Source organism: Carcharhinus amblyrhynchos, chromosome 10, assembly GCF_965287045.1.
Source record: "Carcharhinus amblyrhynchos chromosome 10, sCarAmb.v2.hapA, whole genome shotgun sequence".
In the NCBI taxonomy this organism is placed as follows: Eukaryota; Metazoa; Chordata; class Chondrichthyes; order Carcharhiniformes; family Carcharhinidae; genus Carcharhinus; species Carcharhinus amblyrhynchos.
Window position 1 is genome coordinate 97871813 of NC_137333.1, and position 288358 is coordinate 98160170.

The 288358-nt window shown below is 45.7% G+C and overlaps 2 protein-coding genes across 4 annotated transcripts; both read left to right on the forward strand.

The window, feature by feature from the left end:
* The first annotated feature begins 36205 nt into the window (after positions 1 to 36205).
* On the forward strand, positions 36206 to 139074 carry gyg2 (glycogenin 2). 2 transcript variants are annotated; one of them, XM_080197661.1, is made up of 11 exons: positions 36206 to 36605; positions 68015 to 68159; positions 70562 to 70736; positions 73901 to 74063; positions 76194 to 76320; positions 81409 to 81628; positions 85778 to 85972; positions 94810 to 94917; positions 128205 to 128249; positions 136188 to 136235; positions 138710 to 139074. In XM_080197661.1, exons 1-11 carry the CDS (start codon positions 36596 to 36598, stop codon positions 138869 to 138871), a joined length of 1398 nt encoding a protein of 465 aa, XP_080053787.1. In that variant the 5' UTR covers positions 36206 to 36595; the 3' UTR covers positions 138872 to 139074. The 2 variants fall into 2 exon arrangements, with proteins under 2 accessions (XP_080053787.1, XP_080053788.1); XM_080197662.1 differs by lacking the exon at positions 85778 to 85972 and having other exon boundaries at positions 36207 to 36605.
* A 5758-nt stretch (positions 139075 to 144832) lies between these two features.
* On the forward strand, positions 144833 to 179896 carry LOC145349441 (arylsulfatase H-like). Of its 2 annotated transcripts, XM_080197978.1 has the most exons (11): positions 144833 to 144953; positions 156054 to 156164; positions 157587 to 157736; positions 160999 to 161120; positions 165567 to 165689; positions 167155 to 167578; positions 170876 to 171012; positions 173882 to 174019; positions 175280 to 175442; positions 177134 to 177255; positions 179303 to 179896. In XM_080197978.1, exons 2-11 carry the CDS (start codon positions 156142 to 156144, stop codon positions 179683 to 179685), a joined length of 1785 nt encoding a protein of 594 aa, XP_080054104.1. In that variant the 5' UTR covers positions 144833 to 144953; positions 156054 to 156141; the 3' UTR covers positions 179686 to 179896. The 2 variants fall into 2 exon arrangements, with proteins under 2 accessions (XP_080054104.1, XP_080054105.1); XM_080197979.1 differs by lacking the exon at positions 173882 to 174019.
* Positions 179897 to 288358: the final 108462 nt, after the last annotated feature.

The window sequence follows — 288358 nt, forward strand, 5'->3', positions numbered from 1 at the left end:
TATTGTTTTAGTATCTGTTCCTTTCTTTCCTACTCTACAACTTCCATTCCCACCTGCAGGATTCAAATCTGAAAATTCAGGAATTATTCACTCAAATTTTTACACCGTGTTTGCACAGTCATTTTTGCACAGAGTTGATGCAGTCGTGTGAAACACTTCCAGGTAAACGTAATAACTTGAGATTAAAATACAGGGGAAAAAATGCTGGATTATTTCAATCTGCAACTAACGATTGGTGGGGAGGTATATATATATTATATATATTTTCAAATTATGGCAGATATCAATTGCCTGATCTTTTAAGCTTGGAATCCACACACACACACACATTTTACTTCCTAACTCATTCATACAATTCAAGATCCCAAACCCAGAATTGTGTGTCCCTGTTAAAGCTTTTGGTACTACAGGTGGTCCTGTACGACATCTAGGGTAACGTTTTTGCGAGATTTGCCCCTGTTGCTCCATTATTGTCAGACCAGCCCAGCTAACCACAGGAAAGCCATGTAGGGGTGGTGATTTGTGCAGAAGGTGTGATTTTTCTTCTCTCTTTGGCATCAAGGTGCCTCGCAATGCCATTGCGCGAGTCACCTAGTCGATCAACCCTCTGGCAGTGACACTCCTCCTCCAGCTTTTCACCCACCGTGTAGAAGCTGGGGTGTTGGTGGAGTCTGGCCACCAGCATGAGCCCTCCTCTCCTGCCCGTCTGCCATCTGATGTTTTAGCATTGCATCCAGGCCGTACAAACTCTGAAGCTTGGGAAAGCTCTGCGCTGGTCGGATGTGGTTTTTCAGGTTATTAAGTTCCGGGGGAAATCCCGATGGACCAAGTATCTTCCCTCTGTTCTGTTCGAGAATCCAGGCTTTTTCCAGGATTTTGCATCTGTAGGGATTCCTTCTCCACAGGAGGGAACGTGGGCCAGCTGGAGCTATCTACGTGGAATTTCACGGTAGCTCAGATTGGAGACTCTTAAAAGCATAATGCTAGCACGTGAAATAACTGGATAGTTGAAAGAAATCTTTTGAGCTCCTACAGATCCTTGAACTTTGAGAAGAAGCCATGCAGGAAAATCACAGAAGCTGCAAAGAGAGTGCAACCCTTTGTTGGCTGAAAAATTTTTCTCCTTACTTTCGCTAGGAAAAGGTATGGGATCTATGTACCAGTCATTACCCTATTTTAAAAAAATTAAATTGAATCTGGTTTTAAAAATAGAAATGTAATAAATTGTGCATTTTTTTTTAAATGGAGCAGTCTCATTTAAAAGACATCTTGTCCCTTCAACTCATTGTGATTGGCTGAGAGAGCCAGTGGGTGGGGTTAGGAGATTTGGAGTGGTCGAAAGAAGGTGTCAGATTAGGAGAGACTATTTTGTGTACTTCAGATATGAAACTGTAATTATAGAACACATGTTACAATTTGCATATGTGTAACTTTGCCATAAATATGTGATTAAACAACATTAAATTTGTGAACCAAATTATTTAGTCTCTGTGTATCTACCTCTATTATTTTCTAAGTTAATAGATGTGAAATTTTTCTCCTAGGAAATCAATGGAGGCTGGGTTATAGAATCCCTACAGTGCAGAAGGAGGCCATTCGGACCATCAAGTCTGCACCAACCACAATCCCATCAAGGCCCTATACCCCATAACGCCATGCATTTAAGCTAGCTAGTACCCCTGACACGAAGGGGCAATTTAGCACAGCCAACCCACCTAACCTGCACACCATTTGGACTGTGGGAGGAAACTGGAGCACATGGAGGAAACCCACGCAGGCATGGGGAGAATGTGCAGACTCCACACAGTCAGTGACCCAAGCTGGGAATTAAACCTGGGTCTATGATGTGGTGAGGCAGCAGTGCTAACCACTATGTCACCATGCCACCTGTTATTGAATTTATTCAAAGCTAAAGAGGATTTCTGACTGACAAATGGGGGCAGACAGGAAAGTGCAGTTCAGACAACAAGCAGATCAGCCATGATCTGACCAAATCAGATGATCAGAGGGTTAGGTAGGGTGGATAGTGAGAGCCTTTTTCATCGGATGGTGATGGCTAACACGAGGGGACATGGCTTTAAATTAAGGGGTGGTAATTATAGGACGGATGTCAGAGGGTAGTAAGGGTGTGGAATGCCCTGCCTGCAGCAGTTGTGGACTCGCCAACTTTAAGGGCATTCAAATGGTCAGTGGATAGGCATATGGATAACATCGGAATAGTTTAGGTTAGAGGGTCATTAGATTCCACTGGTCGGCGCAACATCGAGGGCCGAAGGGCCTGTACTGCGCTGTAATGTTCCATGTTCTAAATGGTGGAGCAGGCTTGAAGGGTTAAAAGGCCTACTCCTGTTCATACATCATATGTTCCTATGTACCTTCTCTTGTATTTATAGGTCAGAGATGATGACCTTTTAACAGAATTCCCACCTTTCACGTATGGAATTTGGAGCTTTGAAATGTTCTGCTGACCTCTGCCTCTCCACAGTTCTCTGCTTCACTTCACATGGAGATAATCCAAAAAGATCATGTCCGTTGCTAGTGTGGACTTTGTTCTGTACTACATTCATTCACTGTGTCGTACTCGATACAAATACGTTGGTCTGATGCCTTAGTGGTCATCGGGAAGCTGATGTTTCCACCCACATGTATTATTACAGCCGTTTGAAATGATGAGGAAGTAAATGCATTTCTCTACAGATCATAATAAGTGGGATTCGTGCAGGTGTCAGTGCAGACTCTAAGCCCGAGGGCCTTTTCTGTACTGTATAACTTTGTGACTATGACTCTGACAATCTTCTGATCTCACACTGCAGTGACTTTGCCGCCTCTGCATTTTAATACGTGTGTCATTCCTTGTCACAAAAGATTTTAGGAACATCTTGTCTTCACCCACTCTCGGCCCCGAATGTTAGACTGCAGAGCACTCTTAATGAGATATGACACAATTGTAAACCAACAAAGCTGATTTATTTTACATCAAGTAAACAAATGACCTGGATAACTCACCACACTGAGATCTGTTTCTATTGCTGTGTCCTCTGAACAATGATAAAAACACAATGTACTAGTGCTTTAAAGGAAAGCACATTCAAACCAGATAATCCAAAAATTACTGATTCTAGTTAACATAGATTAATGAAAATTACAGCACAGGAACAGGCCCTTCGACCCTCCAAGCTTGATCAGGCCATGCTGCCCGACTGAACTAAAACCCCTTACCCTTCCAGGGACCATATCCCTCAATTCCCATCCTATTCATGTATTTGTCAAGACACCCCTTAAAAGCCACTACTGTCTGCTTCCACTACCTCCCCTGGCAACGAGTTCCAGGCACCCACTACTCTGCGTTTAAAAAAAAAATCTGCCTCATAACATCTTTAAACCTATGCCCCCTAGTAATTGATTCTTCCACCTTAGGAAAAAGTTTCTGACTATCCACTCTGTCCATGCCTGTCAATCTTGTAGACTTCTATCAGGTTGCCCCTCAACCTCTGTCGCTCCAGTGAAAACAAACCAAGTCTCTCCAACCTCTCCTCATAGCTAATACCCTCCATACCAGGCAACATCCTGGTAAATCTTCTCTGTATCCTCTCCAAAGCCTCCATATCCTTTTGGTAATGTGGCAACCAGAATTGAACACTACATTCCAAGTATGGCCTAACTAAGGTTCTATAAAGCTGCAACATGACTTGCCAATTTTTAAATTCAATGCCCTGGCCGATGAAGGCAAATATGCCGTATGCCTTCTTAACTACCTTCTACATTGTGCCTTTGTGACCTGTGTACCCAGATCCCTTTGCCTATCAGCACTCTTAATAGTTCTGCCGTTTACTGTATAGTCCTTCATTTACAAGTGTGTGTCTACCCATTCCTGTGTCTCTAGGAGAAAAGACTCCTCTGCATCTTCCCTTAAAACTACGTTGGAGAGCTCAGCCTACTGAGGCCAAGTGGTCTGCTTTATTTATGGTGGAATGCTTTCATTGTCACATCTAATGACAAGTAATGCTTAAAGTTAGACACACAATGGGCAAAATTTAACAACTGCTATGTTCCATGGACGAGGACTAAAGAGGAGATAATCAAGTGGAAAATTCATAAGATATAGGAGCAGAATTAGGCCTTTCAGCCCTTCAAGTCTGCTTCACTATTCGATCATGGCTGATACACACCACCTCCTCATAACTCTTCAACCCATTACCAATTAAGAATCTGTCTAAGGCTTGGGGTGGACAGCTCATTGTCCCGTTCTACCTGATTAAGTCAGAGCAAGAAAGGTCAAGGGTGGTCTTCATACTTGGACAGTTTGAGGACCTCAGCCTGCCATTGATTGCATTGTACCCCAACAGCATAGGAGCCCAGTGCCAAATGGGGCAAGTCACCAGCTACGCTCTGCCGGGCCTGCCAGTGGCTTGGGGATTTTGGCAGTGGGCACCCTGCCGGGACACAGTGTGTTCAATGGAGGAACAATACCCCCTCAACTCCGGCATCATCCTAGTAAACCTCCTCTGCACTCCATCCAAGGCCAAAATGTCCTTGCGTAAGTGCGGCGACCAAAACTGCACACAGTACTCCAGCTGCGGCCTCACCAATGCCCTATACAGCCGCAGCAAGACCTCCCTACTTTTATATTCAATCCCCCTCGCGATGAAGGCCAGCATCCCATTCGCCTTCCTGACCACCTGCTGCACCTGCAAGCTGGGTTTTTGCGACTCATGCACAAGGACCCCGAGGTCCCTCTGCACCGTCGCCTGCTGCAGTTTTTCTCCACGCAAGTAATAATCCTTCCTACCATTATTCCTACCAAAGTGGACCACCTTGCGCTTGCCAACATTAAATTCCATTTGCCATTTCCTGGCCCATTTGCCCAGCCTATCTAGATCCTTCTGTAGACTCTCCACACCCTCCGCACAATTTGCCTTTCCACCAATCTTGGTGTCATCAGCAAATTTCGACACCCTACACTCGGTTCCCTCCTCCAGATCATCTATATAAATGGTAAATAGCTGAGGCCCCAGCACCGACCCCTGGGGCACTCCACTAGTCACCATCCGGGGGTTGAGCTATGAGGAGAGGCTGAATAAACTAGGCTTGTACTCGTTAGAGTTTAGAAGAATGAGGGGAGATCTCATTGAGACGAATAAGATGATGAATGGGATGGATAGGATAGAGGTGGAGAGACTCTTCCCGCTCAGAAAGGATAATAGGACTAGGGGGCACAGCCTCAAGATAAAGGGGGGGCAGTTTAGAACAGAGTTGAGGAGGGACTTCTTCACTCAAAAGGTGTTGAATCATTGGAATTCTCTGCCCGTTGAAGTGGTGGAGGCTGCCTCGCTAAATATTTTTAAGACGCGGGTTGATGGGTTTTTGATAAGAGAGGGGATTAAGGGTTATGGGGAGAGGGCGGGAATGTGGAACTGAGCCACGACAGATCAGCCATGATCTTATTGAATGGCGGGGCAGGCTCGAAGGGCAAGTTGGCCTACTCCTGCTCCTATTTCTTATGTTCTTAGGTTCTTAACACAGGGAGACAACCCTTGCCCTGCAAAACTGACCCCTCTCTCCTTTGCAGGAGCCAGTCAGGCCAGCGAGCCAACCCATTTACCAGTATTGTGGTGCTCACTGGCTGTTGTTCTGACTGCAGTGGCCTCTGCTACTGGTGGTAATACTGGTACTGAGGAGATGCTGGCCTCATGTGCCTTGCGTGACCTGGTAACCCTGACTCCAACCAGGTAAGTGACTGCTTGGCTTTCAAGCACAGTGAGGTGCCCCTGATGGTTGTGATGGGCTTTCACAGGCTTTCTACCTGGGGGAGAGGTCCAACAATGAGACAAAATTAAACCAAACTTAAGGGATAAAGCACAGAGGTCACCTCCTTAAAGGAGGGGAAGGGACCACCTGAAATAAAAAAAACAACGCACAAAGAAACTAAAAGCATTAAAACTAAAAGGTGATCAAAGGGATCGATAAGACACCCCAATCCCTTCAGTGCCCAATGTGCATGGAAGGGCTCAGTGGTAACTGTGTGCACCACATGCCCCTCTCCAGAGGTACCTGGCTGTGAATATAGCTATGGTAGAGGTACAGACAAGTGGGTTGGACAGCACCTCAGTCACCCGCTGCCTGGACCCTGTTGATGGCTAGTTTGGCCAGGCCCAGGATCAGGTTCACAAGGAGCTCCCTCTCCTTAACTATACCCCCCTCCACACCAGCTGCCCTAGATCAGGAGTGTGGGACTAAAGTGCAATAGTACATTAATGAAAGATTTTATTGTTACTTAAGTAACTGAAAAGGGACTGCAGCCTCAAACAATTAATGTAAACATGGTTGATGGATCCCACAAGACCGCAGAATGGAGCAGGTTCCTTGGGAGCCCGTGAACTGGTGACAGACCCAAAACTGCTACAATTAAATCCAGCCCAAAGACTCCCATTCCCTCCTAATTAGCATTGCCCATTACTATAGCAACAGTCTGACGACCATGTTCGCTCGTTGAATAACAACATGGAGGTGGGGAGAGAGTGGCAGTGACCCATTATAATAACAATCACCTGCATTTATATATCGCCTTTGATATAGTAAACCACCCCAATGCACTTTAGAGGAGCATAACCAAACAAAATGTGATACTGAGACATGTAAGAAGATCTCAGAGCAAGCCACCAAGAAGTTGGTCAAATTACATTTCAAGGAATATCACAAGAAGGGATTCTGAAGATATCGGGGCAAATAACAAAACAATGCAATTTTGTGATGTACAAAGGCCAGACTTGGAGATCTCAGAGGCTGTAGGACTGGAAAAGGTTACTAAAATAAGGAGGGGGCGAAGTGACTTGAAAACAAACTGAAGGGTACATTCTATGTGAGTTGCCCACGTGACGGTTAGTAATGTCTCATGACCGCACCACTGAAGTAACCTCATGCACCATCTTCCTTAGACCTCACTGCAGCTAAGTACAATGTCTATCCCTCAGCGAATACCAGGAATGAACGCCGTGTTGTAATTTATTGATTGGATCTCTGTGGGATAAAGATTTATTTGTTATTAGTCACCAGTAGGCGTACATTGACGCTGCAGTGAAGTTACTGTGAAAATCCCTTAGTCACCACACTCCGATGCCTGTTCGGGTACACTGAGGGAGAATTTAGCATGACCGATGCACCTAACCAGCACAGCTTTCTGACTGTAGGAGGAAATCGGAGCACCTGGAGGGAACTCATGTATACATAGGGAAAATGTGCAGACTCCATACATAAAGTGACCCAAACCGGGAATCGAATCCAGACCCCTGGCACTGTGAGGCAGCAGTGCTAACTCCTGTATCACCCCCATCTTGCTGTGTGCAAATTGGCTGCAGCTTTTGCTGCATTGTGACATTATCTCAATGATTGTGAAAAGTCTTGGGGTTGTGAAAAATGTCCTATAAATGCAAGTCTAACCATCCCTTTCAAAATCAGTCGTGTGTGTTCTTATACAAAAAATAGCCACAGCTTGGGACGCAGTGCGGAAACTGGATTGTAGTGGTTGCTGTTTTATCATATTCCTACCAAACCCCTTGCTGCTATTTCAATGGCAGTATTGAAAGTAAATAGGCAATTTCTTCATTAAAGTAACAGAACGGAATGTCATACGAGTGTTTTCAAGGGCTGTATCATAAGAACATAAGAAATTGGAGCAGGAGTAGGCCATCTAGCCCTTCAAGCCTGCCCCGCCATTCAATAAGATCATGGCTGATCTGAAGTGGATCAGTTCCACTTTCCCGCTTTCTCCCCATAACCCTTAATTCTCCTGTCTATCAGAAACCTATCTACCCGTGACTTAAATATATTCAGCGAGGTAGCACCCACCACTTCAATGGGCAGAGAATTCCAGAGATTCACCACCCTTTGAGTGAAGAAGTTCCTCCTCAACTCTGATCTAAACTGCCCCCCACCCCCCTCCTTATTTTGAGGCTGTGCCCTCTAGTCCTGCTGTCCTTTCTGAGCGGGAAGAATCTCTCTACCTCTACCCTATCTATCCCCTTCATTATCTTATACTCTCTGCATCTGTATCATAATCTCGGCAATGGCTTGTGAAATGCAAGCTCTGGGAAAATGTCCAACTTGTGAATTATTTTTATTTGAGAAGCAATTCTGTCACGTTACCTCTGTCGAAGACAATATTTCAAATCCCAGAACATTCATCTCAGTTGTCAGCTCCTTCATCTACTATCTCATAGGAATTAATGACATTGGCAAAGGTTGTCTGGAACAATGTGGCTACAGTTGGATTGTCTGAAGGATGTGGCTAATGAACATAGAGAGAATAAAAATGTCATCATTTTTCTTTGAGCTTGTGTGGGGAGAGAAATTGGCAACAACTTGCGTTGATAAAGCACGTTCAAAGTAGCAAGTAAAAATGTCTTTAGCACTTCACGGGAGATAGCATCAGACAAAGTTTTGACAACGCTGTGTAAGGGAATATTAGGATAGGTAGTCAAAAGCCTGGCAAATCTGATAGAATTATAGAATACCTGCAGCGCAAAAGGAGGCCTTTCAGCTGATCAAGTCTGCACCGACTCTCCGACAGAGCATCCCACCCAGGCCCCTTTCCCCGTAGCTCCATGTATTTGCTCCACTAATTCAGCTAACCAACGCATCCTACATAGAACATAGAACACTACAGCACAAACAGGCCCTTCAGCCCACAAGTTGCGCTGATCATATCCCTACCTACCAGGTCTATCTATAACCCTCAATCCCATTAAATCCCATCGTACATCTTGGGACACTAAGGGACAAGTTAACCTGGCCAATCCACCTAACTTGCACATCTTTGGAGAGTGAGAGGAAACTGGAGCATCCGGAGGAAACCCACACAGGCATGGGAAGATTGTGCAAAGTCTGCAGAGTCACCTGAGGCAGGAATTGAACCCGGGCCCCTGGCGTTGTGAGGGAGCAGTGCTAACCACTGTGCCATCCTAAAAGTTTGAAGGTTACAGAATGAAGAAGGACAGGGAGTTCCAGCATTTAGTTTGTTGGCAGCGACAGGCACATCCACCAGTGGTGGAACAAATAAAATCGATGATGCACTCAAGGCCCAGATCATGGATATCTCGGAGGAGAGTACAGAAAGAGGGAGGGCAAAACCAAGGCAGTGATTGAAAAACAAGGATGGGAATTATAAAGCCAATGGACTGGAGCCACTGCTGGCCAGTAAACACAGCTGACAGGGTGAATGGGACATGGTACTGGGTGGAATATGGGCAGCAGAGTTCTGGATGGCCTTAGGTATGTGGAATGTGGGGGCCAGCCAGGGAGAATCGGAATAGCTGGGCCTAGTGACACCAGCATGATCGCTATGGCTCTCACCAACTTTTACAGATGCATCATAGAAAGCATCCTTTCCGGATATGTCACGGCTTGGGATGACTCCTGCTCTGACTAAGACCACAAGGAACTACAAGGGGATGTGAATGTAGCCCAGTCCATCACACAAATCAACCTCCCACTCATTGACTCTGTCTACACTTCCTGTTCCCTTAGAAAAGCAGCCAGCACAATTAAGGACCCAGCTCACCCCGGACATTCTCTCTTCCACCTTCTTCCGTTGGGAAAACATCTGGAGGGATTCAAGGAGAATGATGCAGAAAGAGTAGGCATGGATTCATGAGGCAGCAACATATTCAAGGACTTTGGAGATGAAAAGGGAGGATGTACAGTTGGAGTAGTAGTTCGGAAAGACAAAAGAATCAAGGGTGAAATCTTGAGGAAGGGAGGGGGAAAAGTACCTGAGGAGGATAACAGAACATTTAGAAAATCTATATTAGTAAAAATTCAACAAAGAACAAAGAAAAATACACCACAGGAACAGGCCCTTTGGCCTACACCTACATGTTGCCTGACCAAACTAAAACTCCCTACTCTTCCAGGGGCCATATCCCTCTATTCCCATCCTATTCATGTATTTGTCAAAACACCCCTTTAAAAATCACTATCATATCTGCTTCCACTACCTCCCCCAGCAGCGAGTTCCAGGCACCCACCATCCTCTGAGTAAAAAAACTTGCCTCGTACATCTCCTTTAAACCTTGTCCCTCGCACCTTAAACCTGTGCCCCATAATAATTGACTCTTCCACCCTGGGAGAAAGCTTCTGACTATCCACTCTGTCCATGCCTCGCATAATCTTGTAGACTTCTGTCAGGTCTCCCCTCAACCAGTGAGAACAAACCAAGTTTCTCCAACCTCTCCTCATAGCTAATGCCCTCCGTACCTGGCAACATCCTGGTAATTCTTTTCTGCACCCTGTCCAAAGCCTCCACATCCTTCTGGGAGTGCGGTCATCAGAATCGAACACTATATTTCAAGTGCGGCCTAACTAAGGTTCCATAAAGCTGCAACGTGACTTGCCAATTTTAAAACTCAATGCCCCGGCCAATGAAGGCATGCATGCTGTGTACCTTCTTGAGTCCCTGTTACATGTTACAATGTTACACGTTTCAATGGCCAGGGCACACAGTGTATGATGCCAGTGAAGTGAGGCAGAGATGATTGCAATAAACAACAAATCACATAGACTGCAAGAAGGTTGAAGAAGGCAGCTCATCATCTTCTCAAGGGTGATTAGGGATGGAAAATGAATGCTGGTCTAGCCAGCGATGTGTGCATCCCATAAATGAATAAAAAAAAACTGCTGGAATATCTCAGCAGGTCTGGCAGCATCTGTGGAGAGAGAACTAGATATAACATTTCAAGTCTATATGATTCTAAGATTGGTGCAATAACTCGAGGTGAGCTTGATGTGACGGTGAACAAACTTGAAAATTTATTGAACAAAAAGATTAATTCACAACTATAGGCTTAACAGCACAGTTATTTAGGCCTCCTCCCTGCAATACCCTGACCGCAACTGCGGACTCACAGCCTCAGGGCGCCTACACCCAACTGGCCAACGTTCAAGCATTCGCGCTCCATTGGTTCTGGCCCAGTCACATGGGCCACAAAGGCTCACTCCTTAAAGGGGCCACACTACCTTGGTTGGCATAAGAACATAAGAAATAGGAGCAGGAGTAGGCCATCTAGCCCTTCGAGCCTGCCCCGCCATTCAATAAGATCATGGCTGATCTGAAGTGGCTCAGTTCCACTTTCCCACCCTCTCCCCATAACCCTTAATCCCCTTGCCTACCAAAAACCTATCTACCCGTGTCTTAAATATATTCAGCGAGGTAGCCTCCACCACTTCAACGGGCAGAGAATTCCAGGGATTCACCACCCTTTGAGTGAAGAAGTTCCTCCTCAACTCTGTTCTAAACTGCCCCTCCCTTATCTTGAGGCTGTGCCCTCTAGTCCTGCTGTCCTTTCTGACCGGGAAGAACCTCTCCACCTCTACCCTATCCATCCCCTTCATCATCTTATATGTCTCAATAAGATCCCCCCTCATCCTTCTAAACTCTAATGAGTACAAGCCCAGTCTATTCAGCCTCTCTTCATATTCAACCCCCTCATCTCCGGTATCAACCCAGTGAACCTCCTCTGCACTCCCTCCAAGGCCAAAATATCCTTGCGCAAGTGCGGCGACCAAAACTGCACACAGTACTCCAGCTGCAGCTTTACCAGTGCCCTGTGCCACATATGATTTTATGGAGTTTTACAGCACAGAAAGTGGCCCTTCAGGCCATCGTGTCTGTGCTGGCCATCAAGCATCCTACTGTTTGAATCCCATTTTCCAGGACTTGGTCCATTGCCTGGCTTGCTATGGCATTTCAAGTGTTCAACTAAATTTTGTGGCTCCATTAACGTACTCAAATTGTCCTCCAGATGGCGGTGGTGAGCCGCTCCTCTTGAAACCTGTGGTCTGTATGGTGTAGCCTTTTTTTAAATTAGTGTTAAAAGTCGGCTTATGTTAATGTTGCAATGAAGTTACTGGGAAAATTCCCTCATCACCACACTCTGGCACCTGTTCGGGTACATTGAGGGAGAATTGAGCATGGCCAATTCGCCTAACCAGCATATCCTTCAGACTGTGGGAGAAAACCCACGCAGACACGGGGAGGAAGTGCAGACTCCACGCAGACAGTGATCCGAGCTGGGAATCGAACACGGGTCCCTGGCGCTCTGAAGCACGTTGAAACATTCCTGAGTAATTTGATAAATCAGTCTGCAAACGCATGTCATCCTCCTACTTTCTCTGCCTTTTAACTTTGACAAAAGGGTCATCTGGACTCGAAACGTCAGCTCTTTTCTCTCCTTACTGATGCTGCCAGACCAGCTGAGATTTTCCAGCGTTTTCTCTTTGGTTTCAGATTCCTGCATCCGCAGTAATTTGCTTTTGTCACGTGTCATTCTTTTCCTTTGTCATCCTTTAACAACTGACCTTGGAATACTGATGAAGCAATTCCCCTGCAGATAAGGCCGTGTGTTAGTTTGAGCTGTTTTTGTTTCGCTAAAATGTTTAGACTCTCATCTCTGACCACGATGGGGTCATAATCAGAATTGCTTCACCTCTGGAATAAATGGCTGAAGATTGTGTTGTCACAGTTGGGTTTTATCTACTTTTAGTGTTGTGAAGATGAGGATGTAGGATTTTATCCCTGTCATTTGGAGCTGATTTAATCATGGTCTAAACCTAATCGTGAATATACCCTGAGAGAAATGTTTTATCATTTCTCTCAGGGCTCAACTGAGGATTATTGTGGAAATGCATTCGGCAAAGACTAACGGAAACTGATGAGATCTGGGCCGTCCCTGCTTCACCAGAGCTTTCTGTCAGGATAGGGGGCCATGCACCAGGGGAATCATCACAAGGAGCTCCGACCGGGATCTTGAGCCTGCGTTCTCCGTCTGTGAGAATGGTGGCATGGGCTCAACGTCTGGCAAAATCCAGGGAGAACGTGACTTCCAATTTTCATCTTCTCTCACTGGTGACACGATCAGATTCCTGCCCGCAATAGGCGCATGTGTGTTCGTGCAACTGTGTGTTTGTACGTCTATGGGTGTATACGTTTTTGTCTGTGTATGTCTGTGTATGTGTCCTTGTGTTTGCGAGTGTGTATGTGATGTGGAGATGCTGGCATTGGGTGGGCACAGTAAGGACTCTCACAACACCAGGTCAAAGTCCAATGGGATTATTTGGAATCACGAGCGTTCGGAGCGCTGCTCCTTCATCAGGTGAGTGGAGAGGTAGGTTTCACAAACATAACATAAATAGGCAAAGACACAATTGCAAGATAATGGTTGGAATGCAAATCTTTACAGGTAATCAAATCTTTACAGGTACAGTGTGTGTGTTTATGTATGTGTTTGTACACGTGTGTATGTGTGCACATGTTTGTGTGCGCGTATATGCGTTTGTATCTGTTTGTGTGTATGTTTGTGTGCATGTATACGTGTTTGTATGTTTGTGCGTGTATGAATTTATACATGTATTTGTGATATGTTTGTGTGTTCTTGTGTTTGTGTATTTATGCATTTGTGTGTGTATGTGAATGTATGTGTGTATGTATTATTATGTGTGCCATTATGTGTGTTGTGTACTTATATGTGTATATGTGCGTTTACGTGTCTATATGTATATTGGTGTGTGTATTTATGTATGTGTATGTGTGTTTATATCTGTATATGTGTATTTGTGTGTGTGTACTTATGTATGTGTGTACATTTATGTTTGCACGTTCACATGTGTATTTGTGTCTATACGTGTGTGCATGTGTGCACGTTTGCAGGTTTGAAATGAAGGGGGAAAATAATTTTAAAATATTTTTCTTCTGGACCTTGGCTCAGTTGGCAGCATTCTAGCCTCAGTTGGAATATTGTGAGTTCAGTTTGTACTCCAGACACGTACGCCGAAAACCTCTGACCTCGCCCATGGCTGGGATCCTCCAGTGCCGCTGCAGTGATTGGAGTTTCGGCTGAACGTCAGGTTCTCCGTTCTTGCCGGCAGTGGGGGTCAGGACAATCGAGATCGGAGAACCCCGCTCGTGATCAGAAAATCTAGCCTGGCAATCCAGTGCAACAGTGAGGGGGGTCTCGAATGTGCCAATGGAGGAACCTTTTTCAGGTGGATTGTTTCACTAAAACACTCCCCATTCCCTTTACTTCCCAGGAGGACATTCCCATGCACGACTTTGAAGAAGAGTGGTGGCCTGGCAAACAGTTATGGCAGGGTCACAGAAATATTATGACACAGAAGGATGCCATTCAGCTCATTGTGTTTGCACCTAGCAACTCACCTGGTTCCAGTCTTCTGCCTTCTTACCATAAACCTACTTGTTCCTTCTTTTCAAATAATAGCCCTGCCTCCACCACACTCTCAGGCAGTTCAATCTAGACCCTAACCACTCGCTTGTGGAAAGGTTTTTCCTCACAAAGTGGGAAATCTCTAATTAGTTAATAAGCTACACAACAGAATACATTTCGACACTGACAAGACTACCAGCAAAGGGTTAAATGATTCTTGAAAGAAAGTTAGAAAGCCAATGAGATTAATAGTTTACACATATTTGGATGCAGCAAAAGAATTGAACATTATAATCTTAAAACATACATATTGATATTTTTACATGTATTTTAAATGTGTGAATCATTGCTCACTTCAGCCAAGAGCAGGTTATCATAAGGGAAGATGGTAAAAGTGAAGGGTTCAGACCCAAGGGCCTGGAAACCTTCTACTGAGTGAAATTCTTATCAGAAAGTTTCTGATGAGGGAACACATTTTGCAAGTTTATGAATAGGGACATTCATTGTCTAGATGTAAAATAGATATGTACCGGGACGCAGGATCAGGTGTCTATCCAGTTTGGCAATGAGCTGGTGGGAATATTCACTGTGACCTTTATGATGAGCGTCTATCGTTAGATAGCAACAGGGAAGTGAGTTCAGCCAAATGGGAGTCAGTGTCTGGATTAAATGGACAAATGAAATATCGTTATACCAGATGGTAGAATGTAATTAGCTGAGGTGAATGTCAGAAATTATTATTGAGGTGTGTATATTGAATGTAATTGAATTTAAGCTAATGTAAGGCAGGAATAATTGATAAGAAAAACTATAATTGATCTGTTTTTGATTGTAAATGTCAGATTTATCGGACAGGATCTGCTGCTTTATTCCAGAGCTGATTAATCCTTTTGGTGATTTCCAAGCAGCTCTGGAATAAAGCCAGCAGAACCTTGTTGTGATTTGTTTTTTTTTAAATAAATGTTACATCTTTGTACAGGGATAACTGCCTCAGGAGTTTTGTATTGTTTGTAGTTAAAGACAATACCAGCCATCTCAAATGACCCCACAACACCTCATAACACATTTGTTCTTTTACTAATTTCTTTAAATCTGTCCCTCTGGTTCTTGATCCTTTAGTGAGTTGAAACAGCTTCTCCTTGTCCACTCTGTCCGAATCCCTCATAATTTTCAATGCCTCCATCAATTCTCCCTCTCAGCCTCCTTTTCTTCCAGGAAAACAGTCCGAGCTTCTCCAATCTACCTTCATATCTCAACTGTCGCATCTCAGAAACCATTCTTGTCAACTTATTCCTCGACCATCATGAGAAAAGTCAGATGCACAGTGGTTAGTACTGATGCCTCACAGCGCCAAGGAACATAAGAACATAAGAACATAAGAAATAGGAGCAGGAGTAGGCCATCTAGCCCTTCGAGCCTGCCCCGCCATCCAATAAGATCATGGCTGATCTGTTGCTGCTAAGTTCCACTTTCCCGCCCTCTCCCCATAACCCTTAATCCCCTCTCTTATCAAAAACCCATCAACCCGCGTCTTAAAAATATTTAGCGAGGCAGCCTCCACCACTTCAACGGGCAGAGAATTCCAGAGATTCACCACCCTTTGAGTGAAGAAGTTCCTCCTCAACTCTGTTCTAAACTGTCCCCCTTTTATCTTGAGGCTGTGCCCCCTAGTCCTACTGTCTTTTTTGAGCGGGAAGAGTCTCTCCACCTCTATCCTATCCATCCCATTCATCATCTTATATATCTCAATGAGATCTCCCCTCATTCTTCTAAACTCTAACGAGTACAAGCCTAGTTTATTCAGCCTCTCCTCATAGCTCAACCCCCTCAACTCCGGTATCAGCCTAGTAAACCTCCTCTGCACTCCCTCCAAGGCCAAAATATCTTTGTGCAGGTGCGGCGCCCAAAACTGCACACAGTACTCCAGCTGCGGCCTCACCAATGCCCTATACAGCTGCAGCAAGACCTCCCTACTTTTATATTCAATCCCCCTCGCTATGAAGGCCAGCATCCCATTCGCCTTCCTGACTACCTGGCTTCAATTCCGGTAAATGTCTGTGTGGAATTTCCACGTTCTCCCCGTGTCTGCGTGGGTTTCTTCCAGGTGCTCCGGTTTCCTTCCACAGGCCAAAGATGTGCAGGTTAAGTGGATTGGTCACGATAACTTGCCCTTTATGGTGGAATTTTCCTGTCCTGCCCGTCAGGGGAATCTTAGCGGACGGTGCTGGAAAATGCAAAGGTCCATTGATCTCGGTTGGGAGTTTCCAGCCTTGGAGCGAGCGTGGTTGGAAATTCCTGCCTATAGTGTCCAAAGATGTGTAGGTCAGGTGGATTGACCATGGTAAATACTCGGGGTTACGGGGATAGCATGAAGGGAAGGGTGGGGGCGGTTTAGTCTTAAAGTTCATTCTATTAATATCGCAAGTAGACTTTGGTGGCACAGTTGTTAGCACTGCTGCCTCAGGGATCTGGGTTCAATTCCTGGCTTAGGTCACTGTCTGTACAGTCTGCATGTTCTCCCCGTGTCTGCGTGGGTTTCCTCTGGGTGCTCTGGTTTCCTCTCACAGTCTGAAAGATGTGCTGGTTAGATGCATTGGCCGTACTACATTCTGCCTCAGTGTACCCGAACAGGCACCAGAGTGTGGCGACAAGGGGATTTTCACAGTAACTTCATTGCAGTGTTAATGTCAGCCGACTTGTGGAGCTAATAAACAAACTTTAAAATCAATTGACTATGAGGCATTGCAATTCTCACGCCTGAACTGACATCAAAGGCCAATCGACTGTGTGTCCATGTGGATTGGTGACATCATAATTCTGCTGTCTGCTAATTGACGTCACAATCATCTCCCTGCACATGGGGGCCCTCTTCCTTTTCACCAGGTTTAATTTTAAACAGCACCCAACCGACCTGAGAGGTAGACCACCATCCCACACTGAAATGTTCAATGAGGTCTATGGGGAAAGTACACAGAACTCTCTTCCCGTCTTGGCGAGAGATGGTCACTAATTTTGTTTCGGAACTCCCTGAGATGCTCGTCTCCCATTTGTCCTTGACCCTCTGTTGGAACGTCTTTGTTCTCGAATTACCATAGTGATGGAATGCCTGATGTCACCCGCTTAGATTCGAACTATAACCATACCTGGTGTTTTCACAACCTCGCCTAATGGAAGGGGACTCGCGTGAACACAAAGGCTTGTCGTCATTCAGAAGTGCCTGTTTTAATACCGTAACCTACTAGTGGTCCTTTCTGTTCACAGGAAAGGGGCGAGGGGGTGTGGTCTGTTAAAAAATAACCCCCCCCCCATACAAGTTGTCTGCACACTCAATGGGATTGAGACAGGTCTCTGTTCTAACAAAGGCTGCAAGTCTTAAGTGTTGACGATGTTGCATGGCCAGACAGGAGCTTTGGAGAAATGCAAGGCATTGAAGAGGGGCACTTCTTTACCAACTGAAAGGATTGCGTGATGCGTAAGTGCCTCCATCTGTTTCGTCTTAGTAGTATGATTTGAACTCTTGTTGATTTAAGATTTGGAGCACCATCTGGGTCAACCTTCATGAGGAGTGGCCAGTGCTTCTGGGGGATGTGCAGCCAGATAGAGCTTTGGGTGGCTTAATGCAACTGGTCTCGGCCTCAAGGGGTATTTACTAGTGTTACAAGTAGGCTTACATAGGGGTGGCACACTGGTTAGCACTGCTGTCTCACAGGGCTAGGGACCTGGGTTCGATTCGTGGCTTGGCTGTGTGGAGTTTCCCTGTGTCTGTGTGGGTTTCCTCCGGGTGCTCCGGTTTCCTCCCACTGTCTGAAAGACATGCTGGTTAGGTACGTTGGCCATGCTAAATTCTCCCTCAGTGTACCCGAACAGGCATCAGAGTGGGGCGTCTAGAGGTTTTTCACAGTAACTTCACTGCAGTGCCTACTTGTGACAGTAATTTAAACTTTAAATTTTACGTTAACATTGCAATGAAGTATCTGATATAGTGTCAGGAGGTAAATACATGGGGTTACAGGAGTAGGGTCTAGGTGGGCTTGTGTTCGGCGCAGACTCAATGGGCCAAATGGCCTCCTTTGCACTGTAGGGATTCTACGATTCTATGACTTCTGGTCCTGAGCCTTGCCAGCAGTTGTACGGACAGCAAGCATGGGCTCAAGATCAGCCCCGTGATCTCTCACTATTTACTGACTGATTAAGTAGTCTCACAACACCAGGTTTAAGTCCAACAACTTTATTTGGTAGCACGAGCTTTCAGAGCTCTGCTCCTTCATCAGGTCATGCCTCCTCATCATATTTACTGACAGCTTAGACATTACATGTAAAGCTCACCTATCCTATCAAATGGATGATTTCCACTTCAATTCTTGGGGCAAGTCAAAGAGCAATGTTCAGTGGGACCAGCGAGTCAGATGATGTTGTCGGGCTGTGAGTTTTATGCGCCACGGTTTTTCTCAGCGAATGGTATCAGGCCGTACTGACAAAAATGGGATGGCTGGAAGGTTAAGGAGTGGGCAAGAGGGAAGCTTCTGGATCCCATAAAACTACCAGCTTGGCACCATTCATCGTTTCTGCTGGGCGTAAGGAAATGGGAAGAAAGTTTGGGAGTGGAAGAAAGAGGAAGAACAGAAGAGAAAAAGGTTCATCAGTAATACGGGCTCTGCGATCAGTGAAGTTATTACGCGAGGGAAACACAGAAAATAGAAGCAGGAGGAGGCCATTTGGCCCTTCAAGCCTGCTTCGCCATTCATTATGATCATGGCTGATCATCAAATTCAGTATCCTGACCCACCCTCCCCCCATATCCCTTGATCCCTTTAGCCACCAAGATCTATATCTAATTTCTACTTGAAATCACACAACGTTTTGGCCTCAACTACTTTCTTTCAGTGGTAGGCTCTGGGTGAAGAAATTTCTCCTCATTGCAGTCCTAAAAGGTTTACATGGCCCCTTACCCTCAAACGATGACCCCCTAGTTCTGGACTCCCCCACCATAGGGAAACACTCTTTCTGAATCTACCCTGTCTAACCCCGATTAGAATTTTACAAGTTTCTATGAGATCCCCTCTCTTTTTAACATCAGTGAATACAATCCTAACCAATTTAGTGTCTCTCACAGGAGAGCACCTTTACTGTGGCTTTTCTTGCTGTCATAACACCACTGTGAAGGCAATTAATTGTTACCCACATTATCGGCAGTGTCATGCACATTTTAATTTATGTTATCTGGGAGAAGATTAATCACTCATGTATAATATCAAACTCTACAGCTGTGATAGCTCAATTTAAGATTAAATCAAGGAAGATTATTAATTCCATCTATGGTGGATGGTGAAGTGATTGTGCTTTCGAAGTATAAAGAACAAAGAAAATTACAGCACAGGAACAGGCCATTTGGCTCTCCAACCTTGCACCGACTATGCTGCTTGACTGACCTAAACCCCCCTATCCTTCCAGGGACCATATCCCTCCATCCCCATCCTATTCATGTATTTGTCCGGACACCCCCTTAAAACTCATCATGTATCAGCTTCCACTATCTGCCCCGGGCAGTGAGTTCCAGGCATCCACCCCACCACCCTCTGTGCAAAAAAACTTGCCTCATACTTCTCCTTTAAACCTTGCCCCTCGCAGCTTGAACCCACGCCCCCTAGTCATTGACTCTTCCACCCTGGGAAAAAACTTCTGACTATCCACTCTGTCCATTCCCCTCATACTCTTGTAGACTTCTATCAGGTCGCCCCTCAACCTCCGTCACTCCAGTGAGAACAAACCAAGTTTCTCCAACCTCTCCTCATAGCTAATGCCCTCCATACCAGGCAACATCCTGGTAAATCTTTTCTGTACCCTCTCCAAAGCTTCCACATCCTTCTGGTACAGCAGCAACCAGAATTGAACACTATATTCCAAATGCGGCCTAACTAAGCTTCTCTAAAGCTGCAACATGACTTGCCAATTTTAAAACTCAGTGCCTTGGTCGATGAAAGCAAGCATGTCATATGCCTTCTTGACTACCTTCTCCACCTGATTGCCACTTTCAGTGACCTGTGTACCTGAACATCAGATCCCTCTGCCTATCAATACTCTTAAGGGTTCTGCCATTTATTGTATTAGACATGGAAAAATGCATTATCTTATATTTGTCCGGATTAAACCCCATCTGCCATCTCTCCACCCAAGCCATCAACCGACCAATATCCTGCTTTATCCTCTGATGGTCTTCATTGCTATCCGCAAATTCACCAACCTTTGTGTTGTACATAAATGTATGAATCAAACTAATCCCCCATGTATTACAAACAGTAAAGTTCCCGATATTGATCCCTGAGGAACAAACTTTGTCGCAGCCCTCCATTCAGAAACGTACCCTTCCACTGCTATCCTCTGTCTTGTATGACCAAGTAAAAAGTCTGACAACACCGGGTTTTAGTCCAACCGATTTATTTGATAGTAAACGCACAAGCTTTTGAGGTTTCCCTCTTCGTCAGGTGAATGGAGAGTTCTGGCCTCGGACAGAGCATATAAAGCACAGACAGTTTACAGATTACTGATTAGAATGCGAATCTTTACACCTAACCTGCTGTTCAAGTCCTAAAGTGGCTGACAATGTGAGTGGAAGGAGCACTGATCACAGGTTAAAGAGATGTGTATTGTCTCCAGACAGCACAGTGAGTGAGGTTTTGCAAACCCAGGCAAGTCACGGGGGTTACAGATAGTGTGACATGAACCCAAGATCATGTCACACTATCTGTAACCCCCGTGACTTGCCTGGGTTTGCAAAACCTCACTCACTGTGCTGTCTGGAGACAATACACATCTCTTTAACCTGTGATCAGTGCTCCTTCCACTCACATTGTCAGCCACTTTAGGACTTGAACAGCAGGTTAGGTGTAAAGATTCGCATTCTAATCAGTAATCTGTAAACTGTCTGTGCTTTATATGCTCTGTCCGAGGCCAGAACTCTCCATTCACCTGACGAAGAGGGAAACCTCGAAAGCTTGCGCGTTTACTATCAAATAAATCGGTTGGACTAAAACCTGGTGTTGTCAGACATTTTACTGTGTTTACCCCAGTCCAACGCCAGCACATCCACATCATGACTTGTATGACCAAGCCAGTTCAGTATCCACATTGTCAGCTCATCTCTGATCCCATGCCACTTTATGTAATAATAATGTTCTGGTTTGTGTGATGGGAACTACCTGCCTCGGTACACTGCCAAAGACAGTGCCGTGTCACCCAGACCAGGAATCTCTTACATAAGTTCATAAGATATAGGAGCAGCACTAGGCCATTCGGCCCATCAATCCGCTATTCGATCATGGCTGATATGCTCATCATCCCCATTTTCCTGTTTTCTCCCCATAACCCTTTAACCCATTACCAATTGAAAATTTGTCTAACTCCTCCTCAAATTTACTCACTATCCCAGCATCCATCACATTTTGGATCAGCGAATTCCACAGATTCACAATCCTTTGGGAGAAATAGTCTCTCCTCAACTCTGTTTTAAATTTACTACTCCTTCTCGTCCTAGGATGCCCCATACTAGGAAGCATCCACTCCACGTCTACTTTATCCATATCTTTTATCATCTTGTCTACCTCAGTTTGATTTCCCCTCGTTCTTCTAAATTCCAGGGAGTATCGGCCTAAACTGTTCAATCTCTCTTCATACGACAGACCCCTGATCTCTGCAATCAAGATGTGGAGATGCTGGCATTGGACTGGGGCGAACACAGTAAGAAGTCTCACAACACCAGGTTAAAGTCCAACCGGTTTATTTAGTAGCAAATTTGGAGGCCCGAAAGCTAGTGGCTTTTGCTACCAAATAAAACTGTTGGGCTTTATCCTGGTGTTGTGAGACTTCTTACTCTGGAATTCAATCTCGGGCATGTAGACCTAACTGATCTCACCATCCAAACGTCCATCAACAAGTTAGGTTTAAGTTTTTTTAAGTTTACTTATTAGTATCACAAGTCGGCTTACATTAACACTGCAATGAAGTTACTGTGAAAATCCCCTAGTCGCCACACTCCATCACCTGTTCGGGTCACTGAGGAAGAATTTAGCCTGGTCAATGCACCTAAGCCACACATCTTTTGGACTGTGGGAGGAAATTGGGGCACCCGGAGGAAACCCACGCAGACATGGGGAGAACGTGCAGACTCCGCACAGACAGTGACCCAAGCTGGGAATATGAACCCAGGTCCTTTGCACTGTGAGGCAGCAGTGCTAACCACTGTGCCACCATGTCGCCCTTATATAAGTCTACTTGTGACCGCTCCATTACCATTGACCAGAAACAATGCTGGGCAAACCACATTGATTACCATAGCTTCAAGAGTAGGTCAGAGGATATTAATTCTGCAGTGAGTAACTCATCTCCTGGTGCCCCACATCCTGTCCACTATCTACAAGGCACAAGTCAGGAGTGTGATGGAATACTCTCCACTTGCCTGGATGGGTGTAGCTCCAACAACATTCATTACATCTAACGTCACCCAGGACAAGGAAGCCCACTCGACTGACACCTGATTCACCACCTTAAACATTCACTGCCTCCATCACCAACTGACAGTGACAGCAGTGTGTACCATCTACAAGATAACTGCAGTATCTCACCAAGGATCCTTTAGGAATTAGGGTGGTAGCTGTATGGAAATACCATCAACTGTAAATTCCCTTCCAAGTCACACATCATCTTGACTTGGAACGGCATCATTGTTCCTTCCCAATCGCTGGTCAAAATCCTAGAACTCCCTCCCTAACAGCAGTCTGAGTGTACGTACAGCTCATGGACTGCAGCGTAACCACACACCTGGCTCATGAATGACTTGTCAGGAAAGAAATCTGTTGTCTGGACTGCATGTGACTCTGGATCCTCAGCAATTTGATTAGCTCTTTAACTTTTGGCAGCCACTCCATCATACCAAACCAGTGTCTTCATCAGATCCAGGATTCAGCGCTGAGGGACAGTCCAAAGCTTGGGGAAAACACAGAAATTAGGGAAAAGCCAGAAGGCGGAATGGCCCAAATGGTTTGAGCCACATTCCCATGATTTTCTCACACAAGAGCCAATGAGCTAATTTGGGACAGATGAGAACTCCAGTGTGAGAGGCTCAATGTGTCCTGCTCAGTCCCAGTCTCAGGGTACTTCTCACCCACACTCACCCATTGTGTGAGGGAACGTGAATATCTGCTGCTGTGAGGGGATGAGGGTGAGTGAGAATTCTCAGTCTGGGAGGGAGCCAGAAACAAACTCACACACTCACACACTCTCTCCCTTTCACACACTCTCTCACACATTCTCTCTCTCTCACTTGCACTCACTCTCACTTTCCCAAACACAGTGGGGGGAGTTTTCCCGTCTTGCCTCCCACAGCAGTCTAGGCGGACAGTGGGGGTGGACCATGCAAAGGTTCGTTGACCTCGAGTGGGGTTTCTGGTTTTGGGGCGATTGTGGCTGGATAATCCCACCTACGCTCCTTCACACAGTTTTTCATGTGCTCACTCTCATAAACACACACACACACACACACACACACACACACACACATTCTCACACACACAAACATACACACACACTCTCACTTACTCACTCTCTCACACACTCTCACACACACACTCTCTCACACGCACTTTCACATGCACATATTCTCACACGTACTCTCACTTACACACACTCAGTCTTTCACAGACATACACTCTCACACACACTCTCTCTCATGCACTCACATCTCTTGCACACTCTCTCTCACACACGCATATTCTCTCTGCTCACTTTCTCTCACAAACGCACTCTCTCACTCTCATACTTTCGCTCTCACACACTCTCTCACACACACTCTCTCTCACACACTCTCTCACACACACTCTCTCTCACACACTCTCTCACACACTCATTCTCTCACACATTCATTCTCTATCTCACATACACATTCTCTATCTCACACACACACTCATTCCCTCACTCACAGTCACTTTCTCACTCACAGTCTCTCTCTCACTCACAGTCACTTTCTCACTCACATTTTCTCTCTCTCACTCTGGGTGGAATTTTATGAAAAAAATCCTAAATGCCGGATAAGCAAGAAAACAGGAGAGTTTCAGATTGATTTTTTCGGATGAACTTGAAAACGCAATCGAATGGCACATGGTACAGAAAAGGAGCCAGGCTGTGATACTCGCCAGAAGGGGGCGAGATAGAGCATCAGCTTGTTTAAGGTTTAATGTACTTATTAGCGTCACAAGTAGGCATACATTAACACTGCAATGAAGTTACTGTGAAAAATCCCTTAGTCGACACATTCCGGCACCTGTTTCAGTACAAAGAACAAAGAGCAAAGATAATTACAGCACAGGAACAGGCCCTTCAGCCCTCCAAGCCTTCACCGACCATGCTGCCCAACAGAACTAAAATATCTTATCCTTCCGGGATGATATCCCTCTATTCCCATCCCATTCATGTATTTATCCAGTTACCCCTTAAAAGTCATTATCTTATCCGCTTTCACTACCTCCCCCGGCAGGTGTGAAAATTTGCCTCGTACATCTCCTTTAAACCTTGCCCCTCGCACCTTAAACCTATGCCCCCTGGTAATTGACTTTTCCACCCTGGGAGAAAGCTTCTGACTATCCACTCTGTCCATGCCCCTCATAATCTTGTAGACTTCTATCAGGTTGCCCCTCAACCTCCGTTGTTCCAGTGAGAACAAACCAAGTTTCTCCAGCCTTTCCTCATAGCTAATGCCCTCCATACCAGGCAACATCCTGGTAAATCTTTTCTGTACCCTCTCCAAAGCCTCCATATCCTTCTGGTACAGCAGCAACCAGAATTGAACACTATATTCCAAGTGCGGCCTAACTAAGCTTCTCTAAAGCTGCAATATGACTTACCAATTTTAAAACTCAATTCTCTGGCCAATGAAGTCAAGCATGCCTTCTCTACTTGCGTTGCCACTTTCAGTGACCTGTGTACCTGTACACCCAGATCCCTCTGCCTTTCAATGCTCTTAAGGGGTCTGCCATTTACTGTATATTTTCCACCTGTATCAAACCTTCCAAAAGGCATAACTTCACGTTTGTGAGGGTACATTGAGGAAGAATTTAACAGGGCCAATGCACCTAAACAGCACGTCTTTCGGACTATAGGAGGAAACTGGAGTACGCGGAGGAAACCCATGCAGACAAGGGGAAAATATGCAGATTCTGCATAGACAGTGTTCCAAGCCAGGAATTGAACCTGGGTCTCTCTTGCTGTGAGGCAGCAGTGCTAATCTTTGTGCCACTGTGCCGCTGGGGAAGCCAGCTGCTGAGCTCCAGGGGTGCCACTGTGCAGGTCCCCCCAATCTCCCAATGTACTGGTAGATCGCTTGCCGCCCACCCATGAAAACCTCCCACAGACATTGCCAGCCCTCTCCGATTGCATCTCCTGTAGAGTTCCCTCCCTCTCTTATTGATTGCTGATCGCCTCCCCCTCCAGAGTTTTCCTCTCCCTTCCCCACACCCGTCTCACCGATCATACCTCCCCCTACCCACCCCCCCTCCCCCCCCACCACCCTCCACCAGCATGGGCCCCCACAGCTTTCCTTCACCCCATAACCCTGTCATCTTTGTCTGCCATGATGTGGAGATGCTGGCGTTGGACTGGGGTAAACACAGTAAGAAGTCTCACAACACCAGGTTCAAGTCCAACCAGTTTAGTTGATAGTAAACCCACAAGCTTTCGGAAACGCTGTTCCTTTGTCTGGTGTGCACTATCAAATAAACTGGTTGGACTTGAACCTGGTGTTGTGAGACTACTACCTTTGTCTGCTCCAACCCCGAGAAAACCTGTTTTCCCCCAGTATACTCATCACCACTAGTGTTCGCTGCTCCCGCAATCACAGCGTGTTTGTCTCCCGCACTTGGTTCACCGATGAGCAACAAATGTGGGGGAGGAATGGCCTGTGCTTGGAGGAGTAGGCTCGTGCAGAATCTTCAACTTCACTCAGTCGTCTGACGGGCAGTTTGAACAATAGCTCCTGGGGGTGGGGGTGGGGGCTGTGGCCAGAGGGGCGGGCACATAGAATGGCTTCAGTATCCACAACCTGGCCTGCAGGCTGTGTGTTTGGTAGGCCTGCTCTAAGGCCCTTCTGTCAAAATACCCTTAGGTGCTGGAAACTGGGAAAGGTCCCTCAGGCTGTAATGAACCTTGTGAATATTAACTGTAATGGCAAATGTAGTGACTAACACACACACTATGAGAAGAAATAGGTTTGGTTTGCACTTCATGTAACGTCAACTTTGAATAGCCACGTAAAATACTTTTATAAATTTAATGAGATAAAGTATATTGTTGGAGAAAAAAAATGTATCCACAACACATGGACTGCAGCGGTTCAAGAAAGTGCCTCACCCTAACCTTCTCACGGGCAATTAGGAATGAGTAATAAATGCTGGCCCACCCAGCAAGTCATAAGATTATTTATTAGTGTCACAACATTAACACTGCAATGAAGTTACTGTGAAAATCCCCTAGTCGCCACACTCCAGCGCCTGTTTGGGTACACTGAGGGAGAACTTAACATGGCCAATGCACCTAATCAACAGGTCTTTTGGACTGTGGGAGGTAACCAGAGCACCTGGAGGAAACCCACGCAGACACAGGGAGAATGTGCAGACACCACACAGACAGTAATCCAAGCCAGGAATCAAACCCTGGTCCCTGGAGCTGTAAGGCAGCAGCGCTAAACACTGTGCCCCATGCAATGCACACATCCCGTTTTTAAAAATGCTCACTGTTTTAGGATCAGATGTAAACAATTATTCTCTTACTCAAGAGTTTTTGAGTAAATTGGAAATAATATTTACCATGAAATGATGCAGCGTCCCCGTGATGATATGTTACCCCCCCCAAAGGCAATGAACCCATTCAAGAATTGAATCTAAAATCGAAGGCACAGAATTAGAAGCAGTAAAACTCTTGCAGTTTTAAAACCAACCATTTATCAGTTCTTTCCCTGAAGATAGCACACTGCAGATATACTGGTTAATTTGATTTCGCACAGCCTCAGAGCAATACCAAGCATCTGTTGGCTGTCAGTTAATTCGATGTCCAAATTGGAAAATGAATGAGGCAGAAAGGCAGGGCAACTCACAAAGAAAATGATGGTGTTGGTGGGATCGATCAAGTGGAGTCTTCCAGACTGAGTTTCAACAAGAGGTTTATTCAAGTGTGTACTGTATATACAGGAGTTGATCTTAGTCTGCATCGTAGCTATTTTGATTTTAATTTTTTGATTTGATTTATTATTGTCACATGTATTAGTGTACAGTGAAAAGTATTGGTTCTTGCACGCTATACAGACAAAGCATACCGTACATAGAGAAGGAAACGAGAGAGTGCAGAATGTGGTGTTACAGTCATACCTAGGGTGTAGCGAAAGATCAACTTAATGCGAGGTAGGTACACTCAAAAGTCTGATGGCAGCAGGGAAAAAGCTGTTCTTGAGTGTCCTCAGACTTTCATCTCTTTTTCCAACGGAAGAGGGTGAACGAGAATATATCCAGCGTGATATACTCTCTTTCACCCTCTTCCGTCAAGGGTCCTTAATTATGTTGGCCATTTTTCCGAGGCAGCGGGAAGTGTAGACAGAGTCAATGGGTGGCAGGCTGGTTGGAGTGATGGACTGGGCTTCATTCGTGACCCTTTGTAGTTTCTTGCTATGACCGTAACTCTACAGTCTGTACTTTCTTCCTTCCTTCTCTATGTACGGTATGCTTTTTCTGTATATGTGCAAGGAGCAATACTTTCCACTGTATACTAACACATGTGACAATAATAAATCAAATCAAACCCAATCAGAGATGGGAGGTGATGGTCTAGTGGTATTATTGCTAAGCTATTGATCCAGGAACTCAGCTAATGTTTTGGGGACCCAGGTTCGAATCCCACCACAGCAGATGGTAGAACTTGAATTTCATAAAAAAAATAAAATTTTTTCATCAAATATATGGAATTAAGAATCTACTGATGACTGTGAAGCCATTGTCGATTGTTGGAAAAACTCATCTGGTTCACTAATGTCCTTGAGGGAAGGAAATCTGCCATCCTTACCTGGCATGGCCTACATGTGACTCCAGAGTCACAGCAATGTGGTTGACTCTCAACTGCCCTCCAAGGGCAGTTAGGGATGGGCAATAAATGCTGGCCAGCCAGCCCATGTCCCACGAATGAATAAAGAAAACAACTCAGGGCTAATCTTGAGTGACTCTGTTCAGGTGGATTTGAGCAGCATTCTTATACTATCTCACATTCCAATGTATACACTCAATGTTCCGATTGGGCCTTTATCTGTTAATTGAGCTTTTGTCATTGCAGGTTGATGATGATGGGATCTGTGGTCTTGTTTTCCTGATTAAGCAGTCTCACACAATGCTGTTTCAATTCCCTGGATGATGTTATTTTGAACTGTCTCCCCCTTTATCTCCTGTGTTGATTGTTTCTATTCTTCTATGAGATATGAACATTATAAGCAGCTTCTGGCGTGTAAATTTAATAATTACAACATCAATCATCTCTTTCAGCATATCCTTGGGTGTTTGGTTAGATTTACTAGGGGATGTCACAAAGACTTAATGCAATCTCCCCAGACATGGGGGAATCATTGCATGTGGAGCTGCCGGCGTTGGACTGGGGTAAACACAGTAAGAAGTCTCACAAGACTTTTAACCTGGTGTTATGAGACTTCTTATGGGGTCATTGCAAACAGTGCCTTGGATTTCCATTGTTGTTACCATCTCTGGTACCCACCACCTGGAGTGTAGCTGTCTGGTCAGCCCTGGGGGGAGGCAGGGATGGTTACTCACAATTTCTCTTCCTGCAGTAAGTTTCAGTATTTCAGCCTGGCTTAACTCTTCCTGTTGTTTTGCTGCAGCCTCATAAATCCCATAAATCTAATCCTTCCACAACAGCGAGGAACAATTGAATCAAAGAAATAGCCTTCTGTCGCAAAAAATATTTCTGTTGAGGGTACTCTGATGATTTGGAACCTGCCTGTGTAGATTCCCAGGAGAAGCGATGGCTTGGCGGTATTATCTCTAGGCTATTAATCCAGAAACTTGGCTAATGTTTTGGGGACAGGGGTTCGAATCCTGCTACAGCAGATGGTGGAAATTTAATTCAATTAAAAAAAATCTGGAATTAAGAATTTATTGATGACCATAAAAGCATTGTTGATTGTGGGAAAAGCCCATTTTGTTCACTAATGTCCTCTGGGGAAGGAAATCTGCCGTCCTTACCTGATCTGGCCTACATGTGACTCCAGAGCCACAACAATGAGGTTGAATCTTCAACTGCCCTCTGAAAGGCTGAGCAAGCCACTCAGTCCAAGGGCAATTAGGGATGGGCAATAAATGCTAAGCAGTCAGTGATGCCCATGTCTCACAAATGAATTTTAAAAAAAAACTTTTCAATGATATTAATAGAAAATCTGAGATGACAGCAATACAGAATACTGTAGCAAAATCTTTTTGTGATTAAGCATAATGACGTTGGGTACATGTATTTGTTTGTGACTGACCAGTATCTGGAGAAACACTTTGTATTTAATCGCTGCCAATTGGTGACAACAGGAGGCTTGTCTTTGCAATATTCCTCCCACTTTTGGCTCGAATGAGGATTCAGCAAACATTCCCTCTGCACCATGTTACTAGTTTCAACTATTAGTTTTCCATTCACAGATAAATCTGGTAAATATTTACTCGGCGTCCTGGAACAAGAAGAGAATTGGATCTAGGCTGTCTTCTTCCAAGGCCACTATCCCTACGAAGATGGCATTATGCTTTCGAAGAATTCAAAATAACTATTCTCTTGAACACTTTATTGTATTTTTTCCTCCATTTTTCTACTGATGAGGAAAGTTTACTGATGTGAAGTATGTACCTTGTCTCATTATATAATGGTAACAAGTTATGCTTTACTACTTGTCCAGGAACAGGAGTTAACCTTTCAGCCCTCACATCAGTTCAGTTTGGTTATGGGTGTTGTGCATCTTGATTCCATTTACTATCTTGGTTCTATGTCTTTTAATTGCCTTGTCCAACAAAAACCTATTGATCTCAGCTTCAATTGACCTGGCCACAACAATATTCTGCTGCTTAGATTTTCACTAGTTCCAGACAATGCCTAGTCATAGTCATAGGGATGATCTTATCCAATCAAATTCTAAGTGCAGAATGAGCATGAAATTGGGAGAGAATTGTGCTCATTTTGTGGGCAAGCTCCCAGATGCAATTGTAAGACACTTAGAAAACAAAGAGGCAAAATGTGATTCTTGCCAGTAGGGGGAGTGGGCAGAACATATTCATGCTGGGAAGCTGGCTGCTGAGCTGTAGAGACTCCATTGCGCAGGTGCCCTGATTTCCCAGTGCACTGTGTACAATGTGCGCAGTACACTGGGAGATCTGTCACTCCCAGCAACCCCTCCATCCTGGACATCACTCCCCACTGATGGCCCCTTGATATCAAGCACCCCCCCCCCCTGCCCTTCACTGGTCCTGATCCTTCCCGCCCCCATCTTTCTCCCGCTGATTTCTGGCCCTGATCTCCTCCCGACAGATCGCCACCTTGAGGGAATCCCTGATGCAGAATATTCACCCCCCTCTGTCTAATCTTTGCCCCAGCCGGTTCCCAATGCAGGGTATCCCCGGCTCACCTTGGAGAGGACCTTGACAGACAAGATCATTCGGGGAAATGAGCCTCAACAACCGCATGTGGGACTCATTAGTCGTATTAAAAATTACCTCATAAATATTTAAATCAGCCTTGAGTGCTTCCCAGACATGAGGCTGATTACGATGGCAGGACGGGGCCAGTAACATTGCGAGAGGCGAGAAACGGGATGCGAACCTTATTTTTCGACTCTTGCCTAGTTGACTGGCATGAGGATTGCCCCCATAGAGTCAAACAGCACAGAAAAGGCTCTTTGGCCCATTGAGTCTGTACCGATAATATTTACTAAAGGCTGAGCTAATCCTATTTTAACAAAGGACAAAGAACAAAGAACAACACAGCACGGGAAACAGGCCCTTTGGTCCAACGAGCCCGCGCTGCCATTTTAACAATGTGCTTTTCCTCCTCCATCCTTGACCCATGTCTATGTGTGTGGTACCCCCATTGGAAACCAGATTAAGGGGAGAATAATTTAGGGACAATTTGTTACACCAGTCAGCCTAACAGCACATCTTTCGGGTGTGAGAGGAAACCGGAGCACCCGGAGGGAACCCACGCAACCACGGGGAGAATGTGCAAACTCCCACAGACACTGGCCCAAATCCATGTATCTGCACAGCAAACAGTGATAGTCACTGAGCTGTCACGGTGCCCATCGGCTGGTCCAGTTTTAAGCATACACAAACAACACGAAGTACTAGGCTACTCTCGAAACATACAAGAGCAGCCCACCACCGTGTGAGCTGACCTGACGAAGAAGCAGCAAGCGCTCTGAAAGCTAATGGCGTTTGTTACCAAATAAACCTGTTGGACTTTAACCTGGTGTTGTAAGACTTCTTACTGTGGGAGGAATCCAGAGTACACCCACGCAGATACGGGGAGAACATGCAAACTCCACACAGACCCAAGCCGGGAATCAAACCCAGGTCCCTAGCATTGTGAGGCAGCAGTGCTAACCACTGTACCACCATGCATCCCACTCTGCTCCAAGGGGAAATGACCCCAGCCTAACCAGCCTCTCTTCATAGTTGAAACGCTGCAGCCCAGGCAACATGTTGGTGAATCTCTCTGCACCCTGCCTAGCGCAATCACTTCCCTCCTCTAAGTGTCAGCTTTTGCCCTTGGGCTTAAATGCAGGGTCTTCTCACTCAGATACAAGAGTCATGAGTACTGATCTACATTCTTTACGATGCAGAATGTATGGTTAAAAGCTCAACTCAAGATTGAGTAAGATTAAAGTCTGACTTAACTTGAACTGTTTGAGGCTAGTTGTAATTTAACCCCAGGAATGGGAGGGTTTGTTTATGTATTTAACATGAGGCATGGTTCTACATTCAGATGATATTAATGCAGATTAATATTGGGCATGGTATAAAATGTGATGGTCACCCAAACTTACCAATTCCCTGCTCAGGTGGCTACGTTGAAATGAGCCCTTTCGCAGCAGGAGTGCAGTTGGCTGTGTGTGCGTTCGAGTGTCTCCATTCTCTACTATTCCGTTGATTGTCTCTTCACACATCATGCACTGTCCTGTTGCAGTATATCCAACATGCAATCCCTGGCTTAAACATTAACCACAACAATTTTCTGGCACTTTGCTAACTTTATCAGCCATTTTGCTACAATCCTGAATCCTTCTCACCCCAGCAGGTGATCAAGAAGTTGAATGGAATGTTGGTCTTTATAGAAAGGGGGATAGAATATAAAAGTAGGGACGTCTTGCTGCAACTGTACAGGGCACTGGTGAGGCCGCAGCTGGAGTACTGTGTGCAGTTTTGGTTGCCACACTTGCGGAAGGATATATTGGCCTTGGAGGGAGTGCAGAGGAGGTTCACTAGGCTGATACCGGAGATGAGAGGGTTGGCCTATGAAGAGAGGCTTAATAGACTAGGTCTGTACTCGTTGGAGTTTAGAAGGATGAGGGGGGATCTTATAGAGATGTATAAGATAATGAAGGGGATGGATAGGGTAGAGGTAGAGAGATTCTTCCCGCATAGAAAGGATAGCAGGACTAGAGGGCACAGCCTCAAGATAAGGAGAGGGGGCAGTTTAGATCAGAGTTGAGGAGGAACTTCTTCACTCAAAGGGTGGTGAATTTCTGGAATTTTCTGCCCGTTGAAGTGGTGGAGGCTACCTCGCTAAATATATTTAAGTCATGGGTAGATAGGTTTCTGGTAGACAAGGGGATTAAGGGTTATGGGGAGAAAGTGGGAAAGTGGAACTGATCCACTTCAGATCAGCCATGATCTTATTGAATGGCGGGGCAGGCTTGAAGGGCTAGATGGCCTACTCCTGCTCCTATTTCTTATGTTCTTATGTCATAAAGGCGCAGGGGAGGGGACAGTGAGAGGAAAGGTTCAAATAACACAAGCAATCCAAGTCACATTTCCCCCTCATTCATTAAAGACCAGAATCCTGCAGTACTGAATAAGGATAATAACGTTTGATTTGTTTAGCACAAGAAACCTGAGATGGGTTAACATAGAGGCAAAGAGTGTAGTCTGTGCTGGCCATTGATCACCTATCTATTCTAATCCCATTTTTCAGCATATGGTCCATATCCTTATGTGCCATGGTGTTTCAAGTGCACATCTAAATTCTTCTTAAACATTGTGAGGATTTGATTTGATTTATTATTGTCGCATGTATTAGTATACAGTGAAAAGTATTGTTTCTTGAGTGCCAAACAGACAAAGCATACCATTCATAGAGAAGGAAATGAGAGAGTGCAGAATGTAGTGTTACAGTCATAGCTAGAAAAATCAACTTAATGCAAGGTAGGTCCATTCAAAAATCTGATGGCAGCAGGGAAGAAATTGTTATTGAGTCAGTTGATACATGACTTCAGACTTTTGTAATTTTTTCCTGATGGAAGAAGTTGGAAGAGAGAACGGCTGGGGCGCATGGAGTCCTTAATTATGCTGAGTGCTTTTCCGAGGTAGCAGGAAGTGTAGGCAGAGTCAATGGATTGGAGAATGGTTTGGGTGATGGATTGGGCTGCATTCATGACCTTTGTAGTTTCTGGTGGTCTTGGGCAGTGCAGGGGCCACACCAAGCTGTGATACAACCAGAAAGAATGCTTTCTATGGTGCATCTGTAAAAATTGATGAGAATTGTAGTGGACACCCAAATTTCCTTCGTCTCCTGAGAAAGTAGAGGTATTGGTGGATTTTCTTAACCTCTATCACTCTTTCAGGCAGTGAGTTCCAGAATCCCACCACACTCTGGGTGAAAAAGTTTCCTCTCAAATCCCTTCTAAATCCCACCCCCCCCACTTTTTACCTTAAATCTATTCCCCCTGATTATTGGTGCCTTGACTAAGGGGGAAAAACTCTGTCCTATCTAACCTATCTATGCCCCTTATAATTTTGTACACCTCGATCAGGTTGCCCTTCAGCTTCTCCGCTCTAAGGAAAACTACCCCAGCCTATCCAGCCTCTCTTCATAGCTGAAATACTCCAGCCCATGTAATACTCTGGTGAATCTGGAGCTCTGACGGACAGTCATCCAGACTCGAAATGTTGGCTCTCTCCTCTCTCCACAGAGGCTGTCAAATCTACTGGAGACTTTCTAGTCTCTTCTGCTTTTGTTACAGATTCCAGCATCTGCAGTAATTATCTTCTACCCTGATGAATCTCCACTGCATGGTGGTGTATGGTTAGCGCTGCTGCCTCACAGCACAAGGGACCTGGGTTCGATTCCTGGCTTGGGTCACTGTCTGTGCAGAGTCTGCACATTCTCCCCATGTGGGTTTCCTTTGAGTGCTCCAGTTTCCACAGCCAAAAGATGTGCAGGTTAGGTGCAATTCTCCTGCAGTGTACCTGAACAGGTGCTGGAGTATGGCGACTAAGGGATTTTCACAGTAACTTCATTGCAGTGTTAATGTAAGCCTTTGTGAAACTGAATATATAAACTTTAAATATCCTTCCCATGCCCTACAACTTTGTGTATGCACTGTGATGAACATACAAAGTCTGAGGTCATGTACCAATTGACTCAAGAGGAACTTCATTAGACTTTTGAATGGACTTACCTTGCACTACATAAGAACATAAGAAATAGGAGCAGGAGTAGACCATCTAGCCCTTCAAGCCTGCCCCGCCATTCAGCAAGATCATGGCTGATCTGAAGTGGATTAGTTCCACTTTCCCGCTTTCTCCCCATAACCCTTAATTCCCCTGTCTATCAGAAACCTATCTTCCCATGACTTAAATATATTCAGCAAGGTAGCCTCCACCACTTCAACGGGCAGAGAATTCCAGAGATTCACCACCCTTTGAGTGAAGAAGTTCCTCCGCAACTCCGATCTAAACTGCCCCCCCCCATCTTGAGGCTGTGCCCTCTAGTCCCGCTGTCCTTTCTAAGTGGGAAGAATCTCTCTACCTCTACCCTATCCATCCCCTTCATTATCTTATACGTCTCTATAAGATCCCCCCTCATCCTTCTAAACTCCAACGAGTACAGACCCAGTCTATTCAGTCTCTCTTCATAGTCCAACCCCCTCGTCTCCGGTATCAGCCTAGTGAACCTCCTCTGCACTCCCTCCAAGGCCAAAATATCCTTGCGCAAGTGCGGCGACCAAAACTGCACACAGTACTCCAGCTGTGGCATCACCAGTGCCCTGTACAGTTGTACTAAGTTGACCTTTCTCTACACCCTTGCTATGACTGTAACATTACATTCTGCACTTTCTCGTTTCCTTCTCTATGAACGGTATGCTTCGTCCGCATAGCCAACAAGAAACAATACTTTTCACTGTATACTAATACATGCGACAACAATAAATCAAATCAAATCAAAATGTTAACTGGGTATTTTGATTAATATTGTGCCTGTGGTTTTGTTTTCTTGTGTGCTGTGACTTTGGTCTGGCAACGTGGGCAGAGAGAGAGAAGGAGGCTCGCTTAAAAATAAATGAACTTTCTCTTCCAGCCAGAAAATGGCACAGAACGATATATTTGGGCAAATGACATTTCAGAAAGACAAATGTCCTTTTAACACCTCGACAAGGGAAATCTGCGGTGACTCCTTCACTGCTCCTGTCTGACAAATAGCAGCGAAAACAACTGTTGCTGCAGTCACAAGACACTGGTGTTGGAAGCGAAGGCAGGTGGGGCTGGTCAGAGTTACAGCTCTCCGAGTGACATTGTCCAATGTCAGACTGCCGGAGTGGGGAGGAGAGGGGGACATGGGAAGACAGCAGTGTAGAGTGTATCAGTGTGGACTTTAGCTCCCCCCACCCCGCACCACAGACACAAAACAGAGTGATTTAGTTAGATCAGGCTGGAAGGAGAGAGGCTGGGTTTGTGTGTGTGCTTTTTAAATATTTAAATATTTTACAGAGTTGCGCTGGAGTTCAGACTGCCCCGGGAGCCTGATTGGATGTGAAGAGGTGTGTGTGTGTGTGTGAGAGAGAGAGAGGCTGGGAGCAGAGGGTTGGGGATGGTGAGCTGGAATTGGCTGTTTCTCTCTCTCTCTCCCCCTGCCAGCCCCAGTCAGACTGTGGGGTAAAAGAGCAGAAGAATATCACCACTGACCGTTTCCAGCCCCCACCCACTCTCCGCTTCTGTTCCGGATCAAGCAAAGCCCAGGATATTTCCATCTGTATGTTGTGAATATATCCTGTTCTCATTCCAAAAGAAGTTTCAGCGCCTTCCCAGCACGAATTATTGATGATGTCGGGTGAGTTTCTATTTTTTGACCTATTGCATTAAAGTTAGTTCCAATATCTGTGGTGTAGTGGCCAGGGGCTGTGCTGACCTCCCCACTGTCCGCTCACCCTGTCACACCCGGGGATCTCCACAAAACAGCCTCTACACCCCCCCCCCCCCCCCAGTGTGTCCCCTTGTCCCCAGAGATGCAACAGGTCAGCCCAGGGAGGATGGCAGGAAGGAGTGAGGGCAGAGGGAGAGGGTGTGGAGGGGGTACAGGTACCAGGAGGGAGGGTGAGGGCAGAGGGAGAGGGTGTGGAGGGGGTACAGGTACCAGGAGGGAGGGTGAGGGCAGAGGGAGAGGGTGTGGAGGGGGTACAAGTACCAGGAGGGGGGTGAGGGCAGAGGGAGAGGGTGTGGAGGGGGTACAGGTACCAGGAGGGGGGTGAGGGCAGAGGGAGAGGGTGTGGAGGGGGTACAGGTACCAGGAGGGGGGTGAGGGCAGAGGGAGAGGGTGTGGAGGGGGTACAGGTACCAGGAGGGGGGTGAGGGCAGAGGGAGAGGGTGTGGAGGGGGTACAGGTACCAGGAGGGGGGTGAGGGCAGAGGGAGAGGGTGTGGAGGGGGTACAGGTACCAGGAGGGGGGTGAGGGCAGAGGGAGAGGGTGTGGAGGGGGTACAGGTACCAGGAGGGGGGTGAGGGCAGAGGGAGAGGGTGTGGAGGGGGTACAGGTACCAGGAGGGGGGTGAGGGCAGAGGGAGAGGGTGTGGAGGGGGTACAGGTACCAGGAGGGGGGTGAGGGCAGAGGGAGAGGGTGTGGAGGGGGTACAGGTACCAGGAGGGGGGTGAGGGCAGAGGGAGAGGGTGTGGAGAGGGTACAGGTACCAGGATGGGGTGAGGACAGAGGGAGCTGGTGTGGAGGGGCTGTAGGTACCAGGAGGGAGGGTGAGGACAGAGGGAGCAGGTGTGGAGGGGCTATAGGTACCAGGAGGGAGAGTAACCCCACCCTGGATAGTCCTTTGAATAAACCTCGTAATTGACCTGAGGGATATTCACGTGTGTGTGTGTGTGTGTGTGTGTGTGTGTGTGTGTGTGTGTTTTAAAACTCTTTATGTTCTATTGGGCTAAGTGTTTGTTATAGTGTTGTGAGTGGTTGAATGTCACTCGCTAATAAATCTAGACAAGGATTTAAAACATTGCTTATCTTTTGGAGACAGGATTTTTTAAAATTGGTCTGGAGTCTCCAGGAATCAATAATCAATCTCCAGGAACTGCTGTGTGAAACTCTGGAGAAAAATTATTGGCACCTTTTTAAAAAAAACACAATCCTCTATCTAAAGGATTGTGGGTTATATTTTGTCCTTTTCATTTGAACACATTGAAAATGGAAAAGGGAAGCTATTGCGCTGATAGTCCAGCATCATCCCATTGGGTACGGAGTCTTTTTGCTCTCCAAATGGAATAGGAATGGAGTTTGTCATGATAGACTCCACGGGGACTGGGGGCACAGTTGAGGACTCCTTGGATTTTTCCTTGCTGATTTTTCAACCAGGAGGTGGCATGTCCCTTTGTCTGGCGCCTAAAAGTTGATGCAAGGTGACCAATCTAGTTTTATTCTTGTTTATACTTGGAGCAATTGCAGTATGGTGACACAGCATTGCTGTCTCATAGTACCAAGGACCTGGGTTCAATTCCTGGCTTAGGTCACTGTCTGTGTGGAGTCTGCATGTACTCCTCACGTCTGCATGGGTCACCTCTAGGTGCTCTGGTTTCCTTCCATAGTCCAAATGATATGCTGGTTAGGTGGGATGGCCATGCTCGATTCTCCCTCAGTAGAGGCCAGAGTGTGGTGACTAGGGGATTTTCATAGTAACTTCATTGCAGTATTAATGTAAGCTTACTTGTGGCATTAATAAACTTAAACTGAGCCTATGTGGCTTGGTATGCCATTTCAGAGAATAGCTAAGAATCGACTACATTGCTAAGCAGATAGAATCATTGAATCCCCACAGTGCACTAGGAGGCCATTTGGCCCATCGAGTTTGCACCAACCACAATCCCACGTATGCTTGATTCCCGTAACGCCTCATATTTACCCTGCAAATCCCCCTGACAGTAGGGTCAATTTAGCATGGTCAATCAACCTAACCCACTCATCCTTGGACTGTGGGAGGCACCTGGAGGAAACCCACACAGACGTGGGGAGAGCGTGCAGACTCCGCGCAGGCAGTGACCTGATGCTGGAATCAAACCCTGGTCTCTGGTGCTGTGAGGCAGCAGTGCTAACCACTGTGCTGCCCCATCTGGAATCTCGTACATAACCTTACCCTGCCTCATTTATATGTCCTTCCTCAAAGGACAAAAGTGAAGCAAATATGTTTTATATAACTAGTCAGTAGTTTCTGGTTCACTGTGATTAAGGCACTTCTTTTATTCCTGGCTTTAAATTGATTGAATTTAAATTTCCCAGCTGTCACAGTGCAATTTGAACTAGTCTCTCTGTATTGGTTCTGTAACATAACCACTGAGTTACTGTACCCTTTTTAATACAGGAAAATGTCCTGAGCTTTTTGATGGTTATGAGCAGTTTGAGACCATGTCCCATAACCATATGAGGATAGGCAACACAAAAGCTGAGTCAAAGACTGGGGTTGTATGGATGGAATGCCTCTAAGGCAATAGAGAGCTCTAGCGAGGGAATTTAAGAGCTCAGGACCTGAGCAGCATCGCTGTCTTCAGCTAACAGTGGAGTAATGAAAATAGAATGAGGGCTGTAGGAATAGCACAGTCAACAAAGATGGAGAAGAGACTCAAACCAGTCTCCCATCCATTGACTCTGTCTACACTTAAAAAAGGGACAGCATGGACAAGTTGGGCCGAAGGGCCTGTTTCGATTCTGTAAACCTCTGTGACTTCCTGTTGCCTCAGAAAAGCAGCCAGCATAATTATGGACCCTGGGCATACTCTCTTCCACCACCTTCCGTCGGGAAAAAGATACAAAAGTCTGAGATTACGTACCAGTTGCCTTGAGGGCAGCCTTTTCCCTGCTGCTATCAGACTTTTGAATGGACATACCTTGCATTAAGTTCTTTCTTGAAATCCTAGCTGTAACTGTAGCACAACATCCTGCACTCTCTCCTTTGCTTTTCTATGAATGGTGTGCTTTGTTTGTATAGTGCACAAGAAACAATACTTTTCATTGTATTCTAATACATGTGACAATAATTCAAATCAAAAGATTACAGGGGCATTTTAAAACTGGCATGGGAACCTTTCACTCATTTCTGGAAGTCCATTCACCTTCCCCTCTCCTGACTTTCATCTCTGCTCCTCTTCCTTTACCATTCCTGGTGGTTTTACACTTAAGCTTACAGAAGAGACAACAACATTGTTTGTTTATGGATTAAAAAATCCTCTTCCATCTGTTACCCATCTCAATGTAATAGAACAGTGAAGGCTATTCATAGAACCATGCGGCGCAGAAGAGGCCTTCAGCCCATCGAGTCTGCACTGACACATTAGAAATGCCTGAACTCCCAACTAACCCTATCTGCCAGCACTTGGCCCATAGCCCTGAACGTCACTTCCAGAAGGATGAGGAGGCTTTGGAGAGAGTACAGAAAAGGTTTACCAGGATGTTGCCTAATATGGAGAGTATTAGCTATGAGGAGAGATTGAATAAACTGGGATTGCTCTCCCTGGAAAGACGGAGGTTGAGGGGTGACCTGATAGAAGTTTATAAAATTTATGAGGAGCACAGATAAGGTGAACAGTTTTCCCAGGGCAGAAATGACAATTACAAGGGGGAACAAGTTCAAGGTAAGGGGGGAAAGGTTCAGTGGAGATGTGCGGGGGAAGTTTTTTTACACAGAGGGTGGTGGGGGCCTGGAATGTACTGCCAAGGGAGGTGTCTGAGGAAGATACATCAACGACATTTAAGACTTGCCTGGATAGACAAATGAACAGGTGGGGAATAGAGGGATAAAGGTGGTTGGTCTAGACAGGACAACATGATTGGTACAGGATCTGCATCATCCAGATACTTCTTAAAGGATGTGGGAAATTTGGAAGATAAGGAGGACGAGATGATATAAATGAGGGGGAAAAATAGAACCAAATTCACCTAATTGTTAAATTGTGTCATTACACTGGGCGATGACCTGCATTTGTATGAAGTATCGAAGGAATTAAAGAGATAGAAATTTGTTTTGGATTTGGGTACAGAATGGATGTTTTTTGGACTGGCTGCTTATTTATATGCAGCACCTGGTGTTCAGCTCCATTGTAGTCAGTGAATTTAAGTATTGGTGCTGTGTACAATGGGGGTCATTCTGATGTTGCACATTTTGCACCACCGCCTGCAATGATCTTCTATTTGAAAAGATCTGACAGAGCACAGGAGAAGTAATAAGTCATTTCTGGCCCTTTACATCTGCTCTGCCATCCAATAAGTTCATGGCTGACTAGTCTTGGCCTCAATTCCATTAGTCTGCTTGACTTCAAGAATCTTTTTGTCTTTGTCTGGAATGTATTCAATGACTCCGCTTTGTCACCTCTCTGGGATAGGGAATTCTGGAGATTTGTGACCCTTTTTGGAAGAAGAAATTCCTTCATATTCCATGGATACTAAACGATCTCTTCATCTGAAACTTTGTCCCTTGGGTCTAGATTCTTGCACAAGGGGAAACGTCCTCTCAGCATCTTCTGTGTCGTGTGCCCTTTGAATGTCAATAAATTGCACTTTGTTTAGGACTCACAGAGTCCATCTGGATTTATTTGCTGCAATATCTTTATAAATCATACAGCGCAGAAGAGGCCTTTTGGCTAAGCGGGCCCATACCAACACATTAGAAACACCTGAACTCCTGCCTAATCCCATCTGCCAGCACTTAACCTGTAGTCCTGCATGTTATGATGTGCCAAATGCTCATCCAGATGCTAAATGATCAGGATATAGGAGCCATGTGCATATTAAGTTTATTTATTAGTGTCACAAGTAGGCTTACATTAACGCTGCAATGAAGTTACTGTGAAAATCCCCTAATCGCCACACTCTGGCATCTGTTTGGACACAATGAGGGAGAATTTAACATGGCCAGTGCACCTAACCAGCACGTCTTTCGGACTGTGGGGGGAAACTGGAGCACCCAGGAGGAATCCACGTAGACATGAGAACGTGCAGACTCCGCACAGAGTCGCTCATGCCTGGAATCAAACCCGGATCCCTGGTGCTGTGAGGCAGCAGTGCTGACTACTATGCCACCACCCAGCTGATTAGTTAAATTTACAAATGATACGAAGCTATTGAAGGTGCTAGACCCCGAATTGAACAATATGAGCTCCAGGTTGGTTTGGAAATAGTTGGGGATTGGGCAGACAGTTGGTAGCCGAAAGACATCTTTGGCAAACATAAGGATCTCCACCTGGAGCTAGAATCACCAAGGTAACAATCCTGAAGTGGAAAGAAAATAATATTCATGGGAAATGAATGTAGTTGACAGATTGAAGCTGCCTTGACAGTGTGTGCTTTTGGCAGTGAAAGTAAAATAAATTGGATGTTAAGATATATTACAAGATCAATATTGAGCTGAAATAGTGAGTTTATAGCGCCACTTTATAAAGCATTAGCGCCATTGCACTTAGAATACTGTGTACAGTTTGAGTCCCCATTATACAAAATGAATATTGCATCGGCTAAAAGGATATAGGAGAGCGATATGATTTGAGTTAGATGGAGGTGTTTGCATTTATGCGGAACAATTATGTAAACAAGAATATTCTCACGGAGAAAAACATGGACGAGAGGTGACTGAAGTTTTCTTTTTGCTTTAGCTGTATAAAACTTTAGTCAGGCCGCATTTGGAGTATTGCATGTGGCTCTGGTCACCACACTACCAGAAGGACGTGGAAGCTTTGGAGAGACTGCAAAGAAGGTTAGCTAGGATATTGCCTGTTCTGGAGGGTTTGAGGTATGAGAGATTGGGTAAACTTGGATTGTTTTCCCTGGAAAGACAAAGGCTGAAGGGTGACCTGATTATTCTTTGCATCCTAGCTGTGATTGTAACTATCAGCTTAATATCAAGTAAGACTAGAAGACATTGGCCGAGTGGCCTAATTCTGCACCTATTGAGTTTGTTTCATCATTCAATCATGGCTGATATTTTTCTCATCCCCATTCTCCTGCCTTTTCCCCATAACCCCTGACCCCCTTATTAATCAATAACCTATCTATCTCTGGCTTGAAGACCTCAATGACCTGGCTTCTGCAGCAAAGATTTCCACAGATTCACCACTCTCTGGCTGAAGAAATTCCTCCTCATCTCAGTTTTAAAGGATCGTCCTTTAGCCTGAGGCTGTGCCCTGTAGTTCTAGTTTTTTCTACTAGTGGAAATATCCTGTCCACATCCACTCTATCCAGGCCTCATAGTATCCTGTAAGTTTCAATAAGATCCCCCCTCATTCTTATAAATTCCAGTGAGTACAGACCCAGAGTCCTCAACCGTTACTCGTACGACAAGTTCATCGTCCAAGAATAATTATTGTGAACCTCCTCTGGACCCTTTCCAAGACTACACCCTTCCTTAGATATGGGGCCCATAACTGCTCTCAACACTCCAAATGGGGTTTAACCAGAGCATTATACAGCTTCAGGAGTACATCCCTGCTCTTGTATTCTAGCCCTCTTGACACGAATGCTAATCTTGCATTTGCCTTCGTAACAGCCAACTTAACCTTAAGAGAACCTTGAACAAGGACTCCCAAGTTCCTTTGTGTTTCTGATTTTCTAAGCATTTTCTGATTTAGAAAATAGTTTATGCCTCCATTCCTCCTTCCAAAGAGCACAATCTCACACTTTTCCACATTGTGTTCCATCTTCCATTTCTTTGCGCGTTCTCTTAACTTGTCCAAGTCCTTTTGCAGCTCCCCCTACTCCCTCAACACTATCTGTAGGTTCATTCAAAAGTCTGGCACTAGGGAAGAGGCCATTCTTGAGTCGGTTGGTACATGATCCCAGACTTTTGTATCTTTTTCCTGATGAAAAAGGATGTGTCCGTGATGCGTGAGATCCTTGATTATATTGGTTGCTTTTCCGAGGCAGCGGAAAGTATAGATGGAGTCAGTGGATGGGAGGCTGGTTTGTGTGATGGACTGAGCTACGTTCACAACCCTTTGTAGTTTCTTGCGGTCTTGGTCAGAGCAGGAACCATACCAAGCTATGATACGTCGGGAACGGATGCTTTCTATGGAGGGACCAGGACAGATTGTTAGTGATGTGGACACTGTTGGTATTTTCTAGTTGAGTAATTCCTATATTGCTTTAATGGCAATAGTCTTGGTAAAAGACTGGTACAAAGCAACTGTCTGTAACAAGGGATGACTCTTCACCACCCCCTCCCCCCACCTTAGTCGCTATTGCTCCCACATATAGTCTGCAAAGTGCCTGCCTGCACTGGATTGCCTGGTGTTGCCTGGGCTGTATAAATCAAAGTGCCAGACTGGGTTGAAAGCATGACTGGGTTAGCACTGGAGGAAGGCTGAGAGCATTGCCCAAAATGGGGAGGGGGGAGGTGTGGTCATGGAGCGAGAAGGAGACTGAGAATCAGGGCCTGACTGCTGCTTCTGCCCACGTTCACTCTCCCCACCCAGACAAAATGGGGAAATCCAGGGTGATTGGAGGAGGGGGAATGAATCGGTGAGTGAGTGGGATGGGAGGGAATGAGTGAGGGACTGGGATGGGAGCATTTACAAGTGTGCGAATGTTAAACTAACCAAGTATGTGTAACGGTTGTCTGTGTTTGCAAGTCTTGCCAGTCTGTTAATTATTGTGTGCAGCTCCAAAGTTCAGAAAGTTTGGCCAGCCCTAGCCTATAAATACCACAACGTAGCTACATTAGAAAGAGTTGGCTTTTATTTGAGTGTTTTGCTATAATTTGTAAACAGTATTACAACCGAGTGAGGAGGAGTGAACCGGCTTCCTTATTCAACCCTCTTGGTTGGTCACAACAAAGTTTTTTAAAATTTATTTTACCCATTAATGCCTTTTCCAGTCCAACTTATTTACTTTTTAATAAAGGGCCAATCAAACCAGGTTTTCTTGAGACACAGGGTAGGTTTGTTAGTTATAAACCCAAGAAAAAATAATAAAAAATGTGACCTTGCACGCACGCACACATCAAGTAAGGAAGTTAGAGCCCAATAAAAAGTAAATTAAGATTATAGAATCCCTACAATGTAGAAGAAGACCATTCGGCTCTTTGGGTCTGCATCAACACCTAGGCCCTATCCCATCACCCTACATATTCACCCCACTAATCCCCCTGACACTAGGGTCAATTTACCATGGTTAATCAATCTAACCACACTTCTTTAGACCGTGGGAGGAAACCCACACAGACACGGGGAGAATGTGCAAACTTCACACAGGCAGTGACCCAAGGCTGGAACTGAACCCAGGCCCCTGTTGCTTGAGGCAGCAGTGCTAACCACTGTGCCACCCTGATACAATTAACTTGATACAATTAAGCCTTTGTTCACCTTTGATGTTTGGATCTTTGAATGTTATAGCCGTTTGAAGTTACTTTATTTCTTGTGGAATTCAGCGGCGTTCACTTGAGTCAGGTCTATACTTTGTTAAGGACTCGTTTCGCTTCAGAAAGAGAGAGATGTTTACTGCTCTGTTCCAGCAGTGTTTGCAGGTGACTGTGGTGTTTCTTCCTCCTCCTCCTTTTGATTCTGCTTGGCAGAACCAGTTTTTAAAACTTCTGTCTGTATATTCCCAGAAAGGAATTCGATTAGTATGTTTTGTATCATTGCTACAGGCCAATTCATCTCATTTTTAAAATCTTTATATCTCCAAAACCTTTGACACATTTCTAGAGAGAAATCTATAGGAGGTTTTGAATGTTTAATGAATATCTGGGCTAATTAGCCATTCCTGTTGTCTTGATATAGTTCAGTTCATAAAAGTACATCACTTACTTGTTTTAATGACTTCCTCTCAAGTCATTCCATTCCTGAGGTGGGCCTTGACACCTCCCAGGTATGAAATTCAATGCAATAGGTGTGCAGGACAATTCATAGAAATCATAGAAACCCTACAGCGCAGAAGGAGGCCATTTGGCCCATTGAGTCTGACAACAATCCCACCCAGGCCCTATCCCCGTAAACCCACATATTTATCGCACTAATCCCTCTAACTTACACTTTCTAGGGGCGATTTAGCATGGCCAATCAACCTAACCTGCACATCTTTGGACTGAGGGGGAAACCCACGCAGGCGTAGGGAGAATTCCTCCACGCAGACACTCACCCAAGCCAGGAATCGAAGCCAGATCTCTGGAGCTGTGAGGCAGCAATGCTTCACAGATTTTGTATAGAAATCTTCCAGAGAAGTGGTCAACTTATAATATCAAATATCAGGTGACGCATGACAGCCATTATTTTCATCAGTGGTTTTTCTTTTTTTAATGTGTCGTTTGCAAACAGTTCAATCTATCTGTGGTTAGCTGGTGGAGCACCAGCACTATTTAAAATCTTCCAAACAGAGGCATTTTTTTTTAGCTACACCCTGTAATTTTATTTTTAATGTCTGCACTTTTCTGTTTTCCGAATGCCATGGGTCTCTGTATCAATTATCAACCTTTTCTGCCATACAGCACAAATCCAACGTACAACGCAGGTGAAACTGGAAGTTTCCTTACTTTAGTTTGGAGTGATGAGATCAGCCTTGTAACCAGTTTATTGCGTTTTTGTCCCTGGTGCCTTTTCAATATCAGCCAGCACACAAGTAGACGCCGAAGAGGATTAACATTGCAAATATCCAATACTGTTGCAGTAGTCGAACTGATAGGAAAACGTGGATCCTGCGATCACACACGCAATGGGCAGTACGGTGGCGTAATGGTTAACACAGCTGCCTCACAGAATCAGGGACCTGGGATCAGTTCTGGCTTTGGGTGACTGTGTGGAGTTTGCACATTCTCCCAATGTGTGGGTTTCCTTCGGGTGCTCTGGTTTCCTCCCACAGTTCAAAAGCGTTAGATTGATTGGCCGTGCTAAATTGCCCCCTAGTGTCCCAGGATGTGTAGGTTAGGGAGATTAGCAGGGTAAATATTTGGGGTTACAGGGATGGGTTGGATGGGCTGCTCTATCAGAGAGTCGGTGTAGATGCGATGGGCCGATGGCTGCCTCCCGCACTGTAGCGATTTTTATGAATGCGTAGCGTACAATACTTGGTAGCAGTGTTCCCATACATCCAACGAAGGGTTATCCAGACTCAACATTGGCTCCATTCTCTCTCCACAGGTGCAGTGAGACCTGCTAAGAATTTCCAGCATTATTTTTTCTTGTTTCAGCATGGCACAGTGGTTAGCACTGCTGTCTCACAGCAGCGCCAGGGACCCAGGTTCAATTCTGGCCACGGGTGTATGGAGTTTGCACGTTCTCCCCATGTCTGCGTGGGTTTCCTCCGGGTGCTCCTCCCACAGTCTGAAAATATGTAGGTTAGGTTAATTGCCCATGTTAAATTGACTCTAATGTCAGAGGGGTTAGCAGTGTAAGTATGTGGGGTTATGGAAATGGGGCCCTGGGTGGGATTGTGGTCAGTGCAGATTCGATGGGCTGAATGGTCTACTTCTGCACTGTAGTGATTCGATGAGATTCCAGCATCCACAGTATTTTGCTTTTATCTGATACACCTTGTTACTTTTGTCCTTTTAGACAGAGGAAGTTAGGGTGCTTGGTAGATGCTGCTAACAAAGTCTTAGTGAGTTGTTGCAGTGCATCCACAATTGCATAAATATTGCAGCCACAATGCGCCAAAGGTTGAGGGGGTGGGGTGTTGAGGTTTGGTGGAGTATTCACTGCTTCAGTCTGGATTGTGTTGGAGCTGTGAATGAAATTCAGTCGAGGCCTACTGACCAGCATCTGAAATGATACCGTGACTGTTTTAGCACGGCATAGTTAAATAGGAAATGTTGACACAAAACTACAACCAAAGCTTGAGAGGAGCAAGTGTGTGCATTGTGTGAGACTTTTCATAATGTGTGTTTTTGAGTATAGCACATCTGTCACACTTTGTATGTAACATCAACAGATCACTTCAGAACACAAAATGTGTACACAAAGGGGAGAGCTTTTCTGACCTTGAGATAACTCATTGAGGATGTAGCCATTCTTTGTTGCAACTAATGAATAGCAATGAATAATGTAAAGGCTAATAAATAGACCTTTAGATGCTGGCTTGGTTACCATGGAGAGGATACAGTATATCTATCTAATGTACGTGTGTGTATGTATTCCATTTTATACGTGTGTATATTTGTATATACAATGTGTGAATGTTATACATGTAATGCATGTCCATCTCCATGTATTTGTGGATGTCACAGTGGTTAGCACTGCTGCCTCACAATAGCAGGGACCTGGGTTCAATTCCCATCTTGGGTCACTGTCTGTGCGGAGTTCTCCCACTATCTACATGGGTTTCCTCCCACAGTCGGAAAGACGTGCTGGTTAGGTGCATTGGCCATGCTAAATTCTCCCTCAGTGTACCCAAACAGGTGCTGGAGTGTGGCAATGAGGGGATTTTCACAGTAACTTCATTGAAGTGTTAATGTAAGCTTATTTGTGACACTAATAAATAAACCTAACTGCCAAGCTTTTGTTTAACTTTAAACCAGACAAGTTGACGTTGACCAAAGCATTTTACAATAGATTTGCAATTGTTTCACAAGGACTGGATTCTAAACATAAAGCAGTGTTGTTACAATTGTATAATGCGTTGGATGAAACTACACCTGGAGCATAGTGTCCAGTTTTGGTCTCCTTGCTAGAGGAAGGATGTGATGGCACTGAAGGTTGTTCAAAGGAGGTCCACCAGATTGATGGAGGGATCAAAAGGTTGACGTACAAGGAGCGGTCAAATAGTTTGGCCTTGGACTTACTGGAGTTTAGAGAATGAGGGAACATCCGATCGAGGTATATAAAATACTAAAAGGGATTGATAAGGCGGACGTTGAACAGATGTTCCCCTTTGTGGGACAGTCTAGAGCAAGAGGTGAGAGATATAGGGGCGGGATTTACAACCCTGCTTATCCTGAAAGTGTAAAATCCCGCCCGAGGTCAACGGACCTTCCCATGTTCCACCTCTCACCCATTCCGATTCCTGTGGCGGACAGATTGGTAAAATTCCAGCCATAGGCTGAGTGGAGGTAGCTTCAAAAATAAGATGAGGCAAAATTACTTCCCTGAGGGTTTTGAGTCTGTGGAACTCACTGCCCCAGAGTGCAATGGAGACAGAATCAATCAACAGATTCAAGAAACAGGTAGATATGTTTCCAATGGAAAGCAGGATACAGGGCTATGGGGAGCAGGCAGGAAAGTGGAGTTGAGACTACGATAAAATCAACCGTGACCATGTTAAATGGTGGAGTGGGTTCGAAGGGCAGAATTGCCGACTTCTGCTCTTAATTCCTATGTTCCATGCGGAATGATTCAGCAAATAGCTGTCTCCGAGTGAGGACAAGGTATGTGAATATATCTGGCTTCTAGCACACACTTTGGGCCTGATAATCATAAATTGATTTTATTATGACTGTCATTCTGACTGCGTATCTGACACAATACCCAGGGGAGATCAGTGTAAATCTGAATTCCATTGTATGACTTTATATAGAATGTACAACACAGAAACAGGTTTGTGTTGATGGTTATGTTCTAAATCTGCCTCCTCCTCCACTTTTCATTTGACCCCATCAGCATTAGCTGTTAAAAACCATAGAAACCCTCCAGTGCAGAAGGAGACCATTCGGCCCATTGAGTCTGCACTGACAACGATCCCACTTTGGCCCTATCCCCGTAACCCGACAAATTTACCCTGCTAATCTCCTTAACATGTCCCGGTACACTAAGTGGCAATTTAGCATGGTCAGTGCACCAAACGCGCGCACCTTTGGACTGTGGGGGGAATCTGGAGCACTTGGCAGTAATCTACACAGAGAACGTGCAAACTCCACACAAAAAGTGGCACATGCTGGGAATCAAACCCAGGTCTCTGGCGCTGAGAGGCAGCCACTGTGCCATACTTGTATCTAGTTCATGTGTTCATCCAGTTCAATTTAAATCGATGCTATTTGACTCCACTACTCCCTCACTGCTTGTTAAATGAGTTTTTGCTGAATTTCCAATGGGGGTAATGCTAAGTCTCAGTTCCAGTGCAATGGTATTGAAGGTGTATGATTTTTAAAGGGACTATTGCTTCCCTTAGCCAAAAATGTCACCAGATTAGTGAGCCTCAAGAACCACTTGTCCTGTTGAACATTCATCCTAATTCATTTAATAGGATGTGGGAGGCGATCGCCGACTTATATTATGATTAGACTATTCATCCAGAAACTCAGCTAATGTCCTAGGGACCAGGGTTCAAATCCCGCCACGGTCAGAACTTCACCAGTGGAAAGGGATGAAACAAATGGGTGGGACTTTACAACTATGCTTGTCCCAAAACTGTAACACCCCACATGAGGTCAACAGACCAGTTCTTGTTCAGGATCTGTTGTAGAAATGGCAATAATTTGCTTCTAATTAAGCAACTTTGGAGAACGGTGCAGAGAGAGCTTACTAGGTTGGTTATAGGGATGAGAGAGGAGTTGGGGATGCTAAAGGGAAGCGCGGGGAATGTTAAAAGTAGATGTTACAGAGGTGCTGAAGATGATAGGGGATTTTTGATACAGTTAATGGCAAGAAACTATTTCCAATGGCTGAAGAATCAATAAGCAGAGGATTTAAGATGATTCATTAAGGAACCAGCAGCAGAGGAGAATTTTACTTCATGCAGTACATTGTGGTGAGCTGTGCAACTATACTGTGCCAATAAGAAATGTATTTGAGCCATGTTCTTGTGCAGGATCTGTTGTAACGATTCTATACACTTGGAGCCGTTCTGAGTACTGTCATCCTGTACTGTTACTGCAGCAGCATAATTGCTTCTAATGTCCGGAAAGCTGGTTTTAATCTGAGCTAATGCTGATCTGCTGTTTTCCCCTGGGATTTTGCAGAGTGGGACTTGATTGGGTTGATTTGCAGATATGGCCATGTGATGGGGAAAGCTAGGCTTATGCTGAATACTCAAGCTTAAATGCTGCTTTTGGAGTTGAGAGAAAGTAGTGTCTCTTTATTTTCCCCTTTCTGAAGTTGGAGACATGAATCTGCCAGTTTCTTTCTTGGAGATTCTGCCGTATGGATCTTTCTCTGAGATTTGCTACTTTGGAAGCTGCCGAGAGAGAGGAATTATTTTCTGTCTCTGGTGTCTGGAGACTGGGAGCTGCCAGAGGCTGTGTTTGCTTCTGAGGATATGTCCTTCTCTGAAGATTGCTGTTGGAATCTCTGCCCAAAAGTGTTGAGGAGTTGAGGGTCTAGTGTCATATGGGCACCTTTTGGTTTCTGTGCTGACTGCTTTTACAGAAGGGATTCACGTCTATGGGGATATTGCTTAAATTGGGACAACAGAGATAGCTAGCTGTTAAGATTTATATTTTGCCATGTTCAAGTATTTTAATTAATAGAAGTTATGCTAATTCTTTTTGTTATATTCTAACTGTGTTCTTGAAGGAGTAACAGGATTAGAGTATTGGGCTAATGGAAGGACTCTTGGTAGTGTGGATGAGCAGAGAGATCTCGGTGTACGTATGCATAGATCCCTGAAAGTTGGCACCCAGGTTGATAGGGTTGTTAAGAAGGCGTACGGTGTGTTAACTTTTATTAGTAGAGGGATTGAATTTCGGAGCTGTGAGATCATGTTTGCAGCTGTACAAAACTCTGGTGTGGCCACACTTGGAGTTATTGCATACAGTTCTGATCGCTGCATTATAAGAAAGGTGTGGAAGCATTGGAAAGGGTGCAGAGGAGATTTACCAGGATGTTGCCTGGTATGGTGGGAAGGTCTTATGAGGAAAAGCTGAGGGACTTGAGGTTGTTTTCGTTAGAGAGAAGAAGGTTAAGAGCCTTTTTCCTCGGATGGTGATGGCTAACACAAGGGGACATAGCTTTAAATTGAGGGGTGATAATTATAGGACGGATGTCAGAGGTAGGTTCTTTACTTAGAGGGTAGTAAGGACGTGAAATGCCCTGCCTGCAGCAGTTGTGGACTTGCCAACTTTAAGGGCATTCAAATGGTCACTGTTTAGGCATATGGATAACATTGGAATAGTTTAGGTTAGAGGGTCATTAGATTGGTTCCACCGGTCAGTACAACATCGAGGGTTGAAGTGCCTGTACTGCGCTGTTATGTTCTAAATGAAGTTTGTTTGGATAAAAGCTTCCTAGTGTGTCACTGGAATCGTACCTGGAGTGAAACACTTTATGCTCACCAATGCCAAAATCAAATGTAGAGGTTGAGGTCTAGAATAGCTGCACAATATACCTTGAAGTTTCTAAATGGGCCTTATCGTTTGAAATTCATTGTCTAAAGGGGCAGTTGAAGCAATTTCAATGGTAACTTTCAGAAACACAATTGGATATATACATGAAAAAAGATTGCCAGGCTACCAGGGAAGAACTGGTGTGTAGCACTAATATGGATAGATCTTTTGAAAGGCCAGCAAGATGGGCCGAGTGGTCTCCTCGCTGAGTGAATATGGAAGCTGTTGACATTTGACGTTGTCACTTGACACTGTGATGCAAGCTTGGAGGACTGAAGGGCCTGATCCTGTGTTGTTTTGTTCTTTGTGCAGGGTCATGCATCTCAAGAGCGGTGTGAATGACCTTGAAGGACTCCTGTGATTTAAATGTGATCTGTAAAACAGTTTCACATAACTTGGGAGTGATGTGAGAGTTGGGCCCACCTCCCAAGGGTAATGGTAGCGAGCTATCCCTGGCCCTGACATAAACTGCACCTCCGAATTGTGCTGCAGTATGTGTAGCAGATTAGACACCGCTATTTTTGTGTCCTCTGCAGCCTGAAAAGGGCCTTAACCTTTAGTGTGCCGTGACCAGCTAGCAAGACTCTGACAACTCATTTTGTCGTGAGCAGAAATGATTTAAGACGGAGTGTTCATTTCCCGTGCTATCATCCAGAAAAGCAAATTCTCTATATTTTTGCACGTCTGAAATCTTGGATTGGGGTGAGAATAAAATGCTGTGTTTATTATCATGTTGTGGAAGTCAGACCATAAGACATAGGAGCAGAATTAGGCCACTCGGCCCATCGAGTCTGCTCTGCCATTCAATCATGGCTGATATATTTTTCATCCGCATTCTCCTGCCTTTTTCCCCATAACCCCTGATCCCCTTATTAATCAAGAACCTATCTATCTCTGTCTTAAAGACACTCAACAATCTGGCCTCCACAGCCTTCTGCAGCAAAGAGTTCCACAGATTCACCACTCTCTGACTGAAGAAATTCATCCTCATCATTGTTTTAAAGAATTGTCCCTTTAGCCTGAGGTTGTGCCCTCTGGTTCTAGATTTTCCTTTGAGTGGAAACATCCCCTCCACATCCACTCTATCTGGGCCTCACAATAACTTATGAGTTTCAATAAGATTCCCCCCTCATTCTTCTAAACTCCTATGAGTACAGAGCCAGAGTCCTCATACGACAAGCTCTTCATTCCAGGGATCATTCTTGTGAACCTTCTCTGGAATCCCTCCAAGGCCGGCACATCCATCCTTAGACACGGGGCCAAAAATTGCTCTCAATACTCCTAATGGTGTCTGACCAGGGCCTTATACAGCCTCAAGTGTACATCCCTGTGCTTGTATTCTGGCCCTCTCATCATGAGTACGAACACTGCATTTACCTTCCGAATTATCGACTGAACCGTGGACTGCATGGTGGCACAGTGGTTAGCACTGCTGCTTCACAGCTCGAGCGACCTGGGTTTGATTCCCGTCTCGGGTCACTGTCTGTGTGGAGTTTGCACATTCTCCTTGTATCTGCGTGGGTTACCTCTGGGTGTTCTGGTTTCCTCCCGCAGTCCAAGGATGTGCAGGTTAGGTTGATTGGCCATGCTAAAATTGCCCCTTTAGTGTCCTGAGATGTGTAGGTTAGAGGGATTAGTGGGTAAATATATAGGGATATGGGGGTAGGGCCTGGATGGGATTGTGGTCAGTGCAGATTCGATGGGTCGAATGGCCTCTTTCTGCACTGAAGGGGTTTCTATGATTCTAACCTGCATGTTAGATCAGAATTAGTTACTGCAGTCCCTCTTTGGGCCGGTAGTAAGAATTTTGCTTGCTGCACCATGGCAACGCTTGACAGCATAGAGCAGATTAAGCAACAAGATTAATTTTCTTCTGTCAGTGTAATGAGAAATGTCGACACTTCCACCTTTTAGATTGTTATCGTAGGGCTTTTTTTTTAATTGAGTACATAAAAAAAAGGAAAAATTCATCCTGAGTCTTTCATTGATAGGAAAGGGGAGGTGATGGCATTGTGATATTGTCAGCAGACGATTAATCCAGAAACTCAGCTGATGTTCTGGAGACCTGGGTTCGAATCCTGTCACGGATGTGGTTGACTCTGCCATTGCTCAGAGGGCAATTGAATCAGGGATGGGCAATAAATGCAGGCCAGCCAGCGATACCCGTGTCCCATGAATGAATTTTTAAAAAGCACTTTACGAAGTCCTGAGATCGTAAAAGATGCTACGTAACCCCTCTAGCCTCTTCCATCATTCAGAATGCTGGCTTGATTTGATTTGTTGTTGCCACATGTATTAACATGCAGTGAAAAGTATTGTTTCTCGCGCGATACACAGACAAAGCATACCATTCATAGAGAAGGAAAGGAGAGGGTGCAGAATGTAGTGTTACAGTTCTAGCTAGGGTGTAGAGAAAGATCAACTTAATGCGAGGTAGGCCCATTCAGAAGTCTGATGGCAGCAGGGAAGAAGCTGTTCTTGAGTCGATTGGCGCATGACCTCAGACTTTTGTATCTTTTTCCTGACGGAAGAAGGTGGAAGAGAGAATGTCTGGGATGTGTGGGGCCCTTAATTATGCTGGCTGCTTTGCCGAGGCAGTGGGAAGTGTAGACAGAGTCAATGGATGGGAGGCTGGTTCGCGTGATGGACTGGGCTACATTCATGACTCTTTTCCTTGAGGTCTTGGGCAGAGCAGGAGCCATACCAAGCTGTGATACAGCCAGGAAGAGTGCTTTCTATGCTGCATCCGTAAAAGTTGGTGAAAGCTGTTGCTTAGAAAAGCAATATTGGCAAGTGTTCCTGCACCCTCAGGACCACCCCCCACCCCGGCTCTGTTCTTGGGACACGTCTGCCCTTGATACTGCATTCTCTGAGATAAGCAGCGGTGACAGCAGGAGGAGTGATGTCCTGCAGTGCCGCAGATATACTCAACTCTCTCTAAATGCAGCTCAACAGCACTAATGCATAATGAGGCACCCCACAAGCTGTGCAACATTCTGTTTGGTACAAATAGCTAGCAATATGTTTGCATCCACAAGAGGCCCTGTGTGAACCTCTTTTAATAGATTACCCACTTCCACATCTGACATGGGAGTTTTTACCTGCTATTTAAAATTCCTGCCTCTTGTGCCTAGATTTTACGTTGGTAAGTTAGTTGCGCTGCATCCCGCACTAAGGGAAAAATTCAGCGTGATGACTTTGGTTCGTATATTGATAATTTAATTTTGTTTTTGCTGAGGTGTTAATCTTAATTTATTCAGTTAGCCATCAGAGCTTGTGTTCTGTGCATCATGATGCCATTCCAATTTGGTTGAAACGAAAAGATGGTGTTGCTGGATCGAATTTGTCAATCCAAAGACATTTCTCAAAGTGTAACTTTATTTGTCCATGGGATGTGGGTATCACTGGCTCGGCCAGCATTTATTACCCATCCCTAACTGCATTTGGGAAGCTGGTGACTGGTTGCCTTCTTGAACTGCTGCACCCCATGTGGTGTAGGTACACCCACAGTGGTCTTCAGGAGAGAGTTCTAGGATTTTGACACAGCGTCAATGAAGAAGTGACAATATATTTCCAAGTCCAGGATGGTGAGGACCTTCCAGGTGGTGGTGTTCACAGGTATCTGCTGCCCTTGTATTTCAGAGGGGAAGAGAGTTATGGGTTTGGAATGTGTGCCTAAGGAGCCTTGGTGAGTTCTGCAGTGCATCTTGTAGATGGCACACATGGCTGCCACTGTGCATTGGTGGCTAGTCCAGTTCTGTTTCCGGTTAATGGTTAATCTTCTTCCAGAATGCTAACTAACGGATCAGCTTTGCAGTGGCATGTTAGTACAGCATGAATATTGCTTGGAAAAAAGTAGAGATATTGCTGTCAAACCTTTCCAGCGTGCACTCATCAGGTCACATGCAAGAATGCTGGCGGGAGTTCTCCCAAAAATTTCTAAGTGCTGAATTTGCGTAAAAACTGGAGTAACTCCTGGGTTTTTAGTGGGACTTTCAAAATGGATCTTCCATGCACACTCTGCATGGAGAATGCCCTAGCAAGAATCTTGTTGAAAACCCGGGGCTGGGGGGGTGAATCTATTCCTGCTGGCAGGATAGCTCTGAGCGGGCTACTGCGCATGTGCCAATCTGTCAGAGGGAGATTGTTGTATGCATAGTATCCCCACACTGCTGACCTTCCGATTGCTGGCTAGCACAGATACCCCTCCAATCCCCACACCTTCCAGACATCCCAGGTATCACAGCCTGAGGATTCGGGGTAGACCATTTAGGACGGAGGTGAGGAGACATTTCTTCACCCAAAGAGTGGTGAGCCTGTGGAATTCATTACCACACAAAGTAGTTTTTGCCAAAACACTGAATGTATTCAAGAGGGGGCTGGATGTAGCACTTGTGGTGAATGGGATCAAAGATTATGGGGGGGGAAAGCAGGATTAGGCTATTGAGTTGGATGATCAGCCATGATCATAAGAAATGGTGGAGCAGCTTGAAGGGCCGAATGGTCTCCTCCTATCTTCTATCTCTGGGCCAGTCCTGATCAGCCTCTTCCCTGATTGACACGGTCTACACTTCCCACTGCCTTGGAAAAGCAGCCAGCAAAATCAAGGACCCCAGGCATACTGTGTTCCACCTTCTTCTTTCGGACAAAAGATACAACTGTTTGAGATCACATACCAACTTCTTCCCTGCTGCCATCAGACTTTTGAACAGACCTACCATATATTAAGTTCTTTATCTACCTTTGACTGTAACACTACGTTTTGCACTCTCTCATTTCCTTCTCTATGAACGGTATGCACACAAGAAAATACTTTTCACTGTATGTTCATATGTGTAACAAATTTTTAAAAAATCACTTGCTCTCCCTGGAAGCTGTATATGTTTATGTGGAACACCTGCCATCTACGTGCAGACAAAAGGAACATGTCCAGGCATTTTTGAATTATGAACTTTGTTCATTTGTATTTATGGTTATCTTTGTGAATTGGTATCTGGCGTTTTTATAGCCTCATATATCCATTTGGTCAATAAAAGCATGGATTTCTCCAGGGGTCGTTGAGGCCAAATGCAACTTGAAGTAATGGCTAAATGTTATATGAGAAGATGGGTTTGGAAAGAGGAGGTCGAATGGGGTTAATGGCGCTTCTGAAGTTGGATAAATATTTTAGTTTCTTTAGCCTGTTAAAACTGGTACATAATTAATATGCAGCCATTTCTGAGCAGCATATGCAGTGTTGTATGATGCATCGAATCAGTAAGCTATTCACTAGAAGTAGGTTGGTGGTTCGAAGCATTATACTGCAAGGGAAGATGACTTTAAAAGGAGAGTTTTGAATCCCGAGAGAAGGCCAACTTATTGGATCTGCTGAGAAATGGTTCCATTGCTGGCCAAAGCTGCAGGATGATTGTTTGACTTTCTCTGTGAAAAGATTACGTTGTGTTTTGGGAATTATAATATTTATTGCTACTGGTATGGATACTGTGCTATTTTGATATATTTAAGCTGCTTTAAGAGGAAGTGTTTTGTTACAGGAATTGATTTTCTTGGTAAACATACAGCAGATACTAAAAATGCAGGCTAATAATTTTTGCTAGGGATATGTTACTTTGCTGAGTTAATGGACCTTTTGGTTCTCCTGGGATTTTAGACTAGGTATGCAGAGTCATATGAGTTTTGAGTAGGTTGATTGGCAGGAATAGAGTCACTTAATGGGAGGAGCTTAGCTTGAAGGAAAGCCCAGTTTCATTTTCATTTTAAAAATACAAGTAGTTACTGCCTGGGCTGTTAGAAAAAAATAGTATCTGTGTCCTCCTCTCTCTTTCTCCTCAAAGGCTTTCTAAATGCTTCAAGCCTGGTTACTTAAATCAAAGCAACTATACCTGTGTTTTGCTAACTAATTATAAACAGAGGTTCGAGTCTACCTCTCTTTAAAGGACATATTGCTTGACCGGAACTAGTTGTGATAGGTGAGTATTAAGTATTGTTCAGTTGTTAGAGGTTCAGCCAATTTGTGTTGTTAAATAAAGTTTGTTTTGGTGAAAGTTTTCCAGTTTGTCAGTAGAATTGAGCCTGGAGTGAAACAACATATTCTCACATTGATGTAGAAATAGAAAATTGTTAGGGGTCTAATCTAGCTTCATAGCGAGGGGGATTGAATATTAAAGTAGGGAGGTCTTGCTGCGGCTGTATAGGGCATTGGTGAGGCCGCAGCTGGAGTACTGTGTGCAGTTTTGGGCGCCGTACTTACGCAAGGACATTTTGGCCTTGGAGGGAGTGCAGAGGAGGTTTACTAGGCTGATGCCGGAGTTGAGGGGGTTGAGCTATGAGGAGAGGCTGAATAAACTAGGCTTGTACTCGTTAGAGTTTAGAAGAATGAGGGGAGATCTCATTGAGACGTATAAGATGATGAATGGGATGGATAGGATAGAGGTGGAGAGACTCTTCCCGCTCAGAAAGGACAGTAGGACTAGGGGGCACAGCCTCAAGGTAAAGGGGGGAGCGGTTTAGAACAGAGTTCAGGAAGAATTTCTTCACTCAAAGGGTGGTGAATCTCTGGAATTCTCTGCCCGTTGAAGTGGTGGAGGCTGCCTCGCTAAATATTTTTAAGAAGCGGGTTGATGGGTTTTTGATAAGAGAGGGGATTAAGGGTTATGGGGAGAGGGCGGGAAAGTGGAACTGAGCCACGACAGATCAGCCATGATCTTATTGAATGGCGGGGCAGGCTCGAAGGGCTAGATGGCCTACTCCTGCTCCTATTTCTTATGTTCTTATAACATTCCTCATGGTTTCTGATCCTATACCCTCATGATACTAATATTGATAAATGACACTATTACTGTCACATGTTGCTTCAGAAAGCAATCACTATTTGGTACATTGAATGGTGATGAAAATAACAGAATATCTAGAGTGTATGTACACCAAGAGTCCTGCCCTGACTACCAGCCTTTACTGATATGCTTGTGAGAATAAGCGTTGGTCACCATTGCACCCTCTGTGCCAGTTTTGTAATTGAACAAGAGCAGATGGAGGTTTTGATATGGTGGTTAACCTGTGGAAATGGCTCTCTGCAATATCCTCTTGCCCATGATTTTTGTACACCCAATTGCTAACTTCCAATAACTTGATACAATCTATGTCAGCGCAGTCTGATATTTTATAGGTGAGATTTGTGATTTACCTTTGGCGCCTTTTCAAATTCTGCAATAAGATCATAAGACATTGGAGGAAAGTTAGGCCACTCAGCCCATCGAGTCTGCTCCACCATTTAATTGTGGCTGATATTTTTCTCATCCTCATTCTCCTGTCTTTTCCTCATAACCCTTGATTAATCAAGAACCTATCTATTCACTCTCTCAAAGACACTCAATAACCTGGCCACCAGAGCCTGCTGCGGCAAAGAGTTCCACAGGTTCACCACTCTCTGGCTGAAGAAATTCCTTCTCATCTCTGTTTTAAAGGATCGTCCCTTTAGTCTGAGGTTGGGCCCTGTGACTCTAGTTCAATATTCAAGTGTAACTGCAGGTACAGAATCTAGGCAGGCACTCTAGTGCAGTACTGAGAATGCTGCGCTGTCTTTCGAGTAATATGCTGACCTAAGGCTGCTCTGTCTCCTGGGCTGGATGTAAAATATTGTGGTATTGTACAGAAGAGGAGGGGGGTATTCTGTGTGTCTTGGCTAAGATGTATCCCTCAACCTACATCAGATGATCTGGTCATCTTGGTGTTGCTGTGTGTGTGTGTATTGGCAGATACACTCCCTACAAGTTCCAAAGTGCTTCATTGGTTATAAAGTGCTTTGGACTTCCTGGTGGGCATGAATGCACAAGTCTTCTTTCGATGCTTCCTTTCCTTCCATCATGGCCCTTGGTTTCTTGGCAATTTGTTCACACGTTCTTCTCTTTGAAATAGAGGGTGTTTTACAGCTTAGAGAAATGGCTGGAATTCTCTGACACTGTTTGCCCCGCTGCCAACGAGAATGGGGGATTTGGCGCTCAGCGAGACTGGAGAATCCCAGCCTCCAGGGAGTTTGGAGAATCTCAGCCAATGTTTTGTACAGAACTGAGGCAGTTAATCAGAATTCCCTTTCTGATGGTGAGCCATTCTGTACCTAATTGTCTATTCCACAGGTAGATTAATTACCTTTCTCATATTTTAAACCTGTTCATTTGCTAATCCGTGCGTGGCTCAATAAACTTTCAAAAGATTACTATGCAGGTGCATGATGACACCTTCTGGCATTCCATTGGGAATGACAAACACTCATTTCAGAAGGATTAATTGTGATTAAATTCTGACAAAACTTAATTCCTCAACTTTTTTTTTTAAACAAAAACACAAACTTTGGTACAAATGATCATCTTCAATCTGAATAATTTCCTCAATAATTTTTTTAGTACTAAAAATTGCCTCTTTTTATGTATAGCAAGGATTTGTTTCTGACAGTCGTTTAAGAAGGGGTGGCGCAGTGGTCAGCACTGCAGCCTCACTGCGCCAGAGACCCGGGTTCGATTCCCAGCTTGGGTCAGTGTCTGTGTGGAGGTTGCACGTTTACCCCGTGTCTGCATGGGTTTCCTCCCACAGTCTGAAAGACGTGCTGGTTAGGTGCATTGACCCCAACAGGCACCGGAATGTGGCGACTAGGGGAAATTTCACAGTTACTTCATTGCAGTGTTAATGTAAAATGACGAATAAATAAACTTCAACTTTTAACTTTAAGAAGATTCCGGATTCTGCGACCATAGAAAAGTTACAATGCAGAAAGAGGCCATTCAGCCCATTGTACCTGCGCCGGCCAAAAGATTGAAAATGAGAAACTCAAACACTCATTTTAATTGCATTTTCCAGCACCTGATCTGTAACCTTGGTGATCATAGGACTTCAGAGGCAGATACAGGTGCCTTTTAAATGAGTTCAGCATTTCACCGTCAACCACTAATTCGGGCAGTGAATTCCACATGTCCACCACCCTTGAGGAGAAAATGTTTTTCCTCATGTCCCCTTCTAACCTTTCTACTAGTCAGGTTAAATCGATGCCTATTGACCTGTCAGCTAGGGGAACGCCAGTCTTTCGTGTCTGTCCTCCCGCAGATTAATGACGACAAAGCAGCAACTGGACCTGTGCCAGACCAGGCTGCTGTGTGCACTGGGTGTTGCTATAGTTCCTTGCACTGTTTAACAACAATCGGTCTCCTGTAAGCTGTATCCACTCAGAACATGATGTGGGTATGCCGGCGTTGGACTGGCGTAAACACAGTAAAAAGTCTGACAACACCAGGTTTTAGTCCAACCTATTTATTTGATAATATTCTCACTAGCTCTCTTCGTCACCTGACGAAGAGACTGTCCCCTCGAAAGCTAGTGAGAATATTATCAAATAAATAGGTTGGACTAAAACCTGGTGTTGTCAGACTTTTTACTGTGTCCACTCAGAACAGCCAGAGGCACTCTGGGCTCTACCCTTGGATGTAGGCCCTCAGCTGATTATTCCCCCTCATCCACCCACACACGTACATACAGGCGGGAGAAGTTCCACACATGGCAACTACATCTGAACCTCTCCCATGCTTCTCTAGCACATTCAAGAAATACTAGCTGCAATGGATTTGACTGGATTCTATGGCACTTATTCGGACTGATTTTTTTTTTAAAATCTGTAACTCTCTCATTTGTACAACTTGCACAGTGGGGATTTATTACTGCTGCCAGGGGTGACTGAACTCAGTTACACAGAGAAGTGAGTGAAATTCGGATTCTTCCTGTCAGAACAGCAAAGGAGGCAGGTTAAGGTGACCAACACTGTGAGGAGAGAGTAAATAATGAGAAACAGTTTCCAAGAGCAGGAGGTGACACATTAGGTTAACACTGCTACCTAACGGCGCCAGGGACCTGGGCCCGATTCTGGTCTTGATCGCTGTCTGTGAAGGGTTTGCACATAGTCCCCACGTCTGTGTGGGTTTCGTCCAGGTGCTCTGGTTTCCTCCCACGTGCCAAAGATGTGCGGGTTAGGTTGATTGGTTGTGCTAAAATTGATCCTAGTGTCAGGGGGATTAGCGGGGTACATTTGTGGGGTTATGGGGATAGGGTCTGGCTAGGATTGTGGTCAGTACAGATTTGATGGGCTGAATGGCCTCCTTCTGCAATGTAGGGATTCTATTTTAAAGTCCCTGTGAATTTGAATATTGCTGAAACCTTTTGTCTTGCACTGAGGACTTTAAAGCACCCGGGCAATCCAAAAAAAAGCGCAATTCTTGATCATATTATTTTATTTGCGGAGAACAAGTCTCAGCTGTACGTCACTACCAGCAAACACAAAGAAGTAATGATGGCTAACATGAATTGGCTGAATGGCCTCATTCCTGCAAATGTCAAATATTCTCAGTAGAACACTTCCTGATGCAGCATTTAATAAAAAAAAATTCTCCTGGACCATGGGTATCGCTGACTTGGCCAGCATTTATTGTCCATCTCTAATTGTTCTTCAAGGGGCATTTAAGGGTCAACTACATTGCTGTGGCTCTGGAGTCACGTGTAGGCCACACCAGGTCAAGACAGCACATTTTCTTCCCCTGCAAACATGAGCGAACCAGATGAGTTTTTACAAAAATTGACAATGCTTTCATTGTCGTCATTAGACTTTTAATTCCAGATTTCTATTCAATTCAGATTTTACTATCTGCCATGGGATTTGAACCTGGGCCTCCAGAACATTACTCTACGTCTCTGGATTACTAGTCCAGTGACAGCACCATTACCCCACTGCCTTATGTTTAAGTTTATGTATTAGTCACAAGTAGGCTCACACTAATACTGTAATGAGGTTACTGTGAAAATCAACCCCCCTCCCCCCCACCTGCTCCGTTCTCGCTGTCTGAGAATTTAGCATGGCCACTGCAACTAACCAGTATGTCTTTCAGGCTGTGGGAGGAAACCAGAGCACCCGGAGGAAACCCACGCAGACATGGGGAGGACGTGCAAATTTCTCACAGGCGGTGACCCAAGCCAGGAATCAAACTTGGGCCCCTGGCGCTGTAAGGCAGCAGTGCCAGCCACTGAGAGTGTGGAGGGTAGTTTTGTGAAGTGGACCCATGCCCAATCTGAACTGGAGTAAGCTTGCACAATCTTGCTTCACGAGGACACTTACAGTCAATAATACCACTTGACCATGTGACTATTCCATGCCAACCTCCATTGATACCATCTCCCACTACACAAAAGCTTGAAAAAATCCTTGTTAAATCTCTTTTTTTTTTCCCACCCTTTCAAAAGAAACTCTTTCAGTTACACACTCTTCTGTTAATCCTATGATTCTAATCTCTTGAACTTCTCCGTCATTGGCATGGCCATCAGCTGCTCTCTCTCAAACATGGGTATCCATCCATACCAGGACGTGTGTATGTGATCGAGGCTAACACTTTATCGCAGTGTTGTGGGAGTGCTGCACTGTCTGAAGTGTCATTGTTTGAATGAGACATTATTTAGCTTCTATCTGCCCTTTTGGGTGCATTAAGAGCAAGAAAGCTATCCTCATGACTTGGTCAACACCACTAATCTGTTTACCTAGTCATTTATCTCATTGCTTTTTGTCAATCATATCGTGTAAGCAAGTTGACTTTGCTCAGAAGTGTTGTGGGAATCTGGAATGCACAGTCTTGGAAGGTTAGTGGAGGTTATGATCTTTAAAAAATATTTGGATGAGCACTTGAAATATCATATTCAATTTGATTTATTATTGTCCCATGTATTGGTATACAGTGAAAAATATTGATTCTTGCATGCTGTTCAGACATAGCATACCGTTCACAGAGAGGTAAAGGAGAGAGTGCAGAATGTAGTGTTAGCAAGGGTGTAGAGAAAGATCAACTTATTGTGAGATAGGTCCATTTAAAAGTCTGCTGGCAGCAGAGAAGAAGCTGCTTTTGAGTTGATTGGTATGTGTCCTCAGATTTTTGTATCTTTCTCCCGAAGGAAGAAGATGGAAGAGAGAATGTCCGGGATGTATGGGGTCCTTAATTATTCAGGCTGCTTTGCCGAGGCATTGGGAAGTGTAGACTGTGCCAATGGATGGGAAGCTGGTTTGAATGATGGATTGGGCTACATTCACGATCCTTTGTAGCTTCTTTTTAATTTTTCAATTCAAGGATATGTGAAAAGTGCAGGAAGATAGGGTTAGTGTGCCTTTAGTGGTAGCACTGTTGGTACACTTGATGGGCCGAAGGGCCTTTTCTGCACAGTATGACTCTGTCTCCACTTGGAGATGAGTTAATTTATTGGGTTGTGAAGTATTGTGGAATACGGTGAGGTGATGAAAGATGGTGTAATAACGTTCTTTATCACATTTCATTTCACTTACAGTTTTACTGCAATAAAGCATTCCAGAGTACTTAAAATGTAGCTCGTGGCATTTATATTTGAGAATTTAATCTTTCAAATTTGACTGCCTTCCATTCGAACATAATCTTCACTCGAGTGTTTAGTTACTGAGGACATCAATCCCTCAGTTTGAAGGCATCAGTCTCTCTGATAATTCTAAACAGCAGCGGAATGCTGCAGAATTTAAAAGAAGTCTCTGGACTTTAATGGAATAAAACCTTCAGTCAGCCAGGAACAATTTTGACTGAGATTGAATTGCTAAGTGTTTGTGATCTTCTATCACCTGAACCGATTTGTATTTTGAGTTCTCTTTTATGGCAGTGTGTAGCAGCTTCTACCTCCTGATGCAGCTCTCCGCGTTAATCAACATTAACGCAGGGTTTAAAATGAGTTGAGGGCTTCTTTGCCAAGCCCAACATTTGTTCCCCATCTCTAGTTGTCTGGAGAAGATGGTGGGAGGTTGCTTCCTTGAAATGCAGGTGGCACATTGATGGCCATTTCCGAGACATTCGTTCATGGGATTTGGGTGTTGTTGGCTGGGCCTGCATTTATTGCCCATCCATGAGGGCATTAAAGAGTCAACCACATTGCTGTGGATCTGGAGTCACATATAGACCAGACCAGGTCAGGGCAACAGTGAAGTTATGCTGCACTTACTATGTTTCCAAACGTAGAAATCCTGCAGTCTACACCAACAGCAATCCTACCCAGGCTCTATCCCCAAAACCCCACATACTTATCCTGCTGATCTCTTTAATATATACACCCTGGGACACTAAGGGGCAATTTAGCATGGCCAAACAATCTAAACATTAAGTAACCCAATAAATTTACAAGGAAGCTAGATACATACATGGAGGAATCAAAGGATAAAGGATGATTTCATAGATTGGTGCACCATAGAAGAAGGCCATTTGGCCCATTGAGTCTGCTGATCTGGCTGTTTCAAAGTGAAAACCAGCCTTTGGTGTGGTTCATTCACTGGCTATGTATGTTGCTGGCATTTATTGCTCTTGAGGAGGTCATGATGAGACGACACCTTGACCCACTGGAGTCCAGGTGGTGTAACGATGTGGAGATGCCGGCATTGGACTAGGGTATACATAGTAAGAAGTCTCACAACACCAAGTTAAAGTTGAACAGGTTTATTTGGTAGCACAAGCTTTCAGAGTGCTGCTCCTTCATCAGGTGAGTGTTAAGGTACATATGATGTAAGGTACACCCAGAGTCATAGAGTCTTACAGCACAGAAAGAAGCCCTTTGGCCCATCATGTAGTTGATTCCAGTTTCTTCCCACAGTTCAAAGATGTGCGGGTTAGGTTGATTGGCCATGCTAAATTGACCATTAGGGTTGGGGGGGATTGGGAGGATAAATATGTGGGGTTATTGGGGATAGGACCTGTGTGGGATTGTTGATGGTGCAGGCTTGATGGGCCAAATGGCCTCCTTCTGAACTGTAAATTCTATGACTCTTAAATGCTCTCTGAAATGGGAGGGCAGTTAGGAATAAGCAATAAAAACTGGCCCAGCTAGTGATGTTCATGAAAAAAAAATCGTAAAATGAATTAATAAAAAGAACATTGGTGTGGAAATGTCTGATGAAGTTGAGGTAAGAAGCCACAAAAATTTGTATTAGAACTTGGTCATAATCTGCGGAGTTGTTTTATGAGCAATTATAAGGATGTTACACTCCAGTTGTTCAGGGCTTTGGTGAGACTGGTCTCCTTATTTAAGGAAGAATGTAAATAAATTGGCGATGGTTCAGAGGATGTTTACTACAATGATACCTGTAATGAGCAGGTTGTCTGATCGAGGCCTGTTGGACAGCTCGGGTTATTTCCGCTGGAATTTTGAAGAGTGAGGGATGACTTGATTGTCAATTCAAGATCTTGTATTCTTCAATGTGGGCATGGAAATGCATCTTCCCTCCAGTGGGTGAATCCAGAACTAAGGGAACTGTTTTCAAATTAGGGGATCACTTTGTAGGGCAGAGATGAGGAGAATTCCTCTCTCTCTGAGGTTTGTGCAACTTTAGAATGCTCTGCCTCAGGAGGTAGTGGAGATGGGGGCGGATGGTGGGGGTGGTCACTGAATATTTTTATTGCAGAGGTGAATAAATTCTTATTGTGCAAGGGAATCCAAGATTATAGGCTAACGATAGGAATGTCAAACTCAAACAGACGGATCAGCCATGATCTTGTTGAATGGCAGAGCAGTATTGAGAGGCCAAGTGTAATTTGGCCTGTCCTGTTCTCCTGTTCCATATGTTCTTGTGCAGAAGTTTTGCATGGTTTCTATCGTAGATGTTAGTAAGTGGTGGCACAGTGGTTAGCACTGCTGTGTCACAGCACCAAGGACCTGGGTTCAACTCCAGTCTTGGGTGACTGTCTCTGTAGGTTTTCTCCCTAAGTCCAAAAGACTAAATGGATTGGCCATGCTAAATTGTCCCTTGGTGTCAAGGGGATTAGCAGGGTAATTATGTGGGGTCACAGGATTGGGCCTGGTCAGATTGTTGTCCTGCAGGCTCGATGGGCCAAATGGCCTCCTTCTGCACTGTAGGGATTCTATGACTCTAAGTGGTGGAACTGTATTAAAAATGAAAAGAAATGTGGGAAATCCTGGAAGTGCTCACCAGCTTTGCCGATGTTTGGGAGAAAAAAAAAGGACAAGCCAGTTTTTGCATTTAAACTGCTCCGGTTTCCTCCTCAGTCCAAAGATGTGCAGGTTAGGTTGATTGGCCATGCTAAAAATTGTCCCTTAGAGTCGTGAGATGCGTAGGTTAGAGGGATTAGCGGGTAAAATATGTAGGGATATGGCGATAGGGCCTGGGTGGGTTTATGGTTGGTGCAGACTCTATGGGCTGAATGGCCTTTCTCTGCACTATAGGGTTTCAATGAAAATTAATCTCCTGCTCTATTTGCTAACAAAGCACTTTGTCAGAACTTGAAGTTGGAGTTTCTGTTCCCTTGCCACTCATTTCCAAACCTATTCCTGTTATTAAGAACATAAGAACTAGGAGCAGGAGTAGGCCATCTGGCCTCTCGAGCGTGTTCCGCCATTCAGTAAGATCATACCTGATCTTTTTGTGGACTTAGCTCCACTTACCTGCCCGCTCACCATAACCCTTAATTCCTTTACTGTTCAAAAATTTATCAATCCTTGTCTTAAAAACATTTGATGAGGTAGCCTCAACTGCTTCAGTAGGCAGAGAATTCCACACATTCACAACCCTTAGTGTGAAGAAGTTCCTCCTCAACTCAGTCCTAAATCTGCTTCCCCTTATTTTGAGGATATGCCCCCTAGTTCTAATTTCACTTGCCAATTAAAAACAACTTCCCTGCTTCTGTCTTATCTATTCCCTTCATAATCTTATGTGTTTCTATAAGATCGCCTCTCATTCTTCTGAATTTCAATGAGTATAACCCCAGTTTGCTCAGTCTCTCCTCACAAGCCAACCCTCTCAACTCTGGAATCAACCTAGTGAATCTCCTCTGCACCCTCTCCAGTGCCAGTATATCCTTTCCCAGGTAAGGAGACCAAAACTGTACATGGTACTCCAGGTGTGGCCTCACCAGCACCTTGTATTAGATGCATCTTGTGAAGGAGAGGTTATTTAACGTTTGTCTTCAAATTGTCTCTATTATAGTTGTAACAGACCAGGCATTTGTGACTCTGGCTACCAATGATGTTTACTGCCGGGGTGCCCTGGTGCTCTGCCAGTCTCTGAGACGTCACAAGACCACCAGACAGATAGTTGCTCTATTTACGCCGCAGGTCTCCATCAATATGAGGTAAGGTTCTACTTTCATTGGAGTTTAAGTATTTGAAAATGCAAACCATTTTTACGCCTCAATCATTTCACCTATATTGGGCTCAGTGCCCTTGTTGGAGGGTTTGTTTCCTTCAGGGTCAAACTTGTCTTTGTTTTTTGACAGCAGAGTGCCCCCTTGAACTGTTCCTTGTTTCTTTTGCTTGTGTGTGTGCGTGCAATTGTTTTTTTTTAACGTTAAATCTGGTTAACCAAGAAGGAATTGGTTGGGGACTCCCTCTCTTTAGAACATGGACTATGATTAAAAACAACTGGAGAACAGTGACCTCTTTTGAAAAATAATTTGCATGCTGCGCTACCACAGAAGTGCTCTTGATTTAATTAATTCTTGGTTCATCACCTTGTTCCGATGATGTCACCAACTCCTATTCTGAAGTTTCTCGCATGAAGCTCAAAAATGAGCAGAAGTTGAAGATTTTGTAACAGTCTAATATCGAGGGCAGATTTTCAGAGGGCGCAAGAGACTATTTGGCTTATCTTCAGTTGGAAGAAAGGGCAACCCCAGAGCAAATTGTTCAGTCTTCACATTGGCTGAATGTTTTAAACTTAATATTTCCTGAAATATTTTGTTAGTGAATCAACATGCTTTCTGACTCATCAAGTGGAGGCAGTGGTGTTGTCACTGGATGAATAATCCAGAGGCGTACATGGGATTTAATGGGATTGGGAGTTACAGATAGCTTTATGGCCTGGTAGGTATGGATATGATGGGCGCAACTTGTGGGCCGAAGGGTCTGTTTGTGCTGTAGTGTTCTACGTTCTATGTTCTATGACTCAGGGTAATGCTCTGGGGAACCCAGGTTTGAATCCCACTGTGGTGAAAACTGAGTTCAATAACAATTAAAAGTCTAAAGATAACCATGAAATCTTTGTTGATTGCCTTAAAAACCCATCTTGTTCACTAATGTCCTTTGAGGATGGAAATCTTACCCGTCTGGCCTACACGTGACTCCAGAGCCACAGCAATGTCGTTGACTCTTAAATGCCCTCAGGGATGGGCAGTAAATGATGGTCCAACCAGTGTTACCCACATCCCATGAACAAATAGTTTAAAAAAAAAGTTTTGATGAGGAGGTAATTCTGGTATCCAATCCCTTCTATGAAACTGGAGACTGGTCATGAAAACTTGAAGGGAAAGAACACCCTGGGCGTTTTTAAGCATAGTTAGAAGTCTCAAAGCACCAGGTTAAAGTCCAGTCCTTCATCATTTGATGAACGAGCAGTGCTCCAAAAGCTCATGATTCCAAATAAACCTGTTAGACTTTAACCTGGCATTGTGTTTCTTCTTGCTGTGCCCACCCTAGTCCAATGCTGGCATCTCCACATCATTTTTAAACATGCCAGGGAAAAGAAAATTAAAGTGGACCTGGTGACAGATGCCCCAGGTTGGTCCTGATGCTGGTCCAGAGGCCCCAAGAGTCAGCAGCAGACTCACAACACTTCACATTACACACCTCCGATTGGAAGCATTTTAATCCAGTGGACCCATTTGAAGTGCTTCCTTCCAATGGCACTGAGGTCACTAGAGCAATTTTATTGGTACAAGGAATCCTGTATCGCTAGGCCTCTGCAATAGTCATGATGTAGAGTTGGACTGGGGTAAACACAGTAAGAAGTCTCACAACACCAGATTTAAGTCCAACCAGTTTATTTGACAGTAATCCCACAAGCTTTTGGAAACGCTGTTCCTTTGTCACGTGTGTGGAAGGTTCTGATCAGAGAAAGGCATATAAAGACACACACAGTTCACAGAATACTGATTAGAATGCAAGTCTTTGCAGCTAACCTGCTATTCAAGTCTTAAAGATGCAGACAGTGTGAGTGGAGAGAGATGTGTATTGTCTCCAGACAGGGCGGTGAGTGAGATTTTGCAAGTCATAGGGGTTACAGGATTATTCCTCTGCAATAGGGCAGAAGTTCTCTACCACCATTCGGAGGGCTCACATTCCCATGGAGGTGAAAGAGGACATTCTCAACACTCTGTCGAAGCAATGACCAAACCCTGAATATTAACGAACTGCTTTTGAAGTTATTATCTTTGAGGCCTATCCGCCCCCCTCGTTTGCCCATCCCAATTCTGAGTCAATATTTGCTTTGCAATAGGGCAGAAGTTCTCTACCACCATTCGGAGGGCTCACATTCCCATGGAGGTGAAAGAGGACATTCTCAACACTCTGTCGAAGCAATGACCAAACCCTGAATGTTAACAAACTGCTTTTGAAGTTATTATCTTTGAGGCCTATCCGCCCCCCTCGTTTGCCCATCCCAATTCTGAGTCAATATTTGCTTCTGTTGATCCATTGAAATGCCAATGTCCACTGACTCCCTTTACTCATATTTTTTCAATTTTGTTACAAAATCCAGGCATGTCCTTAAACAACTCTTTGACGAGGCCATCGAAGTTGATGTCCTGGACAGTGGTGACTCTGCCCACCTGGCCCTGTTGTCCAGACCAGAACTCGGCATAACGTTTACCAAAATTCACTGCTGGTGCCTTGTTCAGTATTCAAAGTGTGTGTTCATGGATGCTGACACTTTGGTGAGTTCCGACTTTCTCTATATGCGGGGTGCAGCAGCGTGGGGTGAGATGAACTAATGGGGGAGAGGTCACTGAGTGAAAGAAATTAAAATTTACATGATGTGTACTGTGTTGGGGTTGGTGTTAAAAAGCTGGGGGTCAAAGGTAAAGGCCTACGTGCAGGATGTTGGCAATGTTAGGAGGAGGTGATGGCTGAGTGGTATTATCACTAGACTATTAATCCAGAAACTCAGCTAATATTCTGGGGACCTGGGTTCGAATCCCACCAAGGCGGATGGTGGAATTTGAATTCCATTAAAAATAAAATCTGGAATTAAGAATCTCCTGATGACCATGAGGCCATTGTCAATTGTTGGAAAAACCCATCTGGTTCACTAATGTCCTTTAGGGAAGGAAATCTGCCGTCCTTACCTGGTCTGGCTTACATGCGAGTCCGGAGCCACAGCAATGTGGTTGACTCTCAACTGCCCTCGGGCAACGAGGGATGGGCAATAAATGCGGGCCAGTCAGCCATGCCCATGTCCCACGAATGAATACAAAAAACTGTTCATGAGAAGCAGCATCCCAGGTGATAGCAGGCTGAGATTTAGAGCAATGTGGATTATTGAGATAAGCATTAATCCTCTTGTGTTCCTTCCTCTTCCCCATTCCCTCAGGTGCTGTGCACTTGAGGTTAGACTCTTACTGCAGCTCTGGGTGAAATCTGTTTATTAGCCGGGTCTATGGGGAATTGAGACTTCAACACAGCTGCAGCTCTCTGAGATCAATGCCCTTTGGCAGCTGCTTGAGATTTTTTGCAAACATTCTGGAAAGTAAAGTTTATTCATTATTGTCACAAGTAAGGCTTGCATTAACACTGCAATGAAGTTACTGTGAAGTTCCCCTAGTCACCACACTCTGGTGCCTGTTCCGGTCAAAGCACTTAACAAGTACGTCTTTCAGATTGTGGGAGGAAACTGGAGCACCTGGAGGAAATGCACGCAGACACATGGAGAATGTCTGTGCGGAGTTTGCACAATGACCCAAGCCGGGAATTGAACCCAGGCCCCTAGCGCTGTGAGACAGTAGTGCTAACCACTATACCATCGTGCTATCCAGGTTGCAGAATTTGAGTCTAGGATCTCACTTGGGTATAATTGTAGAATCCTGGCAGTGCACAGACCAGTTGGCCCATCGAGTCTGCACCAATAACAATCTGACCCACAACCTCATGTATTTACTCCTAATCTCCTAACCTACACATCTGGGAAACCAAGGGGCAATTTACCTTGGACAATCCACCTGACCTGTGTACCTTTGGACTGTGGGAGGGGAACAAGAACACCCAGAGAAAATCCACTCAAACCCATGTGCAAACTCCAAAACCCAAATGAACCTGGGTCCCTGGTGCTGTGAGGCAGTCATGATGCGGAGATGCTGGCGTTGGACTGAGGTAAACACAGCAAGAAGTCTGACAACACCAGGTTTAAGTCCAATCAATTTATTTGATAGTAAACTCACAAGCTTTTGGGGTTTGTCCCTTCGTCAGGTGAATGGAGAGTTCTGGCCTCAGACAGAGCACATAACAGCTGTGCCCCTCGTAATTTTATTAACTTCTATCAGATTGCCTGTCAATCTCTGTCTTTCTAGGGAGAACAATCCCAGTTTATTCAATCTTTCCTCATAGCTAATACCCTCCATACCAGGCAACATCCTGGTAAACCTTTTCTGTACTCTTTCCAAAGCCTCCACGTCCTTCTGGTGGTGTGGCGACCAGAATTGGATACAGCATTCCAAATGTGGCCGAACCAATGTCTTATACAACTGTAAAATAATTTGCCAACATTTATACTCGATGCTCCATCCGATGAAGGCAAGCATGCCACATGCTTTCTTCACCACCTTTTCCACCTGTGCTGCCACTTTTAAGGGTCTGTGGACCTGTACTCCCAGATCTCTGTGTGTCTATACTCCTGATGGTTCTGCCATTTAGTTTATAGCTCCCACCAGAATTAGATCTACCAAAATGCATCACCTTGCATTTGTCCAGATTAAATTCCATCTGCCATTTCTCTGCCCAATTTTCCAGCCTATCTATATCCTGCTGTATTCTCTGACAATCTTCATCACTGTCTGCAACTCTACCAATCTTAGTGTCATCTGCAAACTTGCTAATCAGACCAGCTACATTTTCTTCCAAGTCATTTATATATATTACAAATAGAAGAGGTCCCAGCACTGATTCCTGTGGAACACCACTAGTTACAGACCTCTCCAGAAAAACACCCTTCCACTGCTTCAATGACCAAGCCAGTTCTGAATCCACTAGCTAATTCACCCCTGATCCTGTGAGATTTAATCTTTTGTGCCAGCGCCTGCCATGGGGGACTTTGCCAAATGCCTTAATGAAAGTCCATGTAAACAACATCCACCACCCTTCCCTTGCCAATCGTTTATGTCGCCTCCTGAAAAAAACTCAGTTAAGTTAGTAAGATGTGACTTCCCACATTCAAAACCATGCATATTGTCACATGTATTGGGATACAGAGAAAAGTATTGTTTCTTGTGCTCTCTGCAGACAAAACGTACCATTCATAAAGTACATAGGAGAGATGGAGAGAGCGCAGAATGTAGTGTCACAGTCATAGCTAGGGTGTAGAGAAAGATCAACTCAGTGCGAGTTAAGTCCATTCAAAAGTCTGACAGCAGCAGGGAAGAAGCTGTTCTTGAGTCAGTTGGTACATGGCCTCAGGCTTTTGTATCTTTTTCCCAACAAAAGAAGGTGGAAGAGAGACTGCCTGGGCTTAATTATGCTGGCTGCTTTGCCGAGGTAACTGGAAGTGTGGACAGAGACAGTGGGTGGGTTTATGTAATCGACTGAGCTACATTCACAACTCTTTGTAGTTTCTTGCGATCTTGGTCAGAGAAGGAGCCATGCCAAGTTGTGATAGATCTGGAAAGGGTGCTTTCTATGGCGCACCTGTAACATAACAAACATGCCAAATTCCCAAGTATTCTGGACTGGCAAAGTTAGACTGTACTTTACTGGGAAGTTTTTAAACCATCAGAGTAATGGCACTGAGTGGTTACAAGTTGGTTATTTTTTAAGCCTTTAAACTGGAATCTTTCCCTCCAAGCCCCTCACTCTCTCTCTCTCTCTCTGTGTTTTTAATGTCACTTTACAGGTATGTGATAACATTGATGACCTCTTTGACAGAGAAGAGTTGTCTGCTGCCCCAGATCCCGGCTGGCCAGACCTCTTTAATACTGGTGTGTTCGTATACAGGCCTTCCATTGAAACCTACAATCAGTTACTGCAGTTTGCCAGAGAGAATGGTAGCTTTGATGGTAAGTCTAATTCTCATCTCATTCAGTCTCGTTCATCTGGACTTTAGCACTGATACAAGGGCAGGACATGAAGGGATAACTCTAGTCTGGCTGATCCAAAGCACTCTTTGAAGTACAGGATTCAACTTTAGCATCCTATGGGACAATTTAGCATGGCCGATCCAACTGAATCCGCACATCTTTGAACTCTGGGAGGAAACCGGAGCACCAGGAGGAAACCCACGCAGACACAGGGAGAATGTGCAGACTTCACACGATCAGTGACCCAAGCTGAGAATTGAACCCAGGTCCCCGGTGCTATGAGGCAGCAGTACTAACCACTGTGCCACCATGTCGCCCATTCTAGCACTTGACAGTGTCAAGGTTGACACTCCCAGTGCTTCACTGTGGGAGTACTGCACTGCCTGAGGGGTTTATCTTTGGGATGAGATGTTAAACATGGGCCCACGCTGGTGTTGTGGCATTTCATTCTGTTTTACCCCAGTCCAACGCTGGCATCTCCACATCATGGCCTCTTGGGTTGACAGAAAAGTATTCACGCCTTTATATTAAAGAAGGGCAGGGGAGTCGACACTAAAGTTCCGGCCAACATTTATTCTTTAGTCGACGCCACACAAATCCGATTTTCTGCCCTTCATCACATTGCTGTTTACTTTGTGGGAATGAGCTTCTGTTTCTCCTCGTTTTCTGCATCTTTAAAAGCACTTCATTGGTTGCCAAGCACTTTGTGAAATCCACTGGTTCTGAAAGGTGATATTCAAATGCAAGTCTGCCTTTTGAGCGATGGCTCGAGAGGATGATGCAGTGCATTCTGGAGCACTGAAAAAATAAATTTACAAATATGGAGCCTGATCCCTGGGGAAAAAAGATAATGTTGGCGAAAGATATTTTTTTCACATCCTTCTCTCCCTCCCTCTCCCCTTCACCCTCCCACTAACGACCCCTCCTCCCCCTCTCTCCTACTATTCATTTATCTTTCCCAATCTTTATCACTATCTGCATATTATTTAAGTCTGATGCTTTATGTTTCCTGTTCCGACTCGGTGAGGATTTCTGGTTAAAGAACCTTGCTGTTTCTTTCCCTGTTTTTAGAAACTTTGTGTGGAGTGCTGTGCTGAATCCGATACTGATTCGGGCAAAGATTCGCTCCAAAACTCAAAGACACAGTTTAAGTTTTTGACTTAGTATTAGATGCCCTAATAAAACTCCCCTTTGTCTGAAAGTGATCACTGGGGGACTTGGTGGTATTGTCACTGGACTAGTAACCCAGAGACCCAGGATAGAAGTCTGGGACACATCTGTGTTACTTCATTCCTGTAGTTGGTGCATGAATTGTGTATGGGAGTTCCATTATAGTGGCACTTTATAGTACGTCATTGGTTGCTGAGTGCTTTGGAATGCCTTGAGGCTGTGAAAGGTGCTACCTAGATGCAGAACCTCCTTCATTATGTTGTCCTTATGCCATTTGGTTGTTGTTGGTTTATCACTGTGTTGTCTCTTGTAAGTGTTGTCTCTTGTAAGTGTTATCCCACACATCCTGCCTTGCTGCTAAGATGCACGGTTTGGTATCTTGTCTAGATCTTGTCCACATCCAATGCATTTTCCTCCATCCATTCTATTGGTTATTTCTTTACTTGTGATTTGGAACTAGGAATTAAGAGATATCGGCTGTGATCTAATTGAATGGCAGAGCAGTCTTGCTGGGCTGAATGGTGGGACAGGATGTCCAAATGTTTCTGAAATGGTGTTGTCTGTGGGTCTAATTTTCATCTAACTATTTAAAAAATTGCTTCTTTTAATGATTCTAATTCTTTGGTCAGGGAATGGTATAAAAGGGAGGAAAGAAATTATACCACTGGTCCAATATTGCTGTATTGTTAATAGAGATTTGGGAAATTCATTTGTTTCCAATGGAATCCCTACATTGCAAAAGGAGGCCATTTGGCCCATCGAATTTGCACCAACCACAATCCCACCCAGGCCCCATTCCTGTAACCCTACACTTTTACCCTGTTAATCCCCCTGACACTAGGGTCAGTTTAGCACGGCCAATCCACCTAACCCGCATACCTTTGGATGATCATTTGCCTCTCTGTTTTCATGTCTTTTTCCTTGTTCTATACATTTTAGGTGGCGACCAAGGCTTGTTGAATAGTTTCTTCAGTAGCTGGTCTACAAAGGATATCCAGAAACACTTACCGTTCATCTACAACCTCGGTGGCATTGCCATATATAGCTACCTCCCTGCCTTCAAGCAGTGAGTATGGTCTATCATTATGATGAGCAAGGCAAAATTTTTAGCGTGGAACCTTTATCTGTCAGCTTAATATGTAATGAACAATCAGACCTCGGTATTGAACTATATGATCGCTTAAGCAATAATACTAAAGTCACCATAGTCCCAGATGACCATAGGGACAGAGCTGACTGGTGGTGATTTAACCCAAGGATCACCACACCTCAGGCAAGAGGCAAGTGTTGAGAAGGTGTGATCTTCACAAATAACCTCAGCCAGTACAGGAAGTGAACCCACAATGTTGGCGCCACTCTGCATCATAAACAAACCATCCAGCTAACTGATTTTTGATTTATTATTGTCACTTGTGTTAGTATACAGGTGAGAAGTATTGCTTCCTGCGTGCTATACAAACAAAGCATACCATTCATAGAGAAGGAAAGGAGAGGGTACAGAATGTAGTGTTACAGTCATAGCTAAGGTGCAGAGAAAGATCAACTTAATGCGAGGTAGGTCCATTCAAAAGTCTGATAGCAGCAGGGAAGAAACTGTTCTTGGGTCAGTTGGTACGTGACCTCAGACTTTTGTATCTTTCCTGATGGAGGAAGGAATGTCTGGTGTGTGTGGGGTCATTAATTAGGCTGGTTGCTTTTCTGAGGCAGCGGGAAGTGTAGATAGAGTTAATGGATGGGAGGTTGGTTGCTTAATGAACTGGGCTTCATTCATAACTCTTTGTAGTTTCTTGTGGTTTTGCTTAGAGCAGGAGCCATACCAAGCTGTGATACAATCAGAAAGAATGCTTTCTGTCGTGCATCTGTAGAGGTTGGTGAGCAACTCTTTGTTTTGCTGACTGTACAGATGGAATGAATTAGGTGAGTCCAGAAATGGGTCTTAAACTGCTTGAATTTACAGAGAGCAAATAGATATAGAGTAAATTGTTTATATTCTTAATGCAACTCGGTTCAAATCTCTAATGTAGAAACTAGAAACAGCTTCCACCATTCATTATGATCACGGTTGATCATCAAATTCAATATCCTGATTCTATCACGTAGCTCCACCATCCACTCCCTGCACCCCCCCCACCCACGCAAGCACCTGCCCTCCCCCACAATATTCCTTGCCCCCTTTAGCTCCAAGAGCTATATCTAATTTCTTCTTGAAATCACACTGTTTGGCCTCAACTACTTTCTGTGGGAGTGAATTCCACATGTTCACCACTCTCGAGGGAAGAAAGAAACAAAGATAACATTCTCTGCTCCAGTCCCCCTTAAACAGTATCCATCACGTTGCTCCCTGTCAGTAGAGTCACATGGACTCGACATCAACTCTGTTTCTCTCTCCACAGATGTTGCCAGATGTGATGGGTTTATCTAGCATTTTCTGTCTTTGTTTCAGATTTCCATATCTGTAGTACGAGCGTTTTCCAGTCCATTGTCAGTCACCTAATTCAAAACCAACTCCTGTCTGTTGTAGCTTGCTGAGCTGCACTGGTTTCCCAGTCTGGTTATCCTTGTTTACAAGTCCCCTGTCTCTGACGCTGCAACCTCCTTCAAAATCTCGGCGCGTCTCTGGGCGGCATGGTGATACAGTGGTTAGCACAGCTACCCCACAGCTCCAGGGACCCTGGTTTGATTCCGGTCTTGATTGACTGTCTGTGTGGAGTTTGCATGTTCTCCCAGTGTCTGCGTGGGTTTCCTCCCTCAACCCAAAGATGAGTGGGTTAGGTTGATTGGCCACGCTAAAATTACCCTTACTGTCAGGAAGATTAACAGGGTAAATATGTAGGGATACAGGGATGGGTCTGAGTGGGACTATAGTCAGTGCAGGTTTGATGGGCTGAATGTCTCCCTTCTGCACTGTAGGGATTCTATGGTCTCCACTTTTGGAGTCCAGACCTTTAGTTGCCTCTGCCTTAAGCTCTGAAATTCCTTCCTCACATTTTTCTGCTTCTCGCTTTCCTCCTTTAGAATGGCCCTTAAAACCTATCTCCCAACCAAGCTTGTCTCAAACTTTATTTATACTCCTGAGAAGCACCTTGGGACTTTTTATTACCTTTTTGAAGGTACTATATAAATGCAGGCTGTTGCTGCTATAACCAGTAATTTCTAGTTGCTAGGCACATATAAAAGGGGGTGGGGATGGCCTCGTGGTCTTATTGCTAGATTATTAATACAGAAACTCAACTAATGTTCTGGAAACCCGGGTTCGAATCCCGCCACGGCAGATAGTGGAACGTGAATTAAGTATCTACTGATGTTCATGAAAGCATTGTTTGATTGTTGGAAAAACCCATCTGGATTGCTCGTGTCCTTTAGGGAAGGTTTTGAGGGCCACCCCAAAGGAGGAAATCGAGAAGCAGAAAAATGTAAGGAAGGAATATCAGAGCTTAAGGCAGAGGCAACTAAAGGTCTGGACTCCAAAAGTGGAGACCATAGAATCCCTACACTGCAGAAGGGAGACATTCAGCCCATCAAACCTGCATTGACAACAGTCCCACTCAGACCCATTCTGTATCCTTACATATTTACTTTGATAATCTTCCTGACACTAAGGCACAATTTTAGCATGGCCAATCAACCTAACCAACACACCTTTTGGACTGTGGGAGGAAACCGGAGCAAACCCACGCAGACACAGAGAGAACGTGCAGACTCCACACACAGTCAATCAAGACCGGAATCGAACCAGGGTCCCTGGAGCTGTGCTAACCGCTGTACCACGGTCTGACCTACACGTGACTCCAGAGCCACAGCAATGTGGTTAACACTAAACTGCCCTCAGGCAACAACAGATGGGCAATAAATTCTGGCCAGCCAGTGTCCCATGAGTGAGTAAAAAAAAAGCAGGAAAATATTTTGTAGGATTCTTCTCCACTTCTTCCCATCAGCTTGTGGTTTTATATTACATATGAAGACTTGCTTTCTGACCAATGTTTAAATATTGGTAGGGACAATCTTTGACTTTATGACGCTTGAGTTAAGGTGATCAGTATTTCATGGTGAAGAAGGCATATGGTATGCTTGCCTTTATAGAACAGGGTATAGAGTATAAAAGCTGGAGTCTGATGTTGCAGCTGTGTACAACGTTGGTTAGGCCACATTTGGAGTACTGTGTCCAATTCTGGTTGCCGCACTACCAGAAGGACGTGGAGGCTTTGGAGACAGTGCAGAGAAGGTTTACCAGGATGTTTACCTCGATGTTAGCTACGAGGAGAGACTGGGTAAACTGGGGTTGTTTAGCTATGAGGAGAGACTGGGTAAACTGGGGTTGTTCTCCCTGGAAAGACAGAGAATGGGAGGAGGCCTAATAGAGGTGTACAAAATTATGAAGGATATAGATAGGGTGAACAGTGGGAAGCTTTTTCCCAGGTCGGAGGTGACGATCACAAGGGGTCACGGGCTCAAGGTGAGAGGGGCGAGGTATAACTCTGATATCAGAGGGACTTTATTTAAGCAGACAGTGGTGGGGGCCTGGAATGCACTGCCGAGTAGGGTGGTGGAGGCAGACGCTGGCATCGTTTAAGAATTACCTGGATAGTCACATGAGCAGCCTGGGAATGGAGGGATACAAACGAATGGCCTAGTTGGACCAATGCGCAGTACAGGCTTGGAGGGCCGAAGGGCCTCATTGCTGTGCTGTATTGTTCTTTGTTCTTTGATGTTTAAAAGTTGATGTCTTGTTTCGTAGAATCGTAGAATCCCTACAGTGCACGAGGTTAATCTTCAGCCCATTGAGCCAACGCTGACTAAAATCCCACCCAGACCCTATTCCCCCACTAATTCCCCGACACTAAGGGGCAATTTAGCATGGCCAATCCACATAACCCACGCGTTGTTTTTCAAATTTGCAACATTGGTTTCAACTTTACACCACCATCTTTTGATATTTCTATAAGTATGGTCTATAGATTTGATGTTGTGAAACTTCCCATGCAAACGCCGGGCCCTCTGCACCCTTTGGTGACCCAGGTTGCTACGGAGAATGGTCGCTGTGAGCCGCTGGCAGCACACTCTCTGGCCAAGCTGTAGCCTGGAAACCTGAAAATTGGTCTTGGAAACAGAAATGAGGCCACGAACTGCCAGTTGAAAATCCTGCCTTTGCCTCGTTGGCTGGTCTCATTAATTTTGCTGGGATATTTTTGCACCGGTGGTCTAAAACCTTTCCAGGGAGTGATGGCTGTATCCCGTTGGCAGATATCTGAGAAATGTCAGAACGAGTACCCAAAGCCCACAGGAAACGAGCTTGTAGTTTGCTGGTAAATGTATTGCCTCGCCCCCGCTGACAAAACCAGGCCCCATTGTTCCGGTAGGGAAATTGATTCCAACTTGTGGCATTTTGACTTGCATGGCGGTTAGCACTACTGCCTCACAGCACCAGGGACCCGGTTCAACTCCCAGGCTTGGGTCACCGACTGTGTGGGGTTTGCATGTCTCCCCATGTCAGCGTGGATTTCCTCCGGGTGCTCCACTTTCCTCCCACAGTGCGACAGATGTTCTGGTTAGGTGCGTTGGCCGTGCTAGATTCTCCCTTGGTGTACCCGAAATAGGTGCTGGGGGGTGGCGACTAGAGGATTTTTGCAGCAAATTCATTGCGATGCTAATAAAGAACAACAAAAATTACAGCCCAGGGAAAGACTCTTTGGCTCTCCAAGCCTGCACCGACCACGCTGCCCGACTGAAATAAAACCTCCCTACGCTTCCAGGGACCATATCCCTCTATTCCCATCCTATTCATGTATTTGTCCAGACACCCCTTGAAAGTCACTATTGTACCTGCTTCCACTACCTCACCAGGCAGCGAGTTCCAGGAGCCCACCACCCTCTGTGTAAAACAAACTACTTGCGACACTAATAAATCAACTTCAAAAACTTTGTGATTGGTTCCTGGAAACCGTGTTGTGGTCGGAGGTCCCACGATTATCTTGATTTGATTATCCGCCATTGCAAAATCATCCCTTTGGGTTACAGATAGTCGCAGTCCTCTGATGAGCTTGTATTTCATCAATTGGCGATCACCAATTGTTTGTGCTTGATGCAAGATGTTTGCACTTTTCCTAATGGCTGGAATCTTTGCTTACTGTGTCGCCATCTCCTCCTCCCCTGGCAGGTTTGGTTCGGCGGTGAAAGTGGTTCATTTCCTGGGACCAACTAAGCCCTGGCATCACAAGTACGACCCTCAGACAAGGAGTGTTATACAAGAGCACATGTCCCCCTCCGACTCGATGTTCATAGACTTTTTGAACTTGTGGTGGGACACGTACACTACGTCCATCTTGCCTTTGCTGACACAGCATGATGTGGGCGATACGACTGTCGAACAGCAGATGGTAAGCTCGATCCGCAACCATGATCCATCCCAACGTGCTTTACAACCAGTTACAACTACAGAACTTTGCACTGTTAGGTACTTTCTGAAACACAAGTCAGAGATACCAGTTAGCCCAGTAGGCAACTTGAGCTTGTTGTAACAATGGGGCTGCGCGATGGCACAGTGGTTAGCACTGCTATCTTGCAGCGCCAGGGACCCAGGTTCCATTCCCGCTTGGGACACTGTGTGGAGTTTGCACACTAACATAGAACATTACAGCACAGTACAGGCCCTACAGCCCTCAATGTTGTGCTGAGCTATGTCCAATCCCAAGATCAAGTTATCCCGCTCACTATCATTCTGGTGTGCTCCATGTGCCTATCCAGTAAACGCTTGAAAGTTCCTAAAGTGTCCACTATCAGAGCAGGCAGTCTATTCCACACTCCAACCACTCTCTGAGTGAAGAATCTACCTTGGACATCCCTCCTATATCTCCCACCATGAACCTTATAGTTATGCTTCCTAGTAACAGCTACATCCACCTGAGGAAATAGTCCCTGCACGTCCACTCTATCAATCCCTCTCATCATCTTATAAACCTCTATTAAGCTGCCTCTCATCCTCCTTCGCTTCAAAGAGAAAAGCCCCAGCTCCCTCAACCTTTCCTCAAAAGACCTACCCTCCAAACCAGGCGGCATCCTGGTAAATCTCCTCTGCACTCTCTCCAATGCTTCCACATCCTTCTTATAGTGAGGTGACCAGAACTGAACACAATATGCCAAATGTCTCACCAAGGTCCGGTATAGTTGCAGCATAACCCCACGGCTCTTAAACTCAAACCCCCTGTTAATAAATGCTAACACACTATAAGCCTTCTTCACAGCTCTATCCACTTGAGTGGCAACCTTCAGAGATCTCTGATATGAACCCCAAGATCTCTCTGTTCCTCCACATTCCTCAGAACCCTGCTGTTGACCCTGTAAGTTGCATTCATAAGAACGTAGAACATAAGAAATAGGAGCAGGAGTAGGCCATCCAGCCCTTCGAGCCTGCCCTGCCATTCAATAAGATCATGGCTGATCTGTCGCTGCTCAGTTCCACTTTCCCGCTTTCTCCCCATAACCCTTAATCCCCTCTCTTATCAAAAACCCATCAACCCGCGTCTTAAAAATATTTAGCGAGGCAGCCTCCACCACTTCAACGGGCAGAGAATTCCAGAGATTCACCACCCTTTGAGTGAAGAAGTTCCTCCTCAACTCCGTTCTAAACCGCCCCCCTTTTATCTTGAGGCTGTGCCCCCTAGTCCTACTGTCTTTTTTGAGCGGGAAGAGTCTCTCCACCTCTATCCTATCCATCCCATTCATCATCTTATACGTCTCAATGAGATCTCCCCTCATTCTTCTAAACTCTAACGAGTACAAGCCCAGTTTATTCAGCCTCTCCTCATAGCTCAACCCCCTCAACTCCGGTATCAGCCTAGTAAACCTCCTCTGCATTCCCTCCAAGGCCAAAATATCTTTGCAAGTTTGTCCTACCAAAATGAATCATCTCACACTTGTCAGGGTTAAACTCCATCTGCCACTTTTCAGCCCAGCTCTGCATCCTATCAATGCATATCATCCTATCTGTGTCCTATCAATGTCCCCGTGTCACTAGGTTGTGATGAACAATCTTGAAGCTGCTTGGGCGGGACGGTGGCACAGTGGTTGGCACTGCTGCCTCACAGCTCCAGGTACCCAGGTTCGATTCCCGGCTTGGGTCACTGTGAAGTTTGCACATTCTCCCCGTGTTTGTGTGGCTTTCCCTCAGGTGCTCCCGTTTCCTGCCACAGTCCAAAGATGTGCAGGTTAAGTTGATTGGACATGCTATATTAGCCTTTAGTGTCCCGGGACATGATAGGTTAGCGGGATTAGCAGGGATAGGGCCTGGGGTGGGAATTGGTGTCAGTGCAGACCCGATGGGCCGAATGGCCTCCTTCTGCACTGTAAGGATTCTATGCTAGACTTGTTACTCTCGAGCCGTCTATTTAAAACAAAACACAAAGTATACTTTCGGCTTGGAGCCAAAAGAACTAATTTTGTCTCAATCTCTGTCAAACTGAAAATAAAATCCTTAATCTCCTATATATCAATTCTTAATCACCAAAGTTAGGAACAGAAGATGGTGAAATCTCTGCCAGTTAAGAAAACATAAAAATAAAACACATTCCAAGGTGACGATGTGACAATCTCTCCTAGACAAAGAGCGCACAGTTCCCTCCAAGCTTGACATCGTTTCCTATCACAATTTGAACCCAGGATTATTCAAAGTTCAAATTGGTCCTTTCAAACTCCAATTTATATATTTTGCTTTTAAAATTTCAATCTACTTCCCAAAAAAATTATTTTCAAAGTAACTTCCCACATTTTTATATATGTGTTTATATCCTCTACCTCCTAAGCACAACCACGGCCATTGATGACACTCAAGAGATTAAGGAAATCCGAAAGTTTATTTCAGTTTAATCCAATCCAATTTTTATTTAAACTCTGTATCAAAGCCGTTATCACAATTAGGAGAAGAACATTAACACATTAAAGCAAGCAACAACAAAAACATTCACGCAAATACTTAATTGCACACGCGCGCGCACACACACATACACACACACATGCGGAAGCATCCAACATTCATTCCACAGCATTGTTGGATCATGGGCTTCTGATTTGCCTTGTTCCGTTTTAAACCCTAGTGGTTCTCGTACCAGGCACCATATTTAAGCTGCACTTGTGTGCATTCTTTGCAACATCTCTTGTCCATGACCACCTGAAAGGGCAGCATGCTGCCACAAAATTTGGTGTCAACACCTGCAGGGCACTCGAGACCCCACCGCAATGTCCTCTAAACCTTCCTCATTGTGGCTGAAGGAGGCCCCACTGTAATGCCCTCTAAACCTCCCTCATCCTAGTTGGAGGAAGCCCACCAATCTGGCTTGGGAGGTGGTGCCAGCAGTAGTCAGCATTAACGCAGCACAGAAGTGGTCAGCCATCCAGTGCAGAAGGAAGATGATTTTGATTTGATTTATTATTGTCACACGTATTAACATACAGTGAAAAGTATTGATTCTTGCGCACTATAAAACACACCATACATAGCAAAGGAAACGAGAATGCAGAATGTAGTGTTACAGTCGTAGCTAGGGTGTAGAGAAAGATCAACCTAGTGCCAGATAGGTCCATTCATAGTTCTGAATGCAGCAGGGAAGAAGCTGTTCTTGAGTCAGTTGATTCATGATCCCAGAATTTTGTATCTTTTTCCTGGTGGAAGAAGATGCAAGAGACTATGTCCGGGGTGTGTGGAGTTCTTAATTATGCTGGCTGCTTTTCCGAGGCAGTGGAAAGTGTAGACAGAGTCAATGGATGGGAGGCTGGTTTGAGTGATGGATTGGGCTCCATTCACGACTTTTTTTGTAGTTTCTTGTGGTGTTGGGAAGAGCAGGAGCCACACCAAGCTGTGACACAACCAGAAAGAATGCTTTCTATGGTGTATCTGTAAAAGTTGGTGAGAGTTGTAGTGGACGTGCCAAATTTCTTTAGTCTTTGAAGAAAGTCGAGGCGTTGGCATGGGGGGACCAGGACAGGCTGTTGGAGATCTGGATACCAAAACATTTGAAGCTCTCGACCCTTTCTACTTCATCCCCATTGATGTAAACAGGGGCCTGATCACCGTTACAGCTCCTGAAGTCGGTGACAGTCTCCTTTGTTTTGTTGACATTGAGGGAGACATTATTGTTGTCAACCAGATTCTCTATCTCATTCCTGTGCTCTGTCTCGTCATTGTTTGAGATCCGACCCACTACGGTGGTGGTGTCAGCAAACTTAGATGTCAACCATGTCCTTGCTCTCAACTTTTCTCATTCATATATCCGTCAGGCATTTGCGGGATGACACTTCACAGGGATTTCACACCTTGCCAGCTCAAGTGATGTCACTACTAACACACTCTCACTCTCTCTTGCTCTCTCTTTCTATCTCGCACACTCCTTCACGTCTCTATCCAGGCTCCTATCTTCTGTAGCTCATGTCCTCTTCCCATGCATGCTCCACCCTCCACCCTTGCAAGGCAGGAATCCTTATCCTCAGCCTTGGTATGTGTCCTGCTCACACAAACTCCATTTGTCTTCCTGCAGGTTGAGCACAGGAAGGTGAGGTCCCCGACCAGGGATGGGGTGGTCGAAATCCAAACCGTCACTCCCTGTGAAGAGCATGCCGTCGTGCCAGTGGCCAGTGAAGACCAAGGCTGTGGCAGTGGTGATGGTGAGGTCAGCAATGCCACACACCCAATGGAAGACCCTGCCCCAGCTCACCCCTCAGGAGACCGTACCGTGAGTCCCCATTGTGGTGTCTTCGAGTTGCCCGACATGCACTAACCTACCTCCTTTTGTATGCTCCTCTGGAAGGCAGCTGTGAAAGTCAGACCCTCGTCCCGCCCTGTCCCAAGGGCACCTCCGATGAGAAAGCAGAAGGTAGCATCATAGACCCATCACAGCACTCACCCCGTGCCCTCTGCAGCTGCCTGCACTCTGCTGGGACCTGGTCCTAAAGCAGTCTCAGGATCATGTTCGGATGAGCAGAGTGCACGGTCCCACACACAGTAGATGGAGGCAGGGATATCCGAGGAACGTTGTCGGCACTCAGAGGACTGCGGAAGCCAGGATTCTGCTAAGTCCAAGTCTGATTACGAGCCTCTGGACTGAACCCTAACTCAGTTAATGGAGCTTCAGTGAAAGTCTGCGGAATATCAGGAAGGGTTGGCAGCTACTTGCCACAGATTGCAACGGTGGATTCGTCCGCGTTCAGCCTGAAGGTCTTGGTGATGGTATGCCATCGCACTGAAGTCTAGGATAAATATATTGATGCGGGGGCCACATTCCATCACTGTAATTCTTGATGGGCCTTAATCAGAGTCAATGTGAGAGGAAGGCAGGGCAACTCAACCTCACTCCAGCCGCCCCTTTTCCCCAAGAGGAGTCAGCCATGCATTCGCAGGGAGGAAGACCAGCAGCTAGCCGCCCCAGGGCCACCTGACCCGGTGACTCTGGGCATGTCCCGCTGATCCCAATAACCCTCTTCCTGTGACCCCCATCACCCGCAGCATCACAGGCTGAGGAGGGTGCTCCACGGCAGGAGATTTGAGGCAGGGCCAGGGCCCTCCAAATCTCTTCCCTCCAAAGGACACCCTCCAAATTTGTCATAGGCAACAGAGCGTGGCAATCAGAAGCCTACCTCCAGCTCTGTGAATGCTGGACTAGCAACGAGAAATGGCAGGAGTGATAAAAAATATTCTGGAATATTAGAAGCACAATGGAGGCATGGGTGTCGATCACTTGTATATCATTTTCACCAGTGTAAATAGAATCACACCCATTTTGTGTGTCTCGTGAGTGTGTTTCTTTAGCCGTATTGTCAATCAATGTGACACCACCGGCCCTCCTGCCGTACTGGCCCATATTGTCTGCTCCCCAAACCACCACAGTGACACAGCATCTAAAATAGGAAGTGTGCTGGTGGATGGCACCTCACTTAGAGGACTGGGTGATCTCCAAATGGATTAGGATCTGTGGGATACCCCATGTTGCTTTGGACCGGGTGGTGACTTTTCCGGATCACCTTTAAGGTGACGCAGGATGGGTTGTCCCATCGATGGAGATGGATCTCCTGAGGAGCTTGGCCAGGCTGAAAGCAGCCAGTCTGCTGAGGATCGTAGAGCAGCTCCTGCCTCTGTTAGGCTGCTGTAGTAACCAGGACGCTGGCGACGTGCTAGGAGAGGTAGTGCCTTCTGAGCTCTGAGGCCAGGACACCCTTCTCCACCTCACCTGAGCAAAGACACTCGCTCCTGAAGCTTCTTCATCCTTCATAGGATCAGCACATTGCTTCACCAAGTGTGCCAGTATTGAGTCTCAGGCTGAAATGCTAGGTTGCAATGAGTGGGATGGCAGCGCGCATAACCGACAGGATACAAGGTACAGGTTGCATCTTCCTCCTGACATCTGAGCACTAGGAGGGCCTCATGTATACCTGCCCCATCTGGCTCATGCTAAGGCCCATTCCCTTGCACCTTGGCCTCCTGGACTTTGTTGTCCTCAACCCTTTTAATGTCTTCCTCTTTGGAGGAGTTGTGCAGCTCCTTCGTGTCAACATCTGGTGCTGCCCCCTCTCCAGCAGTGCCAGGTTGTGCCGTGCGCAGTGAGCCATGATGCGAGACCCTCGAGGCAGTATGCCAGAGCACACCGCCAGACCTATTGCGGCATTGGAATTGCGACTTCAAAACACCAATGACATATTTGGGTAGCTGGAATGATCACTATACCTTCTCTCAACAGGACCTTATGGACCACTGTACCAGTGTCATCAGCGGGTCTTTTGTTACTGGAGAGGGGAGAGAGGTGGGCCGGAATGGGATTCTCAATTCGGTGAGTCAGTGCAGGCTGGATGGCCTCCTTTTGCACTGCAGGGATTTTTGGAGACCACCCTGGACTTGAAACATCAGCTCTTTTCTCTCCTTACAGACGCTGCCAGACCAGGGGCATAGACAGGTTCTAAAGTTAGGGGGAGCGAGCACATAAAAAAGGCACTACGGCACATACCGAATAATTTTAAATTGATTATACTTTTTATTTTGTATTTAAAGTCAAAACATAATAAAAACACGTGTGTATTTTTACATTTTAAACATAAAATTAAAACAAAACGAAGCAATATGAAAAAGGTATGAATCAACTACACAGCCTCTTTTGTCTAGGCTTCATTCTAGCAGAGTTATCTATTACTTTTTATTATAATCTATCTCAGTAGCCAACTGTATTTCAATGGAGACCAAAGCTAACCCAGACAATCTATCCTTGCCCATTGTAGAACAAAGGTAGGATTTTGTCTGAGCCGGCTAAAGAATCGTTCCCCAACTGTGCTCGTTATTGGTAAGGTCAGAAAAATGTGGCACAGTGTGGACACTGTCGCATCCCGCGATTGCATTACACGGATCGAGGACTTCAGATCTCTGGAAGAGATCTGAGGGGCCTGTGAGGAACACCCCGTTGAAAAAGGTGTCGCTTTGGAAGAATGTGCTCAGGGGGAGCAGTCGCTTCCCCTGTTCCCCCTCTAGCCACACCTCTGTGCCAGACCTGCTGGGATTTTCCAGCATTTTCTCTTTTGGTTCCTGGATTCTGTATGGTTCCTCAAATAAATCCGTGATCTGTAATCTACTCGAGATGTGGGAGTTATGGCAGCTTCCTGGGAATCTCGCGTACGACTTGTTTCTTGTGGTCACAGAGTGGAAGTCTGTCTACCTGATGTGGGAGTGCCTATGGCCAGGAAGCTTTTATACACAGAAGGACCCCAGAACACAACTTTAAAATTTTAATAACAATTTCTGATCACACTGGTAAAATTTAGTGGTGTTATTTTGCGCGTGACTCACTTGAGCTGCTTGTACGGAGGGAGGGCCAGAAAAATCAGGAAGAAACATGCACGCTGTGCTGTTTAGAACCACATAGAAACTATAAGCAGGAGGCTGCCACTCGGCCCGTCGAGCCTGTTCCCCCCCCCACGTCCGGGGTTTCTGTCGTTTTGCTGGTAACTATTATCTCTACTTCAAAATAACAACAGGTTATTTCATCCTTTAAAGAACAGGATATTCTGCTCCACTGACCATCTGTGGACTGCAGCAATTCAAGAAGGCAGTTCACCACCACCTTCTCAAGGGCAACAATGGGTGGGCAATAAATGCTGGCCAGCCCATGTCCCACGAATGAATTTAAAAAAAAAACCATCACTAAAAACTAGTGACACAGGTCAGAAATAGTTTTTTTTTAAAAATGCAGACCAAGCACTGGCATTTGTGTCGGGAGGGAAGGAATTGAAAAGCAGGGAAAGGCCGTATATTAGATTAGTTCTTTTATTAAGTGTCACAAGTAGGCTTACGTTAACACTGCAATGAAGTTAATGTGAAAATCCCCTAGTTGCCACACTCCGGTGCCTGTTGAGGTACACTGAGGGAGAATTTAGCATGGCCAATGTACCTGACCAGCACGTCTTTCAGACTGTGGGAGGAACCCCATGCAGACACTAGGGGAATGTGTAAACTCCACACAGTCAGTGACCCAAGCTGGATATTGAACCCAGGTCCCTGGCGCTGTGAGGCAGCAGTGCTGACCACTGTGCCACTGCATATTAAATTTTGGGAGGTTATGTGATGCCAGGTTATAGTCACATAATCCTTACAGAACAGAAGGATGCCATTCAGCCCATTGCGTCTCTGCTGATGGCCCCATCTCTGCAACCCCACATGTTCACCCTATTAATCTCCTTTATCTATGCGCTGCAGGACGCACTAAGGGGCAGTTTAGCACCTAACCTGCACGTTTTTGGACTGTGGGAAGAAACCAGATCACCCGAGGAAACTCACACTGACACGGGGAGAATGTGCAGACTCCGTACAGTAACTCAAGCCAGGAATCAAGCCCAGGTCCCTGGCACTGTGAGGCAGCAGTGCTAACCACTGTGCCAGCCTAAAAGTCCAACAGGTTTATTTGCAATGGCTAGCTTTCAGAGCGCCACGCCTTTTATCAGGTGAAGTTACCTGTCGGACTACAACCTGGTGTTGTCACCTGTCATCTTGTCCACCCCAATCCAACATCGACATCTCCACATCACGTATATTAAATTTGTATTCAAACTCAATTGGGATACTGAGCAGAGCGCTGGTCTCTATATTATGGAAATAACAGATATATTTTATTTGATTATTCAATACAAATGCTCTCGGGGTGAGTTTTTGGGGGGAGGGAGATGGGGAGCGAGGTGTTGCTTGGCTTGCTTTAAACAAAATCTCCCTTTTTTGTGATCTGTTTGCAAGTTAACTTGCTGCCGAGGTGTCTCAGCGCAGACAGTTTGATGGATACATTGGGAATGGGAGGGGCCAACTCTGGAGGACCAGCCCCTCACCCACTCCTCCGGAGGACCAGCCCCCCACCCACTCCTCCGGAGGACCAGCCCCTCCACCCACTCCTCCGGAGGACCAGCCCCTCCACCCACTCCTCCGGAGGACCAGCCCCCCACCCACTCCTCCGGAGGACCAGCCCCCCACCCACTCCTCCGGAGGACCAGCCCCCCACCCACTCCTCCGGAGGACCAGCCCCTCACCCACTCCTCCGGAGGACCAGCCCCCCCTCACCCACTCCTCCGGAGGACCAGCCCCTCCACCCACTCCTCCGGAGGACCAGCCCCTCCCCCACTCCTCCAGAGGACCAGCCCCTCCTCCCACTCCTCCGGAGGACCAGCCCCTCCTCCCACTCCTCCGGAGGACCAGCCCCTCCCCCACTCCTCCTCCTCCTGTGCCAAAGAGCGGAGGCCGGGAGGAGTTGGTGGAAAACCGCAGCCCGCGATTGTGGAGTTTCGTCTCTCCCTCTTTTCCGCTCCCCGTCCCCCCCCACCCCCGCTACCCAGTGTCAGTTACACCGTCTGCCGCGTACCCCAAGACGTCAACAAGGTAAAGCCGTCTGCCGGCGGGGGCGGGGGGGGGGGGCCCCCCGCTGTAAGGCCGGCTATAAAACCAGGGTGCTGGGGGAGGGGAGGTTTAATTTCGATTTACCCGGCGGTTACGAGACCGCACGGGGTCTCCCTGAGTGGAATGGGGGGGGGGGGACGGGGGATGGAGGTTCGCTGCGGGTACCCGTAACCAACGCCAGGGCGGAATGGTCCCGTTCTGCCCGTTACCAGAATCGCGGCAGGTGGGATAGAAAACTTGGCAAAGGTCCGTCGATCTCGGGTGAGAATTTAGGGCCCGGGGGGCTGTGCTTGGCCGAAAAATCCCGCCCCCTAAAGTTCAGGGCAGCGTGGGCCGCGTTTGTACAGAGGGAACGTAAGAACATAAGAAATAGGAGCAGGAGTAGGCCATCTAGCCCTTCGAGCCTGCCCCGCCATTCAATAAGATCATGGCTGATCTGTCGTGGCTCAGTTCCACATTCCCGCCCTCTCCCCATAACCCTTAATCCCCTCTCTTATCAAAAACCCATCAACCCGCGTCTTAAAAATATTTAGCGAGGCAGCCTCCACCACTTCAACGGGCAGAGAATTCCAGAGATTCACCACCCTTTGAGTGAAGAAGTTCCTCCTCAACTCCGTTCTAAACCGCCCCCCTTTTATCTTGAGGCTGTGCCCCCTAGTCCTATTGTCCTTTTTGAGCGGGAAGAGTCTCTCCACCTCTATCCTATCCATCCCATTCATCATCTTATACGTCTCAATGAGATCTCCCCTCATTCTTCTAAACTCTAACGAGTACAAGCCTAATTTATTCAGCCTCTCCTCATGGCTCAACCCCCTCAACTCCGGCATCAGCCTAGTAAACCTCCTCTGCACTCCCTCCAAGGCCAAAATATCCTTGCGTAAGTACGGCGCCCAAAACTGCACACAGTACTCCAGCTGCGGCCTCACCAATGCCCTATACAGCCGCAGCAAGACCTCCCTGCTTTTAAGATGAGGCCCAAAGATATGTAGGTGAGATGGATTGGCCGTGGTAAATACGCAGGGTTACGGGGATGGGGCTGGGATAGGGCTAAGGTAAGATGCTCTATCGGAAAGTCAGTGCAAACTCGATGGGCTGAATGGCCGCCTTCTCCGCTGTGGGGATTCTCTGAAGAACAGGGTCAAGTTTTCCCAGGACTTTACTTCAAAGGCTGCCACGTCTGTAAGGTTTCCCAGTTCCAGCAAATGGTCACCAGCCAGAATTTGCAATCGTATAATCGCTACAGTGCAAGAGAGGACATTCGGCCCATCATGTTTGTACTGACCCTCTGAGTAAGTATCTTACCAAGGTATGTATCATGCCCAGGCCCTCTTCTCCCACTCCTCCTCCATGTCTATAACCCCTCACATTTACCATGGCTAACCCTAGCACTTTTTTTAAAGTTTATTTCTTAGTGTCACAGGCAGGCTGACATTAACACTGCATTGAAGTCACTGTGAAAATTCCCTAGTCACCACACTCCGGCACCTGTTCGGGTACACTGAGAGAGCACGGCCAATGCATTTCTTTTGGACTGTGGGAGGAAACCCACGCAGACATGGGGAGAATGTGCAAACTCCACACAAACAGTGACCCGAGCCAGGAATTGAACCTGGGTCCCTGGTGCTGTGAGGCAGCAGTGCTAACCCTTGTCCCACTTTACACATCTATGGACACTAAAGGACAGTATAGCACGGCCAATCCACTTAACCCATGCATCTTTGGACTGTGGGAGGAAACTGGAGCACCAGCAGGAAACCCACGCCGACACGGGGGAGAGTTTGCAGACTCCGCTCAGACAGTGACCTGAGGCCGGGACTGAACCTGGGTGGGCCCCTGGCGCTGTGAGTGAGGCAGCAGTGCTGACCACCCTGCCGCACCTTGGCCCAGACTGTCCGGTCAGTAGCAATGCTGAGGATCTCGCCACTGACTGCGGAGGTAACTGCATCCCTGGAGCTGGGCCTGGTGCAGTGAGTGAGTGTGTGTGAGGCGGCAGTGCAGACACCCCTCCCCCCACCCCCCTCCACTTTCTTACAACGTCAACTGCCTGATTCAGGCAAGTGTTGAAAGATCTTGGAGAATTTCTGGTGGGTGAGTCAGTCAGTCGGTTCGTGATTGAGCTTTGGTTTCATGGTTAAGTTTCGTTTGGGATTTGCTTTTTGTTTCGGGCAGTATCCCTTTAAGGGGCTGCCCCTGTTTAATTGGTCCATCCGTTTATTTTGATTCCGTTTAATTGATTATTTGATTTATTCAAAATAGGAGTAAGTGGGTGAGTGAGGGGAGAGTGAATGGGTGGAGCTGGGTAGACCACAGAGGGTGGGGGTGTGGTGGGTAGCAGTGGTCTTGTATTCAGGGCAGAAGGGAGTAAGTGGATCCCGCAATCCCGGTGGTGCAGAAGGAGGCCATTCAGCCCATCACGTCTACACCAGCAATAATCCCACTCGTGTCCTATCCCTGCATCCCCATGTATTTACCCTAGTTAGTCCCGCTAACGCTAGGGGACAATTTAGCATGGCCAATCCACCTAACCTGCTCGTCTTTGGACAGCGGTGAACAATCAGGTTGGGCAGAGTCTGCCTGATGTGGGGACACCAGGCCGACAGGTCCGTGGACGGGGGGGTGAAGGGAATGGGCAGTCAAGGAGAGGTTGGGTAGTCATAAAAGATGGGGGGGGAGCTATGCAGTGTCAGCCAGATAAGAGTGCTGTGAGGGGGCTGGGAAGCTACTTCAGGGTGGGGGGAGAATCCAAAGAGAAGTCAGGTATTTGGTGATGGCTCAGGCTGGCAGAGTGTGTGTGTGTGTGTGTGTGTGTGTGTGTGTGTGTGTGTGTGTGTGTTGGCAGTCGGATTGATGTTGGAGGGGTGCAAAATCGGAGTGTTGGCCCAAATTGGTGTGGAGTGAGGGGGGTGGTCGTGGGAGAAGTGGGCAGTCGGGTCAGGGAGTTTGGATCGTTGAGTCCAGGGCATCAGATGGTCAGCACGAGGCTGTGATTTGGGAGTGGTTGAAATGGTGTGTTGTGTATTGCGGTTAAACACTGAGCCACACCAGTAAACAAACAGTGGGACAATACTGAGGTAAGTATACAGTAAGGATTGTGTATCTAGCGCAAGTTCTCCAGCATGTCTCCGTGGTGAAGACATTTCTGTAGTGTCCTCGGCAGCACAAATCAGCCCAGCTTCAGCTCCGGGATGGCACGGTGGCACATTGGTTTGCACTGCTGTCTCACAGTGCCAGGGACTTGGGTTCAATTCCAGCCTTAGGTCACTGTCTGTGTAGAGAGTGCACGTTCTTCCCCGTATCTGCGTGGGTTTCCTCCGGGTGCTCCGCTTTCCTCCCACAGTCTGAAAGACGTGCTGGCCATGCTAAATTCTCCCTCCATGTACCCGAACAGGTGCCAGAGTGTGGCGACAAGGGGATTTTCACAGTAACTTCATTAATGTAAGCCTACTTGTGACACTAATAAAATTAACTTAAAACTTTCGATAGGCCCTAAAATGCATCAGTGATGGATGTTTCTTATCTTCTTATCAGTGGAGGTTCTTACCTTCCACTCTCAAGGGGAGCAGGCGCTGGGAGCGAACTGCTGTAAATATCTTTGTCCCCTTTTCTTTCTCTTTGCAAACTGAAGCATTGACTGATTTTTCTTCTGTCTCTGTGCAGCAAAAAGCAGGATATTTCCAGGCCAGCATGAGGCACCAGGAAGAAACTGCTATGCATGTGAAGCCCGACAAGAGCTTGGAGCCAGAGGCCGCTCCCCCGAGCGTTGAAGTAAGCACGTTTATTCATTTTGTTTCCCTTCCCATTCAGTGAATGAGCTTTACAGGAAAATCAACCAGGCGTGACTCTGTGCGGAGGGTGTGTGATGATGGAGGAACGGTGGTGAAAGAATGAGAGAGGGAAGTTGATGACGGTTAAGACTTTCTTTATGGTCATCTTTCCCCATGATGTGGAGATGCCGGCGTTGGACTGGGGTGGGGTGTCTCTCAACACCAGGTTAAAGTCCAGCAGGTTTATTATTCGGTCCGCCTTGTTGACCAACAGGGGGCACACACGCGGTGGGTCGTGCGAGGGCTGCTGTTGGATGTTGCTTCGAGAGTGGCCTAGTGCTTCACGTCGTTAGTGTAAGCTTAAACTGGACCATTTGACGGGCAACACGACAGCTCAGTGACTATCACTGTTTGCTGTGCGGATACGTGGATTTGGGCCGGTGTCTGCGGGAGTTTGCACATTCTCCCCGTGATTGCGTGGGTTTTCTCCGGGTGCTCCGGTTTCCTCCCACATCCCAAAAATGTGCTCTTAGGCTGATTGGTGTAACAAATTGTCCCTAAGTTAGTATCCCCTCAATCTTCCCCAATAGGTGTGGACAAAGGTCATGGGTAGAGGAGGGCACTCGTAATTTTAAAATGGCGGCGCGGGCTCGTTGGGCCGAAGGGCCTGGTTCCCATGCTGTGTTGTTCTTTGTTCTATTTGGTAGCGCAAGTCACTAGCTTTCAGGGCTTGACGAAGAAGCAGCGCGCTGAAGGCTTGTGGCTTGTGCTACCAAATAAACCTGTCGGACTTTAACCTGGTGTTGTGAGACTTCTCACTCTTCTTTCCCCATGTAGGCGCTGTGAAAGTAAAACTGGCCCTTTGTGAAAAATAACATGTTTTCTTCATTGCCATTCTGATGGAAAGCACTGACGGCCCCCGATTAATTTATTTAACAAGGTTTGAGAGGCCACAGGTTGAGGTTGAGTGAGTTTATTCAGCCAGTTGGACGAGGGGAGTATGAATCGAGGCCCTGATGGGGAACACTCGGCTTTGGGTTTACCTCATGCCACAGTGAGAAACGGGGTCAATCAGTTGACGTGTCCCCTTTACCATGGGGAGACATGTTGCCATGAGGATAGGATTGGCTCGCTCTGATATTTGTTGCCCCCCTGCCCCTGTATTCAGGCAGCATGTTAACACGCACCACCTCTGCTTAGGGACACACGTTGACCACCTGTTGAGATGCTGGGGTATCCTGGCACTGTGGCCTTGCCCTTTCCTTGAGCCCCGACACACCTCCAATCCTCCATTGACCACTCCGTCCCTGACGACCATGTTTTCAATTGCTTAGGCCCTGAACTCTGGAAATCCCCCCCCAAAAAATCCCTTCCACCTCGCTCTGTTCTCTTTTTAAAATGCTCCTTCAACTGTACCTCCTTGACCAAGCTTTTGGTTGTCTACCGTAACATCGTCACATGGCCCGTTGTAGAGATCTTCGTTTGAAGTACCTTTTTTTGAGATGCTTTGTTATGAGAGAGGTGCTATATAAATGCAGTTTGTTGCTGTTGTTTGCTCTGGTGTTGGGGTGAGGGGCCGGTGGGGGGGGGAGGAGGAGGAGGAATGTTCTTCTTTTATTTCAGAAAGTGAAATAATGAATCAAACGTCCACCTAAAAAGCTTCAAGAGAAACTCGGATGTGTTTTCAGGGGAGTGTAGGGTTAGGGATCTGGTGAGACATTGATCAGGTGGGATTTGTTTGGGTATAGATTTATTCTGATCTTAAGACATTTTGAGGTAAAGTTAACAAGCCTTCTGAGTATCGTTTTAAAGTTGTAATAAAGAAAGCCATTAGCTTATGAATCAATATTTGTCTTCAACTATTGCTGGTTTTTTTGTTTATATCCAATTTAATCCAATCAAAGTCCAATTCTCAGCAAGTGAGAGACATTCCAGATCCAAGCTGACAAGACAGGCTCACCGCTGCCTGTCTTGGGCTTGATCTACAAGATCCAAGGTGATTGGAGCAGGCATTGCACCTTCAACCAAGGCTTGATCTCATTTGCACCTTGGCCAAAAGGCCTAGCTTTTAAAAAAAAATTGCTTCAAATGAAGCCTCGGTGTAACCGCATTGACTTCAACCAAGTGCAGGATGCCAAAACTACACTTGATCTTGGCCAAAAGGCCGAGAAGGAACAGTTTTCAACTCTTGCTGTTCTTTTAAGAAAGGTTACTCGTGAATGTTTGCTATGGAGTAGTTTTGAACGTCCGTGGGAGGAAGCTGAGTTCTGTTCTCTTCCACATTAGTCTCGGCGATGAAACCACTCCAAAGCTTAGACAAGCACCCAACTCTGTTGCTCGGGTCAGCAGTTTGCCTGAGGGGCTTCAGTTGTGCCCCTGCCTTTGGTAGAATGTGGATAAGCATCAGCTGGCATTCAGAGTTCCGAGCAGAGCACTGGGCACCTCTTTGAAACCTAAACAACACAGTGTCTCTCGGTGACAAATTGACAGCAGAACCAAATGTTCCCCCAGTATTCGGTTTTGCACTAAATACACCCAATCCTGATAAATATTTCGGAAAATAGTTAGGATGGGCAATACAATGTTAACTTTCATTGCAGGGAGGATGGGGTATAGAATTAGGATAACTTAAAGCAAAATACTGCGGATGCTGGAATCTGAAACAAAAGCAGAAAGTGCTGGAAAATCTCACCATCTCTGGGTAGGGAATAGAGCAAGTGTTTTGAGTCTGGGTGACCCCTCATTGACACCCAGAAATACACCTGAATCTGGGGTGCTGTCCTCAGAGTGTTGTTCCGCTGGACTGTAACACAAGCAGATCAGCTCTTAAGTAGAAATGATGTGGTGATGCCAGTGCTGGATTGGGTTGGGCACAGTAAGTAGTCTCACCACACCAGGTAAAGTCCAACAGGTTTATTTGGAATCACGAGCTTTCGGAGCGCCGCTCACCTGATGGAGACCGCTCCAAAAGCTCGTGATTCACCAACTTTCACAGATGCACCATAGAAAGCATCCTTTCTGGTTGTATCACAGCTTGGTATGGCTCCTGCTCTGCACAAGACTGCAAGAACTACAAAATGTCATGAGTGTAGCCCAATCCATCACGCACACCAGCCTCCCATCCGCTGACTCTGCCCACACTTCCCGCTGCCTCAGCAAAACAGCCAGCATTATTAAGGACCCCACGCACTTGGACATTCTCTCTTCCACCTCCTTGCATCTGGAAAAAGATACAAAAGCCTGAGGTCACGTACCAACCGACTCAAGAACAGCGTCTTCCCTGCTGCTGTCAGACTTTTGAATGGACTTACCTTGCATTAAGTTGATCTTTCTCTGCACCCTAGCTATGACTGGGGCACGGTAGCACAGTGGTTAGCACTGCTGCTTCACAGCTCCAGGGACCTGGGTTCGATTCCCAGCTCAGGTCACTGTCTGTGTGGAGTTTGCGCATTCTCCTCGTGTCTGCGTGGGTTTCCTCCGGGTGCTCCAGTTTCCTCCCACGGTCCAAAGATGTGCGGATTAGGTTGATTGGCCGTGCTAGATTGCCCTTTAGTGTCCTGAGATGCATAGTAGGTTAGAGGGATTAGTGGGTAAAATAGTGGGGTGAGGTCTGGGTGGGATTGTGATTGGTGCAGACTCGATGGTCCAGATGGCCTGTTTCTATAGACTGTAACACTCTCTCATTTCCTTCTCTACGAACGGTATGCTGTGTCTATATAGGGTGCAAGGAACAATACTTTTCACTGTAAATACATGCGACAATAATAAATCAAATCAACCTGTTGGACTTGTGAGACTTCTTCCTTAAGTAGAAAGACAGATCTTGTCTCTGTATATTGGGTCTAAAATGTGTAGAAGCACACAGCTGCAAAGTTGAACGTTTGCTGTGCTCCAGGCTGCAGTTGCTGGATTCTGAAGTCATTTTTGCTTCTTTTCCTGCAGGAAATTTTTTTGTAGCCAGAACAGAATTTGTATTGCAAGGGTTCCCTCTGCTGGAGTAATTTATCAGGCAGTAGGAATTATTCCCCATGCACTTCCCTCGTAACTGGAACTTTGTGGAAACTTGTCGTAACTTTATTTTCCTATTTGCCGGTCGGGAAGCTGAACATTAAGTTGATTTGCGCTGAAACAAGGTTTATTTCTTGAAGTGCCCATTCAGTTTCTTCTTAAAATCATTGACTCTGCTTCCATTACCCTGGTCTTGTGGGTGGACTCCCAGTAGCTGCTCACTGCTAATATAAAAATCTTCCTCAGGGGGCAATGGATAACTGGGAACACCACCGTTTGGAACACTCTAATTTGGAAATATATCGCCATTCCTTCACTATCACTGGGTCAAAATCCTGGAACTCCCTCCCTAATAGAGTCATAGGAGTTTGCAGCATGAAAACGGACCCTTTGGCCCAACTTGTCCATGCCACCCCACCTTTTTAAACCACTAAGTCCCAATTGCCCGTGTTTGGCCCATGTCCCTTAATACCCATTGTAACTGTCTAAATGCTTTTTAAAAGCAAGATTGTACCTGGATCCACTACTACCTCTGGCAGTTTGTTCCAGACATTCACCACCCTCTATGTTGGAAAAAATTGTCCCTCTGGACACTTTTGTATCTCTTCCCTCTCACCTTTAAACCAAGTCCTCTAGATTTAGTCTCCCAGCAACTGCAGCCTGAAGCACAGCAAATGTTTAGGCACTATTTTAGCACCGTGGGTGTGCCTACACCACATGACAACTCACCACCACCTTCTGAAATGCAATTAGGGATTGGCGGTAAATGCTGGCCTAGCCAGCGATGCCCACGTCCCATAAAATAAATTCTCCTGCATCTCTTGCCTAAAACCTCACATCTGTGTTACTTGGTGCTTATACCATCAGTTAATAGGAACAGGGAATCCTACTCTATCAAATCTTCCCTCAATCTCCTTTGCTCCTACTTTATTAGTGTCACAAGGAGGCTTACATTAACACGACAACAAAGTTATTATGAAAATCTCCCCGTCGCCACACTCTGGTGCCTGTTCGGGTACACTGAGGGAGAATTTAGCATGGCCAATGCACCTAACCAGCATGTCTTTCAGACTGTGGGAGGAAACCGGAGCACCCAGGGGAGAGCCACGCAGACACAGGGACAACATGCAAACTCTATACGGTCAGTGACCGTAGCTGGGAATCGAACACGGGTCTCTGATGCTGTGAGGCAGCAGTGCTAACTACTGTGCCACCCATGTGGTACATCCAAGGAGAACAATCCTAGCTTCTCTAGCCTGTAATCTTGCTACTGACATCCCTCATCCCCAGATCCATTCTGGTAAATCTCCTTTTAACACTGTCTCTCAAGGACTTGCATCTTTTCTAAAGTATGGCGACCAGATCATGGTTTTATAAAGGTTCAATGTTATTTTCCCTGCTTATGTACTCGATGCCTCGACTTACGAACTGAAAAATCCCATTTGTTTTGCTAACTGCGCTTCATAGAAACATAGGAGATAGGAGCAGGAGGAGGCCATTTGGCCCTTCGAGCCTGCTCCACCATTCATCATGATTCATAGCTGATCATCTAACCCAATGGCCTAATTCTGCTTTCTCCCCGTAACCTTTGATCCCATTCACCCCAACTGCTATATCCAGCTGCTTCTTGAATACATTTGATGTTTTGGCATCAACTACTTCCTGTGGTAATGAACTCCACAGGCTCACCGCTTTTTGGGTGAAGAAATGTCTCCTCATCTCCATCCTACATGGTCTAGCCCAAATCCTCAGACTGTGACCCCTGGTTCTGGCCACCCCACCATCAGGAACATCCTCTCAATCCCCTCCTGCTGCCTTCAAGGATCAATGTACGTGCACCCTCTGCCCCTGTACAGCCTCTGGAACAGCATTTAAATCTGTATAGGTTCTCCCTACCCCTTCTGCCAAAAGACATCACCTCACACTTCTCTGTATTAAATTCTATCTGCCCGTTCTGGCTAGCTTATCGATGTCCTGTTACCCTCGATCCTGTACATCCTCTTCGTTTGCCACTCCCAAGTCTGCAATCATTGGAAAATATTGAAACGCAGCCTTGGGGGATGGAACAGGACTGGACCCAGCCTGAAAAGTAGCCATTATCCACAACTTGCTGCCTCCTGACCTTAAGCCAATTATTTTATCCAGATTGACACCGAGTTGGAATTTTAATTGAGGAAGATCAGAGCTCTGAAGAATTTTGGGTGGAATTTAATCCCGGTGCCACAGAGGAAGACCTGTAATTAGTTTTCTCACGTAGCACAAAAGAGTGCTGGCATTGAGGGTTAGGCGAGGTTTTCTATTGCCTGTCTTGCGTCACCCTCCACTGCTACTGGCATTTACCACATTTACCTTTCTGGAACTTTATCTTCTTCCCATTGTAGAGTTTCATAGAATCCGTAAAGTGCAGAAGGAGGCCATTTGGCCCTTCAAGCCTGCACAGCCACACCCAGGCCCTATTCCCATAACCCCATGTATTTACCCTACTAATCCCCTGATACTAAGGGGTAATTTAGCAAGGCCAATCAACGTAACCTGCACATCTTTGGAGTATGGGAGGAAACCGGAGTTCCCGGATGAAACCCATGCAGACATGTGAAGAATGTGCAAACTCCACACAGACAGTGACCCAAGCTGGGGATCGAACCCGGGTCACTGGTGCTGTGAGGCAGCAGCTGCCCCAGCTGTACCACTTTGCCGCCCCCACTGTGCTGCCGTGATCTGCCTTTACTTATCAAGGTTTCAATGTGTCTCATTTTACATAGCCAGATTGTGTAAGGCACAGCACACCTCAGCTCTGCACAAGAGCCCTCCTGGGTCAGAATGAAGAGTCCCCCCTGACTTGTCCACGTGATGGAGACGCATCTTCAGCAGTCCAGCAGTTTGGTCTGTGATGGCCCATATCCTACCCTGACTGACATTATATCTTTCCTCAACGTTAGGGGGATTAGCCGTGGGGTAGCATGGTGACACAGGGTTAGTGCTGCTGCCTCACGGCGCCAGGGACCCTAGTTCAATTCCCAGCTTGGGTCATTGAGTGGAGTTGGAGACACAGCACCAAAGGGAGACACCGCCTCTGTCTCACGAGGCAGTGACCGACCGGAGCACCTGAATGTGGGTCAATCTGTGGCCAAGGGGGTCCAGTGGTAACCCCATGCCTCTCACACTAAAGAGCCACAACAGCACTGCATTTCTCTGTCACATGAGGATCTGGGAGGGATCTCTCAGGCAGCTAGTCACCGCTGTAGAGGAGGTCACTAGTGCCATTACATGGGGATGTCTGCCCATTCTCCCCCATGTCTGTGTGGGTTTCCTCTGGGTGCTCCGGTTTCCTCCCACAGTCCATGTGCAGGTTAAGTGCATTGGCCATGTTAAATTCTCCCTCAGTGTACCCGAACAAGTGCCGGAATGTGGCAGTTGGGGGATTTTCACAGTACCTTCATTGCAATGTGAATGTCAGCCTACTTCTGACTAATAAACTTAAATGTGTGGGGTTACGAAGATCGGATGGGGTAAGAGGGCCTGGGTGTAAGACATTCTGTCAAAAAGTTGGAGCAACTTGAGGCTGAATGGCCTCCTTCTATAGTCTATGAAACAAAAAGCCCTTCCTGTTGGAACACACAACCCATTGGTCAGAGGGTGCCCTGATAGTGATCACACCCGAGAAACCAACCCAGGTTGCACAGCCTGTGCCCTGCTCAGCCTGACTGTTCTCATTTGTTCAATACTTAACAAAGTCATTAGCTCTCTTGAAAAGAGCACTAGTGACCTCCTCTACAGCGGTGACTAGCTGCCTGAGAGATCCCTCCTGGATCCTCATGTGACAGGGAAATGCAGTGCTGTTGTGGCTCTTCAGTGTGAGAGGCATGGGGTTACCACTGCACCCCCTTGGCCACAGATTGACCCACATTCAGGTGCTCCGGTCGGTCACTGCCTCGTGAGACAGAGGCGGAATCTCCCTTTGGTGCTGTGTCACCAAGCCGATGATGTACTTCTAAGCTGCCACTTGAAGAAGTGGACCTCTGCTCCTCCTTTGAGCATTGTTACAAGGACCTGGCCTTCTGATGAATGAGAAACAGCTTCTGTGAGACTGCACGCTCAAGCATACCTTGGGTCAGTCCCTTAGACCAACCAGTTTGTTCTGCCTGCAGTCAACTCTTATGCAGGTCTACGCTATAGTCACAGCAGCTCAGGTTTCACTGGGCAGGTTTGAGCCACCTGATGGTATTATCGCTGGGCTATCAATTCAGAATCTCGACCAATGTTCTGGGGACCTGGGTTCAAATCCCACCACGGCAGATGGTGGAATTAGAATTCAGTAAAAAAAAAAATTAAGAATCTGATGACCATGGAAACTATTGTGGATTGTCGGAAAAACCCATCTGGTTCAGTAATATCCTTTTAGGGAAGGAAATCTGCTGTCCTTACCTGGTCTGGCTTACATGTGGCTCCAGACCCACAGCAATATGGTTGACTCTTAACTGCCTTCCAAGGGTAACTAGGGATGGGTAATAAGTGTTGGGCAATAAACACCCATGTCCCACAAATGAATTAAAGCCACGGTGAGCAGTGGAATATAAAATGCATTTCACAGGCAGCACTAAGCTGTGCTGGAATCAGAGAGGTTTTAATTTGTTGAACAGACTCTTTAATGAATCTGGTTACCTCCCTGCCACAAGCAAGCCATGTGAGCCCATTGCCCTCTTCCCACCCTCAAATTAATTGTGAGAGCGTTCTTTTCGCTGCTGGCAAACTGATGTGCATCTTCTCCTGTTACTCATGCTGCCTGGCTGCCACAGTTAAATTCTTTTGATTTGATTTATTATTGTCACATGTATTAACATACAGTGAAAAGTATTGTTTCTCGTGGGCTGTACAGACAAAGCGTAGAGAAGGAAAGGAGAGAGTGCAGAATGTAGTGTTACAGCCATAGCTAGGGTGTACAGAAAGATCAGCTTAATGCGAGGTAAGTCCATTCTGACAGCAGCAGAGAAAAAAACTGTTCTTGAGTCTGTTGGCACGTGACCTCAGACTTTTGTATCCTTTTCCCGAAGGAAGAGAGAGTGCCCAGGATGCGAGGGGTTCTTAATTATGCTGGCTGCTTTGCCGAGGCAGCGGGAAGTGTAGACAGAATCAATGGACGGGAGGCTGGTTTGTGTGATGGATTGGGCTCCATTCACTTCTTTTGTAGTTTTTTGCAGTCTTATAGCAGAATGGAATGTAATCAAATCCTTGATTACATTCCATTCTTCTGTGGCTGCAATTGGTGCCATATTACAGTCAACTGCCCAGTAAACCCATGAGTTCTATGCTATCTGCTCTTTAATCTGATTTTTAACCTATAACAGGCTTGAGAGAGGAGTGAAGGAATTCCTACCGCTTTACTGGCAGCTTTTCCAGATTATTTCCACCTATCTTGCATGTTGTTTTGGATAAGATTTCAAAATGGCGACTCCAGTAACCTGACCTCTCCCCTCTCCATGATGATTTCACAAAGTATTTGCTTTTGATGTCTGAGTCAGTGCCATAACATTGGGGGTGGTGGCAGGGTTGTGTGTGGGGGAGGGGTCAGGGTTGAGTTGATTCTGTAATGTTCCAGCCATGAACCAACCCCCTGAATGACTCATTCCTCATCTTGATGAGATAGGAAGACATATCTCCATGCCACCGCTGTTCTAGCAGACTTTCTGTCTCCGCTGGAGAGGGGGTCTGATAGAAATGTACATATCATGGTCAGGAGATCCCTTTAAAGTTACTATCAATATCATCAAGTGTGCAAGACCAGACTATGACATGGCTGAGATGTATTATTACACGTTGACCAGTTTTTCGGAAGTTCCAGTGGCATTGCCACAGGTCTGGCCATCCATCATTGGCTGGCTTCCAAAATGGTTATCTTACTTATAAATGAACACCTGGAGAAATCTCGGTGTCAGGACTACGTCAATCTAGTGGTATTCCTACATTTCTGATTTACAGCTGCTTTGACTTAGCAATGACCAGGTCAAACTGGTCATATGGACTCTGGGTCTGCAGACGTTCCTGTGACGTGTGAGATACAAAGCACCTCGACATTACAACATTGAATGTATTCGAGAGGCGGCTGGATATAGCACTTGGGGCAAATGGGATCCAAGGTTAATGGGGAGAAAGCAGGATTAGGCTCTTGAGTTGGGTAATGGTAATGAATGGCAGAGCAGGCTCGAAGGGCCAAATGGTCTCCTCCTGCACCTATTTTCTACATTACAGCTCTCCAACGTATTTGAAGGTGGAGTGCTTGTAAAATGCAGCACATTACTTGCTAACTGCCTACCTGTCTGCCCAGTTTCTGTGGACGATGAAGGCATCAATTGGTCCACTCACCTTTTGGGGCCCTTAAGTAGCTACTTAACGGTTACTGAAATATTTCATCCCATCACTCCCATTATATTACCCACACCGGACGGGTAACCAGCAGTTTTTCCTGCCAGGCTGGTAATTTGGAACTACCTTACGCCCAAGGCACCTCCAGCTCATTCAATGTTATATCTCCCCTTTTAACACCCGCCACTCCTGGCCTCTCAAACTGGCACCCTCATCTCACCAACCCCCTTAGCTAGGGCCTAGTAGCCAGGATAAAAGCAAATTACTGCGGATGCTGGAATCTGAAACCAAAAGAGAAAATGCTGGAAAATCTCAGCAGGTCTGGCAGCACCTGTAAAGAGACAAAAAAGCTGATGTTTCAAGTCCAGATGACCTTTTGTCAAAGCTAAAAGGCATAGAAAGTGGGAGATATTTATACTGCAGGGTAAGGGAATGAAATATGAGTCACAGCTACAGAAACAAGAGGAAAGACTAAGAAGTGCTAACGGCAGCCTGTAGAGTGAATAAAGTTTGTGAATAGCCAAACAGCAGAGAAGCTGAAATCAGAGGTAAGCTGTGACGGGCGGCACGGTAGCACAGTGGTTAGCACTGCTGCTTCACAGCTCCAGGGACCTGGGTTCGATTCCTGGCTTGGGTCACTTCCTGTGTGGAGTTTGCACATTCTCCTTGTGTCTGCATGGGTTTCCTCTGGGTGCTTTGGTTTCCTCCCACAATCCTAAGATGTGCAGGTTAGGGTCAATTTAGCATGGCCAATCAACCTAATGTCAGGGGGATTAGCAGGCTAAATGAGGGTTACGGGAGTAGGGCCTGGGTGGGATTGTGGTCAGTGCAGACTCAATGGGCCGAATGGCCCCCTTCTGCACGGGGGATTCTATGATCTTTGGAGTGTGGAAGGAAACCGGAACACCTGGAGGAAACCCACGCAGACACGGGGAGAACATGCAGACTCCACACAGTCACCTGAGGCCAGAATTGAATCCAGATCCCTGGTGCTGAGAGGCAGCAGTGCTAACCACTGTGCCACCATGCACTGTTATTTGATGCTTTATACTACAAGGCAAAAGAAAATTTTATTTAACTGTAAAACATTAGCCGAGGTTCCAGCACCTCGGGAGACCCCATGTCTTTGTTGAACACAGTAGCGGTGATACGGGATGCCTTTATGTACTGATATATTTAGAATTGGTTGTCAGTGTGAATTGGGCCCATACCTGATGTTGTTTTTCCATTTTTCTAACAGCGAGTAACTGCGCGCCGACATGGATACTTCCATGTGCCTCGACGTGAACAAAGTGCAGATTCAATTCCCAGAATATTTATTCAGCTGCCTGACTCGGATGTACCCATTCAACTGGTATATCAGAGTAGATAAAATCTTAACTATACAACAGTCACTTGGTTTAACTCGATCAGCGTTCCAATTTTGAGGTACAGGTACGGTAGAATAATGGCTGCCTAGCTGGCCTAGTAATTCACAGGCTTGGGCTGGATTGTCCAGCGAAGGTGAGTTCGAATCCCGCCATGGACCCCTTTACGGCTTGTGTTCCGTTAGTTTAAAAGAGGAAAGAAAACATCGGTTATCGATAGAAGCGATGAGGAAGCTGTCAAAATTGTTGGGGGAATCTCCGATGGGAATGAAACATGCCAACCCGTCGGTGTGGTTAATTCTTTTAAAGGTTTTGTTTTAATTTTGTCACAAGTAAGGCTTATGTTAACACTGCAACGAAGTTACTGTGAAATTCCCCTGGTCGCCACGCTCTGGCATCAGTTGGGGGTCAATGCATCTAGTTCAGACTATGGAGGAACTCTTGTTACCTGGTTGTATTACAAGGATAACACGGTGGTTAGCGCTGCTGCCTCACAGCTCCAGAGACCTGGGTTCGATTCCCGGTTTGGGTGACTGTTTGCGTGGAGTTTGCACGTTCTCCCTGCGTCTGTGTGTGTTTCATCTGGTTTTCTCCCACAGTCCAAAGATGTGCGGGTTAGGTGCGTTGGCCATGCTAAATTGCCCCTCGGTGTCCCGGGTTGTGTAGGTTGGGGGGATTGGCGTTCCTCCCCCTCCCCACCCCTGCAAAATATTCAAATGATCTTGTAGATCAGGCTGATGTGCCCCAGTTGATTTTTGGATTTTTTTTTTTAATGTGCTGTTTGGGTGCCTTCAGTAGCAGAAAAGTTAAGCTGATGGCACTGATGTTCTTTGTGTAAAAGACAGTTTTAATCCACGCTTTAACGACTGATTACTCGGTCTAGCTTTATTTGGATCCTGCCAGTTTAGACAGGCAGCGGGAGTACTTACCCCAGAGACGAACATCTCTGTTTTCATTCTATGGGTCGGTGAGACAAAATCCCAGTGCGCCAGGGAAGCTTTCAACGATTGAGGTGTGTACCATTACTGCAGGACACTTGTAAAGAGTGTTAAAGGAGGGGAGAGAAATTCAAGGTGTGTGCCATGAGGCTTCCTAGAAACCTAGACTGTCTGAAGCATTATGGAATGATGTGTGGCACAGCAGGAGACCATTCGGCCTGTAAGGATTGTGCATTTCAGTAGAGCCATCCTGTAAATTCCACCCCCCCCCCCCCCCCCCCCCAAGAAGGAAAAAAGCGCAGTAAAAATGGGGAAATGGGAACACTGTCGGAACTGTTGTGGGGCCTAGCGATAACAAAAGGATGCCAAACGATCCAATCATTTCACTGCCCTGGTTAGAGCGGAAGATTGTTGACTTGAATGCTAAGAAGCAAGATGGAGGAGCAATTTTCAAGATAAACTTTGTATTTTGTTGCACAGTAGTGGCATTGAATGGGATATGTCACAGAGATAAACTGTGAAATGCTCTTGGCCAAAAGGGCCAGTGGGATCCTGCCCCCATTTGGGACACCATAACAAAAAAAATCTAAAGCAACAGGAAAAGGCATCTTTTCTCCTGTCAAGGTTCTTTTAAAGGCTGTTTATGCATTTTTATTTTTAATTAAGCACGTTGAAAGACGAAGTCAGTTAGGATTATATTCACTGGAGTTTAGAAGAGTGAGAGGGGATCTCGTAGAAACTTATAAAATTCTAAGTGTTAGACAGGGTAGATTCTGAAAGAATGTTCCTGATGGTGGGGGAGGCCAGAACTAGGATTCATAGTTTGAGGATAAGGGGGGGTAAACCTTTTAGGACTGAGGTGAGGAGGGTGGCGAATGTGTGGAATTCATTCCCACAGGATGTAGTTGAGGACAAAATGTCTGATTTCAAGAAGAATTAGGTTATAGGGATCAAGGGATATGGGAGGAAGGGGATCAAGATATTGAATTCGATGATCAGCCATGATCAAAATGAATGGCGGAGCAGGTTTGAAGGGCCAAATGGCCTACTCCTCAACAGTCTCTCAACACCAGGTTAAAGTCCAATAGGTTTATTTGGAATCACGCGCTTTCGGAGTGCCGCCCCTTCATCGGGTTAGACAAGAGAGTTTATGAAATTAATCAAGTCTAAGTTTCAATATACAGGGCCAGCAGTGATGGACGTGTGGAATCCTGCTGTGCTTTCTGTTTTGGAACTGGGTATAGTGAACATTGCCAAGCCCAACAGGACAAAGGTTGAGAAAAATGAACAACCCCAGAAAGGAAGGCAAGAGGAAGCACGTGACTTACAAATGATGGAGCTCATGTAGGAGATCCACTGCAAAGATCCAACATCTGGGTGTGACAAGTGGCGTACGGTAAGCCAGACATCAACAGCAGAAGGTCTATTAGCAGAATGAGGCCTGCAGATACAGCCCACCCTCTGCACTGCATTATTAACTGTTACTGATGGACTGCACCGATCTCAACTTTTAACATCCCAAAGCTGCTCTTTTCCAGGAATGTCTTGAGTTCTGACCATTTCGTGTCGCTCTTCGTTAAGGGAAGTTTTTCAGCCTCAGGGAAGCAGCCAGCATTGGTTCTGTGACTGTGTATCATAACCCTATCATCAGTCCTGTGGGGAAAAGATGATTGGATAATGCTAATTCATTTCACAAGCAAATGATGGATGAATTCTGTAATTCTGTTGCCATTTCCTGAGGGGAAGGGTGAAAGGGAGAGAGGGATGCTTTCATTTGACGGCAGGTCAATGCGTCATTTTGAAGAAAGTTGTCTATCTGGGTGTTCGTGCTCGGCAAAGCCATAGCCCTATTTGGGGAATGAAGTTACGCGGGTGAACTGATGTCATAGTCATTACGGCTCAGTGTTCCTAGCTGGGTATGAGGAGAAATCCAATCAGTTCCATTCCCCTGCTCTTGTCCCTGTAACCCGACAGGCTTATTTCCTCCCAAGTGCCCATCCAATTTCCTTTTGAAATCATTCACTGCCTCTGCCACAGCCGTCCTCATAGAAACTAGAAGCAGGAGTAGGCCACTCAGACCTTCGAACCTACTCTGCCATTCATCTTGATCATGGCTGATAATTGGATTCAATATCCTGATTCCCTCCTTCCCCCCCCATTGTCCCTTGATCCCTTTAGCCCCAAGAGCTATATCTAATTTCTTCTTGAAATCATAGGCAGCGAGTCCCACTCACGTTTGTAAATGTGCTCCAGTCTTGCTGCAGCACTTGACAAAAGCCTTCAATCTCTGTCCCTTTTATGGCATCGGCCAATGGGGACAGCCTTGTCCTCCTTATCTAAACCTGTCGTAATCTTTTTCAAATCGTCCCTCAATCTCCTTTGCTCCAATGAGAAGGAGCTCACCTTCTCCCACGTAACCTCATAGCTAAAAATCCTTCACCTCTGGAGCCATTCTGATAAATGTTCTCTGCACCCTCCCATTGCATCCTTCCTAATGTATGGCGATCACAAATGGATGCAATACGCTCGTTGTGTCTAACTGGACCTTTTATGAAGTGGTCCCAGTGCTGACACTTGGGGAACATCATTGTCCATCATTTTCCACATTGTTGATATCCTGGAGGTTACCAATAACCAGACACTGAACTGGGCTAGCCACATAAATAGTGTGGCTACAAGAACAGGTAAGAGGAGAGTAACTCCCTTCCTGACTCCCCAAAGCCTGTCTGCCATCTACATGGCACAAGTCAGTGTGATGAATGCTGTCTAGTTGCCTGGATGAGTGCAGCTCCAATTACACTCATGATGCTTGACACCATCCAGGACAGAGTAGCCCCACTTGATTGGCACCCCATCCAGCAACATTCAATCTTTCCACAATCAATGCATGATGGCAGCAGTGTGGACCATCTATAAGGTGCACTACAGGAACTCATCAATGCCCCTTAGCACTTTCCAAACCCACACAACCTCTACAGAAGTGCGAGGACAGCAGGTGGACGGGAATGCCACCACCGCAAGTCCCCTGGGAGCCACTCACCATTCTGATTTGGAAATAAATCGCCGTTCCTTCACTGTCGCTGGATTAAATTCCTGGAGCTTCCTCCCCAACTGCACTGTGGGTGTGTCAACACCAGAGGGGCTGCAGTGGTTCAGCTCACCTTCACCTTCTTGAGGGCAATTAGGGATAGGCAATGAATGCTGGCCTCGCCTGCTTTTACTGTTTTACTCTCTGTGTAGCTTACCTGCTTCTGATGAGTGGACCAATAACAGTAGCGGATCCACATTGTCCACTAGTAGGTTTTAGGCAGCCTTGTGGAGGAGGGAATCCAACTTCTTGGCATAGTGAGAGCATTGGGCAACTGTGTGGCAAGAGTGGCACAAGGCAGGTGTTGTAATCTTAGTGGTAAGTTCCCCATTTGGAACTGGCCAAAATGCTTGAGTTGTTTCAGAAGAATGAGGGGAGATCTTATAGAAAAATATAAGATTATGAAGGGAATGAATAAGATGGAAGCAGGGAGATTGTTTGCACTGGCAGGTGAAACTAGAACTAGGGGTATGGCTTCAAAATAAGGGGAAGCAGATTTAGGATTGAGTTGAGGAAGAACTTCTTCACACAAAGGGTTGTGAATCTGTGGAATTCCCTGCCCAGTGAAGCAGTTGAGGCTACCTCATTGAATGTTTTTAAGACAAGGATAGATAAATTTTTGAACAGTAAAGGAATTAAGGGTCATGGTGAGTGGGCGGTAAGTGGAACTGAGTCCACGAAAAGATCAGCCAAGATCTTATTGAATGGTGGAGCAGGCTCGAGGGGCCAGATGGCCTACTCCTGCTCCTAGCTCTAATGTTCCGATGTTCTTAAGTTGTTGGCAGTAACCTTTGCCTTTGATTCCATGATTTTTGAAGCTTCAGAGTGTGATCTACAGGACAACACTGGTTTGAAGCTGTGAACTTTATATCGCTCTTCTCGAGTTGAAAAGAGCTGATCTGTGTCATTGTCAGGACTGGCTGTCACTGACTAAATCCCATACGAGTTGGTTGGCTCAGCTAAATGTGTTGCTAAGTGACCTTTTCCTACTAATATCAGAACACTGGCTCTGAGAGGCTCTGCCCAGATCATTAGCAAAGGGGAAATGGCGTGTGGGTGAATTGGTTGGTTATTGTTGTAGATTGAATTGCAAGGGTATTAGAGCACTACTTCGGAGGCAAACTATTCTTGATCCGCTTGCCAGTAAGGTCATTAAAGTTGGCCATCAGTCAGTTGTCAATCAGTTGGCCGTTGGCTATTATTGAACAACTTCTGTGCAAGAATCTGACTAGTAGTGTCTACAAAGGCTTGGCGATGATGGTGCAAGACAGATGGTTGGAAGATATCAGAGCCAGGCACAGAAACTAAAGATTGGTCTAGAGGAGCTGCTAAATGGTTGTCCAAGAGAATTTGAATGGTCTGTTCAATTTGTTAAGCTCAATGCTAAAGTCAGAGATGGCTGTAATATGCCAAGCGGAGGCGTTCTTTGTTTGCCTGTTCGATATGGCTAAATTTGACCATGTGTCCTTTATTGGGAAGGCAGTGACGAAGTGTTGTTGTCACTGGATTAGTAATCCAGAGAGCCAGAGCAAAATCTGGGGTCCTGGGTTCAAACCTCCAACATGGTAGGTGAGATTCAGAATTAAAAGTTCAATAACGAGCAGGAAACCCATTGTCAGGAAAACCCATCTGGTTCACCAATGCCCTCCAGGGAAGGAAATCGGCCATCCTTACCTGGTCTGGCCTATATGTGACTCCAGAGCCTCAGCAACGTGGTTGACCCTCAGTTGCCCTTTGAAATGGAGAGTAGTTACGAAAGAGAATTCCAGAGATTCACCACCCTTTGAGTGAAGAAGTTCCTCCTCAACTCCGTTCTAAACCGCCCCCCCTTTATCCTGAGGCTGTGCCCTCTAGTCCTACTGTCTTTTTTGAGCGGGAAGAGTCTCTCCACCTCTATCCTATCCATCCCATTCATCATCTTATACGTCTCAATGAGATCTCCCCTCATTCTTCTAAACTCTAATGAGTACAAGCCTAGTTTATTCAGCCTCTCCCCATAGTTCAAGTTCTTAATTTGGCTTTGTTAATTATTTAAAAGGAAAATTAGCAATTGTTACGTAACGTAGTCGAGGCAAAGGTTGAGTGTGAAGAATTAAGGCTTACAGACCATTTTTCCTTCTTTTCCGCAGCACGACAGTAATAATGTAAGCTATCGGCATCTGCTTTATTCGACCAAACCCAGTTTGTCATCCCAGAAGATGGTACATGTGAATATCAGACTGCAACTAACCTCGTAAATCAATTCTCTCAAATACCCAACCACTTTTCTTTTAAAAAAGTACTCATTTCCAATTGAATTCTTGGGAATGTTAGCCAGCAATGTCTCACTCAGACAGCAATGAATCCTTTTGGGTATTATCACTTTTTAAAAGGACACAATTGTCTGCAAAAAAGATTGCTTAGTGAACTTTGTATGTATGTTTTAAGATGCCTTTGTATCAGTTAAGTATGAGGCATCGTGACGTAGTGTGATGCATAATTTGCCACCTCCTGTCTCGGCAGTCTTCCCATCCACGTCTTCAAACTTTTGATTCCGATTCTTGCCTTGATAACATCCTCCAGCCCCACAGCCCTCCCTGAGATATCTGCACTCCTCCCAATTCTGACCTCTTTCCATCTTTAATCCTCCCAACATTGATGGCTATGCCTTTAGGGTGCTCTTCCTGCTGCTCCCTCTCTGTCCTCTACCTGTCTTTGCTCATTCTAAGATGTTTTTTAAAACCTTCCCCCTTTGGCCTGGTTTTTGGTCACCTGCCCAAATATCCCTTCGGTGACTGTCCTTGTCGAGTTGGCGAGCTCTGCCCATGTCTGCGTGGGCTTCCTCCGGGTGCCCCGGTTTCCTCCCACGGTCCAAAGGTGTGTAGGTTAGGTGGATTGGCCATGCTAAATTGCCTCTTAGCAATCAAAGGTCATAGAATCAGAGAACCCCTACAGGACAGAAGGAGGCCGTTCGGCCCATCAAGTCTGCACTGACCACGATGCCACCCAGGCTCTAGTCCCGTAACCCCTCATATTTACCCTGCTAACCCCCCTGACGCTAGGGTCAATTTAGCATGGCCAATCAACCTAACCTGCACATCTTTGGACTGGTGTGTACATTAGGTGGATTAGCTATTAAAGATTGTTCCCTTTGTTCCCGACACGACAGTTTGAGAGCTCGGGCATCGGCCACTTGGCTGACTGTACCTCTGCAGGCTTTTTGGCTGAGGAGGAGCTGAGAAGGATGCTTCATTTGAAGCTTATATTAACAGATTGGGAAAGTTGGATTCAGCACTGACTACTGATGGGAATGGGCTTTCTTTGCGTTATCTACGCTGGCAGAATTATGTACATCTCTATCAAATCATCCCTCATTTGCTACCAAAGGACACCGATTTTGAGGTGAATGGCGAAAGAACCAAAGGACGCTCGAGGAAAGACATTTTTACATAGCAGCTGGTTAGGGCGGCACAGTGGTTAGCGCTGCTACCTCACAGCTCCAGAGATGTGGGTTCAACTCTGGACTCGGGTCTCTGTGCAGAATCTGCGCGTTCTCCTCGTGCCTACGTGGGTTTCCTCTGGGTGCTCTGGCTTCCTCCCACACTCCAAAGATGTGCGGGTTAGGTGGATTGGCCATGCTAAATTGCCTCTTAGTACTAGGGGGATCAGCAGGGTAAATGCGTGGGGCTATGGGGATAGGGCCAGGGTGGTATTGTGGTCGGTGCAGAATCGATGGGCCAAATGGCCGCCTCCTGCACTGTAGGAATTCTATGATCTGGAGTGCGCTGTCTGAGCGTGTGAAGGAGGCAGGTTCAGTTGTTGGTTCCCAAAAGGAATTGGATCATTATCTGAAAAGAAAATATTTGTAGCAGGGAGGGGAAAGGTGGGACGAGCTGAACCGCTTTTGCTCAGGGCCAGCAGGGATATGACGGATCGAATAGCCTCATTCTGTAACCATTCTGCAATGAGAATTAGGATTAACTTCATTCCTGAACAGCTTGTGAGTTGACACTGCATTTGAGTAGCAGCCAATAGAAATTCTGTTGTGCTTGTGGATGAGAAGAGGGCAAATTGCAATTTCTGCCCTTTGGTGATTAATTGCTAATTCTGTCTTGTGGATATATTTTTGGGCCAGAATCCGACCATATCCCAGATATATTCCCATTCTCCACCACCAGTCATTTTGGTGAGGAGCGAGAGATTCTTACTGATGGTTGAATGATCATTGTACCACATACAAGGAGGGAGGATTTGGCCTAGTGGTATTATCGCTAGACTATTAATCCAACAACTCAGCTAATATTCTGGGGAGCTGGGTTCAAATCCCACCACGGCACCTGATGGAATTTGAAATCAATAAAAAAATCTGGAACTAAGAATCTACTGATGACCATGAAACCATTCGTTCCAGGGCGATATGGTAGCACAGTGGTTAGCACTGCTGCTTCACAGCTCCGGGGAATTGGGTTCAATTCCCGGCTTGGGTCACTGCCTGTGTGGAGTTTGCACATTTTCCTCGTGTCTGCGTGTGTTTCCTCCGGGTGCTCCGATTTCCTCCCACAGTCCAAAGATGTGCGGGTTAGGCTAATTGGTCATGCTAAAATTGCCCCTTAGTGTCCTGAGATGCATAGGTTAGAGGGATTATTGAGTAAAATATAGGGATAGGGCCCTGGGTGGGATTGTGGTCGGTACAGACTTGATGGGCCGAATGGCCTCTTCCTGTACTGTAGGGTTCCTATGATTTCTATGATTCATTGTTGATTATCAGAAAAAACTAACTGGTTCACTAATGTCCTTAATGGAAGGACATCCACCGTCCTTACCTGGTCTGGCCTACATGTGACTGCAGAGCCACAGCAATGTGGTTGACTCTCAACTGCCCTCGGGCAACTAGGGATGGGCAATAAATATTGGCCAGCCAGCGACGCCCATGTCCCATGAATTAATAAAAAAAATTGACATTTTAATTTGAAACAAGACATGGTGGCCATAGTCTGGGGAAGAGGCATTATGGAAAGCCTGATAACTCCCTGGTGGTTGTATATACAGAACCCCAGCGTTCCGTGGCGGTTATACTCCTGGACTAATGATCCAGTAGACGGGTGCTATTCAGTTGCCATCATGGCAGTTTGACCATGTCCGTTCAGTTCACATTAGAAAAAGAAGCCCGAATACAGGAAACCGATAGCAGGAAAAGGGGAGGGTGAAACCACCGTATTGTCATCAACATTTAACTGGGTGACCTGCAGAAACTGAGTGGCAGTAGGTGAAATGTGTCTGTAATGGACAGCATGGCTATTAACACTGCTGCCTCACAGTGCCAGGGACCTGGGTTCAATTTGGGCCTTGGGTTACTGTCTGTGTGTTGTTTGTACGTTTTCCCAAGTCTGCGTTAATTTTCTCCAGTTTTCTCCCACAGTCCAAAGGTGTGCGGGGTAGGGTTGGTTGGCCATGTTAAATTGCTCCTTAGTGCCAGTAATAATAACACACAACCGTTGAGCTGTACATTCATTGTAAAATGATCCCGTTAATATACATGCTATAGCTCTGCATCTGTAATAAGACAGATGCAGGGCTAACATGCATTTCCCTGTGGACGCATGATTTGGCTCCCTTGTTCTTGGACAGCAAGACAGTGATTAGTTTGATTAATAAACAAATTCCAACAAACTCCATCAAATAACACAATGGAAGCTCATGGTCCAGTAATCCTGGATGGTAGGCTCTTCATTGGTGCACAGTGACATGGGGTTCTGGGGATAGAGTCTGGGTAGGATTGTGGTTGGTGCAGATTTGATGGGCCGAATGGCACTGTAGGGATTCTATGATGACTAACCCTAAGTTTTCGATATTAAGGGGGATGGCGTGGAGGGTGGTGGAAGGGAATCTCTTTTGCGGTGCCTAGTTCAGATCCAAAAACCCTACACATTTCCAAATTGATATTGTCTCATTCAATGAGTGTAAAGTCTTGTGCTGCTTTGAAAGCTGGGCCATTAACTAATTTTTATATTTTTGCACCTGTCTTTTATTTAGAGAAAGCAAAAGCTGTTCACCGATCCAGCTTTGTCATTTAAAAAAGTAAGCATATATCTGGTAGCAAGAAACTGAGCTGCTTTTAGTTTTGAGATGATGGAGATCTGGGCAAACTCTGTTGTCCAGCGTTCCTAGCAGGGGTGGAGAAATGTGGGTTATATCTGGCCCACTCTACCTTCAGGCTTTCCTGTGAATGCAGAGTAGTGGAGCTGTCCCTGCTATGTGGCTAGAATTCTGAAATATTTTCTCATGTATAAATAAGAAAATTCTGAAACATGTAGATAAGTGATTAGTGATGTCCTCTATTGACGACGCAAAAGTGAGATTGCGCCGATGGGGGTCAACGGTAGGAGTGGGGACACTTTTATTTTTATCTGCCTTGTCGCCAAGGACTTGATTTGAAAGGGGGAGGTGGACATGGATCATTCGAGTTCCATGATCTGTAGGGGACGCCCAGGGAATTGGGGATACCTATCTGCTTGCGGTTGCTGGCTGGGCCTTGTTGCATTAATGTTCCCAAGGTCCTGACCAGCACCAGCCAGATCTCCTGCCCAACTCTCGGGCAACAACTCAACAGTGGGAGGCTGCAGTCGGGGCCTTTGGGAGCGGTTACCATCAATTAGTAGGGGTGGAGGAGATTGGGGGAGTGTCCAGCACGTGACAGGTCCGAGGCTTCATTCCAGGATCTTTGGCAGGGTATGGGGGGGGAGTGTCCCTGGAGCTCTTGCTCAAGTCTTTTTTCAACATTTGTTCAAGGCTCTGCAAGCCAATCCTCTTCTTCCTCTCTAACAAGTATGACTGTCCAGCTAAGAAACTCTACTGGTCATGGGTTGTGTGGGTTCTTGCCTGGCTGATGAGCCAGATCCTAGAGATATAACTTTGTCTGCACGCTTGGCACGTGTTTCTGGGAACTGTGTTCAGTTCTTGGACTCTAGCTCATTGGTATTCCTTTCTCCGGCTCCTCTTCCGGGCTGCCGTTGGGTGTCCTTGAAGAATTGTGTCCCTTCAATCAGGAGGTTCCTCCAAGTAGCTCTCTGCTGAGCAGGAGTTTCCTGGGTGTTGAAAGGTGCATCACGTGGTGAATTGATTGCTGTGCAGATCTCCCACTGACATTAGCACCCAAGGTATCACTGGCTCAAGTCCTTTACATTTTACCTTGATCGTCCCCCACCCCCGCCTGCCTATAGTGAAATGCCTTGGCTAGACTTCTAAGGAAACGGAAATGAAAGGTCACCAAGCGGGAATGGAGAGACATGAGACTAGTCTATTGATGGAGCCTAATCTTAACCCCTTCTGCAACTGGTTGTGGGCTGGTGATGGGGGTTGGAGCAGTGGGTGGAGGAAGGTTCAAAGGGCCTTGGGTGTCCTATGCTCGATCCCAGCTCAGATGAAGGTTCTACGATACCAGTGGAATTCCACTCCCCTCAAACTTTTAGATGCCTCTGTGTCTTCCCCAATTAACAGTAAGAAGTCCCACAACACCAGGTTCTGACCAGAACTCTCCACTCACCTGACGAAGGAACAGCATTCCGAAAGCTTGTGGCGTTTACTATCACATAAACCAGTTGGACTTTAACCTGGTGTTGTGAGATTTCTTACTGTGTTTACCCCAGTCCAACGCCGGCGTCTCCACATCATGTCTTCCCCAATTAAAACAGTCTAATAGGTTTAACGCTCTGATAACCCTTCAGGAATGCAAACAGACAAGTTTGAATTTGAAAAAAAAACCCAGAACACGGATTCAATTCTGGCCTTGGGTGACTGTCTGTGTGGAGATTGCAGTTTCTCCCTGTGTCTGCGTGGGTTTTCCTCCAGGGGTTCCATAGTTTCCTCCCACAGTCCAAAGGTGTGCAGGCTTAGCCATGCTAAATTGTCCTTTAGTGTGCCCAAGGATGTGTAGGTTAGATGGGTTAGCCCTGCTAAACGTGTGGGGTTGCAGGGAAGAGGGCCTGGGTAAGATTCACTTACCCAGGTTCACTAGATGAGGGGGTTGGCCTACGAAGAGAGACTGAATAGACTGGGTCTGTACTTGTTGGAGTTTAGAAGGATGAGGGGGGGGATCTTACAGAGACGTATAAGATAATGAAGGGGATGGATAGGGTAGAGGTAGAGAGATTCTTCCCACTTAGAAAGGACAGCAGGACTAGAGGACACAGCCTCAAGATAAGGAGGGGGGCAGTTTAGATCAGAGTTGAGGAGGAACTTCTTCACTCAAAGGGTGGTGAGTCTCTGGAATTCTCTGCCCGTTGAAGTGGTGGGGGCTACCTCGCTAAGTATATTTAAGTCACGGGTAGATAGGTTTCTGATAGACAGGAGAATTAAGGGGAGAGAGCGGGAAAGTGGAACTGATCCACTTCAGATCAGCCATGATCTTCTTGAATGGCGGGGCAGGCTAGATGGCCTACTCCTGCTCCTATTTCTTATGTTCTAAGATACTGTCAGAGAGTCAATGCAGACTTGATGGGCCAAATAGCCTGCTTCCGCACTTGGTGGTTCTTTGAAATTAGTAACTCCCTGAAAAAGCAAAAATGGATAGAGTTTTTGTCAGTTCAGATTTAATTCAACCAAAACATTAGCAGAAAATCAATTCCACTTCCCCCTCAACTTCCCTGCCAATTTGTCAATGTCAACACAGTAGATTCCAATTGCCAAACTTGCATCATGTAAAGCAATAAGTGTGTGAAAAAGTCAGTTCCATTAGTTCACACCTTGCCATGATCTCATTTTGTTAGAGGACAGAGGGTTTGCATGACAAAGTATCAAGAGTTAGCTCCAGAAAAATGGGTGTGATTTATTGTCCTTTTAATTTTTTCTTGACGTAAAATAGCCCTTGCCATTAATGTGTGATTCACCTGGGAGATACTGGAAGGCATTCAGTATTCCTTAAATAAAGTAGGAAATTGTTTGTAAAAAAAAAAAGAATGCAGGAAATTTCCATTCAAATCTTTTAGAGCAGATGCGAGGGGAAAAATGTCTTCACCCAGAGGGTGTTGAATGTGTGGAATTCATTGCCACAAAGTAGTGTCGTGGTTCCCCAGGACGACAACTTATGTAGCCCGATTGAAACAGAGAGTCTGAGTTGTAATCTTCCAAGCAGTAGACTTTATTTTCCAGTACAAGAGAATAAAGCCGGGAGGTCCGGAGCATTCCACAGAGCCCTCGGCTTACAGTCTTTTTATGCACATTTCAGCTCCACATCTCAAGATTCTTATCTTGTCTTTACAATGCGACCTCGTTTAGCCACCATTGTTTCTGTACTGACCCCTTATTTACCTTGCTTGAGATTGGTCACCCATTGTTACGTCTCTTTTCCTCTCGAAACCATGGTAGTTACATCCTTTGCCCTTATCTTTACGACTCTGCTTGTACAACAATAGTGGTTTAGCTGACTTAGGCCGAATGTGAAGAAAAACATGCTCACTTTATTCTTTCCTGCTTGTTACGATCATATATTAAGCTGGACAGCTGTATAGTACCCATTGTCTCCCCAAGTGACTGCTGTTTGCATTTGCTAATAAGTAACTGCTATACTACTACTCTGGGTCTCCTGCTCTGATCACATTTGCTACACTTGATTATATTAGGTTACAAATCAGCTATACTTGATTACCCATCCCAATTCTACTTCAAGGAAGACACTCTAATACTATCCGTGATTCCGTATTTCATACCCAGTTTAGGTACAATTGTTCAGTACAAATTCTCTAAGTACTAACATGCTTACATATTGAGTACAAATTTCCTTACAGTAGTTGAGGCCAAAATGTCTGATTTCAAGAAGAAATTAGATGCAGGTCTAGGGGCTAAAGGGATCACGGGATATTGAGGAGGGGGGGTGGTGGTGATGCAGAATCAGGAATTTGAATTCAATGATGAACCCATGATCGAAATGAATGGTGGAGCAGGATCGAAGGGCCGAATGGCCTACTCCTGCTTCTAGTTTCTATGTTTCTATTCAAGCATTGAGGCATAGAGGGAGGTTTTCACTGAGTGTTTCTCACGAGCTACAATTCTAAGGGGGTCTCTGGGGTTATAGTTGCAGCGAATCCCAGGATTGTGTCAGCATTAGTGGTGGTCGGGGTGGGGGGGGCTGTGAGTGTGTCCTTGTTGGTAGGGGAGAAGGGGGGAAACCCTACAGGTGTGCCCATTTGGTAGGGGAGGGGGAGGGAACCCTGTGAGTGTGTCCATTTGGTTGGGGGCGGGGGGAGTCCTTGCAGATGTGTCCATGTTGGTGGGGGGGGGAGGGGTGCTGGAGATGTGTCCATGTTGGTGTGGGGGAGTGGGGGGGGATCCCTGCGGCTGTGTCCATTTTGTAAATGTGCATTGTTTGTGTTACTTTGGCAACTTGTTTGCTAGAGGCAATCAGACATTGTTGGTTATATATGATTGTTTTTACTTAGTGAACATTGAACTGTAGACAGGGTTACAAGAGCGCTGTGCATACACGTGCTGTCCGTGGATCGCCGCTGCCCCTGTTGCTGTGTCACATGTTCTTCACTTCCTGTGGAGGATGTTTTCTAACTATTTACATGTTCAGTGATATGCTGATCAGAATCGGGTGGAACATAGCTTGAAGCAGTTTCCCAATATGCAGCTGTGTGTACGTCATTTGCACATGGTCCCCTGGGATGGCGCCAGTGTTTTCAGCAGAGTCCTGGGTTGCATTCCTGTGTTTACATGGGATTCCTGGAAGTGTGTCAATGTTGGTTCAAGTTGCTCACAATAGCGTTACACCTGGGAATGTGTAGGTCTTTAATGAGTGATGTGTTTGTGAGTGCCATTCCTCACCACCTCTAACTTCAGAGTATGAGGTTACCCACTTTGGATCTGAGAGAGATGGATGATTTTCAGTTCAAGAATGTTGCCTACAAGGAACGACACAGCTCAGACAGTAGGAAAGGGTATCCCCCCCACTTTGTCTCCAAAAGCTTAGTTCTGCTTTATTGTTTGCCAAATGGGATGTGTACATTCACTTGGTTAATTGAAAATTTAGTAGTTTGAAATATAACATTTATGATCATTTGGTGTTGATTTTGGAACGTTCTGCCAAGACATTTTCAACGATATAAGAAGTGGGACAAGGGAATGAATGCTATGGCCCCACGAGCCATCTTTGCCGCTTAGTATGATGGCAGCTGACCTTCTGCCTCAAGTCACTTTCCCATCCACCCTCCATATCCATTGATTCCCTGAAGCACCATCTATCCATCTCTGCATCCAAATACTGATGTAGAGGTAGAGAGTTCCAAAGATTCCCGATGCCATAAGACTTAGGAGCAGAATTCGGCCACTTGACCCATTGAATCTGCTCCACCATTCAATTATGGCTGATATATTTCTCATCCCCATTCTCCTGCCTTTTCCCCATAACCCCTGATCCCCTTATTCATCAAGAACCTAACCATCTCTTTCTTAAGACACTCAATGACTTGACCTCCGCAGCCTTCTGTGACAAAGAATTCCACAGATTCATTACTCTCTGGCTGAAGAAATTCCTCCTCATCTCTGTTTTAAAGGATCATCCCTTTCGCCTGAGGTTGTGCTCTCTGGTTCTAGTTTTTCCTACTAGTGGAAACATCCTCTCCACATTCGCTCTATTCAGGCCTTGCAGTATCCTGTAAGTTTCAATAAGATTCCCCTCATCCTTCTAAACTCCAACGAGTACAGACCCAGGGTCCTTAGCCATTCCTCATACGACAACATCCTCCAAGCGAAGACATTTCTCTTCAACTGATCGATCTTTGTGTGGACACATGCTGCAGCAATGTGCTAGATGCCCCAACCAGGGGACAATGATCTCTACGTCTATCCTGTTAAGCCCATTCAGAATCTTTGTCTTTACGCCATGAGGCCTCTCATCCACACTGGCAGTTTGCACCAGGGTGGCAAAATGCTAACACTAACCCTAAGTCGACCCCCACTTTTCTTTGTTCTTAGAGGAGAGGCAGTGGTCTAGTAGTATTGTCACTTGATTATTAATTGAGAAACCCAACTAACATTGGGGACCCAGATTCAAATTTCAAATGGTGGAATTTGAATTCAATGAAAAAAAATCTGCAATTAAAAATCTACTGGGTGGCACAGGTTCGATTCCCAGCCTTGGGTCACTGTCTGAGTGGAGTTTGCACATTCTCCTCGTGTCTGCATGGGTTTCCTCCGGACGCTGCAGTTTCCTCATACAATCCAAAGATGTGCAGGTTAGGTTGATTGGCCATGCTAAATTGACCCTAGTGTTAGGGGGATTAGGAGGATAAATACGTGGGTTCTAGGGGAATGGTGCCTGGGTAGGATTGTTGTTGGTGTGGGCCTGGTGGAACTCTTTGCCTCTTTCTACACTATAGGGATTCTGTGATACTGATAACCGTGAAACCATTGTTGGAAAAACCCATTTGGTTCACTGATGGCCTTTAGAGAAGGAAGTCTGCCATCCTTACCTGGTCTGGCCTACATGTGACTATAGAGCCACACCAACTCTCAACTGCCCTTGGCCAACTAGAGAGGGGCAATAAATGCTGGCCAGCCAGCGACACCCTTGTCCCACGAATGAACAAAAAAAACATTGAATTTGGATTACATGGAAAGTTTAGCAGCAATTTTGCTTGAATTAATCTGTTATCTTAATTGGGTTTGATTAGTTTCTTGAATATATGACCTTTTGTTGTTATGTTCGTTAGCAATAATTATATGTCAGAGTAATAATAAGTCCAGTGTGAAGGATTGAGGCTGATGGATCCTCTTCTCTATTTTCAACAGCTATTATTTGCATACAAACCCAGTGCTAGAATAACTGCAGTAAATGTTCAACACCGAGAGTCGGCTAGGAAGACGGTACATGTGACTCTCAGACTACAGCTAGCCTCGTAAATCAATCCTCTGAACTACCCCGTCATGTTTCTCCAAATACAATTAGCTAGCAGCGTCACACTTCATGAAAGCAAAATACTGCAGATGCTGGAAAGAGAAAATGCTGGGAAAACTCAGCGGGTCTGTGGCAAGAGGAACTGAGTTAATGGTTGTCTGTGCGGCTCTTGGGCTGTTCGCACTCAACATAAGAACATAAGAAATAGGAGCAGGAGTAGGCCATCTAACCCCTCGAGCCTGCCCCGCCATTCAATAAGACCATGGCTGATCTGAAGTAGCTCAGTTCCACTTTCCCGCTTTCTCCCCATAACCCTTAATCCCCTTGCCTACCAAAAACCTATCTACCCGTGTCTTAAATATATTTAGCGAGGCAGCCTCCACCACTTCAACGGGCAGAGAATTCCAGAGATTCACCACCCTTTGAGTGAAGAAGTTCCTCCTCAACTCCGTTCTAAACTGCGCCCCCCCCCCCTCCCCCTTATCTTGAGGCTGTGCCCTCTAGCCCTGCTGTCCTTTCTGAGCGGGAAGAACCTCTCCACCTCTACCCTATCCATCCCCTTTATCATCTTATACGTTTCAATAAGATCCCCCCTCATCCTTCTAAACTCCAACGAGTACAAGCCCAGTCTATTCAGCCTCTCTTCATAGTTCAACCCCCTCAACTCCGGTATCAGCCTAGTGAACCTCCTCTGCACTCCCTCCAAGGCCAAAATATCCTTGCGCAAGTGCGGCAACCAAAACTGCACACAGTACTCCAGCTGTGGCCTCACCAGTGCCCTGTACAGTTAAAACATTAACTCTAAAATGTTAACATTAACTCAAAACATTAACTCTTCAGTCCCCACAGATGCTGTCAGACATGCTGTATTTTCTAACATTTTCTGTTTTTGTATCGCACTAATCCATTTGGGCATATTTTTATTTCAAAATGACACTTTGTATATTCCTATGAATAATTGGTTTGTAGAACCTGTATCTCAATCATGTCATGTTACTGTGCCAGGTAAGAGTGGGTTAACGTTAACAGAGCAATCCATGATTTGCCCAGAACTGCCTTTACCATCTATCTCTGTATGTCTCTGACTCTGATGTCCTGCCTGTTTTGAGTGTGTAACCTCAACGCAACCAGACTGATGATCTTAGTTCTACTGATGTCCGCAGGCAAAGGCTAGCATTATTGCTGCTTTAATAGGCTGGTAGTCCAGGGGCTTGACTATAATCCAGACAGCGTGAGTTTAAAATGGCAGGCTGAGAATTTGAACACCATTTACAGCAATATATATATAAGATATTTATTTTTTTCGTACTGATATCAGTATCACTTTTATTCCTTACAAAAACTAGTGTTAGTAAGTTGGCCATCAAGCAGTTTAATTTGCAGGGAGACAGTGGCATAGTGGTGTTGTCACTAGACTTGTAATCCAGAGACCCAGATCAAGAACCAGGGACGTGGGTTCAAATCCCGCCACGGCAGATGGTGAGTTAAATAAAAATCTGGAATTAAGAATTACCGATGTCCATGAAACCATTGTCATAAAAACCCATCTAGTGCATTAATGCCCTTTGGAGAGGGAAATCTGTTGTCCTTACCTGGTCTGGCCTACATGTGTCTCCACAGCCACAGTAATGTGGTTGACTTTGAGGCCCCCGGGAATGGAGGGCAGTTTGGGGATGGGCAGTAAATGCTGGCCCAGCCAGCAACACTCCCATCCGGTGAAACGAATAAAAGAAAAGTTGTAAAAACCTGACCGGCTCACTGAATATCTTGGGAATGAAATCTTGGTCTAGCCTTTATGTGACTCCAGTTATTTACCTCGGTCAGGCTGACTGAGATGGATGTGTCTTTTTTGTTAGCATTTTTCTTTTTCCCCAGTTAGATCAAGTTTGAGCCACTAAATCAAGAAAACATGAGCATCTTTTATTGTGGGGATAAAGCGTTAAGATAAGCACCTGAATATATTTATACTGGAAAGATTGAGAAAATGATATGAAATAAAATGTTAAAAAAAAGCTGGGATTAACTTAACTTCATTTTTTTTCATTGATATATAATTCAATGCAGGTAGTCTAGTCTGTTTAGACTAGTTTGCACTAATATGTGCAAATTATACTTTCTACCAGACAGACGTGGTAATTTGCCTTGTAATTGGTATACAAATGTCTAATTTTTAACCTTGCAGTCCCCAGTAGTTTTGACTGGAGGCAATTTTTTTTCTCAAGGGCTCTTCAGACTAAAATAAAAGGTTGACTTGAAACTCACATCTGAAGTGGCCTACCAAGTCACTCCAGGATGCTGGGGTTGGGTAATAAATGTAGTTTGAAGCTACAATTACTATGCGTGAGGTGTTTGATTGCAAAGGGCTTCAAAATCGTTCCATACCCCAGCCCCCAGAACTTCCTGCTCGATGTCCTCACTGCTTCTGCCCTTCTAGGGTAATGAAGAGGTTTTGGACCAGCAGGCCAGAGGCCTGGACTAACAATGCCGAGAATGTGAACAGAAATCTTACTGTGGCTGTTTGTGAATTTAGTTGACGGGAGGGGAGGTGGTGGCATAGTAGTATTGTCACTGGACTAGTAATCCATAGAGCCAGGGTAATGCTCTGGAGATCCAGGTTCGAATCCCATCATGGCAGATGGTGAAATCTGAATTCATTAGGAATCTAGAGTTAAAAGTCTAATAGCATTGTCAATTGTCGGAAAAACCCATCTGGTTCATCAGCGTTCTTTAGGGAAGGAAATCTTCTGACTTCACCCTGTCTAGCTTATGTGTGGCTGCAGACTCTTAATTGTTCTTGAATTGAGGAGCATTCAGGCAATAAATGCTGGCCTAAAAAAAAATTGGCAAGTCATGTTGCAACTTTATACAGCATTAGTTAGACCGCACTTGGAATATAGTGTTCAATTTTGCTCGCCACACTGCTAGAAGGATGTAAAAGCTTTGGAGAGGGCACAGAAAAGATTTACCAGGATGTTGCCTGGTATGGAGAACATTAATTATGAGGAGAGGTTGGAGAAATTTGATTTGTCCTCACTGGAATGGCAGAGATTGAGGACCGACCTGATAAAAGTCTACAAGATTATAAGGGGCGTGGACAGAGTGGATAGTCAGAAGCTTTTTCCCAGGATGGAAGAGTTAATTCTGAGGAGGGCATAAGTTTAAGGTGCAGTGGCAAGGTTTAAAGGAGATGTATGAGGCAAGTTTTTGACACAGAAGGTGGTGGGTGTCTGGGACTCGCTGCCGAGGGAGGTAGTGGAAGCAGATATGATAGTGACTTTTATGGGACATCTTGACAAATACATGGATAGGATGCAAATAGAGGGAGATGGTCCCCAGAAGGGTAGGGGGTTTTAGTTAAGTCGGGCAGCATGGTCAGTGCAGGTTTGGAGGGCCGAAGGGCCTGTTTCTGTGCTGTAATTTTCTTTGTTCTAATGAATGATGCTTACGTCCCATGAAAGAAAGAGTAAAAAAAGTGGGTAACAGTAAAAAGGGACCTGAAGCTATTGGGTAGTCCTACAAAAATTCCAATTTAAACACTAATATCTGTTAGGCTGTGACAGCTGCTTGCTTAATGGTCTGACCTACCCGTGACCCCAGTCCCAGACTAACTCAGGTGTGGGAGGGTAGGTCAACTCATAAGACCTCACATTAACAAGGAACTCCCAAATCTCTCAATGTTTCTAATGGGAGAGGTCAGATCTGGCGCGATGATTGAAGCTGAATAGGTTGAGGTTTTAGTGAATTAGGTCAGTATTGACAATATTCTCCATTCTGTTCTCCAGTTAGATGTGGCCAACTTGAGGTTTGGTGGGAAGGCGGTAAACGCATTTTGATATATCCCTTGAAGGATATATTCTTCCTTGTGGCTTGATGGTGAATGTATATGGACTGTTCGGTCTTGATGGTGAATGTATATGGACTGTTCGGTCTTGATGGTGAATGTATATGGACTGTTCGGTCTTGATGGTGAATGTATATGGACTGTTCGGTCTTGATGGTGAATGTATATGGACTGTTCGGTCTTGATGGTGAATGTATATGGACTGTTCGGTCTTGATGGTGAATGTATATGGACTGTTCGGTCTTGATGGTGAATGTATATGGACTGTTCGGTCTTGATGGTGAATGTATATGGACTGTTCGGTCTTGATGGTGAATGTATATGGACTGTTCGGTCTTGATGGTGAATGTATATGGACTGTTCGGTCTTGGGAAGTAGCACAAGTAACCTTGTGAAACATTCGCCTGCGGGCTTGCTGGATTAGGATTCAGCAACCTTAGAACCCACAATAAATATATTTGCCCCTCTCTTGGCTCAGGGATGTTCCTTTGCAGCCACTGAACTTGCTGACTGCAACAATCAGACCAAAATGACATGGGTTGTGCAGGCTGGGGCTACACATGCCCAGTGTCTTTACCCATTCGACCTTTGGTTCTGGGTTAGATTTAGGCTGCTCTGCCTGGCGAGCTAGACTGCCGGTAGGTGGAACTTACTTTCACTGAGATTTTCGGGTTTCAAGGGGGAAAATGAAGAGCGGCGGAAAGGTACGAGCCAGTTAAGAATTTGTTTAATTAATTTATTGCACGTCGTAAGTTAGTTTGAAAGCAGGGATATTAATTGAGCTGTTTCTTTCATTTGTAAAATTTTCCATTTAGGGAACGGAAGATCGAGAACATGGCCTGTCTGTGCCGGGAAAACTAGTAAGTATCTGTTTCCCAGTGAGAAACTGTGCTACTTTTAAAATTCTGTTGTGACTCTGAGAGATGGGGCCTTGGGTGAACTCCTGTTCCAGTACTGCAACTGAGGAGACTTTGCCCCAAGGGTTGTTTCTCATCCACTGTGCCTGCAGTGTGGGTGTGGGGGATCTGCTTTGACCAGCTCTGGCTGGGTGTCCTCTTAAAGTTTAATTATTAGTCACAAGTAAGGCTGACATTAACACTGCAATGAAGTGACTGTGAAATTCCCCTAGTCGCCACAATTCAGTGCCTGTTCGGGCCAGGCCACCTAATCAGCACGCTTTTCAGACTGTCGGAGGAAAATGGAGCACCCGGAGGAAACCCACGCAGACACGGGGAGAACGTGCAAACTCCGCACAGACAGTGACCCAAGCTGGGAATCGAACCGGGGTTCCTGGTGCTGTGAGGCAGCAGTGCTAACCAATGTGCCACTGTACTTCCTGGATGTACCACATTACCTGATCTCCTGCCTTGAACTACCCACCCCCACACACTGCCTCAATTGGTCCATTCTCTTCACACAGCCTTCCCCACAGCCAAGGAGAGAGGGTGCCTGGTTGGATTAAGTTTGTGAAACAGACTGTTTTTACCATCTCCCTGCACCCACTGCACCCCCCCACCCCCCACACCTTACCTCCAATAGTTTCATAATAAATAATGAAAGAAAATTTTTAAAACGTCAAAGGCTTTGAAGCTTGTTCTCCTGGGTTGCTTAAAGCTGTATGCTGGAGGTTAATCCTCAAGTCTTCAAGACTCCAGGATGCTGAAGGGTTGGCGATCTGCTTGACTGGGAGGACTGAATTGTGGAGTGAACATAAGAAATAGGAGCAGGAGTAGGCCATCTAGCCCTTCGAGCCTGCCCCGCCATTCAATAAGATCATGGCTGATCTGAAGTGGATCAGTTCCACTTTCCTGCTTTCTCCCCATAACCCTTAATTCCCCTGTCTATCAGAAACCTATCTACCCGTGACTTAAATATATTTAGCGAGGTAGCCTCCACCACTTCAACGGGCAGAGAATTCCAGAGATTCACCACCCTTTGAGTGAAGAAGTTCCTCCTCAACTCCGTTCTAAACTGCGCCCCCCCCCCCCCCCGCCCCCCCTTATCTTGAGGCTGTGTCCTCTAGTCCTGCTGTCCTTTCTAAGCGGCAGAATCTCTCTACCTCTACCCTATCCATCCCCTTCATTATCTTTATATGTCTCTATAAGATCCCCCCTCATCCTTCTAAACTCTGAGTACAGACCCAGTTTATTCAGTCTCTCTTCATAGGCTAACCCCCTCATCTCCGGTATCAGCCTAACGAACCTTCTCTGCACTCCCTCCAAGGCCAATATATCCTTCTGCAAGTGCGGCGACCAAAACTGCACACAGTACTCCAGCTGCGGCCTCACCAGTGCCCTGTACTGTTGCAGCAAGACCTCCCTGCTTTTATATTCTATCCCCCTCGCTATAAAGGCCAGCATCCCATTCGCCTTCTTGATCACCTGCAGACTGGGTTTTTGCAATTCGTGCACAAGGACCCCCAGGTCCCTCTGCACCGTAGCATGCTGCAGCTTTTTGCCTTTTAAATAATAATCCCTCCTGCTATTATTTCTACCAAAGTGGATAACCTCACACTTGCTAACATTGTACTCCATAATGAAACTGTTTTTACCATCTCCCTGCACCCACCGCACCCCCCCCAACACCTTACCTCCAATAGTTTCATAATAAATAATGAAAGAAAATTTTTAAAACGTCAAAGGCTTAGAAGCTTGTTCTTCTGGGTTGCTTAAAGCTGTATCCTGGAGGTTAATCCTCAAGTCTTGAAGACTCCAGGATGCTGAAGGGTTGGCGATCCGCTTGACTGGTAGGACTGAATTGTGGAGTTAACCCTTGCATATGTGTGCCAGTGAGCTGTGACTACCTGTGCGCTGTGCACTAATCCATATTTAAATAGAAATCCTGAAACCATTTCCCGCAAATATCCTCTGTCGACTGTCGGGATCGGTGCTGCTTTTGAGACGAAATGTCACATAATTGGAGAACTTATTGTCCACCTTTTATCACAATTGTTGCTTGAAGTGTTCTTTGGTCCCACAGCCTTAGACTGGCACTCCTGTATGAGACCTACATGACTATGCCTTTTGTATCATTTGCCACTTCAGCTCACATGTCCATCCTTGGCCTGTTGCCATGTTCCAGCGAAGCCCAACACAAACTGGAGGAATAGCACCTGATCTTCCGATTAGGCACTTTACAGCCTTGCGGACTGAACATTGAGTTCAACAACTTCAGGGCATGAACTCTCCCCTCCATCCCCATCCCATTTCCATTTATTTTATTTCATTTCTTCTCTTTATCCCATTGCTCCATTTTTATTGCTTTACATTCTTATTTTTCCACTTCTAAAATCTCACTTTCAATTTTGTTTCCCCCCCCACAACTCACTAGGGCCATCTGCCACATTCCGACACTCCAAACGGCACAGTGGTTAGTGGTACTGCCTTACAGCGCCAGGGGCCCGGGATCGATTCCCGGGATCACTGTCTGTGTGGAGTTTGCACGTTCTCCCTGTATCTGCGTGGGTTTCCTCCAGGTGTCCCAGTTTCCTCCCATAGTCCAAAAATGTGCAGGTTATGTGCATTGTCCATGCTAAATTGTGCCTTGGTGTCAGGGGGACTGGCTAGAGTGAATGCATGGGGTTATGGGAATGCAAAGGGCAGCATGGTGGCATAGTAGTTAGCACCACTGCCTCACAACTCAAGAGAAGTGGGTTCGATTCCCGGTTTGGAGTTTGCATGTTCTTCCCAAGTCTGCGTGGGTTTCCTCTGGGTGCTCGGGTTTCCTCCCACAGTCCAAAGATGTGCAGGTTAGGTTGATTGGCCATGCTAAATTGCCCCTTAGTGACCCCGGATGTGTACGTGAGAGGGATTAGTGGGGCAAATGTGTTGGATTGCGGGGATAGGGCCTGGGTGGGATTGTGGTCGGTGCAGACTGGATAGCCCGAATGGCCTCCTGCTGCAGTGTTTGATTCCATGCACCTTTGCTAATTACACATCCTCATCTCTTAATGGACGCTATTAGCACCAATCCTAGGCTTTATTATCACCGTTTACATTCCCTTTGCATTTTTGTCTATGCTATCCCTATCAATTACATCCCCCCCACCTTCCCTCACCCTCACAGTATAAATCACATCCTATTTTCCTCATCTTTAGCTGATGAAGGGTTATCTGGACTTGAAAGGTTTTCTCTATTCTGTCTCCACAGATCTGCTGTCAGACCTGCTGAGATTTTCCAGCATTTCCTGTTTTTGTTTCAGGTTCCAGAATCCCCAGTATTTTGCCTACATGATTATGTCCCTCCTCCTTTGATCCAACTCATGGATATTCCTGTGGCCCCTCGAGTTCAGTGGGTAGATTAATAGGTTTAATGTTGTTGATGTAGAGCTTTGTAGCAGGGAAATAGAGAGCACTCTGGCAACAACAAAGGGCAGCGTGGTGGCATAGGAGTTAGCACTGCTGTCTCACAGCTCAAGAGAAGTTGGTTCGATTCCTGGCTTGGAGTTTGCATGTTCTTCCCATGTCTGCGTGGGTTTCCTCCCACAGTCCAAAGATGTGCCGGTTAGGTTGATTGGCCATGCTAAATCGCCCTTTAGTGTCCCAGGATGTGTACGTGAGAGGGATTACTAGTGCAAATATGTTGGGTTGCGGGGATAGGACCCGGATGGGATTGTTGTCAGTGCAGACTCGATGGGCCAAATGGCCACTTTCTGCACTGTGGGGATTCTGTGAATGGAAGCCTTGCTGTCCTGTGAGATATTGGTTTGTGCTGCAGTAGTTAAGCATTACCTACTGTGCTCAGGAACCCCACTCTGTCCTGGCAGTGTCTGCTGCATTGGCTGCAGAGGAGGACAGTAGACTGAGAAGGTGCAGGATTCGCTGGCCTGTGTTTTCTTGGGGCCCTCTTCTCCACCAGCTGAATGATCTGTTTCTGCTCACCCATTCTGATGCCCCTCCAAATGGGCAGCCCCCAGGAACCACAGCTTTAGCAACTCCTCCCCTCCCATTGCCAATATCTGCCATCTTCATATCCTACTGGCAGGTTTTCTCAGAACTGGAGGCATGGATGCCCAAGAGGTTGTGACCTAGTGGTCAGTTCACTGTCCAGAAACTCCCCAAAGTCCAACACCACACCTACAAACACCCACTCCCTCCACCACTGACACTCAATAGCAGCAGTGTGTACTATCTACAAGATGCACTGCACCAAAGATGCTTAGACAGCGCCTTCCAAACCCATGACCATTTCCGTCTAGAAGGACAAGGGCAGCAAATACATGGGAACGCCATCAGCTGCAAGTTCCCCTCCAAGCCGTTCATCATCCTGACTTGGAAATATATCACCATTCCTTCACAGTCACAGAGCCAAAATCCTGGAATTCCCTCCCTAACAGCATTGTGGGTCAACCCACACCATCTGAAATGCAGCAATTCAAGATGGCAGCTCACCACCAGCTTCTCAAGGGGCAACTAGGAATGGGCAATAAAGATGGCCAGCCAGCAACATCCATGTCCCGTGAATGTATGAATTTAAAAAAAGTCAGCACCTATGCAGCAAAAGAAAATTGTTTTAATCACACTCATTGTAGAAAGATATCCAAAAGCCAAATATGGGGAAAATATATTTCAAGTTTTTTTTTTCTGCTGGTTTGTGAATTATTCTGCTTAAAGTGCGAATTATGCTGTGGAGTGCTGATGGTGTGTTAATTATATGTTTCAAGATACGTTGGTGAAGGGCATTGTTTAATTACATGCTTGGAGCATTTATAAAGAGAGATGCTGGGGCACTGGGTTGAGTTTTTAAATTTATTTATTGGTGTCACAAGTAGATTTATATTAACAACTGCAATGAAGTTACTGTGAAAATCTCCTAGTCCCCACACTCCTGTTCAAGTACACAGAGAATTTAGCATGGCCAATGCACCAAACCGGCATGTCTTTTGGATTGTGGGAGGAAACTGGAGTACCCGGAGGAAACCCATGCAGACACAGGGAGAATGTGCAGACTCATAGAAAAATGCAATCCCTACGGTGTAGAAGGAGGCCATTCGGCCCATCGAGTCTGCATCAACCACAATCACACCTAGGCCCTATTCCCACAACTTCACCTATATACTCTGCTAATCTCCTTTACACTAGAATCAAGTTACCATAGCTAATGCACCTAACCAGCATGTCTTTTAGAGTGTGGGAGGAAACCCATGCAGAGACAAGGAGAACGTGCAGACTCCGCACAGACAGTGACCCAAGCTGGAATTCGGACCTGGGTCCTTGGTGTTGCGAGGCAGCAGTGCTAACCAGTGTGCCACGGTATCGCCCCTACCTGCTGACGGTACATCACTGCCCCTGTATGTTTAAGGTACATTGGTGAAGGGCATTGTTTAATTACATGCTTGGAGTATTTATAAAGAGAGACTGCTGGGGCACAGATTAGGCTAGGAGGCAGACATGTAATGTTGCACTGTACCAATCAAAAAAAAAGATTTGCACCAAGGTTCATCCAGCTTGGGGTCCATTTATCATGGAGGTGTTTGAAAGTAGCATTTATTATGACCTTGGGGTAAATTTTTAATTGCCTGCCCTGGCAGGGAACTGCCAGCTTTTATGATGGGAAGTTGAGATGCAATGCCAGTTTGCCCCCCACCCCCTCCTCCCCCCTCCAGCTGGCTGATAAACTATCCCTAGATCAAGACTTGGCATTTTTCTTGTTCCCATCATTGAATTTGGATTGCAGAGAAGATTTAGCAGTATCATTGCATAAATCTGTGATAATTGGAGTTCATCCATTGCTTTTTGAGAGGAAAATATGCCTTATTGTATGTGCTGTAGCAATTAATTTTCACAGTAGAGATTAAGCCTAGTGTGATGAATTGACGTTTACAGATGATTCTCCTTATTTCCAACAGCTCTATTTTTCACATAAACGTACAGATAGTATAAGGCGTCAGAGTGAGCCGTTAACTGCCGAACCCAGTACGTCGTCTGTGAAGATGGTACATGTGAATATCAGACTGCAAATAGCCTCGTAAATCAATCCTCTCAACTATCCAGCAATTTTTTCCAAATAAACTAACTTGCAATCTAACACTTGGGCACGCTAACTAGGAGAGGTGATGTCCTCATGGTATTATTGCTAGATTGTTCATCCAGACCGTTCTGGGTACCCTGGCATCACTGTTTGCTGTGCAGATACATGGATTTGGGCCAGTGCCTGTGGGAGTTTGCACATTCTCCCCGTGATTGCGTGGGTTTTCTCCGGTTTCCTCCCACACCCCAAAAACGTGCTCTTAGGCTGATTGGTGTAACAAATTGTCCCTAAATTAGTCTTCCCTCAATCTTCCCCAGAAGGCATAGACAAAGGTTATAGGTAGAGGAGGGCACTCGATGTTAAAATGGTGGCGCGGGCTCGTTGGGCCGAAGGGCCTGTTTCCTGTGCTGTGTTCTTCTTTGTTCTTTGTCAGATGGTGGAATTTGAATTCAATAATAAAAAAAAATCACCCGGAATCAAGAGTCTACTGATGACCATGAAACGTTTGTCGATTGTCAAAAAAACCCATCTAGTTCCTTAACCTTTAGGGAAAGAACCTGCTGTCCTTACCTGGTCTGGCCTACCATGTGACTCCTGAGCCACAGCAATGTGGTTGATTCTTGACTGCCCTCTGAAATGGCCCAGCACGTCACTCAGTTCAAAGACAACTAGGGATTGTCAATAAATGCTGATCCAGCCAGCAACAACCATGGCCTATGAATGAATTTTTTAAAAAAAGTCGTACTAAAGAGTTTACTAAGAAATCTTTTCAGGTATAATTGCTGTTTCGGAAAGGTGCACTCTTAAACAAAAGTTGGCCAAGCCATCTTTTGTTTGTGTGAAGTGTGCCACATCCTGTGGATTGTCTTATGCCATGATGATGATTTGGTCTATCCTGCCTCTGCCCCTTTTGCCACTGCATGTCTGATTTTGATGTAACATGTGTTTGGTGTGTGGTGAGGAGGTCTAACCGGGCAGCAACTGCTCCTGATGGTCCAAGTCCCACATTGCGGAGTCGCAGTCATTGTGTGAATCTGGTGTGGAAGCTGCTGCCTCTTGTCTCTAACTTTAGAATCATAGAAACCCCTACAGTGCAGAAAGTGGCCATCTAGCCCATCGAGTCTGCACTGACCACAACCCCATCCAGCCCCCTACCTCCATATTCCTACACATTTACCCGATAATTCCTTTAACCTACGCATCTCAGGACACTAAGGGGCAATTTTAGCATGGCCAATCAACTTAACCCACACGTCTTTCGGACTGTGGGAGGAAACTGAAGCACCCGGAGGAAACCCACACAGACATGGGGAGAACGTGCAAACTGCACACACAACTGTGACCCAAGCTATGAATCAAACCTGGGTCCCTGGCTCTGTGAGACAGCAGTGCTAACCACTATGCCGCCCTAAGTCTCTTCCCGTGTTCCTTTCCCCGCTCACCAACCCTAGGCTAAGCCCCTAGGGAATTGTTAACTACTTGCTGAGATGTATTTCGAGAAATGGGATAGAATGAGTGATGACACTTGGTCTTATTAAATGACGGAGCTGGCTTGAGGGGCTGAATGGCCTACTCCTGTTCTGTGTTCCTGCTTAGTAGACCTCCTGTCCTGGTAGTGTTTGGATAGTGTGCGCGCTTAGGCCAGATTTTCACTGGGCAGAATGTACTTGCAGCATTTAGTGAGCATTAAAGGGAAAAATGAACAGAATGTGATTTCTGTAACTTGATGGAACCTATTGTAAGAAAAATGACATTTGAGTCACTATGTATCAGAAGTTAGTTTGAAAACCGAGTTATTAATAGGTTTGTTTGTATGCTCTTTCATTTAGGATACGGGAATGACACCTCCTCCTGCCAGAGTTGAACCGGCTACAGAAGTAAGCGTGCGAATTGAGGCCCTTTTTATTCTTGGGTTGTATTTGTACCTTCACTGCTCTCTAAGGAAAGAATGGAAGGAATAAGACCATAAGATGTAGGGGCAGAATCAGGCCATTCAGCCCACTGAGTCTGCTCTGCTATTCAATCATGCCTGATTTAATTCTCATCCCCACCTCCTGCCCTCTCCCCATAACCCTTGATCCCCTTATTGGTCAAGAACCTGTCTTTGTCTTAAAGACACTCAGTGAGCTGGCCTCCACAGCTCTCTGTGGCAATGAATTTCACAGATTCGCCACCCTCTGACTGAACAAATTCCTTCTCATCTCAGTATTAAAGGAGCGTCCCTTCCTTCTGAGGTTGTGCCCTCAAGTTCTGGTCTCTCCCACTAGTGGAAACATCCTCCCCACATCCATTTGCGGTCTGGCATTAATGGGTCAAATGGCCATGGCGCAAAAGCTTTTCCATAGCTGTAACCAACTTGTTTCCCAGTGTTTGAGATCAAAGGTTTCTCGGCTCCTGTGACTGATGTGACGAGGTGGGAGGAAGCATTTTGAGGACCCCATCCGCCAGGCACAAGTTTTGGGCAGAATGCGAGAGGGCTGGGGGGTTTCTTCTGACCCTTAAGGTGGGCAAGGCCCTCCTTTTTGAGGTGTAGGTGATCAGAAGTAATGGTGCTTCAGGTAACTGTGATCGGGGACACCTAACAGTGAGTTGAGACCAGAGGGAATGTGGATTTGAAGGGCAGCCCATCAATGTTGTGAGGCCAGAGGTTCTCAAATGGCAGTTGACAGGCATCTGGGCAGAGAGTATCTAAGGAGGTTGTGGAATGATCTAAATGGCACTCATGGCTGCAATGCCAAGAATTGGGCACACTCTGATCATTATGGTTATTGGCAGATCTTGATGGCAGAGATGCCACACACCAGGGAGCATCTGTCAATAGCAGTCAGGCCAGTAAACAGCAAAGTGGAGGGACAGGGTAAATACATGAATGCTGAGCATCTGTGCAGACATGATGGGCCAAATCATCAATAAGAGATCTAGGGGTACATGTTCATAGCTCCTTGAAAGTGGAATCACAGCGTGGTGAAGGCATCATTCAGCATGCTTGATTTCATTGGTCAGAACATTGAATACAGGAATTGGGACATCTTGTTGAAGTTGTACAAGACATTGGTAAGGCCACACTTGGAATACTGTGTACAGTTCTAGTCACCTTATTGTAGAAAGAGCGCAGAAAAGATTTACTACGACGCTACCGGGACTTGATGGCTTGAGTTATAAGGAGAGGCTGGATAGACTGGGACTTTTTTTTCTCTGGAGTGTAGGAGGCTTAGGGGTGACCTTATGGAGGATTACAAAATAATGAGGGGCACAGATTAGCTAGATAGTCAATATCTTTTCCCAAAAGTAGGATAGTCTAAAACTAGAGGGTATAGGTTTAAGCTGGGAGGGGAGAGGTACAAAAGTGTCCAGAGTGGTGAGTGTCTGGAACAAGCTGCCAGAGGTGGTAGTAGTAGAGGCGGGTCCAATCTTGCATTTTAAAAAGCAGTTGACAGTTACATGGATAAGATGGGTGTAGAGGGATATGGGCCAAATGCAGGCAATTGGGATTAGTTTAGGGGCTTTTTCAAAAAAAAGGGGCAGCATGGGCAAGTTGGGTTGAAGGGCCTGTTTCCATACTGTAAACCTCCATGACTCTAAATGACCTCCTCCTACACTGTAACAGCTCTGAGAGTGGGGAGTGGGGGTGTGGGGAGAGTTACACCTGAGATGGTGTCAACATGAGTGGCTGAGCTTAATGCCAGGTTGGAGAGCCGCCCTTAGGGGTGAGCACCCAGGTATCACACCACTGCAGCTCTGTCCTCCTCCTCACTGTGAATACCATCATATTTATATGGCTTCCAAATTCAATTAGTGTTCATAATGCATTAAAGGATATTCTCAAACTCTAACCCAGCCACCTTTTTGAGGAAGATTAACTCCAAAGTCTCTCAACTCTCAAAATAAATTTTCACCCCTGTCCGCAATGTTTCTTCTTGTTTTCAAATGGTGGCGTTTGGTTCCAGATTCTCCCACCAAAGTAAACATCATTTCTACATCCGTCCTGTCAGAGTCCCTCCCCCCGGGCCAGTCTCTCTCTCTCACTCTGTCTCAGACGGTCTCTCTCTCTACCTGCCCTTCCCCCTTTCCAGGGCTATTTGCGCTGTCTCTTCCCTTCCCCATGCCACTCTCTCTCCCCCGCCCCCCCGCTGCTGTGGGTGCTCTCACTTTCTCTCTCTCTCTCTCTCTCCCCCTGGGGTCCTACTCTCTCCCCCGGATCCTTCTGTCTCTCTCTCTCTCTCCACCAGGCCATCTCTTTCTCTCCCACTCCCCCCAGTCCCTCTGCCTCTCTCTTTCATCTTGCTTTTTTTTAAGCTTGCTAAAATCCTGAATCCTCTTATATTTTGTTCCCCACCCTTTCCCCCTTCAGGAGGATGTAGCTGCCTCTTTTGCAGACCTGTCCTTGGAGAAGGATGTAAAGCAGCAGGTGCAAACAGACGAAAGGCGTCGATGGGAAGAAGGCAACGCAGACTATCTGGGAAGGGATGCATTTGCAAATATTCAGAAGAAGTTGGATCGGTTTCTGAAGTAGTGATCATGCGCCCTTGGGCCAAAACACTTTTTTGCTTATATATAATATGGATGGCAGCTCAATCCTGAGGCAAAGAAAAATATTGACTGTCCATTTAATATTGCATTGTATATAGATTTTGATTTTGGATGAAATGTGTGTATTTTTTTTACATTCATTCGTGCTATTAAAAAGCATTTGCTGATTAGTGTGGTTGCATTTAACTGTATGGACAATGATGTCACTTTTTTATAGCTTGGAGCATTGAATGACATTTTAATTGCAAACTGTCAATGTTCACACAATCACTGTCCGCTGAAACTGATCGCAACTTCAGATTTTAACACGTGCTGATTTGTGGATGGCACAGTGGTTAGCACTGCTGTCTCGCAGCACCAGGGACCCACGTTTGATTCCATCCTTGGGTAGCTGTCTGTGTACAGTCTGCATATTTTCCCCATATCTGCATGGGTTTTCTCCCACAGTCCAAAGTTGTCTGGTTAAGTGGATTGGCCTTGCTAAATTGCCCTTCGTATCCAAAGCTGTCCAGGTTAGATGGATTGGCTATGCTAAATTGCTCCTTAATATTCCAAAGATGCACAGGTTAGGTGGATTGGCCATGCTAAAAATTCATGGGGTTATGGGGATAGGGTGGAGGGGAGAGTCTGGGTGGGATGCTGTTCTAATGAATCAGTGCAGGCTCGATAGGCCCAATGTTCTCTTTATACATTAATCGCAAAGTCATTCAGCACTGCACAAAAGGAAAAGCAGAAACACGTTAAGGATGTCCTCAAAGCATCGCTGTAGCTGGCAAACGTACCCACTGATTTATGGGTTGTGGCTGACCTGAAGGTTCATCGAGGATGGCACCGAATGCAGTGAGACTTTGTCGGGAACATGGTAAGGTGAAATCAAAGTGTCGGAGGGAATGGCCAAACCTTCAAACCACTCAGCTAACCAACTCTTCCAGCAACGCATACCCTACATGTGGTAGAGTGTGCAGACCGTGCTTTGGACTTAGCAAACTGGACGGGAAGCAAGACATCCTCAATCCCACACATCTGCCCAAAGAGGGGGAGTCAAGTTGCACCGTGGGTCTCCCCCACCCCTGGTGTCCACAAGAGTTGACATTCTGTGAATGTGACAAAAACTTTCCATTGTGCGTTGTCTCCTTGCATGGAGTCATAGAGGTTTACAGCATGGAAATAGGCCCTTCGGTCCAAGTCCATATTTGAAACAATAGCAACTTGAGGGTGACTCGTGACTACAAGTTAAGAAGGGTTTATTACCAGCAATATAAATATGTATATGCCATCAATGGTCAGACAGAACTAAAGACATGATGCCAGTCTGTAGTATAAACCCCATGTAAAAAGTTCCCTCATGTTCAACCAATTGGGCTTTTAACAGCAATCTGCATAAATACTTTTGCTGAACAAAAGATCTGACCTGGGAAAATAATTTTATGTTCTTGGATTGTCTCAGCTATAATTATCCACTAGATTATTTAAACTATTTATTTGAAAGAAAGTGACACACAACTTCTATCCTTCCCCAATATGTATGTACCGATTTCTAATTTGCTCCTAAAAAGTGGTTTGGCTGTAGTGCTCTTCATTTGGAAGGATTCCTTCTCCTGCCTCTTACCTGGGCATCACAGTGGACTTAGCAGACCCGGGTTCGATTCCTGGCTTGGGTCACTGTTTGTGTGGAGTCTGCACATCCTCCCTGTGTCTGCGTGGGATTCCTCCGAGTGCTCCAGTTTCCTCCCACAGTCTGAAAGACATGCTGGTTAGATGGATTGGCCACGCTTAACTCTCCCTCAGTGTATCTGAACAGCTGCCAGAATGTGGCGACCACGGGATTTTTCACAATAACTTCATTACAGTGTTAATGTGAGCCTACTTATGACACTAAGCAATTAACCCATCCTTTCTGGGGACTGCTAAAGAAACTACTTGTTAGAAGAGCCATTCTAGCACAATATTGGAATTGGGAGGAGTTGTGTCGCAGGGGGTGGCATCCTGTCTCTGAATCAGAAGCTCTGGGTTCAAGTCCCATCCCAGGACCTGATGGTCACAGATAGGGAGTTTATAACTTGACCAAGTAAGTTGAGTGTTAACTTGTAAATCGTTCCAGCAGACACACTGATTGCAGCTGGCTACAACGTGCATGTAAAAATATGTTGCTACAGTAACTTGGGCAGGACTGCCTTTATGGTTCAGATTGTATCAATTGCATAAGGTTCAATCCTGGTTTGAGTGGAAGCGTCCGGATGGGGATTGTCCTGCCTTTGGGCAGAGAACTGGAGAAGGAGAAATAGGAATTACGTGGATCGCAAGTCTTTATCCAGTCTTACCAGTGTTCTGGAAAGGTTACACTTTCACTGTAGGGATATGGGGGTGTAGGGCCTAGGTGGGATTGTGGTCGATGCAGACTCGATGGGCTGAAGGGCCTCTTTCTGCACTGTAGAATTCTATGATTCATTTCTACCACTCCATCAAACTTGTGCCAGATACATATTGTATCCCAAAAAAAAGTCCATATTTGAAACTATAGTAACTCGAGGGTGACTTGTTGTCACTTCAAGTTAAGAAGGGTTTATTGCCAACAATATAGATAGGTGACTATGAGCAATGGTCAGACAGAACTAAAGACACAAATACACTCTGTGCTCCCCAGCTCCAACTGAGATTCCTCCCCAGACCCGCGTCCTTGCACCCGAGTGACTTGGCTTCCTATGCTGGCTCTCCATAGGGTCCGGCCCAATCACATGGCTCTCCAAGATCACCCCTTAGATTGGCCACACTACCTTAGCGCCCCTTTTGTGGTCAGTATTGTCAATGGGCTGAAGGGCCTTTTCTGCACTGTATGACTCTATGACCACAGAAACACAAAAGGAAGCTCAGCAAAACTACCACGGATGCTACTTCATAGTGGGAGGTACTTGCAAAGAAAGGCTGATACCAAGGTGGCAAACGTGTGTCGTGACATCAGCTGAAATTTTACCGCCCCGGGCGCCAGAAGAATTGGAGCGGGCGTGGGGTGGATCGCGGAAAGGTCCATTGACCTCGGGTGGGATTTTATGTTTTCTGGGCAAGCGAGGCCATAAAATCCGGCCCAGAATGTTCATATCGTGACATATGTTACTTGCCCCTTTATTAAAAGACAACTTTTCTATGTTGATTACATGTCTCACTAACTATACAACAGTTGAAAGCAAACAAACACGTTTCTGTCAATATGCACACTTGGCATAATTCCAACTGACTCTCTATCTAAATTACATTTACAAATCAAATTCAGTAACTGGTTAATGAAGCCTCCCTGATTCCCTTACAAGTTTCGGTGTAGGGTCAGACTTTGGATTGCTTGGTTTTGGTTTGGAATTTCCATAAACCTCTGTTTCTCAGAAACTGGAACTCCAGCTGAATTCTGAAATGATTTGCATTCTGTCAAGAGCTCATGATCCAGTAAATCAGTGATGAGTAATCTAGGCTCCTGAGTGGGCCACATGGTGGCCTCTTTCATCTCAGTAGGCTGTAAGATTGAAATGGGCCACGTGCATCAACCATGATTGTACGAATAAGATTAAATACATTTCATACATGCCTAATACTTCATAATGAGTTACAGAAAATGCTTAATCATTCATATGTTAGAATAAAGGACAGTACAACCAGGAACAGGCCCACCAAGCCTGGATGATCCATGATGCCTTTCTAAACTTAAAAAAACCTTTTGCCTCTATGTGGTCCATATCCCTCTATTCACTGCCTATTCATGTATCTGTCAAGATGTCTCTTAAACATTGCTATTGTATCTGCTTCTACCACCTCCTCTGGCAGCGCATTCCAGGCACATGCCACCTTCTGTGTAAAAAAAACTTGCCTCTTACATCCTTAAATTAAACTAATCCCCTTTCACCTGAAACCTATGTCTCCTATTAATTGACATTTCTGGGGGAAAAGGCTCTAACTATCCATACTATCCCTCATAATTTTGTAAACTGCTATCAGGTCATCCCTCAGCTTCTGATGTTCAAGTGACTAACCTAATAGTCTCCAGATCTGGGCTAATGCTCTGAGGGACATGGGTTCACATCCCATCATGGCAGACCCACCATGGGTTTCGTCTGGGTGCTCTGGTTTCCTCCCACAATCCAAAGTTGTGCAGGTTAGGTGGATTGACCATGCTAAATTCCCCTTCCATGTCCAAAGATGTGTAGGTTAGGTGGATTAGTGATGGTAAAATGCCACCACAGCAGATGGTGGAATTTGAATTCAATTTAGAAAAATCTGGAATTTAGAATCTAATGAAACCATTGTCGATTGTCGGAAAAACCCATCTAATGTCCTTCCCTTGAGAAGGAAATCTGACAACCTTGCCTGGTCTGGCCTACATGTGACTCCAGAGCCACAGCAATGTGGTTGACTCTCAACTGCCTTCTGGCAACTAGGGATGGGCAATAAATGCTGGCCAGCCAGTGACACCCATATCCCACAAATGAATTTTAAAAAAAGAGCAGAGTTATGGGGATCTGTTTCAGGGGAGGTCGTGGGATACTCTTTCAGAGAGTTGGTGCAGACTTGATGGGCCAAATGGCCTCTGTCTGCACTGTTGGGATGATATGAAATGTCATAACATTCAAGGGTATGGGTCAAGTGCTGGAAATTGGGATTAGTGTAGATTTAGTATAATTTTGTTGGTGCAGACTCAATGGGCTGAAGGGCCTCTTCTGCTTTGGATGGTAGGGTGAAATGAGCACACGTTAGATCTCATTTTGCTTGACAAAAGTTTGGAACAGGACAGCGAAAAGGTGGCCCATTATCTGAGACAAGGAAATAGACACAGTGAATTATCTGTTGCACATTCAGCTGTCCTGAGCTTCCATAAGGGGCACTTCTTGTTCCTATTTCATTCTGGAACAACTTTGGTTAGGACTTAGAAAAATCTAAACTTGCGATCCTAAGGTTCCTTTTTTGAAAGAAGTAAAAATGCCTCACTCACAATTAATTTGTTAATGCCTTTACAACTGTTAACAGAATTTCAATATTCCTTTGCATCGCAGTAAGTTCAAAGATCACCTATCATGCCAGGAATGTGGCAGAAGTTGGTGTGACTGATAAATTGCATCTAAAAATAAATGTTAGATGATTAACACTGTTCTATTAAAAACATTAAATTTGCAAAAATCTCATAACATTAATATTTTATGGTAGTGTATGATGACTATAAGTGAGTATTCAGTTACCAATTATCCATTCCAATTGCTCCTCTGAGCTGCAGGTAAGAGGTACCAATCTGCCTGTAACTTGTGTTACAGGTAGGAGATACCAGCCTGTTTGGGACATTGCCTACTTGAGTTACAGCTAGGAGGGTTCAGCCTGTCTGAGTCACAGGTAGAATTGCCAGCCTGTCTTGGGCACTGCCCAACTGGGCTACAGGTAAGAAGTACCAGGCTGTCTGGAGCATTGGCCACTTGAGTTACAGGTAGGAGGTACCAGCCTGCCTGGGACGTTTCCCACCTGAACTACAGGTAGGAGGTGCCAGTCTGTCAAGGGCACAACCAACCTGAATTACAGGTAGGAGGTGCCAGCCTGTCTGGGGCACTGCCCACCTGAGTTAGTTAGGAGGTGCCAGCCTGTCTGGGGCATTGCCCACCTGAGTTACAGGTAGGAGGTGCCAGTCTGTCTGGGATACTGCCCACCTGAACTACAGGTAGGAGGTGCCAGCCTGTCTGGGGCACTGCCCACCTGAGTTAGTTAGGAGGTGCCAGCCTGTCTGGGGCATTGCCCACCTGAGTTACAGGTAGGAGGTGCCAGTCTGTCTGGGACAGTGCCCACCTGAACTACAGGTAAGCGGTGCCAGCCTGTCTGGGGCACTGCCTGAGTTACAGATAGGAGGTAGACGGGAGGCAAATCCACAATGTTTGAATCTCCTCCTGTTCCCGCGTCGCTCCAAACTCTATTTAAGAGTTTGCCGCATCCACGTTTTGAAACTAGCCAACTGCCAAGCGTTTCATTCACTCCTCTCTCTCCTCCCCTTTGCCTTTTTTCCGCTGCTGATTTCCGGATCCCGGATCCACGGAATACTCCAGGAGGTAAGTTTCTAAAAAGTCATGTAGCGTCCGAAATCGCGCCGGGGGAAGGGAAGGGGAAAATGTTAAACATTGAGTGTATGAACTAGTCCATTATTCAGCAACAACTGTTCGGGATATGGGCTCATCACTTTCCAAAGTTATTTTGTTGAGATCAGTTTGGCTGCAAATTCTCCGAAGGGTCAGTTATTACATTTGGACTAAAGTTTAATGTGGACGTCTCCAGGAGTCATGGGTGTCCCGACCGGAGAACTACATCAGAACAATGATCATTCTGTATCTGAGCTACACCAGAACATTCATACTGTATCTGAGCTACACCAGAACATTCATCATACTGTATCTGAGCTACATAATAACATTCATCATACTGTATCTGAATTACACCAGAACATTCATCTTACTGTATCTGAGCTACATAATAACATTCATCATACTGTATCTGAATTACACCAGAACAAAGGGCAACCAGCATAATTAAGGACCCCACACACCTGGACATACTCTTTTCCACCTTCTTCCGTCAGGGAAAAGATACAAAAGTTTGAGGACATGTACCAACTGACTCAAGAACAGCTTCTTCCCTGCTGCTGTCAGACTTTTGAGTGGACCTACCTTGTCTTACACAGTAGCAATGACTGTAACACTACACTCTGCACACTCTCCTTTACTTCTCTATGAACGGTATGCTTTGTCTGTACAGCACGCAAGACACAATACTTTTCACTGTTTCCAAGACATCTGACAATAATAAATCAAATGAAAAGAAAGCATGCAGAGCATGCAATTAGCATCTGACTCTTGTATTTTGTAACTTTATATTTTAAAATCTCTAATTATAGGAATTTTTTAATGAGAAGTGCAGTGCTATTCACGAAGATGGGTAAAACTTTTTGACCAGAACTCTTTTCCTGTGTGTGATTCTTCAGAGCTGAACTAACTAACCAGCACATTCTATTAAACTGGCTTCCTCCATCATAACTTTTCCTTTTTAACCTTTTAATTATGGATGAGTCAAACTGCCTGATGGAATGTTCCTACGTTCTCTCAGTACTATTGCCAAGATTGCCCTGATTAAAGGGAAGCAAGGCTCCACGGCTGGGATATAGAAGATTCTGCCATCAAACTTTCTGCTGTCAGAAAGAGCATGACTGCCTAGTTGCTCCTGTCCCACCTCCTTGGTGGCCTTCTCGTTGCCTGTTCCTCCTGCTTTGCTTCCTCTCTGTTGACTGCAGGCTGCAGGTGGGAGATTCCCTGTCTCCTAACGGAGAATTAACCAGCCAGATTCTCGCTGTGGTCGGTAAGGATAATTTAAAAGAACAATTATTTGCATATATTAATTACCAATTCAGTATGATTTTACAGCGTGAATCATACTCCTCAAGAGAATGATGTAACTACTATGAATATGCATGTGCACTGTTTAAATAAATTTATGTTGCCTTTGAAGCACTATTTTTGTCCACTTTTGAAGATGATATTGGAACCTTTTGGAACAGATAGAAAGGGTTCTCAACATCCCAGACTCCAAAGCTACCTCGATAGCAGACTGTAGCAGATCATTGGAATTAAGGGGAGCCCTGTGACTATTTTAATGTACAGCAGCTAGAATACAATAGATCATAGAGTTGGACAGCCCATCACAGCGCATGGGCTGGATTTTACAGCCTTGTTCAGGCGAGACTGGAAATTCTCGCCCAAGGCCAACAGAGATTTACATTCTCGGACCCGATTCCGTGGTGGATGAGGTAAAGTTAAAAGTTAAAGTTTATTTATTAGTGCCACAAGTAAGGCTTACATTAAAACTGCAATGAAGGCGCCACACTCCAGCACCTGTTCGGGTCAATGCACCCTAACCAGCACTTCTTTCAGAATGTGAGAGGAAACCGGAGCACCCAGAGGAAACCCGCGCAGACATTGGGAGAATGTACAGACGGTGACCCAAGCCAGGAATCGAACTCGCGTCCCTGGCACTGCGAGGCAGGAGTGCTGACCATTGTGCCACTGAGGTGGTAGAGTTTCGGCCTCTGAGTCAACTTGGTACATAAGAAAACCCTAATTTTTTTTTGGTTCCATGTTTCTGGATCAACTTGGCATACAACAGTAACTTCATTGCAGTGTTACTTGTGACACTAATAAATAAACTTTGAACTTTGACCCGAACTCTTCCGCCATGGCCTGCTATACCCACATTTTCACTCAGAGGGTGGTGGGTGAGGGGAATCGGCTGTCGTCGGTGGTGGTGGTGGTGAACTCGTTGGGGTCTTTTAAGATACTTCTGGATGCGTACATGGGATTTAATGGGATTGAGGGTTATAGATAGGCCTGGTAGGTAAGGATATGATCAGTGCAACATGTGGGCCGAAGGGCCTGTTTGTGCTGTAGTTTTTTATGTTCTATGTTCTATTAGTTTACCTGCTCTGACAAAGTGTCATCTAGATTTGAAGTGTTGGCTAGATTCTCTCCCCACAGATGCTGCCAGACCTGCTGAGTTTTTCCAGCATTTTCTGATTTGGTTTCAGATTCCAGCATCCGTAGTATTTTGCTTTTATCTTGGTTGCCAGTTTCAGTTTTTCGTGCCACAAGTGGATGTCCCATAACCCCTGATCTCTAGGAGTGTTGTAGCCCTGATGTGCCTCAGAGGATGCACCGGGACTCCTTCCGACGGTCCCCATGCAGTGGCTGCATAGGGGTTGACTGGGGAGTTCAAACTCCAAATTGGGTGATTTTGACCTTTTCAGCAGAATCGTTGCCCAGGAAAGGTTAAAAGGATTGAAACCACTTCTAACACCTGGTTAACTATGACATACACCAGACCCTTGACTGCAACCCCCCCACCCCCACCCTCCCATCCATCTGTGACTGCGCTCCTAACCCAGTGGCTGTCCCTCCACCCCTCGTATCTATACCCTGAATCCCCTCCCAACTACTCTCCCACAGTCCCAACAACCCCCTCACCCCAACTACCCAGTCTAATGACCCTCCTGCCCTCCACTGACCTCCTGACCTCCAACCCACCCCACCTTCCTCTTGAACCACCTTCTCCTCAGCCCAGCCTACCCCCTCCTGCAATGCCAAAAGGGGTAAAAACAGGGCAAGAAATTCATTCATGGGATGTGGGCATCACTGGCGGATGCTGTCCTTAATTGCCCTGGAACTGTGGCTTTCTTGGCCATTTTCTTGGCGGGCGGCACGGTAGCACAGTGGTCAGCACTGCTGCTTCACAGCTCCAACGTCCTGGGTTCGATTCCCGTCTCGGGTCCCTGTCTGTGTAGAGTTTGCACATTCTCCTCGTGTGTGCGTGGGTTTCCTCCGGGTACTCCGGTTTCCTCCCACAGTCCAAAGATGTGCGGGTTAGGTTGATCGGCCATGCTAAGAAATTGCCCCTTAGTGTCTAGAGATGCGTAGATTAGAGAGATTAGTGGGTGTAATATGTAGGGGCATGGGGGTAGGGCCTGGGTGGGATTGTGTTCGGTGCAGACTCGATGGGCCGAAGGGCCTCTTTCTGCACTGTCGGGATTCTATGATTTTGGGGGCATTTCAGAGTCACTCATATTGCTGTGGATCTGGAGTCACTTTGTAAAAAAAAAAATTTATTAAAATGTGGGTATCGCTGGCCAGCCAGCATTTATTGCCCTTCTCTAGTTGCCCAAGGACAGTTGAGAGTCAACCACATTGCTGTGGCTCTGGAGTCACACGTAGGCCAGACTGGGTAAGGATGACAGATTTCCTTCCCTAAAGGATGTTAGTGAACCTGATAGGTTTTTCCAACAATCAACAATGGTTTCATAGTCATCAGTAGATTCTTAATTCCAGATTTTTTTTTATTGGATTCTAGTTTCACCATCTGCTGTGGCGAGATGCGAACCCAGGTCCCTGGAACGTTAGCTGAGTTTCTGGATTAATAGCCTGGCAATAACACCACTAGGCCATCACCTCCTTGTAGGGCAGACCAGCTAAGCATGGCAGATTTCCTTCCCTAAAGGACATCACTGAAGCAGATGGATTTTTGTGATGGTTGATTCATGGTGAATTTTAATTTGAGATTTTTATGGAATTTGAATTTCACCATCTGGTGGTATCTGGGACCCAAGTGCATTACCCTGGGTCTCTGTAATACTAGTCCAGTAACTAGGCTAACAGAGTAACACCACTACACCACTGTCTCTCCTGTGACGCTCAGAGTAGACACAGTCTGTTATGAGTCTATTATTTATCTTGCAGTCTGGGAGTAGTAAAAGTTTTCTAATTTACACCTTGCCTGCCCCGTCCCTCCGAGATCACAATATTGTGCCATTCAGGTCATTTTCAGTTTTTAATGAAGATCTCAGATGCTGACACCCCATGGTGACCAGATGCTGTCCAAGGAATTTTACTTTTTATTGTAAAGCCAACACGTGTGTTGAGTTTGTTTTACGAGGCTTCATTTTTCTGCGGAGCTGCTAACAGACTGTGTCAAAGGTGGATTTGGGCAGCACAGTGGCACAGTGGTTAGCACCGCTGCCTCACAGTTTCAGGGACTTAGGTTTGATTCTTGGCTTTGGTCATTGTCTGTGTGGAGCCTGCACATTCTCCCCATGTCTGCGTGGGTTTCCTCTGGGTCTTCCAGTTTCCTGCCACAGTCTAAAGATGTGCTGGTTAAGTGCATTAGCCATGCTAAATTCTCCCTCACTGTTACCCGCGCAGGGGCTGGAGTAGGGGATTTTTACAGTAACTTCATTGCTCTGTTTTCCTCCACCAGTCCAAGGTTAGGTGAATTTTCCATGCTAAATTGACCCTTAATGTCCCAGGTTGTGTAGGTTAGCTGAATTGGCAGTGTTAAGTTGCCTCTTAGTGTCCCAGGATGTGTAGGTTAGGTGGATTAACCATGGTAAATGTGTGGAGCTATGGGATAGGGCAGGGGAGAGAGCTCAGTCAAGATGCTCCATCAGAGAGTTAGTACAGTCTTAATGGGCCGAATGGCCTCATCTGCACTGTAGCGATTGCATGATTTTGCATTTAACTCCATGTAATTTTAATAGGATATCCCCCATTTAATGGTGAGAATACCCTGTTTTAAATCTGCCCGATCGAAGGAATGGGCATGCATTCACTTGTGCGTCATGATTGTGCTTGCTATGTGTCATCTGGCACTCAGGAAGTCATGCCCTGACCTCTGGGCTGGAGGTTGGGGGTTCAAGCCCCACACCAGGAACTTGAGTGCAGCCCCTGTGCTGACTCTCCAGTGCAGTACTGAGGAAGTGCTGCATTGGTGGAGGTGCTGTTTTTTCTGACGAGGGGCTGGATTTTACATGAACCCGCCGGGTACATTTTCAGCAACTGGGGCACCGCATCCGAGTCCATCTCCTCATCTTCCCCATCCATCTCCGAGTTCGCCCCCATAACAGGATGGGCTGCCCACCATATTTAAATAAATAATCGCAGGTCAAATGAGCTTGTAAACAAGCTGATAATACGCTGTCCATCCTTATGATCCGGTTGGCATGGAAAGTCGTGAGACTGAGCAGGCCGTCTTTGCTAAACATTTTTATTAGGGTGGGAAGGAAAGAGGGGGGGTCCTATCATCAGGAGATGCCCTTTGCTCATCTGGTGGTAGTACCCTAAGACTGTGACCCATCCACCCCCATTCTTCCTACCTTCCTGCTTTCACTAGCTCACCACCCCCACCTCCCCGACCCATCTCTGCCTGAACCCTCCCTGCCCGTTAGCCCAAATTTACCAGATTATGGTCCAGTACAGTTCTGCTAATGCTGATGGCCCACGGCGCCTTGTTGACAATCGATCTTGAGTTTAAAGTTTATTTATTAGCGTCACAAGTAAGCTTCCATTAACACTGCAATCTTGTCCCAGATGGGGCTGACACTCAACTGCCCTCTGAGCAAGTTTGCTGTAACAGTCTGAAAGATGCGTTGCTTAGATGCATTGACCCAAACAGGCGCCGAAGTGTGGCGACTGGGGGAATTTCACAGTAACATCATTGCAGTGTTAATGTAAGCCTTACTTGTGACTAATAAATAAACTTTACTTTGCAAAGGAACTAGGGATGGACGATAAATGCTGGCCAGCCAGCGATGCCCATGTCTCATGAATGAATAAAAAAGTCAAGTTACTGTGAAAATCCCCTAGTCGCCACACTCTGGTGCCTGTTCGGGTACACTGAGGGAGAATTTAGCATGGCCAATGCGCCTAACCAGCACATCTTTCAGACTGTGGGAGCAAACCTTTGTTGGATCTTTTTGAAATCCAACACAAGTTTGTTAATTTGCGACCGATTTTTCTAACCAATGGTGGTGGGGCGGTGGGGGTGGGGGCAGGGGGAATGAAGGGGCTGGCAGAGACAGCATGCTCCTTCCTTTAAACGGCACTGTGAAGATTTTTACAAAGAAAATTGCAAGTTTCCTGGTCAGAGGAGGGAAGTGTGGACTTTTTTTGCCTTTCAAACTCACAGAATCATAAAATCTCTGCTGTTCAGAAGAAGGTCATTCAACCCATCGAGCCTGCACTGGGCATACACGCGATGGGTCGTACTGGGGCTGCTCTTGGTTGTTCGAGATTGGCCTAGGGCTTCATGTCGTTAGTGTGCCTAAACTGGACCAGATACTGGGCAAGATGACAGCTCAGCGACTATCGCTGATTGCTGTGCAGACACGTGGATTTGGGCCGGTGTCTGTGGGAGTTTGCGCATTCTCCCCGTGCTTGCGTGGGTTTTCTCCGGGTGCTCCGGTTTCCTCCCACACCCCAAAGATGTGCTGTCAGGCTGATTGGCAGGAATAAACTGTCCCTAAATTAGTTTCCCTCAATGTGGATGGCCATAAAACATTAGACAGGGGTCGTGGGTGAAGTCGAGGGACTGGTGGTGTTGAGATGGCGGCGTGGGCTCATTGGGCCGAAGGGCCTGTTTTCTGGGCTGATTTTGTTCTTTGTTCACTCAAGCCCCATCCCCATAACCCCACATATTTACCCTGCTAACCTCCTGACACTAAGGAGCAACTTAGCATAGCCAATCAACCTAACCCGTACATCTTTGGACTGTGGGAGGAAACCGGAGCACCCGGAGGAAACCCACGCAGACATGGGGAGAATGCGCAAAATCCACACACACAGTGACCCAAGGCGAACCCTGGCGTTGTGAGGCGGCAGTGCTAACCATTGTGCCATCATGCCGCCATGAAATATTGATAACATTGAGAAAAATAAATTTGGTGAAATCATTATTATCCTGCATACAAGAACACAGCGAGGCTGCTGAGTCTGTTCCAGCTCTGTGCATGAGTAATTCAGTCTTCTCCCTGTAGCTATGCAAATTTCTGTTTTTCTTCTACTTTTCAACAGCTTATCTTCCCTTCCCTTCTGAAAGCCACAATTGAATCTTCCTCCACCTCAGGCAGTGCATTCCAGATTACTCACTGTGTTAGAAAAAAGACTCTTCCTCATATCACCTTTCATTCTTTTAGTCAACCATCCTAAATCAGTGTTGGCTAGTTCGTGACCTTGTGCAGTTTCCTTCCATTCGCTCTCTCTAGACCTCATTGGATTTTGATGACCTCTTTCAACACCCCTCTTAACTTTCTCTTCTCTAAGGAACCCAATCTCACTCTCTCCAGTCCAAAACTGTAATTGAGATACCTCCATCCAGGCATCCTTTCTTCATAGAATCTTAGAGTCCCTACAGTGCAGGTGGTCCATCGAGTCTGCAATCCCACCTAGGCCCTATTCCTGCAACCCCTCACATTTACCCTGCTAATCCCCCTGACAGTAAGATTAATTTAGCATGACCAATCAACCTAACTCGCACATCTATGGACTGTGGGAGGAAACTGGAGCACCTGGAGGAAACCCACGCAGGCACTGGGAGAATGTGCAAACGCTGCACATACAGTGACCCAAGCTGGGAATGGAACCCAGGTCACTGGCACTGTGAGACAGCAGGGCAAACCACTGTGCCGTCTTGTAACTACTTTCTGCACCCTCTCTAAAACCTTCACATCCTTTCAAAAGTGCAATGCCCATAGAATTGGATGCTGTTCTCTAGTTGAGGCTAAACTGGTGGCTTATAAAAGTTTACCATAAATCTCTCTGCTTTTGTGTTCTATATCTTGATTTATAACCAAGGATGCTTTGGAGTAAAAGTAAAATACCACAGATGCTGGAAATCTGAAATAAAAAGCAGAAAATGCTGGAAAAACGCAGCAGGTCTGGAGACGTATGTATAGAGAGAGAGAGAGAGAAAGAGAGACAATGTTAATGTTCTGAGTCCATATAACTCTGATTGTGGGTGAATCCACAGCACATGGACTGCAGCGTTTCAGGAAGACAGCCCACTACACCTGCTCATATGCAACTAGAAATGGGCAATAAATGCAGGCCAGCCAGTGACAACCATGTCCCATGAATGAATAAAAATAAATACAAGTCTGATAAAACTTGGGGTGGAGCTTGCACGTTCTTCCTGAGTCTGCATGGATTTCCTCCGGGTGCTCCAGTTTCCCCCCACAGTCCAAAGATGTGCAGGTTAGGTTGAATGGCCATGCTAAATTGCCCCTCAGTCTCAGGGAGACAATCATAGAAATCCTACAGTACAGAAAGAGGCCATTCGGCCCATTGAGCCCGTACTGACTACAATCCCACCCTAACCCCATATCTCTACATATTTACCCGCTAATCCCTCTAACCTATGCCTCTCAGGACACTAAGGGCAATTTTTTAGCAAGCCAATTAACCTAACCCGCACATCTTTGGACTGTGGGAGGAAACTGGAGCACCTGGGAGAAAAGCCCATGCAGACATGAGGCGAATGTGCAAACTCCACGCAGACAGTGACCCAAGCCGGGAATCGAACCCAGGTCCCTGGAGCTGTGAAGCAGCAGTGCTAACCACTGTGCTACCGTGCCGCCCAGGGTAAATACATAGGGTTACGGGGCCTGGGTGGGATTGTTGTTCGTGTAGACCCGGATGTGCTGAATGGTCTCTTCCTGCACTGGAGGGATTCTATGATTCATCTTCAGAATTTCAGACCCTTCGGAATGTATGCCGACAGATCCTTGAAGGTAGCAGGATGATAGATGAAGTTGTTCAGAGGACACAATGTTTTCCTGAATTAGCTGAGGTATAGAGTATAAGAGCAGGTGGGGTATGCTAGATCTGTACAAAACATTAGTTCGACTACAACTCCTGGTTATTGCATTACAAGACGTAAATCGTCTCACCATGAGAGGTTAGAGAGTGGATTTACGAGACCGCTGCCATCATTGGAGAATTTTAGCATGGATAGAAGATTACGTTCAGAACAGAGGAGACACGGGGAATATTTTGTTGAGATCAAAAACATAATGAAGGCCTAGATAAAGTGGAGAGGAGTCTCCTGTTTTTCTTAGCAGAGAGCTCAATAACCAAGCAGTTTAAATCGAAAGCTAGAAGGATTAGAGGGAAGTTGCGGAGAAATATTTTAATTCAGAGGGTGTCGATGGTGTGGCGGGGGGAGAGGGGGGTGGGGGGTGGGTGGGGGGCTGGTGTCTGAAACTCATTAGCTGGAAGAGATAGAAATCCTCGTGGTATTTTAAAAAGCACTTGGATAAGCGCTTGAAGTGCCCTGAACACCAGAGAGCTGGAAAGCGGATTAGGCCGAGGTTAACTCTTTATTGTGGCAACAGAGGACCTTGCTACAGGAGTAGGCCCTTTGGCCCTTTGAGCTTGCTCTGCTATCTGACAAGTATAGAACATAGAACACTACAGCACAGTACAGGCCCTTCGGCCCTCAATGCTGTGCTGAGCTATGTCAAAACCCAAGGTCAAGCTATCCCACTCCCTGTAATTCTGGTGTGCTCCATGTGCCTATCCAATAACCGCTTGAAAGTTCCTAAAGTGTCCGACTCCGCTATCACAGCAGGCAGTGTATTCCACACCCCAAAAACATAGAAGATAGCAGCAGGATGAGGCCATTTGGCCCTTCGAATCTGCTCCACCATTCATTATGATCATGGCTGATCGTCCAACTCAATAGCCTAATCCTGCTTTTTCCCCATAACCTTTGATCCCATTTGCCCCAAGTGCTGTGTCCAGCCACCTCTTGAATACATTTTGCACGATTGAGGCTGATGTGGTTTCCAACTCCACATTTCTGTCTGCTCCACTGCTCCCCGTTTCCACCAAACATAATTCTTGGCTCCATTGTCAATCAAAAAAACAAAATCTCTCTCACCCAGCCTTGAATAACTTCAACTGCTTTCCGGGGGAAGACGATTCCTCAGATGGACAATCCTCTGAGGGAAAATAGATCTCCCCATCTCCGTCTTTGCTGATGACACAAAGACGAGTGGGAAAGTAAGTTGCAAAGAGGACTTGAGTCATTCATAAAGGGATTGTAGCTCCATAGAATCCTTACAGTGCAGAAGGAGGCCATTCAGCCCATCAAGTCTGTACCAACCACCATCCCACCCAGGCATTATCCCGCACATTTACCCTGCTGATTCCCCCTGACACTAAGGGGCAATTTACTGTGGCCAATCTACCTAACCTGCACATCTTTGGGAGGAAACCAGAGCACCTGGAGGGAACCCACACAGACATGGGGAGAATGTGCAGACTCCGCACAGACAGCGACCCAAGCCAGGAATCGAACCCAGGTCCCTGGTGCTGTGAGGCAGCAGTGCTAACCATTCTGCCACCTTGCTGCCCCTAAGAGCATAAGACTTAGGAGCAGAACTAGACCATTTGGCCCATCGAGTCAGCTCCACCATTCAATCATGGCTGGTAAACTTCTCAAACCCATTCTCCTGCCTTTTCCCCGTAACCTCAGATCCAATCTTGCCTGCTATTGGTGACATCTTCCCCCATGTCCACTCTATCCAGGCCTTCCAGTATTCTGTAAGTTTCAATAAGATATTCAGTACCATATCCTGGGCTAACTTCAAGACTGGAATCAATGTTCAGGGCACATGTAGCTGTTAAACAGTAATTGGCTCTGCTCCCATAGTTTGTGGCCTGAATGGAAACCCTTGTTAAGATTACTGGCTTGCAATTGCTCCCGGTTGGTGTTTACCCTCCTTTTTTTTAAAATCTTATCTGTGGCTACTTGTACAGTTTGTTGCAATCATTTTCTTTCAGTGAGTCCCGATAGCTTCAAATTGTCTGCGTCTCCTTCAGGAAATTTGAATCGAGCTGCTTCAGTCAACGAGGGACCGACGTTCAAATCATGTGCCTGTGCGTAAATCTTCGGTAAGTCTGACAAGAACTGCATGAACTTGTGATCCGAGGAATGTGTCGTGAGCAACATTTCTCACGGCACATGCAACACCCACCCCCCTACCCCAGGAATTGGAGCGTTCGAGAATCAGAGAATCCTACAATGCAGAAAGAGGCCCTTCAGCCCATCGAGTCTGCACCGAACACAATCCCACCCAGGCCCTACCCCCATATTATACCCACTAGTCCCTCTAAACTACTCATCCCTGGACACTAAGGGGCAATTTCTTAGCATGGCCAATCAACCTAACCCGCACATTTTTGGACTGTGGGAGGAAACCCACGCAGACACGAGGGGAGAATGTGCAAACTCCACACAGACAGTGACCCGAGCTGGGAATCGAACCCAGGACCCTGGAGCTGTGAAGCAGCAGTGCTAACCACTGCGCTACCATGCCACCCGAGTTGGGAAAGCTCCTCACAGGGGGTGTCAGAACAAGCCGTTCACCAGTTTAAACTTTCCACGCAAATAATAAGCATTAAAGAAGTCTTCACCTCACTGTGTGGCACGGTGGCACAGTGGTTAGCACTGCTGCCTCACAATGCCAGGAACTCGGGTTCAATTCCAGCCTCAGGTCATTGCCTGTGTGGAGTTTGTATATTCTCCCCGTGTCTGTGTGGGTTTCCTCCAGGTGCTCTGGTTTCCCCCCACAGTCCACAGATGTGCTGATGTGTTGATTGGCCATGCTAAATTGCGTTATAGTATCAGGGGATTAGCAGGGGAAATGAGAGTTATGGGAATAAGGCCTGTGTGGGATTGTGATTGGTATGGACTCGATGGGCCCAATGGCCTCCTCCTGCACTGTAGGGATTCTATGATTGTGAGGCTCGGGAATGGACCATGAGTATTAGCAGCATCACCTGGAAATGCATCGAAAATCCTGCTTTCTCACTGGGCGAGGCAATCCACTGGGAATACGCAAATAAAAAATTCATCCCAATTGCTAATCATGTACTGCTGCCTCACAGCACCAGGGGCCCGGGTTCAATTCCGGCCTCGGGTCACTGCCTTTGAAGTTGGCACATTCTCCCCGTGTCTGCGTGGGTTTCCTCCCACAATCTGAAGATTTGGTTGATTGGCCATGATAAATTGCTCCGTTGTGTCCAATGATTTGCAGGATGGATTAGCCAAGGAGCGGGGTTACAGGGATAGAGTGGGGGAGAGGGCCTGGGTAAGGTATTCCTCAGAGAGCCAGTAGAGATTTGATGGGCTGAGTGGCCTCTTCTGCACTGGGCATTGATGATTCTGTGATGTTCAGCTTTTATAACAGAGCTGTGGCAGTTTGGAAGATGCCATTGCTGAAATAGTTATTTTTTAAGTTGGGATTTATTTGTGATGAAATGCACGTCTGCCCTCCCTTTATTGAAGTTGTTTTCTCCCCTTTATTTGTGCAGGAATGTTGTGATAACTATACTGAGTTACAGCTCCACACTGATGATTTGCATAATATGCACAGAGACAACTCTCCAGCCTAACATTGTACTTATTGTTGCTGATGACCTTGGCATTGGGGACATTGGCTGCTATGGAAACGATACTATCAGGTAATGAGCTTGTAAGCGTTGCTTGATTTGTACGAAAAATACTTTATTCATGTGTTAGTCAATAGAATCCCAAGAGGCTATTTAGCCTATCGAGTCTGCTCCAACTCTCCGAAACATCCCTCCCCATCAACCCTATCCCCGCAATCCCCTGGCTAATCCACCTAACCTACACATAGAATTATAGAATCCCTACAGTGCAGAAGGAGGCCATTCGGCCCATCAAGTCTGCATTGGTCACAGTCCCATCCAAGCTCTATTCCCGCAGCCCCACTTATGTATCCTCCTAATCTCCCTGACGTGGAGTTGCCAGCGTTGGACTGGGGTAGGCACAGTATGAAGTCTCACAACACCAGGTTAAAGACCAACAAGTTTATTTGGTAGCATGAGCCTTCGGAGTGCTGCTCCTTCATCAGGCAAGTGCAAGATTTGTTTCACAAACAGGGCATTTATAGGTGTATATATATATATAGTTGGAAAGAGGGAGGCTGAGGGGCGCCCTGATAGAGATCTGCAAAATGATGAGAGGCGTAGATAGGGTGGAAAGTCAGCGGCTTTTTCCCAGGGTGGAAAGGTCAACTCCAAGAGGGCACAGGTTCAAGGTGAGAGGAGGCAAGTTTAAGAGAGATGTGCAGGGGAAGTTTTTCATACAGAAAGTGGTGGGTGCCTGGAATGTGCTGTCAGTGGAGGTGGTGGAAGCAGATACATGAGCAAAGTTCAAGGTGTACCTTGATAGACACGTGAACAGGAGGCAAACAGAGGGATAGAAACCGGCATATGGGCAATAACTAGTGGGTTTGAATAAGGATTAGGAATCAGTGAAAACTGGGATGAGAATTTTCAAATCGAGGCATTGTCAAGGTGACAAATGGTCATATATCAAGAAAACAAAACTCTCCCTGCAACGCCTGGACAATATATTCATCATAAATTGAAACAGAAAATGCTGGAAGGACTCAGCAGATCAGACGGGGATCTGCGGACTGATAAATAGATGTAACGTTCCAGGTTTATAACCTTTCATCTGGACTTCCACAATCACCGAAACCTGAATAAGTTGTTTTGCTGCATGGGTATGATGGTCAGTGTACTGAGGTGGGCCAGTTGGAGTATGAGCTCCCTGATTGAGGTAATGATTACCTGCCCAGTCAGGGAGTCTCACCTGTATATATATTGAGGAGTGTCAGGGCTACCAACACTCTGGATTCTGACCGTGTACCTGAAGCACTCTTAGAAATGGAATAGTGTTTGTAAATAAGGGAAATCTGGTGAAGGGACACCGGTATCTAGGAATTATTTCAGTCTGTTTTCCTGTTTTTGATTTTCCCTCTTGCCATTCATTCTCCCCCACCTTTCCAATCACCATCTTGGCCATGTACAGTCTGCGATAGCAAAGCTAGGGAGGTATCCTACCCACAGGACAGCATTCAGGACATGGCTTGGTGAACTCATTTTCATCAGCACTCTTGGAATAAGGTAGATAGGTAGATAATCACTATCTTTTCCCAAAGGTAGGGGTGTCTAAAACTAGAGGGCATAGGTTTAAGGTGAGAGGCGAGAGGTACAAAAGGGTCCAAAGGGGCAATTGTTTCACTCAGAGGGTGATGAGTGTCTGGAACGAGCTGCCAGAGGCAGTAGTAGAGGCAGGTACAATTTTGTCTTTCTATGGCACAGCGTGGCATGGTAGCACAGTGGTTAGCACTGCTGCTTCACAGCTCCAGGGTCCTGGGTTCGATTCCTGGCTCAGGTCACTGTCTGTGTGGAGTTTGCACATTCTCCTTGTGTCTGTGTGGGTTTCCTCAGAGGACTCAGGTCTCCTCCTACAGTCCAAAGATGTGCGGGTTAGGTTAACTGGCCATGCTGAGAAATTGCCCCTTAGTATCCAGGGATGCATAGGTTAGAGGGATTAGTGGGTATAATATATAGGGATATGGGGGTAGGGCCTGCATGGGATTGTGTTCAGTGCAGACTCAGTGGGCCAAAAAGCCTCTTTCTGCACTGCAGGGTTCTATGATTCTGTTAAAGGCATTTAGACAGTGACATTGGTAAGATGGGTATAGAGGAATATGGGCCAAATGTGTGGAATTGGGATTAGCTTAGTGGTTAAATACTGGGCGGCATGGACAAGTTGGGCCGAAGAGCATTTTTCCATGCTATAAACCTCTATAACGAGACTTCTTAACTGATTGAGTAAGATTGCATGTTGCAGTGATTACGGACATGTTCTGTGCAATGCTACTATGCAGTTTGTGACACAGAATCACTGCAGGGAGGCTCACAAAGATTTCACAGTATAAAGGATACTTCATGGTACTGATTAAAGGCTTTAAAATGATTTTGGCTCGATGAAAATGACAATACCCAGTGAATATTTGCTGCCAACAGCAGACAGTATAAATATACTTATTAGGGAGAATAATGAAGTATCTGGAACTGGCTGTAAGAAATCTAGGAGTAAATACAGACATGATTGTGTCTAGCCACTGCAGAACAGCAACTTAGCAAACAAGAAGATTGTTGAGCTTGTTATCAGATTAACACAATAAAACATGGAATATAGAACAGCACATCACAGATACAGGCCCTTCGGCCTACAATGTTGTGCCGAACATGATGCTAAATTAAACCCATCCCTCTGCCTGGTCTTGGCCTATCCCTTGCATATTCATGTGGCCATCTAAAAACCTCTTAAACATCCCTATCGTATCTACCTACACCACAGTCCCTGGCAGCATGTTCCAGACACCTACCACTCTCTGCGTAAAAAAACTTGAGTCTCACATCCCCTCTAAACTCTTCCCCTCTGACCTTAAGTGCGTGCCCCCTAGTACTAGACATCTCAACTCTGGGAAATAGATTCTGATTGTCAACTCAATCTCTGACTCTCACAAATTTTATGGACTTCTATCAGGTCTCCCCTCAGCCTCCAGAGAAAACAACCCTAGTTCGTCCAGCCTCTCCTTATAGCTCATACCCTCTAATCCAGGCAACATCCTGGGAAACCTCTTCTGCACCTTCTCCAAAGACTCCACATCTTTTTTGTGATGTGGCGACCGGAATTGATCGCAATACTCTAAATGTGGCCTAACCAAAGTTTTATGAAGCTGCAACATGATGTCTTGACTCTTGTTAACACCGTTATAAATGTGATGTTAGGTTCTATACAGCTGCATCAGTCAGTTCAGTGTTGCCTCCCTGTCTGAGTCCATACTTTCTATTATTCAGTTCTGAGCCACTTTACTATATCACCTTCTCTTTTGTATAGAACTCCGAATGTAGATCGCCTGGCAAGGGAAGGGGTGATGCTGACACATCACATAGCTGCAGCACCACTGTGTACGCCCAGCAGGGCAGCCTTTATGACGGGCAGGTACCCCATTCGTTCAGGTAAGCGAACATTTACAAAGATACATTTTTAGGATCCGTCATCTTTGTGATGTTTCATCTTGCCTCACTTGTAAACTCAATTCTTCTGCACCTCGTTCAACTTGCTTCACTATTTACCAAATACAATAGCTGCTTTAATGTAAGTAGCATCTGTTTCCTTAGAATAGAATCCCTACAGTGCAGAAGGAGGCCATTTGGCCCATCCAGCCTGCACTGACAACAATCCCACCCAGGCTCTATTCCCTTAACCCTATATATTTGCCCTGTCAATTCGTCCTGACACTTAGGGGCGATTTAGCACGGTCAGTCAACCTAACCTGCACATCTTTGGAATGTGGGAGGAAACTGGAGCTCCCAGAGAAAACCCACGCAGACACTGGGAGAACATGCAAACTCCACACAGTCACCAAAAGCCAGGTCCCTGGCGCTGCGAGGCAGCAGTGATAACCACTGTGCCACCCTAATTATAAATAGAATGTATAATGTCTCTAATTTTATGAAGCTAACACATAGAACTGTGTTGAATTTGATAGGGCAGAAACTGGCCATTGGATTCATCTGCTCTATTCTGATATTTATGCTGCTAATGAGGTTCCTCCACCCTTCCCACCCCAATTTCATCTCAACTTCTCGGCAAATCCTTCTGTTCCCTCACATGTTTATCTAACCTCCTTTTATTTTTAAAAAATATTCTTTCATGCGATGTGAGCATCTTTGGTTAGGCCAGTCTTCATCGCCAATACCTAATTGCCCTTGAGTCTTGAACCACTGCAGTCCCTTTGGTGTAGCTACTCCCACAGTGCTGTTAGAGAGTGAGTTCCAGGATTTTGAGCCAATGACAGTGAAGGAACGGCGATATATTTCCAGGCTAGGATTGTGCGTGGCTCGGAGGGGAAACTTGCATGTGGTGGTGTTCCCAGATATCTGCTGCCTTGTCCTCCCAGGAAGGCTTGGAAAGTGTCATCAGAGCAGCCTTGGTGAGTTGTTGCAGTGCATCTTATAGATGGTACACACTGCTGCCACTCTGCATCAGTGGTGGAGGGAACAATGTTAAAGGTGGTGGGCAGGATGCCAATCAAGTAAGCTGCTTCATCCTGATCTCATTGAATGGCGGGCCATTCGATGGGCTGAATGGCCTACATCTGCTCCTATGTCTTATCATCCTGAATGGTTTTGAGCTTTTTAAATGGTATTGGAGCTGCATTCATCCAGATGAAGTGGAGAGTGTTCCATCACACTCCTGACTTGTGGACAGGCTTTGGGGACTCAGGAGGTGAGTTACTCACCATAGAATTCCCAACCAATGACTTGCTCTTGTAGCCACAGCATAACATCTATACCATTCACCTCCATGACTTCATGTGGTCAGAGGTTGCACATTCTCACCTTCCGAGTAATGAAGTTTATTTTGAATTCCTTATTGAGTTTATTGGCTACTATTTTATATTAATGGCCCCTAGCTTTGGACTCCTTTACATCTGGTATATCAGTAAGGGAATCAAGGGTTATGGGGATAAAGCAGGAAAGTGGAGTTGAGGATCATCATATCGGATCAGTCATGATCTCATTGAATGGGGAAAGCAGACTCGATGGGCCGAATGGCCTACCTCTGCTCCTACATTTTTTGGTCTTTGTATTTCGAAGACCTCTATTAGGTCACTCCCTAGCCCGCTTCATTTAGCCTGTTTAATCTAGTTGTGTATGGAAGTCCAATATCTTAGGAAACACATTCATTTGTTTAATAAACAAAGAGAACAAAGAGAAATACAGCACAGGAACAGGCCCTTTGGCCCTCCAGGCCTGTGCCGATCATGATGCCCGAACTAAACAAAAAAGTCTTTACTCGGACTCTTACCCTGTATTCCCTCCCTATTCATGTGCCCATCCAGATGCCTCTTAAATGTTGCGAATGTGCCTGCTTCCACCACCTTGTCTGGCAGCACATTTTAGGCACCCACCACTCTCTGCGTGAAAAACTTCCCCCTGAATGTCTCCCTTAAACTTTCCCCCTCTCATCTTGAAACTGTGCCCCCTTGCAATTGCCACTTTCGTCCTGGGGAAAAGCCTCTGACTATCCACCCTGTCCCTGAGCCTCTCATAAATTTGTAGATCTCTATCAGGAATCCCCTCAGCTTCTGTCTTTCCAGTGAAAACAATCCTCGTTTATTTACCTCTCCTCATAGCCAACACCCTCGAGACCAGGCAACATCCTCTTGCACTCTCTCCAAAGCTTCTACATCCTGGCAACCAGACCTGCACGCAATACTCCAAATGCAGCAGCCTAACCAAGGTTTTATATAGACGCAGCTATATAGATTTGGATCCTGTCATACAATTTGGAGTTTCTGATTGTGAACCCCTCGACTAATGTGACTCTAAAACAGGCTTGTCCAACCTGTAGGGCATTTGCGTTTTATCCTCGTTCAGGGGGCCAATGGGAAAATTTCAGAAAGATAAGGCTTTGCAAAACAAATAAACTGAATTTCTAAAAAAAGGCTGGAGTTTTAGGGAAGGAAATGGTTTCTGTGCAGAAGTAAGACAATAAGAACATAAGAAATAGGAGCAGGAGTAGGCCATCTAGCCATTCGAGCCTGCCCCGCCATTCAATAAGATAAGACAATGCGAGACCAATAAATTGTTCAGTTAAAAAAAGGCTGCAAAAAGAGTGTAAGAAGGACCAGAGCGTGAGAACGTCCGTATATGTGGTTAGGGAGCGAGAGTGGGCGCCTGTGTATTTAGTGTTTGGTAGTCAGAATATAGAGCCTACCAGCACTTACAGAGGGAGGAGAGGCAGCCTGTGATTGAAAGGGCTTCCCCTTGTACAAACTTTCACTGCAACTTACCTGTTCGACTGCCATTTTCACACCTGGCTCTGGAAGCCATGTAGCATGGGCTTCACGGCCTGCAACCAACAACCCCCCATGGATTGTACTTTAGACAAGCTCGCTCTACAGCTAAGCCAGGATAAATAAGTTAGAGTTACAATAGGAAAAGTCTTGTGATTGATGGGCGGCAGAGTGGCACAGTGGTTAGCACTGCTGTCTCACAGCGCCAAAGTTTGATCCCAGCCTTGCGTAATTGTTTGTGTGGAGTCTGTACATTCTCCCCATGTCTTCATGGGTTTACTCTGGCTGCTGCGGTTTCCTTCCACTGTTCACAAAGATGTGTGGTTTTAGGTGGATTGGCCATGCTAAGTTGCCCCTGATTAGCCGGGTAAACATGTAGAGTTAGGGCCTGGGTGGGATTGCTTTTGGTGCAGACTCGATGGGCCGAATGGCTTCCTTCAGCACTGTAGGGATTCTACGATTCTAAGATACAGCAGTGTCGTGGTCAATTTGAAGGATAAGTGTTGGCCAAGTCACCGGGAGAACACTGATGGGAGCTTAAGAAACTACACAAATGGGCACAAAATCCTGCGGGAAATGGAAAACGAGTTTTTCACTGGCAAGATTTTTGCTTTTCCCTGCACCTCACTGGTGACGTAACGAAGGTCCATCTTTTTTCATTTAACTGCATTTAAATAAATTTAAAGATATTTAAAAGTTCTTCCCCACCAATGGCTCCCTCAGGAATTCCTGAATTACAACAGCTTTTGAAAAATGGGAAGCAGTCCAGGGCATCCATCCAGGGGTGCAACGGGCAGTATAGCTCCCAGGGGAGAGGGGCATGATTCAGGTAGCGCCTTGCCAATGTCCCTTGGCACGGGGGGAGGGGCGCGGGGGCTTGATGGTGGTGGGCAGTGCCTGAAACAGGCCCCAGGGGGAGCTTCATTACCAGGGACTTATCTGCTTGTGGTGGGGGGGGTTGCATGGGGTTGCGGTGGGGGGGGTGGTTCTGCGGAGCGGGGGGAGGCAGTGGGGATGATCGGAGGGGGGGTAAATGCCAGGAATGATTAGGAGTGTGGGTGAGTTGCGGGCAGGGGACAGAGGCCCTGGATATGTGGTCGGTGGAGTTATTTCTTATTTGTGGTGGTGGAGGCGAACTCGCTGGGGTCTTTTAAGGGACTTCTGGATGAGTACATGGGATTTAAGGGGATTGGGAGTTATAGATAGGCCTGGTAGATAGGGATATGATTGGCGCAACTTGTGGGCCGAAGGGCCTGTTTGTGCTGTAGTGTTCTATGTTCTATGTGATTTGGACACCCTTTAAAGATAAAGAGCTCTGTGGAGCTGGTTCAAGGGTGCCCACCCCACCCTGCCAGAGTGACGGGATTGGAGAGAAATTGGCAGATCATTGGGGCTGGAGAGTTTCACACCGGTTTTCTCGGCAGCGCTAACACTTTGTCAGATTCTGGTAAGATTCAGCCCCAGAATGTCTTGAAGGCTCACCGTTACACCGGCAGTGCCTTTACTCAAGAGACCATGAGAGGGGAGCCGACCCAACCTTTAACTGAGAAAATAAAACAAAACCTGTGACTGAATGTTATTGTCTGTGTTTCCATTGAAGGAATGGACAATGGCCACAGAGTGCGTGTCCTTTTATTCACCGGCAGCTCGGGGGGTCTTCCCAAGAATGAGACAACCTTTGCAGCGATATTGCAAAAACAAGGATACACCACCGGCCTCATAGGTACGTTCCGGATGGAATTTTAACCATTGCTTTGGAATGCCACAGGTTTTCAAAATGAAGGGGAATTTTTCTGTGGTCTTTTTTATCACAAAATGCGCACACTACGCAGGTAAAATTATCCTACTATTTTGGTTCTGGTCTGTTTTTTGTGCCCTCAGCAATGTTATATTTGAACAGGATGGGCAAAATAGGACAGGTTGAGTATTTTTCAGACAAAAACCCTTTTTTACCCCAAGTCTCAGACTTTTGTATCTTTTTCCCAATGGAGGAAGATGGAAGAGAACATGCCCAGAGTGCGTGGGGTCTTAATTACGCTGGCTGCTCTTCCAAAACCAGCCTCCCATCCATTGACTCTGCCCACATTTCCCTCTGTCTCGGCAAAGCAGCCAGCATAATTAAGGACCCCACACACTCCGGACATTATCTCTTCCACTTTCTTCCAACAGGGGAAAGATACAGAAGTTTGAGGTCACGTACCAACTGACTCAAGAACAGCTTCTTCCCTGCTGCTGTCAGACTTTTGAATACATAAGTCGATCTTTCTCTACACCCTAGCGATGACTATAACATTACATTCTGCACTCTCTCCTTTCCTTCTCTATGAACAGTATGCTTAGTCTGTATAGCACGCAAGAAACAATACTTTTCACTGTATTCCAATACATGTGATGATAATAAATCAAATCAAATTAAATCAAAGCCACCAATTTGTTGGAAATGGCTCTCGATAGGCAATGATTTCCCAGTTCCTACCCAGCATGGCCAACCAATATGGTTGGCCTCACTCAGTCCCCGTGTATTTATGATGGTGCAATTTGGCTTTTTGGATTGGCCCCAGCAGCTGATATCGAGGCACCAAAGCAGGAGATTGTACTGCCAACGTGTGCTGTTGGGCAGTGTGTGAGAGGAGATCTGAATTGGCAAGCCTACAGACAAGGCAAGTGTAATCACTGAATTAATAGTTTCAGTCATCAGGCAGGAGAGATGGAAATTTCCCATCCTCGGATCAGGCAGGAACGGATGGGAAATAAAATGGCGGCTGACATTGCGATTGGAAATCTTGCCTCCATTTCCCCTGTGCGCCATTTTCCTTGTCGAAGGAAGTCGATCCCTGACAGTCCCACTCTTATTTACAACCTCTTTTACATCGTGGGTGGCATGGTGGTACAGTGGTTAGCACTGCTGCCTCACAGCACCAGGGTTCAATTCCAGCCTTGGGTGACTGTCTGTGTGGAGTTGCGCGTTCTCCCCGTGTCTGCGTGGGTTTCCTCCGGGTGCTGCACTTTCCTTCCAGCAGCGCGAGCCACTGTGCCACCGTGCCGCCCATAACTGGATCCCAACAGCCAACGTTCCTACCCCTCATGCGCTACTGAGGAATTTGAATTGCGTTGGTGCACAGGAGGGATTGTTGGAATGGTTTCTCCTTAAACAACTGATTGAATGCTGCGTCTGAATTCTTTTACAGGGAAGTGGCACCTGGGTGTAAATTGTGAATCCCGCAATGATTACTGTCACCATCCACTTAACCATGGGTTTGACTTCTACTACGGCACACCTTTCACTAATGTCCATGATTGCAAACCAGGTGAAGGAAGTGTCATCTTAGTTGAAGTCCAAGTTAAACTGCGAATGGCCACTGGAGCACTCGTGTTGGGGCTTTTGACCCTGCTTGTTTTGAGGTGGACTGGCTCCATCGATATTAGCTGGAAGACCATTGCGTGCCTTGTGGCATTTTGCTTCCTATTCTTCACTGCTTGGTACTCTGTTTTTGGCTTCCTGAGGAATTGGAACTGCCTGGTCATGAGGAACTCTGAAATAGTCCAGCAGCCGTTCAATCTGGAAACCTTCACCACCAGAATGACGGAGGAAGCCCTCGCGTTTATCGAAAGGTATGGAACGTTGCTCCAAGGTACAGTACGATGGGTATTGTACGTTGGAGCAAATACAGTACAATACTGTCTATGATCTAATACGATGGGAGATCATGGGGAAAAAAAATGGGCCAAATGGCCTCCGTCACCGGCACCACCATTCTGATGTGATGCCAGGCAGTTTGAGGCAGCACATTTGGTCAGAGTGATAAGGAGTTATCCTTGTGGGCCTCGATGGGCTGAAGGTCCTCTTCTGCACCATATGACTCTGGCCAGTATTTTATGACCTTGCTCGGGTGAGGCGCGTAATATCCCACCCGAGGCCAATGGAGAATTCCGTTCTGTGAGCCTCGCCCACCCCGATTCCTGGGTTGGCATGCATGTAAAATTCCAGCCAGTGACTAAACCACATCATTGTTGGAAAATAAGTGTAAATTGGATAGAGTAACATAGAGGGTTACCATAGAAAATTACAGCTCAGAAACAGGCCTTTTGGCCCTTCTTGTCTGTGCCGAACCATTTTTTTGCCTAGTCCCACTGACCTGCACTTGGACCATATCCCTCCACACCCCTCTCATCCATGAACCTATCCAAGTTTTTCTTAAATGCTAAATGTGGCCCCACATTTACCACTTTATCCGGCAGCTCATTCCACACTCCCACCACTCTCTGCGTGAAGAAGCCCCCCCCGCTAATATTCCTTTTAAACTTTTCTCCTTTCACCCTTAACCCATGCCCTCTGGATTTTTTCTCCCCTAGCCTCAGTGGAAAAAGCCTGCTTGCACTCACTCTATCTATACCCATTACAGATAGGTAAATTACAAAGATGTAGGTTAATAAAGTTAAAGTTAATTTATTAGTCAAACGTAAGGCTTACATCAAGGCTGTAATGAAGTTACTGTGAAATTCCTCTAGTCACCACACTCTGGTGCCTGGTTGGGGCAATGCACCCTAACCAGCATGTCATTTGAACTGTGGGAGGGAACCGGAGCACCTGGAAGAAATCCATGCAGTAATTGGGGAGAACGTGCAAACTCCACATGGACCAAGCCAAGAATTGAACCCGGGTCCCTGATGCTGTAAGACAGCAGTGCTAACCACTGTGCCACCGTGCCCCCCCAGGATATTGTAACAATAGAGACAAGGACATTTAATAAGGACATTTAACAATGGAGACACAGCTCCAGGGTTTATTCATGGGGTGAATAAATGAGTAGAGGCCTTAAAAATATTGTAAAGATTGACAAGGCAAATGCGGAGATGGGTCTCCCCACTTGTAGGAGGACCAAGACTCTCTCTTCTGCAGTTCTTTGCTCAAAGGCAGATATTTGGTGATTATTCCTCCAGCCACAGCCAAGTGCCAGGACTGTTTTGTTTACCACAGGCCGAGTGAGGAGATGATGTCCTGGTCTACCTCAGTTGGAACAGGTGTCAAACTCCATGCCTTGGTGTTAACCTTATCCACACACGCGCCAAAGGGGCCAGCCAACCCTGGCACACCAAAACTAGGGACCATGAATTTAAGATAGCCACTGTCACATCCAATGGAGTATGCAGCAGATTTTTTTTTACCCAGAGTGTGATAAGAGTGTGGAACTTAGCACAAGAAAGAGTAATTGAGGGAAAAGCTTTCGTGCATCCAAGTAAGGAATTCTGGATGCGGTTGGATGGACTGGGCTGTGAGGACACTTGTGCACAGTGTAAACATCAGCATAGTAGAGCAAATCTTAGAATCCCTACAGATTAGTGCAGAAGGAGTCTGTACAAACTCTTCATCGGGTCTCTACAAACTCTCTGACAGAGTGTCTTACCCAGGCCCTCTCCACTGCCTTATTCCTGTAACCCCTCATATTCTCATGGCTAATCCCTCTAACCTACACATCTTGGGGCACTAAGGGGAAATTTAGCATGGTTCATGCCCCTAACCTACACATCTTTGGACACTAAGGGTTAATTTAGCATGGCTAATCCACCTAACTGGTGCATCTTGGGACACTAAGGGGAAATTTAGCATGGCCAATCCACCTAACCAGTGCATCTTGGGACATAAGGGGAAATTTAGCATGGCCAATCCACCTAACCGGTGCATCTTGGGACATAAGGGGAAATTTAGCATTGTCAATCCACCTAACCGGTGCATCTTGGGGCACTAAGGGGAAATTTAGCATGGCTCATCCCCCTAACCTACACATCTTTGGACAGTAAGGGTTAATTTAGCATGGCTAATCCACCTAACCGATATGTCTTGGGACACTGAGAGGAAATTTAGCATGGCCAATCCACCTAACCCGCACGTTTTTGCAACGTTGGAGGAAACTGGTGCATCTGGAGGCAACCCATGCAGACACGGGGAGAATGTGCAAAATCCACATGGACAGTGACCGAAGGTGGGGAATTGAACCAAGGTCCCTGGCATTGTGAAGCTGCTGTGCTAATCACTGTGCCACATGGCCTGTTGGGGTGCTGTACATCTTTGGACATTTGTGTTTGGGAAAACAAATGCCAGCCTTGCCCACATCCAAGAAGGAGCCCGTTTCCAGCGTGAGTCACTTCACCATATAAGAACATAAGAACATAAGAAATAGGAGTAGGCCATCTAGCCCTTCGAGCCTGCCCCGCCATTCAATAAGATCATGGCTGATCTGTCATGGCTCAGTTCCACATTCCCGCCCTCTCCCCATAACCCTTAATCCCCTCTCTTATCAAAAACCCATCAACCCGCGTCTTAAAAACATTTAGCGAGGCAGCCTCCACCACTTCAACGGGCGGAGAATTCCAGAGATTCACCACCCTTTGAGTGAAGAAGTTCCTCCTCAACTCCGTTCTAAACCGCCCCCCCTTTATCTTGAGGCTGTGCCCCCTAGTACTACTATCCTTTCTGAGCGGGAAGAGTCTCTCCACCTCTATCCTATCCATCCCATTCATCATCTTATACGTCTCAATGAGATCTCCCCTCATTCTTCTAAACTCTAACGAGTACAAGCCTAGTTTATTCAGCCTCTCCTCATAGTTCAACCCCCTCAACTCTGGCATCAGCCTAGTAAACCTCCTCTGCACTCCCTCCAAGGCCAAAATATCCTTGCGTAAGTACGGTGCCCAAAACTGCACACAGTACTCCAGCTGCGGCCTCACCAATGCCCTATACAGCCGCAGCAAGACCTCCCTACTTTTATATTCAATCCCCCTCGCTATACCATTCGGAAGATTCAGCGTCCACAATTGTTTCGTTTATATTTTAGGGTTGCGTCATTTGAAAAAAAAACTTGCGTGTATTGTGTAGGTCATCCTAACAAAATGATATCTTTCAAACTTTAGAAACGAGAAGAGCCCATTCCTCCTTGTCATGTCGTTGCTACATGTCCACACTCCCTTCTTGACAACAAAGGCATTTCTCGGGAAGAGCAGACATGGCTCTTATGGAGATAATGTGGAGGAGATGGATTGGCACGTCGGTAAGTAGTTCAAGGCATTAATGTCCGAGGGTAAAGGCCAAATCAGGAAAGTATTGATCCTTCGGGCATCGTTCATTGGCTTGCTTTCACCAGAGCTTCAGTTGCAGCCTTGGCATTGTCTTGCTTCTTCCCTGGCTTTTTCCAAACCTCCCTCAGTCTTCGTCTCAAATGTTATCCACCCATTCAATTTTTCCTTCGTGGTGTTGGTCTCAATTAACCTCCTTTGCTTAGAAACATAGAAACTAGAAGCAGGAGTGGGCCGTTCGATCCTTCAAATCTGCTCCACTTTGATCATAAAATCACAGAATACTAAAGCGCAGAAGAGGCCCTTCAGCCCATCGTGTCTGCACTGACGTCCTGACCTGCCCATCTAATACCACTTGCCAGCACTTGGCCCGTAGCCTTGAATGTTATGGTGTGCCAAGTACTGGTCCAGATACTTTTTAAAGGGTGTGAGGCATCCCACCTCCACCACCCTCCGAGGGAGCACATTCCAGACTGTCACTACCCTCTGGGTAAAAAGATTCTTCCTCAAATCCCCCCCTAAACCTCCCACCCCTCACTTTTAACTTGTGTCACCTCATAACTGACCCTTCAACTAAGGGGAATGATCATGGTTGATCATCAAATTCAATATTCTGATCCCTCCCCTCCTCCACCCCCCACCTCTCACCCCCCACCCCGCACCCCTCACCCCCCCACCCCGCACCCTCACCCCCCATATCCCTTGATTCCTTTAGCTTGTTACCAGGACAAGGTTATTATGTCCTCAGGCATCAGTACAGGCAAATTCAATGGTCACAAAAAACTTTATATTCATTCTTGGGACATGGGCATCGCTGGGTGGTCAGCATTTATTGTTCATCCCTAGTTGTCTGAGCGCAGTTGAGAGTCAACCACATTGCTGTGGCTCTGGAGTCACATATAGGCCAGATCAGGGCAAGGACAGCAGATTTCCTTCCCTAAAGGGCGTTAGTGAACCAGATGGGTTTTTCTGACAATCGACAATGGCTTCATAGTCATCAGTAGATTCTTAATTCCAGATATTTTTTATTGAATCCAAATTGCCGAGGCAGGATTTGAACTCGGGTCCTCAGCACATTCACTGAGTTTCTGGATTAATAGCCTAGTGATAAGACCACTAGATCATTGCCTGTAATGAGGTTAAAGCTTCCTGAAGAAGAGTCATATTTGACTGGAGACAATAACTCCGGGTAGGATTTGCCAGTCCTGTCAGTAGTGGGTAGCATGGCAGGCAGGATGGGAAACTTCGGAGAGTGGCCAAAAGCTAACCGGCTTTCCTCTGCTCTCCAAGTTTCCCATCCTGCCCACAACAGTACCCACCATTGTCACAGCTGGAAAATCCAAACCTGTGTTTCTCTGCCCACAGAAGCTGTGAGACCTGCTGAACGTTTCTGGAACTTTCTGTTTTTTATTTGATGAAAATTTCCACTCAGCTGCACCGGTCATGTTCCTGTTTCAACTTTGCCTTTAGGCTGCAGTCAGAAAGCAAATGCCATCCAGATATCCCAGCCCAGTATCAAGTGGCTAGGCCTGTCTTTGGGACAGAGTAACCCTTGCAGGTCAAGGGTCCAAGCTGTGGACGGATTGGGGTATTGGAGCTCCGAGTTATAGAAACTGTAGTTTAGCCTTGCTATATGGTGTTTAGAACAACATTCATTTTAAATTATAGTTGAAATTAGATATGAGTTTTATTTAGAATTAAATACTCTGCAGAATAGAATTGTAGAATCTCTATTGTGCAGAGGTAGACCATTTGGCTCATCAAGTCTGATCTTGACTCATCAAGTCTGCACTGACAATAAATCCACCCAGGCCTTATCCCTGTAATCCCACATATATACCCTACTAATCCACCTAATGGGCAATATATCAGCGTCAGTCCTACCCCACACATCTTTGGACTGTGGGAGGAAACTAGAGCACCCAGAGGAAACCCACACAGACACAGGGAGAATGTGCAAACTCAACACACACCGTGACACAAGCCGGGAATCGAACTCAGGTCCCTGGCGTTGTGAGGTGGCAGTGCTAACCACTGTGCCACCGTGCCGCCCACAATAGCTGACAAATTAACGATATTAGATAACTGGACAATTAGATGAGTTATGGTTAGCAATACCTCCAGAATTAATCTGGATTTGTCTTTCTGAGCTGTGTGACTGAACTGCTTTCAGCCTGCTTCTGGGACACAGGATTAATTACCCTTCTTTGGTATGGTGGCACAGTGGTTAGCACTGCACGCCTCACAGTGTCAGGAACCCCAGTTTAATTCTGGCCTCGGGTGACTGTGTGAAGTTTGCACATTCTTCCCGTGTCTGTGTGGATTTCCTCCGGATGCTCCAGTTTCCTCCCACAGTCTAAAGATGTGTGGGTTAGGCTGATTGGCCATGCTAAATTACCCCTTAATTCAAATGGATTAGCAGGGAAAATACAGGGAAAAGCTTGGGTGTGATTGTTGTTGGTGCTGGCTTGATGGGCTGAATGGCCTCCTTCTGCACAGCAGGGATTCTATGATGATTCCATGGTAGTTTTAGCTGATTCTCTGCTCCATGCTACCCTACACTAGCTTAATGGGCAATTTCCGGGTCAGATTCTCTTCCACTTACTTTATCCGAACAGAAGGCCTTCCCATTTTCCTTTCAGTGTGTAGCTCCACCTTCATCAACTTTCTCCGTATTAACCTCAGGAATTTCTTGCTTCTATAGGCCTCTCAGCTGAGCCAAAAAATTCAATCATGGGGGCGTAATTTTCCTAAACAATGGCAAAACGTCAGGTTCTGACTGAAAACCTATGTGTTTCTCCCCAGAAACTAATTCTTTGGGGTTTTTTTTAATGCTTCTTTTAGGTCAGATTATAAATGGTATCAATAATGTTGGCCTAGCGAATAAAACCCTTATATATTTCGCCTCGGATCATGGAGGCAGCTGGGACTCTGTTGGATCAAATGGAGAGCATGATGGAGGCTGGAACGGAATATACAGAGGTAAGTACATCCTAGAAGAAAATAGGTATGCTAAACATCAAAGCATTTTTAATGTGAATTCTGTCAATGGCTATTTTTGTAATTCATTTTTCCTGTAAGGGTACAAGGAATGGGTTTAATTCCCAAAACTGGCATAATTTGATGACTTTTTGTGGTGGGAAATTATGAGGTATACTGTAACGCATGAGAGGCAGCAGCACAGTGCTATGCAGACGAGAAGGAGAAACCTTGTGAATCCTCAACATTGACTCTGATCCTGGGAACTTCAAAGTTTTTTTATATTAGTGTCACAAATAGGCTTACATTAACACTGCAGTGAAATTACTGTGAAAATCTGCTAGTTGCCATTCTCCGATACCTATTCGGGTGCACTGAGGGAGAATTTACCATGGCCAATGCACCTAACCAGCACACCCTTTGCACTGTGGGAGGAAACGGGAACACCCGGAGGAAACCCACGCAGACATGGGGAGAACGTGCAAACTCCACAGAGACAGTAACCCAAGCCAGGAATTGAACCCGAGTCCCTGGCGCTGTGAAGCTAACCACTGTGCTACCGTGCTGAAGAAATTCCAGGGTTTTGACCGAGTGACTGCTACAGAAATTCGGTAAGTCTGCTACAAATCTCACCAACGTTTACAGATGCATCTTAGAAAGTTGTTAAATCACAGCTTGGTATGGTCCCTGCTCTGTCCGAGACTGCAAGAAACTACAAAGAGTCATGAACGAAGCCCAGTCCATCACTCAAACCAGCCTCCCATCCATTAGCTCTGTCTACACTTCCTGCTGCCTCATATAAAGCAGCCAGCATAATCAAGGACCCCACGCAAGGATATACTCTGGTCCACCTTCTTCCATCGGGAAAAAGATACAATCATCTGAGATCACATATCAAGAACAGCTTCTTTCCTGCTGGCAGCAGATTTTTAAGTGGACCTACCTCTCACTCAGTTGATCTCTCTCTACACCCTAGCCATGACTGTAACACTACATTCTGCACTCTCTCCTTTCCTTCTGTATCAGCAGTATGCTTTGTCTGTAATAGTGCGCGAGAGACAATACTTTTCACTGTATGTTAATAGATGTAACAATAATAAATCAAATCAAATCAAACCTATCAGTGTTTACTCTCAGAAGGGGAGGGGTTAGGGGTGGGGAGGAAGTGCGGAAGAATTAAACCGAATGACTCTGATCATTGAGACTTTTAACTTTAATAAGCGAGTGAAAGATCCCTTATTGTGGTGCTTTTCTGTTTTGTAGGCAAGAAGGGATTGGCTGGTTGGGAAGGTGGTATCCGCGTTCCTGGGATTTTCAGGTGGCCAGGCCACTTGCCTTCCAACAAGCAAATTGATGAGCCTACGAGCCTTATGGACATTTATCCAACTGTCGTCAAGCTCGCTGGTGCCTCTCTACCGCAAGATAGGTAAAGAATGTATGATGTACAGTCTACTGATTACATCTGCGTGCACTACCGGTCGACAACACTTGGCTTTTTCTTGTCACAGTCACTTTAATCAACTTTTTCTGAAGTTTCTGAAGAGATGTCAACATGTCTAATGAAAACTGCCAATGTAAACTTGTTAAACTAAGGTTACACTCTCCTAAAATAAAGTCTATTTATTAGTCACAAGTAAAACTTACATTAACGCTGCAATGAAGTTACTGTGAAATTCCCCTAGTTGCCACAGTCTGGCACCTGTGTTCGGGTCAGTGAACCTGACCAGCATGTCTTTCAGACTTTGGGAGGAAACCGGATCACCCGGAGGAAACCCACGCAGACACAGGGAGAACATGCAGACTCCACACAGACAGTGACCCAAGCTGGGAATCGGGCCCGGGTCCCTGGCGCTGTGAGATAGCAGCGCTTACCACTGTGTCACCCCAAAATATTAGCACCCAACATGGGGCTTGAGCCCTCAACCCTGAGATTAAAAGTCCCATGCTCTATCGACTGAGCTAGCTGGACACACAGGCGTGGCAGTGTTGAATTTTGAGTCTTCCAGTTATTCCGTCTGTGCTGCAGAGAAGCTCTAACCAAGACTGAGGTCACCTTCCTGCAGACATACACAAAGCAAGTGATATTAGCTTTCTGTAGCTGAGCTATTGATGTGCGATTAAATTGATTCAGTTTCCCCTGTTAACAATAAGAGAAAGGAAGGGGATTCAGTTACAAAATGTTGTCGTTTTCCAGTTGATCTGCAAGGCAAATTGTGGGAAGATTGGCTTGAAAGTAGTTGGGAAGAGGAGGGTGAAGATTTATCTGAATACGTGCCTAGGAGTTTGAAAATTGCCTTATAGATGCTTAGTCAGAGCTCTCTGAAAACAGTACACTTTTTGGGGGCTTTAAGTCAGCCTCACAATTTGGACATTGAGTCACAGAATCCCTATAGTACAGAAGAAGGCCCTCCAGCCCATCACATCTGCACTGAAACAATCCCACGCAGGCCCTATCCCCGTAATCCCATATGTTTATCCCAATAATTCCCCAAATCTACACATCCCCGGACACTAAAGGGCAATTTAGCATGGCCAATTCACCTAACCCGCACATCTTTGGACAGTGGGAGGAAACCGGAGCACCTAGAAGAAACCCACGCAGACACGGGGAGAATGTGCAAACTCCACACAGGCAGTGACCCCAAACCGGGGATCGAACCTGGGTCCCGGGGGCTGTGAGACAGTGGTGCTAACCACTGTGCCACTGTGCTGTATACGCTGCTCTGATGCATGTATGATTTAGTTAGAGAGGGGATCCCAATAATTGGCCGGAACTCTACTGCCCCACCCACCCCATGGAATCGGTGCGGACGAGAGTCCGACGACGGAAATCTGTTGCGCTCGTGCAGGAATTTCCAGTCTCACCTGAGCGAGGCTGTAAAATCCCACCCATTGGCATAAAAGCAAAATACTGCGGATGCTGGAAGCTGAAACTAAAACAGAAAAAGCTGGAAAATCTCAGCAGATCTGAGAGCATCGGTGGAGAGAGAATAGAGTCAACATCTGGGTGACCCTTCATCAGAATTGATTATTGGCATTGTGGGTCTATGAAAGGAATATGATTTCAGTGCTTAGGGAACCATATTGAACTGCTGTTTGTTACTTTTGGCTTCCTAGGGTCATAGATGGAAGAGATTTGATGCCACTGTTGGAAGGTGATACACAGCATTCGGAGCACGAGTTCCTATTTCATTACTGTGGAAATGCTTTGAATGCAGTGCGATGGCATCCAAGAGGCAGTAAGTGTTCAGTATCTGTTGTAATATAGAAATGGAGCCAACTTGTACCAATGTCTGAAGGGGCCACTAGCTATATTTCATAGGAACAGAGAAACTAGAAGCAGGAGTAGGCCATTCGGCCCTTTAAGTCTGCACTGCCATTCATCTTGATCATGGCTAATCATCAAATTCAATATCCTTATCCCCTCTTCCTTCCCTATCCCTTGATCCCTTTTAGCCTCAAGAGCTATATCTAATTTCTTCTTGAAATCACAAAACATTTTGGTCTCAATTACTTTCTGTGATAATGAATTCCACACATTCACCACCCTCTGAATGAAGAAATTTCTCCACAGTTCTAAAAGTTTTACCCCTCACCTTCAAACTATAACCCCGAATTCTGGACTTTCCTACCATTGGGAACATTCTTTCAGAATCTACCCTGTCTAACCCTGTTAGAATGTTATAAGTTTCTGTGAGATCCCCCTCTCACTCTTCTAAACTCCAGTGAATATAATGCTTAGCCTCTTCTTATATGACAGACCTGCCATCCCAGGAATCAGCCTGGTAAACCTTCACTGTGCTCCCTCTATAGCAAGGACATCCTTCTTCAGATAAGGGCACCCAAACTGCACACAATACTCCAGATGTGGCTTCACCAATGCCTTATACAATTGCAGCAAAACATCCCTAACCCTATACTCAAATCCTCTTGCAATGAAGGCCGGTATACCATTTGCCTTCTTTACTGCCTGCAATACCCACTTACTTTCAGCGACTGATGCATGAGGACACCATTGCGTATCCACCTCACTCTACACCCATTCAAGTAATAATCTGTCTTCCTATTATTGCTATCAAAGTGGATAACCTTCATTCATTGATGGAATTATTCATGGCATTTAATCTTACACCATGTTGAAGGGGTACAGTAGTATATTCATTACATTGCTGGATGACAGATGGGATGGGAGTTATGGGGTTCACAGACCAGAGGGGGTCGGAGCACAGACCTTGGGGATGCCTCTGATCGGAAAACAAGGTCAGTAAAGGCGGGATCTCCCACCTTTCCTGTGCAAAAATGTTAGCCTGTTGAGCTTTACACCCATCATCAACATTCTCCATTAGCCAACAATTTAAGAGTCTCAATTGCCACAAGGGCAGAGGGGGGCCAACCGAGGTCTCATGCATTGTCCATTAAATTTCAGCCAGGTTAGAGGCATGTGATTAGGAAGCTGGAAAGGCAGCCTGGAAAATTAACTGCCCCCCCTGGCATTGTAAAATACCACCCATGAATTCACAATCTCACCAGCTGGGGAACTTTCAAATTCAGATGAATGACAGAAAGGAATCTTGAATAAAAAAGCTGGCATTGATAATGATGCCCATGAAACTAGTGGATTGCCATGAAAACCCATCTGGTTCTCTGATATCCTTTTGAAAAGGAAATCAGCCAGTCTTACCCGGTCTGGCCTACATTTGGAATCTAGACCCACAGCAATGGGGTCTAGATTCTCTTAGCTGCCCTCTGAGATGGCTTAGCAAGTTGGTCAGTGGTACTCAAGGAGTTGTAAATCCTCCCACTTTCTGAAGGGCAACTTGGGATGGACAGTAAATGCTGGCCTTATTACTGACACCACATCCCACAAATTAATTAACGTAAACTACCAGTTTCAAGGATTTGTCATAGAATGCCTACAGTGCGGAAGAGGCCATTCGGCCCATCAAGTTTGCACCGATTCTCTGACAGACTATCTAACCCAGGCCCTCTCCCCCAACCTATTCCTATAACCCCACACATTTCCCATGGCTAATCCACCTAACTTACATATTTTGGTCACTAAGAGACGATTTAGCATGGCCAGACCAGCTCACCTGTACACCTTTGGACTGTGGGAGGGAACCGGAACATCCGGAGGAAACCGAAGCTGACACGGGAAGAACATGCAAACTGCACACAGGCAGTCACCCAAGGCCGGGATTGAACCCAGGTCCCTGTCTCTGTGAGGCAGCAGTGTTAGCCACTGTGCCGCCAACTCTTCAATTTCTTTTCCTGTTTTCTTTCCAGGTGACTCCGTGTGGAAGGCTCACTTTTTCACTCCCAAATTTGAAATGGGCAGTTGCTACCAAAGCGCGATATGCGAGTGTCACGGGCATTTCGTCTTCAACCACGACCCACCTTTACTCTTTGACCTCTCAAAGGACCCCTCAGAAGCAAACCCCTTGTCGCCTGACACCGAGCCACTTTTCCACAAAATCCAAGACCAGATTCGGTTGGGTGTGGAAGAACATAGGAAGACCTTGACTCCAGTCCCCCTTCAGCTTTCTTGGAATAACGTCCTGTGGAAACCTTGGCTTCAGCCCTGCTGTGGCACATTCCCATTCTGTTGGTGTGACAAAGACTCCAGTGATTCAGATAACAGGCTAGGGTCCAGCCAACAGCCCATGTGACTTACTGTTTAGCTGGCATTATCTTTTTGTTATAGAAATCATGGACACCACAAGCGTTACGAACTGTCCTGTTCTGATTTACGCCTGGAAAATAATTGTCATTGAGTCTCTGGGGGAACGCTTCCTGTTGCCACGTAGCAACCAGATTTTGTACTTGTTTTAACCTGACCCCTCCCTTTTTGATCCTATTAAAATTGACATTTTCACAGTCGCTCACTATTCTGTTCCTTGTTTATGCTTTGGGAAAAAGAGAAAGGAATTCGTGAGAACTAGAAGACAAGCATTCTGTTGCAGACACATCCCACATTTGATGATGAGTAATTGTCTTGCGAACGGGCAGTTCAGTTTAATGGCTTAGCATTTGAATCAATAGTGACCATCAGTTCATAAGTTCATAAGATACAGGAGAAGAATCAGGCCATTTGGTCCATCGAGTCTGCTCTGCCATTCGATCATAGCTGATATGCTCCTCATCCCCATTTTACTGCCTTCTCCCCATAACCCTTCGACCCATTACCAATTAAAAATCTGTCTAGCTCCTTCTTAAATTTACTCATTGTCGTAGCATCCACTGCATTTTGGGGTATCGACTTCCACAGATTCATAACCCTTTATAAGAAGTAGATTCTCCTCAACCTTGTTCTAAATTTGCTACCACTTGCTATAAAACTATGTCCTCTTGTCCTAGAATGCCCCATAAGAGGAAACCTCCATTCCGCATCCACTTTATCCATACCTTTTATCATCTTGTATACTTCAATTTGATCTCCCCTCATCCTTCTAAGCTCCAAAGAGTACAGGCCTAAACTGTTCAATCTCTCTTTATACGTCAAATTCCTCATCTCTGGAATCAATTTAGTGAACCTCCTCTGAACTGCCTCCAATGCCTCTATATCTTTCCTCAAACACCAAAACTTGGTACAATACTCCAGGTTGAATTTTACATAAGAACATAAGAAATAGGAACAGGAGTAGGCCATCCAGCCTGTCGAGCCTGCCCCACCATTCAATAAGATCATAGCTGATCTGTCGTGTCTCAGTTCCACATTCCTGCCCTCTCCCCATAACCCTTAATCCCCTCGCCTATCAAAAACCTATCAACCCGCGTCTTAAATATATTTAGCGAGGTAGCCTCCACCACTTCAACGGGCAGAGAATTCCAGAGATTCACCACCCTTTGAGTGAAGAAGTTCCTCCTCAACTCCGTTCTAAACCGCCCCCCCCCCTTTATCTTGAGGCTGTGCCCTCTAGTCCTACTGTCCTTTCTGAGCGGGAAGAGCCTCTCCACCTCTATCCTATCCATCCCATTCATCATCTTATATGTCTCAATGAGATCTCCCCTCATTCTTCTAAACTCTAACGAGTACAAGCCTAGTTTATTCAGCCTCTCCTCATAGTTCAACCCCCTCAACTCTGGTATCAGCCTAGCAAACCTCCTCTGCACTCCCTCCAAGGCCAAAATATCCTTGAGTAAGTGCGGCGACCAAAACTGCACACAGTACTCCAGCTGCAGCCTCACCAGTGTCCTATACAGCTGCAGCAAGACCTCCCTACTTTTATATTCAATCCCCCTCGCTATGAAGGCCAGCATCCCATTCGCCTTCCTGACCACCTGCTGCACCTGCAGGCTGGGTTTTTGCGACTCATGCACAAGGACCCCGAGGTCCCTCTGCACCGTCGCACGCTGCAGTTTTTCGCCATGTAATAGTCCTTCCTACCATTATTCCTACCAAAGTGGACAACTTCACATTTGCCAACATTAAATTCCATTTGCCAGTTCCTGGCCCATTCGCCCAGCCTATCTAGATCCTTCTGCAGACTCTCCACACCCTCTGCACAATTTGCCGTTCCACCAATCTTGGTGTCATCAGCAAATTTCGACACCATACACTTGGTTCCCTCCTCCAGATCATCTATATAAATGGTAAATAGCTGAGGCCCCAGCACCGACCCCTGGGGCACTCCACTAGTCACCAACCGCCAATCCGAATAGCACCCATTGACCCCCACTCTCTGCCTCCTATTTGACAGCCAATCCCCTATCCACACTAACACCCTACCCCCAACTCCATGCCCCCTGACCTTCTGTAATAACCTCTTGTGAGGTACCTTGTCAAATGCCTTCTGAAAATCCAGAAAGACCACATCCACCGGCTCTCCTCTATCCACCGCCCTAGACACATCCTCATAGAACTCCAATAAATTTGTCAGACACGACTTTCCCTTAACGAAACCGTGCTGCGTCTGCTCTATCAAACAATTCTCCTCAAGAAGCCTCGCTATTTTCTCCTTGATCACGGATTCTAACATTTTACCTACAACAGACGTTAAACTAACCGGCCTATAATTCCCTGCCTTTTGCCTGCCACCCTTCTTAAACAACGGCGTAACATTAGCCGTTTTCCAATTTTACAACTAGGCTTTTTTTGGGCTACTGATATTCATCTGGTTTTGGTATTTGTTTGCGTGGTTTCCAAGTATTAATGCATGCACCACTGAGAGTTTAGTGGGAGTCAAGAAATGTAGAGAGTCAGATTTCCATTCCTCCAATTTAATGGGCAACTGTAAGCTTTAAGAGAGTGCACAGTGAGATTCAGTAAGTTACATCTGTGTCTTCTGGTTTAACATGAAGTGAGGAGATGATGGTGCAGGGGTAATGTCACTGAACTAGCTATTCAAAGGCTCATGCTCTGGGGACACAGGTTCAAATGTTGGTGCAGCAGGGTGGCACAGTGGTTAGCACTGCTGCCTCACAGCGCCAGGGACCCGGGTTCAGTTCTGGCCATTATGTCTGCGAGATTTCCCTTTTCATTGCCTTTTCCTTTGTTCTTGTCCTCTCTTCAATTTTTGAGCCTTGGGTCGGGACCTTTACGATGGAGTGATTTTCCGTAAATTGGCCAACTCAAGACAGTTGGCACTGGAGAGGCTCTCGGAGCTGACAGGCCCGTAGAGGGGAAGCCTTCCAGGATTGAAGGGGCTGCCTTCTATGGCAGGGAAAGGAGGTGAGCGGGCCCTTTCATCTTTATATACCCTCTGAGGAAGATTTAAAACTTGCAATTAAAAAAATGGCCACGGGCTGGCCTGTGACCAGGTAGGCCGGAAGGATCCCAAAATCTATCTGGAGTTCTAGACTTTAGTCTGCTGCTTTGAGGAGGCCTTCAGACAGATGATCTGCTATGAAAGACTGCAGCCCACTGCAGTTAACTGGAAAATTCTCATCAAATTCTGAATATTGATCTTAACTTAAAAAAAAATTTTTTATTCATTTGTGGGACATGGGTGTCCACTGTCTGACTATCATTTATTGTAAAAAGTCTGACAACACCAGGTTTTAGTCCAACCGATTTATTTATCAAATAAATCGGTCAGACTTTTTACTGTGTTTACGCCAGTCCAACGCCGGCATACCCACATCATATCATTTATTGCTCATTCCTTGTTGCCCTGGAGGACAGTTGAGAGTCAACCACATTGCTGTGGCTCTGGAGTCACATGTAGGCCAGACCAGGTAAGGACAGCAGATTTCCTTCCCTAAAGAACATTAGTGAACCGGATGTGTTTTTCCGACAATCGACAATGGTTGTATGGTCATCAGTAAATTCTTTTTCCAGATTTGCTTTTAAAATTGAATTCAAATTCCACCATCTGCCATGGTGAGATTCAAGCCCAGGTCCCCAGAAACATTAGCTGAGTTTCTGGATTAATTGTCTAGCAAGAATACCATTAGGCTAGCATCTCCTTTGCCTTCAATTAAATTTAATTGGCTACCTGCCTCTGACCTTGCCTCAGAGGAATATGACCCAGGGGTGGGATGGTTGGGATTAGGTTGATTGATCATGCTAAATTGTCCATTAGTATCAGGGGGATTAGCAGGGTAGATACAAGAGGTTACAAGGATTGGGCCTATCAGTGGAGGCTCGATGGACTGAATGGCTTCCTCCTGCACTCTAAGGATTCTCTGACATTGAGGAATATGGTAATAGTGCAGATGGATAATTTTGAGGTAATCAGCCGTGATCTACTTCAATGGTGGAGCAGCACCTGGCAATGTTTCAGAGCAAAAGAACTGCCAGTGTCTAATTGGCACGCAACTCCCGATAAGCAGGATATCTGTCCCAGGGTCCTTCACCCGGGGAAGGCCTGTTGCTGACCACTTTAGTGCCTGTTGGCAGATTCTCCCAGTCGAGGCAATGTGGGTCTCTCGCTGGCTCTCCAGTTAACAGGGAGGTGACATCCCACACCTCCATAAAATCCTTCCCCATTGTTTCCCCATCACTGAAGTTAAACTGACTGCCCTGAAGTTGTTTTGCGCGGCGGTACAGTGGCAGAGTGGGTTAGCATTGCTGCTTCATCAGGGACCTGGGTTCGATTCCCAGCTTGGATCACTGTGTGGAGTTTGCACTTTTTCCCCATGTCTGCATGGGTTTCCTCTGGGTGCTCCAGTTTCCTCCCACAGCCCGAATGATGTGTTGGTTAGGTGCATTGGCCATGCTAAATTCTCTCTCAGTGTGACCAAACAGGTGCTGGAGTGTGGCGACTGGGAGGTTTTCACAGTTACTTCATTGCAGTGTTAATGTAAGCCTACTTGCAACAAAAATTAATAAACATTCCGACACCTCCTCTGCAACAAAGGATTCATTACTCTAGCAATCTTGGAATTTTATCATTCAAGAAAGATCAACTTACTGCGAGGTAGGCCCATTCAAAAGTCTGATGGCAGCAGGGAAGAAGCTGTTCTTGAGTTGATTGGTACATGTCCTCAGACTTTTGCATCTTTTTCCTGATGGAGGAAAGTGGAAGAGAGAATGTCCGGAGTTCGTGGGGTCCTTAATTATGTTGGCTGCTTTTCCAAGGCAGCGGGAATGAATCTTGCGTACCAACCGACTCAAGAACAGCCTCTTGCCTGCTGCCATCAGGCTTTTGAAAGGACTTACCTTATATTAAGCTGATCTTTATACTGTGACAGGAACACTATATTCTGCACCCTCTCCTTTCCTCCCCCCCATGTACTCTATGAACGGTATGACTTGTATAGCGTGCCAGAGACAATAACGTTCACTGTTTCCTAATACGTGTGCCAATAATAAATCAAATCAAAATTTAGCTTCTCAATGATTTGCACATTTAATATTTAAGTGCAACTAACTGTGATAATAAATTTAATAAATTATGACTAAATGGGCAGGATTTTGTGGCCTTGCTCAGCCCAAAGCCATAAAATCTCGCCTAAAGTCAACTGTTCTTTCCATGGTCCGCCCTTCTCCCTCTCTGATTCCCGTGGTGGGCAGCAATTTCAGGCAAATAAGTTCAACTGTGACTTCTTTAACCCTTGCAAATGAGAACAGCTGATTGGAAGTGTTTTCCAAATTGAGTCTATTTATTATTGTCACAAGTAGGCTTACATTAACACTGCAATGGAATTACTGTGAAAATCCCCTAGCCGCCACACTCCGGTGCCTGTTCGGGTACACTGGGGGGAGAATTCAGCACGGCCGATGCACACTAACCAGCACGTCTTTTGTACTGTGTGAAGAAACCCATGCAGACATGGGAAGGACGTGTAGATTCCGCGCAGACCCAAGCTGGGAGTCGAACCTCTGGTTTCTGATACTGTGAGGCAGCAGTGCTAACCACTGTGCCACCCTAACTTCTTTGACAATTGGCTTCTTTAACAATTGGCAGGTAAGAAATTCTGATGGGGAGTGTGTTCCAAAGTGGCGCCTGTAAGATAGGCTAAGAAACCAAATTAATGCGTTATTAGCTTCCCGACGCAGATTGGAAACTTTCTCAGTTTCTCAAAGGGGCGCAGCAGCTAATGATCTGTCCAGTGCCCGTGATAGATATTCTTGTCAGAGTATCAATATAAATGTTCTTACAACATCCGTTAATGAACAAGGACTGACTGTTTCCCTGAGTGTTTGCACATGTTAGACTCACTACTGCTTTCAGCAACCCCCGCTCTCGTAGTTGATGGAAACACAAAGTAGATAGTCTGTTTATGATGCATTTATAAGCCCAGTGACAGATACCTGACAATGATTGAGGAGGACTGTCGCTGGACGATTAGGTTTCGCAGGGAGGGGATTTCCAGATGGTGACAATTGCTTCAGTAAGGCCTGCAGACACCCTCACACCTAGGAACGGCGCTGAGATTAACTGCAAAGGTGGGCACAGCACTTCACTTTAAAATAATGTCTGAATAAATCTGCTGATGTGGAGAGACAGCATTTGACCACTTGGTGGTGGTATCATACTGTAACTGGACAATTCCTAATCTCATTACACCCTGACAGCACATTTATCATGGATTGAGTTATTGAGTCTCGTGCATTGCATTAAAAGGGGAGTTTTCTCACTATTGGGAATTTGGATAAAATAAAAAATATTTAAGTATGATCACTTATCAAAAGTAGTAAAGGTGGTAGTTTAAAAGTGCTGTTGTTCTGTCAAATGATCAGGCAGGAGACGAGGATAGCCATTGCACTGGGTGTGTGCTGATACCTGCGATGGTAGTTTGCCCAGGCAAGGGTAGAGTAATTTAGCCAGTGAGGTAAAATCGAGGCTTTACCTGATGCAACTTTTTAAAGCCATCTTGACTGTTTGGTAAGATGAGGTAGAGGTTTATAAGATGTTGAGAGGTATAGATAGGGTGGACTATCGGAGGCTATTTCCCAGGGCTGGAATGGTTGCTACGAGAGGACACAGGTTTAAGGTGCTGGGGAGCAGGTACACAGGAGATGTCAGGGGTAAGTTTTTCACTCAGAGGGTGGAGGGTCAGTGGAATCGGCTCCCGTTGCTGGTGGTGGAGGCGAACTCCCTGGGGTCTTTTAAGAGACTTCTGGATGAGTACATGGGATTTAATGGATTTGAGGGTTATAGATAGGCCTGGTAGGTATGGATATGATTGGTGCAACTTGTGGGCCGAAGGGCCTGTTTGTGCTGTAGTGTTCTATTTTCTATGACTGTTTGATAAGATGAAGCATCAGATCAAGCCCGGGAGGGGGTGAAATGCCTCATCCTGACAGTTTGGATCTTGTTTGATCGAGCCCAAGATGGGATGCAATGTCTTGTCAGCTTGGATCTGGTTCAGCTCTCATGTGGGGGCAGCACAGTGGCACAGTGGTTAGCACTGCTGCCTCACAGTGCCAGGGACCTCGGTTCGATTCTGCCCCTGGGTTGCTGTGTGGAGTTTACGTGTTTTCTCCGTGTTTGCGTGGGCTTCTTCTGGGCACTCCGATTTTCTCCCACAGTCTGAAAGGCATGCTGGTTAGGAGCATTGGCCATGCTAAATTCTCCCTCAGTGAACCTGAATAGGCGCCAGAGTGTGGGGATTAAGGAATTTTCACAATAACTTGATTGCAGTGTTAAGATAAGCCTACTTCTGACACTAATAAATAAACTTCACTTTAAAAAAATGATTGGATTTAACCTGAATTGGCTTTTTTGATTAGAAATAAAGTACAGAAAGTTACCAAAAAAACCCAGAGAACAGATTTTTGGGATAACTCATTTGGCTTGAGGGGTTAAAGACAGAGGTGCTTTGGGGTGCTCACATGAGGGGAGGGTGTAAAGTAAGCACATGGGAGGGCACTATGCGCCTGGTGGAAGAGGATGACACCCCAGCCTGGATTTTTGGCTCTTACTGGGACTGGGGAGCAGAGCCAGGCAGGAGTCAGTATACCAGTTCCCCAGTGCCATTCCGCCTCTGGATAATTTTTATGGAGTAAGAAGTCTCACAACAACAGGTTAAAGTCCAACAGGTTTATCTGGTAGCAAACGCCACTAGCTTTCGGGGCTTTGCCCCCTTTGTCAGGTGAGTGGGGAGTTCTGATCACAAACAGGGCACATAAAGGCACACACTCAGTTGATACAATGCTGATTAGAATGCAAGTCTTTACAGCTAATCAAGTCTTAAAGGTGCAGACAATGTGAGTGGAGATAGCATTAAGCGCAGGTTAAAGAGATGTGTATCATAGCACATGCTTAATGCTATCTCCACTCACATTGTAATTGACATTTCCACTCTGGGAAAAAGACTCTGACTACCCATTCTATTCTTGCCTCTCATAATTTTGTAAACTGCAATCACATATTTGCCCTTTAAGCAGGAGAGTGATAACAATTGGAAACCTTGGGTGGTGTTTACCGTCCCTAGTTTGAGGATGCTGTTTCCAATTGCGACACTCAGACCCTTCTCCTGACTGGAATCAGCTGACTCTCAGCAGGCTAACAATCAAGCCTGGGACTTGCTTATTTCGTGTGGTCCAGTCTAGTATCCATGGGAAATAAGGATGGTAAACGTCCAGCCCGCTCACTTCCATAAAATTTGGATACCTGCGAATCTGTCACTGAAAATTTTAAGATTTGAAACTTGGCAGTTTTACCTTCAGCTGTCGGATGAATAGTCTTGTAATTTGCTGTCTAAATCATGGCAAGGAATTGGTTTAGCTCAGTTGGCCGGATGACTAGTTTATGATGCACAGATGCGCCATGGGTTCAATTCTTGTACCAGCTGAGGTTATTCATGAAGAACTCTTGCCTAAGGTGTGGTGATTCTCAGGTTAAAATCACCACCAGTTAGCTCACGGCCTCAAAGGGGAGAGCAGCTTATCATTATTTGGGACTATGGCGACTTTACCGAATGGTGAGCTTGAATTGTCCATTGTCTAAGTGGAAATGTTAGAGACACAGAAACACAGGTAAACCCTTAGATTTCTACCTGGGATGTGTCACTTTGTCCACCTTGCTGCTGAAGTGCAGCGAACAGTATGCAGTTGTTGTATTTGTACAATGACCACAAACTGATAATAACAGAAAGTTATGTTTTGTTCATTTCTGTAATAAATTCACAGAGGCAGAAGTCCCTTCACCAGAATCTCTTAATTTAAAATTCCAACAGCAGTGCACAGAGTGCTATCAGTCAGCAGTTTACCTTCAGAAGTGCCAGAGGAACTGACACTCCCTGTTAAATACAAAATAAAGTCTCTCTAATTGGCCATTAATTGATCCTTTAATCAGGGAGTTTTGTATTCCAGTAGGCCAACTTCAATGGCCTGATTGAAGTTATTACAATTTCCATCGGAGTCACCTATTAAAGAATTCATTATTATTACCAACCAACCTGCCCGACATTAAAAATTTACTATTGCAAACATGGGATCGCATTCCTTCATGTTTAATTGCTGAAATTTTCTTTTAAATTGTATAATTACCTTCCCTTTTACATTTCAGCACTGTCAGCATTTTAGAGAAATTTCCAGATGAAATAATTAGAAATCTAAACACACAGAGGGCAAGTCTAACTAATGGCAGGTCCTGTTCAATTTGCCACAGTGACCTTCGGATGTAAAATGTTGCACTTAATGATGCAATGAGCTGGACAAAGTTAATGTTTGTTTGTCACAAGTACGACTTACATTAACACTGCAATGACGTTACTGTGAAATTCCCCTACTCGCCACAGTCTGGTGCCTGTTCGGGTCAGCACGTCTTTCAGAATGTGGGAGGAAACTGGAGCACCTGGAGGAAACCCACGCAGACACGGGGAGAATGTGCAAGCACCACACAGACAGTGACCCAAGCCAGGAATCAAACCCTGGCACCATGAGGCAGCAGTGCTAACCACTGTGCTACCATGCAGAGACATGGGTTTGATTCCCGTCTTGGGTGTGAAGTTTGCACATTCTCCCCGTGTCTGTGTGGGTTTCCTCTGGGTGCTCTGGTTTCCTCCCATACATAAGAATAATGAATGTGGTAGGGGCTCAGAACATGATATCCATTGCAGAGTTACAGAGATCAGTGGCACTAATTGGACAGCTCTTTCAAAGAGGCTTCGTGGGCCAGAAACCTTCTTTCTTTGCTGTATAATTCAGCATCAGATTGAAAGAGCAGCAGTCTAAAACTGCTCTTATATTTACATCTTCCACAGGTAACACGGTGGCACAATGATTAGAGCTGCTGCCTCACAGCTCCAGGGACCCGCGTTTGATTCCTGGCTTGGGTCACTGTCTGTGTGGAGTCTGCACATTCTCCCCGTGTCTGCGTGGATTTCCTCCGGGTTCTCCAGTTTCCTCCCACACTCTGAAGATGTACAAATTAAGTGGATTGGCCATACTAAATGGTGGAGGCTACCTTGCTGAATATATTTAAGTCACGGGTAGGTAGGTTTTTGATGGACAAGGGAATTAAGGGTTATGGGGAGAAAGTGGGAAAGTGGAACTGATCCACTTCAGATCAGCCATGATCTTATTGAATGGCGGGGCAGGCTCGAAGGGCTAGATGGCCTACTCCTGCTCTGTTTCTTATGTTCTTAAATCACCCCTTAGTGTCCCAAGATGTGTAGGTTAAGGGGATTAGCGAGATTAATACTTGGGATTATGGGGAACAGGTCTGAGTGGGTTTTCCCCTTAGTTTCGGGGGATTATGTGGGGTTACAGGGAAAGGGCCTGAGAGGGGTTGTTATCAGTGCAGAGTTGATGGGTCGAATGGCCTCCTTCTGCACTGTAGGGATTCTATGTTTCTACGATTCTAAATTCTCTCTCAGTGTATCTGAACAGGTGCCGGAGTGTGGCGAATAGGGGATTTTCACAGTAATTTCATTGCAGTGTTAATGTAACCTTACTTATGACACTAATAAATAAACTTTAATAAACATTCCAACACCTCCACTGCAACAAAGGATTCTTTATTCGAGCACTCTCGGAACATTATCATTAGTGAATGATGTCTGAATTTAATTTCATGGTTCCATTTCCTTTCTAACTTGCTTATTATATATTGCAAATCAACGTATAATCCTCTGGCTCCTGCTTTTTAAAACATTCTCAATCCCAAGACAAAAAGCCAGTGCTTTTTTATATTCTTCCATGGGACATGTATCCCTAATTCCCTTGAACTGAATGGCTTGCTAGGCCATTTCAGTCAGCCACATTGCGGTGGGTCTGGAGCCATTTGTATGTTGGACTGGATAAAAATGGCATATTTCCTTCCTTAGCAGGTGAACCAAATGGGTTTTATGACAATTGACAATGGTTTCATGATCATCATTAGACTTTTAATTCCAGATTATTACTGAATTCAAATTCTACCATCTGCCATGTTGGGATTCGAACCCAGATCCCAGAGCAATAACCTGGGTCCCTAGATTACTAGTCCATTGCCAATACCACCACACCACTGCCTTCTCCTAATCCCTATTTGATTTACTCTTCCTTCCATTTCCTATCCATCCAGTCTGTACCCCTCATAATTCACTTCAATCAGAATCTCCCAACCCCATTCAAAACCCAGACTCTCTTAATAGGTCAAATATTCCAACCCAAGCAACATCCTGGTGAATCTCCTCTGCACCCTCTACAGCACATTCATACATTCATGGAATCCCTACAGTGCAGAAGGAGGCCATTCAGTCCATCAAACCTGCACTCACCACAATCTCACCCTGACCCTATCCCCGTAACCCCGCACATTTACCTTGCTAATGCCCCTGACACTGGGGTCAATTTTAGCATGGCCAACCAACCTAACCAGTTTGGACATCATTACACAATTGTTGTCTGATTAATAAATTTGCATTTGGTGAATCCACCTGAGTCTGAATCTCAGGGAATTATTTAACAGCGTTTAAAACATTTCCTCACCAGTGTTAATTGAATTACCCCTGGCCAGGGTGGTGGTGGGAGTGTGCGGTGGTCTTGAGGTGAGGTGAGGTGGGGTGAAGATCGGCCAAGGTTCTCACTCCAATATTGGGAGCTGCCTGCATATTTCTGGCCTGCCGCAAACATGCTTCAGGCTGAAGAGCAGCATTGTTCCTTTCACATCTGTTTTGCTGTTCACAGTGCGGCTGTGTGTGTATGTCAGCTCTTCACTGTGTTGAAAAAGACTTGGCCGTCTTCCACTGGGCTGCTCTTCAGAGTGTGACTCCGGTGTTTGGAAAGGTACTGGAATGATGCGCCGTTCTTTACAATGTCACTGTGTTCTTCACAGTGTGAGAATGTCTTGGCTCTCCCTTGATGCGTTGGATGGCTTGGTGTTTTTTTTTAATGCAGTGCTGTAACGGTTCGCCGTTCTTTACAATGCTCCTGTGTTCTTCACAGTACTTTGGACGATCTTCAGAGTGCTTGGCTGGTCCTAATTGTTCTCAATCACCCGAAGAATGATTCCATTGTTCAGAGATACACCAGACCCATATCTGAAATTGGAAAGTCATAGAGGTCTACAGCACTGAAGCGCGCACCACTCAACTATTCTAATCCCATGAAAGGGGTAACTGAAGAGATAACTACAATATTTGTTTGTCATTTTACATTGAGTTACATTACATTCCCATACCTTCCACTCAGCTGGTTTATGATGACAGTTATGCAGTTTGTTAGGGTTTCTACCTACCCCTTCCTGTTCAACCGTTGTCTCGCAAAAGCAGCCGGCTTAATTAAGAGCCACACGCACCCTGGACATACTGTCTTCCATCTTCTTCCGTTGGGAAGAAGATAAAAAAGTCTAAGGTCATGTACCAACTGACTCAAGGACAGCTTCTTCCCTGTTGTTGTCAGGCTTTTGAATGGACTTACATAGAATATAGAACACTACAGCACAAACAGGCCCTTCGGCCCACTAGTTGCGCCGATGACTTCTATACCTACTAAGCCATAGACCTATCTATAACCCCCAATGCCATTAGTTCCCATATACTCATCCAGAAGTCTTTTAAAAGACCCCAGCGAGTTTGCCTCCACCACCACCGACGGCAGCTGATTCCATTCACTCACCACCCTCTGAGTGAAAAACTTACCCCTAACTTACCCCTGTACTTGCTTCCTTGCACCTTAAATCTGTGTCCTCTCGTAGCGACCATTTCAGCCCTGGGAAATAGCCTCTGAGAATCCACCCTATCTATTCCTCTCAACATCTTATAAACCTCTAGCAGGTCGCCTCTCAACCTTCGTCTCTCCAGGGAGAAGAGTCCCAGCTCCCTCAACCTATCTTCTTAAGGCATGCCTCCCAATCCAGGCAACATCCTTGTAAATCTCCTCTGCACCCTTTCAACAGCTTCCACGTCCTTCCTATAGTGAGGCGAACAGAACTGTGCACAGTACTCCAAGTGGGGTCTGACAAGGGTCTTGTAAAGTTGCAGCATTACCTCCTGACTCCTCGCACTAAGTTGATCTTTCGCTCCATCTTAGCTATGGCGGTAACACTACCTTCTGCACTCTTTTCTTTCTCTCTGAACTGTATGCTTTGTCTGTATACTTTTCATTGTATACTAATACATGTGACAATAATAAATCAAATCAAATCAACCTTACCAACATTGTAATTACAACGTATTTCTTCAGAGTGATTTGTGAGCACCCTGTGTGTGTGTATGTAGACTCTATTTACATTTGCAAGTGTTTCAACTTAAAAATAGCGAACAGCAAAGCTTCAGTCTTAAGGAAGATAAAGGTTGATTTATTATAAAACTATCACTGGGAGTTACTGAAGTAAAAGTTGTAAAGTTACTAACTGAACATCTGCAAAGATTAAATGCAAATAAGGATAACATATACTTACAAAGTTAAATTTTGATCAGGCCTTTAAAATATTACTGCAGCCCTATAGCTTGCAGTTGATGTATTGGTTGCCTGGGGTGAAGGGTTGCAGTTAAAGAATTGCGTTCAGCAACTGTGATGTCTCCTGGAGTCAATTAGTCAGTGTCTTCCTCTGCAGGTGGATTCAAAGGTCAAGTAAATTTTGAGACAGAGAGAGAGAGAACAGGGCTGGAATCCTTCGGCCGTTCACATAAGAACATAAGAACTTAAGAAATAGGAGCAGGAGTAGGCCATCTAGCCCTTCGAGCCTGCCCCGCCATTCAATAAGATCATGGCTGATCTGTCGTGGCTCAGTTCCACATTCCCGCCCTCTCCCCATAACCCTTAATCCCCTCGCTTATCAAAAACCCATCAACCCGCGTCTTAGAAATATTTAGCGAGGTAGCCTCCACCACTTCAACAGGCAGAGAATTCCAGAGATTCACCACCCTTTGAGTGAAGAAGTTCTTCCTCAACTCCGTTCTAAACCGCCCCCCTTTATCTTGAGGCTGTGCCCCCTAGTCCTACTGTCCTTTCTGAGCGGGAAGAGTCTCTCCACCTCTATCCTATCCATCCCATTCATCATCTTATACGTCTCAATGAGATCTCCCCTCATTCTTCTAAACTCTAACGAGTACAAGCCTGGTTTATTCAGCCTCTCCTCATAGTTCAACCCCCTCAACTCCGGCATCAGCCTAGTAAACCTCCTCTGCACTCCCTCCAAGGCCAAAATATCCTTGCGTAAGTACGGCGCCCAAAACTGCACACAGTACTCCAGCTGCGGCCTCACCAATGCCCTATACAGCTGCAGCAAGACCTCCCTACTTTTATATTCAATCCCCTTCGCTATGAAGGCCAGCATCCCATTCGCCTTCCTGACCACCTGCTGCACCTGCAGGCTGGGTTTTTGCGACTCATGCACAAGGACCCCGAGGTCCCTCTGCACCATCTCCTGCTGCAGTTTTTCTCCACGTAAGTAATAATCCTTCCTACCATTTTTCCTACCAAAGTGGACCACCTCGTACTTGCCAACATTAAATTCCATTTGCCAGTTCCTGGCCCATTCGCCCAGCCAATCTAGATCCTTCTGCAGACTCTCCACACCCTCCGCACAATTTGCCGTTCCACCAATCTTGGTGTCATCAGCAAATTTTGTCACGCTGGTGGGATTCTCTGATCCCGCCGTCAGCACATCCCAGGGTTACATCGATGGGAATTCCCATTGATAGCAGCAGGACCAGAGAATCCCGCTGCTAACAACAATGTGCCACCACCCTCTGGTGGGAAAAATGTGGGTGGGAGACCGGCGAATCTCATGCAAGGTTCCTTGTCCCTCACCTGGGATGAGTCCCTCTGTTATAATGAGAGTTGAAGTTTGCCTCGCTTCCCTTCAGTTGAATAACGAGTTGATTTCCTGGATATCTCCCGCTCCATCCTCCCTTGGCCAAGAACCCTCTCTGATGATGTGGCTCAGAGTTCTTCCTGGGGGGGGATTGGCACACATGGCTTTCAGATGCTGTCTTTATCAAAACCAAAGCAAAATGGTGGCCATGTCAATTTCAAATGAGCCGTTGTTCCAGTAGGCGGAAAAGGCTAACCATGCTGGTGTTGCATTAAAGTATTTTCCTGGCAACGGGCTCAGGAATCCTCACACAGACAGGAGATTAATGGCACAACTCTGGAGGAGTCTTGCAGTGTAATGACACTATGGTAAGTTCTGGAGATAACAGAGGCTGATTAGTTATGAGGAGAAATTGAATAAACTGGGATTGTTTTCCCTGGAAAGACAGAGGCTGAAAGGTGATCTGATAGAAATTGATAAAATTATGATAGGGTGAGCAGTTGGAAGCTTTTTTACCCAGGGCAGGAATGACAGCTACAAGGGAGCACAAGATAAGGAGGGAAAAGCTCAGTGGAGATATGTGGGGGAAGTTTTTTTACGCAGAGGGGGGTGGGGGCCTGGAATGCATTGCCAAATTAGATGGTTGAGGCAGATAGATGAGCAACAATTAAGACTTTTCTGGATAGACACATGAACAGACAGGGAATAAAGAAATGTAAGTGATAGATCTAGATGGACAATGTGATTGGAGCAGACTTGAAGGGTCAAAGGGCTTGTTCCTGTGCTGTTCATCATTCTTTGTTCTTGATAGGGACCCAACAAACAAAGGAAGGTGCCAAGATCTGTCCATAACACCATTTTGAAAAGAACTTTTAAGCACAATTTAATGATTTGAAAGCTAAAAGGTATCTTTGAAAACACTTGCCCCTAAAATCCATCGTTTCATAATTGAGACAAACTTTAATTTCCTTCTTCCTCACGCACGTACCTAGCTTTCCCTTAAATACATTGATGCTATTAACCTCCATTTCTCCACGTGACAGTGAGATCCAAATTCTAAGCACTCTGCATGGGTAAAGAGGTTTCTCCTGAATTCATTATTGGATTTATTTGTGACCACCTTATACTTATCCCTTGCTTCTGGTCTCAATAGCGAGTGAAAAGAAATGCCCTATATCTATGTTATTCCCCTTTCATAATCTTAAAGACGCCCATCATGTCATTTCTTAGTCTTCTGTTTTCAGAAAAAAGGGTTCCAGTCTGTTCAACCTTTCCTGATAGGTATAAACTTTCGCTATCCCTTTCCCCAATGCCTATGTATCCTTGTATGAAACTGTAGACCACAACTCTTCACATTACCCCAAGCTTCCAGTTTAACGTAACTTGTGTGAGCAGCATGGCGGCACAGTGGTTAGCACTGTTCCCTTACAACACCAGGTTCAATTACCAGCTTGGGTGACTCTCTGTGTGGAGTTTGCACATTCTCCCCGTGTCTGCATGGGTTTCCTCCAGGTGTTTCGGTTTCCTCCCACAGTCCAAAGATCTGCAGGTTAGGTGGATTGGCCATGCTAAATTGCCCCTTAGTGTCCAAAGATGTGTGGGTTAGGTAGTTTAACTGTGCTAAATTGCCCCTTAGTGTCCAAAGATCTGTGGGTTGGGGGATTAGTGGGATAGATGTGTGTGGTTACGGGAATGGGGCAAGGGAGTTGGCCTGGATGTGATGCTCTCTCTGAGAGTCGGTGCAGATTTGATGGGCCAAATGGCCTCCTTCTGCACTGTAGGGATTCAATGATATAACTTTTTCTTCCTAGAAATGACCTGGTGTTGTGTTTTTTTATGGCCACATTAGCCCACTTTGCTTCTTTCTGAGATTATTACTGGAATTTCACCATAGAATGGAATTCTCCATGGGCCTTGGGCTAGATTTTACGAGCCTCACCCGAGCGAGGTTGTAAAATCCTGGCCTATGTATTTCTTGCCCATTACTCCATTTAGACTGAATTAGCCAAGCAAAACAATTACCTCACATGGGATTTGAACCCAAGTTGCCAAGACCAACATACTCAAAGTCCATTGTCTTAAACAACTTGTGTCAAGCAGATTTTATTTCTCTGCTTTACAACGTGGTCTTTTCTCACTAGGGAAGGTGTGTTACCTTTACCTGAATTTCCTCCCTCCAATGGTGTAGGTCAAACTGTGGGTCACGACCATCGGTGGGGTCACGAGACAGGATTCTGAGGTCTTGACCTCTGAGGAACCAATGGCTGCCGTGGGGCTATGGTTGAACGCTAATAGGTGACAAGGTCCCTATTAAATCCTCATGTATTTATCTATTGGTGGGTGTGGCCTAATAGACAGAATTTAGAGGCCAGATTGCTGTTGCAAAAAAAGCCTATAAACAGCTAGGCTCTTGCTTAATAAACCTGGTCGTCAAAACAATTCTTGCTAGAATGCACCGTCCGCTCCAACCACCCCATAAATGCCCATTCAGGAGCTCTGACCTTTATTCAAAGAACAAAGAACAAAAACAGCCCGGGAAGCAGGCCCTTCGGCCCAACAAGCCCGCGCCGCCATCTTAATATTACCAGTCCCCCCCTCCACCCATGACCCTTATCTATTGTTTTTATAGCAATCCACATTGAGGGAAACTAATTTAAGGACAATTTATTACTTCCAATCAGCCTAAAAGCGCATCTTTGGGGTGTGGGAGGAAACCGGAGCACCTGGAGAAAACCCACGCAAGCACGGGGAGAATGCGCAAACTCCCACAGACACCGGCCCAAATCCATGTGTCTGCACAGCAATCGGCGATTGTCACTGAGCTGTCGTGTTGCCCAGTATCTGGTCCAGTTTAAGCACACACTAACGATATGAAGCACTAGGCCAATCTTGAACATTCAAGAGCAGCCCCAAGTACGACCCATCGCGTGTATGCCCCTCGTTGGCACTTACAGAGAGCTTTTGCCCAGAGTTTTTACTGAGAGTCTTTCCTGAGAGCCTTGGCTCGGGCATGCAGCAGCAACGTTGGATATTGTCCTTGAAAGAGTAGCATTAAATTGTAAACCATATGAGTGTACCCTGTCAAAATGTGCTTTTTGATTTGTAAGTGTAACGCATCGGTAAGATATTGATTTACAAAACAGCCAAAGCCAGAGTGACTTACACACGGTATATGGTCATAAACAGGACCCAGGAATGAGTAAAAACCATCTGGGCAATTGGAGACCTTTCAAGTTGCAAAAAAAACCCCCCTCTAATCTGTGGACTCTGAAATCAAAGCTATTTTGTTTCATATCGTGGGACTGTGCTGCCCGCCCCCCCCCCACAACAACTGTCTCCCCCCTTCCCCCGCACCGCCCCCCCTACTCCATATTGAATCCTTCACCCACTGCAGTTCTAGAGGTGGCCACAAGCTGCACTCAGGGTAGTTAATGAAATAACGTTTGAATAACCACTGTCAATCTTAGTTTAAGCATGCATTGGGTGGCTGGGTCTGTTTGAGGCCTTTTGACTTTGGGACCTCAGGTTTAAATCCCGTCTATACTGCCAATATGAATGTCTGTTGGTTGCAAGAATGTTTTTTTGTGAGTTGAGTTCTGTGAAATTAGTGTACAAAACTGACATTGTCAGGAAAATAAAAATAGTTGTCAGGGATTAATGTTTTAATTGGTAAGCATTGGAAATAAGGTATAGTTTGAAGTGCTTTTAATGTAATGTTTCTATGCCTTGGGGGGGGAGTAAAACGTATACAAAAACAGAAAATGCATGGAAAATCTCAGCCGGTCTGACAGCATCTGTGGGAGGAGAAAAGAGCTGATGTTTCGAGTCAAGTTGACCCTTTGTCGGGGTGATCCAGACTCATAATATTGGGAGGAATTTTACTGGCACATTCACTTGAGGTTCGTACGATCCCACTGAGAATTCCAGTCATTGCCTCTATTCCCTCCCCACAGATGCTGTCAGACCTGCTGAGATTTTCCAACATTTTCTGTTTTTTTTTTCCCCCGCTTCCAGCATCTATAGAACTTTGCTTTAATCTTTAGGTAAAACCTATGGTTAGATTCATGCTGGAAAAAAGTGTTTGTATGCATGGGGTTGGTTAAGTTCGACCTGTGTTCCTACTGTGCTTAGAGAGGGTTATGGCATGATGTGTGAATAGAAGTAAATCAGTGTTTAGCTACAAGAAGCCGCTTTCCATAAGTTGGGGAATTCCTTTATCCTTAGTTTTAACTGGAAGCCAGAGCAGTTGGAGCCAGGACACTGAAGAGTGGACAGCTCTCAACTCTGCCTGGAGAAGCTGGACAGGAAAAGGGAGTTGCAGAAATGCAGGTGTCCTAATAATAAGATATGATCCAGATAACTGAGGAATTGGGATAGAAATAACATTTAATTCACATGAAGTTAAGAGAACAGAAACCAAGGTATTGTTCAGGAGAATTCAAGGAAGACTAAACAACATGCCCTGAGTTAAAGAGATATTTGCAGTAACTTGATTTAAAGTTTGGTCTCATTTGAATGTTCTGGGAATTGAGAACTAAAGCAATTGTGAGCAGTTTGTACAGCAATCAAGGCAAAGAAATCCTAAAGTGGTTCATAGAATCATAGAACCCTACAGTGCAGAAAGAGGCCCATCGAGTCTGCACCGAACACAATCCCACCCAGGCCCTATCCCCATATTCCTACATATTATACCCACTAATCCCTCTAACCTACACATCCCTGGCCACTAAGGGGCAATTTCTTAGCACGGCCAATCAACCTAACCCACACATCTTTGGGCTGTGGGAGGAAACCAGAATACCCAGAGGAAACCCACACAGATACAGGGAGAATGTGCAAACCCCACACAGAGCATGAACTGAACTCAGGATCCTGGAGCTGTGAAGCAGCAGTGCTAAACCACTGCGCTAACATGCCATTGGTGTAAAATCCTGGACTGGATTCACTATTAAAAGTGGAGTGGAAACTTTGTTTCAAAATGTCAGTTGGAAAACCTGGTCTGGATTATGGAATAGAAACTGCTAAGGGAAATCTTACTTATGAGAGAAGATTTTAAAGCATATCCTTGGGATTGGAAATTGGAAACTATCTTGTAAAATCCACAGACACTAATTTGGAGAGGAGTGTGTATTTGACCACAGTTATCTTGTCTGCTTAAAAGAGACTTTGTGTTAATGAAACCATTGTAGTTCAAGATGTATTTTGTAATCCAGATTAGGTCACAGCTAGAGTATTGGATGCAATTATGGAATCCACATTGTTGGAAGAATGTGATAGCCCAGGAAATGGTGCAAAGGAGAGTTACCAGGATGTTGCCCAGGCTGGAGAGTTTTAGTTATGAAGAGAGATTGGATAGAGATTGGAGCAGAGGAGACTAAAGGATGACATGATCGAGATGTATAAAGTTATGAGGATCATGGATAGAGTAGATAGGAAGAAACTTTTCCCCTTGGTGGAGAGATCAATGACCAGGGGCAGAGATTTACAGTAAGGGGCAGGAGGTTTAGACGGGATGTGAGGAAAAAGTTTTTCACCCTGTGGGTGATGGGAATCTGGAACTCATTGTCAGGAAGGCTGATGGATGCAGAGACCCTCATAACACTTGAGATGTACTTACATGTTCACTTGTGAAGCCAAGGCATACAAGGGTATGAGACAAGTGTTGGAAAATGGGATTAGAATAGTTGGGAAGTTTGTCTTCGACTGGTGCAGACATGATGGGCTGAAGGGCCATTTCATACTGTAGACCTTTATGACTCTATAATCCATGTCAATCTATAAATCTATGTTGATTTGTTAAGCTAAAGAGGGTCAGTTAGCTCATTTGGCTGGATGGTGGTTTGTAATGTGAAGCAAAGCCAGCAGTGCGGGTTCAATTCCTGTACCAGCTGAGGTCTGGTGGAATTTCTCTGTGGTAATTTCATATACCACCCTACTGAAGCATTGAAATCCAGTAGTAAAATTCCACCCTTTGTCATTCCTAACTTGTCCACTGACTGAATGGAGCGTTGTGATGTCAATAACCTCCCAGGGGGGTGAAGCTTGATAATATCATTTCTGTGTTTATGGGGATTTATACACTGGCACGCCAACCTCACACTCATTCTGCAATTTCAAAGTTGGCGTTCTTCTCACAATCAAATCTTTTGAATGTCAGGGGGCACTTGTTGAGCTTGGTTGTGGCAACTTGTCAGAGTTAAACACTAGAGTTGTAGTAGGGGTGCCAACCCTCCAAGGTTGGCACAGAGTCTCCAACAATCAACCTCTAGGCCACTACTGTGTGCAACTCTGGGCAAAAATCATCAGGACATTGAAACTTTTTAAAAAAAATTTCTTTACTTGATATCAAAGTATTGAAAATGGAAAATAAAGGATTGTTTGGTTGACAGTCAAGCATAACCCGATTGGGTAATAAATCTTACAGAGGCACGGTGGCACTGTGGTTAGCACTGCAGCCTCACAGCGCCAGGTGTTGAGATGGCGGCGTGGGCTCGTTGGGCCGAAGGGCCTGTTTCCCGGGCTGATTTTGTTCTTTGTTCTTGTTCTTTCTTTGTTCAGGGACCCGGGTTCGATTCTGGCCTCGGGTAATTATCTTTGTGGAGTTTGCAAGTTCTCCCCATGTCTGCATGTGTTTTTGAGTGCCCTGGTTTGCATGCGGGTGCTCCGGTTTCCACCCATAGTCCAAAGATGTGCGGATTAGGTTGATTGGCCATGCTAAAATTGCCCCTTAGTGTCAGGGGGATTTGCAAGGTAAATGTATGGGGTTGCGGGAATAGGTTGGGATTGTGGTTGGCACAGAATCAATGGGCCAAATGGCCTCCTTTCGTACAGTGGGGATTCTGTGATTCTTTTTGCTTTCTAATTGGTTTAGGAAGACAGTGGACGGGATTTTATGGCCTCTATCGTCCCAAAACTATAAAATCCTCCCCAAGGTTAATGGACCTTTCCCCATGGTTCGCCCTTGCCCGGTCTGTTTCCTGTGGTGGGCAGAGCAGTGAAACGTGCCCCCGTGTATCACAAGGATGGGATGTATTTGGTAAACTAAAGGCTGAAGGATGGGAGCAAGCCATGTGATGGAACCTCCAGGAACTTTTAAAGTTCATTTGTGGTTGCAGTCTGGCCTGTATTTATTGCCCATCCCGAATTGACAGTCAACCACGTTGCTGTGGCTCTGGAGTCACACGTTGACCAGACTAGGTAAGGATGACAGATTCCCTTCCCCAAAGGACATTAGTGAACCAGATGGGTTTTTCCGACAATCGTCAATGGTTTCAGGGTCATCGGCAAAGAACAAAGAACAACACAGCACGGGAAACAGGCCCAACGAGGCCCAACGAGGCCACGCCGCCATTTCAACGTTGTGAGTCTCTTTCAAAGATCACTTTCTTTCTCCCTCGGATCGTGTTGAGAGTTTTCCTGTAAATTTGGAGTTACAGGTTAAAAAATTGGAAGGCAAGGCTTGATATACTGCAGCAACAAGTCTGTCTTAAACCTCAATGGCTGCAAGTATGTAACTGCGATGCCCTTCATCATTCAATCAACTGCCAACATAATTATTCAAATTTCACCTCCGTTCCCCGATACACTGGAATGGAATGTTATTTGCCTGACTTTTAATTCAAGCAATTCTGTCTGTAACCATATTGCATCTTTCTTCACCACCCTCGTTCTTCATCACCCCCTCCCTCACCTCCTGTCCCAGCATTCCATTCCCCCACCCCCGCACCACCCACAGCTTTTAATTCTAGAGTGAGTTTTTAAACTTATTCACATTTGCAGCTATAAACTCCACATTCACACCCTACTTGCCAATAACTTAGATGGCAACTGAACAAGGTAACAAAAGTACTTATCACCCTGCATCCTTCACTTGGGTTCCCCAACTGGAAACCATGGATGAACAGGGATATCCACTGCTTGCTGAAGTCCAGGTCCGCAGAATTCAGGTCAGGTGACACTGACCTATACAAGAACAAAGAACAAAGAACAACACAGCACGGGAAACAGGCCCTTTGGCCCAACGAGCCTGCGCTGCCATTTTAACATTGTGAGTCCCCTCTTCCACCCATGACTCTTGTCTACGCTTATGGCACTCCACATTGGAAACCAGATTGAGGGGTGACTAATTTAGGGACAATTTGTTACACTAATCAGCCTGAGAGCACATCTTTGGGATGTGGGAGGAAACCGGAGCACCCGGAGAAAACCCACGGAATCACGGGGAGAATGCGCAAACTCCCACAGACACTGGCCCAAATCCATGTATCTGCACAGCAAACAGTGATAGTCACTGAGCTGTTGTGTTGCCCGTCAGCTGGTCCAGTTTAAGCGTACACTAATGACGTGAAGCACTAGGCTACTCTCGAAACACCCAAGAGCAGCCCTCGCACGACCCACCGCGTGTATGCCCCATGTTGGACAACCGAAGCACCTGTGGAGTACTTTGGTTCCCAGAAGTTTCTGGGCTAATAGTCTAGTGATAACATCACTCAGCCATCACTTCCCCCAATCACCTCAGGGACTGGTCTCCTCCCTGAGGCAGAGACATGTGGGGGACTAAATATTTCACCAGGTTAAAAAGGAAACAAAATAGTGAAAATGGGAAAATGAGAATTCTGGTCTGAACTAGTCTTATATACCTTAAAATGGAGCATCAGTAAAAGCTGGGAATTCAGGATATTGGCCTGAACTGGTTTTTTTTCCTTCTGGGTTACATCTTGTCAGAGGAACGCTTTTCTGGCACATGAAATTTGAAAGCATCCTAAACAAATCCTAAGCACCGAGTGACAAGTCATTTTCAAAGCACTTGTTGTTGTTCAAGGACTGGCTGGAATCCAGTAAGTTATTTTCAGTATCAGGATGCGCATGCTGTGGGGAGGCCTCTCTGACCCGCTTCAGTCAGACAGCTGGGAAACAGAGTTTAACCTCCGATTTGATGAGGGGTTAGTTATCTTCATTGGCAATTAATTCGGGCAACGCCAGTTGAAAGCAGATGCGGAGCCTTGCTCATTACAAAGCCTTGCAAAGTAGAAAAGGCCATTCGGTCTGACGGATCCATGCTGAGTCTTTATCGCCCCTGCCCCTCACCCCCCCCCACCCCAACTTCAGCCCCCTCCCACCCTCTCTTCACCTTATTTCATCAAACTATAGAATGGTACAGGTAGGCGATGGCCTAATGCTATTAGCGCTAGACGTTTAATTCAGAAACACATCTCATGGCCCGGGGGACCCAAGTTTGAATCCTACCACGGCAGGTGGTGGAATTTGATTTCAATTTTTAAAAAAATCTGGAATTAAGAATCTACTGGTGATCACAAAGCCATTGTCGGTTGTCAAAAGAACTCATCTGGTTCATTAATGTCCTTTAGGGGAAGGAAATCTGCTGTCCTTATCTGGCCTGGCCTACATGTGACTCCAGAGCCACAGCAATGTGGCCAACTCTCAACTACTCTCCAAGGGCAACTAGGGATGGGCAATAAATGCTGGCGGGGCAGCCCATGTCCCACGAATGAATAAAAGGATACTTGTGTAGCTGTGAAGATGGCAATTTTTAGGAAAGGAATGAATCTCTTTCAGGATTTTTAGGTCATAATGGGAAAGGAAGGGGAGAAACGTCAGCATGGAAATGGCTGTCACAGGATTACTCTGGCACAGAAGGAGGCCATTCCCCCCCTTTATTTGTGCTGGTTCTCCATAAGAGCATTTAGCTTGTACCAGTCCCCTGCCTTCTCCCTGCAATCTTGTACATTCTTCCTTTTCAGGTAATGATCAAATTCCCTCTAGAATGTCTTGATTGAAGCTGCCTCCACCACACTCTGAGGCAGCACATTCCAGATCCTAACCACTCGCCACCACATTCTTCCTTGTTCCTCCATTGTTCCTTTTGCCAATTTCTTTAAATCTGTCCCTCTGCTTCCCCACCCTTTCACCAAAGGTTATGGGTGGCACAGTGGTGACACAGTGGCACAATGTTGCCTCACGATGCCAGGGATCCTGGCTTGGGTCACTGTCTGTGTGGAGTCTGCACATTCTCCCCATGTCTGCATGGGTTTCATCCACGTGCTTCGGTTTCCTCCCACAGTCTGAAATACGTGCTGGTTAGAAGCATTGGCCATGCTAAATTCTCCCTCAGTGAACCCGAACAGACAGCGGAGTGTGGCGACTAGGGGATTTTCACAGTAACTTCATTGCAGTGTTAATGTAAGCCTACTTGGGACACTAATAAATAAACTTATCTGTAATCGAACATTGATTAGTTATTCGAGCTATCTTTGTAGACAGGGATAGGAGGTGAGGGCTAGCAGGATGGCACTGTAGTTTCATTGTAAACTGCTGCCTTTTATTTAGTCTGATATTGTGGACATCCAATTCGATAGAGTTTAGAAGAATGAGGGGAGATCTCATTGAGACGTATAAGATGATGAATGGGATGGATAGGATAGAGGTGGAGAGACTCTTCCCGCTCAAAAAAGACAGTAGGACTAGGGGGCACAGCCTCAAGATAAAGGGGAGGCGGTTTAGAACGGAGTTGAGGAGGAACTTCTTCACTCAAAGGGTGGTGAATCTCTGGAATTCTCTGCCCGTTGAAGTGGTGGAGGCTGCCTCGCTAAATATTTTTAAGAAGCGGGTTGATGGGTTCTTGATAAGAGAGGGGATTAAGGGTTATGGGGAGAGGGCGGGAAAGTGGAACTGAGCCACAACAGATCAGCCATGATCTTATTGAATGGCGGGGCAGGCTCGAAGGGCTAGATGGCCTACTCCTGCTCCTATTTCTTATGTTCTTATGTTCTTATGATACTCACACAATCAGACTGCCCAGAAAAGGAATACTTGAATTGGAATAATGATTGGATGTTGTTTCTTATGAGTTACATGTAGTCATAGAATCATAGAGGTTTACAGCATGGAAACAGGCCCTTTGGCTCAATTTGTCCATGCCACCCTTTTCTTAACTACTAAACTAATCCCAGTTGTCTGCATTCGGCCCATATCCCTCTATACCCATTGTACCCATGTAACTGTCTAAATGGTTTTTAAAAGACAAAATTGTACCCGCCTCTATTACTACCTCTGGCAGCTTGTTTCAGATACTCACCACTCCCTGTGTGAAAAAATTGCCCCTCTGGACCCTTTTGTATCTCTCCCCTTAAAACCACATTTTGGGACATTAAGGTGCAATTTAGCCTTGGCTAATCCACCTAACCTGCACATCTTTGGAGTGTGGGAAGAAACCAGAGCAAATCCGCACTCACACGGGGAGAACAGGCAGTCACCTGACTGACTGCTTCAGATAGAATCCTCTTTACTCTATCCACCTGAAGCTGGAATTGAACCTGCGTCCCTAGCACTATGAGGCAGCAGTGCTAACCACTGTGCTACTATTCCACCCGGTCAGTAAGCCTTTGTAACACACTGTCATTCACTCATTCATGGTCAATCATTCATTATTATAGACCTCATTCATGTAATCTGACCTCAGTCATGTAATCAGTGTAATCTGAACTAAAACTGTATACCAGACCTAATGCAGAAGCTATGACTCACATGGAGGCGGTTGCATTTGTTAATGTGCTTTGCTCACCGCACAGCCTCATTGTTTACCGTCCTAACACATGCTCTTTAGTTAAGCAGCGTCCTGCAGTTCTATTGACAGAAAGACAATTAGCAAATGCTTAAAGTGGCAAAATCAACAGGGAATGGTGACTGATGCTGACCTTCCCACAGGGCGTCATGCTCACCGGGACTCCAGGATCGGGATAGGGCTACATTCTTTCAAGGATCCATCCACCAGATGGGCAGGAGCAGAGAGCTTTCCTTAATAAACCTAGGAACGATTGCTCAGAATGTACAGCTTAGATGGGCATGACCTGGAGCGGTTGACGAATAGACCTTTGGAATTTACATTTTTGTAATGAGTTTGGGGGAAATGGGCCTCGAAAAAAGAACGTGGCTGGAATTTTACTGGGAGTGCAGGCTGCCTGAAGCAGCTCCCCCCACCCGCAATCAAGAGGGCCCACACCCCGAGAAATAGTCTCCTCCAGGTGGGCATTGCCCAGATGCCAGGTGACCCCCCTACATACAGCCAATGCCCAGAGCGATCATGGATTCCCCCTCCCCCAATGATCATTGACCTGCTGCCCTCCCCCCTCCCGGTTCCTACAAAGTGGCAAGAGCCCCTTCTCCCTCCCTTCCACCCCCCACCAATCCCTGCAGAATGGCAGTAGGTCCCCTCTGCCGATTAACTCCTCCCCCCATTAGCTCCACCTCCACTGGCACCATTCCGCTCTCCCTGACCCCCACTGGCCCCTCTCCTTGGCACTTGACCTCGTGGCGAGAATACTGTCCCTGGGTGGCCACTGAGGTTGATGTGGAGGCACCTCTTGTGAAATGCTTTGGAAAGGTACTGTTTTGTTGTTGTTCTTGGTTGCTAGGGGGAGAGCATGAGGAGTATTTCCTGCAACAAAATAGGAAAAGCAGTTGTAGAAGACAAGCTGTTTGCTAACAGCTTGCTTTTCATGATGTGGAGATGCCGGCGTTGGACTGGGGTAAACACAGTAAGAAGTCTCACAACACCAGGTTAAAGTCCAATAGGTTTATTTGTAGCAAATGCCACTAGCTTTTGGAACTGGCTGATCCTTCGTCAGGTGGGTGGAAGTTCTGATCACAAAGAGGGCATGTAAAGACACAAACTCTATTTACATGAATAATGATTGGAATATGAGTCTTTATAGCTAATCAAGTCTTAAAGGTACAGACAATGTGAGTGGAGAGAGCATTAAGCACAGGTTAAAAAGATGTGTATTGTTTCCAGGCAAGAAAGTTAGTGAGATTTTGCAAGTCCAGGCAAGTTGTGGGGGTTACAGATAGTGTGACATGAACTCAAGATCCCGGTTGAGGCCGTCCTCATGTGTGCGGACTTGGCTATCAGTCCCTGTTCAGTGACTCTGCGCTGTCGTGTGTCCTGAAGGCCGCCTTGGAGAACGCTTACCCGAAGATCAGAGGCTAAATGCCCATGACTGCTGAAGTGTTCCCCAACAGGAAGAGAACAGTCTTGCCTGGTGATTGTTGAGTGGTTATCAATAATCCGTTGTTGTAGCGTCTGCATAGTCTCCCCAATGTACCATGCCTCGGGACACAGATCCAGCATCTCGTGAGCATACTTGTCTCCTGTGCTAAGCCAAGAATGCGATGTATGCTTGCAGGATTTGTTTAGCTTGGTACAATATATTTAGCTGTTAGATTTATACAATATCATGGCTTTTTAAAAATAATTGTTAAAAGTCATGCTAATTTTCTTACTATATGTTAACTATATTCTTAAATAAACTTTGTTTGATAAAAGCTCCCTAGTGTGTCACTTGGATCATGCCTACAGTGAAACATCTTTGCTTACCCCTGGCAAATTCAAAATGCAAAACCTTTGGTGTAGGCTGGCTTCATAAAAAACCTTGGAGTTTCTGACCTGGATTATAACAACAGGTATGAGTCACAGTATGAGACGCTAAAGGGCCGGTGGCCACCATTATAAAACCTTTGATCTGGAAATAACTTCCTCCTTAATACTTTCCAATTAAAGTTCTATCATTTTCCATCATTATCTCTTTACTCTGTCCTGCCTTACCTTCTTCTGTTCCTCTGCTATCCTGCACCTTGGGTCTTCATCTACCACATTGCTTGGTTAAAGAGAAAAGCAATGCCCTCAAACTATAAAGTGCCTGAAGTGCAGACACGTATGTAAGATTAAACAACATGCATGTTCCATCTGTGTGAAAGCTGAGACCCAGGAAAAAAATCACTTCCGCTGACTACCCATCATGACAACAGCTTTAAACAAAAAAAAACCCATAATGAAGATCAACTACATGTGTGAAATTGAGCAGCACGGTGGCACAGTTGTTAGTATTGCTGCCTCGCAGTGACCAGGTTTCGATTCTTGGCTTGGGCCACTGTCTGTGTGGAGTTTGCACATTCTCCCCATGTCTGTGTGGGTTTCCTCTGAGTGCTCCGGTTTCCTCCCACAGTTCAAAGATGCACAGGTTAGGTGGATTGGCCAAGCTAATTTGTCCCTTAAAGTTAAAGTTTGTTTATTATTGTCACAAGAAGCAAGAGGACATTAACACCATTGAAGTTACTGTGAAATTCCCCCAGTCACCACACTCCAGCGTCTGTTTGGATGAATGCATCTAACCAGCATGTCTTTCAGACTGAGGGAGGAAACGGGAGCACCCAGCAGACACCTATGCAGACACGGGGAGAAATCCACACAGACAGTGACCCAAATCGGAAATCGAACCCAGGTCCTTGGTGCTGTGAGGCAGCAGTGCTAACCATTGTGCCATCGTGCCGTCTTTCCTCCTTAGTGTCAGGGGGAAATGGCTAGGCTAAATGCATGAGGCTATGGGGATAGGGCCTGGGTGGGATTGTGGTCAGTACAGACTTGATGGGCCAGATGGCCTCCTTTCTGCACTGTCAGACACCATGGACTCTATGGTAGGCACAGAAACATTGGAGACCATTAGCATTCCACCCATTGCCTGTATGGGGGTGTCCAAGTAAAAAGATGCTTGTTAAAACTGCCACTGCACCACAGAGTGTGGACAATCAAAATGTTTCCAAAGAATTATTTGCAAGTACCATGGGGATGATATGAGGAAAAAGGCGGACGATTAGCTATTGAATGGCAGAGCAGGCCTCGATGGGATGAATGGCCTGCTCCTCTGTTCCTAAGTGCTGTTCTCAACTGTTGCTAACTTAGTTGATCGAAGCACACGGAATTTAGTGCTGGGCTGGAAGATAGACGGTTGTAGCCAGAGGAATGCCTTTTCTTGGTTAGGAGGCTAAGTTTAGTCGCTTAGATGTTTGTCTTTTAAATCAAATGCGCCGGCGTTGAGACCAAGCCGCCCGACTTCCTGAAGCCAAATTCCTCACTGCCGACAAGGTCTGTGGTAGTTCCTTTCCCCCCCTGTGCACTTAAAGCCATTATCTGGCCCACAGTAAATTGCTTCCACTATTCATCCACTTGCACCCATGTGAGGGAGATCTCGTAAACCTTATTTTTATAAGGTTTACGAGATCTCTCTCGCCTTATTTCCTTGCAGATTTCTGTGACGCCATCAGATATTGAGGAGATTTGGTATTTTTTAATTGCTCCCTATCAAGGATAGAACCAGGTTCATTTTGCTACTGAACAGATGTCATCTAGATTTAACAGACTCATGCACCATGGAGTAGTTTGTGGGTGGGTTTTCAAACTAAAGCAAGCTTCAATCCAATTTCACGGGGTCGTGAGGAGGTTAAAAATGCATTATCGTTTAAACAGTTTTACAGAGATTGTCGCAGCTGACAAGGCTTCTTCCTGATCTTGCTGTGGAGATTTTTACCGTGACAGAACTGAATTTAATATGTTTTAATGAATTTTTAAATTTCTGACTATCAGAATTAGCGTTTCGATCAGTATGAGAATGGAGCAAGGATTGAAAGCAAGAGGACATCATTATAGGTGGTGAATTAGCCCCTTGGTGTCCCAAGATGTGTCAGTTCGATGGATTAGCCACGGGAAGTGTGTGGGGTTACGTGTATGGGGCGGGAGAGAGGACCTGGGTAAGACACTCTGAGAGAGAGTCGGCGCAGGCTCTATGGGCCGAATGGCCTCCTTCTGCACTGTAGGGATTCTATGGTAGTTATTAGGAAATTAAATAGGGAATTCAGAAGAAGCTGCTTTTCTCAGAGTGATGGGAACGTGGGGCTAGCTACCACAGGGCTAGCAAATAATATGTAGAGACAAACATAGGGAGAAGGGAATAGAGTTATAGGCTAATAGAACTAAATGAGGAAAAGTAAGAGGAGGTTTGAATGGAAGATGAAAGCTTGTATTGGTTGCTTGGGTCAAATAACCTGTTCTTCTGCTGTGCATTTTATGTAATCCTACGTGATTTATTATTGGCGTCCATAGCACCATTGATAGAGGGCTTGTGGTGCAATGGGTAATGTCCCTGCTGCTGAGCCAAAGGGTCTGGGTTCGAGTCCCACCCCGGGACTTAATGGCCCAGGAAAATGGGTTCATAATGCAGCCAATCCGTTGAGTACACACCAATGAATGGTGGTAGGAGAGGGAGAGACTCCTGGCCAGCCATGCTTGATGTGAAGTGACACTCCTCAAGCTACAAGACTCTGGCAACAGACTTGTAACCTGTTTCCAGGAGAAACGCCGCTCCGGGAGCAGATGAAAGTTTGCCTTGTGCACCAGCAGGTGTGGGAAGAGAAACAATAACAGTGGCTTAGTTGATTCCCTCTCTCTCACCTCTGATTTAAGAACATAAGAACATAAGAAATAGGAGCAGGAGTAGGCCATCTAGCCCTTCGAGCCTGCCCCGCCATTCAATAAGATCATGGCTGATCTGTCGTGGCTCAGTTCCACATTCCCGCCCTCTCCCCATAACCCTTAATCCCCTCTCTTATCAAAAACCCATCAACCCGCGTCTTAAAAATATTTAGCGAGGTAGCCTCTACCACTTCAACGGGCAGAGAATTCCAGAGATTCACCACCCTTTGAGTGAAGAAGTTCTTCCTCAGCTCCGTTCTAAACCACCCCCCCTTTATCTTGAGGCTGTGCCCCCTAGTCCTACTGTCCTTTCTGAGCGGGAAGAGTCTCTCCACCTCTATCCTATCCATCCCATTCATCATCTTATACGTCTCAATGAGATCTCCCCTCATTCTTCTAAACTCTAACGAGTACAAGCCTAGTTTATTCAGCCTCTCCTCATAGTTCAACCCCCTCAACTCTGGCATCAGCCTAGTAAACCTCCTCTGCACTCCCTCCAAGGCCAAAATATCCTTGCGTAAGTACGGCGCCCAAAACTGCACACAGTACTCCAGCTGTGGCCTCACCAATGCCCTATACAGCCGCAGCAAGACCTCCCTACTTTTATATTCAATCCCCTTCGCGATGAAGGCCAGCATCCCATTTGCCTTCCTGACCACCTGCTGCACCTGCAGGCTGGGTTTTTGCGACTCATGCACAAGGACCCCGAGGTCCCTCTGCACCGTCGCCTGCTGCAGTTTTTCGCCACGTAAGTAATAATCCTTCCTACCATTACTCCTGCCAAAGTGGACCACCTCGCACTTACAGGGGGGTGTGTGCTCAAGTTATTTATTTTAGGTGGATTGGCCATGCTAAATTGCCCCTTAGTGTCAGGGGGACTAGTTCGGGTAAATGCATGCCTTTGTGGGGGTAGGGCCTGGGTGGGATTGTGGTCGGTACTGACTTGATGGGTTGAATGGCCTCCTTCTGCACTGTGTGATTCAAAGATTTTTCATTACAGTGACCAGGCTGACGCTTGAGGACAGTACGGACGGAGTGCTGCACTGGAGAGATTGTCTTTCAGGTGTGATTGTAAACTCCAGCCGGCCCTCTCGAGGGGATGGGTAAAGTTCTGGGGCACTATTTCTGATGCCGTGGATATTATTTATCCCTCAACCAACATGACTGTCAACAGACCGGCTGATCTCTATCACATTGCTGTTTGTAAGATTTTGTGCCATTGAACTTGGCTGCGACATTTCCTACACTTCCAAAAGCATGGAATTGACTGTGAAGCACTTTGGGCTTCCCTGTGGTGGTTATTAGTCTTCCTTTTTTGTCGTTGGCATCCTCAAGCGATTCAGTTATAATGTGTGATGCAAAATAAAACTCCCTGCAAAAAGGTGCAGGAACCACCAACTAAGAAAAAGGTGAATTGCAATGGCAGATTTCTCTTCCATTGCTCTCACAGCCTCCGTAAGGTGGATTGACCACACTAAGTTGTTCCTTAGTGTCCAAAGATGTATATCTTAGGGGGGATTAGTGGGGTAAATGTGTGGGGTTATGGCAAAAGGTGGGGGATGGACCCTTTTGATTTGATTTGATTTATTATTGTCTCATGTATTAGCATACAGTGAGAAGTATTGTTTCTTGCACACTCTACAGACAAAGCATACCATTCATAGAGAAGGGAATGAGAGAATGTAGGATATAGTGCTACAGTCACAGCTGGAGTGCAGAGAAAGATCAACTTAATGTGAGGTGGGTCCATTCAAATGTCTGATGGGAGCAGGGAATAAGCTGTTCTTGAGTCGGTTGGTACATGACCTCAGACATTTGTATCTTTATCCCAACAGAAGAGAGCGTTCCCAAGGGTGTGTGGGGTCCTTGATTATGCTGGCTGCTTTTCCAAGGCAGCGGGACGTGTAGACAGAGTCAATGGACGGGAGGCTGGTTAGTGTGATGGATTGGGCTGCATTCACAACCTTTTGTAATTCGTTGCAGTCTTGGGCAGAGCAGGAGCCATACTAAGCTACAATACAGCCAGAAAGAATGCTTTCTATGGTGGATCTATATAAGTTGGTGAGAGTTGTAGCTGACATGTCAAATTTCCTTAGTCTTGTGAGAAAGCAGAGGCGATGGTGGGCTTTCTTAACTACAGTGTCCCCTACAGAGGAGACCAGGGCAGGTTGTTGGTGAGCTGAACACCTAAAAACTCTTGACCCTTTCTACTTCATCCCTGTTGATGTAGACAGGGGCATGTTCCTCTCACGCTTCCTAAAGTCGATGACAATCTCCTTCGTTTCGTTGACATTGAGGGAGAGATTATTGTCACCTCACCAGTTCATCAAATTCCTTATCTCAACCTGGGAAAAGTTGAAATTAAAGCTTACTTATTAGTGTCACAAGTCAGCTTACATTAACACTGCAATGAAGCTACTGTGAAAATCCCTTAGTCGCCACACTCCAGCACCTGTTCAGGTGTACTGAGAGAGAATTTAGCATGGCCGATTCATCTAAACCAGCACGTCTTTCAGACTGTGGGAGGAAACCGAAGCACCCACGCAGACAGGGGAGAGTGTGCAGACTCCACACAAACAGTGAGCCAAGCCAGGAATCGAACCTGGGTCCCTGTCACTGTCAAGCAGCTGTGCTAACCATTGTACCACCATCCCCTCTGCTCTGCTGGAAAGTAAGTGTAGTCTCAGTGGGTTAAATGGCTTCCTTTTGCATCTATGCATTCTGTGGTTCTTCGATAATAAGATTGAGAGTTTAAAGCAGTGAGGTTGGAGGATCTGGCACCCAGCCAAATCTCCGTTCACTGCAGCGGAATGGGAAAATCCCACGTGTGTGAACAGCCACGATGTTCTGGCCATAGACGCTATTATAATATCGAAATTCGGCAGTCAATTTGTACACAGTAAGCTCCTCCAAGGAGGGATGTGAAAATCACTGGTGTCTACCATGCTGATTGAAGAATAGATATTGGCCAGGAGGCTGGGAATAATCCCACTGCTCCTTTTCCAAATAGCACCAAAGAATGATTTATGTTCACATGAGAGGTAGGTAGGGCCTTGATTTAATGTCCCATTTGAAAGTCAGCACCGTCAACTCTGCAGCATTCCCTCTGTCCTATATCATGAACAGCAACCTTGATTTGGGGGCAGTGCAGTGGTTAGCACTGCTGCCTCACAGCGCCAGGGGCCCAGGTTCAATAGCGGCCTTGGGTCACTGCATGAAGTTTGTACATTCTCCCCGTGTCTGCTTGGGTTTCCTTCAGATGCTCCGCTTTCCTCTCACACTCCAAAGATGTGTGGGATTAGGTTGATTGGCTGAAATACATTGACCCTAGTGTCAGGGGATTAGGAGGGTAAATGCACGGGGTTACGGGGATCGAGCCTGGGTGGGATTGTGGTTGGTGTAGACTTGAATGGCCTCTGTCTGCACTGTATGAATTCTATGATTTGTGCAATTCAGTCCCACGGTGGCACTTGAGTCCACAACCTTCCGACCCAGAGGTCACAGTGTGACCATCTGAACCATACCAATCATTGCCGTACATTGTGAAAACTGGGTTGAATTTTCCCCTATTCAATTAACTCGAGGAATCCCCTTCAACGGAGTAAGAGCTGGAATTTTAAACTGTAAATTCAGGCACGCGCCTGAGTGAGATTACAGGAGAAACATTGGGAGCGTGTACTGCAACGTTACGGTGCGTATGGGAACCAGCAGTGCGCCCACTGACAATTAAACAAACCAGTAAAGTCAATTAAGTGAAACTGTGCGATGCTTGTGTGATTTCTCGCTTGGCACATGGGCAAAACATGTCAGCAGGCAATATATTGTTTTCATTCATCCAAGGGCCGGGTAAAATGGGTCTGGAGCAGTGATGAGATTAGGAGATAGTTTGCTGGTGGTAAATATAAACCATAAAATCATAGAATCCCTACAGTGCAGAAGGAGGCCATTCTTCGCATTGAGTCTGCACCGACCACAATCCCACCCAGGCCCTATTCCCGTAACACCAGACATTTATCCTGCTAATCCCCCTGATACTCAGGGTAAATTTACCATAGCAAATCCACCGAACGCACACATTTTTCGACTATGGGAAGACTGCGGCAAGTCATGTTGCAGCTTTATAGAACCTTAGTTAGGCCGCGCTTGGAGTATAATGTTCAATTCTGGTTGCCACACTACCAGAAGGATGTGGAGGCTTTGGAGAGGGTACAGAAAAGATTTACCAGGATGTTGCCTGATATGGAGGGCATTAACTATGAGGAGAAATTGGAGAAACTTGGTTTGTTCTCACTGGAATGACAGAGGTTGAGGGGAGACCTGATAGAAGTCTACAAGATTATGAGAGGCATGGACACAGTGGATAGCCAGAAGCTTTTTCCCAGGGTGGGAGAGTCAATTATTAGGGAGCATAAGTTTAAGGTGCGAGGGGCAAGTTTTAAAGGAGATGTACGAGGCAGATTTTTTACACAGAGAGTAATGGGTGCCTGGAACTCGCTACCGGGGGAGGTAGTGCAGCGGATACAGTTGTGCTTTTTAATGGATGTCTTGACAAATACATGAATGGGATGGGAATAGAGGGATATGGTCCCCGGAAGGGTAGGAGGTTTTAGTTAAGTCAGGCAGCATGGTCAGTGCAGGCTTGGAGGGCCGAAGGGCCTCTTCCTGTGCTGTAATTTTCTTTGTTCTTTGAAACCGGAGCACCCGGAGGAAACCCACACAGACACTGGGAGAATGTGCAAACTCCACACAGGGGGTGACCCGAGGTCGGAATGAACCTGGGTGTTGACCACTGTGCCACCATGCAGCCCCCTACGGGTGACAGATAACTTACAATGGACTCTATTTTCACTGGGAGGCTCTTTGCTGCTGTATTACGGAAGGTATATTAATAATTTATCATTGTGAAATTGTAATGCATTTGGATTGCAATGTATTTGGGTGAACTGTTTAAATAAAAAGAAAATTGAATGAATAAGAACATATGGACAGGTATTTAACCTCTCCACCTGCCTTGGGAATCAGAGCAGGCGAGGGGTGGACAATAGGAAAGTCCATGGACCTCGGGCCGGATTTTACAGATTCGGGATGAGCGAGGCGGTAACGTCCTAGCCGAGGAGAGGGATTGTCCAATCCCATCCCCACTGCGAGTGAGAAATTGATATTCCAACCAAAATACCATTCACTTCCAGTGGCAATCCCAGCCACAAACGGGGATGGAGGTTTTCAGCAAACACAAAATAGGAGTAGAAGTGGACCACTCGGCCCATCGAGACTGTTCCGCCATTCAATACCATTGTGTCTGATCTCAGACTTCATTTCCATTTTCCCGCCGGCTCCTCGATTGTTCCGCAGATCTACAATCTCTCAGTTCCAGCCTGAAATATATCCACCGAAGAAACATCCACAACCGTGTAGAGTAGAGAATCTCAAAGATTTGCATCTCTCTGAATGAAATAAGCTCTCCTTATCTCAGTCCTAAACAATCAGCCCCTTATCTTGAGACTGTGACCCATAACTGTAAAGAAAAGCTTGTGCTATACGTCCGATTGGCTAACTTACAAACACTCTTGCCTCGTAATCTGCCTTCCAATCCAGGACTATCTCAGACCATGCTTCATGGCAGTGCTGAAGGAAGTTTAAAAGTTCATTTATTAGTTTCACAAGTAAGCTTACATTAACACTGCAATGAAGTTACTGTGAAAATCCCCCAGTTGCCACACTCCAGCGCCTGCTCGGGTACACTTAAGGAGAATTTAGCATGGCCAATGCACCTAACCGGCACGTCTTTCAGACTGTGGGAGGAAACTGGAGCACCCAGAGGAAACCCACGCAGACACGTGGAGAACATGGGGGTGGCACAATGGTTAGCACTGCTGCCTCACAGTGTCAGGGACCTGGGTTTGATTCCCAGCTCGGGTCACTGCCTGTGCAGAGTTTGCACATTCTCCCCGTGTTTGCATGGGTTTCCTCCGGGTGCTCCGATTTCCTCCCACATTCCGAAAGAGGTGCTGGTTAGGCGCATTGACCATACTAGATTCTCCCTCAGTGTACCCGAACAGGTGAGAGTGTGGCGGCCAGGGGATTTTTACAGTAACTACATTGTGGTGTTAATGTGAGCCTACTTGTGACTAATAAGTAAACGTTCAAAAAAAAATGTACAAACTCTGCACAGACAGCAACCCAAACTGGGAATTAAACCTGGTTCTGTGGCACTGAGAAGCAGCAGTCTTATCCATTGTGCCACTGGGAGTATTGTGTTTTTAGCGTTGTGTAATCCATCCCCACCTCTTTCCCTATTTCTCCATTTCTCCATTCTCTTCTTTTTCTTTTGCTCCGCTTTCCAGCTGCCTTCTGATCGTGGCTTTCTTTTTCAGGAGAACCTTTGTCACTGGCTAACTGATGCTCTTATGCCACATGAGGACACGGCACACAATCCAAACCAAACAGCTTATTCCCCTGACTAGACTAAGAGCTCATACATTTTCCTGACCGCTGTGAGTTGATTCTGTCTTTCCTGCAGTGTCAGTGCTGTCTTTGTTTGCGGACACACAGGGGCTGTGTTGAAAAATCATTATATCCGAGCACCAAAGACTCTTAGCGTCACATTCTCAAAAAATGCAAACTCCTTCCAACAAAGCGGTTGACTGAGAAAGTGAGACAGTTTATTTTTCAGGCTCTGAAGTGCTAATTTGGATTTAACCCATTGTTTTATATCTGTTTTGAATGGTTTTCTAAAAGTCACTAAAATCTGGATGCGTCCCAAGCTGGCTTTGAACAGCTGATGAATTGGCCGCGGTTGGGATTTTCCAGCCCCTGCCAGGATCGGCACCCGTCATGCGGGATGCAATGAGCCACCCAAAAGCCCATTGACTTTCGGCGAGACTGGAAGATCCCGGTGGCCATAGTGCCCAGAAAATCCTGGCCTTGGCAGGAGCCACAGCCAAGCTGAATAGAAGGTTCTTGGACTACAATACATAGAATTATTCATAGGATATGTATAGAATGGGGAGCAGTGGGCACTGATTGGGATTGTCAAGTAGAACTAGAGAAATGTTACGGTGTAGAATGAGGCTATTTGGCCCATCATGTCTATAAATAAGAAATTAGCTGCTCATCCTAATCCCACTCTCTACATTGAAATCCATCTGCCACAGTTTTGCCCAGTCACCTAGACCAACAATATCCCTTCATAATTTTATGCTATCACCTGCACTGTCCACAATGCTCCCTAACTCTGTGTGAAATGGGAGTATGCGACTTGGCACCACATTCGCCATTGCTACAGGAAGCCACAACCTTCCCTCGTGCTGAGATGCTGCCTCAACCTTACACAGGATTGTCCAATGGAAACGTACCATTGCAACAAAAGGTTTTTATCATAAGAACATAAGAAATAGGAGCAAGAGTAGGCCATCTGGCCCTTCGAGCCTGCCCCGCCATTCAATAAGATCATGGCTGATCTGTCGTGTCTCAGTTCCACATTCCCGCCCTCTCCCCATAACCCTTAATTCCCTCTCTTATCAAAAACCCATCAACCCGCGTCTTAAAAATATTTAGCGAGGTAGCCTCCACCACTTCAACGGGCAGAGAATTCCAGAGATTCACCACCCTTTGAGTGAAGAAGTTCTTCCTCAACTCCGTTCTAAACCGCCCCCCCCTTTATCTTGAGGCTGTGCCCCCTAGATTCCATTGAGATAAGTAAGTGAGGAGGATGATCATGGAGAGAAAAAAAATCCCAGTATAGACCTGATATGCTGAATAATCTGTTTCAACGCTGTAAAATTCAATGTAATTTAGGGAACAGACAAATGGCCCGGAAAATAAAGCTTCACAGGTATTTTAGAGTCCGTCAGAATCACTTTTAGCAAATAAGCTCAACAATGTTGAATGGCTCCATAAGCTACCCTGATAACTTCCTGGGTAAATGCAATGAATTACTCTGCATTTACTCATCTCAGCCTAGAGGCAGCTGCAAGGCATTGTAACTCATTTCGGCTTCTCAGGTTAATGCCACGAAGAGAGATTGGATTGGCTGGAGTTGCCCCCCTCCTTGGAACAGAGAAGACTAACGGGTGACCTAATGGAGGTGTACAAAACAGTGAGGGGCCTGGACAGGGTAGACAGGAAAGACTTGTTTCCCCGAGGGCAGGGGACTTAGATTTAAAGTTTATTTATTTATTATTTATAAGTAGGCTTACATTAACACTGCAATGAAGTTACTGTATAAATCCCCTAGTCGCCTCACTTCAGCACCTGTTAAGGTACACTGAGGGAGAATTTAGCATGGCCAATGCACCTAACCAGCACGTCTTTCGGACTGCGGGAGGAAACAAGAGCACCTGGAGGAAACCCATGCAGATACGGGGAGAATGTGCAGATCCGCACAGGCAGGGTGCCAAACCAGGAATTGAGCCCAGGTCTCTGGCACTGTGAAGCAGCAGTGCTAACCACAGTACCACTGTGCCACCCACTTGATCACAAGTGATCTGCAAGAATTTGCTATCAGTTATGTGTTTAATTTTATATACCAGAGCCAAAAATAAATGAATTTCATGTACCAAATCAACCAGGCCTGGATTTTGCACCCATTTCATCCACTTCTTCCAGTGCTTGCACTTAAGATGAGAGGGGGAAAGTTCAAAGGAGATATGAGGGGCAAGTGTTTTACAGAGGGTGGTAAGTGCCTTTTGATTAGATTTGATTTATTATTGTCACATGTATTAATATACGGTGAGAACGTCTTGTTCACAGAGAAGGAAACAAGAGAGTGCAGAATGTAATGTTACAGTCATAACTAGGGTGTAGAGAAAGATCAACTTAATACAAGGTAGGTCCATTCAAAAGTCTGACAGCAGCAGGGAACTGTTCTTGAGTCGGTTGGTACGTGACCTCAGACTTTGATTCTTTTTCCGGAAGGGAGAAGGTGGAAGAGAGAATGTCTGTGGTGCGTGGGGTCCTTAACTATGCTGGCTATTTGCCGAGACAGTGGGAAGTGTAGATAGAGTCAATGGATGGGAAGTTGGTTTGAGTGATGGTTTGGGCTACATTCACAACCTTTTAAAGCTCCTTGCGGTCTTGGGCAGAGCAGGAGCCCATACCATGCTGTGGTGCAACCTGAAAGGGTGCTTTCTATGGTGCATCTGTAAAGGTTGGTGAGAGTCGTAGCCGACATGCTAAATTTCCTTAGTCTTCTGAGAAAGCAGAGGCATTGGTGGGCTTTCTTAATGAAAGCATTGGCATGGGGTGGCCAAGACAGGTTGTTGGTGATCTGTACACCTAAAAACTTGAAGCTCTCGATCCTTTCTACTTTGTTCCTGTTGGTGTACTCAGGGACATGTTCTCTTTTACGCTTCCTGAAGCCGATGACAATTCCTTCATTTTGTTGACATTGAGGGAGAAATTATTGTTGCCGCACCAGTCCACCAGATTCTCTACCTCATTCTTGTACTCTGTCTCGTCATTGTTTGAGATCCGACTCGCTACAGTAGCGTCGTCAGCAAACTTGAAAATCAAACTGGAGGTGAATTTGGCCACAAAGTTGTAGATGTATAAGGAGTATAGTAGGGGGCTGATAACACAACCTTTGTGGGGCACCAGTGCTGAGGATGATCATGGAGGAGGTGTTGCTGCCTGTCCTTACTGATTGTAAGTGAGTTAGACAGTTCAGAATTCAGTCGCAAAGGGAGGTGCCGAGGCCTAGGCCACAGAGTTTAGAGATGAGTTTTGTGGGAATAATGGTGTTAAAGGCTGAGCTGTCGTCAACAAATAGGAGTCTGACATAGGTATCATTGTTATCTAGGTGTTCACAGAATCACAGAAACCCTACAGTGTAGAAAGAGGCCTTTCAGCCCATCGAGTCTGCATCGAACACAATCCCACCCAGGCCCTACCCCATATATTTTACCCACTAATCCCTCTAACCTACACATCCCTGGACACTAAGGGGCAATTTCTTTGCATAGCCAATCAACCTAACCTGCACATCTTTGGACTGCAGGAGGAAACCGGAGTACCCGGAGGAAACCCACGCAGACACGAGGAGAATGTGCAAACTCCACACAGACAGTGACCCAAGCTGAGGATCAAACCCAAGACCCTGGAGCTGTGAAGCAACAGTGCTAACCACTGTGCTACCATGCCACCCAGGGTTAAATGCAGGGCCAGGGAAGTGGAGTCTGCTGTGGACCTGTTGCAGCGATAGGCAAACTGTAGTGGATACAGGTATTCCGGTAGGCTGGAACTGATTCGTGCCATGAGTAACCTTTCAAAGCACTTCATGACAATGGATGTCAGAGCCACTGGCCGATAGACTTTAAGGCATGTTGCTTGGTTTTTCTTAGGTAGTGGGATGATGGTCATCTTCTTGAAGCAGGCAGGGACCTCAGATTGTTGTAAAGAGAGATTGAAGATGTCTGCAAACACCCTCGCCAGCTGATCTGTGCAGGATTTGAGTGCGCGTCCAGGTACCCCACCCAGGCCAGTTGTTTTCCAGGGGTTGACATTCAAGAAAGTTGCTCTGACATCTGCAATGGTGACCTCAGGTGTAGGTTCATTCAGGGCTTCCAGGGTGGAGGGCATGCTCTCGCTGACCTCTCGCTCAAAATGGGCAGAGGATGCATTGAACTCATCAGGGAGGGGTGCTTTGGAGCTGGCAATTTTACATGCCTTCATCTTGTAGCCTGTTATGTCTTGCAGACCTTGCCAGAGTCAGCGGGGGTCGGTGTGGCTAGCCTGGGACTCTAGCTTGGCCCGTTATTGTCTTTTGGCATCTTTGATGGATGTTCTTAGATCGTATCTGGCTGTCTTGTATAGTTGATGGTGGCCGTGATGTGGAAATGTCGGCGTTCGACTGGGGTAAGCACAGTAAGAAGTCTCACAGGTCAAGGTCCAACAGGTTTATTTGTTAGCACAAGCTTTTGGAGTCTCGCTCCTTCTTCAGTTGAGTGAGGAGTTGTGTTCATAAACAGGTCATATCCAGACACAAACTCAGTTTAGAAGATAATGGTTGGAATGCGAGTCATCACAGGTAATCAAGTCTTAAAGGGACAGACAATGTGAGTGGAGAGAGGGTTAAGCACAGATTAAAGAGATGTGTATTGTCTCCAGCCAGGACAGTTAGTGAGATTTTGCAAACCCAGGCAAGTCGTGGGTTACAGATAGTGTGACATGAACCTAAGAAACCAGTTGAAGCCATCCTCATGCGTGCGGATTTTGGCTATCAGTTTTTTGTATAATGAAGCTAAATGAGCACTAAATATAAAAAAGGATAGTAAGAGTTTTTATAAATATATAAAGTGGAGGAGGCTGGCTAGGGTGAATGTTGGACCCTTAGAGGATGAGAGGGGGTATTTAGTGGTGGGGAATGAGGAAATGGCTGAGGCCTTAAATAAGTTTTTTGCCTCGGTCTTCACTGAGGAGGACGCGAATAGTTTGCCGGGTATTAAAGATAGAAGGATGGTAGGAGTTGAGGGCCTGAATGTGATCATTGTCACTAGAGAGGTAGTGCTGGATAGACTAGCGGGACTGATGGTGGACAAGTCCCCAGGACCGGATGGAATGCAACCCAGGGTTCTGAAGGAAATGGCAGAGGTGATAATGGTTGCCTTAGTGATTATTTTCCAAACCTCGCTGGATTCCGGGGAAGTGCCGGAAGATTGGAAAACGGCTAATGTTACGCCGCTGTTTAAAAAGGGTAGCAGGCAAAAGGCAGGGAATTATAGGCCGGTTAGTTTAACGTCTGTTGTAGGAAAAATGCTTGAATCCATCATCAAAGAAGAAATAGTGAGGCACCTTGAGAAGAATTGTTTGATAGAGCAGACGCAGCACGGATTCATTAAGGGGAAGTTGTGTCTGACAAATTTATTGGAACTCTACAAGGATGTGACTAGCGTGGTGGACGGAAGGGAACCGGTGGATGTGGTGTTTCTTGATTTTCAGAAGGCATTTGATAAGGTTCCGCACAAAAGGTTGTTACAGAAGATTAGGGGCATGGAGTTGGGGGTAAGGCATTAGCGTGGATAGAGGATTGGCTGTCTAATAGGAGGCAGAGAGTAGATGTCAATGGGTGCTATTCGGATTGGCGGTTGGTGACTAGTGGACTGCCCCAGGGTTCGGTGCTGGGGCCTCAGCTATTTACCATTTATATAGATGATCTGGAGGAGGGAGCTGAGTGTAGGGTGTCGAAATTTGCTGATGTCACAAAGATAAGTGGAAAAGCAAATTGTGCAGAGGGTGTAGAAAGCCTGCAAAGGGACCTAGATAGGCTAAGCGAGTGGGTGAGGACCTGACAGATGGAATATAATGTTGGCAAGTGTGAGGTTATCCACTTTGGCAGGAATAATAGTAGGAGGGACTACTATTTAAAGGGCGAAAAGCTGCAGCATGCTACGGTGCAGAGGGACTTGGGTGTCCTTGTGCATGAGTCGCAAAAACCCAGCCTACAGGTGCAACAGGTGATCAGGAAGGCAAATGGGATGCTGGCCTTCATAGCGAGGGGGATTGAATATAAAAGTAGCTGCAACTGTACAGGGCGCTGGTGAGGCCGCAGCTGGAGTACTGTGTGCAGTTTTGGTCGCCGCACTTGCGCAAGGATATTTTGGCCTTAGAGGGAGTGCAGAGGAGGTTCACTCGGCTGATACCGGAGTTGAGGCAATTGAACTATGATGAGAGGCTGAATAGACTGGGCTTGTACTCGCTGGAGTTTAGAAGGATGAGGGGGGATTTTATAGAGACGTATAAGATGATGAAGGAGATGGATAGGGTAGAGGTGGAGAGGTGCTTCCTGCTCAGAAAGGACAGCAGGACTAGAGGGCACAACCTCAAGATAAGGGGGGGGGGTGCAGTTTAGAACGGAGTTGAGGAAGAACTTCTTCACTCAAAGGGTGGTGAATCTCTGGAATTCTCTGCCCGTTGAAATGGTGGAGGCTACCTCACTAAAGATATTTAAGACGCGGGTAGATAGGTTTTTGGTAGGCAAGGGGATTAAAGTTTATGGGGAGAAAGCGGGAAAGTGGAACTGAGCTACTTCAGGTCAGCCATGATCTTATTGAATGGTGGGGCGGGCTCGAGGGGCTGGATGGCCTACTCCTGCTCCTATTTCTTATGTTCTTATGTCAGTGTCGCCTGGCTTGAACGCCTCAGACCTGGACTTCAGCAAGCAGTGAATATCGCTGCTCATCCATGTTTTCCTGTTGGGGAACACACGGATTTGCTTCTTCGGCACAAAGAGAAGAGTCTGGAATGCGCTGCCAGTGATGGGGTGGTGCAAGCAGATATGATAGGGGTGTTTAAGGGGCTTTTAGATAAGCATATAAAAATGCAAGAGATAGAGGGATATGGACCAAGGACAGGCAGAAGGGATTAACTTAATTTAGTGTCATGGCTTGATCAAGAGTACAGTAATACCAGATTAAAGTCCAACAGGTTTGTTTGGTAGTAAATACCACTAGCTTTCGGGGTTTGCCCCTTCATCAGGTGAACTGATGAAGGTCACCTGACAAAGGGGCAAACCCCGAAAGCTAGTGGTATTTACTACCAAATAAACCTGTTGGATTTCAGCCTGGTGTTGTGAGACTTCTTATTGTGTTTACCCCAGTCCAACACTGGCATTTCCACATCTTGATCAGGAATAGTCAGCATGGCTTTGTCAGAGGGAGACCATGCCTAACAAGTTTGGTTGAATTTTTTGAGGAGGTGACCAGGTGTGTAGACGAGGGGTGTGCAGTCGATGTAGTTTATATGAATTTCAGCAAAGCCTCTGACAGGGTCCCACATGGGTTACAGGATAACTTGTTAAGGTGGATTCAAAATTGACTCAACTGTAGGAGGCCGAGGATGATGGCAGAAGGCTGCTTTAGGGAGTGGAAGCCAGTGACATACCACATTTATATAAACGACATAGAAGACCATGTTGGATGTAGGATTAGTAAGTTTGTAGATGACACAAAGATTGGCCGAGTGGTTAGCAGTGAGGCTGAGTGTCTTGGACTACAAGAAGATGTAGACGGGATGGTGAAATGGGCAGATAGTGGCAGATGGAATTTAACCCTGAAAAGTTGGGGTGATGCACTTTGGAAGGAGTAATTTGACAAGGAAATATTCAATGAATGGCACAACACTACGAAGTTCTGAGGAAAAAAGAGATCTTGGTATGATTGCACTGGAGGGGGTACAAAGAAGATTCACCGGGATGTTGCCTGGGATGGAACATTTAAGTTATGAAGAGAGGTTGGGCTGTTTTTGTTGGAGCAGAGAAGACTGAAGGGTGACATGACGGAGGTGTACAAGATTATGAGGGACATGGATAAGGAGCAGCTGTTCCCCTTACTTGAAGAGGGGATATAGGTTCAAAGTGAGGGCCACGAGGTTTAGGGGGGGATGTGAGGAAAAGCTATTTTACCCAGAGGATGTTGATGGCCTGGAATGCACTGCCTGGGAGGGTAGTAGAAGCAGGTTGCCTCACATCCTTAAACAAGTATCTGGATAAGCACTTGCACATCATAACATCCAGGTCTATGGACCAAGTGCTGGCAGATGGGGTTAGGTGGGAGATAAAGCGTGTCTAATGTGTCGGCGCAGACTTGATGGGCTGAAGGGCCTCTTCTGCACTGTATGATTCTATGATTCGGCACAACATTGTGGGCCGAAGGGCCTGCCCCGATGCTGTACTGTTTAACAAGGTGACATCGAGCGCCCATTATTTATTATGTAGGCAAGATTGAGAAAACTGAGTGATGGATGTCTTCGCAGTGTCGTGTACCTCCTGCTCCAAACTTCCTATTCAGTCCCGAGACCCAGGATTTCCAAACTCGCCCACCCCCCCACCACCGCCCCCCCACGCACTCATCCCGCCGTGTAATAGTTAACACCTTGATTAGCAATTTTGCAGCTCTCGAGCGACGCCTCCCCATAGTTTGATTTTGTTTGAAAAGAAAACAGTGCGAGACCTCAAGGCCATTTGTAGAACTCATTTATTCTGCAAATGGTTCCGGCAGATGCCTTGCCGTTACAACTCGCTTTTAAATCTCAGGCCTGCGGAGGGTCACAGGGGAGCTTTCACTGAGCGCGGGTAGAGTGCAGAAGAAACAATTATTTTCTAAGCTGTTTTGGTTCCCCTTCCTCTCCAACTCCCCCCACCCAGTCACCAACCACAGCAACCCTCCAATTTTGCGATACTTCCTCACCGCGACAAACAGGATCACCTGACCAAGCTGGCGAGCAGCTGTTTCTAGACCAAGGGCTCTTTCTTGTGAGCGTAACCACACCTGAGGCCTATAAATGTACGAGCGTCCCTAATAAATTCAGTAGCCAATTCAGGGGCGGCCTCATTACTCGCTTGTTAGAATGTGGAACCCACCAGCAAATGGAAGCAGAGTTAGATGCCGGAGGCCCATTAAAGGGGAGAGCGGATAAGTGCACGAGGGAGAAATAGGGAATGGAGGGCATGGTGATCGGGTTAGCTGAAGTAAAGTGGGAGGAGGCTTCTGTGGAGCTTAAACAACTGAATAGGCGGGAATGTCTGCGCTATCCCCCCAGCCCACCGTGTGATTTGCATTAGTGAAGGCACTCCACCATTCACAAACAATGTGTCCCGGTTCCACTATGCAGTGGGTCATGCGTGGGCTGCTCTTGGATGTTTCAAGAGTAGCCTAGTACTTTGCGTCGTTTGTGTATGCTTAAACTGGACCAGCCGATGGGCACCGTGACAGCTCAGTGACTATCACTGTTTGCTGTGCAGATACATGGATTTGGGCCTGTGTCTGTGGGAGTTTGCGCATTCTCCCTGTGGTTGTGTGGGTTTCCTCCGGGCGCTCCGGTTTCCTCCCACACCCCAAAGATGTGCTCTTAGGCTGATTGGTGTACCAAATTGTCCCTAAATTATTCTCCCCTCAATCTGGTTTCCAACGTGGGTGCCATAAGCACAGACATGGGTCAAGAGTGGAAGAGGAAAAGCACATTGTTAAATTGGCGGTGTGGGCTCGTTGGGCCGAAGGGCCTGTTTCCCGTGCTGTGTTGTTCTTTGTGCTGGTGCTATAGTTAAGAAAGCCCACCAACGCCTCAACTTTCCCAGAAGACGAAGGAAATGCAGCATCTCCACGACAACTCTCACCAACTTTTACAGATGCACCTGGAGGAAATCCACGCAGATACAGGGAGAACGTGCAAACCCCACACAGACAGTCACTGGAGGCTGGGATTGAACCTGTGTCCCCGGTGCTGTGAGGCAGCAGCGCTAACCACCATGCCACCCCATGTCCTGTTTCTGGCTGTATAAAATCTACAACTTCTTTTGTTTTATATTAAACACTATAATGTTTCTTATTTAATTTCATTTAGCATGGGGAAGGAAGTCTTTTAAAGATCTAATTCGTCAGTGGGCATGACATTGGCGTAGCAAATGTAATCTCTCTGTTCCCTATTATCCGGCAACTTCACTACCAGGTGTTCGGTTTATTACAGAAAAAACATACACTAAATACTGCACTGTATTTGAAATAAAACATCTGTGTGTGCTGTCAATTGCATCAACCATTCGTCACTGGAAGCCCATTTAACATTTTTGTCAAACAGACATTCATTCCTCATTATGTGGACTAGGATGTCCAAGGGAGAATAATAACAGAACTTTGAGAGGTTGCCTGATAGAATGAGAGAGGGAGGGAAAGAAATGGACTGCCATTGAACAACGGCACCTAAACCATAGATTTGAATTGAAGACCAGAACTTGAAGAGGTCAGGCTGCTCAGAACCACAGCAAAGACCTCAAACAGTCTCTGGACATAACTGAGTTACCTTAATATCAAGCTGTAATGCCCCTGAAATGATTAACTCTACATCCATCCTACCCAGGTAACCATCTAAATGCTTTTTAAAAGACAAAATTGTACCCACCTCTACTACTACCTCTGGCAGCTTGTTCCAGACACTCACCAGGCTGTGTGAAAAAATTGCCCCTCTGGTCACTTTTGTATCCCTCCCCTCTCACCTTAAACCTATACCCTCTAGATTTAGACTGATCTACCTTTGGGGAATGATATTGACTATCTAGTTGATCTGTGCCCTTCATTATTTTATAGATCTCTATAAGATCATCCCTCAGCCTCCTACGCTGCAGAGAAAAATGTCCCAGTCTATCCAGCCTCTCCTTATAACTCAAATCATCAAGTCCCGATAGCATCCTAGTAATTCTTTTCTGCATTCTTTCTAGTTTAATAATATCCTTTCTGTAATAGGGTGACCAGGATTTCACACAGTATTCCAAGTGTGGCCTTACCAATGTCTTGTACAACTAAAACAAGACGTACCAACTCCTGCATTGAATGTTCTGACCGATAAAACCAAGCATGCCGAATGCCTTCTTCACCACTCTGTCCACCTGTGGCTCCACTTTCAAGGAGCTATGAAAATGTACCCCTAGATCTCTTTGTTCTGTAACTCTCCCCAGCCACCAACTATTAACTGAGTAAGTCCTGCCTGGTTCAATCTACCAAAATGCATCATCTTGTATTTATCTAAATTAAACTCCATCTACCCTTCATCAGCGCATTGGCCCAGTTGATCAAAACCCCATTGCAATTGGAGATAACTTTCTTCACAGTCCACTATGTCACCAATCTTAGTGTCATCTGCAAACTTACAAACCATGCCTTATACATTCTCATCCAAATCATTAATATAACTGACAAATAACAGTGGACCCAGCACTGATCTCTGAGACACACAGGCCTCCAGTTTGTAAAATCTGTTGAACTTTAATCTGGTATTGTGAGGCTTCTTACTGTGCCCATCCCAGCCATACGCTGGCGTATGTGTCAAGGACAAGGGGAGAGTACTGGAGTATCATGTTGAGAATGAAGATTACCCGTGGTCATGTTGAAGACACTAGGAAAGCTGAATGGCCCATTCCTGCCCCCATTTTGTATGTTCCTATAAAAGGATAGTTTAAGCATTAATTGTCAAAAGGTAATTGGATGAATACTTGTAGGAATATGTAGAAAGAGCAGGAGTAGGAATGGGGTTAATTAGACTGCTCCTTCAAAGACCCAGCATAGACATAGACAGGACGAATGGACTGCGCTGTTTGATTGAATGATTCCTTGTTTTATTCTCATTTTTTTCCTTTCTTGGCATGTTAACGCCCAGACAGGGAACCATGTCCAACATGTTAAAGAAGTTAAGAAGAAATTACCTTCTGTCACATATGACAGAAAAAGTTATTTCCCCTATAGTTCCCCTGGGGAAGACAAAATGGTATATTCCTTTGGACATGAGAAAAGGAAACATTTGTAATGGCAAAACAGTACATGTTGTTTTATGATGGTTTGTTGCTATTTTTACTGTCCCAAGTATAATGGTGCATTACTAAAACATATAGTGAGTGGATGTAACTGTTCTATGCCAGTTAATGCAATATTGACTCATAGTGAACTAACCATGCCCAGTGAAAATGATGCATGGTAAAATGGTAAAATACTGCGGATGCTGGAATCTGAAACAGGAACAATGGTTACTGAGCCATTTCTCGTCACTGATGTGACCCCTATTTCATCTCCGTGAAACAAAGTCTGTTATTTTGTTTTCATTTATTCATTCATGGGGTGTGGGCATCACTAACTGACCAACATTTATTGCCCATCCCTAGTGCCCTTGATTCATACAACTGCGTGGTTTGTTAGGCTATTCCAGAGGGCTGTCAACCACATTGCTGTGAATCTGGAGTCACATGTAGGCCAGACCTGGTAAGGATGGCAGATGTCCTTCCCTAAAGGGCATGAGTGAACCAGATGGGCTTTTCCAATGATCAATAATGGTTTCATGGTCATCAGTAGATTCTTAATTCCAGATTTCTTTTATTGAATTCAAATTGCACTATGTGCTATGGTGAAATGGAACCCGGATCCCCAGAACATTAGTTGAGTTTCTGCATTAATAGTCTAACAATAAGACCAATAGGCCATCATCTCCCCGGTTATGCTCAGCATGCTCTTAAATGCTGCATTAAAAAAACTTGCACCAAGGTATCATCTGTGTCTCAAATTGGGACTGTGCAGGAGGCAGGCGGATCATTCCTCTTTAACCAAGCAGCACTGAGATTATTTATAGCAGTCCCCACAATGCTCTTCTCCTCATGTGACTAGTTGTCTCATCTCATTGTATGATGTTGTTGAAAAGAGAGACATGTTGCTGAAGCTTTTTGTCTTACACTCAACAGGGCATGTGCAAGAATACCAAATTTCAAACAAATTCACCAATTTATACAACAGGAGAAAGGGTATAGCCCTCCAGAAAGCACTGGGGGACTATAGACTCCCCATGTAACCAGGCAATTCAAAAAAGGCATAAGGTTTGAAGACATTGCCCTTGTTTGCAGGGAATGGACACCGATGTATGAATGCATGTTGCTTCTTACAAACTTGGTTGATTATCTGAAACCCAGTTTTTAGTGAAACTATCAGCACACACAGAATTGTTGAGCAAGTGCTGCCCATTCATAGAAGCACATCCAACAGTGGACATTTTGTTTTGGGTCTTGAAAGTGCGGGTTGGTTGAGTACAGCCTGTACTCCGCCCATATGAACAACTGAAGGAACACGGTGTTTGATTCAATCAGCCAATCAATGGGGTGTATGGTCTACATACACGGCAACAAACCAGCATTGAAATTCTAACACAGCATTGCTCAACTGTCTGATAGGTCAAGCATCTCCATGGACTGACAGCAAATACCACTTGTGTAGCCACTGTGCAGGAGTAGTGTTTGCTTAACTTTGTTTTTTTTTTGAGAAACACTGCTTTTTCGGGGTAATTTAAAGGCACTTTTCAGGTCTGAAGATGGCAGTCTTTGGCCTACTTGGGACTTTACATGGTGCACAATGAACAGTGATCCATTCAGGATAGCTGTTATCCCATAGGAAAACTTCGATGTGCTCTATTACTGCATCAAGCTTTCAAGGTGAGCAAATAGCTAGGGTCTTCTTTATAAGATTTCTTTGCCTTTATAAGTTAAGTTTGGACTTAATGCAGAGTATTAACCTGGGTTTCTGGATTACTAGCCCAGTGACAATACCAGTTCACCACTGTCTCCCAAAGATTGCAACCAAGTGCATGCAACTAAGTGAATCTCAACATGTTTATTGACCAATATATGTCAGGAAATGTTTATATGTATTTGCACATTCAAAGATCATGTATGCAACATCTATACATATTAGAAATATGCATCAGGTAGGAGGTTAGTGCCCATTGCATCAAAAATGAATTTCTTATGGAAACTGGTGGAAATGTTAGCAACCACCTAGAGGGGATCCCATGGCAGCACTAAATACTTGGGCATGCATCATATCATGAAAACTGATTACTAAAGTTCACAAGTTCTATAAATATGGATTCAGAAAATAAATGGCCGTGCATTGCCGTGTTACAAAAATGTGGTGCAAATGTTGGTGGCTTCCTTCAGTGATACATTCATAAATAAGCTTGCAGTGTTGCAGTATACAGAGAAGTCTTTGATATTAAACAAAAGAACGAAGAACAGTACAGCACAGGAACAGGCGCTTTGGGCCCCCAAGCCTGCGCCAATCATGATGCCTGCCTAAACTAAAACTATATGTACTTGCGGAGTCCGTATCCTTCCATTCGCATCCTATTCGTATACTCATCTAGCTGCCCCTTAAAAGCCACTATCATACCCGCTCCTGTTCCAGCCATTCACCATCCTCTGTGTAAGAAACTTGCCTTGGTATCGATATTGCTTTAACGCAAAGAAGCATCATATAGGCTTGAAACGTGAACTCTATTTTCTCTCTCCACAGATGTTGCCAGACATGCTGAGTTCATTCAGTATTTTCTCTTTTTGTTTCGGATTCCAGCATCCACGGTATTTTGCTTTTGCTATTGATCTGTACGTCATGGATAGTTTTCATAAAGGTGAAAGAATCCTACATGAAAATTCACCAGAAATTGGCTGTAGTAATTCACTCAACTGTTTGCCAATTTCTGCTGTGCGGAACCAATTGTTGATAACGTAGGGTGCATTGGGACACAGAACCAGAGAAAAGTTACAGCATGGTAGGAGGCTATTTGGCCCATCTTGTCCATGCCAGCCTGAGGACACTGAGATGCTCTTTCTAATCCCACCTTCCAGCACTTGGCCCCCAACCCTGTAGCTTACTACACTAAAAGTACAGATCGAGGTACTTTCTAAAAGAGTTTTAGGTCTTTGCCTCTGCCACCAAATTTGGCAGTGAATTCTAGACACTCTACCCCATGTTAGAAAGTTCTTTTTCATATCCCCTCTATGTCTTCTACCACCTCACAAGAAAAAAGTATCTGTTCATACTTTGTACCTTTTTTGAATTTGGTGAGTCTATAGTTCCCAGTTGCTTTCTCTACGCAGTGTTTCGGCCAGTCAGAGTTGACTTGTCAACCGATCAGCACTCTTTTTTCTCCTCTACCATAAATTGTTGTGATCGTTTGAAATTTGGCATTCTTGCAGTTGTCCTGATGAGTGCAACGTGAAAAGCTTCGACAACATGTCTCTCTTTCCAGCAATATTCAGGAGCTGCACTATCAAGTGATAACTTTAATGATAAGTATGTAAAGTTTAAAGGCTAATTTTGAGTTATGGTGCAAAACTATGACACAACAGTATAACCACTGATCCTAACTAACCTGATTCCCAGAGACTTGAATTTATAATTGCATTAATGATGGAACTCAATCCTACCACTATTTCTCTTTGAACACTTGCGCACATTTTTCAATTTATCTGACTAAACTTTTTGATTTGATTTTTAATTTGATTTGATTTATTATTGTCACGTGACAGTACAGTGTCAGTATACAGTGAAAAGTATTGTTTCTTGTGCGCTATACAGACAAAGCATACCGTTCATTGAGAAGGAAAGGAGAGAGTGCAGAATGCAGTGTCACAGTCATAGTAGAGAGAGACCAATGTAATGTGAGGTAGGTCCATTCAAAAAGCTGATGGCAGCAGGGAAGAAGCTGTTCTTGAATCGGTTGGTACGTGACCTCATACCTTTGTATCTTTCCCGATAGAGGAAGGTGGAAGGGAGAATATCCAGGGTGCGTGGGTTCCTTAATTATGTTGGCTGCTTTGCCAAGGCAGCGGGAAGTGTAGTCAGAGTCGATGGATGGGAGGCTGGTTTGCATGATGGATTGGGCTATGTTCACAACACTTTGTAGTTTCCTGTGAAGCTGGATTAAATATTCTGAGAAACTGGGATTCCTACATTCTAATAACTTGCAAACTATAAATGCATTTTTCATGGTTGCAAGATGAAAGTAAGTAAACAATTCCATAAGATGAAAATGATTAAATCTATCAAGAAGCCTCCTCTAATAACTGGGGGACCCACATTTCACTGCACCTGTTGAAAATTGTTGCTGATATGCCATGTTTGCAATGTTGCCAATGGAGACATTGACCTCTCATTTAACCTTCGATATTTAATATCTTCTCAACATGTGCGCTGGTGTAAGTTTACTTCAGCTATCATCAAACATGAACTCTGATTGATCTTTGGAAAATGTTTGAAAAGGAAGGAAGTTTACTTAGTAATAGAGGCGGGTGTAATTTTGTCTTTTGAAAAGGATTCAGACAGTTACATGAGTAAGATTAGCGTAGAGGGATATGGGCCAAGCATGGACATTTGGGACTAGTTTAATGGTAAAAACGGAGCTGTGTAGACAAGTTGGGCTTAAGTGCCTGTTTCCATGTTGTAAACCTCTATGACTCTATGACTTACAAGAGATCCTGCCTCAAAGTGCATCAGTGTGCTGAACTAACAACTCCACCCACCAATATGCTCAAGAAATTTCCAGATTCTGGTCTTGGTCATTAAACACAATAAGCAGAAAATCAGGAATATCGGAATTCACTGACCTCCCACATCTGACACACCAAGGAGAGCCTGGAATTTCATCATTACAGGTCGTAAAGTCCAGAGAACCTGATGTGATTCAAAGGGATTGTTCCTTTGAATCAAAAGATGTAGGGGTTGGGTGGACTGGCCATGCTAAATTGCCCCTGAGTGTCAGAGGGACTAGCTAGGCTAAATACAGTGGGTGTGGGCCCTGGGTGGGATTGTGGTCGGTGTGGATTCGATGGACCGCATAGCCTCTTTCCGCACTACAGGATTTTATGACTCAATCCGGCCCAAATTTCTTGCTTCCTTCTCTGGTATCAAGGGATTTTTAAAAATTCATTTTTACAGGATATTGGCATCACTGGCTGGGCCAGCATTTATTGCCCATCCCAAACTGTCCTTCATTTCAGGGGGCATTTGAGAATCAACTGCATTTTGATTCATTATTGTCACATGTATTAACACACAGTGAAAAGTATTGTTGCTTGCGTGCTAGACAGACAAAACATACTGTTCATAGAGAAGGAAATGAAAGAGCGCAGAATACAGTGTTACAGTCATAGCTAGGGTGTGGAGAAAGATCAACTTAATGCAAGGTAGGTCCATTCAAAATTCTGACAGCAGCAGGGAAGAAGCTGGTCTTGAGTCGGTTGGTTTGTGACCTCTGACTTCGTATCTTTTTCCTAAAGGAAGAAGGTGGAAGAGAGAATGTCCGGGGTGCGTGAGGTCCTTTATTATGCTGGCTGCTTTGCCGAGACAGTGGGGAGTGTAGACAGAGTCAATGGATGGGAGGGCTGGTTTGTGTGATGAATTTCGTTACATTCACAACGTTTTGTACTCGCTAGCAGTCTTGGGCAGAGCAGGAGCCATACCAAGCTGCTTCCAAGGTGCATCTGTAAAAGTTGGTGACAGCCGTAGCTGACATGCCAAATTTTCTTAGTCTTCTGAAAAGCTAGTGGGCTTTCTTAACCACAGTATCAGCATGGGGGGACCAGGACAGGTTGTTGGTGATCTAGACACCTAAAAACTTAAAGCCCTCAACCCTTTCCACTTCATCCCCATTGATGTAGACGGGGGCATGTTCTCCTTTACGCTTCCTGAAGTCGATGACAATCTCCTTCATTTTGTTGACATTGAGGGAGAGATTATTGTTGCCGCACCAGTTCACCAGATTCTTTATCTCATTCCTGTACTCTGTCCTGTCTGTGGCTCTGGAATTACATGTAGGCCAGACCAGGTAAGGATGGCAGATTTCCTTCCCTAAACGATATTAGTGAACCAGATGGGTTTTTATGACCATTGACAATGGTTTCATGGTCATCATTAGACTTTTAATTCCAGATTCTTATTGAATACAAATTTCACCATCTGCCCTGCTGGGGCCACTTAATTGCAAGTGTTTTTTTTTTAATTGATTTCCAATTTCACTATCTGCTGTGGTGGGATTTAAATCTGACTCCCCCAGAGCATTACCCTGGGTCCCTGGATTGCTAGTCCAGTGATAATTCCTCTGTGCCATGCCTTCCCCTCAAGTCTGGTCCAACATTCAATAAGATCATACGTAATACCTGGATCTCAATTCCAATATCCTCATATCCTTTGATTTGATTAAAAGTCCAACAATCCATCAATTTCAACCATGACTATCCTCAGAGATTAAGGGTGGCATTCTGCAGCCTCGCTCGTGAGAGTTCGTAAAATCCTAGCCAAGGCTAATGGAGTATTCTGTTCTGGGAACATCACCCGCCCTGGAATCAGGGCTGGCGAAGTGGTAGAATTTCAGCCTAAGTCTCTACAGCTCTCTCTCTCTCTCTGAGCTGGAGAATGCCAAATATCCACAGCCCCCTGACTGAAGAAATTTATTTTCATCTCAGTTGCTAGGGTTGGTTACACAAAGGGAGACAGATATGCTAAACAAAGAGCATTCCTTCAAATTAAGTCGGAGAAGTAGGAACAGAGGATATCAATTTAATTTAGTGAAAGGTAGATCGAAACCATATGTTAAAAATGGGCATCATTACTCTTGGAGAAACAGATATTTTCAATAATATGCCAGGATGGGCACGGGTCAATGTGGAGGCACTGGGGGCACTCAGAGGGCAGCTGATATTAAGAAAATGAAGGTAGAACAAAAGCACAAGAATAACACAGCCAACACGCTTTAGCTCAATCCTCTCCTTTTAAATAGAAATGCTGATTTAAATGTCACATTTCTCTTTCCCTTTAATATTTCTTTTCACACACTTTCCTTTTTGTGTCCTGACTTTTTCTCCCTCTCTCTCTCTCTCTCTTTAGGACAGCATGGTGGCACAGTGGTTAGCACTTCTTGCCTTACAGGATCAGGGGCCCGGGTTTGACTCCCAGCTTGGGTCACTGTCTTGCAGAGTCTGCACATTCTCCCCATGTCTGTGTGGATTTCCACTGGATTCTCTGGTTTCTTCCCAAGTCTGAGTAGGTGCATTAGCTGCGCTAAATCCTCCCTCAGTACACCCAAACAGGCGCTGGAGTGTGGCTACTAGAGGATTTTCACGGTAACTTCATTACAATGTTAATGTAAACTTAGTTGTGACACTAATAAATTAACATTAAACTCGCTTGACGTTATTTTCTCTTGTGGCCTTTTCTCGAACCTTGATATTTTTCTTGTCTCTCGGATTTTTCCATGTCCTTTATCCAGCTCATGATGTAATGGCTTTATGTACAATAACTAAACAGCTGCCCAATAACAGGGGAGGCAGTGGCGTAGTGGTATTGTCGCCGGACTAGTAATCCAGAGACCCAAGGTAATGCTCTGGCGTCCTGCATTTGAATCCCATTCAATTATCTTCAATAAAAATCTGGAATTAAAATTGTCAATTATTGTAAAAACCCATCTGGTTTATTAATGTCATTTTGGGAAGGGAATCAGCTGTCCTTATTTCATCTGGCCTACGTATAAATCTGGAGCCACAGCATTGTGGTTGACTATTAACTTCTCTCCAGGATGGGCAATAAATGCTGACCCAGCCAGCGATTTTTCATGAATTAATTAGAAAATATATATATGTTTGCTCAGTCAGCTGAGACCCTACATTTGCGCTTGTGAATTTCAGTGGTCACTGATGTCTGAGAAAGCAATTAGTAAATGGCCTTCATTGCAGGAAAAGTTTGGCCAAACCTGGCTCTTGAGCACAATGTTATTGCTTACTTTCAGAACATGAATACCACCTTCCCATGATCAGTGTTATTAAGAGACACTTTGACTTTTGGACTGAAGGAGGTGGCAGAGGCGGGGTGGCGATGGTGGCAGTAGTGGGTGGGTGATGGAGGAGGTGATGGGCATGGAAGGGGTGGTAGAGGGGGTGTGTTTGGTAGAGGGGGGTGTGGTAGTCACTGTACGTATGGGTGCAGGGTGTTGATGAGCAAGGGAATGGTGGGAGAGCTCCCTGGTCACTCTAAGGGTGCAAATGGGCAGGTGTTAGAGTAACACATTGGGCAACCAGAACATCTCTCAGAGCAGATTCCAGCTGGTGAGTCAGTTGTGAACGTCATTGCCACTGGTGGCCACTCCATGGGTCATGGACTTCCCATTATGGAGCTCCCACTCATTGGAAGGTCACCAGGGTTTACTTGAGTGTTCCCCCAAGTGATGCAGGCCCTCTTGACATGGGCAAAATGGTGGGCGATGGCAAATGCCCCTTAATTGGCCATTAAATACCTCACTTACCACCCAGAGGTGAGTGGGCTTCTGAGATTCCCACAGCTGGCAGTACACTGTTGTTGTTGGAAGACATTGCAGCTGTCCCAAATATCTGCCTCCGTCATACTGTTTGCCCTCCTCCCCACAGCCCATCTCCTAACCACATGGAAAATTCTGTGCATGACTGATTGTGGACAAGTCCCCAGGACCGGATGGAACTCATCCAAGTGTTCTGAAGGAAACGGCGGAGGTGATAGTGGATGCCTTGGTGATTATTTTCCAAACGTCGCTGGATTCCGGGGAAGTGCCGGAAGATTGGAAAACAGCTAATGTTACGCCGTTGTTTAAGAAGGGTGGCAGGCAAAAGGCAGGGAATTATAGGCCAGTTAGTTTAACGTCTGTTGTAGGAAAGATGTTAGAATCCATGATCAAGGAGAAAATAGCAAGGCATCTTGAGGAGAATTGTTTGGTAGAGCAGACGCAGCACGGTTTCGTTAAGGGGAAGTCGTGTCTGACAAACTTATTGGAGTTCTACGAGGATGTGTCTAGGGCGGTGGATAGAGGAGAGCCGGTGGATGTGATCTCTCTTGATTTTCAGAAGGCGTTTGACAAGGTGCCTCACAAGAGGTTATTGCAGAAGGTCAGGGGGCATGGAGTTGGGGGTAGGGTGTTAGCGTGGATAGAGGATTGGCTGTCAAATAGGAGGCAGAGAGTGGGGGTCAATGGGTGCTATTCGGATTGGCGGTTGGTGACTAGTGGAGTGCCCCAGGGGTTGGTGCTGGGGCCTCAGCTATTCACCATTTGTATAGATGATCTGGAGGAGGGAACCGAGTGTATGGTGTCGAAATTTGCTGATGGCACCAAGATTGGTGGAACGGCAAATTGTGCGGAGGGTGTGGAGAGTCTGCAGAAGGATCTAGATAGGCTGGGCGAATGGGCCAGGAACTGGCAAATGGTATTTAATGTTGGCAAATGTGAGGTTGTCCACTTTGGTAGGAATAATGGTAGGAAGGACTATTACTTACGTGGCGAAAAACTGCAGCAGGCGACGGTGCAGAGGGACCTCGGGGTCCTTGTGCATGAGTCGCAAAAACCCAGCCTGCAGGTGCAGCAGGTGGTCAGGAAGGCAAATGGGATGCTGGCCTTCATAGCGAGGGGGATTGAATATAAAAGTAGGGAGGTCTTGCTGCAGCTGTATAGGGCATTGGTGAGGCTGCAGCTGGAGTACTGTGTGCAGTTTTGGTCGCCGCACTTACGCAAGGATATTTTGGCCTTGGAGGGAGTGCAGAGGAGGTTTACTAGGCTGATTCCAGAGTTGAGGGGATTGAGCTATGAGGAGAGGCTGAATAAACTAGGCTTGTACTCGTTAGAGTTTAGAAGAATGAGGGGAGATCTCATTGAGACGTATAAGATGATGAAAGGGATGGATAGGATAGAGGTGGAGAGGCTCTTCCTGCTCAGAAAGAACAGTAGGACTAGAGGCCACAGCCTCAGGATAAAGGGGGGGTGGTTTAGAACGGAGTTGAGGAGGAACTTCTTCACTCAAAGGGTGGTGAATCTCTGGAATTCTCTGCCCGTTGAAGTGGTGGAGGCTGCTTCGCTCAATATTTTTAAGACGCGGGTTGATGGGTTTTTGACAGACAAGGGAATTAAGGGTTATGGGGAGAGGGCGGGAATGTGGAACTGAGCCACGACAGATCAGCCATGATCTTATTGAATGGCGGGGCAGGCTCGAGGGGCTAGATGGCCTACTCCTGCTCCTATTTCTTATGTTCTCATGTTCTTTAACACCAAAAAGAAAGTGGGTTGGATTTGGGTGAGTGGTTAAAGTCTTAACAATATTAATTCTAGCCCAGCCCACTTTGGACCTGCTTACCTTCAGTTCCAATGGAGGCAGCAAGGGGACGAACAACCAACCCAATCTGGGGAGGCAGAGTGCAAAGTTAAATATTTTAATGAGTTTGCGTCCCCAAGTTTTATCTCTCTTCCAGGTCCACAGCTGGCAGGCTAGGTTGCATGGGCATCAGGAAATCTGGGAACAAAAGGAAAACACAAAACCCTGTGGAAAAAAGTATGTACCTTTCTAGGCAGTGACCCGAGGCCGGAATCAAACCGGATCCCTGGTCTATGTGGTGGCATTGCTAACTACTGTGCAACTGTGCTGCCCCTAATCCTCCTCTGACAACGGGAGGACCTTGTCAAATGGACTGCGGTCTAGGCAGAGATCCTGAGGTGCAGTGTCAAGAACCCATGCACCCATCCCACTTGGAAAATCCACCCCAGTAAAGATCAGGGGCAATCAGAACAACGGCAGCTGACTAATTATTATTACTGTCCTCGAACTTTACACCTTCCTTAATTACTAATAACTGCCCATCGTACTAATGAGAAACTGAAGATCAGGATGCATAAAATACTTTCGCCTCAAAGAAGATTGTCTCTTCAAAGAGTTTCATTGCCTTCTTAACCTTGCCTTCTAAAATCTCTTATGTTGCTAAAATAACATTTCCAATAGGACAGCAAATCAACACAACCAGTCATCTTTGAAAAGTTGATATTCAAAGTCATATGATTGACTCCTCTTGCTTCCACATTCCCGACCTATCTTAGGGTTGTTTTGTGAGATTTTGAAGGGCATAAATTTATCTAGCTAATGTTAGGTTCCTGGGGTGGGATCCTGTGGCCGTGCTCACCTCAAAATCCTGCCCGAGGGCAATGGGCCTTTCTATGGTCCCCCCCATGCCTGCTACAATTCCCATGACGGGCAGGATGGGAGAATTCCGATACTGTTCTTAGCTTTCAATAGTAAGCAGTACTTCCTGGATTGGTATGAAACGTATATTGTTAATAGAACACCAGATACTCCCCACACCTGGATGGGAGTGAGCGCATTATAGCAATGAGACATCTTTTTCATTGTTAGTTAACCTGTGAAATTCCATGCCATTTCATTGGAAGGAATTGGATTTTTGCATCTGGCTTGGAAGCATTAACGTCAGGAATGGAACTTTGTTAATACAACATAGTGCGGGATTAGAGCATCGGATCATGAGTTCTGTGGGAACATGAGGAAGGAAATATCCCTTCCATGGGGTTCTAGCCTACATATGGCTCCAGAGTCACAGCAATGTGTTTTACTCTCAACTGACCCCAGGCAACTAGGGATGGGCAATAAACGTCGGCCTGTCAATGATGCCCATGTCCCATGAATGAATAAAAAGAGTCTTTGGAAGTGTTATCCAATTTGCCCCACATCCCTAGTCTTTCCCCCCAAACTCAAACATATTCCTTCCTTTCAAATATTACTGCAATTTTCCTTTCAACGTTACAATTGAATCTGTTACCCCCATAATTTCAGACGTCACTACTCTCTGCTTTCTGTCCTTTAGCCAATTTTCTATCCACTTAGCCAAGAGCTCCTCAAATCCCATAGATTTCCACTGAGCTAACAAATGTCTTTTGTTAATGTACATAGTGTTAACCACACTCACCCTCTCCATTTTTTACAGCACAGTTGCAGCGCTGGCAGGATTCACACTTAACCCCGGGAGTTCACACCAAAGCCCAAAGCACGCATAACACCCTGGAGTGTGGCTGGCTCATTACACATACAATAGGCAAAACGTCTGGAGCTGTGGAACTGCTACAGCTGCTTCCACTGCGGCAAATAACACATTATAATTTGGTGTTCTCGCAATTGATCCTGAGGAAGTTTCTGTGGCAAACAATCCACCAAAGCAAAGAACTCTGATTTTCTCTTTAACAAGACAACAGTCCATATCCTTGTTCCAACCACTCTCCTGACGGAATAGTGAGCGAAATGTGAAAGGGGTCCTTGTGCATGAGTCGCAAAAACCCAGCTTGCAGGTGTAGCGGGTGGTCAGGAAGGCTAATGGGATGCTGGCCTTCATAGCGAGGGGAGATTGAATATAAAAGTAGGGAGGTCTTGCTGCAGGTGTATCGGGCACTGGTGAGGCCGCAGCTGGAGTACTGTGTGCAGTTTTGGTCGCCGTACTTACGCAAGGATATTTTGGCCTTGGAGGGAGTGCAGAGGAGGTTTACTAGGTTGATGCCAGAGTTGAGGGGGTTGAACTATGAGGAGAGGCTGAATAAACTAGGCTTGTACTCGTTAGAGTTTAGAAGAATGAGGGGAGATCTCATTGAGACGTATAAGATGATGAATGGGATGGATAGGATAGAGGTGGAGAGGCTCTTCCCGCTCAGAAAGGTCAGTAGGACTAGAGGGCACAGCCTCAAGATAAAGGGGGGGGGGCGGTTTAGAACAGAGTTGAGGAGGAACTTCTTCACTCAAAGGGTGGTGAATCTCTGGAATTCTCTGCCCGTTGAAGTGGTGGAGGCTGCCTCGCTAAATATTTTTAAGACGCAGGTTGATAGGTTTTTGATAAGAGAGGGGATTAAGGGTTATGGGGAGAGGGCGGGAATGTGGAACTGAGACACGACAGATCAGCCATGATCTTATTGAATGGCGGGGCAGGCTCGAGGGGCTAGATGGCCTACTCCTGCTCCTATTTCTTATGTTCTTGTGTTCTTATGAAAGGGTTAAAAGCCACCTTAATCTTTAACTTCAAGGGCCTGAAGTGAGGAGATAGGGTAGTGAGAATGTTGTTAATGTTAAGATAGTACTAGTAATAATGCTTGAGCAGCATTAAGTAACAGTGAGGTAAATGTACAAGGCTTATATCAATGTAAGACTTGAAAATAAGCTAATATTTCCATTGGATATGTCCATTTAATAAAGACTTGGGAGGGGGGGTTGTAGTAATAGTAGGGTCCAGTACACATGGGGTTAATGGAGGGATTGGTGGGGATCGGTGCTGGGGCCTCAACCATTTATATAGATGATCTGAAGGAGGGGGCTGAGTGTAGGGTGACGAAATTTGCTGATGACACGAAGATGAGTGGAAAAGCAAATTGTATGGAGGGCGTGGAAAGTCTGCAGAGAGATCTGGATAGACTGAGCGAGTGGGCGAAGACCTGGCACATGGAGTATAATGTTAGCAAGTGTGAGGTTATCCACTTTGGTAGAAATAATAGTAGGAGGGATTATTATTTAAAGGGCGAAAGGCTGCAGCATGCTACGGTGCAGAGGGACCTGGGGGTCCTTGTGCATGAATCGCAAAAGCCCAGTCTGCAGGTTGCAGCAGGTGATCAAGAAGGCGAATGGAATGTTGGCCTTTATAGTGAGGGGGATAGAATATAAAAGCAGGGAGGTCTTACTGCAACTGTACAGGGTACTGGTGAGGCCGCAGCTGGAGCACTGTGTGCAGTTTTGGTTGCCGCACTTGTGGAAGGATATATTGGCCTTGGAGGGAGTGCAGAGAAGGTTCACTAGGCTGATACCGGAAATGAGGGGCTTAGCTTATGAAGAGAGACTGAATAGACTGGGTCTGTACTCATTGGAGTTTAGAAGGCTGAGGAAAGGGTCAGAAAATTCCATCCCTGGATTCAGAATGGACAGGAATGTGTAAACCACTGAGATGGAGTCAGCTCCAAAGCTGTACGCACTATTGTTTATATGTATGTAGTGATGAGTTGTAAATAAAGACTTGTTAATATACACAAAACTATGAAGCCAACTTCATGGTGTCCAAAGCAAATTCTTCACCTGTGAAGTCCCATGTTATTTGTTAAACAATAAAGAAATATTGTTCATAGACTCCTTACAGTGTAAAAGGAGACCACTTGGCCCATCAGGTTTGCACTGACTCTCCCACAGAGCATTCCCTCCATGCCTTATACCCATCAGCCCACACATTTACCCTGTTAATCCCCCTAACCTAGACATCATGGTACACTCGGGGCAATTTAGCATGGCCGATTGATCTAACCTGCATATCTTTAGATTGTGGGAGGAAACCCACGCAGATACGGGGAGTATGTGCAAACCCCACATTGTTGTGATGTTGGCAAACCAACATTTATTACTCTTTGCTAGTTAGTGCGAGAGCCTTAAGTCTGTAGTTTGTGATTACATCTATATTGAGGAACTGGGTTTTTTTGTCTGTGCAGGGCATCTATTGGATTCTGAAGGTATCCTGGCAACACTTGTAGATTTTCTTCCTGACCAAGTGATCACATTTATTGAATTCAACGCAGCCTGACACATGGGATTTAAACTTCTGACCCCCTGGGTTGCTGCTATAACCACAAGAACAACACTGGCACATTCCCCATGGCCCACCCCTGGAATATGATTCCATATATTAACGTGACAAGTCTGGAAGGACCTTCAAACACAAACTTTGCACACTTTAGGAGTTCACGTGCAATGCCAGAGACAAGCATGATTAATGAAATCATACCTTGGAAATGATTTAAGCTAATTTAAACATTGGTGACACGGGGGGAAAATAAACATCTCCTTTTAATGATGTCAACGATGACCTTCGAACCGCAGTCTCATTATTCACAGGCAAGTGATGATGACTTTTGACAATTTGCTCATTGTGATTACGCAGGCAAGGCATCAGTAATTGTCAGAATACATTTCATTCTGTTTTTTGCCAATAAAGCCTTCTTTGCCAATCCAACTGGACAACTGTTCAGTTCCTGAGAAGCGCAACTCTATTTTGCTATTTTGTCAGCGTATTTTTGTAATTATCTAGCAGGTTTCAAGTTACAATTTTCGTCTCATGGCAAATTAAATGAACTCAGCTGATTGTGCATTAGATGAATTCAGGAATTTTAGTTTTACTGTTCATTTATGGACTGCAGGGTTCACTGGCAAGGTCAGCATTTATTGCCTATTCCGAGCTTCCCCTGAGAAAATGGTGGCGAAACCTTTTGGAAATCAACTGAGTGGCTCGCTGGGCCATTTCAGAGGGCAGTTAAGTGTCAAGCCTATAGGTTGTGGGTCTGGAGTCACATATGGGCAAGAGCAGTTAAAGCCAGCAGGTTTCTGTCCCAAAAGAACATTAGTGAGCCTTCACTAGCTTATTACTCATACCAACTTCCGATTTCAGATTCCGTTAATTAACGTTAAATTCCCCAGCTACCATATAGTGATCTGACCTCACTTCTCCGGATCATTGCTCCAGGATGCTGTGTTATCCACAATGCTTACAGTACCTGGAAAGTTCTTCATTTCATAAACCCCGCGGGACCTGTGTCGTTTTAGTTACTTCATTTGAGATTTTGGGAGGAATTCATAGAATCATAGAATCCCTACAGTGCAGAAGGGGGCCATTCAACCCATAGAGTCTGCACCAACCACAATCCCACCCAGCCCCTATCCCTGTAATACCATATATTTACCCTACTAAATCCCTCTGACACAAATGGGCAATTTAGCATGGCCAATCAACCTAACCCGCACATCTTTGGACTGTGGGGGGGGAAAACGGGAGCACCCGGAGGAAACCCACGCAGACATGGGGGGAACATGCAAACTCCACACAGACAGTGACCCAAGCCAGGCATTCAATCTAGGTCCCTGGCGACGAGAGACAGCAATGCCACTGTGTTGTCTCAATTAAATAAGCACGGCAGTGGGCCTGACCTGATAACATTGCTGGGGTCATTCTAGTCCCTTTCTGACCTGATTTACTGCCAGTCTAGACAATTGTCTGGTTGGTGACGGGATCCTTCAGGTCTTCAGGGTGGATGTTCCACCTTTTTGAATTGTTAGCCAATCTGGGACTGGCAGCTGTCTACTAGGCCTGGAAGCCCTGGATGAAAAGTAGGGAGATGTGGAGATGCGAGCATTAGACTGGGGTAATCACAGTAAAAAGTCTCACAACGCCAGGTTAAAGTCCAACAGGTTTATTTGGTAGCAAAAGCCCCTATTTCCAGAGCGCTGCCCCTTCACCAGGTGAGTGAGAGTTCTATTCACAAACAGGGCATATAAAGACACAAACTCAATTTACAAAATAATGGTTGGAATGCGAGTCTTTACAGGTAATCAAGTCTTAAAGGTACAGACAATGTGAGTGGAGAGAGGGTTAAGCACAGGTTAGAGATGTGTATTGGATTGAAAAGTAGGTGGGAACAGGGGAGGAGGGAATGGGGGGAAGGAGGGGGAGGGGACTCAGTTTGAAGAGTGGATACACGTGGGGTCTTTGTCACTGGAAAGCCTCTCTGTTGGTCATGGGAACAGTAAGAAGTCTCATAACACCAGGTTAAAGTCCAACAGATTTATTTGGTAGCATGAGCTTTCAGAGCTCTGCTCCTTCATCAGGTGAGTCATCTGACTCAGTTCAAGGGCAACTAGAGATGGGCAATAAATGCTGACCAACCAGCGATGCCCATGTCCCACCTATGAATAAAAAAAAGTTACTGTGAAAACCCCCTCATTGCCACACTCCAACACCTGTTTGGGTACACTGAGGGAGAATTTAGCATGGCCAATGCACCTAACCAGCATGTATTTCAGAGGAAACCGGAGCACCCGAAGGAAACCAACACAGACATGAGGAGAACATGCAGACTCTGCACAGTGATCCAAGCCGGGAATTGAACACAGGTCCCTGGCACTGTCTTGAATGACTTAAAAAAAACTGCCTCAATTATAACGGGAAATGTCCACCTCTCTTATACATATAAATTGTCCAGAGGCGGAGCTGAAAATAGGCTTAATACAGCGATCTAACCTGAAGGCACACTTGACAGGTACAAAAGCTATTCACATTTTACGTCTACAGTTTATGTAGACCTTGGGGTGGCATGGTGGCACAGAGGTGAGAACTGCTGCCTCACAGCACTAGGGACCTGGGTCCAATTCTGTCTGTGTGGAGTTTGCACATTCTCCCTATGTCTGCGTGAGTTTCCTCCGGGTGCTCTGGTTTCCTCCCACCCTCCAAAGACATGCAGATTAGGTGCATTGGCCATACAAAATTCTCCCTCAGTGTACCCGAACAGGCACCGGAATGTGACGACTAGGGGAATTTCACACTAACTTCATTGCAGTATGAATGTAAGCCTACTTTTGACTAATATATAAACTTTACTACTTTGTATTACCTTATTGGATCACTGTTTTCTAATTTAGTTGTCCTTTACCTCAATGCGATCCACGTGTGTTCAAAGCTCTTTATTTCACACATGCATGACATCAATCTACTCTACCTTTTCCTCCTCCTGCTCTTGAGGCACATCAATCAACTCCTTTTCGTTAACTTTCCCTCAGCCATCACTCCACTAGACCCATTTTCAAACTCCCATGGGCTCCAGACAATTAACTATTCATTAAACACTCCGGCTCCAGTTTTCACTGCACCTCATGCATCTGTCACCTTTCACTTCCTGCTCTGCTCTGAGACCTAGTATTGTGAGGCCTGCGGTTCAGGCCTTGAGACTATCCATATTTATCAAATTCCTTTTCTGAATTCAGTTCATTCAATGTTGGAAGTCACATGATTTTTTTAAATCACTTGTGGCACACGGGCGTCGCTGGCTGGCCAGCATTTATTGCCCACCCCTAGTTGCCCGAGGGCTGTTGAGAGTCAACCACATTGCCGTGGCTTTGGAGTCATACGTAGGCCAGCCCGGGTAAGGATGGCAGATTTCCTTCCCTCAGGGACATTAATGAACCAGATGGGTTTTCACGACAATCAATGGTTTCATGGTCACCAGTAGACTATTTAACTCCAGATTTTTATTGAACTCAAACATCACCGTTTACCGTGGTGGGATTTGAATCTGAACCCCCAGGCCTTGCCAAGGGTCTCTGGATTACTAACCCAGTGACAATACCACTACGCCACGGCCTCCCCATAATGACCAGATGGTTTGTTTGAGGGATAAATATTGTGGGGGGCTGGGGGAGCAGGGTGTGGAAAGTCCCACCCATTGGTTACAGATAATGTGAGATAAAAAACATAGAACATAGAACACTACAGCACAAACAGGCCCTTCGGCCCACAAGTTGCACCGATCATATCCCTACCTACCAGGCCTATCTATAACCCTCAATCCCATTAAGTCCCATGTACTCATCCAGAAGCCTCTTAAAAGACCCCAGCAAGTTTGCCTCCACCACCAACGACGGCAGCCGATTCCACTCACTCACCACGCTCTGAGTGAAAAACTTACCCCTGACATCTCCTCTGCACTTATTCCCCAGCACCTTAAACCTGTGTCCTCTCGTAGCGGCTCCCTAGCATCTTAAACCTGTGTCCTCTCGTACCAAAACATGCTGGATAAATTTGAGGCAATGTGGTGGCGCAATGGTTAGCATGACCGCCTCACTGTGCCTGACACCTGGGTTTGGTTCATGCCTTGGGTCACTGTCTGTGTGGAGTTTGCACATTCTCTCTGGGTCTACATGGGTTTCCTCCAGGTGCTCCAGTTTCCTCCCACAGTCCAAAGATGTGCGAGTTAGGTGGGTTAACCATGGTGTATATGTGGGGTTATGATGATAAGGCAAGGGAGGGGACCTGGGTAAGATCCTCTGTCAGAATGTTGGTACAGACTTGATGGGTTGAATGGTCTCCTTCTGCACTGTAGTGATTCTATGAAATGCAGCAGGTCTGGCAGCATCTGTGGCATGAGAAACAGAGTTAACGTTTCAAGCCCATATGACTTCTTCAGAGCTCCATTTCATGTTTTTATCCCAGATTTCCAATGCGGCATGGTGGCACAGTGGTTAGCACTGCTGCCTCATATTCCAGGGACCTGGTTTCCAGCCTCGACTGACTGTGTGAAGTCTGCATGTCCTCCCCGTGTCTATGTGGGTTTCCTCCGGGTGCTCCAGCTTCCTCCCACAGTCCAAAGACGTGTAGGTTAGGTTGATTGACCATGCTAAATTACACCTTAGTGTCTGTGGGACTAGCAGGGTACATATGTGGGGTTACAGGATAGGGCCTAAGTGGGATAGTTATCAGTGCAGACTCAATGGGCCAAATGGTCTCCTTCTGCACTGTGAGGATTCTATGATCAGCAATATTTTGCTTTTATTTTGGTGAATTTGATTCCTGAATCAACGATTCCCACAATCTAGAAATCAATCAATTTCAGGTTGCCATCCTTGTGTTCAGATCTCTTTATAATCTTCTTCTGTAACCTCCTCCAGCTCTTCAAGATCTCCTCACTCCTCTAATCCTGGCCAATGAATATTCCTGCTTTAATCAATCCTGCCATTAGTAGCCATGCCACCAGTTATCTGTGCTCCAAGCTCTGGATTTTGCTCCCTATAAGTTCCTTGCCTCTCTTACCACCATCTTCTTCTACAAGTTGCTCTTCACAACCCACCACTATGATCCATGCAGTTGATCAGGTGCCCTCCTTTCTAATTGTGCTTATTAACATTTCCATGAAGCAGCTCGGACGTTTCTATGACCCTAAAGGCTCTGTATAAATCCACGTAAACATGATCAAGATGCCCAGATGTTGCACCATTCTCCACCTGTGTCTGAAACCAATGTTTCAGGTTCTTCCCCAGTGTCCCATTACCCGAAAGGCTGGGAGGTAGGACCTTGTCCAGGGTTGGGATACCCTGAAGTCGTTCCCCGCATCACCACTGCCAGCGAGAATGGATAATTAGGCATTCAATCAAATCTCCATTCACAGCAGCGGGACTGGAATATCCCAGCTGCGGGCGAGGTTGGAGAATCCTGGCCTGAAATGTACAAATCCAGAGAAAAGTGCAGACTTCCCATCATTCAGCCTTTCATCCATTGACTATATCTACACTTCCCGCTACCTCGGAAAAACAGCCAGCATAATTAAGGATCCCACAGACCCTGGACACACTCGGGAGAAGGATACAAAAGTCTGAGGTCATTTTCCGACCGACTCAAGAACAGCTCCTTCCCTGCTGCCATCAGACTTTTGAATAGACCTACTTTGCACGAAGTTGCTCTTTCTCTACACCCTAGCTGTGACACTGCCTTCTGCACTCTCTTCTTTCCCTCTCTATGAACGGTATGCTTTGTCTGTATAGCATGCAAGAAACACTACTTTTCATTGCCAGAGTACATGGCAGCATGGTAGCACAACAGTTAGCATTGCTGCTTCACAGCTCCAGGGTCCTGGGTTCGATTCCTGGCTCAGGTCACTGTTTGTGTAGAGTTTGCACGTTCTCCTCGTGTCTGCGTGGGTTTCCTCCCACAGTCCCAAGATGTGCGGGTTAGGTTGATTGGCCATGCTAAGAAATTGCCCCTTAGTGTTTAGGGATGTGTAGGTTAGTGGGTATAACATATGGGGATAGGGCCTGGGTGGGATTGCGGTCAGTGCAGACGCGATGGGCCGAAGGGCCTCTTTCTGCGCTGTAGGGATCTATGGTATACTAATACATGTGTCAATAATAAATCAAATCAAAACAAAAGAGGTGGCATGAAGATAGAAGAAGTTAATTCGTTGAGTATTGAACTACTGAACAGTGGGCTAGCATTCTATTGCTCTGGGACTATGTATCAGTGATTCCTAATGACACCTCTGCACTCAAAATAAATCAAATGATGGCTGAAAATTGGAAGAGGTTTCAATGAAAGCTTCATTAACTTTATCAGCTTTTACAATTTGCCACTTTTGCTTCTCTTTACATGTACGAACAGCAACTCCCGTGCGCAGGGGGAAGATGGGATTGACTTTGGAAGCTTCCAGTCTGTTACACTTTCTCAGGAGGGGAATGTTTTAAGAATAATACTACCGCTGACATTTAAAGGGCTTGATTATGATGGATTTGGCCCATATGCAGCTTGTCAAGTGAAAATATGTTGAAAAACGTCAGGATAATTACCACAGATCCCTAAAACGTCTCTCAGCGCACATGGAATGCAGGCAGTGTCGGTAGCTGTCACGTTGAGCAGTCAATGATCCTGGGTAAACATAGAAACTAGAAGCAGGAGGAGGCCATTCGGCCCTTCGAACCTGCTCCACCATTCATTTCGATTACGTCTGATCATTGAATTCAAAATCCTGATTCCCTCCTTCCTCCCATATCTCTTTAGCCTCAAGAGCTACATCTAATTTCTTGAAATCAGACAACATTTTGGCCTCAAGTGCATTCTGTGATGATGAATTCTATGGGCTGCGCTGCTGTCCATCAGCTTGGCTGATGATAGAAATGGGAACAATATACAATCATGGCTGGATAATAATGGTGAGAAGGTAGAATTCAGATTATTAATTAAAGCTAGATGGGCAAAATCTATTTCTGCTGATTGGGGGAAGGGTCTAGATAAGATTAGCCAAAAGATTATCTTACAGGATTGAAATTTTAGAAAACTTCTTCACGTAAGTTGGAGTTTAGAAGGCTGAGGGGGGATCTTATAGAGACATATAAGAGAATGAAGGGGCTAGATAGGGTAGAGGTGGAGAGATTCTTCCTGCTTAGAAAGGATAGCAGGACTAGAGGACACAGCCTCAAGGTAAGGGGGGGGGGAGCAGTTTAGTTCAGAGTTGAGGAGGAACTTCTTCATTCAAAGGGTGGTGAATCTCTGGAATTCTCTGCCCGTTGAAGTGGTGGAGGCTACCTCACTGAATATATTTAAGTCACAGGTAGATAGGTTTCTGAAAGATAGGGGAATTAAGGGTTATGGGGAGAAAGCGGGAAAGTGGAACTGATCCACTTCAGATCAGCCATGATCTATTGAATGGTGGGGCAGGCTCGAGGGGCTAGATGGCCTACTCTTGCTCCTATTTCTTATGTTCTTATAAAGGTCGTTTGAAGTTTGAAACTATTGTAATGCAGGATTAAATTAAATGGCAGGAAGGTGCTGGCTCTTACTCCTACCTTCTGAAAGTTTAACTTGTATCTTTTCAGTATTTGGGTGATATGGTGGGACTGTGGTTAGCACTGCTACCTTACAGTGCCAGGGACCCGGGCTCGATTCCTGGTTTGGGTGACTGTGTGGAATCTGCACATTCTCCCCATGTTTGTGTGGGTTTTCTCTGGGTGCTCCAGTTTCCTCCCACACTCTAAAAGATGTGCAGATTATGTGCAGCCTCTGTTGATACTGCAGCAGAATAATTGGTCTTAGTGGATACAATACTTGTTTTAACCTGGGCTAGTGCTATTCTGCATTTTAATGTTTTCTCCTGGAGCTTTTTTTGCAGAGTAGGACTTGATTTTTTTTTAGGTCAATTGACCTAAAATCAGGTGACAGGGTGGAACTAGGCTTACACAGAGGAATCAAGGCAGTTGCTGCTTGGGAAAGTTCGAGAAAAGTGCCTCTTTTTCACTCCCTAGAACCCCCTCCCGAACAGCACTTTGGGTGGACCTACACCACATGCTCTGCAGCAACTCACCAAGGCTTCTTCAGCAGCATCTTCCAAACCCAGGGCCACTTCCACCTAGAAGGACAAAAACAGCAGACACACAGGAACACCACCACCTGTAAGTTCCACTTCAACTCACTCACCATCCTGACCTGGAACCGCATCATTGTTCCTTCACTGTCGCTGGGTCAAAATCCTAGTGCTTCTTCCCTAACAGCACTATTGTTGTACCTACACCACATGGACTGCAGCAGTTCATAAAGGTAGCTCCCCACCACCTTCTCAAGGGGAATTAGGAATGGGCCATAAATGTCCTGTCAGCAAAACCAACATCCCACGAAAGAATAAACTTTAAAAAAAAGTGCAACAGAGATGAGAAATATTGAGAAATAAGAGGTGGCGCGGGGACATAGTGGTTAGCACTGCTGCTTCACAGCACCTGGCACCTGGGTTCAATTGCCAGCTTGGGTCATAGAATCATAGCATTGTACAGTGCAGAAGGAGGCCATTTGGCCCATCGAGCCTGTAGGCTCCACAGAGATTGGTACTCAATCTTTAAAGACTACCCTGATCTGAACTAAAAATAAACCTATTAATTATATTAAAGTTTACTTAATTGTATTATAATGAGGTTCTCTTCCTATATGGGCAGGAATCTCATTACATCACCAGTGAGGAGCGGGAGAAAAATTGGAAAATGAGATCTCATTGGTGAGAATGTAATTTCTTCACTCATGCAAAAGTTTGCACACTTGTCACCATTTGCACTCACAGCACAGTCCCACCAGGTCCTATCCACACAACCCCATACATTTACCCTAGTTAGTCTTTCCGACATTAAGGGGCAATTTAGCATGGCCAATCAACCTCGCCTGCACAAATTTGGACTCACTGTTGGTGAGGCGTCTGCACCCCCCACGTGTCTGCGTGGGTTTTCTCCGGGTGCTCCAGTTTCCTCCCACAGTCTGAAAGGCCTGCAAGTTTAGTGATATGCCAGAGTGAGGGGATTTTCATGGCAACTTCATTACGGTGTCAACGTAAGCCTACTTGGGACCCTAATAAAATAAACTTTAACATGGACTGCAGCAGTTCATAAAGATAGCTCACCACGAATTATTCTCAAGGACAATTAGGGATAGGGAATGAATATTGGGCTGGCCTGCGATGCCTACATCCTGTGAAAGATTATATCAAGAGAAAGTGCAACAGGGGTGAGATATATCGAGAAATGCATAATAAAATGGAAAGGGGAGTGGGGAGAAGGCTGTTGGGGGATGGGGGTGGAATATTGACACATAGTTATCATAAGAAATGTATATAAAATCCCAGGCCACAGCTGATCAATCACCATTTATTCTTTGACACCATGTGGTGGCGTGTGTCGCGTTGGAGCCAAGGGTTGTCAGACGTATAATGTTTTGAATTCCATCTCTCCAGTAAAATGATGGAATTACAGGAAGAGCACGGTGCCAAGTGGAAGGAAGCAGAAGGAAGGAACCTCCCAAAATTTCAGCTGGAGACAGAGAATCGGTACAGGAGCTCCTAGATTGCACAGTTAAGTGTGTCGAGCAGGGGAGTTCTGTGGGCGCGGTTCATCCCTGTCATAAGATTATTAGCTGCACAAATTCAACATCAGTAAGAATAAGGAATGCCCAAGGGCAACAAAGAGGATTCTGGTTGCTGAAATTTAAGCTGACTTGAAAATGTGGACCTGTTTTCATTTCTTCGCAATGACTCACCTTGAATGTTTGATAAGATTGATTAGAGCAAACTTTGTCCCCATTTACCTGCCAGTAATCATCCCACGTTAAATAAATTCAGGCAGCGACCCCCTTCATTTTACCATGTAAACCGAGCCATGACGCAGTTCAACTCAACAAACTCTTCATCGAAGCAACTCCCCTTTTTTTTAAACTCTTAAGATTTAGAGTGAGTTCCATAGAATCCCAATGGTGCAGAAGGAGGCCATTTGGCCCATCGAGTTTGCACTGACTCTCTGAAAAAAATCCCACCCAAGACCTCCCCTCTGTCCTATCCCTGTAACCCCACACATTTCATTGAATCCCTACGGAGCAAAAGGAGGCCATTTGGCCCATCGAGTTTGCACTGACTCTCTAAAAGAGCATCCCACCCAGGCCCTCCCCTCTGCTCTATCCCCATAACCCCACACATTTCATAGAATCCCCGCAGTGCAGAAAAAGGCCATTCAGCCCATCGAGTCTGCATCAATCCTCTGAAAGAGCATTCCTACCAGGCCCTCCCCTCTGCCCTATTGCTGTAATCCCACACATTTCATAGAATCCCTACAGTGCAGAGGGAAGTCATTGGGCCCATTGAGCCTACACTGATAACAATCCCACCCAGGCTCTATCTCTGTAACCCCATGTATTTATCCTGCTAATCCTTCTGACACTGAGGAGGAGCTTAGCATGGCCAATCCAGCTAACCGGCACACCTTTGGACTGCGGGAGGAAGCCAGAGCACCCAGAGGAAACCCACATGGAGAACGTGCAAACTCCACACATTCACCCAAGGCTAGAACCAGACCTGGGTCTTTGGTGCTGAGAGGCAGCAGTGCTAGCCACTGAGTATGATAATACATTTACTATTTACTGAATACATTTTTCTAATGTTACAAGAGTGACTATTGACGGAATGTTCCATTTATGAGACAAAGTGCGATGGTAGTGCCTATCCTGCTGCTCAGAATGGCATGAAGAATGGCAGCACGGTTTCATTAAAGGGAAGTCGTGTCTGACAAATTTACTGGAGTTCTATGAGGATGTGTCTAGGGCGGTGGAGAGAGGAGAGCCGGTGGATGTGGTCTTTCTAGATTTTCAGAAGGCGTTTGACAAGGTACCTCAAGAGGTTATTGCAGAAGGTCGGGGGGCATGGAGTTGGGGGTAGGGTGTTAGCGTGGATAGAGGATTGGTTGTCAAATAGGAGGCAGAGAGTGGGGGTCAATGGGTGCTATTCGGATTGGCGGATGGTGACTAGTGGAGTGCCCCAGGGGTCGGTGCTGGGGCCTCAGCTATTTACCATTTCTATAGATGATCTGGAGGAGGGAACCGAGTGTAGGGTGTCGAAATTTGCTGATGACACCAAGATTGGGGGAATGGCAAATTGTGCGGAGGGTGTGGAGAGTCTACAGAAGGATCTAGATAGGCTGGGCAAATGGGCCAGGAAATGGCAAATGGAATTTAATGTTGGCAAGTGTGAGGTGGTCCACTTTGGTAGGAAGGACTATTACTTACGGGGCGAAAAACTGCAGCATGCGACTATGCAGAGGGGCAGGCTCGAAGGGCTGGATGGCCTACTCCTGCTCCTATTTCTTATGTTCTTATTACTTCTCCACCTGGAGGTTTGTTAATTATACACAAGTGAGTATCGGACCAAATCACCATAAGATCATAAGATATAGGAGCAGAATTAGGCCACTTGACCCATCGAGTCTGCTCTGCCATTCAATCATGGCTGATATATTTCTCATCCCCATTCTCCTGCCTTTTCCCCATAACCCCTGATCCCCTTATTCATCAAGAACCTATCTATCTCTGTCTTAAAGACACTCAATGACCTGATCTCCACAGCCTCCTATGGCAAAGAGCTCCACAGATTCACCACTTTCTGGTTGAAGAAATTCCTTCTCATCTGTTTTCAAGGATCATCCCTTTAGCCTGAGGTTGTGCCCTCTGGTTCTAGCTTTTCCTACTAGTGGAAACATCCTCTCCACGTCCACTATATCCAGGCCTCGCAGTATCTCCCCTCATCCTTCTAAACTCCGAGTACAGACCCAGAATCACTTGGTGAATGGTGAGCTGATTCATTTGCCCATTGTCTGCTGGTGGTGTCTAAGGCCTGGGCACCATATTTAAATGCCAATTGAATGCATACATCTCACTCTGTCCAGCCCACCAGTCTCCAGGAGGAGGAGGAGAAGGCTGTAAGCCTCAAGAAAGCAACACCTGGCCTCACCCACAGCACTCGAGGTCTTGAGGGGATGTTATAGAGACTTACAAGATAATGAAGGGGCTAGATAGGGTAGAGGTTGAGAGATTCTTTCCGCTTAGAAAGGGAAACAGAACTAGAGGGCACAGCCTCAAAATAAGGGTGGGGAGGGCAGTTTAGAACAGAGTTGAAGAGGAACTTCTTCACTCAAAGGGTGGTGAATCTCTGGAATTCTCTGCTCATTGAAGTGGTGGAGGCTACCTCGTTAAATATATTTAAGTCACAGGTAGATAGGTTTCTAATAGACAAGGGAATTAAGGGTTATGGGGAGAAAGCAGGAAAGTGGAACTGATCCACTTCAGATCAGCCATGATCTTATTGAATGGCGGGGCAGGCTCAAAGGGCTAGATGGCCTACTCCTGCTCCTATTTCTTATGTTCCTATGTTCTTGATCAGAGAGGAGTGGGGTTGTACAAGGATGTCCTGTGTCTCAGGGATGGCCCAAAATGTCAGTCAGTGCAGGAAGAGGATTAATGATCTCTTCCACTCCCCCAGGGTGATTCATCCTTCAACTCCCTCGAATACTGAAACAGCTATTCTGGCAGCATCATCATGATGTAGGTGACATGGGGAGGAAGTGCTTTGACTTTCCTCCAGACGTCAGGGCAAGGCCCCCAGGCACCCACAGGGAAGGTGACACCCATGGGGTCCTTCTCTCAGGATGCTCCGAGAGTGTGAAGCCTCTCACATTCTGGCAGCTGGTGGGGTCAGGTGTACAGAACCTTAGTTAGACCTCATTTAGAATACTATGTACAATTCTGGTCACCACACTACCAGAAGCATGTGGATGCTTTGGAGAGGGTACAGAAGAGGTTTACCAGGGTGTTGCCTGGTCTGGATGGTATTAGTTATGAGATGTTGGATAAACTTGATTTGGAATGATGGAGGTTGAGGGATGACCTGAAAGAGCTCTACAAGATTATGAGTGGCATGGACAGAGTGGATGGTCAGATGCTCTTTCCTAGGGTGAAAAAGTCAAGTACTAAGGGACATAGATTTAAGGTGCGTGGGGAAAAGTTTAGAGGAGATGTGCAAGGGAAGTTTTTTTTCTACACAGAGGGTGGTGAATGTGTGGAATGCATTGCCTGGTGAGGTAGTGGGAGCAGGTATGATAGCGACGTTTAAGGGGCATCTAGACAATTACATGAATAGGATGGGAATGGAAGGATACAGACTCCGTAACTGCATATGGTTTTAGGTTACGCAGTCATCATGATTGGCGCAGGTTTGGAGGGCCAGAGGGCCTGTTCCTGTGTTGTACTTTTTTGTTCTTTATTCCTCTGTGTCTGTCACCACATCCACTCCTGCAGCGCAGGCCAAAAAAAGACATCTGCCTCGGGCAGGAGGCCCTTATCAGATTAGGGCTCTCCAGGCTTTGGACAATGTAAGGATCTCCGCTGAGGTCAGCAGGCTGCCTTCACCTCCGCTGCACCCAGACATAGTGGTAGTGTTGGGAAAGTGAAGGAATGTTGATGTCACTTTTGGGTCATGGATGTGCTATCACTATAAAGAAAATGTACTTTTTTGTAAATATATTTATTGGCTATGTGAATGTTTTGGCCAGCTGAAGGCATTGTGATTTTGTACATTGGAATCTTCTTATGTTGAGGTTTAACCATCCTCCCACTCAGTGATAGTGTCCCATTCTGGATTAAAACTCACGTGATGCCAACCTCACAAGAATTAGTTCCCCCACCCTTGTCGGGGAGATATGTTTAAGACTTTTCTTGAAGTGAAAAGCCCCCCAATGTCTGAAATGATCTAAATGATGAGAGATTGCAGGACTCAGAGTGCAGAGGGATCTGGGTGTCCAGGTGCATGAATCATAAAAGGTGAGTATGCAGGTACATCAAGTAATTAGGAAAGCTAACAGAAAGTTATCATTTATTGTGAAGGAGCTTGATTGCAAAAGTAGAGAGGTTATGCTTCAGTTGTACAGGGTGTCAGTGAGATCACATCTGGAGTTTTGTGTACAGTGTGATCTCCTTATTAAGGAAAGATGTAAATATGTTAGAAACAGGTCAGAGAATACTTATTAGGCTAATACCAGGAATGAGCCAGATGTCTTATGGGGAAAGGATTGGTGAGGATAGGTTTGTACCCACTAGAATTTAGAAGAGTAAGAAATGGTTTGATTCAAGACTTTTAGATCCAGAGGGGAATTAAAAGGGTGGATGTGGAGAAGATGCTTCCTCTTGTCAGAGAATCTAGATCGAGGGGTCACTGTTTAAGAATAAGGAGTTACTCATTTAAGACCGAGATGAGGAAGAATCCTTTCTCTCAGAGGATCTGAGGGTGACATGATAGCACAGTGGTTAGCACTGCTGCTTCATAGCTCCAGAGACCTGAGTTCAATTCCTGGCTTGGGTCACTGTGTGGAGTTTGCACATTCTCCTCATGTCTGGGTGGGTTTCCTCCAGCTGCTCCCATTTCCTCCCACAGTCCAAAGATGTGCAGGTTAGGTCGATTGGCCATGCTGAAATTTGCTCCTTAGTTTTGTGAGATGTGTAGGTTATGGATATGGGAGTAGGGCCTGGGTGAGATTGTGGTCGGGGCAGACTCGATAGGCCGAACATAAGAACATAAGAAATAGGAGCAGGAGTAGGCCATCTAGCCCTTCGAGCCTGCCCTGCCATTCAATAAGATCATGGCTAATCTGTCGTGGCTCAGTTCCACTTTCCCGCCCCCTCCCCCTCCCCACAACCCCTAATCCCCCCGCCCACCAAAAACCTATCAACCCACGGCTTAAATATATTTAGCGAGGTAGCCTCCACCACTTCAACGGGCAGAGAATTCCAGAGATTCACCACCCTTTGAGTGAAGAAGTTCCTCCTCAACTCCGTTCTAAACCACCCCCCCTTATCTTGAGGCTGTGCCCTCTAGTCCTACTGTCCTTTGAGCGGGAAGAGCCTCTCCACCTCTATCCTATCCATCCCATTCGTCATCTTATACATCTCAATGAGATCTCCCCTCATTCTTCTAAACTCTAATGAGTACAAGCCCAGTTTATTCAGCCTCTCCTCATAGCTCAACCCCCTCAACTCCAGTATCAGCCTAGTAAACCTCCTCTGGACTCCCTCCAAGGCTAAAATATCCTTGCGTAAGTGCAGCGACCAAAACTGCACACAGTACTCCAGCTGCAGCCTCACCAATGCCCTGTACAGTTGCAGCAAGACCTCCCTACTTTTATATTCAATCCCCCTCGCTATGAAGGCCAGCATCCCATTCGCCTTCCTGACCACCTGCTGCACCTGCAGGCTGGGTTTTTGCAACTCATGCACAAGTACCCCAAGGTCCCTCTGCACCGTTGCATGCTGCAGTTTTTCGCCATGTAAGTAATAGTCCTTCCTACCATTATTCCTACCAAAGTGGACAACTTCACACTTGCCAACATTAAATTCCATTTGCCAGTTCCTGGCCCATTCGCCCAGCCTATCTAGATCCTTCTGCAGGCTCTCCACACCCTCCGTGCAATTTGCCGTTCCACCAATCTTGGTGTCATCAGCAAATTCCGACACCATACACTCGGCTCCCTCCTCCAGATCATCTATAGAAATGGTAAATAGCTGAGGCCCCAGCACCGATCCCTGGGGCACTCCACTAGTCACCAACCGCCAATCCGAATAGCACCCATTGATCCCCACTCTCTGCCTCCTATTTGACAGCCAATCCCCTATCCACGCTAACACCCTACCCCCAACTCCATGCCCCCTGACCTTCTGTAATAACCTCTTGTGCGGCACCTTATCAAACACCTTCTGCAAATCAAGAAACAAACAGCCTCTTCCTGCACTGTAGGGATCCTACAGAAAGGAAAATTCTGGAATTCTCTTCTGCAAAAGGCAGTGGACATTGAATCTTAAATTTATTTTAAGGCAGAGGTAGATTATTGATTAACAAGGGTATGAAAGGTTATCGGGGTGTAGGCAGGGATGTGGGGTTGAGGTTACAAGAAAATCAGTCATGGCCTTAATGAATGGCGGATCAGTTGGCGAGGGGCCAAGTGGCCTACACCTGCTCCTAATTCGTGTGTTTGTCTGCAAAAATTGGCATCTCTGATAGTGCAGCACACCTTCATTGCTGTACTGTGGGATTGTCAACCTGGATCATACACTGAAGTGAAATTTGAACCCAAAAACATCTGGTTCAGTGACGGGAGTGTTACCAGCTGACCCATAACAGAATCAGCAATGATGGACATGAAACTATTGAATGAACCTTAATCAGTAATTGAGTCACATTTGACCCAGAGTAAATAGCAAATAGCAAATATCATATTAGTGTGCTCTTATTCATATTGGATTAGCTGCGACGAAAAGGGTTAAGTGGTCCACACATTCCTTTATATGCATTCTATTACATATGGACTCTGTTAATACGGACACAAGACTAAAACAAGCCCCATAGTAATCCACAGTAGGTCATTGCATTCCTATCAGATAGATCAAACGAGGGCTGCCTCGTATAAAAGTTATGTCATACAAGTAGTATTCGCTTGACTGTTCGTCAAATGTGAATGCCAAGTTATGTGACTAACGAGAATGGTTCATGTCATAAATTGCCCTAATGGAGAAGGTCTGGGTCAAGAAAGCACCCAACCTGCCTTCAGAAACATTTATTCACTGGCTGCAGTATATCCATGCGTTCTAGAGATTCATTTCCGACCATGTTCCATATTTCTTGGGAACCTTCTTCAAACCCAACAGATATCAGGACACATGTTGTTTAGAATTTTACGACCTCTTCTGATCAAACAGATTCACAATCCTTGCAGTTGGAGATCATACAATTATAGAATCCCTGCAGTACAGATGGAGACCATTCGGCTCATCAAGTCTGCACCAAACCTCGTACAGACCATCTTAACCAGGCACTATTCCCATAATGCCAGGTATTTACCCTGCTGATCCCCCCAACCTGCACCTACTGGGATACCAAAGGGGTAATTTATCATGGACAATCAACCTAACCTGCACACCTTTGGACTTTGGGTGGAAACCGGAGCTCCTGGAGGAAACCATGCAGACACGGAGACAATGTACAATCTGCACACACGGACAGGTACCCAAGGCTGGAATTGAACCTGGGACCCTAGCACTGTGAGGCAGTAGTGCTAACCACTGTACCACCATGCCACCCACTTTGATGTCTGATCAAAGTTAGGAAAAGTGTGGAAGAGGGCGATTAGAATGATAAAGGACAAAAATAGGCCATCTGAACCCTCACATCTGCACTAGCTCTTTCAAAGAGCTTTGAAAATTAGTCCCGGCCTCCTGCCTGCTTCCCTTTTCAAGTATATGTATCCAATTCCGTTTTATTAGCTACTGTACGATACTGCTCTCACGAGCCTGTCAGGCAGTAAATTCCACATCGTAACAGCTCACTGTATAAAAGGGTTTCTCCTCATCTTCCCCCAGTTAAATCTACTCTGAGTAAATGGCTGCTAAGGTGGCCTTGGCACAAGACATTGGCTGGCGGGATTGTCCTGTCCCGTTGATGGCCCGCTGCGTTTTTTTTCCAGTGGTGGGAAGTGCATTGAATGGGAAACCCTGTTGACAGTGGTGGGGATCAGAAAATTACACCTCAAGCCAATGGCAGGCAACCTCCACTGCCTTGAAACACACTGCAGGGGGTATGAAAAGTCCACCCACTTCGCCTCATCTTTTAAAGAAAGGAGGGCTAGCATTTATATAACATCTCTTTGCGACCTGCCTATGTACTTTACAGCCAACTAAGAACTTCTGAATCGCAATCACCATTGCAATGCAAGAAATTAAGGATAAGGAGGAGGTATTTGGAACGCACTGGTGGTAGAGGCAGATCTGACTGTAACACGACATTCTGCCTTCTCTTCTTTCCTTCTCTATGAACTGTATGCTTTGTTTGTAGAGCGCGCAAGAAACAAAATTTTCACTGTATACCAATCCATGTGACAATAATAAATCAAATCAAGGATAGTGGCATTTAAGGAGTTTTTAGATAAGCAAGGAATAGAGGGACTTCAACCAAGGGCAGGCAGAAGGGATGAGTTTAGTTTGGAGTCATGTTCAGCACAACATCACGGGCTGAATGGCCTGCTCCTGTGCTGTACTGCTCTATGCTCTATGTTCTAAGAGTGATGCCGTTCTGTTTGGCATTGCTCATTTAGGGACATTTTATAACATGTCAGGAATAAATATGACTCCACAGAGTTTAAATGGTTTCGAGTTCAGTGTTTTTTTTTGATCCACCTGGTTCCTTTCTCTGCATTCCCCCAGCTTTATATTCAGAATCGAAAGAAGTGGCAATTTGTGTAACGTGAATAATGGCGGGAGGTTGTAGGTTATCGCTGGAGAAAGAGAATAAACACCACAGATAGAATGAAAAACAGATGGAGAGCCTATAAAAACATAAGGAGAAATCAGAGCCAGGAAACAACTATTAAACACACCACTACTCATTGCCTGAGTACTCACTCCCCCAGCTCGGCATCTAAATGCATTGTCAACAGCCACTGCTATCAATGATGCTACTGCAGTGCTTGGCATATCACCCTCAGAGTAGATCTCTCTGTTCAATGTGCCAGGTTTTTGCTGGCGCCTGTTTCAGCAGTCAGATTTGTTCAAACACCTCTTAGGTTTCAATGTTTCTATTGCCCACAAAAGTTACTGGAACAGAGATTTTTTAAAAATGTTTATTTTGAAAAATAATATATAGAATCATAGAACCCAACAGTGCAGAAAGAGGCCCTTCAGCCCATTGAGTCTACACCGAACACAATCCCACACCATATCCCTACACGTTTTTCCCTCTAATCCCTCTAACCTACACATCCCTGGCCACTAAGGAGCAATTTCTTAGCATGGCCAATCAACATAACCCACACATCTTTGAACTGTGGGCGGAAACCAGACTACCTGGAGGAAACTCGCATAGACACGAGGAGAATGTGGAAACTCCACACAGACAGTGACCTGAGCCAGGAATTGCACCCAGGACCCTAGAGCTGTGAAGTAGCAGTGCTAACCATTGTTGTACCGTACCACCCCAAGTTAATAAGACATTAACTTTTCCATGATGGGCAAATGGGGACACCACCACCTGGAGATTCCCCTCCAAGTCACTCACCATCTTGACTTGGGAATATATTGCCATTCCTTCACTGTCTCTGGGTCAAGATCCTAGAACTCCCATCCTAACAGAGCTGTGGGGGTGTACCTAGACTTCAGGGACTGTAGCAGTTCAAGAAGGACAGCTCACTACCACCTTCTCAGGGGCAAACAGGAATAGGAATTAATTTCTTTAAAGTTTTTAAAGTTTATTTATTATTGTCAGAAGTAGGCTTACATTAACATTGTAATGAAGTTACTGTGAAAACCCTCTAGTTGCCACACTCTGACACCTATTCAGTTACACTGAGGGGGAATTTAGCATGGCCAATGCATCTAACTAGCACATCTTTCAATTGACAGGAATGTCAGAACCCAAGCAGGAGTATTTTAAATAGTTGCCTAAAATGAAATTGTATTCTACACAGCCAATTTATCAGTGGGGAACTCCTGAGAAATTACTCAGTCAGTTTCTTTCAGTGGGTCATGTAGAACTGATGTGCATTTTGCATTGTCCCAAATGGTGTGCGTGTGCGCGCGCATGTGTATGCTTTTTCCAGCATTTTTGCCTTGGCAAGTTGATATTTTAATTATTTATTAGTAGGCTTACATTAACACTGCAATGAAAATCCCCTAGTCACCACATTCCCAGTGCCTGTTCGGGTACACCGAGGAAGAATTTAGAATGGCCAATGCACCTAACCAGCATGTCTTTTGGACTGTAGGAGGAAACCGGTGCACTCCCAGAGGAAATCCACCCAGACATGGGGAGAATGTGCAAACTCCACACAGACAGTGACCCAAGCCGGGAATCGAACCCGGGTCCCTGGCGCTGTGAGACAGCAGTACTAATCACTGCGTCAACGAGCCAGGGGTAAAGGTACAATGGGGGAAACTAGGTAGTAGAATGACATGGAAAAAAGGGTATCTCCTCATTCAATGAGATTTAAGGATTGGGAAATAAACAGCACTGAAAGGGGGGGGGGACAAACTTAAAGGAGGTCAATTTGGTGTCAGACCAGGGATAGAAGCAGAAATGAAGTGAAGGAAAGGATGAAGAGAGGAGAAAAAAAGAGAAAGGAAGAGTTGAAAAAAAATTAAAATTCACGTTGTTAAAATCACCTCATACAATCTACATAGAAAAAGAATGGGATACCGCACTTAAAATTGTCAATTTTCTGGGCAAGAGAGGCTGATGGGCAGTTATTACAATTGCCTGGTAGCTAAAAGGATACTTACACTGATAACGGTGGCAGTAATATTTCTGTCATGGGCGTAATGGACAATTACTTTACAAATGCAGTGAGCTCAAAGACGTGCTGGATACCTGCATTAGCCAATCTAAATTCTTCCTCAGTGTACCCAAACAGGTGCCAGAGTGTGACGACTAGGGGATTTTCACAGTAACTTCATTGCAGTGTTAATGTAAGCCTACTTGTGACACTAATAAATAAACTTTACCTTACTTCATTCAACTCATGGGAGGGTGGGGGAGGCCTCTTTGGGGCAAGATGCTGATTCTCATGAGGTTAACAGAAGAGCGAATTGTTCAGTAACTTGTGGTTTACAAGGCATCTCCTTGCAATGTTGTTGGACAATTTGCACATTAATAATTTTTAAAAATTCATTCGTGGGACATGGGCATCGCTGGCTGCCCATTCCCAGTTGCTCTTGTTCAGAGGGCAGCTGAGAGTCAACCACATTGCTGTGGCTCTGGATTCATGTGTAGGCCAGACCTGGTAAGGACAACAAATTTCCTTCCCTAAAAGGACATAAGTGAGCCAGATGGGCTTTTCCGACAATTGATTCATTGTCATCAGTCGATCCTGAATTCCAGATTTTTAAATATTGAATCAAATCCTACCAAAGTGGGATTCAAACCCTGGTCCCTAGAACATTAGCTGAGTTTCTGGATGAATAGTCTACAGATTATACCAATAGGCCATTGATGTCCCAGAATAATTGTGTGTGTTGTTCAGGAGCTGTCATTTTTGTAAACTCTACTCCAAAGCGCAAGTATCATTCCAACTCATCTATATTTACATATTGATGCTGCTCCTGGGAGCGACCCTCCCAAAAGTGCTGAATTGGTGAGAAAACTTGTCTAGATCATGACTATATTTTCAGTACAGCTTCAGACCCCAATCTCTCGACTCTGCACTGCAGAGGTTACAATCGTGAACGTGAACTCTGTACCTGACAGGGTTAAGGGACTTGCTGTCACCTGAAGACTACATGGACAATGAGTCATCAGCACATCACATTGAGAAGTCCTTTACACACGGGCTGTACAGATGGTGGCCTGGACACTGAAGCCCATGTCCCAGTTCCCCTTCTGTTAGGTGAGTTTTAGCAACAAAGGATTCACTCCCCCTGGTGGCATGGATGAGGTTTTTCATCCTTTTCCTGAGTTGATGAATCCATCCTGTGGTGGGCACTGTTCACACTCACCATCCTGGCCACTGCTTCCTATAGAGGGTTGGGGAACCAGGCGGGGTTCCTCCTTCCATCCCTGGGATAGAGGATCTCCATCCTTTCCTCCGCTACATTCAGCAGTATTTCCAGGGAATCATTGCTGATTCTTGGTGCCAGGGCTGCCTGGGGTCTCCGAGTGATTTTCCTGGACTGCAGTTCCTAGCTGGAAAAAACCTGCAGCTCTCTGGACTTCTTTTAAATATAGTGCCCAGAAATGACGGTGAGGTTTGTGACTTCCAGTCCACCCTGCCGCTAAAGGGATTGGGATACCTCTGGTTGCATAATCAATGAACTTAGCCTTGCGCAATTTGGCATGGAGGAAAATACACCTCCGTCACACCATCATCATGGGACTTAATCCTGGAGAACAAAATCCAACCATAGGGGAAGTGATGGCATCATGGTTTAATCGCTAGACCACGATGCCAGAAACTCAGCTCATGATCTGGGGACCCGGGTTCGAATCCCACCACGGCAGATGGTGGAATTTGAATTCAATAAAAAATATCTGGAATTAAGAATTTACTGACGACCATTAAACCATTGTCGGAAAAACCCATTTGGTTCACTAATGTCCTCATGGGAAGGAAATCTGCCGTCCTTACCTGGTCTGGCTTACATATGATTCCAGAGTCACGGCAACGTGGTTGTCTCTCAACTTCCCTTGGGCAAACAGGGATGGGCAATAAATGCTGACCCAGCCAACAATGCCCATGTTCCATAAATGAATTAAACAAAAATCGGTTTGTTTCAGAATGCAAGCAGTATTTTAGGTTACTCCATCAGAACAGTTGAGAATATAAAATCAAATTACTGCGGATGCTGGAATGTGAAACAAAAGAGAAAACGCTAGAAAATCTCAGCTTGTCTGGCATCATCTCCAAGGGGAGAAAAGAGCTGACGTTGAGTCCAGATGACTTTGTCAAACCAAAACGCATAGAAGGGAGATATTTATACCGTAGGGCATAGAGAATGCTCTTTAAGGGCTGCCCTTAGCACATCTTAGCCTTTCTCCTTGTTTTTGTGATTATGACTCATCTTTCATTCCCTCACCCTACGGTATAAATATCTCCCACTTTCTATGTCTTTTAAGCTTTGACAAAGGGTCATCTGGACTCGAAACGTCAGCTGTTTTCTCTTACAGATGGTGGAGAATATGTTTTGAGGTTTGAACGGGCCTACCTTAAGTTGATCTTTCCCTACACCCTAGCTATGACTGTAACACTACATTCTGCACTCTGTCATTTCCTTCTGTATGAACAGTATGCTTTGTCTGTATAACACAGTAAAAAGTCTGACAATACCAGGTTTTAGTCCAACCGATTTATTTGACAGTAAACTCGCAAATAAATCTGTTGGACTAAAACCTGGTGTTGTCAGACTTTTTACTGTGTTTACCCCAGTCCAACGCCGGCATATCCACACCTTGTCTGTATAACACCCAGGAAACAATACTTTGCTATATACTAACACATGTGACAATAATAAATCAAACCAAATCGAACAAAAGGATGAGGCTAGATCACTCTTGGACAAGAAGAAAGTTGAATGATTTTGTTTTTGGAATGTGGATGACACTGGCAAAACTGTTGTTTCTCCCCATCCCGTGTTGTCCCAGGAAGGTGTAACTTAAAGTTTATTCATTTGTTGCAAGTAAGGCTTATGTTAACACTGCAATGAAGTTATTGTGAAAACCCCCTAGTTGCTACCCTCTGGTGCCTGTTTGGGTGAATGCACCTAACCAGCATGTCTTGCAGACTGTGGGAGGAAACTGGAGCACCCGGAGGAAACCCACACAGACATGGGGAAAAAGTGCAAACTCCATGCAGACAGCGAACCGAGCTGGGATCCGAACGGAGGTCCCTGGCACTGAGAGGCAGCAGTGCTAACCACTGTGCCACTATGCCGTCCCCTTCTTCTCGATCTGCTGCGGTTTTTGCACTCACTGGGGGCTGCCACCTTCAGTGTGGCCAGATGTCAGCTAACACCACATAAAATGTTCCCATGATAACTGCTTGACTTGAGGAACTTTGGGCTTGTTCCTCTGAGCACCGTGTATCAGGCAGCTAACGCATGGGACTCACTAATAAGAACATAAGAAATAGAAGCAGGAGTAGGCCATCTAGCCCTTCGAGCCTGCCCCGCCATTCAATAAGATCATGGCTGATCTGTCGCTGCTCAGTTCCACTTTCCCGCTTTCTCCCCATAACCCTTAATCCCCTCGCTTATCAAAAACCCATCAACCCGCGTCTTAAAAATATTTAGCGAGGCAGCCTCCACCACTTCAACGGGCAGAGAATTCCAGAGATTCACCACCCTTTGAGTGAAGAAGTTCCTCCTCAACTCCGTTCTAAACCGCCCCCCTTTTATCTTGAGGCTGTGCCCCCTCGTCCTACTGTCTTTTTTGAGCGGGAAGAGTCTCTCCACCTCTATCCTATCCATCCCATTCATCATCTTATACGTCTCAATGAGATCTCCCCTCATTCTTCTAAACTCTAACGAGTACAAGCCCAGTTTATTCAGCCTCTCCTCATAGCTCAACCCCCTCAACTCCGGTATCAGCCTAGTAAACCTCCTCTGCACTCCCTCCAAGGCCAAAATATCCTTGCATAAGTGCGGCGACCAAAACTGCACACAGTACTCCAGCTGCGGCCTCACCAATGCCCTATACAGCTGCAGCAAGACCTCCCTACTTTTATATTCAATCCCCCTCGCTATGAAGGCCAGCATCCCATTCGCCTTCCTGACCACCTGCTGCACCTGCAAGCTGGGTTTTTGCGACTCATGCACAAGGACCCCGAGGTCCCTCTGCACCGTCGCCTGCTGCAGTTTTTCACCCCGTAAGTAATAGTCCTTCCTACCAAAGTGGACCACCTCACACTTGCCAACATTAAATTCCATTTGCCATTTCCTGGCCCATTCGCCCAGCCTATCTAGATCCTTTTGCAGACTCTCCACACCCTCCGCACAATTTGCCTTTCCCCCAATCTTGGTGTCATCAGCAAATTTCGACACCCTACACTCAGTTCCCTCCTCCAGATCATCTATATAAATGGTAAATAGCTGAGGCCCCAGCACCGACCCCTGGGGCACTCCACTAGTCACCATCCGCCAATCCGAATAGCACCCGTTGACCCCCACTCTCTGCCTCCTATTTGACAACCAATCCTCTATCCACGCTAAACACCCTACCCCCAACTCCATGTCCCTCGACCTAATGAATGAACCGTGCGTGCATCAGTTGATTTGGTTACGTGGCCAATTTCTGGCTTTGACCAGTTGCAGCAACATCTGTGCCTTGTTATTTTTACTGTCGCCAAGTGATCTGGCTGGGAATCTAAACAAGCTGCGAGGCACTGTCAAACATCAATTAGAGATTTGACGTTTTCCCCTCGGAGATGACAAGACTCTGAGGAGACCCACTGGGGATATTGAAAATTAGGAAGGAGATTTCAGGGGGTGGATGTCTCCTCTGGTGGATGAGTTCAGAACCAGGGGACATAAGTCTAAAGATAGCTACTAGCAGGCTAAATAAATAAAATTAGAAGGGTATTCTTCATAGACAGAATGGTGAAAATGTGAAGTTCACTGCCACAGGGAGCGGGTAATGCTGGGGTTAGTGTTGACATACACATGAGAGAGAATGAATTAGAATGGGAAAATGTTTTGAAGTAGAAACATAGGGGGCGAACTTCCCCATTCCAGCCAGTATGTGAGTCTTAGCAGGCAAGGGGCGATCATGGAAAAGTCCATTGATGGGATTTTCTGGTTTTAGGGGAAACATGGTCAGAAAATCCCAGAGGCCTGGATCACCTTGATCAAAAGGACCTCCAGATTCTATGTATGTTGTTCTTAGTTACAGGAGACAGAATGACAGAAGGAGACACCTCAAAGCACTGGAGTTCAACCTTCACTGGTGGCCACTGATCTTGCTATTAATTGGAAAGACAGATGCACCAACATTAGTGTCCTTGCATAAGCAAACACCTCAAGCACCAAGGCTACGATAATCAGCCATCAACTTACATCAGTCATGTAGTTTGGACGTCAGATTCCAGGCTTCCATTTAAGGGAGGTGATGGCCTAGTGGTATTATCACAAACTATTAAATTCAACTAACATCCATGGGACCCGGGTTCAAGTCCTGTTAGTGCAGATGGTGGAATTCAAATTCACTAAAAAAAATAGAATCTACTGATGACCATGAAACTATTGTCAACTGTCATAAAAACCTATCTGGTTCACTAGTTTTAAGTTTCATTATTAGTGTCACAAGTAGGCTTACATTAATCCTGCAATGAAGTTACTGTGAAAATCCCCTAGTCACCACACTCCATCGCCTATTCCGCCACACTGAAGGAGAACTTGGCATGGCCAATGCACCCAAGCAGTACAGCTTTCAAATGTGGGAGAAAATCTGAGCACCTGGAGGATACCCACTCAGACGCAGGGAGAAACCCACACAGACAGTGACCCAAGCCAGGGATCGAACCTGGGTCCCTGGTGATGTGAAACAGCAGTGCTAATCACTATGCCACCATCCCTAATGTTCATTTAGTGAGGGAAACCTCCATCCTTACCTGGTCTGGTCTACATGTGACTCCAGAGCCGCAGCAACATGGTTGACTCTCAAATGTCCTCGGATAATTAGGGATGGACAAGAAATACTGGCCAGCCAGCAATGCCCATGTCCCACGAATGATTAAAAAAACACACATTCTCCTCCCAGCGCACAAATGGAAGATGGAAGAAGTACTTCAAAGGATGTGCTGAAAACCAACATGAAGAACCGCCACATTGACCATCTCCCTGGATTGAACCAGACAGTGGCAGGTTTGTGGGAAGGATCCCAGCATTTTGAACCCCACAGTAATAGAATGGAGGAAAAGAACATACCATGACCCAAACTGATGATACACAACCAAACATCCCACATAACAAAAAATGCCTGGCGCCCCATAAAGTCTGCAGGTCCGAACTGGCCTCATTAACCATCTTGAGACTCAGAAGGCAGAATCACCCTCGCTGCCGAGGGATAGCTAACAATAATAATATTGAAGGCAAGTAGTCTACCAATTTTTATGGGGCACTCTCCCTTTACAACAGCTCCTCACCAATTTAGGATATTTCCATTAAATCTTTACAAGGGGCGACTTTGAAGATTAAGCAGACAATGCTTGGTGCATACTCAATTCCAAGCTTTTATTACTTGATAGCAAGGAGAACAGACACAGTGAGCTTCACTATGATGTTCTGTTGATTCATACAGACAATTAATACTTATAGTTAATTATACCAAATAAGAAACAAGCAAGTTTCTAATCCTTCATTTGCATACATAGTCCACCAATCATAGCATAGCTTCTTGCCCTTTCTTATCCAATAGAAACCATCTCCTTCATTAGGATAGTATGTCACCATGTCTTCTTTTTGTATTTGTCATGGTAACTTGTCTTTGTTTCCTCCTGAGGCCTAGGCCAGGAATGCAGTGTTTATGAAACTGACTCAAGGTTAGATTAGTTTCTTTCCTGAATGTACGACCACTGACCTTCAACGAGACTGTGTGTCCATTTTTGCTGACAGAGTTGCCTTGTTGTTTGTAACTTATTTCCCACGGTGATATTCAACATGGTGGGGTGGGGGAAAATGGGCCGTGGATGATCGACTGATCGTTGAAACGTCTGACGTAGATAGAAACAAGGAAAATGTATAAAAAGGTGGCTAATAAGCCAGCAGCTATTTTAGAAAGACAAATCTTTCTCACGAGCTGGTTTTCATTCCGTGAAGCCAGAGGATATTTCTGCATTCTGACGTGTTGTGATGAACACTTTTGAATCCACTTAATCCTCTTTCTACAGTTTGCATCACATCTTTGGGTTTACAACAACAACAACGAAGAAATCACCACATGTGACTCAGAGCGCAGAGTTGCGATTAGAAAGGGACAGCAGAAGGAGATTATCTTTTTTGTTGGAGTTGCCAAAACCCAGTCTCCCGCTGGAAGGAGCATGTTTTAGAATATTTATGAAAGTACAGGCAGAGGCTAGGATGCTGGAGATAGATATTCCCTTTGGGGAGACTGCAGTCTGCTGCTTAATCCAGTGAAACTGAAGTTTCTTCAGCGGGGAGAAGGTACAATAAATCATCGCCTGAAGGAGAAAACTCTTGAGTTAAAGGCGGAATTTATCACTTTCAAATCACTCAAAAGATCTTCTCGTCTTTTTTTGTTCATCTGTCGAATCATAGAATCAAACAAGGCAACACTGTTCTATCCACATTCCAGTATGTTTCATTTGAGTTTAGATTGATGGTAATAGTCACGTCATACAAATGCCAGACAGTGACCATCACCAATAAGAGACACTCTGACCACCTTGACATTCAATGGTATTACCATCACTGAGTCTCCCACTGTCAACATCCTTGGGGTTACCATTGACCAAAAACGCAACTGGACTCACCACATTAACGGCTATAACAGCAGGTCGGAGGCTAGAACTACTGTGACGAGTAACTCATCCCCCACCTCCCCAAAGCCTGTCCACCATCTACAAGGCACAAATCGAGAGTGTGATAGAATACTCCTCACTTGCCTGAATGGGTGCAGCTCTAACAATTCAAGAAGCTTGACACCATCCAGGGCAAAGCAGCCCACTTGATTGGCACCACACCTACAAACATCCCTCTATCACTAATGCTCAGTAGCAGTGTGTACTATCTGCAAGATGCGCTGCAGCAATTCATGAAAGATTCTTAGACAGCACCTTTGAAACCCATGGCCACTTCCAGCTAGAAGGACAAGGGCAGCAGATACGTGGGAACACCACCACCTGCAAGTTCCCCCCAAGGTACTCACTATCCTGACTTGGAAATATATTGCCATTTCTTCACAGTTGCTGGGTCAAAATCCTCCCCAATGGCATTATGGTCAACCCACAGCACATGGACTACAGCAATTCAAGAAGGCAGCTCACTATCACCTTCTCAAGGGCAACTAATGATGGAGAATAAATGATGGCCAATCAGCAATTCCCATGTCACTTGAATAAATTAAAAAATTGTAAAATGTGGTAAAAGGCTACTGACACATTAATGCTTATTAATTATATATCAAAGCAAATTAAATTAATTTGCTTTGATTTATAATTAATTAACATTAAATGTGTAAAAGGAATTAACAAATGGACCAAGTTTTCCTATTAGTTACCTTCTGGCCTTCTTTTTTACTCATAGCGACAGTAGATATCTCTTCTCTTTCCTTCTCTGGAGATCTTCGAGGGCACACCCTTTTCCCTCAAATTCTGAGTCTCACAACTGTACTCCAATTTATCCTCAGCGCCAGTGGAATAGCACAAGGAGGCTGCTGTAATCACAAAGTCATATATTTAAACAAACAATGAGATAAAACTATATAGAACATAGAAAAAAACTACAACACAAACAGGCCCTTCAGCCCACAAGTTGCACTGATCATATCCCTCCCTACTAGGCTTACCTATAACCCTCAATCCTATTAAGTCCCATGTAATCATCCAGAAGTTTCTTAAAAGACCCTATTAAATTTGCCTCCACCACCACCGACGGCAGCCGATTCCATTCACTCACCACCTTCTGAGTGAAAAACTTACCTCTGACATCTCCTCTGTACCTGCTCCCCATCTCATTAAACCTGTGTCCTCTTGTAGCGACCATTTCAGCCCTGGGAAATAGCCTCTGAGAATCCACCCGATCAATACCTTTCAACATCTTATACACCTCTATCAGGTCACCTCTCATCCTTCGTCTCTCCAGGGAGAAAAGACCGAGCTTCCTCAACCTATCCTCACAAGGTATGCCACCCGATCCAGGCAACATCCTTGTAAATCTCCTCTGCATCCTTTCTATGGCTTCCACATCCCAGTATACAGGCACAGCAACTACAAAACAGGTCTTTACTCCTTGACTCCCAGGCTCATACTGAGAGTCCCTCCCTTCCTGGGACTGGTGCACATTCTCTCCATTGGCTGAGGTTCACACACTTCTATGCAATAGGCCCCAGGTGGACCACATGACCTGTGAACGATTGCCCCTTAAAGGGGCCACGCCACCACAGAGTCATGTGAATTCTTTGGGCAGTTTAGGAATGGCAACCGAAACGTGGACTGGTATAATTTACTTTTTAAATAACAACATAAACACGGATAACCTGTTTCCATTCAGTACTGTTCTTTAATTCTATAGAAAAATATTTATGAGCTGTACCTACTTCTGCCGTAATTACTGATCTCAGAGAAACTTAGCAGGGTTAGGCAGAGTAGATTCAGAAAGAATGTTCCTGATGGTGGGGGAGTCCAGAACTAGTGGTCGTAGTTTGAGGATAAGGGGTAAACCTTGTAGAACTGAGGGGAGGAGAAATTTCTTCACCAGAGGGTGGTGAATGTGTGGAATTCACTATCACAGAAAGTAGCTGAGGCCAAAACATTATCTGATTTCAAGAAGGAATTAAATGTAACTCTTGGGGTTAAAGGGATCAAGGGATATGGGGGAAGGGGGGGGTTCAGGGTATTAAATTTGATGATCAGCCATGATTATAATGAATGGCGGGCAGTGCAGGGTCAAAGGGCTGAATGGCTTGCTCCTGCTTCTAGTTTCTGTGTTTCTAGGGGACACAGACTTTCACAGCAGTTCGTTGCAGACATCTGGGGGATTTTCACAGTAACTTCATTCCAGTGTTAATGCAAGCCTGCATGTGACACTTGCGATTCTTCAAGAGTGGCACGGTGGCACAGTGGTCAACACTTCTGCCTCACAGCGCCAGAGACCCGGGTTCAACTCCAGCCTCAGGTCATTGTCTGTGTGGAGTTTGCATATTCCTGTTATGTCTGCGTGGGCTTCCTCTGGGTCCTCCCACAGTCCAAAGATGCGCAGGTTGGGTGGATTGGCCCTGCTAAATTGCCCCTTATTGTCCTAAGATGTGTAGATTAGGGGGATTAATGCGGTAAATACTTGGGGTTACGGGAGAACAGGTCTGGGTGAGATTTCCCCTTAATTTCAGGTGGGGTTACAAGGGTAGGGCCTGGGCGAGAGTGCAGACTCGATGGGCTGAATGGCCTCCTTCTGAACTGTAGGGATTCTATGACCCCTCGAAGCTTGATTAAGTCTGGCCTGGCCTCCTTAAAAATGTCAGTGATGGGATGTGGACATCTTAGCTAGGTCAGGATTTATCACCCATCCCTATTTTCCCTTGAGAAGGTAGTAGTGAGCTGACTTCTTGAAGCACAGCAGTCCCTGACGTGTAGGTGTGCTCACAGCTCCGTAAGGGAGGGAATTCCAGTATTTCAACCCAGCAACAGTGAAGGAACAGCGATGAATTTCCAAGTCAGGATGGTGAGTGGCTTGGAGGGGAACCCCCAGGTGGTGGCGTCCCCAGTGGGGGAATGCAAGTTTCATAGAATGGGAGGAAGGTGGGAGGGAAAGAGTAGGGTTAACTGGTACAGTGATGTCAACTCATATGTGGACTGCAAATATTAAACCTATAAATAGTGTTTCGAAACTTAAGAGTAAAGAGAGAAAATTTTACCAGCTGTGCAAATATTTAACCTCGTTAATAATATTTTTATTATTGCTTTAATAATGAAGGGAAAGGATTTTTTGGGATTGAAACAGAAAGTGTCATGATGCTTAAAGATGCAGGGCACCTGTTACACCCTCTCCACTTATATTATTAAATTAATTACTATCAGATCCAACTCACAATCACGCAAAGTGAATAATATTCCACCTCACACACACACCCTGCTCTGACCTTCTTAGATTTATGGCAGAAAACATGCCAAGAAAGTCATTAAAGGGATTCTTGTATTCATTTCACGCTTTTATTGCAGCATGGTGGCCCAGTGGTTAGCACTGCTGCCTCACACCTGCAGGGACTCGGGTTCAATTCCCAGCTTGAGTCACTGTCTGTGTGGAGTTTGCACATTCTCCCTGTGTCTGTGTGGGCTCCCTCTAGAAACCGCAGGCTTCGGTTTCTTCCCACAGTCCAAAGATGTGTGGGTTAGGTGGATTGGACACCCTAAAGTCTCTCTTAGTGTCAGGGGGTCTAATTAGGGTAAATGTATGGGGTTATAGGGATAGGGCCTGGATGGGATTGTTGTAGGTACAGACTTGATGGGCCGAATCTCTCCATATACACAGTAGGAATCTATGATTCTGTGTCATTGAATACATTCACTTGTGGGATATGGGTGTCGCTGGCTGGTCAGCATTTATTGCCCATCCCTAGGTGCCTTTGGATGGCAGTTGAGAGTCAACCACATTGCTGTGGCTCTGGAGTCATGTGTAATTCAGACCAGGATGGAATCTGAAACCAGAACAAGGTCACTGAATCATTCTGAGCTCATTTTCTGTCACTGATGTAAACCAATTTTACCTCCACTGATTTTGGGCCAAACGGGCTGTTTTTTTAAAGTTTATTCATTCGTGGGACATGGGCATCATTGCATGGCCAGCATTTATGCCCATCTCTAGTTGCCCTTGATTCATCCATAAGAATGGCTTGCTAGGCCATTTCAGAGGGCAGTTGAGAGTCAACCACATTGCTATGTCTCTGGAATCAGATGCAGGCCAGATCAGATAAAGACAGCAGATTTCCTTCCCTAAACGACATTGTAAATGGGTTTTTCCAATAATCAACAGTGGTTTCATGGTCATCAGTACATTTTTAATTCCAGATTTTTTTATTGAATTCAAATGCCACCATCTGCCGTGGTGAGATTTGAACCCGGTCCCTCTGAACATTTACTGAATTAATGAGTTTCTGGGTCAATAGTCTATTGGTAGTACCACCACGCCATCGCCCAGTAATTCTTTGTCCGGCACAAGCACAGCTCTTTAAATTCCAGTTACATTTCGATGTGGGCTCAGACTCCGAGGTGCGGCCACACTCCGGTGTCTGTTTGGTTACACTAAGGGAGAATTTAGCACGGCCAATGCATCGAACCAGCACGTCTTTCAGATTGTGGGAGGAAGCCAGCCACCCGGAGGAAGCTCACGCAGACACGAGGAGAACATGCAGACTCCGCACAGACAGTGACTCAAGCTGGGAATCGTACCCGGATCCCTGGCTCCGTGGAGGCAGCAGGGCTAACCACTGTGTTACCATGCCGCCCCATGAAGCATTAGGTTAAACCCAGGAGGGGGGATGTGATGCCTCATCCTGTCAGCTTGGATCTTGTTTGATCGAGCACAAGATTGGAATGCAATATCTTGTCTTATCAGTTTGGATCTGGTTTTTTCCGCATGTGGGGACTATGATTCCACTTAATTTGCTGCAGTTGTATAGGGCATTGGTGAGGTCACACCTGGAGTATTGTGTGCAGTTTTGGTGTCTTTGTTTGAGGAAGGATGCCCTTGCTATAGAGAGAGTACAGTGAAAGTTTACCAGGCTGATTCCTGGGATAACAGTCTACACAAGAACATAAGAAATAGGAGCAGCACTAGGCCATCTAGCCCTTCGAGCCTGCCCCGCCATCTGATCTGATAGTGGTTCAGTTCCACTTACCCGCCTGCTCCCCATAACCCTTAATTTCCTTTATTGGTCAAAAATCTATCTATCTGTGACTTAAACGCAATTAACAAGGTAGCCTCCATTGCTTCAATGGGCAGAGAATTCCAAAGATTCACTAATCTCTGCGAGAAGAAGTTCCTCCTCAACTCTGTTCTAAATTGACTCCCCCTTATTTTGGGGCTGTGCCCTCTAGTTCTTGTTTCCATTCTAAGTGGAAATAATCTCACTGCTTCTACCCTGTCGAACCCCTTCATTCTCTTATATGTCTCCATAAGATCTCCCCTCAGCCTTCTAAACTCCAATGAGTACAGGCCCAATCTACTCAATCTCTCCTTATAAGCTAACCCCCTCATCTCTGGAATCAACCTGGTGAACCTTCTCTGCAAAGCTAATATATCCTTTCTTAAAAAGGGCGACCAAAATTGTACATGGAACTCTAGGTGTGGCCTCACAAGTACCTTGTACAATTGCAGCAAGACCTCCCTGCTCTGTCATATGAGGAGAGACTAAATCGGTTAAGATTATTTTCACTGGAGTTCAGAAGAATGAGAGAGAATTTCATAGAAACTTATAAAATTCTAACAGGGTTAAACAGGGTAGATTCAGAAAGGATGTTCCTGATGGTGGGGGAGTCCGGAATGAGGAGTCATAGTTTGAGGATAAGTGGTAAATGTTTTAGGACTGAGGTGAGGAGAAATTTCTTCACCCAGAGGGTGGTGAATCTGTGGAATTCACTTCCACAGAATGTAACTGAGGCCAAAACGTTGTGTGATTTCAAGAAGAAATTAGATACACTCTTGGGGTTGAAGGGATCAAGGGGTACGGGGAAAAGGGGGGATCAGAATATTGAATTTGATGATCAGCCATGATCAAAATGAATGGTGGAGTTGGCTTGAAGGGCCAAACTGCTTCTAGTTTCTATGAATTGGCTTTTTATGATTAGAAATAAAGTACTGAAAGATACCAAACAAAAGAGGATGGAATAGGAGCCTAGTGGCTTTTCTATTAGTCTAAAAGCTTTTCATGCATCGTTACTGGGGTTATATACTACAATGTTGCTGGTATTTCAACAGAAATGTAAAACAGATATAAATATATCATGTAAACCATCCTAATCCAAGCATGTCTGGCATGTTAAGTGTCTAAAAATAAACCATTTTCGTGAAAAACCCTCTGGCTTTGCTTGTTAAGTACTCAATGCCATGGTATAAGCTATACCTGAGGCATGTTATTGCTACATCCAATACAACATGCTCAGGAATCACTGATGCCTCATCAGAATTGACATCGAGTTGTCTGAAGTTCCATTTCACACTGACAATTTTCCTTTGAGCAAACACAGCCCAACAAACAGCTTGGTTCACCTGCAGGTGTTATGGCTGAATGCCCCTGGAGGGAGAATCATCTTGACTTTTTTGTAATTTAATCCTTTTAAGCTAAGATATTCAACAAGCTCACGAGCCCAAACAGCGATGTAGAGTGTGTCATTCTCTGGAAAGATAATAAAAACAATGACAATAGCGTAGAAATAGCCAGGGTGATATCAACCAAAACACGCTCTTTGTATAGCATTCCTCTGATCGTCCTAATCGAGAGATTTAACCATTTAAAGGAATTTGACTTGATTCCAGATGCAGTGCATTTAACATCTACAAGATGCACTGCAACAACTCACCAAGGCTCCTTTGGCAAGATCTTCCAAATCCATGACCTCTATCACTTGGAAGGACAAGAGCAGCAGTAATGGGAACAGCACCACTTGTAGATTCCCCTCCAGCCACACTCCATCCTGACTTGGAAATATATCCACTGTCGCTGAGTGAAAATCCTGGAATTCCCTCCCTAACAGCACTATGGGCGTACGTACACTACACGGACTGCAGCGATTCAAGAACGCAGCTCACTGCCACCTTCCTATTAACAATTTTAATTTGTGGGATATGGGCATTGCTGGCTGGACAGCATTTTATTACCCATCCATATTTGCCCTTAGAGGGCAGTTCAGAGTCAACCACATTGCTGTGGCTCTATAGTCACGAGTAGGCCAGACCAAGTGAGGAAGGCAGATTTCCTTCCCTAAAAGGCGTTAGTGAACCAGATGAGTATTTCCGACAATTGACAATGGTTTTATGATCACTAGTACATTCTTAATCCCAGGCTTTTTTTAATTGAATTCAAATTCCACCATCTGCCGCAGCGGGATTTGAACCTGGGTCCACAGAACATTCACTGAGTTTCTGGATTAATTGTCTAACGATAGTACCACTAGGCCATCACCTCCCCATAATTAGGGGTAGGCAATAAATGCACATCATTGTAGAGATGTCAATATCTCAAGAATTTTTTTTAAAGATCAACTCGTATTGCTGAATAAGGAACTTATAGTTCAAACTTTGATTCATGATTTTAAGCAAATAAATTTGAGTGCAGTAATGCAGTGGTGCTACATTAACTGTGATACTGTTCTTCAGGCACATTAAGCTGAGCCCTTAACTGGCTGAATGTTAAAGAATAAATAATACTCCTTGAAGAACAGAGCTTGTCCAGTGGCCCACCCCGAAATCTTCCTTTACTATCGCTGGAAAAAAAGACATCCTATCAAAGCTTTTCATCTTGCACTCATTAGGATAGTGTGCAAGAAATTACCAATTGTAATGGAGGAAACTCACCCCCATTTTCCTGCCTTCTCCCCATAACCCTTCACCCCATAATCAATTAAAAAATATGTCTAACTCCTCCTTAAATTTACTCACTGCCCAGCATCCACCGAGCTTTCTGCTAGAAAATTCCACAGATTCATAAACCTTTGGGAGAAATAGGTTCTCTTCAACTCTGTTATAAATTTGCTATCCCTTATGCTAAGACTATGACCACTCATCCTTGAATGTCCCACAAGAGGAAGAACCACTCCACTTCTATTTTATCCATATCTTTTATCATTTTATCTTTTATCATTTATCTTTTATCATTGAGGCAGAGAGTGGGGGTTAATGGGTGCTATTCGGATTGGCGGTTGGTGACTAGTGGAGTGCCCCAGGGGTCGGTGCTGGGGCCTCAGCTATTTACCATTTATATAGATGATCTGGAGGAGGGAACCGAGTGCATGGTGTCGAAATTTGCTGATGACACCAAGATTGGTGGAACGGCAAATTGCATGGAGGGTGTGGAGAGTCTGCAGAAGGATCTAGATAGGCTGGGCGAATGGGCCAGGAAATGGCAAATGGAAATTAATGTTGGCAAGTGCGAGGTGGTCCACTTTGGTAGGAATAATGGTAGGAAGGATTATTACTTACGTGGCGAAAAACTGCAGCAGGCAACGGTGCAGAGGGACCTCGGGGTCCTTGTGCATGAGTCGCAAAAACCCAGCCTGCAAGTGCAGCGGGTGGTCAGGAAGGCGAATGGGATGCTGGCCTTCATAGCGAGGGGGATTGAATATAAAAGTAGGGAGGTCTTGCTGCAGCTGTATAGGGCATTGGTGAGGCCGCAGCTGGAGTACTGTGTGCAGTTTTGGTCGCCGCACTTATGCAAGGATATTTTGGCCTTGGAGGGAGTGCAGAGGAGGTTTACTAGGCTGATACCGGAGTTGAGGGGGTTGAGCTATGAGGAGAGGCTGAATAAACTAGGCTTGTACTCGTTAGAGTTTAGAAGAATGAGGGGAGATCTCATTGAGACGTATAAGATGATGAATGGGATGGATAGGATAGAGGTGGAGAGACTCTTCCCGCTCAGAAAGGACATAAGGACTAGGGGGCACAGCCTCAAGATAAAGGGGGGGGCGGTTTAGAACGGAGTTGAGGAGGAACTTCTTCACTCAAAGGGTGGTGAATCTCTGGAATTCTCTGCCCGTTGAAGTGGTGGAGGCTGCCTCGCTAAATATTTTTAAGACGCGGGTTGATGGGTTTTTGATAAGAGAGGGGATTAAGGGTTATGGGGAGAGGGCGGGAATGTGGAACTGAGCCACGACAGATCAGCCATGATCTTATTGAATGGCGGGGCAGGCTCAAAGGGCTAGATGGCCTACTCCTGCTCCTATTTCTTATGACCTTATGTTCTTATGTTCATTTTGTATACCTCAATTCGATCTCCCTTCATTCTTCTAAAAAAAAGAGTAAAGGCCTAAAGTGTGCAACCTCTCTTCATGTGGCAAACCTGTCATCTCTGGAATCGATCTAATGAACCTTCCCTGAGCTGCCTCCAATGCCATTATATCTTTCCTCAACTATGGAGACCAAAACTGAGCATAATACTCCAGATGCGGCCTCACCAAAGCCTTGTATAGTTGCAACAATGCTTCATTACCTTTACGTTCTATTCCTTTAGTTATAACTCCCCACAGACGATAACTTTCTGAGATTCCTCCCTACTTGCAGGATTTGCTATGTTTTTTTTTTAATTTCAGATTTCTAGCGTCAGCAATATTCTGCTTTCCAATTACATCCTGTGCATTTTCTGAAGCTGGGATAATAAAATGTCAGGCAGAAAGGAAGCATGATGAGTTGACATCCTCCCCTGCAGGAAATGCCTGAGTGTTGTCCAGGTCGGCACAGGCCAGGTTAGTTGCCCAACATTGTAACTGTGCTCAAAACTACAGACAACTCCTGAGAAACGGCAAGGGAGAGAACTCCGTCAGATTAAAATGCACTGGATTTGACAGTCAGACATTCCAGGCTATTTATTCCTCCATTATAATGAATTTTATCACCTAATACACAGCATACTTTCTAGAGAAGGTTTTATTACATCTTTTTTTCCTCTAAGGATAAAGAGGAAAATGTTACCCGTGAATGACTCTGTTCCTAAGTTAACCACCCCTGTTATAAAGTGTACAGGCAGATGCAGTGTGGAAAATGCTAAAGGGCTCTCCCACTTTCATAAGGCCAGGATGGTCTCCTCCTATAAAAGGAATGTTGGCCAGTCATCTGAGGCTACGCTTAAATACTCTGTTGTAATTCAAACCCTTCAGTGTTCTACCTTTCACTCAGGAGCGTAACTAAAAGGTTTCTTTGGGTACCCCCAGTCTTACTCCTCGAGTTTTTTTTATATTGGAACTGACAGCTGTACTGTCGGGAGAAACTACGGCTGAGGTTTCCTCTTGGAATCTTTCACTTGAGAACTTTCCAAAGAATTTCTTTCACCACACGAGGAACATGTCCGTTCGTCGCAAGATACCTTTAAAATTAGAGGGCTGGATTCAAACATATCCTGGGGGATGGGTTCCTGAAAAGTCCTGGGCAGCAGGCAATTTACAAAGTGAAGGTAGGGAGTGAGGAGGAAACTTGGAACCCGTTCCACTCATATTAAAGGCCCATTAATCTCTTTTAATCCTGTTAATGAACTGAAGAGGTTTGAGACTGTAATTTCCAATGATTTTGATTGGATTTGATTTATTATTGTTGCATGTATTAACATATAGTGAAAAGTATTGTTTCTTGCACCCTATACAGACAAAGCATACCATACATTCAGAAAGAAAGGAGAGAGTGCAGAATTTCAGTTTTACAGTCACAGCTAGGGTGTTGAGACAGATCAACTGAATGCAAGGTAGGTCCACTCAAAAGTCTGACAGCAGCAGGGAAGAAGCTGTTCTTGAGTCGTGACCTCAGGCTTTTGTACCTTTTCCCTGACGGAAGAAGGTGGAAGAGAGAACGTCCGGGGTGTATGGGGTCCTTAATTATGCTGGCTGCTTTGCTGAGGCAGTGGGAAGTGTAGACAAAGTCAATGGATGGGAGGCTGGTTTGCGTGATGGGTTGGACTACATTCATGACCTTTTGTAGTTCCTTGGGCAGAGCAGGAGCCACACCAAGCTGTGATACAACCAGAAAGAATGCTTTCTATGGTGCATCTTAAAAGTTGGAGTTTTCAGCGAAACTGGTGCACGGTGGTTAGGCTCACTGTGGGTCATAAAGTCATAGTCATACCACGCAGAAAAGATTTACTAGGTTGCTACTGGGACTTGATAGTTTGAGTTATAAGGAGAGGCTGGATAGACTGGGTCTCTTTTCCCTGAAGCATAGGAGGCTTAGGGGGTGATCTTATAGAGGTCTATAAAATAATGAGGGGCACAGATCAGCTAGATGGTCAATGTCTTTTCCCAAAGGTAGAGGAGTCTAAAACTAGAGGGCATAGGTGTAAGGTGAGAGGGGAGAGATACAAAAGATACAGAAGGGCATTTTTTTTGCACAGAGGGAGGTGAGTGTCTGGAACAAACTGCCAGAGGTAGTAGTGGAGGCGGTTACAATTTTGTCTTTTAAAAAGCATTTAGACAGCTGTATGGGTTGGATGGGTTCAGAGGGATATGGGCCAAATGTGGGCAATTGGGATTAGCTTAGTGGAAAAAAAGGAGGCATAAACAAGTTGGGCTGAAGGGCCTGTTTCCATGCTATAAACCTCTATGACTCTGTGACTCTATAAAAGAACTTTCAACCCATTGCGTCTGCACCGACAAAATAGATCACTAAAGACACGCTAATCACATTTTCCTGCACTTGTCCCATACCTTTGAATGCTTTGGCATTCCAACTGCTCATCGAAATATTTTTTAAATGTTGTAAGGTTTCCGGCATCCCCTACCTTCCCAGGCAGTGCATTCCAGACTCCCATCACCCTCTGAGTGAAAATCCCCTCTGAATCTCCTGCCCCTCACCCTAAGACTCTGCCCCCCTCGTGATTGACCCCCTCAACCAAGGGAAACAGCTGCTCCCTTCTCACCCTATCCATACCCCTCATGGGGGCAAAGGACTTTTTATTACTGGATGTTTAAGATTATTGGAGCTTCGGGTGTCCTGCACTGGATTACATGCATTACTTTGGTTTTGCCCATTCACACTCTGCCTCATGCTTTATGCTACAGGCCATCTGAAGAGTTACTTGCTCTTTTTGCCAGGGCAGTGGCAGATCCCACCAAGGACACAACCTGCCTTTGACTCTGGGGCCCAGCAGGCAGCACCCTTCCCCTGGAGACACTAATTGGACACTGAAGTTCACCTCCTTCCTAATTAATGCATTGCCATTTAAAGTTGACATCGTGTGAGTGGTGCAGTCTGAGGTATAGGATCAAGACCCAGAATTAATCTGGTCTTTGGCATTCTGACCACACGTTGAAAATCAGGCTCAGAGAATTTGGGCCATTGGCTTATGGCAGCTGGCTGGCTTCCTCTCTGAACCTCTCTGCCTCATCATCTCTCTCACTCTCCTTAATCCCGGGGGTGGCACGGTGGCACAGTGGTTAGCACTGCTGCCTCACAGCGCAAGGGACCCGGGTTTGATTCCCAGCTTGGTTCACTGTCAGTGTGGAGTTTGCACATTCTCCCTGTATACAAAGAACAAAGAACAAAGAACAACACAGCACGGGAAACAGGCCCTTCGGCCCAATGAGCCCGCGCCACCGTCCCATTGTCTCAGTGACCTATTCATGATTTTAGTCTACGCCTAATGTGCGAGGATTAGGGAGGTCCAATATAGGGACAATTTGTTACCCAATCAATCAGCCTAAAAGCACATCTTTGGAATGTGGGAGGAAACCGGAGCACCCGGAGGAAACCCACGCAACCACAGGGAGAATGTGCAAACTCCCACAGACACAGGCCCAAATCCATGTGTCCGCACAGCAACAGAGATAGTCTCTGAGCTGTCATGTTGCCCTCGAGATGGTCCAGTTTAAGCACACTAATGACATGAAGCAATAGGCAACTCCCGAAGCAACGTCCAAGAGCAGCCCACTACAACCTGCCGCATGCATGCCCCTTGCTGGTCAACAAGGTGGACTTAAATGCCTGTGGAGACAAAAAATTTCATTATTAAACAGGCAAAGACTGTAACATCCCTGAGGCAAAAACGTAATCCCAAGCCAACAATGTTTAGTAAGGCCTGCTATATCCCCCTATATGTAGACCGCTCATGTGGCTATCTAAGTGACTCTTAAACAACCCTAGCGTGCCTGCTTCCACCACCTTACTCGGCAGTGCATTCCACACCCCCACTACCCTTTGCGTGAAAAACTGCCCTCTAATATTTGTCTTATACCTAGCCCCCCTCACCCTAAGCCCGTGACCCCTCGTTCTATCCATTTCTAATAGCGGAAAAAGCTTACCACCATTTACTCTATCTATCCCCTTCATAATCTTATAAACCTCTATTAGATCCCCCCTCAGCCGACGTCTCTCAAGGGAAAACAGCCCAAGTTCGTTCAATCTTTCCTCGTAAGACAGCCCTTCCATACCAGGCAGCATCCTGGTAAATCTCCTCTGCACTCTCTCCAGGATCTCTACATCCTTCCGGTAGTACGGCGACCAGAACTGGACGCAGTACTCCAAGTGAGGCCTAACCAACGTTCTATACAACTGCAACATCAGACTCCTACTCTTATATTCTATACCCCTTCCTATGAAGGCTAACATACCATACGCTTTCCTCATCACATTCTGCACCTGCACCGACACCTTCAGGGACTTGTGCACTTGCACCCCCAGGTCTCTCTGCGTATCTATACTCCGGATAGTTCTACCTTTTATCGTATAACTCCCCTCCACATTATTCCGGCCAAAGTGCATCACCTCGCATTTCTCCGGATTAAATTCCATTTGCCATCTATCTGCCCAATCTACCAGCCTGTCTATGTCCTGTTGCATTGCCAGGCACTGCTCCTCAGTACCCGCCAATCCAACCATCTTAGTGTCATCAGCAAATTTGCTGATCACACCACCTACCCCCTCTTCCAAGTCATTAATATATACCACAAATAGAAGAGGTCCGAGTACCGAGCCCTGCGGCACACCACTGGTGACAGACCTCCAATTGGAAAAGGAGCCTTCTACTACTACCCGCTGTCTCCTCCTCCCAAGCCAGTTCTCCACCCATCTACATACCTGGCCTTGTATCCCATGAGCCTTCACCTTTTCTATCAGCCTACCATGAGGGACCTTGTCAAACGCCTTACTGAAATCCATATAGACGACATCAACGGCTTGTCCTTCGTCAAACGTTTTTGTCACCTCTTCAAAAAATTCCACTAGATTCGTAAGGCACGACCTCCCTGTAACGAAGCCATGCTGCGTATCCCTGATCAGATTGCAGCGCTCCAGATGTTCATACATCCTATCCTTGAGGATCCTCTCCATTAGCTTGCCTATAACTGAAGTCAAGCTCACCGGCCTATAATTCCCTGGGTTATCCCTCTGACCCTTTTTAAACAACGGTACTACATTTGCAATCCGCCAATCCTCTGGGACCTCACCTGTGTCCAAAGAAGAGACAAAGATTTGCGTCAGAGGCCCAGCAATTTCATCCCTCACCTCCCTTAGCAGCCTGGGATAGATGCCATCAGGCCCCGGAGATTTATCTGTCTTAATACTGTCTAAAAGTCCCAACACCTCTTCCCTCGTGATGACTATTTCCCTCAACGGATCCTCAAACTCCTCAAGCACAGCACCAGACATCAGGCCCCTCTCCTGCGTGAATACCGACGCAAAGTATTCATTCAAGATCTCCCCCATTCCCCCAGGCTCTAAGCATAGTTCCCCTCCTCTGTCCCTGAGAGGACCAATCTTCCCTCTAACCATCCTTTTGTTTCTAACATAGGAGTAAAATGCCTTAGGATTTTCCTTAATCCTACCCGCCAAAGCCATTTCGTGGCCCCTTTTTGCCTTTCTGATGCCCCTTTTAAGTTCTCTCCTACATTCTCTGTATTCTTCTAACGCTATCTCTGTCCTCAAATGCCTAGATCTAATGTACGCCTCCCTCTTCCTCCTGACCAGGTCCTCAATATCCCTAGTTACCCACGGCTCTCTAATCCTACCCTTCCCATCCTTCCTCTTGACCGGCACATGTCTTTCCTGCAAAGATTTTAGTTTTCCCTTGAGAGACTCCCACATACCCAGCGTCAACCTGCCATCAAACAGCTTACCCCAGTCCGTATCTTTAAGATCCTGCCTAATCCGGTTGTATCTAGCCCTCCCCCAGTTTAACACCCTCCCCTTAGGACAGGCTTCATCTTTATCCATTAATATCTTAAACCAGACAGAGTTGTGGTCACTGTTAGCCACATGCTCTCCTACTTCAACGTCAACCACCTGCCCAGGCTCATTCCCCAGAACCAAGTCCAGTATAGCCCCCTCTCTGGTCGGGCTATCCACATACTGCTCCAGGGATCCTTCCATTACACACTGTACAAATTCCTCCCCGTCAGCACCCTCTGACCTCGGCACCTTCCAATCTACCCCGGGGAGATTAAAATCTCCCACTACCACCGCCCTATTCTTCCTGCACTTATCTAGAATGTCCCTGCTTATCCCTTCTTCCACAGCCCTCGGGCTGTTGGGCGGTCTGTAGTACACACCCAACATAGTAACATCTCCCTTCCTATTCCTCAACTCCACCCATAGCGACTCGATTCCTATATCCTCTATACCTCCCTCCCTCTGCACTGCTATGATGCAATCCTTAACTAACAACGCCACTCCCCCACCTCTCAGCGACCCACCCCTATCACACCTGAAGCACTTATACCCAGGAACATTCAACTGCCAGTCCTGCCCTTCCTTTAACCAAGTCTCTGTCACCGCCACCACTTCCAACTTCCTTTCGAACATTAATGCCTTCAGTTCATCTGTTTTGCCAGTCACACTCCTAGCATTGAAACACATGCACCGAAGACCCTCAGAAACAATCCGATCCTTCTTCCTACCCTCCGGGCTTACCCTATCCCCAATCCCAGTTCCGTCCACCTCCCCACCCCCCCTCCATATTAGTTTAAACCCTGCTGAAACACTCCAGCCAACCTTCCAGCTAAGATATGCACACCCTTCCCAGTTAACTGTACCCCATCCCTCTTGTATATATGCCCCTCTTTCATAAAGACTTCCCAGTGGTCTACGAATCTAAAACCCTCTGCCCTACACCAATCCTTCAACCACGCATTTAGTTGGAGTATCTCATTATTTCTAGCCCTGCTAGCCCCAGGCACCGGCAGCAGCCCAGAGAACGCCACCCTGGAGGCCCTACATTTCAGCCTAGCCCCCAACTCCCTGAACTGCCTACGTATGTCCCCCCTGCACTTTGTTCCTACATCCTTCTCTCCTACGTGCACTATCACATCAGACTCAGTCCCTCCACCCTTCAAAATTCCCTCTACCCTATCTGAAACATCCTGTACCCCTGCTCCAGGGAGGCAGACTACCATCCTGGAGTCCCGCTTTTGCCCACAGAACCGCCTGTCAATCCCTTTGACTTTCCCATCCCCCACCACTATCTCACACCCTGCACTCTTCCCTTCCTCCGAGGTATTCTGATCTCCCTCCCTTGCCTTCTCTACCCCAGCTGTCACCCCACCCTTGATATTCCGGGGTAATTCCTCCGGGGCGGTCCTAGTGCCATGACTCCTTTGCTTTTCGCTCTTCCTAACTGTAACCCATCCATCTCTCCTCCTAGGTCCTGGTATCTGCTCAGTTTCTGCGTGGGTTTCCTCCGGGTGCTCCAATTTCCTCCACAGTTGAAAGATGTGCGGGTTAGGTGGATTGGCCATACTAAATTGCCCCTTAGTGTCGGAGGGCTAGCTAGGGTAAATGTATGGAGTAATGGGGATAGGGC

Coding starts and splice junctions, on each gene's coding strand:
- gyg2 (XM_080197661.1), top strand. Junction 74,064..76,193: donor AGAGAATGGTAGCTTTGATG/GTAAGTCTAATT, acceptor TATACATTTTAG/GTGGCGACCAAGGCTTGTTG. Junction 136,236..138,709: donor GAGTTGAACCGGCTACAGAA/GTAAGCGTGCGA, acceptor TTCCCCCTTCAG/GAGGATGTAGCTGCCTCTTT.
- LOC145349441 (XM_080197978.1), top strand. CDS start 156,142: ATGTGCCTGTGCGTAAATCTTCG. Junction 157,737..160,998: donor TATGGAAACGATACTATCAG/GTAATGAGCTTG, acceptor TCTTTTGTATAG/AACTCCGAATGTAGATCGCC. Junction 161,121..165,566: donor CAGGTACCCCATTCGTTCAG/GTAAGCGAACAT, acceptor TTTCCATTGAAG/GAATGGACAATGGCCACAGA.